The following is a 288,358-nucleotide window of genomic DNA, read 5'->3' as shown; positions in this document are numbered from 1 at the left end:
AGATGGCGGAAATTGACGATTAGTTGAGTAACGTGTTGTGGACCGACAAAGCTCATTTCACGCTCCAAGGGTGTGTCAACGCCCACAACGGCAGAATTTGGGCTACCGAAAATCCTAGAACTGTCATGGAAACTCCACTGCACGACGAGAAAGTCACGGTATAGGTTGAATTTACCGCATCTACCGTTATCGGGCCTTTTTCTTCGAGGAAATGTGTGATTCTGGTTTTGTAACTGCTATCGTGATGGCGGGAGGTACACCGATATGTTACAGAATCACATTTTCCCCAGCCTGGCTGATAAACACCTGCTGGATCGTACAATGTTTACGCAGGATGGCGCTCCACACATATTGCTAGACACGTGAAAGAGATCTGCGCGCGTCGTTGGGTGATGATCGTCTGCTCAGCCTCCACTTTCGTCATGCTTGGCCGTCCAGGTTCCCAGACCTCAGTCCGTGCGATTATTAGCTTTGGGGTTACCTGAAGTCGCACGTGTATCGTGATCGACCGACATCTCTAGGGATGCTGAAAGACAACATCCGACGCCTATGCCTCACAATAACTCTGGACATGCTTTACAGTGCTGTTCACAACATTATTCCTCGACTGCAGCTATTGTTGAGGAATGATGTTGGACATATTGAGCATTTCCTGTAAAGAATACCATCTTTGCTTTGTCTTACTTTGTTTTGCTAATTATTGCTATTCTGATCAGATGAAACGCCATCTGTCTGACATATTTCGAACTTTTGTATTTTTTTGGTTCTAATAAAACCCCATGTCATTCCAAGCATGTGTGTCAATTTGTACCTCTCTATCTACATTATTCCATGATTTATTCAGTTTTCAAATTTATACTGATTTTTTGATCACCCAGTATTTGCATGTTGCATATGCATTTACATATTTGGCTCCTAATCACTGGTTATTGCATTTTTCAACTAAAAACTTGTGATGATACATATTTTCGTTCAATGTTTAGAATATTTTAAAAATTTAGACGGGCGGTCTCCAGCTCGTTCTAGTTTCAATGTCTCACAGATTGACTGTGACTTGGAACTGTGTGCAATCATTAACCGAGAGCCACTGCCTAGCAAAATCATTACAGAAGAGGAAAAGAAACAGGCAGACAGAGTGAATTTTCCTGTGCCCACAGCTCCCAGTTAATCCCCTCTGTTGTCATACCATACCAGTCGGCAACATTTAAATTAAACTACACAAGCATTTAGTCACACATCCATTTTTTTCAGATAAGCTTTCTATTAACTTGTACACAGCTGAACGTGTTTACGCCGTGTAGTGTGTAAAGTGGTGCGCATCTGGACGCCCAAAAAAAGAAACGTCGTTTCCTGGATATCTGACCATCCTGGAACGTTTACATATGGCGAAATTGTTTTACATTGTCGAGTTTGCGAGAAAAACGTTTCGTGCAAATAAAGTTTCAAATAGACAAACATGTCAAGACAAGTCTTCATATCACAGGAATGCAGTAGAAAGGACTACGACAACAACTTCTGACAACAGCAAGTTGTCCAAAGGTAACCAAAAAAGTTGGTTTAACATTCGTTGCAAGCAATCTTCCTCTTCACAAACTTACAGACTCATCTCCTCAAAGGCTTTCTGAGCAAATATTGCTTAACTCAAAAGTTATCAGATTAATCAACAATGAGTAAAACTTACATACCGACAATTTACGAAAATGTTCTGGAAGAAATACACAGTGAACTCAAGGACTGCGTAATCTGGATTTCAGTAGATGGAACTACAAACACTTATGGATGTTACATTGTAAATTTAATTGTTGGTGGTTTAAAAGAAGAACCTTCTTCTTCCTATTTAGCGGCCTTCAAAGAAGTTGAAAAAGTAAATGGATTTGTGAACGAAGGCATTGGAAAGATTTTTCCAAGAATCTTCTGTAGATAAAAGGGTGTTTGCGTTTATTTCAGATGCTGCTCCCTGTATGATCAAAGCAGGAAAAGCCCCCCGAGTATTTAATCCTATGTGATGTGATGTGCTTTGTTCGTGTAGTGCATCAACTAGCTCAATAAGTATGTCATACGTTTGTGAAAGTGAATAACATCCACAAAGAAAGTGTTTCTTAAGGCTACTGCTAGTATCAAGACCTACAAAGAAAAACCACCAAATGCACCCTTAACTCCTGAACTAGTGGTAACTAGTTGGGGTACGTGGGTCGAAATTGTGTTGTCTCTCAATGAACATTTTGAGGCCATTAGAGGGTTAGTAAACGACTTCGATATTGCAGAGGCACCTTAAGTTTTAATGATTCCGGGATTAAAAGAGGCATTATTGTGATTAGCATTCATTTTTCCCATATACCTGCAAGTATTAAAGTGCTTGAATCTCAAGGTTTTGCGCTGAATGAATCAATTCAGTTAATGAATAAAATTATACAAGTCGACTCCTCATCGCCGAAGGTATTCCCAAGAAAACTTAAAGTTTGATAACATATTATATAATAGCCCAAGCTTTCAATCCTTGTGCCAAATCCATAGTTTTATTTATGGGTTGGGTGAACTATTACCAGAAACAATAAATGCCAACATAGCACCCAAATTCAAATACTGCCCAGTTACCTCAGTTGATGTAGAGCGAACCTTTTCTGCTTATAAAAATGTTTTGAGTGAGCGAAGACACGCACATGCTACCGAACATTTGGAACAGTACTTGGTCAAATGTGTTTACAATGGCGGAAAAATGTAAAATAAATTGTAAATGATGCTTTGGTCCAATAGTGTTGATTAAAAACGAACGCTGTGCGAAAAGATGCATTATTTTATGTTGTTTTTTAAATTAAATACTACAGAGTTTTTGAGCGTGGCGATCTGCATGCGAAATATCTCGAAGTTGGTCCTGTACATATCGATTGTTTCGCTGTGACTCACTCGCATCCCATCCGCTTGTTACCACAACAATAGAAGGAACAATTCTTAAAAAGGGTATATGTCCCCATTTTGCAAATCATTATAAACTTCATCCAGAAAATATTCAGAAAATAATATCAGCATTCTAAATGTACCGATTTTTCGCGTGGCCAGGCTCTTCCTCTTAACTGATATGCACAGGTTCGAGTTCGAGATACAATGCACACAGTAACTATCATGTTTTTATTATTTAATCTTGCATATTTCGACAATTTTCAAGCAGTTTTCATGCATATTTCACGGTTCTTATGATGCATATAATCTAGCCTCTGTTGGTTGACAACAAGATCATGTGCGTAGCGTGCATATAAAATATGTTCATGTGTTTATAAAATATAAGTTTCATCTTATCCCTAAACAATTTTTCCAAGTTATTTCACTGCGCTAATCAAAGAATTCAATAGGTTATGGGTGCAGCACTGAATTAAAGTGAAATAATAAATTTCATGTGAGATGTTTCTGCTCAAGAGTGTGAAGAAATTCGTACAAATTTCATGCTCGATGTTAGGAAGAGGTAATGGAACAAGAATTACAGTCATTTTGGATAATGACACATGTGACTGTGTAGATGTGCCACTAAGAACAGGATGAGTATTCAATATTAAACATACTGAGAGTTCAGTACGAAAATTCAGGCCATCTTGGTAGTTAAAGGATACTGTCAGAAAGAAATAATAGATTATCATGAGACTTTATCACCAATGGTGAAATATTCATCGTTAAGATACCTTTTAGCTCTTGTTGGAAGGGAAGATCTATTAATTCAAAGGAAATAAGAAACTGACCAGCAAAACCTTCAAGATCATAACTGGACGCCATCCTATTTATTCCAGCAACAGAAGACGACATCACATTTCAGAGTATAACCCCAGTCATGTGCAAGACTAGACGTGTACACGCAGCAAAGATTTTCAGTTAAAAATCCACAGATATAAGAGGAAGCCAATGCATGGGCCTAAACAATTACAAATAAGTGTCAAAGTTCAAAATTAAAATCTAATTTGGCTGTAATTCATCAGAATATGCAATCATTACCAAGGAACGTATATGATATTGAAGTACTATTAGAAAGTGAATTAAAAAATACATCATTATTATCTTTAACAGAACACCAGTTTGATGAGGAAAAACTTCATTTAGTGGATATTTTGTTGAAAGAATCACAAACATGGTGGTAGCTGCACCTACGTAAGAAAAAATATACATCTGAAGCAACATATTTCCAAATAGAAATATTTGAAGATAAAGATGCTATACGATTTTTATGTTTACATACTGTGGCAAGCTGCCTGTCAACACTGATGCTTCCAACATCATTGCTATGTCACGAATGCATGCCCCAATCAGCGCTTACCACAATGACTGTCAGCAGAAAATCAAAGGAAACTGTAATCCTCCATATAACAATGTCAAAGTGTTATCCAAGCATATCTGACATAAATGTAATAAGAGTATTTTTGTTTTTTTTATTTGTTTGTTGTGGCCCACCATGATCCTCTCATGTTCAACCTCTTCATCTCAGAGTAGCATTTGCAACCTACATCCTCAATCATTCGCTGGATGTATTCTAATCTTTGTTTGCCTCTACAGTTTTTGCCTTTACAGTTCCCTCTGGTACCATAGAAGTCATTCGCTGATGTCTTAACAGACGTCCTATCATCCTCCCTTTGCCTGGTCTTTGTTTTCCACCAATTTCGGTCCTCTCTGATTCTGCTCAGAATGTCTTCATTCCTTACTTTTTCAGTCCACCTAATTTTCAAAATTCATCTGTAGCCGAACACCTCAGTACCTTCGATTCTCTTCTGTTCCGATTTTCCCATAGTCCACTATGTCACTACCTCAGAATGCTGTTCTCCGAACATACATTTTCAGAAAGTTCTTCCTCAAATTAAGGCCTATGGTTGATACTAGTAGACTTCTCTTGGCCAGAAATGCCCTTTTTGCCAGTGGTACTCTACTTTTGATGTCATCCTTGCTCCATCCATCATTGATTGTTTTGCAGGCTATGCAGCAGAATTCCTTAACTTCATCTACTTCATGGCCATCAATCCTTATGTTAATTTTCTCGCCATTGTCATTTCTGCTACTACTCATTACTTCTGTCTTTCTTAGATTTACTTCCAATCCATATTCTGTACTCATTATACTGCTCATTGCATTCAGATCACATAATTATTAGTCACTTTCACTCCCAACAGATTGTATCATTGATATAGTTTCACTTCGAATTTTAATTCCACTCATGAACCTTTCTTTTATTTTCACCATTAAGGGCGAAGACTACATACCCCTTTTTCAATCTGAGGACTTCATTCTTGGTCATCCAGTTTTTAGTCCCGATTGAGTATTTTGCACATTGTATATCCCATCTCTCCCTATAGCGTTCCCCTGATTTTTCCCAGAATTTAGGACATCTTCCAACATCGTACATTGTTGAACAGTTTTTCTGGATTGACAAATCCTATGAACAGTCTTAATTTTTCTTTAGTCTTGCTTCCATTATCAACGCCAATGTCACAGTAGCCTCTCTGGTCTGATCGTCATCCAACATGTGCTCAATTTTTTCTGCATTCTTTTGTGTATTATTCTTATTCCGGAATTGTGTAGATGATATTTTCCTAAAAGTCGGCTGGTATGTCGCCAGACTCATACATTCTACACACTAACATTCCTAGTCGTTTTGTTGCCACTTCCCCCAATGATTTTAGAAATTCTGCTGGAATCTTATCTATCCCTTCTGCTATGTTTGATCTTAAGTCCTCCAAAGCTCTCTTAAATTCTGATTCTAATATTGGTTCCCCTATCAATTTTAAACTGACCACTGTCTTTCTTCTAGTATGTCGTCAGACAAGTCTTCCCTATCATAGGGGCCTTCAATTTACTTTTTCCATCTATCTGCTCTCTGCTTTGCATTTGACAGTGGAATTCCTGTTGGATTCTTAATGTTACCACCATTGCTTTTAATTTCGCTGAAGATTGTTTTGACTTTCCTATGTACTGAGTTAGTCCTTCTGTCAATCATTTCTTTTCCGTTTTCTTTACATTTCTCATGCAACAATTTTGTCTTAGCTTCCTAGCACTTCCTGTTTACTTCATTCCTCAACAGCCTATATTTTTGTATTGCTGAGTTTACCTGAACATTTTTTTTTACTTCCTCCTTTCTCCGATCAACTGAAGTATTTCTTCTGTTACCCATTATTTCTCATTTCTTAACAGTTACCTACTTTGTACCTACATTGTTCCTTCTAACTTCTTTGATCCCCCTTTTTAGAGATGCCCATTGCTATTCAACTGCAGTACCTACTGAGCTTATTGTTGTATCTATAGGCTCAGAGAAATTCAAGCATATCTTGTTGTTCCTTAGTACTTCCTATCCCACTTCTTTGCTTATTGATTCTTCCTTACTAATCTCTTAAACTTCAGCCTACTATTCATCACTACTACTTTGGGATCTGAATCTATATCTGCTCCTGGGTACGGCCGGCCGCAGTGGTCTCGCAGTTCTAGGTGTGCAGTCTGGAACCGTGCGACTGCTACAATCGCAGGTTCGAATCCTGCCTTGGGCATGGATGTGTGTGATGTCCTTAGGTTAGTTAGGTTTAAGTAGTTCTAAGTTCTAGGGGACTGATGACCACAGCTGTTAAGTCCCATAGTGCTCAGAGCCATTTGAAATTTTTTTTTTTTTGCTCCTGGGTATGCCTTACAATCCAGTATCTGATTATAGAATCTCTGTCTGACTATGAAGTAACCTAACTGAAATACTCCCACATCACCAAGCTTTTTCCAAATATACCTCTTCCTCTTGTTATTCTTGAACAGAGTATTCGCTATTACTAGCTGAGACTTGTTACAGAACTCTCCTCTCTCATTCCTTGTCCTGAGCCTATATTCTCCTGTAACCATTCCTTCTACTCCTTGCCCTAGTACTGCATTCCAATCCCCCATGACTATTAGATTTTCATTTCTCTTTACGTACTGTATTACCTTCACAAAATCCTCATACACTTTCTCTATCTCTTCATCTTCAGTCTGCAATGTTGGTATTGTTACCTCCCAACAGAAACATCTCTGCAAGTTCCCAATAGAAAAATGTCTTTAGAATAATAATATTTCAAGTTTTAATGTGACCTTCCATTAAAGACTGACTGCATACCGAGATTAATAATTTCTGACGCCAGCAGCGCTGCATCATGGCCCTGTGAAATCATCCTGAATAAACCGAAAAATTCTTAAATCACAATGATGTCGCCAGAAAAAGGCTATCTATATATCTGCTCCTATAAGAAATTTTTGGCACAGCCCAGTGCAATGCTGGCCACTAGATTTTCATTTGTAGGAAAACCACTGATTTTCTACTGCTTAATCAACATGAGTATGCACTGGAAAAATTCGTAAAATCTTTAAACTCAGATAAATGACTGGCAAAAGTTTTCTTCAGAACAAAAGTTATTATTGAAACACTTCTGCAAGGAATTACATGGGACTTTAGCAATAAAATTGTGGTTAAATCAGTTGTGGCAATTAACATGTGCATGACAAAAAAGAGCAATAATATTTTTTTACCCTATACTACATCGCTCAGGCACTGCCATTGTTCTGCATGACTGGCCCAACACAAGTCAACCGCTGCACTGACCTGTCCGAACTCCACAACTCAAGTGCTCTAACCGAGCAAGGTGGCACTGTGGTTAGACACTGAACTCGCATTCGGGAAGACGACGGTTGAGTCCCGCGTCCGGCCATCCTGATTTAGGTTTTCCGTGATTTTCCTAAATCACTCCAGGCAAATGCCAGGATGGTTCCTCTGAAAGGGCACAGCTGACTTCCTTCCCCATCCTTCCCTAATCCAATGAGACCGATGACCACGCTGTCTGGTCTCCTTCCCCAAAACAACCAACCAACCAAGTGCTCTGTGTGAACTATAAAACACGACTGCTCTCTGCGAGCTACTGAACTCGACTTACTGCCAACACTGCCCTGACCTGCGAGTCTATTGTAGTATAGATATTTCATATTGCAGGCAGCACTTAAGCAATCCATCGAAATTACATCAGCTCAAGTGTGCTAGCGAATAGTAGTGAACCCCTAATGAACCCCTTATAGTATGTATATCTGAACATTCGTTGTCGATGTTGGTTTACTGTTGATTCTGATATGAACAACACTCTCTCTGAACTGTTCTCAGTAACACACTCTCTGCCCTACCTTCCTATTCATAATTAATACTACTCCTGTTATACCATTTTCTGCTGCTGTTGTTGTTACCTTATATGCATGTGACCAGAAATCCTCGTTTTCTTTCCATTTAGATTCACTGGCCTCGACTATGCCTAGATTGCGTAATAGAAGTACATCTAGATTGAGTAGTATAAACTTTTAACCGAATAACATAACCAGAAACTAGAAGAACATAGAATTATGCTCATTTACTCTGAAGAAAGAAATCATATATTACGCAGGTTAATGAAAATCAAATAAAAATGTAATGTGAGATAAAAATATAACATGAAAAGTATTTTTTTGTCCTGCCCTTCATTCCAAATAGTGGCTCAAATGGCGCTGAGCACTATGGGACTCAACTGCTGTGGTCATCAGTCCCCTAGGAATTAGAACTACTTAAACCAAACTATCCTAAGGACATCACACACATCCATGCCCGAGGCAGAATTCGAACCTGCGACCGTAGCAGTCACACGGTTCCGGACTGCACGCCTAGAACCGCGAGACCACCGAGACCGGCCCCAAATAGTGTAATGTAACCACACATAGAAGTATAGGTATGTGTTGTAAAGAGTAAATACTACTGAAAACGTTTTGAAAAGTAGGGGGGTAAATCACTAAAGAAACGTTGAAATATGTAACGAAGTGAACAACTTGAGAAGGAAATATTTGAGCTAAGCTCCAGCAGTGGATGCTACAGACGAAACTGATTCACAACGATGTAAAATAGTACTCTTGATGCGCGTTAAGGACTGTTCTTGCAAGTATACAATAGTAAATATCATGTGATTAAAAAATACTGAACATTATGTAACATAGAACTACAAATGAACGCATAATATTTATGGAAGGAGAATAATGAGGAAACTGCAAAAACTGTAGTCATACAATTTTATATAATAATTACTATTACTTTTCAAAACTTCAGAACATAATTCATTTTGTATTGAATGTTGAATGAAAGGTGTTTTACACATGTACTTTCGTCATTCAAGGGGGGTTGTGGCGGTTCTCTTCTAGATTTAAGTTATTTTTCGTATTTTTAGTCATGTTTCATTTCCTAAGAGTAACAAATTGTAACTAATAAAGTGGCAAAGTTCCTGCATAACAAAGTACCGGAGCAAAGAACTATATGCTAACCAGAGCCATGACACAGAATGTGTCATAATGCGCTTAAATATTTGCTTTTTCAAAACTATAAATGTCACAAATGATGTAAAATCAATCACTTCTCCTCCAGTGATTCCTGTTGAGATTACTGTTCTTGTTGTTCATTGTTGATTGATTCATGTGAGTGTATTCAAAATGGAAATACAATTTCATAGAAAAGTATTACGTAGAGTCGTGTGCATTATGTATATATACTGAGTCATGTTCCATTTTCAAGTAATCAGTAAAAGTGGTATTCGGCATTGTGATAACTGAAGTTATCATGGGAGAAATTTTTGGTTGGCTTCACTGACAATTACTGACTCAAATTTATAGGTAAAACGGAATCTGGATCTTTTCCAAAATACATTAAATAAGTCCAATAATTATTCTGCAGGTAAAATAGCGATTTATTTTAAAAGGAGTCCCACAAGCCAAGATTACTCGAACTTTGGCTTTGATTGGACTTGTTAGGCACAAAAGACTCAGCTTTCAGAATAAAGTGTAAGAAAATATAATCTGAAAGCGTTTAATACTGTTGAGAAATATATGTCTCAAAATATCCAGAGATCATAGTTATATGTAAAACAGTAAGTAAATAAATAAACAAGTAGGTAAATAAAGTATCTACCATCTCTCACTGCATTAAATAGTTAAGAAGAAATAATAGCATCATATTTTTATTTTACTTACTTAGAAAGTGTAAATTCTATTAATATTTATCCCTTTGACGTTTCAGAATGTGCCCAAGGAAGTATCGTTGACTGACACAGAAAGATAGACTTGGTGTGATACTAAGTTAATGTATGCATTAGACTTCTTTCTGTACATGGTATGCATAACATCTTCCAACAACATATCTCAAAGGCATCAATTCAGCTCTTGTCACCAGCTTTCATAGTCCAGCTCTGCCAGCCATTCAAGAACTTAGGGAACACCAATGATTCCATCAAGCACATCTTTGTATGTTTGGATATTACCCAGTTCTGCGAGATCTTACTGAGAAAAAGCTTTGCAGTTTGTTCCAATTATCATTCATCGTTTTATTTCTTTATAACACATTCCTGTGTCATTGATCAGAAATCCTAGATATACACAATGATTCACTACCGCTAGATCTTTTATGCAGCCTGTAAGTTTGATTTGATCTAAACCTTGTTGATTAATAACCAATATTTTTTCTTTTTCATCTTTATCCCTAGACAGAAATATAAACTAATAGTCTTCACTCTGGAGAAAAGATCATTAAGTTCTTGCTCGCTTCCTACAATGAAGATAGTATCATCAGCAAAATTTGGGAGCTTGATTTTCCTGCTACCAATTGAAATACATCTCTCCTAGCTATCCAGAGTGCTCTTGAAGACATACTCTGTATACATAGATGTTACAGAGGTGAGTGACAATATAAAACTATGTTGAAGGCCATTTGTCACACAGATAAACTCCGAGTATTCACCATTCACCTTTATGGACTTAGTAATGACACTAGCTGTTTTTGAACACCAAATTCATTATGCACATGCCACAAGTTGTCCCAGATGACAGAATCAATGGGCCTTTTTTTATAGCTCTGGAATCATATGAGGGCTGGTACACAGAATTTACGATATGTTTCTATAATTTGTCTCAAATTTATAGCTGGCTCTCAAGTAACATCACCTGTCAGAAAACCTGCTTGTTAGCCAGAAATCTGAGATTGCAGGAATTTCTTTAATCAAATTGCAGGAATTTCTTTAGTCATTGATTCGTTATGTTCAAGAGAGGCTTACTAGTATGTGATATTAATCTATAATGTGATAACTGAAACAGATTCTAACTATTCCTTTCATGTGAAGAGGAATTGTAAGAGATATAGTCCAGTCTTTAGGCCATTTGCTAGTTTTATGCACCATGTTATATACTAAACGTAAAGTATACGTGACTTTCTCTCCCATCAAAGTCATACATCCTGAGGAAATATCAACTATACCTAGGCTTTGTTGTTTTTCAGATGCTGGATGGCACGCTCGATTTTGCTGAATATAATATCAGATTTCATGTCTTATTAGTTGCAAAATGTTCTCTACCTTGGTGTTATTTCTTTGTAATACAGCATTTCTCAGTGTTTGTTCCTCCTCTCTACTGCTTCTTTCTTGTCACCAATATGTTTGTCTTTTAGATCTTCTATCACCCCACTGCATGATTTGAACTCTGGGATAACGCTGTTTACCTTTCTTGACGAACTCATGCATTCGATTTTGCTTTTATGCTGCCCTATTTCATCCAAAATGTTGTGAAATACTATGTCTTGTCAGTTCGGCAATAGTGCTATACGGGTTGCTACAAGAAGGTACGGCCAAACTTTCAGGAAACATTCCTCACACACAAAGAAAGAAAATATGTTATGTGGACATGTGTCCAGAAACGCTTACTTTCCATGCTAGAGCTCATTTTATTATTTCTCTTCAAAAAACATTTATCATGGAAGGGAAACACACAGCAACAGAACGTACCAGCGAGACTTCAAACACTTTGTTACAGGTAATGTTCAAAATGTCCTCCGTTATTGAGGATACATGCATCCACCCTCCGTCGCATGGAATCCCTGATGCGCTGATGCAGCCCTGGAGAATGGCGTATTGTATCACAGCCGTCCACAATACGAGCACGAAGAGTCTCTACATTTGGTACCGGGGTTGCGTAGACAAGAGCTTTCAAATGCCCCTATAAATGGAAGTCAAGAGGGTTGAGGTCAGGAGAGCGTGGAGGCCATTGAATTGGTCCGCCTCTACCAATCCATCGGTCACCGAATCTGTTGTTGACAAGCGTACGAACACTTCGACTGAATTGTGCAGGAGCTCCATCGTGCATGAACCACATGTTGTACTGTACTTGTAAAGGCACATGTTCTAGCAGCACAGGTAGAGTATCCCATATGAAATCATGGCAGTGAATCGAGGAAGTACAGTACATACTGACGAAACTGAAATGAGCTCTAACATGGAAATTAAGCGTTTCCAGACAGATGTCCACATAACATCTTTTCTTTATTTGTGTGTGAGGAATGTGTCCTAAAAGTTTGGCTTTACCTTTTTGTAACACCCTGTATTTTACTGCAAAGTACTTTATGTGCCTCTTCATCTTGAGAAGTTTGTATGCCACATTCGTGTTGCTCTTTTCATTAATGATAGTTTAGTATTCGAAATTCAGGGGTGCTTCGCTTGAGGGATTGTACTAACCTGTTCAGGAGGAGTCGGACTGATTATTTCCTTCATTTTGTTTTTCCTTCGTTACTTGTTGGAGTATGAGTTTTATTCTTTCTCTAAAGACTTTGAGGCTATTTTTGTCTGTAATAAGAACGTATGTTCTTTGCCTTCTTGATCAATTTCAGTTTTATCCATATTTTCATGGATACTCCTGTCACAGTTTGTACCATAATATGTCTTGCAACCCAGGACCAAATTACACCAACGTTGCCTCCCCAAAATAAAGACAGTTTGGATTCTAATCCTATCCCAGGAGAGATCCATGTCTAGTGACATCGTAAATGATGTAGGGAAAGGGTATTAAGACACTCAAACAAAATCCCAGTCTCGCCTCCTTTAGTTCATTTCTCAACCCAAGTCATAAAGTACGACTGCAGGTCTCATATGTCCATTGTCTACAGTCTCAAGTATCTTTGCATTAAAATCGCCCTCACTGACCAATATTTCCTTTCTGAGCTCAGAAAATTTATCGGTTACCATGTCCTACAAAACTGGAGTGGGAGCATAAACCTTCATAATGCTGATATTGAAAGGAGAAACATTCATTTTAAAGGACGCTGTTCTATCACAAATGTGCTTACAACCAATGAAAGCATTACCAAGGCTCTTAGAGGTCACTTTAGCAACTCCATTTCTACATTTCTACTCATATTCTCACTTCTAGAAAAATATACTGTATTCTTTACACAAATCATAAAGTGACCACATTCTTTCCAGTGTGTCTTGATGTGTCCTTGTAGTTCTGGCTCTTGAAGCTTTATTTCTCTTTCCATAATAAGAAGCTTTCCATTCTGCAAGAGGCCTCACACATTCCAGGTTGCTATCTTTTTAAAGATTCACATTCTGAGGCTCCTCTCATCCTTGGCCCACACAGAGATCCAACTGTAGGACTTACTCAGATATTTAATTTAAGACTGAATAAAAGCACGAGGTTTCCAATGGAGGCCTTCTGTTGCCTTCCATTGTTTCAAACGGACTGCCCCTAATATGGAGTCAGGCACCTTTTATAGCCACTACTATAGTACAGATGATATGGGTTTGCCTCTCATGCCACCAATTCCATACTATAGTCGATCACTTCTCTCACAGGTGCCGTTTAGTCAGCTCTCTTGAGGAAGATGAATACTGTTGCTTTTGACTTTATTTAGTACTTACAAGGGGAAGTGGGTCAACTCGTCATCATCTTTTTTGTCCAAATTTATGGCCAGAAATGAAAGTGACAGAAGAAGGAGCTGGAGATGGCCAATTTTTTTAGAAAAAAACAGCATTTATTGGCGCAGGTGGAAGAGACATGAGCCATGAGCTATTTACGTTAGCACGGTTTCCATGCAGTGGTTGGCGTAGCAGAAAGAGTACAGAAATATAATCCAAGGGTCCTGGTGTCAGGTCCCGAAGTGGAAACTTTTTATTTGCTTTATTTTCAATTTTTTCATCACTTACACTGCAAATAAACGTCTTCTTTTAGCTCCAATCGTTGCCTGGAAACTGTGGTAACATAAATGGCCAATGCCTCGCCTGATCATCAAATATGCTATTTTTTTCCCTAAACGTTTTGGCATCTGAAGCTCTCACTTCTCATACATACATACACACATACATTAATCCTTGTTCCATAGATCTTGAATACGACATTTCATAATGATGTGGAACATGTCACTTTAAAATAAATTTTCTTTAGATAAAATAATTAATTAATTAATTTTTTTACAGTTACTACTTCATATCTAAGAATTAATCTATTGAGTAGAAGGAGTTGTCATTCTGAAATTCTTTAATTTGCTTTTAAATGTTGGTTGGCTATCTGCCAGAGTTTTAATACCATTTGTCAAATAACCAAAGATTTTTGTGGCAAGCACAATTCACCCCTTTCTGTGCCAAAGTGAGATTTAATCCAGAATAGTGAATATCATCCTTTCTTCTAGTGTTGTAGCTATGCACTTCTCTGTTATTTTTGAATTGGGATGGGTTATTAACGTCAAATTTCATAAGTGAATATATGTATTGAGAAGGTACTGTGAATATCCCGAGTTCCATAATAAATGTCTGTGAAGCGACCTTGGGTGGGCTCCAGCTATTATTCTGATTACATGCTTTTGTACAATGAATACTTTCTCTCTTAATGGCGAATCCCCAAAATATGATGCCATATGAAAGCAGTGAATGAAAATAGGCATTGTAGGCTAATTTACTGATACGTTTATCACAAAAATTTGCAGTAACCCTAATAGCATAAATAGCTGAACCTAACCGATTCAGCAGGTTATCAATGTGTTCTTCCAATTCAATTTCTCATCACTGCACAAACTCATAATTTTTGAGTATTCTACTTTAGCAACAGACTTCTGTTCATAGTATATATTTATCAATGGTGTTACGCCATTTACTGCACAGAATTGTATAAACTGTGTTTTCTCAAAATTGAGTGAGAGTCCATTTGCAGAGAACCACTTAATAATTTTCTGAAAGATATTATTTGCAATTTCCACAGCTGATTCTTGCTTCTTGGGTGTGAACTTTGCATCTTCATGAATATAGAGTGGCAAGTCGTTAATATATATTAAGAACAATAAGGGACCCAAGACGGAACGCTGTGTGACACCATTTTTGATACCTCCCCAGTTAGAGGACTCAGCTGGTTTTTGTAGACTATCTGTACTGTTAATTTGAACCCTCTGCATTCTTCCGGTTAAGTATGGATTAAACAATTTGTGCACTGTCCCACACATACCACAATACTTAAGCATATCTAGAAGAATTTCACGATTCACGCAATCAAAAGCCTTTGAGAGATAGCAAAATATCCCAATGGGTTATGTTTGGTTATTCATTGCATTGAATATTTGATCAGTGAAAGCAAATAGAGCATTTCTGTTGAAAAGCCTTTCTGAAAACCAAATTGACATTTTGTTAGTGCTTTATTTTTACAGATATGTGATGCTACTCTTGAATACATTACTTTTTCGAGAATTTTGGATAAAGCTGTCAGAAGTGAGATTGGGCAGTAGTTGTCAGCATCAGATCTATCCCCTTTTTATGCAATGGTTCAACAATAGCATATTTCAGTCTAGCTGGAAAAATTTCCTGTTTCAGTGAGCTTCTACATATGTGGCTGAGAATCCTACTTATTCGTTGGGAACAAGCTTTTAGTAATCTGTCGGAAATGCCATCAATTCCATGTGAGCTTTTACATTCGAGTGAATTATTATTTTCCTAATTTCAGTTGGAGAGGCAGGCTGAATTTCATCTTTATCAAATTGCGTAGGTACTGCTTCTTCCCCATACTGCCTTGCCTTTTCTAATGAATAGCTGGTACCTATCTTCTCTACAACACTTAGAAAATGATTATTAAAAATGTTTTCTATTTATGACTTCTGGTTAACAAATTTTTCATTGTCTTTGATAGAAATACAGTCTTCCTGTGCTCTCGGTTGCACTGTTTTCCTTTTCACAACATTCCAAATTGTTTTAATTTTATTATCGTATGTGCTAATCTCTGACATAATGCACATACTTCTGGACTTTGTAATAACTTTTCTTAATACAGTGTAGTTGTTTTTATAATGTTTCATTGTTTTGGGATCACTACTCCTCCTAGCTATAAGATAATTTCCATTTTCTGTTTACAAGATATTTTTCTTCCTTTGGAAGCCATGGGTTTTTACATAGTTTATTACAATTATATTTCACAGTTTTCTTAGGGAAACTGTTTTCAAATATGCTCACAAAGGTATCATGAAACTGGTTAAATTTTAAATTAGTATCATGTTTCCTGTACACCTTATCCCAGTCTAACTGTTGCAAGCTTCACCTAAAATTTTGAAGTGTTAAATCGTTAATGGAATGCACTGTTTTGGAGGTCTGTTTTGCATTACTGTATGGAGCTATATCATATACTGTAACTAGCTGTGTATCATGATCAGACAGACCATTCTTAACAGGAAAAGTTTTTATTTGATTAAATTTATCTTGGTCTATGAAAATGTTATTTATCAGAGTGCTGCTTTCCTGTACCACTCGAGTAGGAAAATCAATAATTAATGTCAAATTGAAAGAGTCAAGTAATACTTCAAGGTCACACTTTCTGTCTGACTCTTTCAGAAAATCTACGTTAAAATCCTCACAAATAATAATTTGCTTTCCTTTGTTTGACGAGTAACACAACAAAGAATCCAAGTTTTTCAAAAATAGTTGATTATTTTCAATGGGGACATATACACGGCTACAGTTTCATTTAGGGCCAAGCGCTACATATACCATAAATCTGAAAAAAAAAAATCGGCCGTAACGAGTAGATAGAAAATTTATTGCCATATAAGTATTGTCTTCTGTGTTTGTATGTGTATATTTCCTACAGCTAGTAAATGTAGACATATCGAAAAACGTGGACTACATTTTTCTTGTTGTTCCACATTTGAGCAGCTTATCATACGAACTTTTTTCAAGATCTTCCGTTATGAAGGTTGCTTTGGCCATTACTCAATGATATCATTACTAGTTTCTTAATGTCGATTCTAGATCACAAATTTTTTTAATAATGGGTGGTACCTCATAATGTCATTTTCATCATGTTGTACTGTGGCTAGTGAAGTGAAATCGTGCTGACGTTCCATCTAATGTGAACACAGTCCAGTTTTATGAAGATGTCCCCTTCCATTCCATTCCATTGACGTCTAGTGTGAATCAGCCTTTACCTTAGTCAATCTTCTTCATGGCTTTCGCATGTAGTTTGGACTTGCAGGTCATCAACCATCACTGTGCTTAGATGGGGAGAACTTATTTGCCCTCTTCACCACGTCGTGATCAGTTTGTAATTTGCGTTTATCTGATGGATACATTGATAATTTTATGTTTTAATTGGCCTCCCCCGTTCGTCACTGATTTTATAAATTAAGTTGTGGGGTATGTGTAGCAGCTTAGTAAAAGCTGAACACTAGTATTTATATATATCACTATTGAATACATTTTAGCTGGTCTTCTTTATGTACTGAATCTTGTCAAAGTTTAATGACAAATCACTTGCCTTTGAAAGAAATATCATATTTACCAATATTTCGTGATATACTCTCCTGGTTCCACACTTGTGTTGTCAATACAAAGGATAGAATTTAAATATTTTGATTGTATTTTATTAATCTAGATAATCATAATATTGTACAGTTTCCAGATATGATATTGGACAAGTCTGTATACATTTTACAAGTAATTTTTACATTACGTGTATGAATATAAAGAGCTCAGATGGCAACCCAGTTCTAAGCAAAGAAGGGAAGGCAGAAAGGTGGAAGGAGTATATAGTAGGTTTATACAAGGGCGATGTACTTGAGGACAATATTATGGAAATGGAAGAGGATGTAGATGAAGACGAAATGGGAGGTAAGATACTGTGTGAAGAGTTTGACAGAGCACTGAAAGACCTGAGTCGAAACAAGGCCCCCGGAGTAGACAACATTCCATTAGAACTACTGATGGCCTTGGGAGAGCCAGTCCTGACAAAACTCTACCAGCTGGTGAGCAAGATGTATGAGACAGGTGAAATACCCTCAGACTTCAAGAAGAATATAATAATCCCAATCCCAAAGAAAGCAGGTTTTGACAGATGTGAAAATTACCGAACTATCAGTTTAATAAGTCACAGCTGCAAAATACTAACGCGAATTCTTTAGAGATGAATGGAGCAACTGGTAGATGCGGACCTTGGGGAGGATCAGTTTGGATTCCGTAGAAAGGTTGGAACACGTGAGGCAATACTGACCTTACGACTTATCTTAGAAGAAAGATTAAGAAAAGGCAAACCTATGTTTCTAGCATTTGTAGACTTAGAGAAAGCTTTTGACAATGTTGACTGGAATACTCTCTTTCCAATTCTAAAGTTGGCAGGGGTAAAATACAGGGAGCGAAAGGCTATTTACAATTTGTACAGAAACCAGATGGCAGTTATTAGAGTCGAGGGGCATGAAAGGGAAGCAGTGGTTGGGAAGGGAGTGAGACAGAGTTGTAGCCTCTCCCCGATGTTATTCAATCTGTATATTGAGCAAGCAGTAAAGGAAACAAAAGAAAAATTTGGAGTAGGTATTAAAATTCATGGAGAAGAAGTAGAAACATTGAGGTTCGCCGATGACATTGTAATTCTGTCAGAGACGGCAAAGGACTTGGAAGAGCAGTTCAACGGAATGGACAGTGTCTTGAAAAGAGGATATAAGATGAACATCAACAAAAGCAAAACGAGGATAATGGAATGTAGTCAAATTAAATCGGGTGATGCTGAGGGAATTAGATTAGGAAATGAGGCACTTAAAGTAGTAAAGGAGTTTTGCTATTTAGGACGTAAAATAACTGATGATAGTGGAAGTAAAGAGGATATAAAATGTAGACTGGCAATGGCAAGGAAATCGTTTCTGAAGAAGAGAAATTTGTTAACATCGAATATAGATTTATGTATCAGGAAGTCGTTTCTGAAAGTATTTGTTTGGAGTGTAGCCATGTATGGAAGTGAAACATGGACGATAACTAGTTTGGACAAGAAGAGAATAGAAGCTTTAGAAATGTGGTGCTACAGAAGAATGCTGAAGATTAGATGGGTAGATCACGTAACTAATGAGGAGGTATTGAATAGGATTGGGGAGAAGAGAAGTTTGTGGCACAACTTGACTAGAAGAAGGGATCGGTTGGTAGGACATGTTTTGAGGCATCAAGGGATCACAAATTTAGCATTGGAGGGCAGCGTGGAGGGTAAAAATCGTAGAGGGAGACCAATAGATGAATACACTAAGCAGATTCAGAAGGATGTAAGTTGCAGTAGGTACTGGGAGATGAAGCAGCTTGCACAGGATAGAGTAGCATGGAGAGCTGCATCAAACCAGTCTCAGGACTGAAGACAACAACAAACAACAACATTGTTACAGTTTTAATTGTTTCTTGAAAGTTTGTTCAATATTACATTGTGCTTTCACTTGTTCATATTCGAATGAAACGTGCACCATGATCAGGCCTAAGTGATCAATTATTAAGAATTAGTTAACATTTGTTACCTTTTTCAAAAAAAAAAAACCTTTACTGTGTAAAAGTTTTACTCCAAAAGAATTTTTTTTAAATTTCTATGTGGATGCTCTTGATATTGCAATTGAAAACAGTATTTGCCGTGAAACAAATAAGTGGCAATGCTTGTTTTTTGCGTTAGGCAGCTGTCGAAATATTACAAAAACTCAAATACCGGAGGTGAAAGCATGCATTGAATGCTTGTGCAATTTTCGAATTCTTGAGGAAGCATATCTGAATCGATTTTCTTTGACGAAGATAATCTGTGGAATTGCCCGTTTGCCGACGTTTTGGGGAAGTTGTGAGATCTTTGCATGTTGACGAAATACACAATTTTATGTAACCTGTGGTGTTCGGGAAGTATATAGTTTTGATGTGTGTTGTTCGTGTGACGTACTTGACATTTTTATATTCTCTCCTATCTAGTATGTGCGATGTCCTCTGCATTGCTACGTAAAAGCCTTCGTTTGTTTGAAGACGATTTGACAGAAAAAGGTGATAATTGATTAAATTACTGTTCTAATCAATTGATATAGCAAAATTCTACTCTGCATCAGTTTTATTTTCCTTATTAATTTAAAGAATAAGCTGTCTTATTTTCTGCAGGGAAATTTCTGCGTAGCGTCATTAAGCATAACTTTCCTTAAAATCAGGGTCGCGAATACAACCTTTTCAGTATGTATCCGAAAATGTCTGTTTCGTTCCCACCCTTTTACCGTGCAAATCGTGTAGTTTGGGCCAGTTATGTGCTATTCTGCATACATGTCTATTCTTATATTAATGCTAAGTCATTCGGAAGCGGCACATTCAATATGTTGTCTTCTCCTTCAGTTCAGGACTAACCGAAGACTTGTTTACAAACTTGGAAGTCACTAACTCATCTCTATTTCCACTAAACCATTTTTCTGTCTGCTCAACACAGACGGTTGTCAGTCTGCCTCAGTGTAATAGATTGTAGTTTTCATGTGTTCCTCGTATGTAAATGCAAAACCATTTGTAGGCCTAGTTTATTCACCAAACTGTGTTTTTTCCCATCCTTTGACATATTTCCTCCCAAAATCTAGAATTTTATGCATTTTAGTATCTGTATTATATTTATCCATATGTCTCACTATGCTACCATTTGCTGTTTACAGCTTAGTTAAACTTCCACAAGTGCCCATAGGATTTTTGTGCAAATTTCTGAGAAGATTGTTGTTGTAATAGCCAATCTTCCAAAAAGTAACAAACCGCGTGATTTAGATTTAACTACTGTGTGCCAATTTTCGAAAGGGTCATTCTATACCAAATCACCCAATAAAAAATAAATTTTATACCCACCTCCTTAGATTTTCATGAAATTTGGCTCGGATGGTTCTAATACCATCCTGACAACACCTGCAAATTTTTTTGCTGTATCTCCTATAGCTTTTTTTAATAAATTTTTAAAGTTTTTGTTATGCGTTTTCCGAACCTTCGGAAATGGTAAATTTAATTTGTATTCAAGACTTTAAAATTGCTTATCTTAAAAACTCTTTTAGATAACATCATGAGCTTTGCAGCAAGTTTATTTATTATACATATTTGAAGATAAAAATGATACTATTAAAATATATTAATATTTTCTATGAAAAAAATATATGTATTTTTTTAAACGGATGTTTTGTTTTATAAGAATTGCAATATCTAGAGTCTCAGACCTGATAGAATGCTCAAATTTGTTTTAATTTACTCTTAAACATATAGGCTACTTGATAAAACAAAAATGATGGTTTTTTAACATGTTAATTATAGTAGATTACATTAGCATTATGTACAAAGATAGTGTACTTATGGCACTTATGTATAACCTAACTGATTGCTTGAAACATTGAATTTTTTGAGTAATTTAGTCTTTTTTAATAAACATTAATGCTGATTCAAACTGTTTTTCCACTTCATCCAAGAGCTTTCAGTTCTTTTGATACAGTCTTTTTTGAAGTAATACATTCTTCCAGTGCCACTTGATTGAGGTGCGTCTACTACACAGACTGTGCTTCAAAGGCACTATGCAAGAATCTGCTCTTTCAGGCCAATAAAATGATGCAGCTAGTCCTGAAGGATGTAGAAATAGAATTTCTGCATCTTCTTCATCATTGAATATTGTTTTTACCAGTCCAAAGTAGGCTACCAGTTACCATCATAATTTGCAGCCACATAGCTATTTATGGATGGTTCAACACGAACCCAATCAGAAGAAGAATGGAAAGAAAAAACTAAAGAGGGTTTTACGCTATCTGTAGTCCTTCTAATTTCAACGTTGCTTGTTGGAAATGGTTTGAAGTTATGAAAACTTCTTGTTCCAGGAATGGTTTGGGTTGCTGAAAAACGTTTTTCTAGTTTTAACCATAGCAATCAGCTGCTTTTTTGTCAATAAAGTGAAAATGAATGTTTTCAATAATTTTTTCAAAAAACTTGTACACATCGATTACTGTCATTATTTGTTCTTCGTCTGAAAGCTGTAGACTGGCTTTCCTTAAAATTCTTTTAATAGTTCCTCCTAGACCATCACAAATTGACTTCCCATGACTTGTTGCAAAAAAAGTGTTGAGCCTTCAAATTAAAGTCTCTCAAGTGTTCAAATTTTTAAAACTGTTTCTATTTTTGTACTGCCCAGCACAACCATCTGTAAAGAAGTGAACTGAGTCAGTGTCAGTATGATGTAATGACAGCCTCTTTGTAATTTCTTTTTGTACAAAGTTAGCAAAACCAGTGTCATGTTCTTGGTCATCACTAATAAAACAGTGGTTGGAAACAAAAACATTGTTTTCCTCATTTCTTAGAAAAACTCCAACTGGGTGTAGAGTACAACTACCTCTATTCCAGTGGTAACTTTGGATCTCATTTTGTATAACAAAGGAATAATTATCACTGAAATGCATCACAATAATTGCTGTTTTGGGTGGTGGGTCGTCTTTCAATCTTTTAAAGGCTGCTGATTGGGATTTTGCTATAGGGTGAAGTGGGGTAAGTGTAACCACGTTTTGGCATAGTTCAATTTTGACACCAAATTGACAACTTGTTACTGAAGATATGATTTTGAAATTTCTCATGCTGTAACTTTGACTTCTGGACTTTTAAACAATACACAGTTTGTTTTTGGGGGGAAAAAAAACTGTGTTGTGGGGTTACACTTGCCCCATGGTTCGGGGCAAGTGTAACCCCACATTGTTGTACCCATACAGAGCATTGTAGAAGAGACTTGGGGTAAGTGACCTGATTTTTACCGAATTTGAGGGTTTTAAAATTATTAAAATATCTTAAATTTTACTCAAAATATGAACTTTTTTGCACACGCCTCTTTGTATATTATGAAAAACACAGAAAATGTTAGCTAAACTAAAATATAAGTGTTAGCCTAAACCATAAAACACTGGAACAGAATGCATCATAGAGGATTTATTTTTGTTTTAGGCCAGTAATTTATTAGTTTAAATTCTACAAAAGTAATATTTTTTCTTTAGTAGGCAATTTAACAAAAATTATAAAATATCTAGTGTCAAGAGAAAAGAAAAATTCACTTTATAAGTTCACTTTCTATTATTTTTCATGGTAATTGAACTAAAGTTGTTGTCAGTGTGTGTTTAATGCTAAACTGCCCTAATTTAATTTATTATATTCACACTTAGGCCCTAACTATTATTTAGTCACTGAATTTTGTATGAATCAAATGTAACACCAAATGTCAGGTCTCCCTTGTGACCTAAAGTAGGCTCAGGCAGCACTGAAATGACATCAGACGATGGAACTTCTGTCTCATCTCTTCTATCAGGCCAGTAGTATGTGGTGCAATGCTTCGTCTTATTTTTGCATCTGAGGAAAATCACTTCTGGATCTCCTAAATCACTAATTTTGGTAACTGGGCCAATAAAATGACCTTTCTTACATTTTGTTGCAAAAGCTACCAGAACATAGTTTCCAACTGTAATTTTATCTTTGGCTTCAAAAACGTTTGCTTCTTCTTCTTCTTCTTCACAGTTTATCATTTCTTTCCTGAGATCGTCCAGTGTTGTTATAGTCCCATTTCCTTCATAACTGCTCATTAAAGATAGGCCTCCTTCAGTTTCACTTTCTTCACTTGTTGATTCAACTTCCAGTCTTTTCTTCTTGTTACCCACATGAGCAATCAGAGATTTTATTTTCTACAACATTCTGAGATGCCATTTCAGATAAAGCAACAACACTTTGTTTGGAAGATTTACTTTTCATTACCAAGCCCTTATGCCGATAATGCTTTTTGTTTTGCTTTCTCCTTATTACTCTTGTTCCCTTTAAATCTTTTTCTTTATAGATGGCATCTTGAAAAGTGATAACGTCAGCTCCTGGTGCAATCCTTTTCTTTGTTTTACCAGTGGGACTACACTGTCAGACTGTTTCCAATAATAAGCTTTCAAATGACAAATCAGAAGTTCCAGAACACAATGAAACATTAGTTAGCTCGGGAATGGTTGAGAAAGAACTCTGATACTGGGAGAACTGCAGGGCTAAATAGATGTAGGCCTATAAAATTCTGGAGGTTGTTCAGCTGGAAGCTTCCCAAAAATCTGAGTACTTTCTGCTAGAGGCGTAGCTTCCACACAGTCTATGGCTGCATTATCGTTTTATCAATTACTTCTCTACTGTAAGGGAATATTCCTGCTTTTTAAAAACACCTTTTCAACAATTTAAGTGGTGGTTTCATTCCATACAGCAGTGAGCAGATGGGTAAAGTCACGGTTGCTAATTTTTACCCCTTGATGATGTATCTGGTGACGAGTTAACTTTTGGTCCCAAGTAGATTTCGCACTGCTACATCCATTGACTGCAGGATGAATTATCATGCTCAACATTGTTGTCAGTCAAACAATGCTTCACATACTGTGTCATAAAAGGAAACGTGGTTTAAAAATATTGCAGTCATAAATAAAAAATATCTTACACAAACTCAGTAGACCTACAAATCCAGCACATCAGGTATTCTGGTATCCATATGTACAGGAAGGCCAGATTAGTTGATCTAATGTGGTGGCAAAAACAAGGTTACAGCTTAAATAAATAAATATGTTCCGGTAAATTTGTTTGGCGCAAGTGTAAACCCCCCCCCCCCTCCCCCACCTCCAGTTACACTTGCTCCACATGGGAAAAAGTTGGGGTAAGTGTAACCAAGCCTGGCAAATCGAGCTTTGAGTAGAGTAAAACGATTCTCATAATTGATGTTATCATGCAAAAGTTAGTTTGTAACCAAAAAATTGTGCAATTATCCTTAAAACTGCAAAAAGACAGACCACCAAATTCTGAGCATGTCACTCTTGCAGAGTGAAAATGTAGACGTCAATTCAAGTCCAAAGATTAATTACCAATTTGTCAGATCTGACAACTTACAGTTAAATATAACAAAGAAAGGAGTAAATCAACATGTGTGATAGGTCAAAGGTAAAAATACAGCTTCTTCAAGGCACCATAAGCTGTGGTTACACTAACCCCATGGTTACACTTACCCCTAAATGAGTGCGGGGTGACCTTTTTCAATGACCTAATCAATAAAGAAATGTAGTCTTCAACACTGATAGACTGTTTGATCATTTCTGCCCCGTGTGTGTTAATCCACTGACTGATTACAATTTCTTCTTCCAAATCATAATCTTCACTTAGTTTTTCAGTTAAGTACTCAGTTAGTGCAGTATTTGCAAGACAGCTGTCACAATGATGTAGCGTGCAGTTTTGGTTTTCCATATTGCACACAAGCATCTTAATTAGGTCTTCATAAGATTCTTCAATTTTCACAGCATCCAGTAATAGTTTAACATTCTGGTGGATACTGCATACACATACAGTGTGTGCGCCTGCAGCACCAGCAAGGATACACCATTTAGGTCTCAAGAAACAAAATTTTGAAATTCCTTCTTCTACCTCGGGATTCTCCCATTTGAAAGAATAATAAAATTCTCTCAAGTTACACAAAATGAGTCTTTTTTGCATGTACACATTTTTTTGAACACTTACTTTGTCTTTTGTTCCAGGTAGCACTCTGGAACTTTCATCCTTTTCATAAAAATCTGTTAAGTCTTACTGTATTTTAAGAAAGTGTTTTACCTTTTTTTGGACCAGGAGTTTCCAAAATACCCTTTTCAGATTTTAGCTTTCTAGCTTGTCGCACCATGTACTCACATACAATAAATTCTTTCATCACTTTATTTCGACTCCAAGAATCTGGAGCCAAGGTCAGAATCTGGATTTTTCTAGACCTCCCAACAGATGAAATCTTCTCTTTCATAAGAGAAATCATTAAATGAAAATCCTTTGCTTTCTCAACCACACTTGAATATTCTTCGTCATCATCAGAACTTGGTGCATCATATTATAATGCTATTGAAACCGCCTTTTTTGCAGTCTTTTCAATACTGCTAACCTTCCTTTTAAAATAATACCCTTTACTTTGTCTGAGAAGCCATGAAGCTTTATCGGCGTTAAACCTAAATTATCAAGAGCAATGTTTGTTTGTACGAGGGATTCATTTCTGGATTCCAATGATTCTAATTCAACCATGACTTCATCGTCTGTTACACGTTCATTGACTTCAACTCTTAATTTTTCCTCACGAAAGTTACGGCATGTTGAGCAAAGCTTTTGTCCAGGTTTTATGTTGATAATTTTTGTTAGTAGTTATTTAGAAAGATCCAAGCCTACACATCTCAACGATTTTTTGATGAGCTTTTTGTGTTTTTTTAGTGGGTCTGCACATGTTGTTTGATACTTTTCAAAAACATTTAAAAAGTAGTAGCTGTGGTGTGAACATATATTCTTAAATTCACACAGATTAATTCCAGATCGTAAGTGGATCAAATCTTTTTCTTCCTCACTCAATTCAAATACTGGTTGTAACTTTTTTCAAGGTTTGTAGGTTGTTTGGAAACAGTCAGATTTTTTAAATAACCCTACACTACAGGTTTGAATATCTGACATACTGATTTCACTTTTGGTCTGATTACTGTTGTGGTTACTTTTATAGGATATCGGAAAAGAATCTCTGTAAACTAAGTAACAGTACTTACTGAAAGTTCGAATAAACTTAATAAAATACTATCCAAGCACTATTTAACACTAATAATTTTTTACTTCAAAACACAGGAGTAACAAAACAAAATCCAAGCGTACACTGTTGCTCCAAGAAGACAAAAACTTATTTAAAAATTAGATAACTATTAAACAAGTTAAAAAGCCAACATAATTTTTCTTTTATCTAATAGCCTATACAATTAGAGTATTTTAAAACAAATTTGAGCTTTCTATCAGGTCAGGGACTCTAGATATTGCAGTTTTTGTAAAACTAAACATCCGTTAGCTTTAAAAAAAAAAAAAAAAAAAAAAAAAACAACAACAACTTGTAATTTTTTCATTTGGAAGACTTTAATATATCTTTAAGGTAATTTTTTTAACATTTAGATATAACACACAAACTTATTCCAAAATTTCATACTGATATCTTGAGCATTCTTTAGTATACAAATATTTTAGTTGTGAGGATATGTTTAAGTTACGATTTCCGACTGCTGAAACAACGCCAAATCTAAAATATTTGAAGTCGTTACAGTTTGTATCACCACTAACACACTGTGTGTCAGGGTAGATTTTTCTGGAGAGTAGCCATTCATGAAGCACTACTAATACCTAATGGCACATAATGTAGTATAACAGTATATTGGAAACTGTTATTAGACCATAAGGTAACTACAGAGAAAGACTCCATAGAATTAATTAATTAATTATACTTAGGCTGGGTAGTATCTAGAATCTTAGCTGCAAGTGTGTGTATCAGCTGCTTTTCAATTGGAAAAGATGAAGTGCATCCATCAGCACCACAACACCATGATGAACTTTGCCACGAGACAACCAATGTACCTGCAAGTGCAGTAAAAGTGAATCATGAGTGGAATGTCCTCAGCAGAATGGGAAAATAGCCTACTGTTTAAAGCTCATGCACTCACCAAATTCACAACACTGACTGTATCATTCAACTCTTCATTGACTTCCAGTTGTACTACTTAGAAGCAAATACTTCCCTGTGTATCATGCTGTGTGTGAATTTTACGGCAGGAGAAACAGCACACTCTTTTCATGAATCCTCTTTTAGTACCCGTATTTACTGTCACCTAATCGGTACATACACAAACTCAGTACCCCCCCCCCCCCCCCAATTACTCTATGCCCCCCACATTGAGGAAGGCTGATTTAAGGGTGCATCCCCCCTCCCCCCCCATTTAATATCAAATTTCCACAATAGCTTTTTTCCTCTAGAGGCTTGCAGTTATCCAGTCAAGTTTCACCTTCAAATCACGCTGTAGCATTGCAAAACAAAGAATTGTTAGGTAGTTTTCCCACAGTGAAATTAGAAGGTTGCATTGGTATTTTCACAACCAGTCAGGGGAAAAAAAAAAAAAAAAAAAAAAAAAAACTGGTATCCATATCACCAAGCAGTCATGCTTATAGCCAGGTAGTTCCAGCCACGGCAGGGAACTTTCTCCAGGCTCCTTAGCCTACCCATCGGTTTCTTAGATAAATTCCCAAGCCTTGGGGACTTACAGGTTTCCAACACCCTTTTTTGGGTGTCTTTATGCCTTCCGTGACAAAGTACATGCTGCAGTGATTTAAACTGTGACCATTTTTGTAATGATTGCATCTGGAATATCATACTGTGGAATCAGTTATGTTGTAAAAGGCATGGGTATATTTTTGATAATATGCAGGTTAGGGATGCAACAAGTATCTTTTTCAACTATTGGTGCTATTTATTGGTGCATCATTCTGAAGCTGTTAGGCAGAGTCAAATGAAAATGAAATGGATGAGGAAAAAATAAGTAAATCTATTATTTCGATTCACTATAACTCTTAATACATTTATCCAACTGTGAGACACGATGGTCAGTGCCTTTATGGAAAAATGTTTGTGGTTGCCTATGGAACCATAATTGTACCCAGGCGTACATCTCTGTCTGAAGCAAATCGACAGCCATAGATGTCTTTCTTCAAGGCCTGCCCGTATGTTACTGAGGTTGTGTTGACTACACTGCAGAAGTTTCGTTGGGACGTCCTTTCACATCCTCCATGAAGTCTTGATCTTTCCCAGTGCGATTTCCATATTTTTGGAGCCATAAAGAGTGACATTCACAGCCATTGACTTGCATCAGATGAAGAGGTGAATGTCTGGGTGCAATGCTGGTTTTGTAGGCAACAACAAACATTTTTCCATGAAAACACCAACCGTTTTGTCTTACAGTGGGATAAGTGTATTAACACTTATAGTTATTACTTTTGAAATAATGAATAGTTTACTTTTTTCTGTCCTCCTCATTTTCATTTGACTGTCCCTTATAAGAACATTGACAGCACTGCATCTGTTCTTATACGTGAATACAACATGTTACTCTGATTGCAGTGTTGAAACTTCTTGTTCTGATTGATCATCAAATGTGTGTGGTTGTGGATAAAGCAAGCAGAACAGTGCCAATACTTTTTGTATCTATTTATTTTTGTGAACATATGTTGTGGTGAGATACTGATGTGATGTGTAGATCGAGGTGTAGGTTAGTTTGGTAGATGACAGTTTAGTAGTGAGTTGGTGAAGCAGTATTGAGCAGTTCAGTTAATTCAAATGAGCCAGTAGAATTATTTTTTATTGTATTAAATTTAAGTGTTCCAAGTATGTCCAAACATAAGAAAACTGGATCCTAAGTGTAACCAAATGAGGTATGCATTTGTTAATACACTGGCCACAGAACTGGGAGGATGGAGGTGTATTCTCTGTCCAGCCTCCTGATTGAGGTTTTTCAAATCACTTCAGGCAATTGCTGTTATGGCTCCTTCAGAAAACCAGAGCCAAAATCTTGTCCTGTCCTGTCCTGTCCTTACTGTGCAGATTTTGCATGACTGGTTGGGGGGCAGGGGGACACTCAAATTTACACCATCATTTCAGAGGTGATGGCATAGTTTGGTGAAATTTTTATGCTGGGTGGCAGACACATCTCTAAAATATGCCATTTTATGGATGTATGTCACTTTCTGTTTGTCAATCCACAAGATTTATCAAAAAGACCTGTTCAATCTCCAACTGGATCATACCTTAAGGTGTCACTAATTATGCAAAAAACTTCCACATTAGCTTTCTCATTTTTGAGGAAACAGACAAAGGGATGCATAGTAGCCATTATGTCCCTTCTCAGAAACCATACTTTTTCTTGTGTATATTAATGACCATTTATCAATAACATTAGCAGATGCCAATGTTATAAACACTGTCGTAAATAGGAAATAGAGTATAGATGTAGAATGAGTTGCTGATGACTTCTACATAGAAACATTAGGTTATTTCAAATTGTGAGAAATTTTGTCTTGGCAAACTTTATTGATGAATCAAGGAGCCACTTGGGACAAAAATAGTTGATATGAAACTTATAGAATGTGCACAGTTGTCTTGCCAAGAATTGGTGCTTTACCACAATTACCCAAACTTGACCAAAAAAGTTTGTCATCCTTCACGTAAGACTCACTCCTACTTACAAAGTATTAAAATTTGTGAGCTAGACGTTTTTTGCATCTTGTTTCACTCGGTTAACAAAGCTGCATCCACAGTTTGTATAAAATCTGAGATAGTCAAGTGGGCAACATCTGCAGAAGTAGACCACATGACTCGAAATCACCTACATACCAAAATAAATGGTTCTCCTTATAGTAAGATTATGTGCAGCTGTTGTTCAAAACAGTTTATTTTAACTAATCATATATTTATTCATGGCTCATTCACTCTTTTGCTATGCTATTGTGTTTGCATTTTTATTTTACCCTTCACATTTGGGTCATTCCATGTCAGTTCAACCAGGGGCTCCAGCTCATAGTCTCTCATTTGACTGAAATTCAGTACACTAATTCTACCATGTGTGGAACACTTGTGTACAGAATATTAGTTTCCCCTGCCAATTAGTTCCAGAATTATGACTTGTGAAAGAAGGTGGCGTGACCCGGAAATTGCAACCCGCATCTGGCAATCTATCTTCAGACCCAATTCAGGTCTTAATAACTTTGGAACTATTCCACACAGTCCTGTGAAATTTTTACAACCCAGTAACATTGATTTAGAGAACACACTCCATGAATCAAAACACCTACAACATATTTCTGAGGGAAAATAAAAATTCCAAAATGTGATTTTAAAAAATGTAATATGTTAAAAGGTACATATTGTAGGTGCCCTCTATGCCAAATAAAATTCACTCAGAAAAGGTATAAATTTTTTTGTGGTAAGCTTAATGTGGCCAAAACACAAACAGAACTCATCAGTCACAAAAACTGAGTTACATGCACACAAACATTTGAAAAATTACCTGAAAAACATGGATTTTCAAAGTGTGGTAGCACAAAAGGGACAAGAGTTATCCAAGCCAAATTTCACACATTGCATAAGTAGACCATAATGATATATATCTCAAATTTCAGCATGTTATTGCAAGACATTTGTGTACAATGGAAGTTGACAGAGGTATTTGGTGATGTGGCCATTGAACCACAACACAATTTTGTAAAAACATATTGTAAACTGTTCTGCCTCTTCTTATCCTCTCCCACAACTGTTTAATCACTAAGCAACAACATACAGACAGATTAACACAACCTATCATTAATGTTTACTGCACCTTAACAGCTAAAAACCAGTCAATTGTGCTTTGAACAAAAGTTCTCCCACACTTTAGCTACTGTACTCTCAACATTGAGCAGCAAATTGTACTGTCTTCCTGACACTGTGATAGGAACTGGAAATGTCATATGAATATGTTCAAAAGGAATCCAACAATTGTATGCCAAATGTGGTCAATGAAATGATCTTGCTGGTGCCATGAAGTTCACAAATACATCACCTTCTGCTTCACAGCACTCTGCAACACATCCTAAGTACCATTTGTCATCCTAAACAGCAATAACATAGCAACCTGGTTGAATGTTGCTGCTTTTGCTTCTGAATCCTGAGTCAGACACATTGTGAAGACACATGTTGTGCATGAACCTATAGTTATGACTGGACAGTCTGGTCACCTGCACATTGTCAGAGTTCTCTGGAGAGAAGTGATGATGGCTCCTTGTGCCTGCAACAGTTTTAACGTGTTCTAGTCTGCTTTTTAGCCACTCTTTGATTTCACCTCATCTTTGGAAACATAGAATGATTGTATGCGAGATATATTTTTCTGTACCCAGGTAAATAACTGAAGAGGTGTTAGAATGTGACCTTCTGCAGGGTGTTGCAGACTAGCTCATGATGCCATGCGCTTAATGGTCGAACTAATACCATCACATACATTTTTACCATGACTTGTTGTGAAAAAATTACATTCTGCATGAATCTGAAAATCATGGTAATGCATGCATAAATTTTTGAGATTTTTACGGTTTTTGTACTGACTAGCTGCCCCATCACTGAAGTATTTCTAAAATGTATGTAAGGCAGCTTGTTTTTCACATATGCCATGACAGTGTGAATGTGGGCATGAACTGCAATGGCATCATGAATTAAACAGTCACTAAAAAACGCACAGGTTCATGACAGCCACATCAATTGAGTCATCTCTATAGTAAATCTCAAATGGCTGGAAAGTTGCTTGACTTTTGTCCCAATGATATCCTTGGATGGCATCTTGACCTATAAATTCATAGGTTTCAGAAAAGTCTAGTATTTACTATAATTGCATCTTGTTTCAAATTATTCTTACAAAACTGGAGATAAGCCGATTGTGGTGTTGTTTTGAAGCTGTGTGTGCTCAGTTTGTCTGTATTTGTTTTTTAACACATTTCAACAAAATCTTTCTCTGTACTTCGCTTTGTTTCAAGACTTGTGCGATCCATGTGTGTCCATTGTTTATAAGAAACAATTTCATCTTTATCCATAAGGAGTTTACCATACAGTTTGTTATTCATGTTTTCTGCAAGAACATCAGCTTAGCATTTTGATGGGTCTCACATACACAAACATTGTGTGTGCCACTTGCACTTACAGGCACAACCCATTTTGGCCGAAGATTGAGAAAAGATGATAAACCTACTTTGGTATTTGGATACTTCTCCTTGAATTCTACATATAGTTCTGATATGTTGCATAGCAACAGTCTTTTTTGCATCTGTACACGCACATTTCTCATTTTCACCGTTACATAGTCTTTTTTCCAGGCATTATTCGGCTGTAGTCATTATTTTCATAAAACTCGGACACTAGCACCTTTATTTCCAAACTCAATTGCTAACCCTGACCCTGCTGTAGTTGTGGAAGCACTCCTTGGGTTGCTTTTATTTTCCAAGCTTCCTTTACGATATATGTAGAAACATTGAATTCCTTTGCAGTGTAGTCAATAGACCAGCTAGAAGGTGCAAGGGAACGAATAGCCACTTTTTTCTGGCATGTGGATATGACACATTTTTTCTTTCAAATCATGCACAATTTTGTCCAAATCAGAGCATTTCTCGCATGATTTCTGTTCCTTTGGAGCAGATAGTTCTTCCTCTTCCACCATTAGTGTGTCAGTTATTATGTCTTTTAATTCCATTTGAGCTTCTTGCAGTATCCTTCCACTATAGCTGGACCGTTCTCTTTTCCCAACTTTGTGTGTCTTCATGGGAGACAAGAGTAGTCACTGATTGCTCATCCGCTGTGGTTGTAGGTGACCGATACTCTTTGCCACTGTCATGTAAATTATCAGAATATCCTCCATTTTTTAGTAGTGTAACACACCTGGAACACAACTTTTGTTCTGGTTTCATGTTAAGTACCATGCACTGATTCACTTTCAATACTGATTTTATATCAATTTCTCTGTGGCTACACTTCACTGTCTTCTTATGAATCCAAAATGGATCAAAACAACTTTTTCGTAGGAAAGAATACTTATCCAGAAACACTTTCGTATGATGATAAACACTAAAGTTTCCTGGAACTGTACTATTTCTGCCCACAGGGTGTATCCCGGCTCTCGATAGCAACATATCTTGGTCTGATTCATCCAGATCATATAGTACAAAGCGAATGCCACACTTTGTTCCATATGTTTTTTTTTAATGACCTTCAGATGCTTGTGCTTTACCAAGACTGCTACTTGTTTGAACAAATGCACCACTAGTACACTCTTCTGCCTCCATACTGACTTTCCACAACAGTACTGACCAGTCAGAACTAGAATCTTAAAAACATGAGTAACCTGTAATTGTTGCTTGTTTCGTTTGTTGTTCCTTCCTAACAATGACTCATTCTGTCCCTGAAAACTACCATTAGTTAACTTTCTGTTGCCTGATGGTTCCCAACAATTGCTGCAGCCTTATCTAAAACAAGCTGTTTGCGTCATCACTATTACTTGCTAAATCGTGTTAAAAAGAAACGCAACCAAATACATCTCTGTCAACTTTTATTGTACACAAATGGCTTGCAATAACAAGTTGAAATTTTGCCACATACTATATTATTGTCTACTTATGCAGTGTTTGAAATTTGGCTTGGATGTAACTTGCCCATTTTGTGCTACCACACTTTGAAAATCCATGTTCTTCAGGTAATTTTTCAAATTTTTGTATTTTCGTGTGCATGTAACTCAGTTTGTGTGACTGATATGGGAAAGATGAGTTCTGTGTGTGTTTAGGCCACATCAAGCTTACCACAAAAAATTATGCCCTTTTTGAGTGACTTATATTTGGCATAGAGGGCACCTACAATATATACCTTTTAACATATTACATTTTTTAATCACATTTTGGAATTTTTTATTTTCCCTCAGAAATATGTTGTTAGTGTTTTGATTCATAGAGTGTGTTCTCTAAGTGCATGTTACTGAGTTGTCAAAATTTCACTGGACTGTGTGGAATAGTTTCAAAGTTATTAAGACCTGAAGTTGGGTCTGAAGATAGACTGCCAGATGTGGGTTGCAATTTCCGGGTCACACCACCTTCTTCACAAGCCATGGGTTATGACCTGTAGATTAAAACTAAAGAAACTGCAAAAAAGTGGGAATTTAAGGAGATGGGACCTGGATAAACTAAAAGAACCAGAGGTTGTACAGAGTTTCAGGGAGAGCATAAGGGAGCAATTGACAGGAAAGGGGGAAAGAAATACGGTAGAAGAAAAATGGATAGCTTTGAGGGATGAAGTAGTGAAGGCAGCAGAGGATCAAGTAGGTAAAAAGATGAAGGCTAGTAGAAATCCTTGAGTAACAGAAGAAACATTGAATTTAATTGATGAAAGGAGAAAATATAAATATGCAGGAAATGAAGCAGGCAAAAAGGAATAGACGTCTCAAAAATGAGATCGACAGGAAGTGCAAAATGGCTAAGCAGGGATGACTAGAGGACAAATGTAAGGATATAGAGGCTTATCTCACTAGGGGTAAGATAGATACTGCATACAGGAAAATTAAAGAGACCTTTTGAGATAAGAGAACTACTTGTATGAACATCAAGAGCTCAGATGGAAACCCAGTTCTAAGCAAAGAAGGGAAAGCAGAAAGGTGGAAGGAGTATATAGAGGGTCTATACAAGGGCGATGTACTTGAGGACAATGTTATGGAAATGGAAGAGGATGTAGATGAAGATGAAATGGGAGATACGATAATGCGTGAAGAGTTTGACAGAGCACTGAAAGACCTGAGTCGAAACAAGGCCCCCGGAGTATTTTACATTCCATTGGAACTACTGATGGCCTTGGGAGAGCCAGTCCTGACAAAACTCTACCATCTGCTGAGCAAGATATGAGACAGGCGAAATACCCTTAGACTTCAAGAAGAATATAATAATTCCAATCCCAAAGAAAGCAGGTTTTGACAGATGTGAAAATTACCGAACTGTCAATTTAATAAGTCACAGCTGCAAAATACTAATGCGTATTCTTTACAGACGAATGGAAAAACTAGTAGACGCCGACCTCGGGGAAGATCAGTTTGGATTCCGTAGAAATGTTGGAACACGTGAGGCAATACTGTCCCTACGAATTATCTTAGAAGCTAGATTAAGGAAGGGCAAACCTACATTTCTAGCATTTGTAGACTTATAGAAAGCTTTTGACAATGTTGATTGGAATACTCTCTTTCAAATTCTAAAGAAAGCAGGGGTAAAATACAGGGAGCGAAAGGCTATTTACAATTTGTACAGAAACCAGATGGCATTTATAAGAGTCGAGGGACATGAAAGGGAAGCAGTGGTTGGGAAGGGAGTGAGACAGGGTTGTAGTCTCTCCCCGATGTTATTCAATCTGTATATTGAGCAAGCAGTGAAGGAAACAAAAGAAAAATTCAGAGTAGGTATTAAAATCCATGGAGAAGAAATAAAAATGTTGAGGTTCACCGATGACATTGTAATTCTGTCAGAGACAGCAAAGGATTGGAAGAGCAGTTGAACAGAATGGATAGTGTCTTGAAAGGAGGATATAAGATGAACATCAACAAAAGCAAAACGAGGATAATGGAATGTAATCGAATAAAGTCGCGTGATGCTGAGGGAATTAGATTAGGAAATGAAACTCTTAAAATAGTAAAGGAGTTTTGCTATTTGGGGATCAAAATAACTAATGGTGGTCGAAGTAGAGAGGATATAAAATGTAGACTGGCGATTGCAAGGAAAGCGTTTCTGAAGAAGAGAAATTTGTTAACATCGAGTATTGATTTAAGTGTCAGGAAGTCTTTTCTGAAAGTATTTGTATGGAGTATAGCCTTGTATGGAAGTGAAACATGGACGATAACTAGTTTCGACAAGAAGATAATAGAAGCTTTAGAAATGTGGTGCTACAGAAGAATGCTGATGGTTAGATGGGTAGATAACATCTCTAATGAGGAAGTATTGAATAGGATTGGAGAGAAGAGTAGTTTGTGGCACAACTTGACCAGAAGAAGGGATCGGTTGGTAGGACATGTTCTGAGGCATCAAGGGATCACCAATTTAGTATTAGAGGGCAGTGTGGAGGGTAAAAATCATAGAGGGAGTCCAAGAGATGACTACACTAAGCAGATTCAGAAGGATGTAAGTTGCAGTAGGTACTGAGAGATGAAGAAGCTTGCACAGGATAGAGTAGCATTGAGAGCTGCATCATACCAGTCTCAGGACTGAAGACAACAACAACAACAATTCTGGAACTAATTGGCAGGGGAGCTTAAAATTTTGTACATGAGTGTTCCACACTTGGTAGCATTGGTGTGCTAAATTTCAGCCAAATCTGAGACTTATCAGCTGGAACATTTTCTCAAATTGGTAGAACTGACATGGAATGACCCATTTACTCTTCAGTTGTGAGTGAGAAATGTTTGTTCAGAATTTTATGTACTGTATAAATTTCCTTTTCTTGTAACATTGTGCATGAAGAAAAGTGAATCTAACTTTCCTTTACAGTTACCATTTATCTTCAGTCATCCATCGTGTGACACATTGGATTAGACAATGGGAAAACATGAAGTTGGCACACCTAAATACATTGCCAATAAAATTAAGGCAAAAGGCTTACAGAAGCTCCGCTGGTACTGTCAGATGTGTCAGAAGCAGTGCAGAGACGAGAATGGTTTCAAGTGTCACATGATGTCAGAGTCTCACCAGCGACAGCTGCTGCTTTTTGCTGACAATGCTGACAAATACATTGATGAATTTTCGAAAGAATTCTGTGATGGTTACTTAGAATTACTGAAACGACAGTTTGGAACAAAGCGTGTTCATGCAAATCGTGTGTACCAGGACTACATTTCTGAACGTCATCATCTTCACATGAACTCTACTCAGTGGGAAACACTTACAGATTTTGTGAAGTGGTTAGGGCGTGAAGGCAAATGTGTTGTGGATGAAACTGAGAAAGGTTGGTATGTGCAGTATATTGATAGAGACCCAGAAACTATTGCCCTGCAAGAAGCAATGATGAAAAAGGAAAAAATGGATAAAGATGATCAAGAAAAAATGATGGAATTTTTGCAGAAGCAAATTGAAAGAGGAAGAGACTGTTCAAAGCCAGTATCCAGTATCTATACAGAATTTGTCCGACAAAATGAGGAAGAGAAATTGAAATTAAATCTGAACCTCGTTAACTTGAAGAAGAAAGATGATGTTAAAACTGAATTTAAAATGCCGCTTTTACCAGGAAACATTGTAGGGTCTGAACAAAGTAAAAAGAGGTCTCTGAATGATACTGCTAGTGAATCTGAGAAAAAAAAGGTAATGAAAGAAAAAGCCAAAGCATCTGCATTGGATGCTATTATTAATGAAGAGGAGGCGAAAAAGGAAAAGCTCAACAGGAAGGATTATTGGTTGACGAAAGACATTGTAGTCAAAATTATTACAAAATCTCTAGGTGACAAATATTACAAGAAAAAAGGAGTAATTGTAGAAGTTATTGACAAGTATGTAGCTGTTGTTTCTGTGTTTGAAACGGGGCACAGGCTTAAATTAGACCAAGCACATTTAGAAACTGTTATTCCTGCTGTTGGTCGTAAAGTGAGAGTTGTGAATGGTGCATATAGAGGTTGTGAGGCAGTTCTGAAACATCTTGACGAGAAAAATTTTTGTGTTAGTGTTGAAGTGGCATCTGGTCCATTGAAAGGTCGAATTGTGGAGGGAGTTCAGTATGAAGATATAAGCAAAATTCATGTACCATCTTAACCTGACCCACTTATTACTCTGTGACCATAATGTAAGCTGTCATAATTGTTTGTAGAAATGATAAATTTTTTCTATGTTGATGTATAAAACATTATTTTGCATATAATTTAGGAAATGAAAACACTGATTGTATGAGATAGAAGAGAAATATATCTTTATTCACCATTGAAAATTAATTGTTGTTTGTGTTCATTCTGTGTTATTACCTTTTTTTTAACATAATTCCATAGGACTTGTTACTTGTATGTTTTCATTCAGGAAAGAAGAAACGAAAAACAGATCAAAGAAACAATGAACACACAGAACAGAAAGGAATAACAAGATGGAAAACTAATAAGAAAAAGAATCCAAAACAAAAAGGTAGTGATTTTGGTTCATTTTCTGTTTGTAGTATTTATTCCCTCTCATCACCACTCTATTTTTACTCATTCATATGAATGAATTTTGTGTTGAATTGTGTGGAAAAAGTGAATATTTGTGCAATGTCATTTTTTCTGTACATTTAAATGACCATTAGTGTGTTGGTATATAGGTTTCAGTTTTATATCTTTCTGCCTTAATATTTACATTTTTATGTTGAACATTGTGTATGCAGTTTTGTAATATACCTCTGGAAAAAATCTCAAGAATTTCTGACCTGATGTCGATCCTGTTCCATGTCATTACTGGCTATTAGCAGATGTCTGTCTGCCGGCTTCATTTCAGACCTTACACATTAACTCAGTTTAGCTAAATATATAATCTAACTACTTTACTCACTGTTAATGTTTTGATTTTCTGTGTTATCTGTCTAATATAACCAGTTCTCTCTTCTAAGACTTGAATTCAACAATGTGGTTCTTGAAGTGCTATTAATTAGTTGACTTTTGTGAAAGACTGAATTTGGTCTTGCTGGCAGAAAATAGTGGTCTGCGGTTGGTGTGAGTTGAAAATGACTGGGAAGGCTACTAATTCTGAGTACCAAGAGTTTTTTCTGTGTGAAATAAACATTGGAGCATCGCAAAGTCTGAAAGTGGACACAGTGAAAGACTATTGCCATTCTGCTTGCTTTGAATAAGAAATAATAAGGGTATGGCTAGCAGTGATAAAGGAAAACAGCTGTAATGATGAACGAGATGTGGGTAGCAATTGCCTGTATTGCCCAAAGCCCCCACCATTCTCTCTCCAGGAAACCTTTGGTCTTCAGTATTCATTTTCCACAGTCTTGTAGTACAGTCCAGAGCAGAAATGGATACAAATGATTTGCGTGTTGTGCACGGAGACAGAGTATACAATATTACTTAATTTATTTTCATTCTTTGTAATCCATTTCTTACATCTGCATGAGATTTACCATATGTATCATACGATGTTTCATGATCTCAGTAATATGGATGCAGACCCACATGGCAGTTCTGTCAATAGATGCCCATGTTAAATACTTTCCACGTTAAAACTTTCACCTTTGAAATTTAATAATCAGTTTTCTTTTCAGACAAGGTATATATATTGATCAATTAAATTTTGAGAGTTCAGCCACATAAGTAGAGGTTATGTGGCTACACTCCCAAAATTTAATGAATCAGTTATTGTGATACAAAAACATGAAGATACGCATAAGTTTTTACAATGTTTACATTTTCCTATGTGTAACAAAAGTGTATAAGCTTAAGATACCAAAAAAAAATTTTCTTCTGCAGTGTGCTTACTATACATTTTACTCTGATTTGTATATTTGCATAAGCACTTACATAGAAATAATACATTTGATCAAGAACAATGCATCCATGAATAAAACTTTCTCGCTTTTCATCTTGTCGGTTCTCTAGAATCCTTGAGCTTTCGGCATCTATGTCCAGTATCACTGTTGATATACAACTACTTACTACTAGCATTCATTTTGTGTCCTCCTTATGTAGGCTAATGATGGCAGCCTCAGGAACTCTTAAGAGATGTTTGAGTTATATGTGTGTTCAGGGACAAGTGTCGAGCAACTAGGGAAGTTTCACTCCAATGACGTCGGAATATGAAGGTTTAGTGTTACTGAAAAATCAACTGTGTGTGAATACAACATGTAACTTTGATGTATGAATTCCTGCTCTGATGGGAACTAAGATATTAGAGGAACTGGTGCATCTTAATTTCAGGGAAATTTCACTATTTTATATCAGCTAATATTTCAGTTTATAGCCTTCTTCTTTTTTAATGTTCTTTCTGTGTGTCCCTTTGGACACTACTTCTTGAGTATCTTACCATGATATGTTTGGTAATGTCATTCACAGCATTCTTGTTCTAAGTTTTTTCTAAGCTTTCTCACCTTCCACTAAACTTCCTTGTAGTTAATTGCGTGAAAAATGTACTAAACTTTATCTTTTTGAGATGCCTACCACTTCATCTACTCCAGACAACTTTAAACGCCATCATTTAGTAGGATATTGTGCAAATTCTTTATTTTCACCTTGTGTTTCCATGTTGGGAGGTTTGAATTGGCTTCAGTAGAAGCAAATTGCATATAGATTCACCTGCCCACTGGTTAACTGTTGAAAATGGAAGAGCAAGCACCTTACAAACCTTGCAACGGGTGGTGAGCACATGCTAGTCAATTCACTGTGTCCGTTGATCACCCCAACCATGTAATTAATTAAAACCAGGGGGTTCACAATGATGTTTGCAGCTCTGATACTGTATGTTGACTGATATGGCTTTCAGTGCCATTAGCAACAAGTTTATTGTTAAACTGACTCATAAGGTCACTTTGCTAAGGCCATAACTTTCCAAAAATGTTGCAAACTATTCCGCCAATGCTGAATGGGTTGAAATCACTCCCTGCTCTTGAAGAAATCACTTATCCTAGCAGGTTCTTGTTAAATATGACTAGTGGGAACCAGTTACTTAACTGCCTTAGATCAAACTCATCATAATCTCAAGCATTATTAGATTTTTCATAGTTCAATATGCTGTTAGTTGTTGATTATGTGTCCACCATTTGCATTGTGGATCTCCGTTTGGAAAATCTCACAAACTATCTCATAAGAGGATGCGTCCAACAGCTGTATTAAAGTCCTCATCCATCTGGGAATGGTGCAACAAACATGATTAAGTAAATGTCATTTGATCTGGTCAAATCTTGCTGTACCCATTCCCACCCAGTCTTCTGTTTAAGTAGGGTAACAATATCAGGGTGTACTCTATTCATTCCAGATAAATACCTATGATAATGTCCTACCAGTCCTAAAATTTTTTCTCTAGCTTCTGGCTTCCCAAGTACTTCAACTCCTTGGTCCCTAAAACAGACTTAGTTTGATAGTAATTCCAAAGTCGAAAAATCTTTGTAACACTTCATGTAATAATTTGATATGTTTGTACCAAGATTTGTCACCGTGATCATATTATTTATGTATGTTGTTATTTTCTGGACTAGTTTACTCCCTAGGGCTTGATCCAATGCTCTCATAAAGAAAATAATTGATACATTTAACCCAGAGTGTAGTAATCTGAAATGATATGGCTGTCCTTCAAATGCGGAAGCTATCGCAGGGCATCAACCAGAATGGAGAGGGACTTGCCAGTGTCTGGAAATCAGGTCCATTGATCTTGTATATATAACACCATCTAACTTAGTGTCTTCTGTTGGCACTGGCTGATTCTGTTCCTTTTCAGTATACTGATTTAAGGCTCATGCATTCAAGACCATCCTAACATTTCCACAGGATTTTCTCACCGGCAGATCTTTGTTATGCCTTGATCAATCATTTTATTAATTTCTTGAGTAGTGGCCTCCTTAAAAGCCAGAGGTGTCATGCAGGGTGTCTTAAAGAATGTTAAAGGAATTAAAAATTTTAATCTACAACTATTTCCTTTAATTATCCCCGGTTTTTCAGAATGTACTTCCCTTGCATGGTCTGTAGGTACTGCTCTTTGTGTTGATTAAGTATCTCACTTTCATTTATTTTATCACAAATACAATGTGTGATCTCATTCTGGTTTATTTCTGTTTTATTGTTATGCTCTTTATTGTGTAATACCTAAAAAATATTGGAATTTGCACAGACTACGTCTCAATTACTCGCCACTATTTCCACATTATCAATCTGGATAAAATTAATTTCTTGTATTGGCTTTGGAAAGTTCATCTTTCTATGTTTGAAATCAGTTATAATTTGGTTTCTGCCCATCAAGTCTACTCCTAAAGTGTAGAAACATTTAAATACTTTATTATTAAAGAAGTGAGTGAACATAACTTTCCCCAATGAAACTGTTAACAACACTTCTTCCTTAACTTATTTCTCTCAATTTCCACAAATACTGATTACTTGTGTTCTGTCTACAGACAAAATTGGGTACTGTGTGCTTTGTTTCAACTGGTCATAAGTACTTTTATTTGTAACACTCGTATTGCTACCTGTGTCTAGAACCAACCAAAATAGTAGTGATTCTACTTTTCGTAATATGACTGGTTCTGTCACTTCCTCCTGTTGATTAAACTCTTTCTTCCAACAACTCTTCTCTTAACCCTTTAACTGCTCTGGATGTGTAAAGTGCACACCTTTGTACCTGTCCCTGTGTGCTCTGAATGTGTTTATGCGCACCACCAGTCCTCCTACCTGGTACTCTGAGCGTGTCTATGTGTAGAGGGGGTGTGTGTTAACATGTTCAGAGCAGACAGGAACAGGTACAGGTACAAAGGCATGCGTGTTAACTTGTCCAGAGAAGTTAAAGGGTTAATAACCTTTCTTTTGTTGCACAGTTTATACATCAAGCTGTCTGAGCCCCTTATTTCTATACACAGGTCTTACAATGCGCCCCTACCAAAGGACCTTCTTAGTTTTCCACCAGTTGTATCAAAACAGTTCCCACCGGGTATCTCAGGTCATTCTGCTCTCTCGATTATGATCTTTGATAATTAATATTTTGCCCAATTGTATGCCCAGTAACCTTTATTATAACTACTCTTATTATTATACCTCACTCAATCAGTCTCACTACTGACTGTTTTCTGCCTCCTCCTCTTTTACCTTGCTGTTCCCATTTTGGTTAGGAAATCCGTTTATATTGCATAGAGCCCATGCATTGTCTTTCACTTTGCTAATAACATCTAATTCACTCAGGTAATGTAAAATCTCATCTGTTGTAGCACAGTCATTACCTATCATTTTCACTCTGATGTAGGTGGGTAGCTGACTAGTTAATACTATTATTAATTTCACTTTGTTTAAAATTTTGTCCAATAATTGTGCTTTGTCTAAATGACACTCAAAATATTGCTTCAAACCTCCCCATCACCTATAAATTCTAATGACAACTTGTTCTGCTCAGCTACTGGCCAATACTTTTCTTTAAATCTTGCGCAAAATTCTTACCGCTCGCTGAATTCATTGTGATATTGTGTATCCCATTTTACAGCCTCCCCTTTTAAGTGTGCTGATGCCCATTGGATTTTTCTTTGTCTGCTGCATGAATTTGGCACTATGTCTTTAAATTTCCTAGTTCAAACTTTGACAACTTCTTAGAGAGCCCACTGTTACTCTCAAATTAAAACCGCTCCCACCATTCTTATCTGACAAGGCGAGTCCTTCCCATGTTTTCATGTGATGATACCCCAGAATCTACTTCCGAATTATTGTGGCGCACCTCACTGCCACTACTGATCTCGCAATCTTTACACAGCTTTAGTGCCGTAGCATCAGTATCGCCATTATGAGAAACACCTAACAATCCCCATACACTAGCTTTGATAAGTTAATCATATATAATTTTTTGCCCCCCCTCCCCCCCCCCCTCTCTCTCTCTCTCTCTCTCTCTCTCTCTCTCTCTCTCTCTCTCTCCCTCTCTCTCTCCCCCCCTCCCTCTCCCTCTCCCTCTCTGGGGAAAGAGCTAATTTGTTAAACTTACCTTTCACTTTTTCTAAATTAATCTATCACTGTCATGTTTTAGTTTTAAATTGTCTAGTTGATCCTTGAATGTGTCAAGATACATTTCAATCTCATTTCCTTACTGATTCATCTACTTGATGTACTATATCGACAATTCTATTTTGGGCTTCATTTGTAACAATCTTTAACAATCATTTAGTTCATAAAACTTCTTGGCTGATATAGTCCTTGTTTAGAAATGACTTTAAAACTACAAAGTTATTCAACTACCTGCTCTATTTGGGCTTTTGTAGCATCCTTTTCACCCCTTGGTTCCTTAACATGTTGCTCTAACACTTCTCATACCATGGTTTTCTGTTCCCAAATCTTTGATCCCTGTCTTTAGTTCTGAAATATTATTGGATAACTGTTCTTGCAACTCCTCCTTCTATACTGTGATATTATTTGCCGAATTTTGGCTCACCTTATTTTTGAGTTCGACATTATGAGCATCTAACAGTTCTTTCATCTTAACATTACTTTCATTACTGTGAGTGGCCAGAGCCTTTTTAAGAATGTGTGTTCGTTCATTCAAAGACCTGTGCATTTCAACCATTTTCAGTAGTTACAAGTACATTTACAAAACACTGATGACATATATATATATATATATATATAATTTGTTCTTTAGATGGCGTTGTACTGTACAAATACATTCGTGAAATCTGCTGTTGAGATTCCTCATTGACCGCTGCAACATCTCAGCTGGGATACTGTGAATTGCATCCTGAATTCTCTATTTTATCTCATCCAGGGTTCTTGGTTAACGTCATTAGGATTTATGTTTGCCCAGTAATGGTAGTTCTGTTTATTCACATATCCCAAGATGAAAATTGCCTCATCTGACATCCACAACTTGTTTAGAAATTCATCTTCATTGTTTATTTTTGTTATCATTTGTTGACAGAATCATAATCGTAACCAGTAATCGTTCTTCAATTGTTGCACCATCTGTAGTTTGTACAGATGAAATTTTAAATCAAGATGATGAATTCTGTGAACACACTCTCGGGACATTCCAACCACTGCTGCTTGCTTAAGAATTGAACGCCATGGGCCTTGTAAGACAGACTCACGTACATCATCAATGTACGCTGGAGAATGCACCCTTCTTGGTCGTTCCGTTGGTTTCTTCTTGAGGGCAGATCCAGTCCCTTCAGAGTTATTAATCCAACATTTTATCGTGTTTTTCAATGGAATGGCATTATGATGTGCTAAACTATAAAAATGTCAAAACTCACTCTGTGTTGCTACCAATCTATCATTGTTTTTATAAAACATTGTTATGGCTAACACAGGCTGTTGTCAGTTCCACTGATCCATGATTACTGAAATGGTGGACTGTTTACTCGCTAACTGTCACAAACCCTCAGTGCGGCCACCTGCACATGGCTGCCACTACTGATTTCAAACATTCCTGTTGTTCTGTATCACCCTGTACAATGGACTAAACATAGATTGTAAACTCATGGTTTAATAACCAAACATTAATAATTGCATATATATTCTGATTATATATAAACACTTACTGCTACATTAGCCCAGTATAGCCTGTCTTTTGAGTCCAAAATTATGTGGATATCTATACTGTGTTACTCTTTATATTGTAGTATGCCCACAACAATTGTGACTATCAAGTACTGCCTGCACTCATCAGTAAAAATCGCACACTGTCCCACTAAACTCACTGGATCTATTTTTGCTATTAGTATTTGTTGATGTCAGTGTGAGGTGATACGTGGAAGGCTGCAGGCCTGTGACGGTTGGAAGTTGTAGTGATGCTCTGACAGAATCCTGCACCTCCAGGCAGATCAGCAACATCTTGTACCCCCAACTACTCTGGAGACAACCCTGCATTGCTGTTGATTGGTGGTTGGCTGGCTGCCACAATCACCTCTGATCGCCACTGCCAGTATCTGTAACAGAACACACTTGTCTTGTACCCTGAAGACCTAGTCTTCTTTTCTTGTGGCTTCAGCTTCACTCTCGTACTTCATCTTCTATCTTTGTCTTCTTTCATGCCCCTAGTTGTTTCTGTCTTTTTTCTTAATTTTACTAAATCTTGAGGTTAATTCGTGTGTATTTGTTACACGTGCCCATTGTTTCTAGTTTGTCCTGGCCATACTTTTGTCATCTACCAAGGGTAATGAACAACAATAATTCTGGCCAGGTGTTATCAATATGATCACCACTGTTGCAGGTGGTGAGCACATACTAATCAATTCACTGTGTCCATCAACTGAGCAGTTAGTTAATAGAAGTAGCTTAGCGATGATATTCATGCCCCCGATACTGTATGTTGACCGATTTCGTCTTTCATTGCCCGTAGCAGACAGTTAATCCTTAAACTCATTAATCAGATAACTCTGCTAAGGCTGTAACTTGGCAAATATGTTGTAACCTATTCCATCAGTACTGAATGGGTCAGTATTGCCATCGCCGCTCCGAAGAAGTTATTTATTCTGATAGATCCTTTTTTAATAGGACTAGCAGACACTAATTACGGAAGTACCATGGATAAATTTCGTCATAATCTCAAACATTAATAGATTTTTCATAGCTCAAAATGCAGTTATTGCTGTCCATTGCTAAGACAACCAGTGATGTTAGTGCATACAACTAACCAGTCATGAATGCAATTGTGTACATCATATTTCAGAACTAGCTTCACATGAATGTCAAAAATGTACCATCTTTCCACTTCAGAAAACAGAGATAACTTAGAGAGAATGTAACTGCCTTCTAAAATTGATCTTAAATACCAGTACTGCTTCCAAAACCCCAGTCAAATTCATGCCAATTAATTAGTCACTTTTCTGGAGATTTTTGAATACAAAAATATTCCACTTCCTTTTACTCAGTCTCTCAACTAACAATTATTCTTCTTCTTCTCAGTAAAATAAACTTAATTACATTATGTTAGACACTAAACACAAATACTTATGAAGCAAATAATTTCTCAAAAAAAATTTTCATAAATAGCATCTTCTGTGCAGTTTTATTTGTCTTCATAATACTTTTTCACATCATTAACATTGTTACAGTAACACCAATTGCTTGAATGTATTAGTTTCAGCTTAATGCAGTGAAGGCATCATAACACAGGTAGCTGACACAGATTTGAAATCGTACAAAATTTTCATTTTTTTCATTTAGAATACATATCAACATTGTTTTAATAATGATCAAAGGCTGCTGTCACAGTGACAATGTCTGCTAGCTTGGCATGGCCGCCAGCTTGGTGCATACTGGTAACAAGCTGCCATTGACATTACAGCTTCGGTGTAGCAATTCTGTCACTGTTGCTCCAGGATCCTGGATCCCATGTAACAGAATGAACAACAATGCACAGTACACACTGTTTTTAACATAAACCATACACATTACAAATATATGTATTTTTCATATCATGACTAATACAACTTAACTGTATTCTCTTTAATATAAATACTACATATGTTATGTACACAGTGTACTTTCAAACTGTACATTGAACTGTGGCACTGAAGGAAGGAAGTGCTGACAGCCAGGATGTGCTGTCATGAATATGAGCACATCCTTCATCAAACTTTTAATCACTTTCCATTGACACTATTGACCAGGACAGAGATTTTCATCACACACACAATTGCAAAAACTATTTTGGGGATAAAATCCACACTTGTCCTATACAATTGCATGTGTATGCCATTATAAGAAAAAACATAAAATTTGAAAATATCTTTGTCACATCTGCACCAGGCTGGCCCTCATATGTATATAACAGACAGCTGAAATTGTTTTGGTTTCTGCTTTCATATTTTATGAGATAAAATAGTATTAGTTACCTGTAGTAGTATAAGGAATAAACATCTAATATCGAATACTAAGATCACATTGAAGATAGTACAAAGTCAGATTTTTTTATTTAGTCATGATTGTTATACGCCACTGACTTAAACCAGTATAATAATTCATTTTGTCATTATATTTTCAGGTGTAGTGAATCTGGAAGAAATCCGTAAAGAACTGCAGCTGAAAAAGAACTTCACAGAAGAAAACTTGAAACGTTTGCAAATTTTACGTTATGGACAAATAGACCAAGCCATTGCAAATAAGGTATAGCTAAAAAAAGTGTTACAGAAACCTGATTGTAAAGTTTTTCTTGTTAAAATGATTGAAATACAGGTCACAGTTTTTATAGAAAAGAACATTTTAATATACAGGGTCCATCATAGGAATTGGATGGTTTTAAATAAGATTTACTTAGTTTTGCTTTAAAATATTTTTATTTATAACAGTAAGTAGTATACATTGAAAATTTATGTTTGAAGTGCATGTCACTAAGATGTTAGCCATTTATATGTATGCATTATTGTAGCCAGTTTTGAAAACTGCAAGTAGTGCCAGTTAACATGTAACATGGAATGCAAAAGATTTCCTCTGGAGTGTCATCTTCAAGAAAGTGTGGCTCGTTAACATTTACTTCGGACTTGACTGTACCTCCCACTTCAAAACAAGGCTTACAACTTAGATAAGAGATTTTGGGGGGGGGGGGGGGGGAGCAGTCGAGATGGCCATATCTGGAGGTAAGGTTAACTAGAAACTGATCTTATAAGACAGCCATTGAATTACGAGCTGTGTATGGAGTTTTACCATCATGAAACCATACTCGCTTCATTGTCCATCAAAAAACTACAGTCCACTAATGCTCTACTCCCCACTACACATGGAACTCTCAGTTTCAGACTCAATAGAGGGTACTCCTTGTAACATAAGAGAATTCCCGTTATACCAGTATCTAAAGTTTTGTTCGTTATTAGTTCCATTTAAATGAAAATAGGCTTCATCACGTGAAGAAAAATCATGTTTTCATTATTATTATTCATGATTTTGTAAACGACATGACGCGCTTCATAATTACCTTCACTATGTTGCTGACGTACTTGAATGTTGTTTGGGCGACAATTGAACTCAGTGTCGAACTGGTGGCACTGTTGATTTGTTAATCCCTAGACTTGCAGCACACATTAAGTAGCAGCTTATGGCCTTGTATTGCAGACAACCTAACTTGCTCAGTGTTTTCAAGTTGATGGGTTGTGTTAACAAGTAAGTGGTCCTTTGTCATTCGGGGCTAGGTGTGTTGAAGTTTTTGTCCCTTCTCTGTGCCTGGATCAGAATAACAAAATGATTGACAGACACTGAAGGATCAATGTTGTCGATTAGCTGTTAGATACACATGCAGTATGGCAGCAACAGCTGTTCATTTCGTTACTGAATTCTTTCATATGTTTTCCTTTAATCTGCAGTACTGAGTTCACCTTGCAGGATCATTGTAGCCGTATCACTTTGCTGCTCACTTTCACTATTAGCTATGAACATTCTTTTGCATATTATGAAGAAGAATCAATACAAGAAAGAAAACATTTGATTAAAACGAATGGCAGTAGAAACATCAGCAACCTTAATTTTCGTCCACAGTGCGATATGGCAATGGTGAATGAAACAGAAGGCAACTAAACTGTATTCTTTGGTTGGTTGTTGCTGTGGTTGCTCTTTTGTAAACAACTAGCTGTCGATCAGGTTGTTGTTCACATCTTGGTATAAATGGCAGTGGAGTCTGGAACAGTTCAGTGGACAAAAATATTAAAATGGATGCAAAAGTTGTGTTGTGTGTTCATTACAGACTCAGTGTTTATGAAAAAGCATTGGAGAGCAAACATACGATGCTCTATGTTCCCTGGTGTCACAACAGCTAAACTTCACTCTAATGGGCAAATCAAGGCCACCATCCAGTGTGAGGCCAACCACTCAACTCTACTACCCAGTACAAAAATGATATTTCCTTTATGAATTCTGTATGTTCTAAGCCTTACTGCACTACATTTATTCCATTCCCTGCTGTTACCATTCGCCTGCACCTCAAGGCAAACTGATTTGCATAATGAAGGAATCAGTAAACTACAAGTGTTTCAATTTTACATCATATTCCTCTTACAGCTGAATTTTGCTGTATCAATATTTGAATGTAGGCTCTACTCAGATGGTAGAAAGGGTTAATCCACAATGTGGAACTCATTTTGTAGAATAAATGTTAAGTACTCTGAGGAATTATCTTCAAGGGACACTGAACATCTTTCTACAGTTTTAAAGCTTCTTAAAATTATGTTATTACTTACGTTATTTTCAGTGATGTAACTGTATTTGCTTTATTTTGCATGATAAGAGTACATTTCATTGTTAGGAATGAAACATTTTAAATGTTGAACTATCTCATTTGTCTGTGTTATTTTTTGCAAAATTCAGAGTTTGTTTCTGCCAAAATATGAGATATTTCATAAAAACCACCGATTTCATGTTATTTTACTAAAAACCACAAATTTCTCATTTTTTGCGCTATCATCTTAGTAAAATTTTCATGTCTCTAATTGTTGGGAATAGCACAAAAACTCTGAAAAATTTAAAGAATTCCTAACTCCTGATCTAGAGATCTTAAGCCAGTACTTTAAATTGAGGTTGCATCTTAACTCAAATAAGATATAAATTCTGTTTCCACCTGTTCAGTAGACTGCCACACACAGTCTGTGATCTCTTCCCTTAGGAAGACAAACTTTGTCGTAACAGGCATCAACAATACCTTGTGATCATGCTAACATCTGTGTAGCTCTCAAGCAGAAATAACATCCTTCATAAGCTCTGTGGCCTTAGTTGGGGAATTGTCAGCAGACGCTCATTGGTTTGGCATTTTCAACAGTAGAGGACTGTGTATCTCTCTGGCTTAATAGTCCATAAGTGGAAAAGATAGATGTACTATTAATGATGCCATGTGCATTATAAATGGGTCGGTATGATCTGCTCTCACATACTGGCTACCTATCTTCAGTCGCATCCCACTTCCTGATATCAGATGTAAATATGTACTACTGTGTGAATATCAGAAAATCGTTGATAACACTGACCTCTCAATATTGAATAATGTATTCCCAGTGGAGTGAAAAAAATGAAAGATCAAGACTTCTCACTTTCATCATGGCCAGGAATCTTGCTGTAAATGACACACTGCTGGTGACAAAACTGTCCTCCACAATGCCTGAAACTCACTCTTTGGTGAGTTCGTACTTGGGTACCAAGGGCCCACAGCCTTTGCAGCACTTTTCCCTTCCATGCTGCATGTGTATCCTCCTGCTACTCTTTTTGCCCTTCCTTAGGAAACATGTCTGTGGTATTTTTGGGAATATGTCCTGATTTTTCAATACCCTAACGTCCGCCCCGGTAGCTGAGTGGTCAGCGTGACACTGTCAATCTTAAGGGCCTGGGTTCGATTCCCGGCTGGGTCGGAGATTTTCTCCGCTCAGGGACTGGTTGTTGTGTTGTCCAAATCATCATCATTTCATCCTCATCGACGCGCAGGTCGCCAAGTGGCGTCAACTCGAAAGACCTGCACCAGGCAAACGGTCTACCCGACGGGAGGCCCTAGCCACACGACATTTCAATACCCTAACATCAGAACAGTCACATCATTTTCTTTCTTTGTTTCTTTCTTTCTTTCTTTCTTTCTTTCTTTCTTTCTGCATTCCTCTTCTCCTGTCATTCTTCTGCTTGAGGGTTTGAGGTTCCTCTTCTTCTTTTTCCTCCCTCAACGCTCCTGAAGGCCAGCCCGCACTCTGGATGCATAACAAGTAACTGGGTAACATGTAAGTTGCAGCCTCGGGTCGATAGGTAGGCTTTGCACATACCCCCTGGTACAAGCCAGCTCAGGGAGAGCTGTTACCTTCCCAAATTTCTGATTGGTCCCTGTGTCAGGAGTTTGGGAGGTGTGACCTGAGGTGTGAACAATCACCTAAGGTGGCTGAGCTACCTATGATGGGCTAGTTCGCAGCTCGTGCTCTAGTGGCTGGCGTTGCTGCTTCTAGATCATGGGGTCACGGGTTTGATTCCTGACCGGGTTGGGGACTGGGTGTTTTTACTGTAATCATCATTCCATTGTCATTTTTGATAGTGGCAAATTATCATCATCATCATTATCTGAGGGTGATCCTCCGTAGGAAGGAGTGCGTCATTGGAGATGCTGACGGTCAAGGGGATCTTCTCACAATGAGCGAGTCATTTTTTTCTCCGTCAACATCTACTGAATGTAAACGGTATGAGGCACCCTATTCAAAGACCCTCCCAGCTGCACCTAGGTTCTTTGTGGTTCCACGTACTGAAGAGTCAGTCCTTTGCTACAGTTATCACGTTTATTATACGGAAAGGTGTCTATGCAGTTGCCGGCCTTGTGAAATGCTGCTCTCATTTTACGCGATGGTTCTTTGTTTTTGGAGACTATGATTGTCAAGCACAACTACTGCTTGCAGTTGTGTGGTGTCATGTGTACTAGGCTTCTCTTTCGTCTGAGGTAGAAATCCAAAGTTACCTCTCTGATCAGAACATCACTGCAGTCCATCAGGTGATGAAAAATGTTGATGTATCATTAGTGCCCACACATGGTCTTTTTTTCACATTTGATAGAGTAGTTCTTCCATCAAAGAGCAAACCGGGCTATGAAATCATCACAGTCCAACCGTACTTTCCTAACCCGATGCGCCGCTGCCAGTGTCATCGTTACAACCACACTCAAATATCCTGTTGAAACCTGGCCTAATGTGTTACTTGTGGTAGGGAGGCTCATGAGGACGATTGCCTGCCTCCTCCTTGCTGTATCAGCTGCAGTGACGACCATGAGTCCTTCTCCCTAGAATGCCCCATGTATCGCGATGAGTGGGCTGTTCAGGAGATCTGAGTGAAGGGAAAGGCACCTTACCCTGTCACTCACAAGTTCTTGGCAAGTCGGAAGTCCTGGGTTTTGCCACCTGACACTTACAGTAACATTCTTGCTACATCTCACTCAAGGACCTGGCCACACAGACTCGCAGCCTCAAATTCAGCACTGTGGTTGTAAAATCACCGAGCATCTCTCTCCTCGTCCAGCTTTGCAACAAGACAAAAATTTTCAGCTCTCATGGTGAAATCACCTGCTACAAAACCAGCAGGTCAGACAGTACGGAAAGAAGACCCCTGCAGATACTTTTCACGTCCTTCCAACCAACAAATATCTGAATCTTAATCTGCCAGCCACAAAGACTCCAAAAACCAAACAAAGGCAAACAGTCCTCTCCTTTAGACTTGGAGATCCTCTTCAACAGTGTCAGTAGTCGGAATTCCTGGGTTTTACCATCTGGCACTTACAGTACTGGTTATGTGGAGTTCGGCTATCTGAGGGTATCACATAGCGACACCCTCACAGGGCTGAACTCCATGTCGCTAGTACGCACCGCCAACCATTTCTTGCCCCTGTAATCCGCAGACTGGCAGAGGGAGAATGCAAACACCTCTGTAGATCTCATGGAGCAGGATCCTCCAGCCTTAGGTTGCCTCCATACTCGCACACGTCCGTCCACTCAATACAATTTGAAACAAGACTTGTCTGATCAGGCAATATGTTTCCAGCCATCAACAGTCCAATGTCAATGTTGACGGGCCCAGACGAGGTGTAAAACTTTGTATTGTGCAGTCATAAAGGGTACATGAGTGGGCCTTCAGTTCCAAAAGCCCGTATCAATGAAATTATGTTGACTGGTTCACACGCTGACACTTGTTGATGGCCCAGCATTGCAATCTGCACCAATTTGCAGGAGGATTGCAATTCTGTCACGCTGGATGATTTTCTCAAGTCGTCGTCAGTCACATTCTTGCAGGATCTTTTTCCAGCTGCAGTGATGTTGGAGATTTGATGTTTTACAGGATTCTTGATATTCATGGTACACTCAAAAAATGGGCGTACAGGAAAACCTTCCTTCATCTCTACCTCAGAGATGCTGTCCCATTGCTCGTGCACTGACTATAACACCACATTTAATTTCACTTAATTCTTGATAACCTGCCATTGTAGCAGCAGTGACTGCTCTGACAACTGTGCCAGACACTTTGTCTTATGTAGTTGTTGCCAACTGCTGCGCCATATTTTGCCTGCTTTCATATCTCTGTATTTGAATACACATGCTTATACCAGTTTCTTTGATGCTTCAGTGTATGAGTGCAGTTCCCCGTCATAGGATGATGGTTAAAAATGCAGGGTGCACACCTTTGAACGTGAATTGCGTTGTGGCATGCCTCAGTCCACCAAGAGACTGGGACACAGTTCTGTGGGCAGTTTCATTGCCTTCTTCGAGATAGCAAAAGAGCTAGCTGGAGTTCATATACTAGTTCTTTTACCTGTTCTACTGCTGCTTCTGTCACGTGATGTAGTCTCTGCTGCCTCAGTCCACCAAGAGACTGGGACACAGTTCTGTGGGCAGTTTCATTGCCTTCTTCGAGATAGCAAAAGAGCTAGCTGGAGTTCATATACTAGTTCTTTTACCTGTTCTACTGCTGCTTCTGTCACGTGATGTAGTCTCTGATGGCACTCTGGGACCTGGGTTCATTTCCCAATTTCTGGCCTGACTATAGCAGTGTCATAGTGGACCCTATTGCTATCTCCAACACCTAGGGCTGTTATTTTGCAGAGATTTCGAGCTCCACCCATTATCACCCTGCCTTCCACTGTAGGAAATGAGTGGAGGTGGCTCGGGCAATACCCTTCTCCTCTCAGATTCGTGAGTGCTAAATTGCCGCTTTTACTATGAGGGAGCTAAATCACGCTCACTTCATCCCGATCCTCCACCCCAGCGCCGGACAATGTTCATTCAGATGTTACAGCACTATTCTCTTGTGGGCAGGCACTTCTCCTTCACACATACAATCGCATCTGGGAAGAGGACGTTTCCCAGTCACTGGCGTGAGGCCAGTGCCATAACCATACCTTAGCCCGCTAAGGACAAACACCTTTCTTGTAGCTACCGCTTCATTTCTCTCATCAGCAGTGTTTGCTGTGATGGAATGTAAGATTCGTGGCTGGCTAGTATGGTGGCTCAAATCGTGCCATTCTGCAGTTGACCGTCTTGTCCCTTTGTCAGACCATGTCACGAATGGTTTTCTGCTGGAATTACCAGATCGTGGTCATGTCTTTTGATTTGGAGAAAGCTACGACGCCTGTTTGAGGACTGGTATCATCCACACTCTCAACAGGTGGGGCTTCTGAGGCGGCCTGCCGTATTTCCTTCAGGAATTTTTAAAAGACTTAGTTTTCACAGTATGTGTGTGTTCTGCCTTGCCAGAAGCCTTTACCCAGGAAAACGGTGTTCCTCAGGATTCCATCCTGAGTGTTGTCTTCTTTGCTGTCACCATCAACCCTCTTATGGTTTCCCTCCCGCCAGGCATCTCTGACGCCCTTTTTGTTGATAATTTTGTGGTCTGTTGCAGTTCTCCATGGACTTGTCTCCTTGAGCAGTGTCTTCAGTGATGTCTTGAATGTCTTTACTCTTGGAGCACCGACAGTGACTTTCACTTTTCCACTGACAAAACTTTTTGTATGAATTTCTGGTGGTGCAGTAGGTTTCTTCCACAGTCTCAACATCTTGGGCATGTTGATCTTCTGTTCACTGAAATTACAAAATTCCTCGGACTTATGCATGATAGGAAACTTTCTTGGGCCACCCACGTGTCTTACTGGCCACTCACTGTACCTGATCCCTTAATGTCCTATGTGTCCTCAGCTGTGTTTCGTGGGGAGCGGATATGACCACCCTCCTCCTTGTGTATTGATCCCTTGTCTGTTCGAAACTAGAATACGGGTGTTTTGTTTGTGCATCTGCATCTCCACCCATATTATACTGTCTAAACACAATCCACCATCATTGTGTCCGTTTGGCCAGTGGTGCCTTTTACACTAGCCCAGTGAGAGTCTGTATGCAGAAGCTGCAGGACTGTTGCTGTCATACCTACTCGATAGTCTCCTCAGTGGATACACATGTGGTTTGTTTGCCATGCCTGGCCACCCATCCTGTGCCTCCTACTTAGACTCCTTTGACCGCCAGCAAGGGGCACGTTCCTCATCTCTGCTACATCCTGAGGTTCTCTTTTCGCTATTACTCTGGCAGCTTAACTTCACTCTACCTGCCAGCTTCCCAGTGGATGTGAACCCTTCACCATCTTGCCTCTGTGCGGTGGCTCGTGTCCAACTTGGGCTTCATTCCCTCACTAAGGACACTATTCCAGACTATATCGCTGTAAGTTTTTCAAACTTTGCATGGAACTTCGCAATTGTACCTTTGTGTACACCAATGGCTCTCAGACTGACCATGGTGTCTGGTGTACCTTCATATTTAGCACCGACAATTTTCAGAATCATTTTCCGGAATACTGCTCAGTATTTACAGCAAACCTCGTCCCCAGCAAGATAGGCATTTCATTTGCTCCAACTGTCTCATTGCCCTTCAGAGACCCTGTTTGCTGTACACAGTCCATCACTTAGTGCAATGGATCCAAGAAAGCTTGCACTTTCTCATTTTGGTGGAACCACTGTGATGTTTGTGAGTCCCGGTCACATTGGTCTGAAGGAAATGAGGCTGCTGATGTTGCTGCCAAGGTTGCAGTCGTCCTACCTTGATCCACTAGTTCTTCCTTTCCTTCTGATCATCTCTGTGCTGCTGTCTGTCAGCAGATGGCATCACTTTGACATCGCCATTGGTCTTTTCTTCATGGGAACAAGCTCCAGGGAATTAAACTTCTCCCAGTGGATTGGCTGATCACCTCTGTCATCTCGCTGTGAATAGACCGTTTTAGATAGGTCGCATATTGAGCACTGTAATTTTAGTCATCGCCCACCACTCTGTGCTCATTGTCATCAGGCCGGCTGGAGTGGCCGAGCGGTTCTAGGCGCTACAGTCTGAAATCGCGCGACTGCTACGGTCGCAGGTTCGAATCCTGCCTTGGGCTTGTATGTGTGTGGTGTCCTTAGGTTAGTTAGGTTTAAGTAGTTCTAAGTTCTAGGGGACTGATGACCTCAGCAGTTAAGTCCCATAATGCTCAGAGCCATTTGAACCATTGTCATCAACCTTTGATGGTTCACCATTTCCTGACTGAATGCCCTTTTTTAAACCACTTACATTCTAATTTATGTTTGCCGTCTGAGTTATCAGCTGTTATATCGAATGATGCAAGGGCTGTTGACCCCATTTAACTTTTAATCTGTCTTAGCAATACGGCAAAGGACATTTAATCTTTAGCTCAAGTTCTCCATTGTCTCTATGGCATGTTTCATGGACCATTCTCCAAGAGGTAGTCCCTGTTTTCAGCTATCTTTCCTTCTTGATTGGCCTTAACGTGTCGTCACTTTTAACTCCTTTTTCGTCTTACTGTTGTATGGTTGAGATATGGGTGCATATTACTGTATCTGTTTTTGTGTCCTAAAACAAAACAAAATGAAACAAAACATCAGAATGGGCCATGGAAGAAGTCAAGTCACTTTCCACAAGTGAAGCAAATCTTGTGACTAGGGTTGGATGACACAGTTGCTAATGTTGCATCAGCATGTCACACAGGTACCTCCAAGGATCTTTTTGAAGATTTCCTAACAGTGACAAGTGGGGGTGACAAACTTTATAAAAAAACCTTGATATTCATGTGTAGCTTGTCATTTGTATTGTATTATGTAGGAGACCTGTGTTTGAAGTGTTGGTATTTAGTAGCTTAGTAATGTATGTATAGCTATTCTTTTGTTTCGGAAACACTTTTCTAAAATGTTTGCCATACAAAAAATAAATTTACAGAAGTCCGAATTCTACTGATCTAATAACCCTGTTCAGCAGTCTCACCTTCAGTTACACACACACACACACACACACACACACACACACTCAAAGAAAGACACATTTTGCATACCTTGGTAAAGAATGAAACTTTCATGTCTACGCAACATCATCATATGGCACTTCTAATTATTTCTGTTAGTGAGTAATCGTCTGACCTCATAACATTTTGTAAATGGATTCACGTTTCTTTCTGGGAATGCTTAACTTCAAATTTCATTATTACTTTATCTATAGGGGTTGAGGTCTATATAAAATGTAATGGCTGTATAAATGGTAGTGTGTTTACCTGTTGCGAGGCTCACTTCACCGAGTGTCCAGCAATAGCGCAAACATTTCATACAAGTAATACATCTGAACTGAACTGTGTTTAGATAAACAATATTTCAGTCTTTATAAATGGAGCAACCTTTTCAACAGATTATGGTGGGTAAATAATTAAGGAAACTCAGTGCACACAGACTGTATTGTCAACAATAAAAAAATCTGTTGGAGTTGTAATATTTATTAATCCAAATTGTGATCATTATTGAGAGTATTGCTGATTGTTGCATTACCCACATGTCCAATCTTCGATACTATCAGATGCACTTTGTTTATGTGGGACTTAACAAAAGAAACAACTTTCACCAGACGTGTGTTGTATTGGTTTGAGAGAAACACTGTGGATGTGGTGCACCTTTTGTCTGTACAGATTAAAACTATGAAAGATGGTTCCTGTTGGAATATGCTGTTGAATTTAATAATATTTTGTTTTACTGTAACATTTGCAAATGTGTTGTGCATAAACCATCAGAGAGTAGATGATGGTCAGGGTGTGTGTGTCAGTTTAGATCTTATGTCATCTTTGGCTGCAATGTGGGTTGGAAGTCGAGTAAGACATCACACTTTGCAGTGACTACAATCGGCGGTAGTTTGTTTGGCTCGTCAATGTGGGCAGTGAGCTGGAGGTTGTGCAAGGTGGTGTGAATGGTGTTGCTGGTCAACTTGAGCCCCTTAGCAAGCTAGTATTCCGTTACAGTTGTAAGGTATGTGAACACCAAAGTGAATTGGTGTGTTGGAAGAGCTCCTGAGTGTTATGTACCTGTGGTACCAATATTGGTGGTACCTCGTGTACTATATGCTCCTGTGAATCCTGTCTCCTGTGCAGGAAGTACAGAATCTTACATTGTCCGTCCACTTGACTGTGAGTGGCATTTCAGTGGTAGAATTAGGCATCGTGTACGGGGTTGATGGGGATCAGGCAGGACCTAGAATGTTTTAAAAATCCACCTAACCAACGAGTTTGTTGCTCTGTTTCACTGAAACTGAAATTGAACCAATGGGACTCACTTCACTTGTTTTAAGGAAACCTGTTTTGTCTGGTGTCAAGACAAGGCAAACACAAAAGGGTAGGGGTCTATTAATCATAGGCAGTTCAAAATATACAGCGAATGATGGTATCCCTTAGGCAAGTAGCAACAAAGGACACCATATGCACTCGTATTGCATGCCTGGGGTCCTCACTCAAAAAGTTGAAGAGGTTATTCAGGAAGTCATTGAGGGAACATGGTGCAGGCAGCTGCAGATTGTGGCACACATTGGAACAAATGATGCCTGTCATCTGGGCTCAGAGGTGATACTTGGGTCATTCCAGTGACTGGCAGAGAAGGTGCGCATGGAGTTTCAATGAAGCTCACAATTTGCAGCATTGTTCCCAGGTCATTCTTTCCTACAGTAAGGGTAGTAGAGGTGATCAACAAAACTACCATCTAATATCCTTGACATCAATTTGTTGTAGAATCTTAGGATGTACTCTGAGTTCAAATATGATGAGATACTTGAAACAGAATGATCTTCTCCATGCCAACCAGCATTCATTCTGAAAACATCAATCATCTGAAGTCCAACTCACATGACATATTGAAAGCTACAGATTAAGGCAGGCAGATAGATGCAGTCTTTCTTGATTTCCAAGAAGCATTTGAGTCAGTACCACACCTACACTTATGGTCAAAAGTATGATCGTATGTGGTATGTGTGAAGTTGGGTTGAGAAACTTTCAGTAGGAAGGACACAGCATGTTGTCTTGGATGGAAAGTCATCATCAGATGTAGAAGTAATTTCGAGTGTGGCCCAGGGAAGTGTATTGGGATCCTTGTTGTTGATGTTGTATATTAATGACCTTGCAGATAGTATTAACATTAACCTCAGACTTTTTACAGGTGATGCAGTTATCTATAATGAAGTGCTGTCCTGCATAAATATTCAGTCAGATCATGATTTCAAAATTGCGTGAAGACTTGCTTTAAATGTTCAAAAATGTAAAATTGTGCACTTCACAAAATGAAAAAAACGTAGTGTCCTATAACATCATTAAGTCACCTTAGGAATTGGTCAGCTCATACAAATACCTGGGTGTGACACTTAGTAGTGATATGAAATGGAATGATCACATAGGTTCTGTTGTGGGTAAAGCAAGTGGGAGACTTCAGTTAATTGGTGAAATAAAAGTGCAATCAGTCTACAAAAGAAATTGTGTACAAAGCACTTGTGTGACCCATTCTAGAATATTGCTCGAGTGTGTGGGATCCTTACCAAATAAGATGAACAGGGAATAATGAATGTATTCAGAGAAGGGCAGAACATATGGTTACAGGATTGCTTGATCTCCGGAAAAGATACTGAAGAAACTGAACTGGCTGACTCTTGAAGATTTAAAACTATTGCGAGTAAGTCTGCAACAGTTCCAAGAACTGGCTTTAAATGATGGCTCTAGTAATAGACTACAACCACCTGCAAATCGCTAACATAGGGATCTTGTGGACAAGATGAGAATAAATACAGTGTGTTCAGAGGCATTCAGTCAGTCATTCTTCCCACACTCAATATGCGAATGGAACGGGAGAAAAACCTAATAACTAGTACAAAGGGATGTACCCTCTGCCATGCACTTTACAATGGTTTGCAGAGTATAGACGTTGAATTAGAGTACAAGAACATGCACCCCGTCCCCCACATCGAACAATCATCCCTGCGTCTGCTGTTTCCACATGTGGGGGTCATCAGTCGCTTATACAGCTGGCCACACCTGTCGGCTGTGGTGGTGTTGTCAACAGTCGCAGATCATACGCGCCCCATCAGGTGGTAGGCTGACAGGACATTGACTGCTAGATTTTATGTATGTATGTATGTATCATGTTATGAATAAAGTTGTGTGAAAGTAACTTGACTATTGCATGATTACTGGTTACTTTCTCGCCCTGATGACCCAATATCCTACCACTGGTCGACCTGCACCACATCCCATTTAGTATAGCTTGCACGTTCTTCACCCTCCCATAGCAGAAAGACTTACTAACAGATCACATCATCATATGCTTATTTAAGATGAATCTGAGTTGTGTTCCATAGTTGTTAGTCAAGTTTGGTTTTATTCACAATATACATAAATGACCTGGTGGATGACATCGGAAGTTCACTGAGGCTTTTTGCAGATGATGCTGTGGTGTATCGAGAGGTTGCAACAGCGGAAAATTGTACTGAAATGCAGGAGGATCTGCAGTGAATTGACGCATGGTGCACGGAATGGCAATTGAATCTCAATGTAGACAAGTGTAATGTGATGCGAATACATAGAAAGATAGGTCCCTTATCATTTAGCTACAAAATAGCAGGTCAACGACTGGAAGCAGTTAATTCCATAAATTATCTGGGAGTACGCATTAGGAGTGATTTAAAATGGAATGATCATATAAAGTTGATCGTTGGTAAAGCAGATGCCAGACTGAGATTCATTGGAAGAATCCTAAGGAAATGCAATCTGACAACAAAGGAAGTAGGTTACAGTACGCTTGTTTGCCCACTGCTTGAATACTGCTCAGCAGTGTGGGATCCGCACCAGATAGGGTTGATAGAAGATATAGAGAAGATCCAACGGAGAGCAGCGCGCTTCGTTACAGGATCATTTAGTAATTGCGAAAGCGTTACGGAGATGATAGATAAACTCCAGTGGAAGACTCTGCAGGAGAGACACTCAGTAGCTCGGTACGGGCTTTTGTTAGTTTCGAGAACATACCTGCACCGAAGAGTCAAGCAGTATATTGGTCCCTCCTATGTATATCTCGCGAAGAGACCATGAGGATAAAATCAGAGAGATTAGAGCCCACACAGAAGCATACCGACAATCCTTCTTTCCACGTACAATACGAGACTGGAATAGAAGGGAGAACCGATGCAGGTACTCAGGGTACCCTCCGCCACACACCGTCAGGTGGCTTGCGGAGTATGGATGTAGATCTAGATTCCAGATCTATACCATGAGCTAGGGGCTAGGAGTCTGGTCTGTCACCGTGTTTTTTCTCTCACCCTCTCCCCCCTCTCTAATATTTTATTGTATTTTATTTTAACTGTGGATGGAATGTGTATTCTGGTCAAACCAATTTTAAATAATTGTTGCTAAAATGGGAGCATATTAATTGTCAACAATATGTTTCTACTTAAGAATACCAACATGGCATCAGTAAAATATTACTAAATTTATGCTTTGTCTTTTACAGATCCTTGAGCGAGCAAGTAAATGCACTAAAGGAGATAAGAATCTGAAAACTGAAGACACAACTGTTTTTACAGAGGAAGATTTTAAGAACTTTGAAGAGGAATACATTGATACGTAGATCATTGTGTATAACAGCCGTTTAGAATCGCTAAAGAAATATTGTCATCGTATTATTGTAGTTACAGTACTGACTGTTTTCTAATGGGATGTTTTCAGAAAGCAAAAGTATGGCTTTTAACTATTTGTTATCTTGGAAGTCTATAGGCGTGTGTGCTTAACTGTCGAACAATGCGTGACGCTTTACTTGGAAAAATATTCATTTTGTTCAGTAGTTTATTTTACTTTCTTTACACTGTTTGGGTTATAGCTCTACCCTTTGTTGATGATGGACATCCTCTTAGGCTTCTGTTTCCATCTGTTCATTATGCTCTTTTGATCCCTGCTTTCATGGGACTTGGTTTTATTGGAGGGCTAATAGTTTTTACTGTATATGCAATTCACCAGCCATGAAAAAGTGGCTTGTAATTGGCGTCTCAGGTGTAACGTGTGGTGGGAAGACGACAGTTGCACGTTCTTTGCATGAAAGCCTTCCAGGTTCATGTCTCTTGTGCCAGGATGACTATTTTCTGCCTCCAGATAGCAGCAAGCATACATGGATCCCAACACTTAACCACATAAACTGGGAGATAATGTCAAGTGTTGATATGAACAAAATGTGGGCAGACATTAAAAGAATTACCCAGTTTAATTTCCTGCAGCATTTTAGCCATTGCAAAATACACGAAGAAAAAAGTAGTAATGACCTACCACTGATGAATTTTGAAGCTTTAGCAGGTGAATTACCATTTCACATCTTAATAATTGAAGGATTTTTGGTATTGAATTATCAGCCGATTGTGGAAATTTGTCACTTAAAATATTATTTAACACTCACCAGGGATCAATGCTGGGAAAGAAGGAAAGTTCGTGTCTATGATCCCCCTGATGTACCTGGTTATTTTGATGTGTGTGTTTGGCCTGAGTATGAAAAACACAGAGATGAAGTTTTTCAGACTGTTGCTGATGTTCATATTATAGATGGTACAAATGATGTGAGGCAAGTTGTGTCTAATATATTTCTTGACATGATGAAATATAAGAAAATTACCATGTGAACTATTTGATTTATCTCTAATTTTCTTGAGATTCATGTAGCAATGACTATTTTATTGTGTTCACAAAACTTTCTAAGTCACTGTACAAGAAATTCAAAATTGAGAAAATATAACATATAATTTCTCAATGTACAGATCCACAAACAAGATGGAAGTTAAATAAAAACTAGATTATAATGTTGTGTTTTTAGACATCTATGTCAAGACATAGCAATTTTAACAGGATGTTCTTCAAAATAAATAATCAATTTGCACATGGAATCAGATTTCCCTATTTCCCAAATATTTGTTTCCTTCTACAACACTGTAGTCCTTTGATAATATCGCAGCTTCAAAATTCTGTAATTTCATATAAAGAATGCAGTAGATAACCCCCTTTCAGTCTTGATGTGCAATATAATGGGCATGGCCTTTTACACATGTTGTAATAGCAAATTATTTCATTCACCTTTTACACTCAGTAGCCTATTTATTGGACATTTCACTTTTAGTTTCACAGTTCTTGATGACCGAGCAAGTGGAGCTGCACTGTGAACTGATTTCTGCAGACTCCTTGTGAAACCATGCCAGATGCATTCAGTGTCTGTCAGACACTCGGGGGACAGCCTGACGATTTGCCTTTACACAAACAAATGGTTTCTCGAAATTGTTCATTCCACCGTGTAATGCTCTGTGCTGTAGGGAGATCCACACATACCTAGCATGAAAGTCACACTTTACAGTTATTACTGACCCTCACTATGCAAAATGTAGAACACAAAAGATTTCTGTTGTCCCGACACCGTTTTTACTAATACTAAAGTGGGAGCACATTGCTGCTACCTAGCGGGAACCGTGTAAAACAAGAATTTGCTCTTTCCAACAGTACTTTGGTCACACACATATCTCAAATAACATAATAGTTCCAATTTTTAAAAATAGGATGATTCTTTTGATACACCCCTTACATTGGTATTTTTGATTTTGTTTTTTTCTGAACACACAGCAGATTTCGCATCTGTAGTGATGTCGTGACGAGAGACTGTTGCAGTGTCCCATGCTTCCAAACATACACTCTGCCCGCCACTCTCTCATTGACTGCTTAGAACCTGCCACCTGACATACCCTCTGTTATTCCTGTCAGCCCTCGACAACAATACTGTAAAATATGTAACTACACCACTGGACCCAATCTATACTTTTAGCATATGCTGCAGAAATGTATGCTTTTCTTGACTATTTGTCAAATTTTAAAGTCAGTTTGATTCTGAGTTCAAATTAATTCAGGCAGACTGAAGTTTATACATGGTAGGTTTTCATAAAAAGTCAAAGTACACAGTATAGATTCCCGTGGTTTGCAGCACGACGAAATTTGCTACCCTCTCATGTGGTCCCCTCACCCCCTTCCCCTGCTACTCATTGTAGACATCAGCCAACCAGGTGACATTCTTCCCCCTCGAACGCTTCCATAGAGCTGTGCTTGTGGTACATAAATAAAAGATTGCAGATACAATTCAGTCCCGCATTTAGCTGACATCTGTTGGTACTACCTCTGCAACATGTCTTTCTTCTGTAATTTATCATTTCCGGTGTAATTTATTCTTGCGACAACAATTGTGATCAATTTAATGCATTTTATTTTGTCTGTTAGGTATTTAGTTCTGGATTAATTTTCTTTCTCATTTCATCTGAATTTCACCATCTTGTTCTAAAGCTGATTAAAAGCTAGTGTCATTTTCCCTGGTATTCTAATGTATAACAGTGATGGAATTTCTCATTTGCAATCCTCTTGGTAAATTATTGGGTACAGAATCAAGTGATGTTCTTGGAAGAACAAGATTTTTGCCTTCGAACGTTACCTTTACTTAGAAACCAGCATAAATGTATTTGTATATTGTATGAGAGCTTTTATTGCACACCTGTCCAAATAAAACAAAAGTTTGTAAGTTGATAGAATCTAATACTATTGTTAATTTTTAAGGAGAGCATTAGGTTGTTGTAATGGCTAAATCATAGTTACTTGCTTCAAATATCACATGACTGTTCAAGCAAGATCGATAATGTATTGAGCACTTCTGCATATCAGAAACTCTTGAGCCTATTCGAATGAAAGTATTGTTTACAATACCCTTTGGAATTCTTCAAAATAAATTTGTACGAAACTTCAGTAGCCAAAGCTTCATTTGTAAATGTAAGGCGACCCTTGTATTAATCTATTAAACAATGTAAAAACATTTTCAGCAGCCACAGTTTAATATGTGAATATGAGACTACCCCCCTTTTTTTATGATGAATTTGGGACAAGGGCACAATGAACTAATTGCCATGTGGACAGATAGGATTGGTGAGATGCAAAGAAATTTCAGAGAAGCTGTTGGTGCAGTGCCAAGAAGAGAATGTTTAAAAAGAACAGTTGAGTTAATTGACTTTCTAGATAGTGTGTGTTTCATACAATGATTTTATAAAGGTAGAGCACACACAGTTGTGAGAAGTCGAATGGTCAATTGCAGTAGAAATTTCACCATAAGAAGAGAGTGTGGTATTCTGTGTGAGCGAAAGCGGAATAGTCCCACAAGTGAAACTTGGGTGCGTTAACAAGACGGTAGGACTGTTAAGTGTTATATGTGTGTGTAATCTGAGAGCAAGTTGCCACTAAATATTGAATGAATAAGCCAGAGGGTCAAGTCTACATTCTGACAGCCAAGAGTTTACTAATTTTTGGTATCATTGTGCTAACACAGGTGCAGAATGTAAAGTGTGATTAATAGAAGTGACTAATATTGATCCTAGCACTTTCCAAGGGAACTATGGGGGGGGGGGGGGGGAGTGTGTGTGAGAGAGAGAGAGAGAGAGAGAAAGAGAGAGAGAGAGAGAGAGAGAGAGAGAGAGAGAGAGAGAGAGAGAGATGAAGTTTATAAAGATGCTCCTAGTATAATATAATGGGTCACAGTACTGAGGGTAAGACACGTAACTTGCTTTAAATGTAAGCAAACATAGGCTATCCCAGGGACTGAAATGAAAGTGCATGGTGCACACACACAGTTGAAATACATAAGAGTGTCCAGTGTCAAGCGTCAAGCAAAAATAGGAAAAATCCAGGAAACTAAAAGGGGACAAAGCTGCACAGCCAGGTGTTGTCACATTAAAGAAGTCCACAGTCCATACTGTACCACTGAGAATGAAGTGATAGTTATGTATTGTGTAAAATTGAGGAAAAAATTGAAATTATTGATAGGTGTAGGGGACAGTTATACTTGATAAAGAAAGCAAGTATTCCTGGTAGTTGTAATGTTAGAATAAATTGAGCAGAAAGGTTTTAGCCAAAAGGTGAGTGTTAAGTAGTATAGATGCAGTGGAAATGCACCTAAGTATGAAAGGTGCTGTAAAAGTTGGGCAAAAGTTTCATGTTTATGGGCCAGGGTTAGATATTCCATGTGATGGGTTGATAGGTAGAGATTTTCCAACTCAGCATAAGGTTAAGTTAAACTATAGAGCAAATGTGTTAATACGAGGGCAAGACATAAATGTAACAGTAGAGGTGAATGTAAAGGTCATGGGTTTGAGGCCAATCATGAGTCTGATGGGGAAGTATGACCACAAGAGGAAAAGAGAATACTGTTAAAAGGGTACACTAATCTCCTGTGAGATAGTGGAAGGGAAATGGTTATCCTGAAATTGAACATAGTATGTAGGGTGTACATATCAGAGTAATTATTAAGAACACAGTATAGTTGCACAGTGAGTGCATTGAATGTGTTAGAGGACCCAGTTCATTTACAGAATTTTGCATTAGTGACTGAAGAAATAGAGCATACTTGTGAAAGTATGCAAAGTAGTGAGCAGTAAAGAAGCCTTAGAGAAAACAGCTGTGTCAAGAATTGATCACTTAAATGCAAAGAGAAAGGTGCAGTAGTGGGGTTTGCATGGAATATGGAGATGTATTTCATCCACTAGGTGACATTTGTCATACAAGCCTGCAGTAAAGAGTAGGGTACCAATAGCACCTGAACATCCAGGAAATGTGGTGAATGCTAGATTGTACTGGACACTGGACGCATAGAAAGCAGTTTCAAAAGAGCTCATTTGAGCATATGTTTAAAGATAACAAATAGTTTAAAGCAAGAATGGTGGAATACACCATTCTTGTTGGTTCTGAAAAATATGGTTACCAGTGGTAAAAAGAAATGGAGAACCATGGACTACAAACAGTCGATATTACTGTACATGATGCAGTTCACTACCAAATATCTCTGATAACTTGGAGCAATTAAAGCAGACAAAGTACTTCTCAGTGCATCATCTTGCAAGTGTATACCGTCAATACCATCAAATATTGCTAGATGAGAAAGACAAAGAATGATAATGACCAATTCAAACTTCAGCACTATGAATATAAGTGAATGCCAATGGACTTGAAGAGAGCCTAAGATATTTTAAATGGTTAATGAAACTTGCATTGGTGGGGAGGTTTGCATGTCTCAGCGATACAGATAGCCACACCGTAGGTGCAATCACAACAGAGGGACATCTGTTGAGAGGCCAGACGAACGTGTGGTTCCTGAAGAGGGGCAGGATTGATCTAACCTTGTAGTATCAACCAAAACAGCCTTGCTGTGCTGGTACTGTGAATGGCTGAAGGCAAGGGAATTTTTTCCGGTGGCATGCAGCTGTACTGTACTGTTGAGTAAAATGTTTCTGAGGTAAAATACTCCCTCATTTGGATATTTGGGTGGGGGCTACTCAGGAGGATTTCATTACCAGAAGAAGCGTAACTGGTGTTCTGTGGATTGGAATGTTGAATTTGATACCTTAATCACGCAGATTGTAAGACATTTCCAGGGGCAGATGTGGACTCTGACCACAATCTGTTGGTTATGAACTGTAGAAACTGCAAAAAGGTGGGAATTTAAGGAGATGGGACCTAGATAAACTGAAAGAACCAGAGGTTGTACAGAGTTTCAGGGAGAGCATAAGGGAACAATTTACAGGAATGGGGGAAAGAAATACAGTAGAAGAAGAATGGGTAGCTCTGAGGGATGAAGTAGTGAAGGCAGCAGAGGATCAAGTAGGTAAAAAGACGAGGGCTAGTAGAAATCCTTGGGTAACGAAAGAAATATTGAATTTAATTGATGAAAGGAGAAAATATAAAAATGCAGGCAAAAAGGAATACAGACGTCTCAAAAATGAGATCGACAGGAAGTGCAAAATGGCTAAGCAGGGATGGCTAGAGGACAAATGTAAGGATGTAGAGGCTTATCTCACTAGGGGTAAGATAGATACTGCCTACAGGAAAATTAAAGAGACCTTTGGATATAAGAGAACCACTTGCATGAACATCAAGAGCTCAGATGGAAACCCAGTTCTAAGCAAAGAAGGGAAAGCAGAAAAGTGGAAGGAGTGTATAGAGGGTCTATACAAGGGCGATGTACTTGAGGACAATATTATGGAAATGGAAAAGGATGTAGATGAAGATGAAATGGGAGATACGATACTGCGTGAAGAGTTTGACAGAGCATAGAAAGACTTGAGTCGAAACAAGGCCCCGGGAGTAGACAACATTCCATTAGAACTACTGACAGCCTTGGGAGAGCCACTCCTGACAAAACTCTACCATCTGCTGAGCAAGATATGAGACAGGTGAAATACCCTCAGACTTCAAGAAGAATATAATAATTCCAATCCCAAAGAGAGCAGGTGTTGACAGATGTGAAAATTACCGAACTATCAGTTTAATAAGTCATGGCTGCAAAATACTAACACGAATTCTTTACAGACGAATGGAAAAACTAGTCGATGCCGACCTTGGGGAAGATCAGTTTGGATTCCGCAGAAATATTGGAACACATGAGGCTATATTTACCCTTTGACTTATCTTAGAAACTAGATTAAGGAAAGGCAAAACTTCATTCCTAGCATTTGTAGACTTAGAGAAAGCTTTTGACAATGTTGACTGGAATACTCTCTTTCAAATTTTGAAGGTGGCAGGGTTAAAATATAGGGAGCGAAAAGCTATTTACAATTTGTACAGAAACCAGATGGCAGTTATAAGAGTCGAGGGACATGAAAGGGAAGCAGTGGTTGGGAAGGGAGTGAGACAGGGTTGTAGTCTCTCCCTGATGTTATTCAATCTGTATATTGAGCAAGCAGTAAAGGAAACAAAAGAAAAATTCGGAGTAGGTATTAAAATCCATGGAGAAGAAATAAAAGTGTTTAGGTTCGCCGATGACATTGTAATTCTGTCAGACACAGCAAAGGATTGGAAGAGCAGTTGAATGGAATGGATAGTGTCTTGAAAGGAGGCTATAAGATGAACATCAACAAAAGCAAAACAAGGATAATGGAATGTAGTCGAATTAAGTCGGGTGATGCTGAGGGAATTAGATTAGGAAATGAAACTCTTAAAATAGTAAAGGAGTTTTGCTATTTGGGGATCAAAATAACTAATGGTGGTCGAAGTAGAAAAGATATAACATGTAGACTGGAAATTGCAAGGAAAGCGTTTCTGAAGAAGAGAAATTTGTTAACGTCGAGTATAGGTTCAAGTGTCAGGAAGTCATTTCTGAAAGTATTTGTATGGAGTGTAGCCATGTATGGAAGTGAAACATGGACGATAACTAGTTTGGACAAGAATAGAATAGAAGCTTTAGAAATGTGGTGCTACAGAAGAATGCTGAAGATTAGGTGGGTAGATCACATAACTAATGAGGAAGTATTGAATAGGATTGGAGAGAAGAGATGTTTGTGGCACAACTTGACCAGAAGAAGCGATCGGTTGGTAGGACATGTTCTGAGGCATCAAGGGATCACAAATTTAGTATTAGAGGGCAGCGTGGAGGATAAAAATCGTAGAGGGAGGCAGAGAGATGACTACACTAAGCAGATTCGGAAGGATGTAGGTTGCAGTAAGTACTGGGAGATGAAGAAGCTTGCACAGGATAGAGTAGCATGGAGAGCTGCATCAAACCAGTCTCAGGTCTGAATGACCACAACAACAACAATCACACAGGTAGAGTAGAAAATTTAAAGAGGGAAATGGATAGGTTGAAGTTATAGTGGGAGTTGGTGAAGCTCAATGGCAGGAGGAGCAGGACTTAGGGTCAGGTGAATACAACATCAAATAATAATACAGGAGTAGATTTAATAATGAATTTAAAAAAAAATTGGAACACAGATAAGCTACTATGAACAGCATAGTGAATGCATTATTGTTGCCAAGATAGACATGAAGTCTCCACCTACCACAGTAATCGAAGTTTGTGCCAACTTAGCTGCACAGATGATGAAGAGATTAATGAAATGTATGAAGAGAGAGAAAAAAATTATTCAGTTAAGGGAGATGAAAATTTTATAGTCATTGGGGACTATATTGTAGGAAAAGGAAGAGAAGGAAAAAAAGTAGGTGAATGTGGACTGAGGGAAAGGAATGAAAGAGGAAGCCACCCAGCAGAATTTTTTTTTACAGAGTATAATTTAATCATAGCTAACACATCATTTAAGAACCATCAAAGAAGATTGTATACATGGAAGAGACCTGGAGACACCAGATGGTTTCAGACTGGTAATGTGAGGTAAGGCAGATTCCAGAACCAGAATTTAAATTGTAAGACATTTCCAGGGGCAGATGTGGACCACAATTTATTGGTTATGAATGGCATATTAAAACTGAAGAAACTGCAGAAAGGTAGAAATTTAAGTAGATGGGACCTGGTTAAACTGAAAGAACTAGAGGTTGCAGGGAGTTTCAGTGGGAACATTAGGGAACAATTGAGAAGAACAGAGGAAAGGAATACAGAAAAAGAAGAATGGATAGCTTTGAGAGATGAAATAGTGAAGGCAGCAGACAATCAGGTAGGCAAAAACAGGAGGATTAATAGAATTCCTTGGGTAACACAAGAGATATTGAATTTAACTGATGAAAGGAGACAACATAAAAATGAAGTAGATGAATGGGATACACAAACGTCAAAAAAATGAGACTAACAGGAAGTGCAAAATGGCTAAGCAGGATTGGCTGGTTGAGAAATGTAAGGATTTAGAAGCGTGTCTCACTTGGAGAAAGATAGGGGCCTCCTACAGGAAAATTAAGAGAGTCCTTTGGAGAAAAAGTACCACCTGTGTTAATATCAAGATCTCATATGGAAAACCATCCTAAGCAAAGAAGGGAAAGCAGAAACATGGAAGTAGTATATATATGGTCTGAACAAGAGAGACATAGTACTTGAGGGCAATAATATGAAAATGGAAGAGGACATATATGAAAATTAGATACTGTGTGAAGAATTTGACAGAGTACTGAAAGATCTAAGCCAAAACAAGGTTCTGGAAGTAGACAAAATTCTGTTAGAACTACTGGTAGCCTAGGGAGAGCTAGCCATGACAAAACTCTTCCATCTGGTGAACAAGATGTATGAGGCAAGCGAAATACCCTCAAATTATACAAAGAGTATAAGTACAATTACAAAGAAAGCAGATGCTGAGAGGTGTGAAATTAGAAATGAAAGCAAATAGTGAAGAGGATATTAATCTCCAGGGGGAGAGTATAGTAAGAGCGATGCATGATAATCCTTAGGGAGGACACTAAGGAATACATAGGACTTTGGAGAGAATAGTCATATAAATAGAGGTGTGGAATGAAGTGTGGCATTGAGGACTATGTACCGAAGTGTCCATGTCAAAGAAATAGTGATTTTCAAGGACAGTCATGTTTAAACTTGAAAATACTTAACACATCTGAGACAGTGTTAGAAAAGTTTTCAATGAATGTCATGAGTGTTTTAGATACATCAAAAATGGTTAAAAAATATTTACTAACTTTTTTGGATAATTTGAATAAATTTACATTAGTAGTTCAGACAGAAAGGCAAGATACAGACACAATAGCTATTGTTTTTATGGCGCACACACTATTAAGGCATGGGATTTCGTGATCATTAAAAAAAAAAAGATTCAAATTTCTCGAGTGATCTTAAGAGTAGTGTATACATTTTTAGAATTAAATGAAAACGTATTACAGCTCACCTCTGGAATCTAATGGTGCACTGGAGAAGTCATTGTCACTGAATATATAACGGGGTCAAAGTTCTTGGGAAAAGTGAGCACTATACCACACAGCAGGACGGGCTACACATATTTGTCCTAGTGTACGGTATGGAAGAAAAGTGAATATACCAGGAACATTGCAACAAGTCATCAAAGGTAAGTTACAGTTATGAGTCATATGAGAAAAGATTAAGCGCAAGAAGGCAGGAAGCACAAAGCACATGGGACGAAGTGGGGATGGGGTGGAGAGAGAGAGAGAGAGAGAGAGAGAGAGAGAGAGAGAGAGAGAGAGAGAGAGAGAGAGATGATGATGATAGCAAATAAGAAAACCAGTAAGGAACACTATGACGAGAAACAGAATTTGGAGGCATTTATAGTGGATGATAAAGTATAGCCCGTCAATGATTCAGTAAAATGAGGCAGGTTCAGGGAGTTGGATTCACAATGGTGAGGGCAGTAAGAACTAGTTAACATAGTCGCTCTGAACCTAATGATCAAAATTAAAAGAAAAAAAGTAAATTCAGATGAAAATAGTACTTTTTATTTCAAGTACAGTACACAGATAGTCACAGCACTATCCACAACTTCCAATGCAGGACAAAAATGCAAATGGATTTTGAAGTATCTAAAACAGAAGTTTTCAAGATTTTATTGGGATAATGTAAGGGACGTTGTTTCTTACAGCAAGACTTTGAGAATTGTAACAAGTGTAAATTTGGATTCTCTGACTGAATATTTTAAGAGGGCTGAAAGATATTTGAAATTAGCAATGCAGACATATAGGGACACAGCAAAGAAACTGAACTTAGAATTTAATGAAAACAAACAGTGTGCTACCTGCTAAACCAAAAAGTGATGTGACATAAAGAGGAAGTTAAAGGGCTACATAACTTGGTATACCAGCTGACAAGAAGGGAGAGAGGAGTGTCACACTTATTTGAGCAGGTAAATATATTATTATTTGTACGTTACATGAAGCTGATGCTACATATTATAAGGAACACACGAAATATATGGAAAGGAATTTGGAACAAGTTCCAATAGCAAGAACAACATTGTCTAGAGTAAATAGAATGGTAAATGCAATAGGAGAAAAAGTCATGAATGTAAAGATTCATTAAGTCATATGTCAGGGAAACAGATACAGGATTTAAGAGTTGTAACAAAGTGCAAACTGGTGTTGCAACTGTCAGATGTACACTGCTGTGCAAAACTAAAGGATAACAGTAACTTTAACATGATGTATCACTGCCAAGTAACAGTTTGATGAAACTTGGGGCTTACATAGAAAGAACTGCTACAATATAGTACGGAAAGTAATGGAAAGAAATGATCAATTGGACAAACAGAAATGACAATGAAGTCACCATGATTATGATGGTTCCCTGGACATTATAAAAGGTGGGCTGTGGTTCTTAATAGGGTGTATGATCCCCAGGGACAGCAATGCATGCTCTGCAAGAGTGACAGATATCTTGGTTGAGTTTTATCATGCATAATTTAATCATACTTATCCTTTAAATGACAGTAATTTTTTCGCAGGTTTCAATTTCTGAACATTCAAAATCTGATAAAACACTGCCGACTTCATAGTTGTGAAGACTTTGTACACACAGTTTATTTTAAACAATGCACTTGAATGGTGCTGATAGGGAGCTTCTTGCATGATTAATTACAAGAGGTACCCCATTCATGTAAATGAGTAGGGAAAACAATACTGTAATGTCAAATTACAGTTGAGAGGTGTGCTGCTTGATAAGGCCATGTCAGTTAAATATCTAGGCATAATGTTACAAAGCAGTACAAAAAGGAACGACCAAGGAAAGATGGTAGTAGGGTAGGGGAATGGTGGACTTTTATTTGAGAGTGTTTTTGGAAAGTGTAGCTCATCTGCAGAGGAGACTGTGTATGGAACATTTGTGGAAACCATTCTTGTGTACTGCCCTACCATGTCAGATTAAAGGAAGACATTGAAGCAGGTCAGAAAGTTGCTGCTAGATATGCTACCACTAGACACAATCAACGCGTGAATGTTATGGAGATGCTACATGAAATCAAATGCGAATCCCTAGACAGAAGATGACAACCTTTTCACAAAACAATATTGGGAAAATTTAGAGAACTAACATTTGCAGCTAACTGCAGAATTATTCTACTGCCACTAAGAGCTTGTACAGAGGAATAGAGTGAGTCATGTTTCCCGGAGTACATATGTAAATATTCTATATATAACCTGGCTCAAATTGCATTCGTCCTGACAATTCATTCTTTCTAATTATTTCCAATTTTCTCCCTCTCCTCCCCACCCCCGCCCCATTCTTCTTCTTCTTCTTCAGATTTGCGAAAACTATACCTTGATGAATTTGGCACTGTTTGTCTTAACTGGACCACCCTGTATGGCCACCCCCTTTCCTCTTACTGTGTAGTATTTCCTTATATCCATCAGTATACATATGTTAAATTTCAGAGTTTGCATGTGATGTTATGATAAGGATAACACATTTACTGCCATTCCACCTGTTCTTTCATTTTCCATGTTAGTTCATCCTTTTTATTAATTATGCTTTTGATGTTTAGACAGAAGATACTGAATGAGAGTTCTTTAATATAAACTTTGTCTAAGATTTACTATTCTGTTTTGTTTGAAGCTGTTTCAGCTACCTATATTTGCTCTGTTACTCTTCCTGTTTGACAAAATTATCCTATAAAGATCTAGAGAACACATTAAAAAGTTGTGGGAGAGAATGCGTACTTCCTCTAATTAATCATGCAAGTAGTTCCTTTTCAGCAGCATTCAGATGCACTGTTTAAAATAAACTACATGTACAAAGTCATCACAACAAAGAAGTCAGAGGTGTTTTATCAGTTTTTGAATGCACAGCAGCTGAAACCTGGAAAAAAAATTACTGCCTGTTAAAGGAAGACTGTGATTATACAGTAATGTTTGAAAGAAATTTAGGAAAATGGTGTGCAGTGTTCAACAACTGATAAAACTCAGCCAATACATCCATCACTCATCATGTAAGATTTGAGGAATCAAGTGAAAAATAAAACTATGCAAGACACATTTAACAAATCTCAGAGTTTCTGGGTAGGAAATGTTTTAGAGGCAATGTCAAGACGAAGATTGCAGTGAACAACTAGCTTAATGCACTGCTAGCTTATTATGGTACAAGAATTTCAATGCTTGTGGATGAGGTAGCCCGCAAGGGTCCATTTCATCACATGTCAGCACATTACATCTTGAGCTTCGCAGTGGACATAGTGATGACAAGGAGTTCTAGCAGCAGCCCATTGCCAAGTTCGTTTTTTGTTTCTTGAGAAGGATGGGTTGCCTCTGTGTCGTGTGTTATATAATTCTGAATAGGATAAAGTATCACTACATGTCTCCGCACGACGCAGTACATGTGCTCTGTATATGTACTAATTTCATTTATTACATGTTACACAGCTATTGTAGATCGCTGATGATGAAGATTCGACTGATGCTGCACTTTGAGCAAGTGCACACATCATTACAACAACTGGAACACAGTTCTCAATGGGTCCTTTGGTAAAATCATGCCTACTCACTGTCACTGAGCATCAGTGCCAGCAGACATTACAAAATTTGAAGGAATTTGCCTCTCCAACAAATGGTATCTCAATGGATCCGTGATATGGGCACAGATTTTGAAAAATCAATTGAAGCAGAAGTGCCAGATTTTTGTAGCTTTTTCATTAGCCCTTCAAAAAATAACAGAGGTCACAGAAATTTCTCAGCCTGCACTACTTGTGAGAGGCTTTGATTCTGAACTACAGATTTTTGAGGAGCTGCTAGATGTGATACTAACAGAGTACACACAGGTCATGACATATTTGAGGTTGTCTCAGAGTCTGTACGAAACGTGCTTGCCATGAGACAGGCTCTGTTCTGTGGCAACAGATGGTGCTCTGCAAATGGTTGGGAGCCAGAAAAGCTTCACGGGTAGTCTGAAGGGGGGTAAAAAAAATAAAGACGGAATTTCTATAAGAAATATCAAGCATATACTGTTTTGTGCACTAGGAAGCCGTTTGTGCTGAAAATGTGAAATAAGCCGATGTTATGAAGGTAGTGGTGAAGTGTGTAAAATTTGTAAGGTGCCACAGTGTCAACCATCACTAGTTCAAAGGCTTTTTGCATGACCTGGAAGCAGCCTATTGTGATATTACTTATTACTGCACAGTATGGTGCCTTAGCAGAGGCAAAAGTTCTAAATGTATTTTTCGCAATTTGGGAAGAAACTGCATTGTTTATGGAAATGAAAGGACAGGGGCAACCATCACATGGTGACAAGAAATGAGTGGCGGACCTGGCCTTGTTAACCCACATTACAAGACTTTTAAACAGCTTCAGTACATCACTTCAAGGACAGGATCTGTTAACTGTTGATCTGCATTATAAAGTTAATGCATTCATGGACAAACTTCATCTATTTGAAAGGCAACTTGGTAGTGGAAACTTAAATTTTTTGAGTGTTTTTCGTCCCTTTGATTGCCTGAAGAAATAAGTTTTGGTAATTAACCACGAATTATCGTATGAGGTTTCAGGACATGTGATACCTACAAAAAGAGTTGAAACTGTTTAGCACTCAATTTTCAGTTGTACCAGACACTCTTCCTTCAGAAATGCTACTAGAACTAGGTGATTTGCAAAACAGCACACTGCTCAAGAACAGATATTCCACCACCATGAATTTGGTAAGATGGTATCATGATTTTCAAGCAGAAGACTTTTCCAAATTACACAGGAATGCAGATGACATCATATATATGTTTGGTTCAACATATGGTTGTGAACAACTATTTTCTGTGATGAAGAGAGTAAAAACTGCAGAGAGGTTCCAGCTGCACAACTCAAAACTTAAGAATATTCTGCATCTTGTGGACTGATATATATTAATGTGTTTTTTATAATATCAGTCACCCTGTATGGCTTTGTACATGGTCTCCTCCATAGCCAGCAATTTGCACACAGAGATGTACATAAGCTGCTTTCTCAGCCACGTCCACCTGTGAAATTCCATGCACCTGCGTAAGCTGTGTATTCACTCCTGCACACCAGTGCCTGTGGACACTTAGCTGCTCGCAGCTGAACTCTTGAGCTGGAACAGCCTGATCCTGAGCAATTTGTAACTTCAAATTTTGTAAGTGATATATTTTTTGTTAATATATTTAGTACATGGTTGTTACTTCCTACATTAACCTTATAATTCCATTCAACAGTGGAAATTAACTTCTTTTCTTAATGTATCGTGAGAAGTTTCACAATATTTGCAAAATATGTCACAAATTTGTGGTGATAGTTTGACAACCTAAAGAGGGCCTAGAGACTCTTCATTTTTTCTGGTGACTGGAAATCAAGAATTTCCCATATCAGCTTTGTGTTGAACCTGACACCCATCTTGGCATATCCAGTTGCCAAGATAACATATCTGGGTCTGTGTGAACTGATACTTTTACAGACCAACAGTTGGATACACAACTTGCAGGCACTAGAGTACATTGCATAAGTATTGTATGGTCCCCGTTAGTCCTCAGAGAACATGATGATGCCATCCAATTACACCAATCATTGGCTATGTCTGAAACATCATAATACTCCATCTAATAGGCAGCTGGTGCATTTCTTTAAAGGTGGTTTTACATCTATCTGCTGATGCTACTTCAATTTAGTGAACTGATTTCTTAAACTTATGGTGAGACAGTACCTGTATTGTTCTAGATTGTGTAGGGTTTCCATTACATTCACAAGCAGAGAGAGATGCATGGTATTGTGTACCAGTTGAGGTGTCTGTAGTCGCAGACAAACTGATGGCCTTATTGCCACCAACATTTTGCTTCAGAATTATGACAGGGTTTGGAACTATCCTCTATGATGCTGTCCAACAGCTCTTGATTTGCGAGTTCTTTTCTTACTGATTGGAGGTGGTGAAGAGTTTCATAAGGCTGTCTATGATCTGATGAAACATGTCCCACTGAATTTTGATGTGTGTGAGGTGTTGCAGGGAAAGATGAATAGATCAGCACATTCCAGTAATAGTGTCACTGATTGTTCCTGGTCATATCTTCCTTTCTATTGTAATGTAATGTGTCAACAGATTGTCTGAAATATTCCTCTGTGATACTGACAAGGGGAAGATTGAGTCAATAATTAAGTCACTGAAGACTAAAGACTCTTATGGATATGATGGAATTCCTAGTCAGAATATTAAAGTACTGTGCTGCACATGTTAGGGTGGTACTTAGCCATATTTGTAATTTTTCCTTTAGGAACAGTCGGCTTCCTGAATGATTGAAGTACTCAGTAGTAAAGCTGCTTTATAAAAAGGGAGAAAGGAATAATATAGACAATTTTAGACCTACGTCTATGCCATCAGTGTTTGCTAAAGTTATTGAAAAGGCTGTGTATTCAAGGATAATTGATCATTTTATACCACTTGATTTGCTATCAAATGTACAGTTTGGCTTTAGAAGTTGTTTAACAACTAAAAATGCTACATTCTCTTTTCTCTGTGAGGTACTGGATGGATTAAAGAAAATGTTTTGAACACTATGCATATCTTTTTATTTAACCAAGGCATTTGATTGTGTTGATCACACAAACTTGCTCCAGCTGTTGTACCATAATGGAATTTGGGGAGTAGATGAAAATTGGTTCACCTCTTACTTTAACAACAGACAGCAAATGGTAATTATTCACAGTGTTGAGAATGGCTGTGATGTGGGGTCTGAGTGGGGTACACACAATTCAACAAAACCTGACATTTTAATTTCACGGAATGGGCCTATGATTAGTGAAACTGAACAGTTCAAATTTCTAGGTGTTCAGGTAGATAGATAGTAGACTGTTGTGGAAAGCCCATGTTCAGGATCTTGTTGAAAGACTTAATGTGGCCATTTTTACTATTCGAACGGTGTCTGAAGCAAGTGATCATTTGACACGAAAATTAATCTACTTTGCTCATTTTCATTCACTTATGTCGTATGTTATTATATTTTGGGGTAACTCTTCCCATTCTAAAAGGATATTTTTGGCTCAGAAATGGGCAGTTCAGGCAACAACTGGTGTAAGTTCACAAACCTCTTGTCGGCTCCTGTTCATTAATCTGGCATTTTGACATTGGTCTCTCAATATATATGTATATTCTTTACTATCATTTCTTGTTAACAATATCAGCTTATTCCCAAGAATTAGCAGCTTTGACTCAGTTAATACTCAGCATAAATCCAATATGCATTTGGATTGGACTTCCGTAACTCTTGCGCAGAAAGGTGTGCAGTATCCTACTGCATCCATTTTCAGTAAGGTATGACAAGAATTCAAAAATTTTAGCAGTAATCCATGCTCTTTCAGATCAAAACTCAAAGAGTTTCCTCACGAGTCACTCCTTCTATTCTGCTAAGGAGCTCCCTGAAAATTAAGCTGATTCTTATGTTATATTGTTGATTGCATTTACTTAAACTTATGGCTTGATTTTTTTGGGTTCATAAACATTTTATTTTATGTTGTAATTTCATGAACTGACACATTCCATGACCTTGGAGATTTGCTCCTCAATATATTCCTACGGAACTAGACTTGTAAATAAAATAAAATATGAGCTATGTAAGTGCAAATACAGATACACAAAAAGATTAACCTAGAGCAGCAAAACTGTGGTAGGTTAATAGGAAATTTGGTGTAGGAATGTTTCAAGCAAGATCAATCCATAGCATAAGTTCCAGTACCTGAATCATAAGAACGAGCTGAAGAGCAGCCCTATGAGTAAACAAGTCCGTTGCGATGATTTCAAAAACTGACATAGCGAGAAGGTGTTACGTTATTCACACTAAACACAGGACTGTAGAGCATGTCACAGATAGAGGGGCTGCACGAGTTGTGATGGGAGTGACACAGTGACATTTGGAATCTCTCAATGGTAGTACCCTCCTTGGTGTGAGAATGACTGTGAGCTCTATATCACTGTCAAATGAAGATACAATGTCTATCTTACATACTAAACATGACAAACAAAAGCAGTATGGAAATTAGTTGCCCACTAGACTCTCACAGACATTCTGTACATTGGCACGACCAAATTATATATTATTCAGTCTTTTTTACCCTGTTAATAATGTTAAGGCATTTGTGTTATTTGGCTACCTTCACTGTTCCTCAGTATTATTCTCATCTTAGTATACTATAATTATATGACTATTCTAAGCTCTATTGCTGTTAGAGATTTTTAGTACAATCCACTTATATTTCAGTTTACTTCAATGATGTCCCTCTGAGACTCAGCGGTAAAGTGACAGACTACGGATCCAAAAGTCCCAGGTTCAATTCCCAGTCCAAGGATTTTCGTCTGTCACTTATTACTTTCTTCACATTTGGAAATGACTGTTAGTGTGAAAAATGTCAAATTGCACTGTGGTTTGGTGTCCATGTTAAACTGTTGGTCCCCTTATAACTAGCTGATTAAATAATTTCAAAAGTCTGAGGAAGACAATGGCGCAGCATCTCCAATAGCATTGTGCCTCATAAAACACTGTGGTTTTCAAACCAACCTTTGAGTTAATGATAGCTTAACCTGCTTTCTTTTTTTTCCTCTGTTGTTGCTTATCATGTATCTACAGATTAATCAACATCAGTATTACTATATATCGTCTGATTACATTAATGTGATCACTGCTTATCTTCAGTGTCAATATACAGTAACCACTCACAGACGGCAGGTGGTAACACTAGCAGTGTACCATATACACTCCTGGAAATGGAAAAAAGAACACATTGACACCGGTGTGTCAGACCCACCATACTTGCTCCGTACACTGCGAGAGGGCTGTACAAGCAATGATCACACGCACGGCACAGCGGACACACCAGGAACCGCGGTGTTGGCCATCGAACGGCGCTAGCTGCGCAGCATTTGTGCACCGCCGTCAGTGTCAGCCAGTTTTCCGTGGCATACTGAGCTCCATCGCAGTCTTTAACACTGGTAGCATGCCGCGACAGCGTGGACGTGAACAGTATGTGCAGTTGACGGACTTTGAGCGAGGGCGTATAGTGGGCATGCGGGAGGCCGGGTGGACGTACCGCTGAATTGATCAACACGTGGGGCGTGAGGTCTCCACAGTACATCGATGTTGTCGCTAGTGGTCGGCGGAAGGTGCACGTGCCCGTCGACCTGGGACCGGACCGCAGCGACGCACGGATGCACGCCAAGACCGTAGGATCCTACGCAGTGCCGTAGGGGACCGCACCGCCACTTCCCAGCAAATTAGGGACACTGTTGCTCCTGGAGTATCGGCGAGGACCATTCGCAACCATCTCCATGAAGCTGGGCTACGGTCCCACACACCGTTAGGCCGTCTTCCGCTCATGCCCCAACATCGTGCACCCCGCCTCCAGTGGTGTCGCGACAGGCGTGAATGGAGGGACGAATGGAGACGTGTCGTCTTCAGTGATGAGATTCGCTTCTGCCTTGGTGCCAATGATGGTCGTATGTGTGTTTGGCGCCGTGCAGGTGAGCGCCACAATCAGGACTGCATACGACCGAGGCACACAGGGCCAACACCCGGCATCATGGTGTGGGGAGCGATCTCCTACACTGGCCGTACACCTCTGGTGATCGTCGAGGGGACACTGAATAGTGCACGGTACATCCAAACCGTCATCAAACCCATCATTCTACCATTCCTAGACCGGCAAGGGAACTTGCTGTTCCAACAGGACAATGCACGTCCGCATGTATCCCGTGCCACCCAACATGCTCTAGAAGGTGTAAGTCAACTACCCTGGCCAGCAAGATCTCCGGATCTGTCCCCCATTGAGCATGTTTGGGACTGGATGAAGCGTCGTCTCACGCGGTCTGCACGTGCAGCACGAACGCTGGTCCAACTGAGGCGCCAGGTGGAAATGGCATGGCAAGCCGTTTCACAGGACTACATGCAGCATCTCTACGATCGTCTCCATGGGAGAATAGCAGCCTGCATTGTGCGAAAGGTGGATATACACTGTACTAGAGCCGACATTGTGCACGCTCTGTTGCCTGTGTCTATGTGCCTGTGGTTCAGTCAGTGTGATCATGTGATGTATCTGACCCCAGGAATGTGTCAATAAAGTTTCCCCTTCCTGGGACAATGAATTCACGGTGTTCTTATTTCAATTTCCAGGAGTGTATAAAGTGTATTGGGGGTGTGTGAGAAAAAGAACAGTCTCATAAAGCAGAAACAGAGTGATTTATCTGACATCCAAAAGGACCTTATCAATGGCTTTTAGGCCAATGCTGGAAGAATTTCCAAAATGGCTATTTTGTAAACTGTTTGTGTGCCACCATGGTTGACGTATACTGTGCGCGGCATAATGACTCCACCCAAACATGGCACCAAGGCAAATGTAGCGCAAAATGGAACTTAGATGACAGTGGTGAACAACAGCTATGGAGATGTGTATGTGTGAATAGACATGGAACTAATACAAACTGCAATACAAACTTCAATTCACACCTTCAGCACATTTTCACCTTCTTAAACAGTCAGTATTGCTGAGTCTCTCCAGCATTAGAATATCACCCAAGCTTCGTTTGTAATGAGGAAATCCTGTCTGTTTCTCAGGTGAAGGTGATCTACTGATCTGAAGGAATTATATTTTCCTTGAGACATACGAACCTCAACTTTATCTTTAATAATGATAGAAGCTGAAGAAATTAATTAAAATTTGTGGCATGGCTGGCACTTGACCTTGGGTCTTCTGCTTACTAAATAGGTGTGCTAACCATTACATCACCGTAGCAGTATAGCTAACGCAACTGCATGGACTCCCTAACACAAACCAGATGCCCACCGCACAGGCCCATATGCAGCAACTTTTGCTAAATATTCAATGACGAGACACTGTTGGTAGCCTCTTGGTTCATCTGTGTGGTTAGTTGCTCAACGTTCTATGTCTTCAGCCTATTTTCACTTTCTTAAATCATTAGTATTGCCCAGGCTCTACAGCACTGGAATAGCATCCCAGCTTTGTAATGGGTGAACACATTGTTAGTGAGGGCATTGGACTACAATAGTCCATAAAGCTGTGTTAGCCATACTGCTGCAATGGAGTCATGTGTAGCATATCTGCCTGGTAAGCAGGAGACCCAAGTTAAGAGTCCCAGCCGTGGCACAAATTTTAACTGATTTCTTCAGCTTCTATCATTATCGAAGATAGAGTTGAGACTCACTTGTGTCAAGAAAAATATAATTCCATCAGATCAATAGAGCATCAACACCTGAGAAACAGGAAGGATTTCTCCAGTACACACAAACTTCGATGCTATTCCAATGCAGGAGAGCCTTGACAATATATATGATTTAAGATGGGGAAAATGGGCTAAAGTCATGGAACAGTTGAGCAACTGAGCACCCAGATGAACCAAGGGGCTACCAACAATGAATGTTCAACAAAGGTTCCTGTGTATGTGCCTGTACAGTGGGCTCCTGGTTCATATACCCATGCCGGTTATTGCTCATCAGTGACAAAGGCTGGAATTTGCCTGCCAGTACCGCAACTGGACATCCACTGACTAGCGACAAGCGGCCTTTTCAGCCAAATCAGGTTTTATGATCCCTTGGACAGATGGCTGCTGGTGTGTAGGGTGTGAAACATCTGAATGCAAACACCCTGCAATCACACGAGAGCTTTATGGTCTGGGGAATGTTTTCCTAGCATTCCCTGCATGATCTCATCATTCTGGAAGGCACAATGGATCAACACAGGTCTGCATCTGTCCTTGGTAACCATGTCTACCCCTACACACAGTTTGTTTTTCCTTGGGACAATGGCATCTACCAGTAGGACAATACAACATGTCACAAAGCTTGTAGTGCACTTGTGTGGTTCAAAGAGCACAGTGACGAGTGTTCCCCTAGCAACAATTGTACCCTGAATTTAAAGCCAATCAGGAATCTGTGGGACCATCTGGACTGGACTGTTCATGCCGTGGATTCCCAACTGAGAAACCTAGCACAGCTGATCACGACACAGGCGTCTGCATGGCTATCCCTGTCATCATCTGAGAATATCATTCACTCTCTTCCTGAATGTCCTGCAGTGCAAAAGGCTGTTTTTCAGCATTTTGACAAGTGGTGACATTAATGTGACTGGACAGTGCATTATGATAATGGCAATTCCCGGATAGGAACAACAAACTGAACAGAGGAAAGGAATCTAATTTCTCCCATGTTAGAGATGAAAACATCAAAAATTGCCCTATTTTAAATTTTCTGATGTTATATGGCATCATCAATGGCAATTCTTCACTGAGGCAGATAGGGTTTGTTGAATAGAAGTTCATAATAACAATTTGCTATGTTTGCTACATCCCCTTCAGAACACCTTGTGGATAGCTCTGTTAACAGTTGGACTTTCTGACAGCAACTTAACAACACATTTACTTACTTATTAAGTTTGGTGTCAACATCCAATGCAATTTGAAAACTGTAAAAAAAAAAAAAAAAAAAAAAAACTTTAGAAGGAGAAATCACTTACATTACCAATCACTCATCTTTAGTGTTGCAAAAGAAGTTGGACGTTGAGCAATAAAAATGTTTGCCCATATGCCCAGCAGATAGTATAATTAACTTAAAAAACAAACTGATACATCTGCTTGACAATTTCCATGCACACATACCTCTGCGAGTGTGTAATGTAAGAGACAATCGTAAATGGCCATGCATGCTGCCATATATTTCACTGAAGAAGTGTATTATAATTGTGAACTGAATCATTGCACATCATGATGAGAGATCATAATTATGATCTATGAAATGAACCAAGTAATTACAATATCTTGGGAACATGCTCTTTAGATCATTATGACTGTAATTCAAAATAGATGCTCTCACACTTAATGACCATCTGCATAAAATAAAAACTATTTGCTTTTATAATTTCATTCTGAAATAAATGGTATTCCAAATAATTAGAAAGTATATTTGTTCAGTATTGTTTATTAATACAAACATAAAATAAGAGTGTAGGCGAAACATTCTATCACAGAAAAATATTTAAGACACGTGAGTGTTCACATAGAATAAGTCGTAATTTTAGACGCAGGTGTTGTTGCAGGTGGTAAATCATCATCTTGGGCTCCACAAGACTTCTTCACAAATACTGGGTTAACCATAATTTCCTCCTCCATTGTCTGCATTTTTCGATCCAAATCAGTGCAAACAGCCATCTGTTACATAAAGCAGAATTTGTGTTATATTATTAACAATGAAAATAAATGTCCCACAAATTCAATAAACTGGGCTAAGTACAGTACCACTTTAAATGAAAACAATGAACATATTGAGCACTGTTGCTGTAGAATAAAATATCTGATAAACTGACTAATCAAACAGGAAATAATTTTTAAAAGGATAGCACTTTTTCATTTCATTGTCAACACTGTAACAGTGGCCAGAAATTTTTGCAGCAGTGTGGTGATGCACCTCACACTACACATCACAATATATATATTCACTGTCGAGTCTGATGCTGGATCAGCAGTAATTAAGCTCAACATCACGTGCATCTCAAATGAGACTGTACCTCCACAAAGTTATGTAAGTCTCAGTTTTTGTTTTATTGTTTCCAACGAAATGTAAATAGAACAACAACACAAGTTCTGGAATATAAATGTACTTACGGATATTTCATTCCTTCTGATTTTTTTTTTTTTTTGCATTACGCTACATATATGTTGGCAAGTGTTACAACCAAGGCTCAACATCTTGCCCATTCATTAAATAAATTCATGTGATAAGGTTAATTAAGACCTCCATAACACATCATAATAATAGTAGTAGGAAGACAACTGGAAAGTTGAAACATAAGTTTCCAATCAAGTTTTTTCATCTCATGTCATACTTATTTCATTAGACTGCAAATCAATGCCATTTATGTAACAACACATACTGTGTTCACTAGCATCAACATACAAACTCCGTTTTATGTGGGCACAAAAAAGTGACAAAACATTCTTTCTTCTGATCACTGTTTCTTACTTACTCCATCAGACAAATACATATGTTCCCAACTAGATTATTGCAATGATCACAGGAGCTTTTCAGTACACCACAACAATTTTATGTTGGTCACCAAGTGGTAAGCATCCATAACAGTTCAATGACTATGCAAGCTTAGGACATAAACAACTGAGTATTGTATATGTGAAAAACATATGCACATCCTCATTTTGAGGAGGGGAAAAATAATAACAACAACAACAACAACAACAACAATAATAATAATAATAATTACTGGTTTTAATTTGTGTTTTATTTACAAAAAAATTATTTTAATATAATAATTCTATTCATCACTAACACTAACTGAAGAATCATTGTTGTCATTGTCATCTTTCCATAGAGAATTGTCCTCAGTTCTGTTCAGTAAATTTGTGATATCAAATTTTTTTAAGGATTGTTCCACCAGTGGTAGTGGAATGGAGTCCCGTGCACATTCTACCCAATCACAAATCTGGGACAAATCCGACCACTTAACTTTTCCACTCAGTGTGAACTAGGGGTTTTCACTGGCTATCCGTAGTGTATATTGCTGAATAAGGGCAGCTCTGAAAGGCTGATTATACACATATATAGTGGTTGTAGGATGGATGTTAGGCCTCCAGGAATAATGACCGAGTCAGTTTTTCATTTTAGTGACTTGCTTCGCACTTCCTCTGTTGTATGTCTGCAGAATCCGTCCAGGACCAACATGTCATGTAAAGTCAGCAAGGCACCTGGGCAATGTTACCAAACATATGCCACAGTCAAACAAAATGTCATTGTACATCCATCCTTTCACATTAGTTATGTACATGTGGACAAGAAAAAAAATTTCCCGGATTTTTCCCAGTTACAAGTAAACTTGTTCCTGGGTGAAAATGCACTATACTACAGTTTGAAAGATACTATACCCCTGGTGGAAGTACATTTTAAATGTTAAGTGACAGTACACTTTCCCTTGGAGCTGTAAAGCTTACCAATCCTTTTTATGGTAAAGATTTTATACACCAACATAGAACTTCCTGACACTTTAGGAAATGAAACCCAGCAAAAAGCAACATGTTTCAGAAAGATCTCTGATGCACATCAACATGTACATTTCAAATTTTTGTGTTACAAAAGTATAAATACAAATTCCACCAAATACAGCACGGTAGCTTCTGAAACTAAGATCATGATGTGCTTTCATCAACCAATCATAGCTCTTGTCACATTATCTCGCCAGCCAATGACAGCAAATATTCGCAGCATAGGACACTGATGTAGTCAGCCAAAAGCTACATTACTGCAGAGCATTGCGAACACACAAATAGAAAAAGTTGTTGGTTTAAATTAATATACGTACAGTATAGCTACAAGAAAAGTTAAACTTTCACATATAATATTGCTTGTTAAAAATCTTTAGTTGCTTTTTTTTTCTTCTAAGGGTGTGGTTAGGCAGTACTTAAGAGCACAGCTTAAATTGCTGCGAGTGAAACCACTATTCACAATACTCCCCCCCCCCCCCCCCCCCCCCTCCCCCGCGGTAGCTAAGTGGTCAGCGCGACAGACTGTCAATCCAAAGGGCCTGGGTTCGATTCCCGGCTGGGTCGGAGATTTTCTCTGCTCAGGGACTGGGTGTTGTGTTGCCCTATTCATCATTATTTCATCCTCATCAACGTGCAAGTCGCCGAAGTGGCGTCAAATCAAAAGACTTGCACCAGGCGAACGGTCTACCTGACGGGAGGCCCTCGTCACACGACATTTCATTTCATACTCTCCCCCAACTGTTAAGGATGGAAACAGTTGTGATGTCACACTCATTGAAAGCAGTTAATTGTTAAAAGTATTGTACAGTCCTTATTCTAAAGCCTTTGACATATTTTTGGTGTTGGTAGACGCTTGTGTCTGCACTGTGTTTTATTGTTGCAAATGACACATTTTATTTGCAGCTAAAGTTTTATTTTGGTGTTATTATCTTCTTTATTTTTTACTGGTGCAGTATTATTCTGCAGTGGTGGACTAAAATGAAATTTTTTGTTACAGTATCAGTTCTTACCAGTCACAATTACAAAAATTTAACTTACAAAAATGTAAATGAAAACTAAAACACTGAAAAATTCACAGAATTCTAAAAACTTTTTGGGTTTTTCCAAAAGAGAAAATTCCATTTTTTGTGGACTTCTCAGTTGTCCTGGGGCATATACACTATAAATATGCCTTTTACTGATATTTTCAGAATAGTTTTCCTTTTAAATATCACGAGATGGTAGCTTTTGTCCATGGCATGGTACATCTTTGCTCCTCATTGTCACTAGTTTGTATCATGACACTGGATTTCCCTTTTCCGTTCATTGTGTTGTCAAGTGGCATCTCATATTAGACTCAAATTTGATCCAAGTCACCAATTTACAATAATACACATCAATGTTTGCAGCACAAATTTATCACATAGCAGTGAAAATTCACTACTTTTTCCTCATAGTTGACAGGAAGCCATTGAGCAAAGGTAGTTTTCCTCTGGAATCTAATCCATTTCGATTGAAAAATCTTGATAGCCAGCCCCAGCTAGCTTTGAAACCATTGCTGCCTAGTTCTTTGGAACATTTCATTGGTCACTGTGCATCCGTATTGTTGCTTCTTATCTACATGAATGCAGAGCCTTTTTTGAGGTCTGGATGCTTAGCTTTTTGTCTGCAAAATGCCTGGTGATTACTGCTCACTTCTTGAAGCCATGTTTTGTTTTTTTTGCCATTCATGCATACAACCCTCACTCACATTGTACTTTCTTCCCACAGCACAGTTTCTAACATTTTCGGCTTCTTCAATAATTTTAAGTTTTTCTCGAGTGGAAGTGATAATTAGAACTTGTAGCCATAATTAACAAGTTAACACTTAATCATTCCCTTCTAATATGTTACTGACACATCACAGACTGGAAACAGATACCCCAATTTTCAGCTGTGTGCACACAGAAGTACAAGTTAACTAATATTCATCATACTAATTCGCCATAACAGTTACAGATGAATATTTTAGAATATCCGAAAATGTTCCACTTGCAGTTTCAGATCTGTTAAAGAGGAGGACAAAAAGTTGATTGCCTGTCTGCATAATTTTTGTTTCTCTAAAGCTTAAAAATTCAGGATCCATTACTTCAAATTATCATATTCTTGCTTACCATTTATTTCACATATCAACATAATTCAATCACAACAGCTGAATATTTATACCTCCTGTGACAAGAAATATTATCACTATCATAGAATCTTCAAATAAATAAATAACATGTTAATACAGTGGTCAAAATACATGTTGCATATTGCCAAAAATTTAATACTGAATGTTGTTATCCAGAAATATGTTATGATACCAATACACTGGGCTGTTTTGTTCCTACTGTGAGGAGGCAGTATGTGCACTCTTGGCAACCGTGTCACCTGTAAACATTGCAGTGCTTATGCTGTATGTCATTAAAAGAGATTTGTTGTTCCAATATGGTTCAGACAACAATGACATACAATCAGGGGCTCCGCATGGCCACTCTAATGTAACAGGTAGGAGAGAGAGGTGGATGTCATGGCAAATGTCACTGTGAATCAAACTGATGTCTCTATAATCTGGAAAAAATTTCTAGTGACATGATCTGCTGAGGATCGTCACAAATTGGCTGCTGAAGAAAAACAACAAGTGTGTAGGAACAATATATGTGTACAACAGCAAGCAGAAACACTCAACACAATGCTGCAAGTCCAAGGCAGCAATTCTAAACAGCTACAGGACTGCAGGTGTCAACACAAACTATATCGTTTCGGGGTGGAATCATGATGGCCACAGGACACCCCATGTGCCAATACATAGGAAGATGACTGGTGTGACACCCCATGTGCCAATACATAGGAAGATGACTGGTGTGAAGTGTCAGGACAGCTTTCTTGCACACACTGTGGCTCCATCTGGTTAACATATTGCAGTAGGTTTCACACTAAAGGATGACAATGCACACCTGCTTTGTCATAATCTTGTCAATGCCTACCTATGAGAGCATAAAATCATTTGGATGGAATGGCCTTCATATTCTCCAGATGTAACTGCACTGAGAATGTACTGGTCTTGTTAAAATGAGCAGTTTGCAACTGTCCTGTTCCACCAGAGACAGGGCACCGTTGAGCCCACTGTGGAGGAATGGGACAATATCCCCTACCTGGACAATTTGATAAGGAGTATGTCAATCCACATTCAAAAGTACGATATTGTTCTGGTGTAAAGTAAAGAACCGGCACTCCAGTCAGGAATGTTACAGCAGAGAGGGCTGTGAAGATGTTAGCCAACTGCATGCAGACTGACCCCTCTCTATGACGACAACCCGATGACAGCACCCTTGACACGAGGAGGATGTTACTGCTGTGCTGCCTGGCCGTGGTCCAGTTGAAGACTAACAGTTCTATGACTTCCACATTGGCATCAAGAATAGGCACTTGTATAGCAGCGACTTAGGAACTCTATTACTTCTCTTGTTTTACAAGCTGTATATACTGAAGAGTCTGCTTATGTTGCATGTTGCCCTTTGCTTGCGACACATCATTGTAAATTTCTCAAAGTTAGGTAATGTCATTTATTTTCTGTAAATAAAATCCATTAATACGATTTGGTTGGACTGTTGTCTAGCGACATGAGAAAGCAGGTTTCCTAGGTACCCCATATTCAACTAGTAGGCAGGATACAACACTGCAGTCCAGAACAGATTTTCATTTTGTTATTCCATTATACAACTGATGTTTGTCCAAATTCTCAACTGCAAATACATTTCATGTATGACATTCAAAAGTGTCTCCAATTGTGAGGAAGGCCAACTGATTCATAAACAATGTGTTATGTAAGATGACAGGGAGAAGAAACTGTACTGTTCGCGGTGGGATCTTTTGTAAGATTTTGTTTTTTTTACTGCGTTTATCAAGTGGAAATGTGCATATATTTTTTATGTTTGTTTTCTTATGACTTTACCTGAGCGAAAAAACTCAGTTTTGTTTCCTATTATGGCCAGTATTGACAATAAAGCAATATGTAACATTTATTTTGGCCACTATATGATTCTGCACAAAGCAATATAAAGTCTTTAATGATTTTTGTGTGTCTATGTTCTTTATTTTGAAACAACATGTCTGATGGAATATATCTAGCATATCTGTATCAAATAATATATAGAGCATTTTTTTCAATGATAGATTTTTTTCCTGGGCTTGTTGTGAATACATCATCATCTAACACTACAGCAGAAAATCTGTACTCCACAAGCCACTATACAGTCTGTGAGAGAAAATACACAGTGTACCAATATTTTACTTCCAAGATACTTGACTCAAGGATTGTGCATGAAAGAACAACTATTGATAAATTTCCATGTAAATTTCTCAAATTTTTTCCCTCACTGTCATCACATATGAGTGGAAATAAAGGCTGTGCCCACACATTTTGGACTGCAAATATTCTGAATTTTAAGAGTAAGCTTTCCATTATGCATGTAGCATTTCACTCTATTTTGTTGATTCCACTATGGAAATGTCCCAAACAGATGTACAGGGTGCGGCAGCATTCATAGTAGGATATTAAAAATACACCAACAGGCAGTAACTGTAATTTATTTATTACCTCTTATTTCAATTCTTAGTTAAAGGTATGCCATTTACTAATGCATAAGTCATTGTCCATTGCATGGATTAATTTTTGAATTTGACTCCTGTCAAATGATGCCCCATCTAGCCGGTGTTAGACGCTTTCCATAACTCGGCATAATGTATTCCCTGGGACATTGCTGGTGGCAGTTCTGATGTGATCCTTCAACTCAGGAATGGTGGCACAACGTGTTCAGAACACTTCTTGCTTCAGGTAGCACCAAAGGAGAAAGTCTGCACATGAAAGGTCAGATGAGCGAAGCAGCCTGGATATGTCACCAAAACGGGAAATTACTGGGAAATGTATGTCGCAAGAAATCCATGCAAATGTTGGCTGTATGCAAAGTCGCTCTGTCTTGTTGAAACCATAATTGTTCCACATCCACATCGACCATACCTAATTGGGGAAGAACTAAGTCTTGCAGCATCCTTAGGTAACATTCACTGGTCACAGTTACAGCCACGCCGCTGTCATCCTCAAAGAAGTAAGGGCCAATAATCGCAAAGGAAGTAATTCCACAAAACACTGTGACACGAGAACTGTGCAAGGGCTTGATGTGCAGTTCATGCGGGTTTACATCACTCCAATAACACATATTCTGTTTATTCACTGAACCACATAACTCAAAATGAGCTTCATCTGCCATCAGGATGGTGGCAAAGGAGATCACACATGGTTGAGCAGAATGTTTCATTAAAAAAAACCAATCATGAGGCCTAATTTCCTGAAAAATCTACCGCTTATATGGTTGAAAATGGAGATCTTCGTGCAATATTCTCCTGAATGAGCGATTGGACATATGCACAGTTTGCACATGATGACGAGCAGATCTTTTTGGGCTACACAATAGTGCAGCATGAACATTTTCCACGGCTTCTGGTGTCTGTACAGTTCTTTCACTTCTTCCTGGTTCGCCACTGCAAACAGAACCTGTTGTTCGAAACACGTGTATCCACTTCACAATAGTCCATCCATCTGGAACTTTCCCATGACATACCAAGTTGAAATGTTGCCAAAATAGCCACTGGGTAGCAATAACAGAGTTGTTATTCTTGAAATAACTTTCAACAGCAAAGGCATGATGCTATGCTCTCCACTGCTCCATATCACTGGCACACTCGAAATGGCAGCTCATTAGTACACGAATGCAGCACAAGCTGGCGCGCATTCCCGCAGTATGTCACTGTACCATGTAAGTCAAATTACGCTATGAATGCTGCCACACCCTGTACAACACTCAAGAATCAATTAGACAAAGGCTTTGCAAGCAATGCAATTAATGAATCAATTATATTTTCTCAGGATTCTTCCAATGAATACCAGACAAGAATCAAACTGTCTTCCTTACAACTAGTTTTGTGTAGCCAGTACACCTCGAATTACTGCAAATGGGTAGTCTGCAGCATTTGACAGTTGTGACTGATTCCAGTGATTAGCTGCTCCTCACTAACTGCATAGGCAAACCAATATCATGTCTTTTTGTGTTTTTATGTTTGTTACATTACATTCCTTTATATCGAGTGTCAGCTGCCTGTATTTGTGTAAAGTGTTGATCATGTACATATCTTCTCGTGTTTCATAACAATTTTGTAAGTATACAACCTGCCATATATAACTGTGTTGTCTTTTCAGAGAGCTACTACCAGTATTTATTATTGTCCTACTACACTTATTTGGTATGCAACAAAAGACAATTTACTTTAATGATACCGACCAATTGAGAATCAACAGTTAATTTTGTTTGTTAAGAAATCTTCAATCCAATGACTATTCTACCTGATAATGCTGTAAGAAAACATTCTGTTTCCAAAACAGCAGAACACTAATGAATTGAAGACTTTCCGGAAATTAAAAAACATGAATCACCTTGCACTCCACCCTCTACAGTCTTCTGGGTTCTAGATGGAAGGTGTTTGTACAATCTATACTGATTCTTACAGAAAAGATTTCTAAACGTAGTCATAATTTTCAAACATAACACATGTGCCATAATCTCACAATTCCACCACAGTAATACCAGTGCGTCATTGTACACACCTGTATTCCAAGTTGCCTTAAAAACTGGAACAATCCACCTCTACTACATATTATGCACACTGCAACAAATGATGCCTGTCATCTGGGCTGCAAGGTCATAACTGGACCATTCAAGTGGCTATCAGAGGAGGTTGAAAAGACCAGCCACACTCAAAGAGCTTCAACTAAGCTTACAATCTGCAGCACTGTCCCCTTGTTTTGAGAAAAGTGGAAGGCCTGAATCAGATACTTGGGAAGGTTTTAGTGACATGTTAGGCTGCTATTTCCTAGACTTATGCCATAGTGTTGAGAATTTAAGGTCCCCCCTAAATGGGTCAGATAGGCACTACACATTGCAGGCTGCTACTCAGGTAGTTGAATTTTTTTTTGAATTAGCAACTCTTCATCCGTAGCAACAGGAGATCCTGAAGTATCAATGTAAGATCCAAAAAATGTCTCCCACATGTGAGTGTATTAAAATTCCATTGATCAACTGCTGAGCATTCACGATGAAGTGTCAGAGTTTGAAGCGCACCTATAAAGCAGTGGAGCCCACATTATACTAGGTACAGAAAGCTGGTTAAAACCCAAAATTGATAGCAGAAAGGTTTTTGGTGATAACTTAAATGTATATCCATAGGATAGGCTAATGTGATACAGAAGTGGTGTATTTGACATAGTAGACAAGAAATTCAAATCCAGTGAGATAGGAACTGAAGCTGTATGTGACACTGTTTGCTCAAGACTCAGTATCGAGGGTAGGAACAAACTTATAATTGGATCTTTTGACTCAGTGTAGGACTCACCCCATTAAGTAACTGAAAACTTTAGAGAAAACCTCATCTTACTGGTACACACATCCCTTAATATTTATACTGTCATCAGAGGAGACTTTAATTATTCAACAATCAATTGGTATAACTACAGTTTTGTAACTGATGAGTGTGTCTTCTCTGAAAAGTATCAAGAACAGGAAGTTTGGAAGCATGCTTACGATGGAACTTTATAGGATCTAATAGCAACAAATATATTTGACTTCTTTGAGAATGTTCACATTCAAAATGGTATCATTGACCCTGAGGGACTTGTAGCAACAATGATTGCCAAAGTGCAAGATTTATACACACATCAAAAGACATTTTGTATCATTCCGGTTCCAAGAAATCTTGAAGATAGACATTGACTGTTCAGAGATGTCACTAAGTCCTCCCAAAGATGTAACAAGCATGCATGAGCAGCGCCAATTACCCAGAGCAGTCCAACAACCGATCCATTCCAGTCATTCCACCAGGAAGGAGGTACAAGGCTCGTGTTGTCTGTAGTTCAACCATGTCACGTGGTTAGATTGTGTCCGCATTGTTACTGTGCCAGGAAGGCCTCTCAACAAGGGAAGCGTCTAAGAGTGAACCAAAGCGATGTTGTTCGGATGTTGAGAGATACAGAGAGACAGGAACTGTCGATGACAGCCTCACTCAGGCCGTCCAAGGGCTACTACTGCAGTGGATGACTGCTACCTACGGATTATGACTTGGAGGAACCTAGACAGCAACACCACCATGTTGAATAACGCTATTCGTGCAGCCACAGGACATTGTGTTATAACTCAAACTGTGCGAAATAAGCTGCATGATGCACAACTTCATTCCCGACGTCCATGGCGAGGTCCATCTTTGCAACTATGACACCATGCAGTGCAGTACAGATAGACCCAACAACATGTTGAATGGGCCGCTCAGGACTGGCATCACATTCTCTTCACTGATGAGTGTCACATATACCTTCAACCAGACAGTCGGAGATGTGTTTTGAGGCAACCCAGTTAGGCTGAATGCCTTAGACACACTGTCCAGTGAGTGGAGCAAGGTGGAGGTTCCCTGCTGTTTTAGGGTGGGATTATGTGGGGCCAACATACGACACTGGTGGTCATGGAAGGCACCGCAATGGCTGTACGATATGTGAATGCCATCCTCCGACCAATAGTGCAACCATATCGGCTGCATATTGGCAGGCATTCATCTTCATGGACGAAATTCGCACCCCCACCATGCACATCTTGTGCATGATTTCCTTCAGGATAACGACATCCCTTGACTAGAGTGACCAGCATGTTCTCCAGACATGAACCCTATCAAACATGCTTGGGATCGATTGAAAAGGGCACTTTATGGACGACATGACCCACAAACCACTCTGAGGGATCTACACTGAATCGCCGATGAGGAGTGGGACAATCTGGACCAACAGTACCTTGATGAACTTGTGGATAGTATGCTACAATGAATAAAGGCATGCATCAATGCAAGAGGACATGCTCCTGGGTATTAGAGGTACCGATGTGTACAGCAATCTGGAATACCACCTCTGAAGGTTTCGCTGTATGGTGGTACAATATGCAATGTGTGGTTTTCATGAGCAATAAAAAGGGTGGAAATGATGTTTATGTTGATCTCTATTCTAATTTTCTGTGCAGGTTCTGGAAATCTCGGAACCGAGGTGACGCAAAACTTTCTTCGATGCGTGTATGTTGATCATGCGAGATAAAGATGCAGTAAGGTCATATCTAAATGAGGAATTTGGAAACTTTTAGCTCTGAAGAGAAGCATGTAGAAAACCTGCGTCTCAAGTCTAAAAGAGTAGCTGACCGTGCACTGGACAGAAATGTTCACAGTGGAAGATTTCGTGATGTGGTATACAGTCTCCTGTGAAATAACTTCTAAGGAAATAGGACTATTGCATCATAGGCGTAAAACAAATTATGGGGCTATAGATAGAGAGATTCTGAATGAAACACATTTGGCTGTGAAGAAGGCAATGCGTGAAGCCTTAAAACGACAACCATAGCAGAATATTATCAAAGGATCTCTCACAAAACGCAAAGAAATTCTGGTCATTTGTAAAGTTATTGTCCAGATACTCACGGATGAGACATGGCCAAAGGAAAATTAAAGAGCATCATCACCTTCACACCACTGCAGCAAAGATAAGTGAAATAGATAACAGTGTCAGCTGACATTGAGAAACAGCTGAAATCAATAAAATTGAACAAAGCTCCTGGCCCCAATGGAATCCCTATTAGATTCTATACTGAATTTGTGGCTTAGTTAGAACATCTTTTAACCATAATATACCATAAAGCTCTTGAATAAAAAAACTGCACCCAGTAGTTGAAAGAGAGCACACGTCACATCCACTTACAAGAAGGGTAGCAGAAGTAATCCACCAAACTACTGTTCAATACCCTTGGCAACCATTTGCTGTAGGATTTTATAACATATTCTGAACTCAAACAGCACTTTTCACTTGCTGTGTTACAAGATAAGTAATTCAGCTAGTAATTAATTGTTTTTGCTGTCTATTCTATAGTATTTACGTGCTTTAGTGTCAGATAGACATGATAAATTGAAGGTTTCAGTTTTTATTTGCGTCTCAATAAGATAAGAAAAGTTTCTGTTTAGGACAGTTCCGCATGTACGCAAATCTTTGTTTACATTCTTAACTGATGTTAAATACACGATATTATCAATTAATTCAGGGCACAATACTCCGGGATGTGGAAGAGGCTCTTCCGGCAGCTATCAAGCGTGCGGGGTGCAGCCAGCTGCAGATTGTTGCACATGTCGGCACCAACGATGCCTATCGTCGGGGTTCCAAGGAAATCCTTGGGCCCTTTCGGTGGCTGGCTAAACTGGCAAAGTCAACCTCCATCTCTTGAGAAGTGGAAGCCAAGCTTACGATCTGCAGCATTGTATCCAGGGTGGACTGGGGTCATATGGTTTGGAGTCGAGTGGAGAATCTAAACCAGAGGCTACATTGACTCTGTGACGAAAATGGTTGTAGATTCCTTGACCTACACTGTGGGGGTGGAAGGTAGTAGGACGCCCCTCGATAAATTAGGGGTGCCTACATGGTTAACACTGTACTTGCGGCGCGCACATGAGGGTTTTTTAGATTAGGTTTCCCCACGGGAAACAAACCGTTGGCCTGAAAAATTACCAGTTCATGACACAGATGTGGGTGTGCCAACTGTAAAAATTGTTAGTTCTTCTAAACAGGTCATTACAAATGATTTAAATATGCTAAATCTCATGTTAGTAAATTGTTGAAGTGTTTGTATCAAGATCCCTGAGTTACTCCGCGAAATAAACAGTAGTAATGCCAATATCGTATTAGATATCGAAAACTGGTTGAAACCAGACATAAAAAGCAGTGAATTTTTGAACTCGGATTGGACAATGTTTAGGAAGGATATGACTGATCCTATGGGAGGTGGTGTATTCATTGCAGTTAAAAGCTGTTTAAACACAGTTGAGATCAATACTGGGTCGGACTGTGAAATAGTCTGGATAAAGCTGTCAATCAGACAAGGATTGACCATTGTATGAGGATGTTTTTATGGACCACCAGCATCCACAACAAATGTCGCAGAACGTTTCGGGGAAAGTCTTGAGTACATAGGAAGTAAATATCCAAATTATCCATTAGTTATATGTGTCAAATACAAATACAAGTGTCATTAATGAATATCTTCATAGTCAGTCCAAGCATTCACCGCGGAACACAAAGATATTGAGCATCTTTGGTCGGAATTTAAAGGTATTGTCCACCATGTGCTACTAGATAAGTATGAGCCTAGCAAAAATATAGGGGAGGGAAAGGATACATCTTGGTACACCAAACATATTAGGAAGTTGCTGATGAAGCAGAGAATTTTGCACAGTCGTTTTAAACGCAGTCACTGGCCCGCTGACAAACAGAAATTATGCAAAATGAAAGCAGCTGTCAGAAAGACAATGAGAGATTTTTTTAATGAATTTGAATGCAATATTTTATCTTCAGATTCTAAAAATAAACCCAAAAAATTTGGGTCGTACGTAAAATCTATGAACACTACAAATAATTCAATACCTCCTCTTGCTGACAGTATGGATAATGTAACTGATGGTGATAAACAGAAGGCCGAAACCCTAAACCTAGCTTTCAAACACTCGTTTATGGTAGAGGACTGCAGCACCATTCCCCCTTTCAATTATCAAACAAATGCAAGGATGGCTGACATAGTGTTTAGTGTATATGGGATTGTAAAACAGGTAAGATCCTTAGATGTCAGGATGGAATCTGGCCCAGACGCTATCCCCCTAAGATTTTATGTTGACTATGCTACAAATGTAGCACCATTCTTATCCATTATCTACCAGAGATCTCAGAGATCATAGGAACAGCGGAAAGTTCCACGGGACTGGAAGAAGGCCCAGGTCATAGCAATCTATAAAAAGGGTAGAAAATCAGATGCACATAATTACGGACCAATTTCACTGATATCAATTTGTTGTAGAATCATGGAACATATTTTGGGTTCAGACATAATGATCTTTCTAGGCTCTGAGAAGCTCATTTGCAGAAACCAGCACGGTTTTAGGAAACAGTGGTCATGCGAGACACAGCTGGCCCTCTTTATGCATGATATATAACAGGCTCTAGATACTGGCTCCCAGGTTGATGCCATATTTCTTGACTTTCGAAAGGCGTTCGACTCAGCTCTGCACTGTTGCTTGCTCCAAAAAGCGCGCACTTACGGTCTATCTGATGACATATGCGGTTGATAGAAAGTTTTCTAACAGACAGGGAACAGTATGTCTGAACGGGGTGACTTCAACAGAAACTTCAGGTGTGCCCCAAGGCAGGGTAATAGGTCCACTGCTTTTCACGATTTACAAAAACGAATCTGGTCGATGGTATTGACAGCGGCATTAGACTGTTCGCCGATGATGCTGTAGTCTACAGGAAAGTAGTATCACACAAAAGTTGTGAACAAATCAATGAGGATTTGCAGAAAATAAATGTGTCGTGTAATGACTGGCAGTTATCACTCAATATTAGTAAGTGTAACCTACTGCATATAACAAGGCAAAAATCCCCATTACTGAACGAGCACAAAATAAATGCACAGTCTTTGGGAGCGGTATCATCCGTCAAGTATCTGGACGTGACTATTCGAAATGATCTCAAATGGAATGATCAGATTACACAAGAAACAGGCAAGGCAAACTCTAGATTGTGGTTTATTGGTAGAATCCTGAAGCGATGCAGTCCTTCAACAAAGAAAATAGCTTACAATAAGTTATTTCATCCAGTCTTAGAGTATTGTTCATTTGTATGGAACCCTTACTAGTTGGGTCTGATTCAAGAGATTGAGAAGGCCCAAAGAAGAGCGGCAAGATTCGTGACTGGTACATTTAGCCATTGCGAGAGCATTACAAATCTCATAGAAAGTTTGAAGTGGGACACACTTGCAGATAAACGGCACGCTAAACGAAAGTGGCTGCTCTCTAAATTCCGAAATTTAATCTTCACTGAGGATGTTGAGCATATATTATTACCACCATATTTCAAATTGCGCAATAATCACCATTAAAAGATAATGGAAATTAGAGCTCATACTGAGGCATTCAAACAGCCGTTTTTCCCTCGCACGATCCGTGAGTGGAACAGACGGGAGGGGGATACGACTTGGCGCGAATTGTGCCCTCCGCCACCCATCGCTTGGTGGCTAGTAGAGTATATACGTAGATGTGGAATGAGATATCACGTATATACGTAGATGTGGAATGAGATATCACAAACAGAATTACTTCCTCCTTGTCATCTGACATGGATTTCAGAAACATTGACCATGTTAAACCCAATACATTGAGAATGCCTGTGGATCAAGTACCATACTTACACTTATTACTGAAACTATCTCATGAAATTTTCGACTGAATTTAGGTTTTCTTAGTATGGAGGATGCACCATTTTGTCTTCGGTGGAGAGTCACTGAGTGTGGAAGTAACTTTAGGCATGCTACAGGTGAGTGAGTGCTGTTTATGTTGCATATTAATGAGCTTGCAAACAATAACAACCTCAGACTTTCCGCACATGATGCATTTATCTAAAATGAAACAGTTATTTGAAAAAAGCTGCACAAATATTCAATCAGATATTGATAATATTTTAAAGCAGTGCAAAGACTGGCAACTTACTGTAAATGTTCAGAAATGTAAAATGGTTAACTTCACAAAATGAAAAACACGTAGTATCCAATGAGTGCAATATCATAAGTCACAATTGGAATTGGTCAACTTATACAAATACCGGGGTGTAAAAATTTGTAGAGATATGAAATGAAATGATAGCACAGGCTTACTTGTAGGTAAACTAGATGGAAGATATCAGTTTATAAGTAGAATACAAGGGAAATACAATCACTCTACATAGGAGATATATTTGAGAGCATTCCACAACATTATAGAACATTCCACAATGATCTGGGATGTTCTGAAATCTTCGGAAATAGTCTGGAACATTCGGGAAGGCTCCAGAATGTTCAGGAACATCCCATATCATTGTGGATGTTACCGAACACTTCCGAATGTTTTGAAGTGTTCTGGAAGATTGTGGACCATTCAAAGCCTTTTTGGTATGTTCTGAAATTCACCACTGGTGAGGCTATGCATTGGTATTCGTGGGCTCGAATGTCAGTTTCTTATCAGTGACAAAGTTAGGAACCGAAAAAGTAGTGCAGTGTGTTAACACAAACAGTGAAGTGTGATTAGACAAAATGATGCAGTGTTTGAATATAAATTGAAAATAAAATGTTTAAAGTCTACTTAAAATATTTGTTAACAAAAAGGTAATCTGATTTATATTTTAGATAATGAAAATGAGGAGATCTTACCAGTTCTGAAGCAAAAACAGTGAAAACAAAAGGAACAGTGAAAAAAATGAAACAGCCAAAGAGCGCAAAGCATGTTTCAGTTTCCAATGGTTGAGAATGAGCACTGTGAGAATCAGAGAAACTGCAAAACAATGAAATGAATGGACTGAAGCATCAAGAATTGCAATACCATCTTATAATAAATGACATCAAACTCAAACTAGCCATGAAAATATCACCCAATGAAAAGCAAGGATGAAAAAAAGGAAACAGAACAACCTAACAAATGAAGCATCCCGCTATGGCCTGACAAAAGAATGTAACAAACACAAACACACTGTAATCAAAAAAATAGATAACATCTGCCAATTTTGCAACGAGAAAAAATTCAGTAGAGAATTCTGTTGCATGAATGGAAAGATTCGGTTACCACCACCAGAAACTCCACCGCAGATTTTTACATTACATGACAGGGGAAACTCCAGAATCAAAACACTTTCTTCAGAAGATAAAAGCATACAATGCCTGCTTCCAGGTGATTGTTTTCAGAGTCATATCAATCATCAATAACAGAGATAAAACCCATTTTTTCCCCATCAAACGACAAATCTATCACACTGGATCATTACTACCACTACCCAATGAAGACCATAAATTTCTCCTGGTATATTTCATCGGAAATGAAGAAACAGGAATTGGTCAACAATGAACAAATATAACTGGATTGAGACGAGTAATAGTCTGAGATGCACAGAGGATCTTATAGAAATACAATCAGCTGATTCACATATTCTAAACAGCACTAGACTGAATGATTTCTGATGACTATAAAATTATAATTCGAGCCAACAAAAGACCACAAGGAGAACACGAAAGCTGATTTAATGCACTCAGATAGATTAAGTCATCATCATAATTGTGGACAATGAAAACACAAGAAATGACATAACTGTACAACGAAGAAGAGAAGGACTACAATGCAGTGCGGAGACACACTGTTCTTATGATGCCCTCTGATATCCATTAATATTTCTGCACAGAGGGGACAGATATCACTGTAATGCGAAACAAATCCAACCCTAAGCAAGTGTAGAAACAAATGAAGAAGTCACTTCCTAGGGGTTCTATGCTCACTGCTTAATGACGACACACACTGAAACATTCTCAACACTTGCTGTTTATTCCAACAATTCCCGGTCTATAAGTAAGCAAATACAGAAACGGAATGGATGCTTTACATAAGACTGAATCAAAAGAAACTGCACACAGAAGGATACATTAACCTTCAAAACACAATCATAAGCGACACAAACACCGATGACATTGGAACTATGGTAACCTTATCCTCAATGTACATATGAAGTCTGAGACACATGCACGAACACACTCAAGATGCCATGACATACATAAGAAAATATGGACACTCTGACTTCTTCATAACATTCACATGCAACTAGTCGTGGCCAGAAATCAAAGAATAAGTAAGATATGGACAAGCCCCCATGCACGATATGACGTAATAGCCTGAGTTTTCTGACAAAAACAAATGAGAGTTACTGAAGTCATCATAAAATACCACATCTTTGGAACCGTTAGATGCTGGTTTTACACAATTGTACGGCAAAAATGAGGAGTGCCTCACTGATACAATCTCATATGGCTACATGCTACACGATAGAATTCATTCCATGGATATGGACAAAATCGTCCAAGCTGAATTTCCCAATCCACAAGAAGATCTGGAACTGTACAACATAATAGCAAAAAACGTGATTCACGGACCATGCTGGCCATTAAACTTCAATTCACCCTGTATGAGTGATGGAAAATGTACTAATAAATACCCAAAACTACACTTGGACGCCACACAAACCAGAGTTGATGGCTATCCCAAATACAGAAAACGATCACCCAAACACAGTGGCTTCACAGCAAAAATACAAATATGAAGCAGGGACGAACTGGAAATAGGTAATCAGTGGTTAGTACTATACAACACACTACTTTCCAAAATGTTTCAAGCACACACAAACATAGAATACTGCAATTCTCTGAAATCCATCAAATATGTCAGCAGCTATATGAACAAAGGTACTGATATAGCTTATTTCGAACAGCCAAAGACAGTGAACAAGTAAACAGAAATGACGAGACCCTCATGTACCAAACTGGAAGATACACAAACAGTAATGAAGCAGCACAGCAGATTTTTGCCTCTCCCATACTACAAAAGCAAACCAACTGTGCAACATCTAGCAGTATATTTGGAAAATGGACAGAGAATTAACTTTACAAAAAACACTGTCAGAAACACCACAAGTGAACCACCTCAGAACACAATATTAACAGCTTTTTACCAACTGTGCCAAATGTATCCATTCACAAAAACATTACTATTTGTCGACGTCCATATCTATTACATGTGGAACACAACAAAGAATTCCACATCATTCAGGACTCATGAAAACAGGTACTCTACGCTGAGTATACACCATATGTCTGAATGCCAAATTTTTCTATCTCCAGATGTTGCTACAAGAAATAACGGGATCAACAGGTTTCACAGATCTCAAGACTGCTGACGGGCCTACAGAGAAGCATGCCAATGCTTAAGACTACTGTAAAATTACAACCACTGGGAATTATTACCACAAGAAGCCTCACTCACAGCCTCAGCTAAACAAATGAGAGACTTATTCGCCATAATTCTAGCAACTTGTAACCCATAGACTCCAAAACAGCTATGGGACTCCTTCAAAGAGAGTGCAACTGATGACATACTGCACCAAATCTGACAAGCTCATCCTGAACTGACCATCGAATTCAACAATGGCATCTTCAATGAAACACTTGTTTATAATTGGCAACCAATGCTGTACAATCGCAATAAAGTCATGAGATGTTCAATTGACTCTTTTATTAGAACATGTTACGCATTTCAGGATTACACCCATTTTCAGACATCACAAATTTCAACTTCTTCCTAACCAACCAGGCAGAGCTTCGAGACTGCTTGTGTGGCAGTTATAGTCATATGTTATTTGACACACTCTTTGAGTTGTCAAGGCTGTACGCCTGCTTGGTTAGGAAGGAGTTGAAGTTTGTGAGGACTGAAGATGGGTGTAATCCTAAAACGCATTATGTTCTAATAAAAGAGTCAATTGAACATCTCATGACTTTATTGCAATTGTACAGCATTGGTTGCCAATTATTAACATAAAAATGATTGCATAAATATTAAGCAATAGATCTTAGTACAACTTGGGATGCAGTCACCATGAAACGATTCTATCAGTGTGTTAAACTATGAAAATACAAAGGAAAAATGCTACAACATGAATGAAGTACTTCAAAACATTGCTCACAACAAACCACTCCTCAATGACAATCAAAAGAAAATTTACAATGTTATCATGGACCAAATTGACAACGAAACTGGCAGAGTTATTTGCTTGGAAGCATCCGGCGGCACCAGGAAAATCATTTCTAATAAATCTATTGCTGGTGGTAATACGTTCTAAACACATTCCACGTGTAATGGCATCGTCTGGTATTACAGCCACATTTATGAAAAGATGATGAACTACCCATTCTGCCCTGCAACTTCCATTGAATACAGTTGAAGAACAATTCCTGGTAAGTAATCTCAAGAGCACCTGGATGATGTGAACTTCTAAAGCACACTAAAATATCTTCTGGGATGAATGCAGAGTGGCACACAAAAAAATCACTTGAAGTTGTGCACAGGACATTAGAAGACTTGTGAGGAAACTCCGAAGTGATGGAAGGAGCTGTACTCATATTCTTAGGAAATTTTCAACAAACACTTCCCGTAATCCACAAGTCAACACCAGCAGACAAGATCAATGCATGCTTTAAAAAATAATCACATCTCTGGCCACACATACAAACACAGCGACCAACAAAAACTGTAAGAGTTGAATTACTGAAAGACAAAACAACACCACATTTTGTTCAATAACTTTTACAAATAGGCAAAGGCACATACTGACCAGACGACTGGCCTCATTAAGCACAACAGTGATTTCTGAAATATAGCCACTGCTGAGAATGAACTCATTGGCCAATTTATCTAAACATTGTTCATAACTATACCAATCTGGACTGGCTATTTGAAAGGGCAATTTTGGCAACTAAAAAAATAATGTCAATGATAACAACTTTAATATTAAAAAAAATTCCCAGTGAAGAGAGAACATACAAATTGATCAACACAATGGTAAATGTTGAAGAAAGTGTGAACTTCCCTAAAGAATTTCTAAACTCTTTGCAAGTATCAGGAACGCCATTACACTGCCTTTGACTTGAAATTAGATCTCCGATCATACTCCTCAGAAATATCAACTCACCAAAACTATGTAATGGAACAAGGATGATTGTCAAACAGCTATTGAATATCATCATCAAAGCCGAACTTATGACTGAAAAGTACAAAGGACGCACACTATTTATCCCCAGAATACCACTGTTCACTACTGGATTGCCATTCCATTTTAAAAAGACTGCAATTTCCAATCAAATTAGCCTACAGTTTTAAAATTAACAAAAACTGGAATAACAAGCTTCAAACTATTGCAAGATCAACCACAAAGACTCCTGCTTCTCTCACAGTCAACTGTACATAGCTCCCTCTCGAGTAGCAAATTCAAAAAATTTGTACAAACATACCCCAGATAACAAAGCAAAAAATGTTGTTTATAAACAAGTACTGTAAATAGTTAGAATATGTTCCCAATAATTTTTTTACCTCTTATACTTTAAAGTTTACCTTTTATTCCAACTAACACACAATCCCATATTAATTCCCTGAGCAAAGTCAGGTAACACAGCCAGTTAATTATAAAACACTTAGGCAGACATTCTAGAGCACTGTTCAAATGTGCCGGACTTGCAAAAAAAAAGAGTAGATACTGAATTCATAAATAAGGGCAGACAGTATGAAGCTCATTTGCATAGGTCACAAGCAAAATCATGGGAGAAACTGAATAAGTGATTTACTTGAAATATAAACGAGAACATCCTTTGCTCCATTGAGTTGATGGTCTCCACTGCTTATAGACAATTTTTTGCAATCTCAATGCCAGCCCCTGAATAGATCATTCTCATCTTACACAAGTACCAAGGAATTGCTTCATCTGTTGGTTAAATTTTAGCATTTTTTCTGTTATTACTGTCAATTACATTTTCTTATTATATCTAACTAATTGAGATTTTCATGGAACTTCATCTTACTTGTTTCCAGCTACTTATTATTTATCTTCCTCCACACTAACCTTATATTATCAACAACCTATTCTCCCACAGAGTCTCAGTCTCTCATAACCCACATGTATGTGTTACCTTAATTTTTTTTTTATTTCTACACTATCCTTTCTTTCCGATGGTCATTTTGTAGTATTTTGTGTTTCCTCAGTGACTTCTACCATTCTGTAATTCAGGCTTAGTACAAATACTTCAAACATTTTATTAACTGTATCATAACAGATATCTTTTATCTGTAGTACCCTTCAGTCTATGCTCCTTTTTTCATTTCATTTCTTTTTTTTTTTTGCTGTAAACTCTAAATGTTTCTAACAAACACAAAGAAATAAATGCAACATATTGCTTATGATATTACAAGTTATTTTCTCGGCCACAGCCTGTTTTTGGTGTTAAATGCTACTTTGAGGCTGATCATGCCAATGTGTTCCATTTCTATCAAATCATATTTACCCACTCTTAGTTACAATTGATATTTAGTGGATAACCTTTCCTCACTTCATTTTGAACATACTTGAGCCTCAAATGCTTTTCATAACCCACATAACTGAGATAATTTAAAGTTTCTGATTAGTACAAGATTACTTGAGAGCTCCATGTGTGCTGTCATGGCTCTCCAATACATGCATGGTTTCTGGCACCTGTATCAATAAATGTCGCTTATCATTCAACTTTTTCCTACTTTTTACCCCTCATTTACTAAATAACCTTGTAATTTCTACACTTCGTTTCTCATTACCACTTCTTTGACTTTTTTTTCTCCAGCCCCACATATTTTCACCTTACAGAAAGTTTTTAATTTTTGTCTCCGGCAACCCTACAATAAAATCTTCCTCTTCATTTTGTATGAATCATCTCAGCAATTGTTCATGCTTATAATTGTCGCGCCAGTCATTTTTGATTTCTGTTCTAACAGACTGCCTTGTTATAAGAGCACTAGTCTTATTTTGCTTCACTGATTGGGCTTTAGCTTGCATCATACAATCTCCTTACTCATAAAGATAGTAACACTTTAATTAGATACAGATTGTTACTGCTGTCATATACTTTTACATAAATGAGTACATTTTATTGGTTTAAAATGAGGATGTATCCACTTTAAGTATACAGTGTCTCTCGTAAGAGACAGATATTGGCAATTTCATTTTTCCAATGTGTAGGTGGAGTCAGCCCAGCTAATACTGCTCATCACATTTTCCATGTGTCTCTCAGTGTCAATTGAAAGTGTCAGTCTGCTTCCTGTCACAAACAAAATTACTTTTAAGTAGAATTTTACATGCCCATTCAACAGAGCAGTCCCAAATTAGTCTAGTACAATATTAATTTTACTCATATGTACTAAAAGAAATGGTGAAACAAGAAGAATAATTAGTACTTCAGCACTGAATTATGTGCCACCATGCCCCACATAGTCTGTCACCATCAGGCAGCAGCGCTACTCAGTTGCTGACAAAGTGCGAGTTATTCTCCTTATTTTATTGTCCCTGTTAATCAACATTGAATGTCACACAAGACTAATTTTGGATAACTCTATCAAAGTAGCATGCAATATACCCACTTTAAAAACAATTTTGTTTATAATGGGAAACAAACTAATGCTTTCTGTTGAGACTGGGTGTCACATGAAACATGATGAGTAGCATTTGTTTGGGCCAACTACACCTGCACATTGTGGAAACAAAATTGCAAATATCTGCCAAAACATCAGAGAAAGCGCACCCAACAACTCTTAGGAGAGACACTCTGTGTTTGAAGAGATCAGTGATCAGATACGGTCTGCGTCTTTATTTTACTTGAGAGCTGCTATGACGTGTAAGCTGTCCAGAAGTGTTCAGAAAAGTCCACAGTAAAATTAAAGTCCACTATTAATGAAGCCAGGCACCTATGTGCATGAGTTTTGTGGACTGAGGAACCTTTGCATTCATTATGCAGAGCTCTTGCCTTTACGTCTTGCTTGCTCCAATCCTCATTGACAAATGACACACTCCCAATTAGTAAGACGTCATTTGCTACTAACCAAAGTAGCAGCTTAACTTTAATTTTGGTGTTGATTGGATTTAGCTGCTTTGGGAGTTTTTTCTAATCAGGACGCGGCTGCTCAACAATGCTCAACAGAAAGATAAATGGTTTTTGCAACAACTAACACCAAGATATTTTACATTGTTTGACTAATATATTAATTATACAATTTTGAGGCAAACACTACCTTCATCTGACACTTCTAGTTACTGTTTATCTCAACATGGGTCAGAACTCTTGGTATTACATCACATGTTATAACAATGGTGAACACACACAATCCTCACTGCAATCCAGTTTGTGACTGGTGCAGTTGGCGTGAACGCAAAAATATATGGCACTCTGTAAACTGTTATAAAACATTTGTCAGGAAATATCATTTGTCATTAATCAGTACAGTTTTGCTGAGGGTCAACCCATATCTGTGGGGACTCACTCAGCTGGTACAACACGAGGTGTAGCTCATGCCTATGCCTGGACTTAATGACTCCTAACTCAAAGTCAACTGACATTTTACTCGCTTAGCACTAGTGTCACTTGACAATCAATTTTGCCTGTCATCAACCTGTGTGAGGTAAAAATGTGTTTATCATTGGGCACACAATCCCCAGTCATAGCTCTAAATAGTACAAATATTTAATCTACACTTCAGATTTCAGCTAAAGTTACACCCATGCTACAGTAGCTTCTTTAACTAGTCAGTCAACAACTGCAGTATTGTTAGTAACACCTAATATAACTATGTGAGCTCACCTAAGTAAAGATTTGTCTTCTTCTTGCATTGATACCAGCACTTCAATGATTTTTTATGCAACAGTGTCATCTGTCTTACTCATACTTAAGTTTTTCACAGCTTTTAGTGCAGAATTTCACTCACTGAGAATAACATAAGAAGTCAATGTCATCTGTGAGTAGACAGATAGTGCTTCTATAACCTGCGGTGCCTCTGTGCCTAGAAGTGGAGCAACAGGGAAATGTGGAGGGGATGAGGTCAGCTCAGGCACGGCGCCACAGATTGGGCAAACGACGTCTGCATTGCTGAACTGTGTTGCTGCAGAAAACAATCAGTTTCATCTGCCTATGATACACTGTATTATACACTCAAATCTCTGAGAGGAATAATAGATTTGAAAACCAATTTCAATCAATCACCTACATGTGAGAAATCTTACTTCACCTCTTACCATTGTGTTCAATGCTCCACAGCAACAGTCCGCATGACGTCAGAGGGCGACAACAGCTGATACAGCTTTGTAAAGAAGTCAAGAACAATCTTTCTCAAAATGAAGATTGTCTAGCAAGAAGATCATTGAAACTGATTGCTACTGTTGTCATTTATTGCATTATGGACTGTATTATATGTAAAAATGTAATACACAACAGAATCAACTTCAAACTTAAACCAACGTGTCAAATGCTTCTACTTCACATATTTTCTTAAAAATGTGTATAGTGCATGTATGTGGATGTGTTTGACTACAGTTAAATGTAAATCACTCTTCATAAAGATGAATTACAAGTAGTAAAGACCGATGCAAAAGATCATCATAACAATTGTCAGTATATTGTCATATTTTTCGCTGTCAATGGGTGTTATGAGTGTAAAATAACTCATTTGATATTACAGTGAGAGACGGCATTTATGATCCATTGAACAAGCAAAAATTACCAATCTTCTCCAAATAATTAGAATTTGTGGCTTGAAACTGACACAGGTTTACATTCGAAATATTGAAGTTTTTAACGAATTTATCCGGCGGCATTCTCATGAGTAATTAAGAGCATACAACATGGTGGGAAAAGCTTAACTTCTCTCTGGGCAATACGTTGAACATTATATCCTGCATGCTTCATAAGATACAAATTTCTAATCAATAAATGCTACGAAGTTCTCATATACTATGTATGCAATTGAAATGTTGACAAACATCTTGTTTAAACCACAGGCCTTTGAAACCAAGAAATATTAGTACTTTACTTTGTTCCAAAGTCTATATCATTAATAATTGTCATTGCTATCTGAGCCCATGTCCGAGACATCTGATAGTAAATTTAGGATGATAGGTTTAAGTCTCATACCCATCTTTACCTCCATATCACAGAAGCTTTTCAGTGCGTCACACACAGTGTGCCTACGTTGAAGCTTGATGCTGCCTATTCCTTCATGCACAAGGGTTTCAGTGTCTGTTATCTTCAATGCTTTGGTTTTTTTTTTCCCAGTACATATCCCTTAACCCGTGCCAAAAGTAATTCTGCTGAATTATACTGACAGTTATATGTTGGTAAACGCACAACTGTTAGACCACATGCAACTGCAAGAAAGTCAAACTTGTACATTATTTCGCATTTCTCATGTAAACTAATGAGTGACAGGAGTCTAGCATGAGTCTGGCTTACATTGTGCAGAATATTTTTAATTTTTAAACTGGAGCACAATATCTGCATTCGTAGTGTTTGTACTTGGTATTTTCTATGTAACACTTGAATTATAACTGGCATATTCATTTTTGAATGGTAGTCATTGCTGTTTTTTCTTGCATCTAAATACAAGTTTAGTCTCAGGAACAAAACCAGAAGAACTGCCAACACATGGAATAATGACCTTAGAATCTTTTCCTATGGGAGCCTTGAAACCAATAGTACACTCATTCATTTCCAGCAGCTATTCACGGAATGATTCTGATTCACCCATGTTTCATCAAGGTAATGTACTGTTGAACTACCTCCTCCTCTTGCATCATGTATGTTTATAAGGGATATGGTATGTGCTGCACCTACATAACTTCTTGCATTTAAAAATTCGCTTTTTAATTCTTTTAGAATTCTATGCAATGACAAGGTGCTACCTTTGAAGTCAGTTTTCTCATGCATAATTGGTTGGTTGGTTGGTTGTTTGGGGAAGGAGACCAGACAGCGTGGTCATCGGTCTCATCGGTGTACGGGAGGATGGGGAAAGAAGTCGGCCGTGCCCTTTCAGAGGAACCATCCCGGGATTTGCCTGCAGTGATTTAGGGAAATCATGGAAAACCTAAATCAGGATGGCCGGGTGCAGGATTGAACTGTCGTCCTCCCGAATGCGAGTCCAGTGCCTTACCACTGCACCACCTCACTCGGTCTCATGCATAATTGTAACACGTTTCTGTGATGTTGGGTAATTCACTACCTATATCCATTTCAAACACGAAGTGCTTTAAAATATTGTTGTCCAAACCATCCATTTGTGTTAAAGGTTTCTTGTGATTTCAATGCTTTCCAGACGACACAGTATTAAGTTTTCCTGAGGTTTCTATGGCTCTTACACTTTTGTTTATTATTCTCTGTACGGTTCTCTTGTCAATGCATGCTTCTGCAGTTTGTTCTCATATCTTCAAAATGCCAAAGATATGAGTCTCACTTATATAAACACATTTGAAGAAGTTATAAATGTGGTAAATAAACCTCCTTGCCTGCTTATGAGGCACTTCACCTTTATTGCCACCACCTGACATATTTATTTGGAAATTGCACTAAAACATTTACAGATACACATGCACAGCTATATTGCTACAAAAAAGTAACCTCTACATCTGAATGAATAATTTAGTCACACTGTGAATGAAACTTCACTGTTGTGAAGTATGATGATAGCACAGCACGAGGGACGTGGTTGTTGCAGTCTGATTGTAACTTGTGGATAGCTGTTCGGAAAGAGAACTAATTTTACTAACTGCTAACAGTTAATGGAGGTGGATGCGCAGAACGACTGAAAATTTTGCTGACTTTCTACATGACCCAAATTGTAGTGTGGTCATGAGTACTGCAATTGTGATACTTTTCTCTGTTCGTAATTTGTATAAAACAATCTTCAGCAAACTTCGAATGAAGAGCATATTTCCAATGGAGTCATTAATTTATGAGCCATCAGTGTGCTAATGGATTTATTTGTGATGCTCTCTTTAAAACTTCTCCAAAATTTTTCATGTAATTGGGTACCAGTCATGAAAAGAATGCCAGTTGTTACTTTGGCTAGGAATAATTTGATTGACTACAGTGTGTTAAAAGTCACGATAGCCTCATAATCTTCCTGTATAGCCTCTGAGTATCTAAGTGCACTTCTACTATGGTGGAAGAGTCATAGCGACTGACAAATGCCCAGTTAAGCATTTTATAGTCACATGAGCAACTGGATCAGTTTGCTTGGATTTTTCATTTGATATCATTTCAAACCTCCCCCCATGAACCACGGACCTTGCCGTTGGTGGGAAGGCTTGCGTGCCTCAACGATACAGATAGCCGTACCATAGGTGCAACCACAACGGAGTGGTATCTGTTGAGAGGCCAGACAAATGTGTGGTTCCTGAAGAGGGGCAGCAGCCTTTTCAGTAGTTGCAGGGGCAACAGTCTGGATGATTGACTGAGCTGGCCTTGTAACACTAACCAAAACGGCCTTGCTGTGCTGGTACTGCGAACAGCTGAAAGCAAGGGGAAACTACTTCCACAATTTTTCCCGAGGGCATGCAGCTTTAATGCATGGTTAAATGATGATGGCGTCCTCTTGGGTAAAATACTCTGGAGGTAAAATAGTCCCCCATTCGGATCTCCGGGCGGGGACTACTCAAGAGGACATCTTTATCAGGGGGGGAAAAAAATGGCATTCTACGCATCGGAGCGTCGAATGTCAGATCCCTTAATCGGGCAGGTAGATTAGAAAATTTAAAAAGGGAAATGGATAGGTTAAGGTTAGATATAGTGGGAATTAGTGAAGTTCGGTGGCAGGAGGAACAAGACTTCTGGTCAGGTGAATATAGGGTTATAAATACAAAGTCAAATAGGGGTAATGCAGGATTAGGTTTAATAATGAATAAAAAAATAGGAGTGAGTGTAAGCTACTACAAACAGCATAGTGAACATATTATAGTGGCCAAGATAGACACGAAGCCCATGCCTACCACAGTAGTACAAGTTTATATGCCAACGAGCTCTGCAGATGACAAAGAAATTGAAGAAACGTATGATGAGATAAAAGAAATTATTCAGGTAGTGAAGGGAGACGAAAATTTAATAGTCATGGGTGACTGGAATTCGACAGTAGGAAAAGGGAGAGATGGAAACATAGTAGGTGAATATGGATTGGGCCTAAGAAATGAAAGAGGAAGCTGTCTGGTAGAATTCTGCACAGAGCATAGCTTAATCATAGCTAACACTTGGTTTAAGAATCATAAAAAGAAGGTTGTATACATGGTAGAATCCTGGAGATACTGACAGGTTTCAGATAGATTATATAATGGTAAGACAGAGATTTAGAAACCAGGTTTTAAATTGTAGGACATTTCCAGGGGCAGATGTGGACTCTGACCACAATGTATTGGTTATGAACTGTAGATTAAAACTGAAGAAATTGCAAAGAGGTGCGAATTTAAGGAGATGGGACCTGGATAAACTGACTAAACCAGAGGTTGTACAGAGTTTCAGGGACAGCTTAAGGGAGCAATTGACAGGGATGGGGGAAAGAAATACAGTAGAAGATGAAAGGGTAGCTCTGAGGGATGAAGTAGTGAAGGCAGAAGAGGATCAAGTAGGTAAAGAGACGAGGGCTAGTAGAAATCCTTGGGTAACAGAAGAAATATTGAATTTAATTGATGAAAGGAGAAAATATAAAAATGCAGGCAAAAAGGAATACAGACGTCTCAAAAATGAGATTGACAGGAAGTGCAAAATGGCTAAGCAGGGATGGCTAGAGGACAAATGTAAGAATGTAGAGGCTTATCTCACGAGGGGTAATATAGATACTGCCTACAGGAAAATTAAAGAGACGTTTGGAGAAAAAAAGAGCCACTTGTACGAATATCAAGAGCTACGATGGAAACCCAGTTCTAAGCAAAGAGGGGAAAGCAGAAAGGTGGAAGGAGTATATAGAGGGTCTATACAAGGGTGATGCACTTGAGGACAATATTATGGAAATGGAAGAGGATGTAGATGAAGATGAAATGGGAGATACGATACTACGTTAAGAGTTTGACAGAGCACTGAAAGACCCGAGTCAAAACAAGGCCCCCAGAGTAGACAACATTCCATTAGAACTACTGACGGCCTTGGGAGAGACAGTCCTGACAAAACTCTACCATCTGGTGAGCATGATCTATGAGACAGGCGAAATACCCTCAGACTTCAAGAATAATATAATAATTCCAATCCCAAAAAAGACAGGTGTTGACAGATGTGAAAATTACCGAACTATCAGTTTAATAAGTCACAGCTGCAAAATAATAACACGAATTATTTACAGACCAATGGAAAAACTGGTAGAAGCCGACCTTGGGGAAGATCAGTTTGGATTCCGTAGAAATGTTGGAACACTTATCTTAGAAGAAAGATTAAAGAATGGGAAACCTACATTTATAGCATTTGTACACTTAGAGAAAGCCTTTGACAATGCTGACTGGAATACTCCCTTTCAAATTCTAAAGGTGGCAGGGGTAAAATACAGGGAGTGAAAGGCTATTTACAATTTGTACAGAAAGCAGATGGCAGTTATAAGAGTCGAGGGACATGAGAGGGAAGCAGTGGTTGGGAAGGAAGTGAGACAGGTTTGTAGCCTATCTCTGATGTTATTCAATGTGTATACTGAGCAAGCAGCCAAGGAAGCAAAAGAAAAATTTCGAGTAGGAATTAAAATCCATTGAGAAGGAATAAAAACGTTGAGGTTTTCCGGCAACATTTTAATTCTGTCAGAGACAGCAAAGGACATGGAAGAGCAGTTGAACAGAATGGACAGTATCTTGAAAGGAGGATATAAGATGAACATCTATAAAAGCAAAATGAAGATAATGGAAAGTAGTCGAATTAAATCAGGTGATGCTGAGGGAATTAGATTAGGAAATGACACACTTAAAGTAGTAAAGGAGTTTTGCTATTTGGGGAGCAAAATAACTGATGATGGTCAAAGTAGAGAGGATATAAAATGTAGACTGGCAGTGGCAAGGAAAGCGTTTCTGAAGAAGAGAAAGTTTGTTAACATTGAGTATAGATTTAAGTGTGAGAAAGTCGTTTCTGAAAGTATTTGTATGGAGTGTAGCCATGTATGGAAGTGAAACATGGACAATGAATAGTTTGGACAAGAAGAGAATAGAAGCTTATGAAATGTGGTGCTACAGAAGAATGTTGAAGATTAGGTGGGTGGATCACGTAACTAACGAGGAGGTATTAATAGGATTGGGGAGAAGAGAAGTTTGTGGCACAACTTGTCTAGAAGAAAGGATCGGTTGGTAGGACATGTCCTGAGGCCTCAAGGGATCACAAATTTAGCATTGGAGGGCAGTGTGGAGGGTAAAAATCGCAGAGGGAGATCAAGAGATGAATACACTAAGCAGATTCAGAAGGATGTAGGTTGCAGTAGGTACTGGAGATGAAGGAGCTTGCACAGGATAGATTAGTGTGGAGAGCTGCATCAAACCAGTCTCAGGACTGAAGACCACAACAACAACAACAACAACAACAACATTTCAAAAGAAAATGAACACAGTCATACTGTTATCATTGGTGAGTCGGAGACTAAATGAGCTTCAACCAACACTACTTCAACACACTCATCACTTTATACTGACATTTGTTAGGGTTGGCAAAGTAGCTATCTGTAGCAGATTCTTAACAATCAATACTGTAATTAATGAAGCATAAAAGTTGTGCAAGCATTCCCTATCCACATCCCATCCTAGCTCTGGTTAGTTGCCTCATACTTGTGAGCAATGTGTTTTATGTGCAGTTTCCAGGTTAATTTTTGTTTCATGGGGAGTTATATATATAGGACAATTAAATCCATGGGGAATAGCCATTGAGATGTATAGTTACTTCAATAAGAGTTGTTTTGGGCCTAGAAAAGTATCTGGTTGCCTTCTAGAGAAATACTCTTCATGCAAATATATGCATCTGTGATTCTCCATGCTTTCCTGGTGGATCACATAAGGTAAATTTCACAATATTTCCTCAAGACAACTCCTTGATGTTGTTAGACTGTTGCTGTAAGTTTCCACTGGATAGTAGTAAATGCAAGTACAATAGTTTACATATTGCAGAACTTTTACCTTCTATGGCAATATGTTATGTAGGCCATTAGTATAAGTACAGGAGGGCCATTAAAATCTAACTTTGGGACGATCTCATACTCTTAGTTCTTGGTCATATTGCACATTATTCTATGACAAGAAGTAGTCAAAGAGAGTGAGAAAATTACAGGCACTTAGCATGTTACATGTCTATTTTTTTTATAGCTAGCACTGGTAGTGAAGCATTATCGTATGCACTGCTTGGACAGAGAAATATTGTTAAAAGGTAGGTCTTTCTATGGAAGGAGGTTTATATGTCACTGATTAGATGAACGAGATCATCATCTTTTCTTGCAAAAAAAGACATTACTAAGGAAAAGGTCACAATATTCAAACCACTACTCTAACCTGTATTGAATCATCTGCTCCATTATCTTGCGGAGGCACTGTAGTTGTGTTACTAGCCAATAAGATGCCATTGAAACAGCTTGCTCCTTAGTTTCAGCATGGGTATTATCCTGCTTCCTCTTGAAAGCTTAGTATTTTAATGTTCAGTCCACTTTCTATATAAAATATATAATAAATAGCACCAAACTAGCCAATTTTGAAGCTCACCTTTCAAATTCCTCCCTCAGTTTCTGTTTCAATCATTCTTCTTTAACCATTCCCAATCAACAGTCTTTTGTGAGTCGTCAATACTAGTGTCAGACTATTGTTTGTTCTGCAACTTTTTTTGTCTTTCTTTCATCCATACAAATGAAAAATCCCAAAAGATTATGATTCCTTTACATTTTACACAATTCCATTGGACCATAACCATCTCCAATATGAGTAAGTAAAGCATATACATCTACATTTACACAATCCGAACTATTATAACAACCAGTTAATGAATCATTAAGGAATGGTGCACTTTTCCTGTCTATTCTTAATTATAAAAACACAATAAATAGTATATTTACTTTCATGAAAAGTGGAATTAATCCACATGAATGAAGTACTGAAATAGCATATAATCAATAGAAAAATTATATTTTATTTATGTTAACTCATTTCCAAGCATCTGAAAACAGTTTTGGTTGTAACATACCTCTTCTTCCAGGCGACGCAGCATAGTGGGACTATTGTATTTCTCAGGGTCATCATGAAAAATAACCATGCCATCTTTCTGGTTTATTGTAGCAAATATATCACCATCTTCTATCTTTAAGAGAAATCAAAGAATTGGGTAAATCACATAATATTTAATCAATCATCAATTTTTTTCTCAGATTCATTCTCATGTTAAAAGCTTTACCATGTTCAGTATGTATTTTTCTGCTTCTGCTGGACCTTTGAGCTGAACACGACTAGCTACATCTGACAAAGACAATGTTAAAAAGGTTTTGGTCAGCCTTTGAATATTCTTCTTGTACAGAGATGCTAAAACCTGCTTTACAAGACCAGCATTGCTGTCTCTGTGAAGAGCAAAATACAATTCAATTAAATTTAATGATAGAAAGAAAATTATATGTTAACTAATAAATAAAACAAAAGCTAATATTATATGTTGCTCATGCAACGGATGTGGAACATATGCATATATCAGGCAGTGCAAAAACATATTAAATCAGAATAAATGCAATGTTTGGTTGTTAAATGCATGTGCACCTCAGTGACACTTGCGGGAAAAGATGAAATATGTCACACCACTATGACTAGCAGTCATCATGAAACATCAGTGGGTCTTTGACACATCCTTTATCAGCCTTTCCTCTCTTTGTTTCCATTCTGCTCTAATCTATTTGTAATTTATCAGTAATTTCTCTTTCTTAACTACACAACATTACTAAAATGTGCATTGTAACTTGGCATTTCTAGCAGAAAGTGTTGAGAGTGACAAAAACGTGTTGCACTCTCCACACACTACTCAATGGAACTGAGTGGAGAGGAGAGAAGAATACTTGCCTTACTTCTCTCTTAGTGCAGGTAGTATACATCTGTGTTTTGTGGTTCTATAAAAACAAAACTGACATACTGAGGTAACAAGCAATCAAATGTTTTGCGTAAGTAGAACTGAAATTGCCGTATACATTAATGTGTTCAAAAATGACATTTCCGTAACTATATTTATTGCTGCATCTTACATATCAGTGAAATGAAACAGCATTCAACAATAACTATTACAATATAATGCTACCACACAGAATATTGTTTGACAGTGACGGTAGTGGCCAGAAACAAGTCAATCTCTGTCCAAGTCATATGACTTCTACCATTTCCTTTGCTCCCATCAGCTGCCACTAAGAATGCTAAGTTACAGTAGGCACACAGAACCCTCTCAGGATTGGGTTTTGCTCTTAGTTTGTAAAGTTCCCTCTTCTTACTCCTCCTCATTTCACTCTATACTTCTCTCCCACTTATGACTTCCATCCATCTTATTTCCATGTTGTAAAAAATTACTTAACAATGTCAAAAACAATAATAATTCCATGGCAGCACAAAAATTGGATGTTATTTTCATAACAAGACTTAACTTTCAAAAAATTAAAAAATAATAAAGAAAGTACATAATTTGAACATTAAGGAAAATTCAGCTGAGCAGTTAAGATTCATTATTTATTTTAAATTTTCTTAAAGCTGTAATATGAATTGGGACAGATTACTACTCGTCACAAACAGGAGGTGTTGACTGGCAGACAGGCACATCAAAAGTAGGCTAGCTATCAGATACAGTTCTCCTCCAAATTTAGAAACACACATACATTCATTCATACACACACATGGAAACTGTTGTTTCCAGTCAGTGAGGCCCAACTGAAGTGAGTAGTGATCTCCATTGGGGTGGAGGAAGCTGCAATAGTGCTGCCTTTGGGCATATGCAGGGATGTGGTGGGCTGCCAGGTGCAGCAACATGAAGATGTGCTGGAGGGAGGGGAGGGGGAGGAGAACGGATCCACAGAAGGGGTAAGGACTATGCATATACAGTGGTAGATGGGGTGGGAGGAGGGGGGGGGGGGGGGGGGGACAGGAGGCAAGATGCCACAGTGGAAGCAGGAGGGGGCACACAGGTAGATGAACAACAGAAATTAGTGAACGATGAGGTCCAGGGGGTACAAGAATCAAGGGCATGCTGCAAGGAGTGGTACCACCCACACAATGCAGAAAAGCTGAATGCACCCTCTTCATCTTCTTCTTATTCTTATTCTTTTTCTTCTTCTTCTTCTTCTTTCTTTCTTTCTTTCTTTTACAATATTCCAGGAGTGTTACCACCCGCACAATGCAGAAAAGCTGAATGCACCCTCTTCATCTTCTTCTTCTTTCTTCCTTTCTTCCTTTCTTTCTTTCTTTTACAATATTCCACTCTCCACTATTTACATCTTATCAAATTTATGAAAATGTAAAATTTTCACCTGGCAAACGTCTCCTGATATTTACTGATTGTTGCTTTCAGATCATCCGAGTTGTTGGTGCTGTAAGACGATGCTAAGTCATGGTAAGCTTGGCTCAGAGGCTTTATGAATCTTCCCACAACTTGTGATGTATACTTTGGTATATTCTGGACCTGGAAAGTTTTAGAGTGCAAGGTACAACATGCATGTACAGATTTACCTGCATCATAATTATAAATCTTGGTTGAAAACTGAAATACTTTTATTTGCAGCTTAGCAAATTCGACCAACTATGTCCTGGTTTCAATATATATCTGCAATGAATATACTTACCTTGCCATGTAGTATAAGTGATACAAGGATATATTTCTTGTAAGCCTCCAACATTACATGTGACACTGCCATAGCTGGGGTGGTAATGGCTACTTCAAAGAAATATAGAGCCCTATCATAGTTTTTAAGTGCTGCATAGATCATTCCACCATAGTAATAATACAGAAGGAAGTACTTAGCATCAAACTGTCCACCCTGAAAATAGAAAACAGTCACACAGTAATGGCAGAACACAGATTCACAAACCAAAATCTGACATCCACTGTAAAATAATAAGTTCTATGAGTATTTCATTATTCTAAAATTATATTTCTAGGAAAACCATACATAAAAATACCTAAGTTCTCTAGATTATCCATTACCCTACTACTTCTTAATGAGATAGACTGAATGAGGTAATGCCATATAAGTTTGACATGAGCATGTTGTTGTTGTTGTTGTTGTTGTTGTTGTTGTTGTCATCTTCAGTGCAGAGACTGCTTTGATGCGACTCTCAATGCTACTCTATCCTGAGCAAACTTCCTTTTCTCTGGGTAACTACATCATTCTGAATCTGCTTAGTGTATTCATCTCTTGATCTCCCTCTATGATTTTCACCCTCTGCACTTCCCTCCGATACTAAATTCATGATCCCTTGATGTCTCAGAATGTGTCCTACCAACCGATCCCTTCTACTAGTCAAGTTGTGCCACAAATTCCTCTTGTCCCCAATTTTATTCAGTATCTCCTCATTAGTTATGTGATCTACCCATCTAATCTTCAGCATTCTTCTGTAGCAGCACATTTCAAAAGCCTCTATTCTCTTCTTGTCCAAACTATTAATCGTCCAGTTTCACTTCCATACATGGCTACACTCCAAAGAAATACTTTAGGAAAATACTTCCTGACACTTAAATCTATACTCGATGTTAACAAATTTCTCTTCCTCAGAAACACTTTCGTTGCCATTGCCAGTCTACATTTTATATCCTCTCTACTTCAACAATCATCAGTTTTTTGCTCCCCAAACAGCAGAACTCATCTCCATCTTTAAGTGTCTCATTTCTTAATCTAATTCCCTCAGCATCACCTGATTTAATTCGACTACTTTCCAGTATTCTCATTCTGCTTTTATAAATGTTCATCTTATATCCTCCTTTCTAGATGCTGTCCATTCTGTTCAACTGCTCTTCCATGTCCTTTGCTGTCTCTGACAGAATTAAAATGTTGCCGGAAAACCTCAACGTTTTTATTCCTTCTCCATGGATTTTAATTCCTACTCGAAATTTTTCTTTTGCTTCCTTGGCTGCTTGCTCAATATACACATTGAATAACATCAGAGATAGGCTACAAACCTGTCTCACTTCCTTCCCAACCACTGCTTCCCTTTCATGTCCCTTGACTCTTATAACTGCCATATGGTTTCTGTACAAACTGTAAATAGCCCTTCGCTTCCTGTATTTTACCCATGCCACCTCCAGAATTTGAAAGAGAGAATTCCAATCAACATTGTCAAAAGCTTTCTTTAAGTCCAGAAATGCTAGAAACGTAGGTTTGCCTTATTTAATCTATCTTCTAAGATAAGTCGTAAGGTCAGTATTGCCTCACGTGTTCCAACATTTCTATGGAATCCAAACTGATCTTCCCCAAGGTTGGCTGCTACCGGTTTTCCCATTTGTCTGCAAAGAATATGCTTTAGTATTTTAAAGCCATGACTTATTAAACTGATAGTTCAGTAATTTTCACACCTGTCAACACTTGCTTTCTTTGGGATTGGAATTAATATATTATTCTTGAAGTCTGAGGGTATTTTGCCTGTCTCATACATTTTGCTCAACAGATGGTAAGAGATGGAACCTGGATAAACTACAAGAACCAGAGGTTGTACAGAGTTTCAGGGAGAGCATAAGGGTGCAATTGACAGGAATGGGGAAAAGAAATACAGTAGAAGATGAAAGGGTAGCTCTGAGGGATGAAGTAGTGAAGGCAGCAGAGGATCAAGTAGGTAAAGAGACGAGGGCTAGTAGAAATCCTTGGGTAACAGAAGAAATATTGAATTTAATTGATGAAAGGAGAAAATATAAAAATGCAGGCAAAAAGGAATACAGACGTCTCAAAAATGAGATCGATAGGAAGTGCAAAATGGCTAGAGGACAAATGTAAGGATGTAGAGGCTTATCTCACGAGGGGTAAGATAGATACTGCCTACAGGAAAATTAAAGAGACCTTTGGAGAAAAAAAGAGCCACTTGTACGAATATCAAGAGCTCCGATGGAAACCCAGTTCTAAGCAAAGAGGGGAAAGCAGAAAGGTGGAAGGAGTATATAGAGGGCCTATACAAGGGCGATGTACTTGAGGACAATATTATGGAAATGGAAAAGGATGTAGATGAAGATGAAATGGGAGATATGATACTGCGTGATGAGTTTGACAAAGCACTGAAAGACCTGAGTCGAAACAAGGCCCCCGCACTAGACAACATTACGTTGCAACTACTGACAAAACTCTACCATCTGGTGAGCAAGATGTATGAGACAGGCGAAATACCCTCAGACTTCAAGATGAATATATTAATTCCAATCCCAAAGAAAGCAGGTGTTGACAGTTGTGAAAATTACAGAATTTCAGTTTAATAAGTCACAGCTGCAAAATACTAATGCGAATTCTTTACAGACGAATGCAAAAACTAGTAGAAGCCGACCTCGGGGAAGATCAGTTTGGATTCCGTAGAAATGTTGGAACACGTGACGCAATACTGTCCCTACTAATTATCTTAGAAGCTAGATTAAGGAAGGGCAAACCTACATTTCTAGCATTTGTAGACTTAGAGAAAGCTTTTGACAATGTTGATTGGAATACTCTCTTTCAAATTCTGAAGGAAGCAGGGGTAAAATACAGGGAGCGAAAGGCTATTTACAATTTGTACAGAAAGCAGATGGCAGCAGGAAGCAGGGGTAAAATACAGGGAGCGAAAGGCTATTTACAATTTGTACAGAAAGCAGATGGCAGTTATAAGAGTCGAGGGGTATGAAAAGGAAGCAGTGGTTTTGAAGGGAGTGAGACAGGGTTGTAGCCTATCCCCGATGTTATTCAATCTGTATATTGAGCAAGCAGTAAAGGAAACAAAAGAAAAATTCGGAGTAGGTATTAAAATCCACGGAGAAGAAATAAAAATGTTGAGGTTCGCCGATGACATCATAATTCTGTCAGAGACAGCAAAGGACTTGGAAGAGCAGTTGAATGGAATGGATAGTGTCTTGAAAGGAGGATATAAGATGAACATCAACAAAAGCAAAACAAGGATAATGGAATGTAGTCGAATTAAGTCGGGTGATGCTGAGGGAATTAGATTAGGAAATGAAATACTTAAAGTAGTAAAGGAGTTTTGCTATTTGGGAGCAAAATAACTGATGATGGTCGAAGTAGAGACGATATAAAATGTAGACTGGCAATGGTAAGGATAGCGTTTGCGAAGAAGAGAAATTTGTTAACATCGAGTATAGATTTAAGTGTCAGGAAGTCATTTCTGAAAGTATTTGTATGAAGTGTAGCCATGTATGGAAGTGAAACTGGACGATTAATAGTTTGGACAAGAAGAGAATAGAAGCTTTCAAAATGTGGTGCTACAGAAGAATGCTGAAGATTAGATGGGTAGATCACATAACTAATGAGTAAGTATTGAATGGGATTGGGGAGAAGAGGAGTTTGTGGCACAACTTGACCAGAAGAAGGGATCGGTTGGTAGGACATGTTCTGAGGCATCAAGGGATCACCAATTTAGTACTGGAGGGCAGCGTGGAGGGTAAAAATCGTAGAGGGAGACCAAGACATGACTACACTAAGCAGATTCAGAAGGATGTAGGTTGCAGTAGGTACTGGGAGATGAAGAAACTTGCACAAGATAGAGTAGCATGGAGAGCTGCATCAAACCAGTCTCAGGAATGAAGACCACAACAACAACATGGTAAGAGTTTTGTCAGGGCTGGCTCTCCCAAGTCTATCCAGTAGTTCTAATGGAATAATGTCTACTTTGGGGCCTTGTTTCAACTTAGTCTTTCAGTGCTCTGTCAAATTCTTCATGCAGTATCATATCTCTCATCTCATCTTCATCTGCGTTCCCTTCCATTTTAATAATGTACATGAATGTAGTGTTCGCAATTCCTCACATATTCACTGAGAATGTTTTTCAAGTATTTTTCCGGCTGATATGTAAATGCACCAATAACTACTGGTCTTAGTGAACTTCAGGAGAGCCATATAGTCGTGTTGGGACTGCTGCTTGTGCTATTAATGGTGTTATGAGGTGAGACTGACAAATCTGAGAAGAGTCAACATCTTCATTTCTATTTTATTTGTGGGACTGAATCTTATCTCTGTATGCAACATCACTCAAAAGATCGAATTTTTTGTTGTTGTAGTCCACATGTGGCACTAGGACCATAACAATGCCCTTGTCTGTTGGCAGAATTACAGTTTCCTTGTCCTCTGCAGATTTCTCTATGATTCTTGTTCTTCGCTGGAGATGTTGGATCTTAGTACTGGTGCCTTGGTAAGTACCCTACAGATCTCACTGTGAACTACTTCTTCTGCTCTTGATGAGAGCAAAACCGCAATATGCTCCATGGAGCTAAGGTAATCTTCTATTGATAGCATTTTTTCATTTACATCTACATGTACCTGGATACTCTGCAAACCACATTTAAGTGCCTGGCAGAGAGTTCACCGAACCACCTTCACAATTCTATATTATTTCAATTTCGTATAGGGCATAGAAGGAACGAATACCTATACCTTTAACAAGGATCTTCACTGTATCCTACTGCAGATGTCTGTTAGTGAGATTAATTACTGTACAGCTGCATGCTTCACATCTAGGCTTCTTGTGCAATCAATCAAATTTTGATTTCTGGCATGCAGATATTTTCAACTGCATCGATTCTGTATGTGACTATGTCGTTCTGTCAACCAAGTCCCAAGAATCTGCAGAGAGTGTAACTGACATGTAGGGTCACCAAAGAGACAGAGGAAATAAGAGTACATGACAGTCTTGTTCACAGGAAGAACTGTTTCTAAGTAAGCTCTGCAGGGAATGTGGTGTTAGCAAAAATATGTCAGGAACTCTCTGATGAGAAAGCGGCAGCAAGCGGAACAGACAAATGCAGCACCAGGACTCAGTTCCTGGACCCTCCTCCTCCCCCTCCCCCTTCCATCCCATTAGACCCCTTTCCCACCACCAGCCATGACAGCTCTTCAAAAAGCATGAAACTGGCACATTCATTGGAACTTCAGTAAAGGTGTCTACGGTACAGCATCTACAAAGATACAAACTGGACATGAACCCAACACCTCACCTGAAGACAAACTAGAAACTCATTGAAGCATTATGAAAAAACAACATCATGATTTTGTTGATAACACAAGAAGATTTCATAAACAAAAATCACTGTCAATGCCTGAATTTCAGTATAGAACACCTCTACACAGAGGCGATCCAGTGCAGCTTCAAGATGCTCAAGAAGCTATGAATTGAGGTGAATCTACTAATCAGACTGGCTTTCTTACAGTGGTGTTGGGATAAGGAAAAGATGTCACAGTTTGTTTACCTGCAACATCCCACCAACAAAATGAGGAAAATATGCATTCTAAAGTGTGATAGGTTGGGCCTAGTGTAAGAGCATACCAATGGCATCAGGCTAGAACTGGACAAAACTGAATGAACTCAGAGCTCACTTGCCACTTGTGTCCATCTTCACAACCAGTGAACTCTGAAAGGATATATACGCAGACAAGGTGGGGAGGAGGGAATTCCCAGATTTCCCGGTGAAAAATACGCTTTTTCCCTAGTGAAAACACATTTTGTCCGTGTTAAATGACAGTATACTTTCTATCGGAACTGTAACACTTACTAACCCTTTGAGTGGTTAATGTTTTACACGCCAGTGTAGACCTCCCGGCTGTTTAGAAAACGAAACCCTGAAAAAAGAAATCATCACATGGAAAGATCTCTGATGTGCAGCAGCATGTACGCAGCACAATTTTGTATTACAGTATATTACACATTTTCGTATTACGGAAGTATAAACTCAAATTCCACCAAACACAGCACATTAGTTTCCGAAGCATTGAAATCGAGCTTTTGCAAGCCAGTCACATAATGGCTTGGCTCTCACCAAGTGATCTCTCCAGCCGACGACGGGGGATATTCAGAACATAGGACACACGATTTAATAAGCCAGTAGCAACATCACTGTCATGTCGCATGAACACACACATAGGAAAACTTAATGGTGTTACACACACACACACACACACACACACACACACACACACACACACACACACACACACACACACAATATTTTCCTGTGACTTGTTAGAGATTAGAAATAGGTTTGTTTCGCCAGGTGCCAGAGAGCACCAGAAAATAGCTGTTCTGCATGTGCGCAGCTATGACAATGTTGGAAGCCCGTATGTTTGTATGTTTAAGACATCTTACATTATGTCATAAAGGAAGTAGGACATCAGAGGATATTCCAGAAGCATCGGAGATTCGTAAACCCTACTAGGATGCATAATTTGTCTTAAAGAGCACATCCATACACCCAGATTCGTAATGAATTAGACCCCAACTTAATATTAAGCTTTCCAGTGTGGTTTTTGGCATGTAAATTTTCTATGAGTAATAGTACTGTATTATCTTATGTTTGGTTTTTTATTATGGCATAATGCTATATGTTCCAGAAGATTAAAACATGAACTGTGAACAGTTGAAACTAGCCACTAGTGTGGAGTGAAATACTTCATTTCAAATAAATTCACTGCCCCAGTGGAAAAGATTAATGAAAGCCAAATTTCTTCAGCAAACTGACAAAAATGACTTCATTGTTCTGCAAAGTGATTAATGCTTGAATGCCAAAAATGTGGAAATAAAATAAAAATCACACAACTGAAACTAATAACATATTTTAGCCTTCGGTAATCATGTGAATGTATTTTATTTCACTTGATAGCTTCCAGCCACAGAAATCCATTTTGTTTTCATTTGACATGAGAGTTGTAAATGAAGAGAAAACAGCAAAGTAATTGAACATAAACATGTGTCGCATAGCAACACATGTCGCATAGCTCCTCACAACAGCGCAGACTACTCTACACATGCATGAATCTGGTAGCTTGGGCGCACCAGAAAAATTTTTCCGCCTAGCATCTGCCTGCTTGTTACTACTGCTGATACATCTAACAGCCAGAAGTGGGAGAAAGTACTGATCATACGCGAATGAACTGTGCTTGCACATGAGCCCGCTGGTAACTACTCACACAATCCTAATGTAAATAGTTGTAACACCACACTCATTTGAAGTAGTTTGTTGTTAAGAACATAGCCTTCATCTTCAAGCCTTTTACACATTTTATTGTTGGCAGACACTTTTGTGTGCAGTGTGTTTTGTTGTCGTAAATGGCACATTTCCTTTGCAATTTAAGTTTTATATTTTTCTCTCATTTATGTTTTATTGCTGCAGTATTATTCTGCAGTAACAAGAAACAGTAATATTCTTTGTTAGAGTATCAGTTCTTACGAGTCAAAGCTATAAAAATTTAACTGAAAACTAAAACAATGAAAAATTCCCAGGTTTTTCCTGGTTTTCTGCCATATGAAAAAATTTCCAGGTTTTTCCGGGATTTCTTGGTTGTTCCTGGGGCATATACACTCTGTCTGAAAGCAGAAAGCTACTGTAAAACAATGCTCATGTTTCACTAGTTTCCAGAGGACTTCGACACTGTGATTCAAGGACTACCACCAGATTGACTGGAAAGGAATTGGATAAGGTAACAGCTTCTGTGCTCTCACAAAAGTTTGAATTTTGCACAAGTATCAAGAACACTATCTAATATTGATATAATCTGCAGCATCAAACAAACCATCCATGGGGTTCCCTCTGATATCGAAAAAGAGGCGAGATGGATACTTGCAGAGTCCCTAAGAAAGGCACAATGCTGAAGGGTAACATCTTGGTTGCAGAATATAGGGATATACAAGTCCTCCATGAAGACAATGGCACTGTCATCCTAGCAACTGACAAGGGTAATGCAATGTTACAATCAGATGACTATTGGCTGAAGACTGAAATACTACTACAGGATTCGGCATACATGTAAGTGAAGAAGGGTCCTAACCAGCTGCGTAAAGGAAGACCATCACAATCGTAAATAACTCAAGACTTGACATGGATGTAGCCAGGATGCTGTATGCTAGAGCAACGGAACCACCACAGCTTTATCACCTTCCAGGAATACACAAAGAGAAGATGGAGGAGTTTCACTACATCTGATAGTGAAAAATATAAATTCATCAACATTTGGCACAGTTGCTAAAACCTCTAATGGGTCACAGTCCATACCATATCAAAAACTCAACAGAGGCTGCAGAAGTGCTTCAAACGGTATACCTGGAAAAGAGTGATCTAGTCAGTTTAAACATCACATCTCTCTTCATACAGGTAATACGCGAAGATTTCATGGTATCACTAGCGTCACACTGACAGCAACATGGTGAAACTGTTTCCACATAACTCACTGATACCCCCACCACCCTCTTCCAATGTGGTGGAAGGTTCTATAAACAGGCAGATGGAGTCACCAGGGGATTCTCTCTAGCACCCACATCACTAACCTGCATATAGAACACTTCAAGGAAACAGCTCTCAAAACCACATTCCTAAAATCAAAGGTTTTCTACAGATATGTGGATGACACATTCGTGGTTTGGCCCCATGATGAAAGAAATCTGGAAGAATTCCTGTGATAGCTTAACAGCATACATGACAATGTTACGTACCCCCACGGAAACTGAAGAAAATGGATGCCTACCGCTCACAGACATTCTGATAAAGGAGAATTCTGATGGCAAATTCCTTCTACAGGAATGCACAATGCAAATCTGTGCTCACCACTTCGTATACACAGGATGTGAGAGAAAAAAGAGAGAGAGTACCGAGTTGTTAAAACATCAGCAGGAAACCTCTCACAAGAAAGGCTACTTCGAGACACAAATAAGATGTGTTCTCCAGCAAAGGAAGAAGAAGAAGAAGAAGAAGAAGAAGAAAGAAACCAAATCAGAAAAAGAAACCAAATGCCAGGCATTCCTCCCACATGCAGGGCTGTCCTCTGCAAAGATAGCCAGAATAATGGAGGAGCACTAAATAGAAACCATTTTCTACTCAGTGGTTAAAATTACAAACATGCTTGGGTCAGTCAAACACCAACTAGGGCTTGAGCATCCAGTATCTATAGGACTGGTTGCAAGTGTGGGATGCAATACATTAGTCTGAAGCAGCAGTGATGCATCTCATAGAGCTGTTCAGATGTGTGAAGAACATTCACCTCAACCAAACCAACTAGTCTGTAGTGGCAGAGCAAAGCATCAGTGAAAGACATATGTTTGTTATTGAACAGACAGAGGTGCTGAACCATGCCAGTGGGTTCTGAGATTCAGTCATCAAAGAGGATGTGGAATTTAAAGAGTATATTTCAAGCTTACCTACAGGGACAACAGTTTCCAACTAAACTCTGCTTTGGATGTGATGTTAGCAAAAATACAGGGTGTACATAAAGTCCGGGAACACTTTCAATTATTTATTGCACAAGAGCCAAACATTGTACAGATATCATACATATGTCACTTTGAAGAGAAACCCTGAAAGTTTTTTTTCATATATACCACTACAGCGTAGTTTGGTAATTTGACAATAGTCAGTGCTACTTACAAACATGGTGAGTTCAGGTGCGGAGTGAGCTTTCTGTGTGATGGCGTTCGACAAAAACAAGTATGCTACAGCTGTTCAATGGATGTTTAGAACCAAGTACAGTAAGAAGCCACCAACAAGTAAGGCCATTTACCACTGGCACAACAAATTCGTTACTAGGGGTTGCTTGTGCTCGGCAAAGAGAAGCGGATGTCCCGGTGTGAGTGAAGTGAATGTGGAGTGTGTACGAGAGACATTCATAAGGAGACCAAAGAAATCGGTGTGTCATGCAACCTGTGGACTTGAAATGGCTCCAATGACAGAATGGAAAGTCCTGTGACATTTTCATTGTGAAGTTGGTGGGTACCTGAACACGGAGCTGGCGCATCAATGGATCAGCCGTGCTACAGAAGGGGACAGCTGTTTCATGAAATGGCCTCCCTGATCACCAGATCTCACTCCATGTGACTCTTTTCTGTGGGGACACATTAATGATCTGTTGTATGTACCGCCTCTATCATGTGATGTAACAGAGCTCTGGGAGAGAATATGGGAAGCAACTGCCACAGTTGACAATGCCCTGCTGGAATGGGTATGGCAAGAATTCGATTACCATACTGACGTCTGCCAGGTTACTCATGGTTTGCATATTGAATGTTTGTAAAAAAAAAACTTGCAGTTTCTCTTCAAACAGCAAAATGTGTGTGATCTGTACAATGTTTAGTTCTTGTGTAATTAATAATTGAAATGTTCTCGGACCTTATGTACATCCTGTATGTCAGGAACATACTTATGTGAAAGCGGTGGCAACAGCAGGCGGAATAGACAGGCAGCACCAGGACTCATCACCTGGACACCCCATCCAGCCTATGAGGAGGGGACAGGGCACCACTAGCTGTGACATAACTCCTGGAGGCACATGATTGGCCCAACTGTTGGGACCTTGGTAGAGGAATCTGCAGTACAGCAGCTATAAAGGATCAGATAAGACATTAACCTGATATTTTGCCTGAAAATGCAAGTAGGAAACTCATCAAAACACTGCAACAAGATGACACCACCACTCAGCTAATAACCCGAGAACATTTCATCAACCTGGGGCATTAGTGATAGATGCCTTAGGTTCAGGCCACTGCAGTTTTTAATACTGGACATTTCACTTCTGATGGATATTTTTGTGACACAGATGCATCACCTCTGTCCTTTTGTGCTGTTTCTTGGATCTTTTAACAACATGTAGTTTTATAATCTTGTTTTATAACTGTTATTAATTAACACATTATTTTTTATTTAACTGTACGAATTCTATTTAAATTGCTTCCCAGTTTCACATCTCCCTATGTGTCTGTCTCGGGGTATTATACTTTTGGTAATTCATTTCTTACTTTTGCTGACTCGCATCTTGAGTGGTATCTGTTTTTCAAAGGAAATAATATAATGATTTCACAATGTTACAAATGAATAATTAGCCAAATGCAATATAGAACAAATTAATCAGTGTGGTTAAAATTACACAGAAGGTGGTTTTAGTTATATGACTTACCTCACGACTAATGTTGGTGATATCTGTGTTAAGGAACTCTAGTGCTGGTTTAAAACACTTGGCAAGAAGACACAACTGACAAAGATCAGCATGTACTGAAGTCAGCTGTGAATCGAACAATTGTATTTTTCTTATAGCACGCCTCATCAGATCTATACCACGAAGAGCCATTTTTCGTTCTGCAAGACTATGTGTGATCTGATGACACAGCTCAGCATCTGCAAGATACATAAACTGTATGTTTCACTATGTTGACATTACTGCAGCACAATGAATAATTCCCCCTCAATAAAATATGTTTGCAGTTACAGATCAACTAACATATTCATTAGAGCATGAAAGGTATATACAAGAAACAATCAATTTTCAGTGCATTTTTCTTAGTCTCATTTAAGGTTCCAAAATGATATTTTAGTAAAACTAATTTGGGTATTGGAAAAAAAGAGAAAAGTATTAGGTCTAGGTGTGCCCATCAGGTTTTGTAAAATGTGAGATTTGCTACATGCAAGAAAACAAACATACAGTGACACATGCATGGTTCAATCTCTAGGACCAGCAATATCAGTGTCAGGGTACCCTAACTCTTGTGTAAAGTAAATCTTCTCTTATGTTCAATGTTATGAATGATGTGACAAAATTTTTTTCCTGCCTGCTAACGAAACACTACTTAACTTGTTTTTCTGTTGATGCTCAATGCACATTATAACCAGATAAATTACAATGGAATAAAACAAGGAAAAATCATTTCCTCTTCAATACACTGCTTTCTGCCTGCCTTTCATCATGATCACTGATCTACCAGGTGTACCGGTATGAAATGAGCGTTAAGATACAAATAGGAAACGTTTGTTGTGAACGAGCCTTAATTTTGTTTTTGTTTGGTTGGTATGACATCTGTCAAAGATATTTAGTATACATCAAGTCATGGAACAAACATCATCATATGTTTTCATCGTGTTAACAATGTCAAATTTTGTACCAGAAAGTGATGATTTGAGGAAAGCATTAACTTATGGTTTTCATTTGAAAAAAAGTGCTGCAGAGTCTCATCGAATGCTTGTTGAGGCATATGGTGATCATGCTCCATCAGAAGCAACATACAAAAGATGCTTTCAACGGTTCAGAAATAATGATTTTGATGTAAGAAATGAAGAATATGGAAGACCACCAAAAAAGTTCAAAGACGCCGAATTGCAAGCAATATTGGATGAAGATGATACTTTGAGTCATAAGCAAATGGCAACAATGCTAAATTTTGCACAACAAACAATTTCTGACCATTTGAAAGCTATGGTAAATATCCAAAAGTGTGGAAAATGGGTGCCACATGAATTGAATGAAAGACAGATGAAAACTAAAAAAACCATTTGTCAAATTTTGTGACAAAGACATGAAAGAGAATCAATTTTGCATCGAACTGTTATTGGTGATGAAAAATGGATTTATTTTAAGAATCCTAAATCGGAAAAATCATGGGTTAATCTGGGACAACCATCAACATCGACTGCAAAACCATATCGATTCGGCAAGAAGACAATGCTCTGTGTTTGGTGGGATCAGAAAGGTGTGGTGTATCATGAGCTTCTAAAACCCGGTCAAACTGTGAATACTAATCACTACAGGCAACAAATGATCAATTTGAACTATGCATTGATCGAAAAAAGAGCAGAATGGCCCAGAAGACATGGCAAAGTAATTTTTTTTACACAACAATGCACCTGCACACAGAGCAAAACTGGTTCACGATACAATCAAAACACTTGGCTGGGAGCTGCTACCCCACCCGCCATATTCACCAGACTTGGCCCCTTCCGACTACCATTTGTTTTCATCAATGGGACACGCATTGGCTGAAGAACACTTCGATTCCTACAAAGAAGTCGAAAATTGGGTGTCTGATTGGTTTTCTTCAAAAGACGAACATTTCTATTGGTGTGGTGTCCACAAATGTTGGTCAGTACTTAAAATAGAATGTTTTTACTTTTCAATTCAAAATTAGTGTTTCATTTTCACAAAAAAAATGCTCATTTCATACCGGTACACCTTGTATAATGCTGTGACTGTACTTTATGCCTGTCTGAATTTCACAACTGAAACAATTTTCATCACTGAAAAATACTCATCAGTGTGCAAAGAACAGGCAGTGTAATATGATTCCTTATCATAACAGTATATGAAAATACATTAGGTTAATATAGAAACCCTCAATAGTGTCATATGGAATAAAATAAGCAAAAAGTTCTTTGTCATATGGTAACTCTGACTTTAGCAGCTCCTTTGGGGTCATTTTCCTCTGTTTGTTACACTATTCATATATTAAATTAACACCAAGTTTAACATCTGTTTATTATAACTATCTACATTTATTTAAATCTTTGACTTCATGTATACTATGGAGAGGGACCAAAAGAGTCAAATCAACCTGTATTCTGCCCAAGCTGACAATAGATGTTTCCTGTACTATTTCCATTACTAATAGAAAAATATCAAGGAAAAACATGAAATATTTTCCAGAAAACAGTTATTAAACAGAGACACAAGCAAAAAAAATTAAGTTAGATATGGTATTCATCCAATTCTGTCTTTTCTTTACACAAAAACACATTTCAGAACAATTATGGCTTCAGTCTTGGGGAATTGGTGTGTGTGTGTGTGTGTGTGTGTGTGTGTGTGTGTGTGTGTGTGTGTGTGTGTGTATTATTGTTATGAAGAGTGTGTAATATTGCTATTTACCACAACTGTTACCAAACTTTCCGAAATACACTTTCATAATAAGGCTTACAGGATTTAGGATTTAAAATTCTGAAGATTAATTCAGAAAATTTCAGCAATTTGCTTTTATATGGATTTGTTCGTGTTATACTGTCATAGAATAAAAATTTGGGAAAAGTTATATAGTGGTCCCCTTGCCTTTTTCGTGATTGACATATTACGATGTTAGTACATAATTTGTACCAAAACACTTGTCATTGGTAAGTATATTACATAATTCAGCTTTTCTGAATTTACCTTGTAGTTTCAGTTACCTGTAGCAAGAAGGTAATTAAATATGTAGCAAATATAGACCTCACACTATACTACAGATCAATTTGTTACCGCAAATTTTATTTTGTATTCACATATATTGGCTTTGACAAATCACAATCAAACTGCAGAATATATTTTGTGCTTGGCTCTTAAGTATTTCGATAAACAGTCATTTTAAAACTGCGAAGAGCTGCTGTTAAAATAGTTCTTTATTTACTACCAGTTTTGATCTTTGGATCATCTTCATCTATGATAAACTTATCTCATACAACAGCCTAGAAGGCAAAATTGATGCTGTGGGATCGGATAAAATTAAAGCTATCCTGCATCTCTGACACCTACATTAAAATTGTTAAAACAGGTAATCAAACTGTGTATCAGGTTTAGCTTTTTTGTGTGGAGACACACGACATACAGTCTGGTTTCCACCTTTTTGTTTGGAGATGTTCTAAATACTGACAGCACATAGAATGTGTCCACACAGAAAAATGGAACCTGCTTGACAGTATAATTAGATTGATTTACTGTGTTAGTAGAAACACAGTAAAATGTGGCCACATAGGTTATTATAAATAATTTTATGATACATGACGTTGATCAGAAGGTCAAAATTGATAATAAATACAGAATTATTTTAATAGCAGGTACTGGTAGTTTTAAGTAAGTGATCTAGATGACAACAGTGGGGGAAAGTATGCAATGAACAGTTCTCATATTTCAGTGTATTACTGTGGCTGCCATGAACAATAACTGTTAATACTGCCTACACAAGTAGCAGCATGGTGTCTCAAGTGACTACTTCAACTACTTCACCCACTGCACAATGTTTTACAGGATATAATCTGTGTGTTAACCCCTGTCTGATTCAGCTTCAACATAAGAATCTTTCAAGTCTTCTGCTCTGCTATCATAATCTGTTTCAGCTGGTCATCATCCCTCACCTACAGCTGCAGTCCAACCACAAACATGTCATTTCTCATTAAAGGCACCATAAGACAATGGTGTAAGGACACCACCATTGCTGCATTCAGTGTGTGTGAGATAAATAACTGGCTATCTATCTACATGAATGGTCACTGCCTTATTTAGCTACCCACCAACTCTACAACCACATAGTTGAAAATTCTGTCCACTTTAATAAAGATGATGTCAAAACTGCTTCAGTACCAATTCTGTATGAGTATTCTCCCCTTTTCAGCACCAGCTCTTCTGAAATGCAGAAATGGAAACAATCCATCCAGCACAACCTACATCTCTGCATTTCCTTTGGCTTAAACCTCAATCAACCTTTTCCAGTTTTTGCCATTCTCCTTCTACTCGTGTCTTCTTTATTTTTATTCCTCCCTTATCCGAACACTGTACTCTCCTTTCCCAATCCCACCCCTCACAGAACTTTGCACATGATAATGAATGTGTTATTGCTCTCAATAACTCGGCTGAAAATGAAAATCTATACCTGGTTTATTATGCCAAGGATTTGAGAATTTACAGATCGGCCGCTTGGTGAAGAGATTACATCCGGATCTCTGCTTTATGCCCTAGGACTGCAGAGGGCCTACACCTGATTTCCCACACAGCCAACAGTCCCAACAGCGAGATGTGTACTATGACTCAGATGGAATTTCTGCAGGGCTGATTGGCGGAGTTTTGCCGATCACCTAGATAAATATATCTGTTTTATTCCACCAGAACCTAAAACTACCTTCGATTTGTAGGGATGTTCTTACTGCCACTAAGAAGTTTACCTCTCATGGATACAAAATGGAATATATACCAGAGTGGAATGAACACTGCCAACAACTTTATGAAGAATATAGCAAAACTGGCAACAGCAATATTGCAGATGACCTCCTCCAAAGTATTGACACTGCTAGAGGAGTATGATGCTGTGAGACGATACAAAATGTAAATTTCAAACATTGAGGTTGAAAAGCGTAGAGGCTTCTGTGTAAGCTTGGCAGAGCCTCTCTCTCTAAAAAAAACTGTCTGAAGCCTGGTATTTCAGGTAACCAAATTGCTAACCATATAGTTGAAACATCTAGGTCGTCCTTGGAGAAATAACACATTTCCAAAATAAAACGACAAATCATCTCTCTAAAAGCTCACTGCTCAAACGAATCCAATTTCTCTTCACCATTTAAACTGATTGAATTGGATGAGGCCTTGAAACAAATTAAACACAGTAAAGCACCTGGTCTGGAATTTCCGATAAACAAGGGTAATGGGTGAAAAAAATTGGCTGGTCCACTTCTTTTCCAATATTCTAGATAATTTATCACTGCCCAACAAGCTAAAGAGAACAAAAATAGTGGCAATTTTGAAAACAGGTAAACCAGCTGACCACCCTCAAAGTTTCAGATCAATTTCCATTTTAAGCTATACTTATAAACTCTTGGACAGGATCATTTACAACAGAATTAGCGGCTTCCCACCTGAAGAAGCAAGTTTCAGGCCCTAGAGAAGTTGCTGTGACCAGGTACGGGCCCAACAACTTCCATAGAGGCTAGTTTGCAAGACAATGTGAACACATCTGCTGTGTTAGTAGACCTAACTGTGGCACGAAATGCTGTCTGGAGAGAAGAGATGATACACAAATTACTAAAAACAATCAGATGCTGAAAAAGTGTAACTCTCATCAACACGGTGATAAACAATGGGTATTTCCATGTTTACTTGGGAAAAAAAATGTGAGCAAGGAGAGGAAATTAAGTAATGATCTACCACAGGGCTCCGTCTTAGCCCCCCTATTACTCAACCTATATATTTCCGATCTGCCCAATACCAGCTCAACAAAATTCTGTTACTTGGATGATACTGCTCTTGCTTGTTGAAATATAGATCTTGGACAAGCGGAGACGGTTCTCACAGATCTAACTGTTATGAGTGCCTATTTTAGAAAGTGGCAAATTAAACCCAATAAAAGTACAACTGAAGTATGTACATTCCGTCTGAACAAGAAACAAGCTAACACGGAACTCGGAGTGAAACTTGATGAAAACACTCAAGGCCATAAGTACCCTAAGTACCCAGTACCATTGATTGCACCCTTTCACATATAAAACATCTTCAAAATACTGCTGTTGAGATAGAACTAAAAAAAAATACTATTCAAAAATTATGTGGAAAGACAAGGGGAGCTTCAGCAGACACCTTGCTCACATCCACTGCGCTGGTCTTCTCACCAGCTGAGTACTGTGCCCTGATGTGGCTAAACAGCCGCCAAACTGACTTGACTGATCTCCAGCTAAACCATACTATGTGATTAATAGCTGGGACAATGCGATGAACAGCCATTTATTGGCTTCCTTGCTGAACAACATCTACCTGCCCGCAATCCACAGAAGTGAGACCTCGTTTAGTTAGTATTGCAAGCTACTGGAGAACCTGGAATTACCCATACAGGAAGACATAACAAGTCTACAACAAAATAGATTCCATTCAGGAAATCCGCCATTACAGCAAGCAGAACAGCTATGCCAGTAATATTGAGGTAAGAGACCTACGGGAGCAGAACTGTAAACATATTGCAAATCCTGAAGAGAGTGAGTAGTTCCGAAAGTATAACTGTGATACTGCTGGCACAGAGATGGCCAGGAAACTATGAGTCAAAAAGAACACAGCTCACACAGGGCATGGTTGACGTGCAGACTCCCTTTACAAATGGGGGTGCAACAGTGTCTCTAGTTTGTGATTGTGGGGCTCCGAACCAGATGATGATGATGATGATGATGTTGTTGTTGTAGTTGTGGTCTTCAGTCCTGAGACTGGTTTGATGCAGCTCTCCATGCTAACCTATTCTGTGCAAGTTTCTTCATCTCCCAGTACCTACTGCAATCTACATCCTTCTGAATCTACTTAGTGTATTCATCTCTTGGTCTCCCTCTACGATTTTTCCCCGCCACGCTGCCCTCCAATGCTAAATTTGTGATCCCTTGATGCCTCAGAACATGTCCTACTAACCGGTCCCTTCTTCTTGTCAAGTTGTGCCACAAACTCCTCTTCTCCCCAATTCTATTCAATACCTCCTCATTAGTTATGGGGTCTACCCATCTAATCTTCAGCATTCTTCTGTAGCACCACATTTCTAAAGCTTCTATTCTCTTCCTGTCCAAACTATTTATCGTCCATGTTTCATTTCCATACATGGCTACACTCCATACAAATACTTTCAGAAACGACTTTCTGGCACTTAAATCTATACTCGATGTTAGCAAATACCAAATAATCAAGCATATTAGAGATTGCATTACTACCAAGGGAGTTGGAACAACCTCATGAACACTGACAATAAAGCTCTTATATGGATTAGGAACTTAGATACTGACATTTAGTTAGTTTTGTATGCTGTTGTCTTTCTATATTCTTGTCATATACATATACTAACGCTATATACCCGTATTTTTACACTGCAAGTGACCCATACAAATCCGCTGCCCCTCTGCACCCTTTCTACACTTTCAATTCTTTCCAATCACATCTGATCTACACATCTCCTCCCCCACCCCCTCCCACTACCATGCTGCATCAACCCCTTCCTTTTCCCCATATTCATCCACCCACATCAGTATGTATAAACAGTCAATGTGTCACAGATCCAAACAGTGTGTTTCTCATTATATATTGTGGCAAATGTGATTAAAAGTCAATAAGGGAATGGAGCAGGAATGTGACACTGGTGAGCATGGCGCAGGCGAGGAGGGGGGGGGGGGGGGCATGGCTTTAGGGATGGAAGTGGGTGTTAGACAGGGGCTTCAGGTGATTGAAGTCTGGAGGATTGTGAGATCAGATGAGGTATATGGACAACTTCCCTCTTTGTAAATCAGAGCAACTTAAACTGGGTGGCAGGAAACGAGCGCCTCAAGGCACAGCTTGTCAAGCAAGAACTGAAATCAAACATGTTGTATAAGCAATGTGGTATGCCACTGTATGACCAACTCTGCTCATGGCCACAAGCTGACAGTGGCTACTCATTTAAGTGACAGGTGGCTCTTTGATGTTGACATAAGCAGGATGGGTGCTTAGATATTACTCACTTGGCAAGGAATTAGGAGTAGGTGTAACACAATAATGAACCAGGATATATTGTAGATTGAGTGGGATGCAGGTGTCACTTCAGGAGGGTTGTGGGCAAGATGTTCCTCATTTGCTGGCACAATGATGAGTGCTTGAGGCCCTGGCATTAGATGTGACTGAGTTGTTCCAGTATGGGATGATAATGGGTAATGACAGAGGGTTTAGATGTCACATTGTTCATGGGGTAGTTGGAGAACTGAGGGCTTATATGGGTATGGTGCAGAAGATCTGTCTGCAGACTGTATAGTGAATGATGCCTTGTATTTGGGAACTTACAACATAGACTGTCAACAACTCAAATTTCAGAGTATAAATAATGAGCTGCCAGTAAACAATAGGTCAAAGGTGAGAGCAGAATTTGAAAGACATCAAGTTTAGAAGGGGATGTGTGATCAGTCTGAAAAAGGGGTAGTAAAAAGATGAAAGCTGAGGGAAAAATGAATGAAAATGGAAAAAAGCAAGGAAGTGGAGAAGGATGGATAAAAAATAAAAATAATGGAAGAGGGAAGTGTTTTACAAGATGCCTAGATGAATGTCATCAACTACCCACTTTCTTGTTCTGTGATTTAAGTTGACATGCTGAACATACATTAGATGGGAAAAAAGGTCTCATGACTGTGGGAACAGAAACATCTTGTGCTTTGAAAATGCCCAATCATAAATATGTAACACTGCCAGGAACTGTGTGACATAAAGGAACAAATATATATCTCTAAGACTGACAAATTATTTATTTCCATTATTAATGCACATCTGGATTTTTGTGTTTGAGGTTAGATGGAGTGTGTCAGATGGCAAGCTGTAGGGTGCAGATCAAAAATATCTTGTCACAGTTGCTGCCCACGCAGCAAGAAATGCATGTCTACAACAGCTACAGAGTAATAGGAGCCTGCAAGAATATGCAAGGAACAAAATGGCACTTTCTCTTGAGTGAAATCTGTAACAGGAGCGAATCTAGATCACATGTATGCTAACATTCATTCCAGATTAACATATTCATGTATTAACTCGAATAATATGTATCTTTTGTTTGTTTGTTTTTGTTTTGTGAAGTTGGGCAAAGTGTGTGTGGGAATACTTCCATATCACCTAACCATTTATAGTGGAGTGACAGCCACACTTCAATGGCTTTAAATGACAAATAATTTGCCAGAGTCAGGAGAGATTCTACCTTAAAATAAATTCCTGGTTTTGATTGCCAGCAGCCTATTACAAAGAACATTGAAAGCTGAATTCTTTACACAAAGCAGACACACTGAAGAGTGACAAATATGAAAATGAATCTAAGGGGCAATATTCAAATTGAAATTACAAGAATACAGAGTATTTAAAATCCTACAGGGCTTCATAATAAGAGAAATCCGAACAAATGGCAACAACTTCTATAAAAACAGTTGGTGTTGTAACATCGCAAGTTGTTCTGAGCAAATGGTTGTTTTTGGATAGCTTGCTGCATATAACTTTGGGGGCTGACATCTAGTGGCCTAACTGAGAGACAAATGAGCATCTGCCACTGCCTGGCCCCGTGGGAAAATTATTCAAGGTCCCTTACTGGACGCGTACATTCACCACCTCTAAGAACCTAAATAAATGATATTAAATATTATTCAATCATTTTCAAAATCGGTAAACTACCTTTTGTTATTCATGAGAAGATTGTATAAAAATTTCAACATTGTAACTATCATAGTTTTGAGATAAAAAATTACTAAAAAGTAAAAAATAGACACTTAGGAAACTAAATTCAGTTAGAAAATATGATAGTTTATCTTTTGGTATAATTGGAAAACATAAAATATGATAGGAAATATGATAGTTTAACTTTTGGTATAACTGGAAAACATAAACCAAACTCTCAATGTGCAGAATTAAATAATTGAGATTTTCATGTTAAAACTTTAATTTTTCGTTTTTGTAATATAAAAATCAGGCAAAGCTATTATTTGTGTCTAATATGATTGTGGGAGTAAATGTGAGTGTGTATGTCGGACATTCGTTTCATTTCAATGTTGCATTATATACTGTCTTAAGTAACCTACAAGAGTTACAGAAGCCTGTCGTGGGAAAAGGATCCTAGGGGATTGACTCACTTTGCTGATGACGTGTGTCTAGGTGTGATTGCTACTGTAACAGAGCACCCAGAAAGTCAGCTGGAGTAAAATCTGTATCCAAAGAATATTTCCAGAATTACTGTCTTTTCATTTTTGTTTATTAAACATTACTTTAATAATTGCTTGCCAGATTGACGCAAATGCGTCTGTGTTTAAGGATTCGTGCAGGCCAGTTTTGGCGTGAGTATGATCATGAGCGAGCATTCTGATTGGGAGCAAGTATGGTCAATCAGAATTAAGACCATTCCCTGATAGTTATACTGGGAGTGAGGCTGGAAGAAGGAAGTTGCTCGCTAGCTTTGAACGTGGGCAGTCATGTTACTAGTGCCAGTCAAAATAATGTGTAAGATGAAGAATTTCTTAGTGTTTGAGATATTGGTGAGCTAAGTCGATAGCAGTTGCTGTTGAAGACTGCTTGCCGAAATTTCGGAAATTTTGACTAAATCTGTTGGACAGATATTAGCGTGTGAAATATTGGTCTTCATAGTATCCATGTGACATGTTTCAGTATTCAAGCACTGAGTATTTTTTACGAGCAGTTTCTTTTTTAGAAATCCACAAGAAGGACCAAATGTAACAACTCAAATTAGTGGTGAAATTAATGACTGTGAAAATGTTGTTTAATTCAGGTTGGGTTTGGACAGATTTCTGGCTGTTGTGCATGTGAAATGTGTGTATGAGTTGTGAACTGGAAGAATATAGCCAATAGTTTAAATGTGGACTGAATAGTACCTTTTTTTGGCAATCAAGGACAAAATAAACATTTTTGTGTGGTAATTTTGGACATTATTTTCCACAAGCCAACTCATTTTCTTACTATCCGATTAAAGTGAATGACAGTTTTTCTACAGAACTTTCTTTCATAACTAGAGTTGCATGACCTCCGTAATTGCAGATATTAGATGGTGTTTTTCTTCAATGCTGCTTTTACATCACCTTGTAAGTATCTACGTTGCCGAGTGAAGGGACATTGAGCAGACGCCGTTGCAGCCCATACAGTGACAATGATGTAATGAGAAAAAAAGAAAAAACAAAACCTGCCTGGCTGCTGTGTCTACTGAGAGGTGTTTTGAAGTGTACAATGCACACACAGCACTGTCAGTGTTAAAAGTTTTATAAATCTAAATTGACTGATAGTGGTAGCATCGTTAGTAGTCCCTGTTCCCTCTCCTAACAATAACCCTGGTGGAAAGAAAGACGATGTGAGGGGTCGGGGAACACAACATCAGCAAAAAAAAGAGAGACATACTTGAAAGTTGCATACGGAACACAGACCTGGCTGACAAATATGCTGATGCAACAACAACAACAACAACAACAACAACAACAACAATGCATGGCTGAGCTGAGGAGTCTCTTACAGCATCAATGAAAACTGTAACACACAAGCATTTCACCTGTGATATTGAAAATCAGTATTTTAATTTTAAAGGGGCATTCTTGTCCTGAAACTAGTTCAGCAAAAGATACCTATCATCTTTATCATCATCAACAACAACAAATGTAAGACACTTAGATGTTCAGTTAATGTTATGGCAACTGCATACAGAACACTACTGTAACCTATATTAGAGTGCTGTCCAGTATTTGGACACCTTATGAAGAAGAGGTGACTGCAGTTGTAAAGGGAAGGCATAAGCACATTGCTAGGATCACACTAGGTCCACATAGCTCAAACAAAAGAGCAATAGATACATTCAAAGAACTGAATGGGAATCAGTGAAAAAAAGGTGAATGTTGTTTCTGTGAAATCTTATTGCATAACTAAAGACATCTCGTATAACCTTGTAGGCCATACAACAATTTTACAGCATCTATTACATATCATATGTAGGGATGAAGAGAATAATGTAATAGGGATTAGGGCCCATATGAAGTGGCATATAGTCGTTCACATCCACTCCCACTGCATATAGGAAAGGAACATGAAAAGGTAGATACAAACACTGACAGAGTGACAAAGTACCCTTTGCCATTCACTATACAGTGATTTCTAAAGGCGTATGTACATAGATGCTGACTGAAGCTTTAAAATAATTTTTCTATAATATGATAGGGTATGTAGTTCAGTTGTAGAGCATAATTCGCACATCTCAGTTGCTTATTCTCTTAGTACATATAGAATGCACCGACATGCAATGGAACCTCCAGGCTGGAAAATCAATGATATTAGGAAAATTACAGCTTGCTACTCACCCTAAAGATTAAGTTACAGACAGGCACAATGAAGACTGTTACAAATTTAGGTTTCGGCCAAAGCCTTATGCAGAAAACAACAAACACACACTACTGTTATGTCCAGCAGCTCAGACTGGAATGCAACTTTACACTGAGAGGCAATCTGAAGTGGGGCAAGGAAGGGGCTGGGGTAGCAGGTTATGGGTTGGGGGAGGGAGGAGCGCTGCCAGGCAGTTTGTGGAGGGCAGCACACAACGAGAGTGACCACTGTTGTCATGACTCACAGTGACTTCTTGGCAGAAAGCTTCTGCCAATTATCTGACTCTTCCACCTATAAACTCTGCTGGAGGGATCCCATCCCTGAAGTCTAACATAATCTCTAGTCCCTTCTTGAAGCCTTGGGCCATTCCCAGAATCTCTCCCCTGAATCCATTTCCTCCTCATCCATTTCCCTGCACACCCACCTTCTAGATGTTTCCCAAAATCCACAAATGCAACCATCCTGGATGCCACATTGTAGCTTGTTATCATGGACACTGAAAGGATTTCGGCTCTCACTGACACCAATTACCTGAAATCTGGCCTCCCACATCGAAGCTGCCGACCTCTTCCTTCAGCGGCTCTCCACCATCCCCACCCTTTACCACCTAGATCTCTACTCATCACTATTGACACCACTTCCCTATACACCAACATCCCTTATGCCCATAATCTTGCTGCTATTGAACACTATCTTCCCCAATGCCCTTCAGACTGCAAACCCACAACCTCATTCCTCATACACCTTACTAACTTAATCCTACCAAACAACTACTTCTCCTTTGAAGGAAAGGTAATCAAACAATCTGTGACCTGTTTACTGGCCATCTAGAGAAAACCCGGAGTTACCACTGAAACACATCCTTTGCTACTGTAATCTTACCAGCATCAATCTCTGTTAATCCACTGTCCCCACACCCTCCACCCAAGAGTTTCCCCTTCCTCTGTCCTGTCACCTCCTCCCAATCCACCTATTCCTGTCATTCTCATCTGCACCTCATCGGCTCCAGTACACATGTATCACAAGCCCAGCCCACACACGTCAACCCTCCCTCCCAAATTCCTAATGAGCAAAACCGCTGCTTCTGTCCAAATTGCTAGTTACCTGTCCCGAACTCTACTGCTCTTCCTTCCTCATGACACACTCTCTCTCCAGCCCAACCAATAAAACCTCCACCCCACCATAGTTTTCCTCTGAAATACAATCTCGGCATCGTGTGCCTGTTGGCGTGATGTAGGGGCACAGGTGTGTGTGTGTGTGTGTGTGTGTGTGTGTGTGTGTGTGTGTGTGTTAGTGGTCTCCTTTACTTTTGATTTACCTTCTACCACAACTTTCCTTCATATTTACAATAACTCATTATTTCTACAGCACAAGATTAAATACCAATTCATTACCACCTGTAAATCACAAAGTACAGCATTATTACCTTTACAACTGCAACAAAAAAGTCGTGTGAATGTCATTAAAAGGTTATGTTTCAATTTCTTGTGATTACCATGACCATAATGACCATAACAACATTATACAGGTTTAAAATAATACAAACTGAAAATTCAAAACCAACAATAACCTTATAGAGACAATTATGTGAACTAATTATTTACAGTTCAGTATATTAAACTTTTTTGAATGATGTTATTTTGCTGTTTGAGGCTGCTTTTTTTATTGAAGTAAACACTATTTCTCTTAGAACTAGCTAATCCCCTTGGCCATTATCAAGCAACACTGCACAAGAATTACATGATCAAGTGCTTCCATTTTGTCAGCACAGCATGATCCACAGAGAATTATGGAAAGATCAATATTTAATTGTGTCCCATGTTCCCATCAAATAGTGTAATATTGTATAATCACTGATGTGAGGTTCTACATCTAGAACGAAAAACTGCAACCCCTATGGGAGTTTAGTCCCCTACCACACATATACATCTCATTAAAATTGGTCAGCCTAGGTCTTAAGGGTAACAATATACCTGCAAACTAAAAATCTTGACTGTCCTCTCCCTATACATATACGAGCTAATGATATTTTTACACAAAAAACCAGAATTGTTCATTAGAATCCAATTTGATCATCCATACAGTACAAGGAATAAAGATAATTTTATGCTTATTGCCCATAGATTGAAATTATATGCTCAGTCTCCTCAATATATGGGCATGCAAGTCTACAACAAACTTAAAAGGCAAAAACATTCTAAACATGAAACTAGGGATACTAAAAAAGAAGTTACATGAAATTCTTATACACAAATGTTATTACTCATTAGAAGAGTTCATGGAAGATGAACTGATAATTTGAGCAGAATCCAACTGCAAATTAGCATTATATTGTGAAAAAAAAGTCCATTATCAAGAAAGATATTTACCTATGCTGGAAAATAAGAAAATATAGATACTGCTACACAGACTAAATATAGTTTTAAAAATTAATATTAAATTCTAGTTCGTAATTTTTTACGTATCTCCTGTACCATAATCACATGATTTAAGTGTATGTTATGAGACTAATAAATCACAATTCACAATGCACAATGGTCAATAACTTAAAATAAAAAACAGTCTCATGCAGTAAATGACTTTACAGGAAACGCAATGAGGCAGTGGATTCAGGCATAAAAAATGCTATTAAAATATGCTTGATGTACTCACAGGTATCTGGTGCAAAACGAACTTGTTCACCATTACAGCCTGTTATAAATTCCTGAGCTTGGGCAAATAATAATTCATGATGATCACTTGATACACTAGAAATTGGAGCACTAAACTTTACACAGAGGACAGCAAGAACACCTAATGAATGTTGTTGCAGGTCTAAAGTCTCAAGGACATTGTCCAAATGCTGACCATTCTTCATTAAAACTTCTGTTGACTTGTTGAGTAGATCACATAATTCTCGGAAGCTACCTGTTAACAAGGAAAAATATTCAATTAAAAACTGACATAACAGGTTATGCAGACTGCCGCTGACTGGAAATACTGTGACAGTTAACAAATAAAGTTTTCTCATAGTGAAAATTTAGATTCCTGCCACTACAGATTGCAAAACAAATCTACTGTGAAATGAAATGATGATCATATTGTTTTTTATAGGCCCACAAAGAAGCATGACAACAAACTATTGTATTTGGAGTGGGTTTTGACATTTGCCCAGTAGTTGTGCATACTCTGGCTGTCTTGCTCCTTCCTTTCCTTTGACCAGTTGGTGCCTGTCTTCTTTCCTGTTGATTTGTCCTAGAATCTCAGTTGCTTAACAACTCTCTTGACAGATTTCTGGACTTCTAAGTCTCTCTCTGTATCTTCTTAGTCTCTTTCTGTATCTTCCAGTTCCTATCAAACTTTTATCATTTCTATCAACTACATTAAATTGATCTTTCTTGTTTGCCAGTAGTTATGAGACTGACTGATCAACATGCTAGGAAACATCCTGTTGAGATGTCCACTAATGGCTAGACTTTCTTTCCAGCTACATCCGTATTTTTTCACAGTGCCTGTAGAAGCCCTGGTTTTGTTGGCTTTTATATTCATTATCTTGCTGGACTGGCCCCAGTATTTTCCCGCCATCTTTCTCTGTTGGATTTCAAGTTTGTCTGTGAGAACTTTCCTCTTGAGTACTAAATACTCTGTAGTATATACATCTTCAGGGTGGGTGACTGGTAGTGTGATTCATGTCTTCGTTACAAGACAGACCCTTTTCTGTTATTGGTTCTCTTGATCAGCTGGCATGTCAGTTGCTGCTTGTTAATTCGCACTGATTGTGCTATTCTTTTGGAAAGATTGGATTCCAGCCATTCTCCCAGATATCCGAACCTGTTGGTTTACTTGATTTCTCTCTGCTCCAGAGGTAATGTGTAAGGAGAATCACTAATGTTTGTGATGAATTGTGATTTTTCAAGCAACGGATTTGGCCGTATGTCTGCTTCCTGTTGTCTGAGAATCTTGAACCGATTCACTGAAGTTTCTATTGAATTGGATTTAAGTGCCAGAACATCAACAAATTCCAAGGAATCAACACTAAACCCATTGCACTTGTGCCCCAGAGAGATACTATCAGGTAGACCCTGTCTACGTAACTCTTTTTGCTACTCTCTTTTCATATTTTCTGGTGCACAATTAAGGACGAGAAGAGAAGGGAGAGACTATATCTCCCAGTCTGACACCTGTCTTGATTAAATGAAACATTATTCTTATACCTTTGTAAGTACACAAAAAAGTACACACCTTGAATGAATTATCTGAACTGGACATAAACTGATAAATGTGATGTACATCTACAGATAAACAAGTCATTACAGTTTCACAAAAATTGGGCAATTCTAGTGAACAAGCTTCACAAATTGAGCAAATCGATAATGTGTTGGTCCACCTCTGGCCCTCATGCAAGCTTGGGCTTGGTACTGATTGAGAGAGCTGTTGAATGTCCTCCTTATGGATACTGTTGCAAAGTCTGTACAATTGGCATGTTAGATTATCAAAATACTGAGATGGTTGCAGGGCCCTGTGCATAATTCTCCAAATGTTCTTAATTGGAGAGAGATCCAGCTAACTTGCTGGTTGAGATAAGGATTGGAAAGCACAACAACAGGTGCTAGAAACTCTCACCATATGAGGGTAAGTATTATCTTGCTGAAATGTAAGCCCATGATGGCTTGCCATGAAGGGCAACAAAATGGGGCGTAGAATATCATCAACACACTGCTGTGCTGTAACAGTGCTGCAGATGACAACCAAAGGGTCCTGCTAGGAAAGGAAATGGCACTCCAGATCATTATTCCTGGTTGTCAAACTGTATGGCAGGCAACAGTCAGGTTGGTATCCCACCAATGTCCAGGGCATCTCCAGAAAAGTCTTCATCCTTGAAACTTATCGACTGGAGTACAATTGTCTTTGGTGATGAGCCCTGCTTGAAATTGAGCCCTGATAACCAGTGAAGACGTGTCTGTAGATGTCCTGGGAAGAAGTGGGATACCACCCTGACTGTCAACCGTCATATAAGCCTGATAACCAGGAGTGATGGTCTAGGGTGCCATTTCTTTTCATAGCAGTACTCCTTTGTATGTCATCTGCGACATTCTTACAGCACAGCAGGACATCGACGATATTCTACACCACATTTTGTTGTCCTCCACGGCGAGCCATCCTGGGTTTACATTTCAATAATGCCTGCCTGCATACAGTGAGAGTTTATACTGTTTGTCTTTGTGATTGCCAAACCCTACCTTGGGCAGCAAGGTTGATGGGTCTCTCCTCAACTGAAAAAAGTTTGAAGCATTATGGGCAGGACCCTACAAGCAGCTCGGTATTTTGATAATCTAACATGCCAGTTGGACAGAATTTGGCACAATATCCCTTAGGAAGACTTCTAACAACTCTGTCAATCAACGGCAACTAAAGCTTGTATGAGGGCCCGAGGTGGACCAACGTGTTATTGACTCGCTCAATTTGTGAAGCTATTTCTCTTGAATAAATTATCCAATTTTCTGAAATTGTAATCCTTTGTTTATATGTATACGGACCTCACACCTACCGATTTAGGTTCTATTTGGACAATTCCTTCATGGTGTGTCATATTATGGTCTTAAGAGTGTATATCAGCAATTATTTGTAACATATAATTATCACCAAAAATGATAAGAGAGATAGTAATAATCAATCACTCAGTATATAATATGAGACTGCAGCAAGAAATGTTCTCTCATTACATCTAGTAAGTTAAACAAAAGTTAAATAAAAGCCAAAACTGTATATGCAATAGATGTATGGAAAGTACTTTGACAAGATACAACTGTGATTAGCTCAGTCCAATGATAAAAAAAGACAGCTGTGCTCCACAGGAACCACAAAGAGAACACCTGTATAAATAAAAAATTATGGTACATAACTGAAAACATAAAAAATTAATGCTTAAATTATGAAAATAGTACATAATATACTGAAAAATAACATGAACTACTCTCAACAGCGAAACATTTCTGTTGTCAGACAGTTCAGCACCTGAACCTACAAAGAATTTTAAAACACATTTCAAACTGGAAGATCAATCTGGGCTGATTTTTAACGAGTTGGCACTCCTGGGAGGGATAAATAATCTGATAACCAGGATGGCTAGGTGAATCATAGTTGCATAATTGAACAGCTGTTGGTGGTGTTGAAACCACAAAGGTATGATCCTGGATTCTGTCAGAAGATTGTCAAAGGGACTTGTATGAAATGTGCCTTTGACTAGCCTTCTCCCATAACGATGAACTGGGTGTAACAAAGACAAATCCAATAATGCTGCTGAACCACATATAGTTTAACTGCAACAAGAGCAGAACCTGATAGAGGTGTTGGTGCTGTGTACAGTGCCCCAATAGGTGTGATATGAAAGGAGAGAGCAACAAGTTTCTGTATGCAACATGCTTTACATTGATGGATATTTGAAACCATGCCAGTTTACTGTGGAAAAAACTAAAATTGCTCCTCCTGGAATTATACTGGCAGATTGACAAAGAGTCATCACGCATTTTAAGATCAGGTATAGGTGAAGAACAGGCAGGTCTGGAGCTCTTTCAACTCACTTCCTAGTGTTGGGTCACGAAATCATAGGATTTCAGGTAAAGGGTTCCCCACAAAGCACTCTTCTGCCAGGACATGGGGATTGAGGTTCCTTGTGTTGGTGAAAAGGAAGCTGGCCTCACCTCAGAAAAGGGGTTACAGTGACAGTGTGTTCAGGGTTCAGTAGTATCCTGAGCAGGTAATTAGGATTTTTTGATGGCAGTTCCAAAACTAGTCATCAGGTGGACAGGGTGAAGGCATTTCTTCACTACAATATCAAACAAATATGACACCTCACAAATGTTGAGTGTAATCATCTCATAAGGATGTCATTTTCTGGAACATTATTTATATATTTATATATATATATATTTTTTTTATTATATTAGATTTACTTTCATTCTAACTGATCCATAGTGAGGAGGTCCTCTAGGATGTAGAACATGTCAGAAAAACAATATCTATTTGTGGATACTCAACAGCCCCAACTCAGCAAATAAGGATGCTGTAAGTTCTTCATTCCAACTTCTTCCAGCACCTCTTCAGCAAAATGGCATTGGCAAAATTAAAAATAAATTTGAAACAAACTGCTGTAGAAAGATTAGCTGCTTGTGAAGAGAAGGGAAAGCTTCCTGGTTTGAGACATTTGCCAAAAAATATAGCCAAGTATACTGCATAGTATGTGAATCTTGTGCTAACCATTTCAAGTGAATTTCAAAGTAGGAAAGAAATGAAACAATGTCTCTTATACTTCCTTAGAGTCAACACTTCCACAAAATAAGTGAGGCCTGAAACAGAGTGCAAATGAGATCACTCTGCTAATATCTACATGTGACTGAACCTTTTTAACTAAATGGGCATGCCCATGAGAAGAGGTTGCATCATCACAAGATAGAATCAGAGTGGTGATAAAACTAGTGGTGCAACATTGCTAGTCGCCAAAAATGTTCTCTGCTTCATGCTCATTACAATTGTAAAAACTTGAATTTACTATAAATGTAAGCGTAAAACTTGGGATCTACTCCCTATTCTGCTATCACAGAATTTCTCAGCATATAGGGAGATTTACTCAAAATCAAAGTGTTCTGAGACTCCATTTGGCCCTTTGTCCAGTCATTAACAAACCCATATCAAAAGATATGTTTGCTAAGCACAGCATGTTTTAGCAGCACAATTGACTTATTCAGTTACTGACCCTACCTACAACTTTACTGTCCAATTACAAATTAACCCAAGTAACTTATCCAATCAGGTCAGTTTATGGAGGTACATCAATGAAAGGATATTACAAGTAACACCATCTGGACACTGCATAGTTGGCTGTGTGCTTACAGTGTGATGCTGATACAAACTACACTGCACAAGCTCAAGAACCCACCCAAAGGTCTTCAGTTGTATACAAAAATATGTTCCACGTTAAACTGAGAAACATAACTTAGTAATCTGGGATAGGTGAGCAACATCACACTGGTTTATAACTAGACCCCAAGAAGAAACATTAAGTTGCGTACTCCTAGTGAGAAAGCTTATATAATACCTAAGAGTGCAACAGGTCATAGCAAGGATTCCTAGAACTACACCAGGGGTTGTCAACCTTTGGCCCTTGGGCCAGTCCTTGCCCTTGACATCAGTTCATTTAGCCTGCCAACAGTACTTGAATCTGCTTGATAAAACATATGGAATACGAGATGTAACTATGCTACTGTTGATTTTACTAAGACTAAGTGCAGCCAATCCCAAAGAAAGCAGGTGCTGACAGATGTGAAAATTACCGAACTATCAGTTTAATAAGCCACGGCTGCAAAATACTAACGCGAATTCTTTACAGACGAATGGAAAAACTGGTAGATGCGGACCTCGGGGAGGATCAGTTTGGATTCCGTCGAAATGTTGGAACACGTGAGGCAATACTGACCTTACGACTTATCTTAGAAGAAAGATTAAGAAAAGGCAAACCTACGTTTCTAGCATTTGTAGACTTAGAGAAAGCTTTTGACAATGTTGACTGGAATACTCTTTTTCAAATTCTAAAGGTGGCAGGGGTAAAATACAGGGAGCGAAAGGCTATTTACAATTTGTACAGAAACCAGATGGCAGTAATAAGAGTCGAGGGGCATGAAAGGGAAGCAGTGGTTGGGAAAGGAGTGAGACAGGGTTGTAGCCTCTCCCCAATGTTATTCAATCTGTATATTGAGCAAGCAGTAAAGGAAACAAAAGAAAAATTTGGAGTAGGTATTAAAATTCATGGAGACGAAGTAAAAACTTTGAGGTTCGCCGATGACATTGTAATTCTGTCAGAGACGGCAAAGGACTTGGAAGAGCAGTTGAACGGAATGGACAGTGTCTTGAAAGGAGGATATAAGATGAACATTAACAAAAGCAAAACGAGGATAATGGAATGTAGTCAAATTAAATCGGGTGATGTTGAGGGAATTAGATTAGGAAATGAGACACTTAAAGTAGTAAAGGAGTTTTGCTATTTAGGAAGTAAAATAACTGATGATGGTCGAAGTAGAGAGGATATAAAAAGTAGACTGGCAATGGCAAGGAAAGCGTTTCTGAAGAAGAGAAATTTGTTAACATCGAATATAGATTTATGTATCAGGAAGTCGTTTCTGAAAGTATTTGTTTGGAGTGTAGCCATGTATGGAAGTGAAACATGGACGATTACTAGTTTGGACAAGAAGAGAATAGAAGCTTTCGAAATGTGGTGCTACAGAAGAATACTGAAGATAAGGTGGATAGATCACGTAACTAATGAGGAGGTATTGAATAGGATTGGGGAGAAGAGAAGTTTGTGGCACAACTTGACTAGAAGAAGGGATCGGTTGGTAGGACATGTTTTGAGGCATCACGGGATCACAAATTTAGCATTGGAGGGCAGCGTGGAGGGTAAAAATCGTAGAGGGAGACCGAGAGATGAGTACACTAAGCAGATTCAGAAGGATGTAGGTTGCAGTAGGTACTGGGAGATGAAGCAGCTTGCACAGGATAGAGTAGCATGGAGAGCTGCATCAAACCAGTCTCAGGACTGAAGACAACAACAACAACAAGTGCAGCCATCTGACAATGATTCTTCTGCAGCAGAAATCATCTATGGTGGACCACTCAGACATGTCTACCCTGCATGAGAACCTTCATTCCTATGGCAGCAAGTCGACAGTTCCATCTCTAAATTTCACCCATTACCGGCATCCCAACTTACAGACCTGGATATTTTTGTACATAAGTTTCAATGGATTTGTTCTTATATCACATTGCATACAGACTCTGTCGAATCACCATTACAAACACTGTACACAGGCCATTATCTCATACTAACATGGAATGGTGTGTCAGGTGGCAGTTGACGCTAAATAACGAAAAGTGTGAAATGATCCACATGAGTTCCAAAAGAAATCCGTTGGAATTCGATTACTCGATAAATAGTACAATTCTCAAGGCTGTCAATTCAACTAAGTACCTGGGTGTTAAAATTACGAACAACTTCAGTTGGAAGGACCACCATAGATAATATTGTCGGGAAGGCGAGCCAAAGGTTGCGTTTCATTGGCAGGACACTTAGAAGATGCAACAAGTCCACTAAAGAGACAGCTTACACTACACTCGTTCGTCCTCTGTTAGAATATTGCTGCGCGGTGTGGGATCCTTACCAGGTGGGATTGACGGAGGACATCAAAAGGGTCCAAAAACGGGCAGCTCGTTTTGTATTACCACGTTATAGGGGAGAGAGTGTGGCAGATATGATACACGAGTTGGGATGGAAGTCATTACAGCATAGACGTTTTTCGTCGCGGCGAGACCTTTTTTGAAATTTCAGTCACCAACTTTCTCTTCCGAATGCAAAAATATTTTGTTGAGCCCAACCTACATAGGTAGGAATGATCATCAAAATAAAATAAGAGAAATCAGAGCTCGAACAGAAAGGTTTAGGTGTTCGATTTTCCCGCTCGCTGTTCAGGAGTGGAATAGTAGAGAGACAGTATGATTGTGGTTCGATGAACCCTCTGCCAAGCACTTAAATGTGAATTGCAGAGTAGTCATGTAGATGTAGATGTAGATGTAGATGTAGATGAATGAACATACAGAATTGAGTGACATTCTTCTGTTCCAGAACTCGTTTGATTGTAGACTTGATAATGCGACAATTGAAGCTCAGTGATTTGTAAGCAAATGACTTGTTGAAAGAGATGCACAGAGAAGGAAAGCTTGTTGAATTTTAATCACTGCCTATCTGATGCTAAGTTTCCAGAAATAAGGAAATTTGCCGCTGATATGATATCAGGGTTTGGAGCAACTTTTTTTCCTGTGAGCAAACATTTAAAAAAATGGAGTATGGGGAGTGAGCACATCAAATGAGATTCACTGACGAACACTGGGAAGTTACGCTCTTGATTCAACGCAGCAATACCAAGCCAAACATTGGAGATATCTTGAAAGCCAAACATCTCTTTCAAAAATCTCACTAACTGTTTTTGCTGATAGTTTGTGAGATTCAGATATGTGCACACTAGCTCTGATGTAAGTACCTTTTAGCTAATGTTTCCTCCTTTGATAATTTCCTTAGTAAATACATATGATGGTTGTCATTCTTTGTTATGCATTGCATGGCACTCATCCACAGTTAACATGGAATGCTGAACTTAGTTTTTCATCGTTTTTCCTGGAGCTTTCATTCTGGCTTCCAAGCACTGTACTAAATGATGATGTGGCCCATGCTCATCATTTAGTCAGTTATCTGGCTCACTGTGAAAAAAGTTTAGTGACTTCTGAACTACACAAAGGCTGGCTGATCCACCAGTCCCTTTTTCATAATATGATGTCCATATTCAGCCCAGGTTTGGCTCAGCCTTATGAACAAAACTCTACCTGCCGGAACACTGGTTCATACTTCACAGTTGGCACTAGAACAGTGTACATACTGCTCAAAGTCCTTCAGTCATAATAAACTCATGGGTGATTACCACCCTTCATAAGCAGCCTTACTTGGAAGTACGACTCTGCCATACAATCACAGCAATACTTCAATAATCAATAACACATGAGACGGAATGTGCTATCAGAACAATTTTGTCATCCATTTTATACTTCTTTACCAGAACTTGGCATTATAAGGCATTTTAGTGGCTGTTCAGGAATTCACCCTGTGTATCCAGAATACTGAGAATGTAGCCACCGTCGAGTTATACAAATTGTCTGGCCCCGTGATCGACAACTTCATCATATACTTCCAACTATTTTATTACAGTCAAATTAATAGCTCAGAGTATAAGCAGACAGGTCTCTGCTAATAACCTGACAACTACACTACCAGAGTGTTAACAAAATCATGATGACACAGTTCACACAAATCTCAAAATGTCCTGTCAACTTGGTTCCTTTTTTCCTACAATGCACAGATCTTCCTATCCCAATCAACTCATTTTTACAGGCTTTCAGTTCCCTACATCAGCCATTATTAATTAAAATTTGCAGTCTCTTGTGATCATATTTCTGTCACATAAAAGAATCATTCACATTTGAGAATGACAACTATTTATAAACTGGAAATGGGAAGAGCAACATTCCACAACATATGCCAGTTTTTTAAAGTATTTTCTTCTCAACTTTTCAGATCTCACTGCCATTACTGCCTGCATTACATGATCCTTTGATGAAGAAAGATGCGGGCTTCTGTTCTCAGCTTAAAGTGAGTCGAATTTCTTCCGTCTATGTTCTTAACAGGACAGAACAATAGATAATCATTAGACAGAAGCTCTTGACTGTTAAGAGCAAAAGGGGGGGGGAGGGGGGGCAGGATATTTACCAATGTAATATTGCTTGTTATGATGACCCTATGCAATATGGCATTAAACAGTTGTCATTTCTCTGTGCAAGTTTTATGACTAGAGTTAGAAGTGCTTTCACAATCAAGCACTAACAATGCTTACTACACTTTCTCGTCAGTATTCATGGTTAATTTTTAAATGTGCTTTCCAAAGAAATTGACACGAGCTCATTCAGGTAGGGTCACTATATCTAGTACCTGGATCGCAATACGCATTAAAATGACTGTAGTACACTGAAATGGCTCAGTTCTCAAAGTAAACAATCCACAGATTCTTAATTCAGAGAATATGTAGAAATTTATAAGAAAGTATACCGAAAGGTAACAGCAAAAGCAAAATTGCTGAAACATGCTAAAATGAGAGTATAAGGAAAGAAATCAAACTCTATGTCAGAAATTGTAAAAAGTGAAACAGGAAACAGAGGAAATCACAATCACAAATATTAATATTGGTAAAAAGGTTCTGCCAAATTATCAATGATTACTTTATAAATGTTTTCTGAATTCCAGACTGGAAATTCACAAATCATGAAAAATTAAAATATTCTAGACCACATGTAGAATGAGTATAGTTCCAATTGGTGAACATGAAATGGTAGATTATCTAAAGCCTCAAATGCAAAATGTTAACTTGAATAAGGGCCAGTATCACTTATAATAAGAACTACCTCACTAATTGCAAGGCCTTTGGCACACAATGCCAACAGATATAATTTACTGAAGGATAGTTTCATCAGAGATTAAAAATTTCCAGAATAATACCATATTAAAAAGCTATACCAGACATAAATTCAACCCATGTCACTTCTCTCTATAATATTTGAGAGATTAATGAAAAACTAAGTCACAAAATACCTAAGTGATCACAAGATACTGATGTACTTCAAACAAGTAGAAGTACCAAATATTTAGTGGCTGACCCAGTTGTCTCCTTCAGGCACTGGAAGTTTTACTGTTACATGTACTGTTGGTGGTTTCCATCTGAGCTCTTGATATTCATGCAAATGGTTCTCTTTTCTCCAAAGGTCTCTTTAATTTTCCTGTAGCCAGTATCTATCTTACCCTAGTGATATGCACCTCTACATCCTTACATTTGTCCTCTACCCATCCCTGCTTAGCAATTTTGCACTTTCTGTCTATCGCATTTTTGAACTGTAATAAATGTAGTACCTTTTCTGTCTGTGTGTTTCTTTGCATGTGAATATTTCTACCGTTTGTTTCCTGTTTTCTCTGCTCCAGATGTAGCTCCAAATACACCAATTTAATGATAGGAATGAAGTACAAGAAGAGCTGTGTAGTGTTCGTTGCAGTTTGCACAGCCTTTTTAGATGGTTACAGAACAAGGTTTTCATATTCCAGTAGTGCTATTGTTTATAATTCTTGTGTACAGACTGATCTAATTTCAGACTCTAGATATATTACAGCATTATTTACTGTTCATTTACAAAATAAATACCAAGCAAGGTGTTGAAATGTTATGGCACTGCACTAGCATTCAGGAAGAATGGGGTTTAGGCCTGGTCCAATCATCCTGACATTGGCTTTGCCGTGGCTTCTACAGGCTGATAAGCTGAATCCTGGGATAGTTCCACCGAAAAGGTCATTATAAACTTCCATCTTCCTGCTCCACACTTTCCTGGTCCAATTGTATTACATACATGTGTACATATGGGTAAATATCCAAAATTTATTTCACATGACTTATACCACTATGTTAATTGCTCAAAGAACAAATAAATAAATAAAATTTGCTTTAAGTGCCAGACCATGCTGCTTGATGTTTCCTTAGCGGTAAAATAATGTGTTTATAATGTGTTTCTGGATAGGTATATTCAAGCAGTAGCTGTCATATTCCAATAACTAATTTCTTTTTCTGTTTTAGGTGTACTACTATTTAATAGAGTTTTACACCAGACACATTTCACTTTTATTTATAAATCATCATCTGTGGTGGTTCTTCTTTGTTCCTCCTATTCACATGCTACGAACCAACAAGTTTTGCCCTCATTCTTAGCAGAGTTCGCTTTGTATACATTAAATGTCCGCTGTTAGTCCTATTTGATAGGAGTTCCACCCACTTGAGCAATATTCTAGGATGAGTCACTGGAGTGTTTTATAAACAATCTCCTTTGTAGGGAGATTGCATTTTCCCAGTACCCTAGCTGTATTTTCCTAGTAACATACCAGAGAACAAAATTCTGCCAACTGCTTCGCCTCAAATATTTTTTGGACTTCAACCTCTGCTAATAACAGGTGAAAAACCTGATGGCTACTGAACAAGAAAAAAGAGTGATACACACATACCACTGGAGGTGATGTTTTGTAAATCAAAGCGAAACATGCCTAGTATAGCACTCTTAAATGACAATACACTTATGACAGAAAACAAATAATTTTAATATGTGAATGTGATGATTAAAGTAAATTGACACAGGATATCAATGGAAGAGAATGGAGTGGAAGGCAGTGGAAGGGTGTGGTAGGGAAGGAAAGAAATATCACCATCAAATCGCAGTGTGTTCTTACTTGATGGAGTATCACCATGCTTTCACATCACTTTGCCCAGTACTGAACAGTGAAGTCAGGAAGTACTGTATATCTTACAGAATGTTGGAACATAGTATCGGCATTAAGGGATTTGCAAAATAGGAGAGTTTAGTACTAGCTGAAGCAAAACTGAGAATGGATATTATTATACAAAGGTAGTATGGTAAATTTTACACACTGTCGAGAACTGATAGAACTGGAAAACTGTCTACCAAACATTTCAAACTATAAACACCTATTTTATGAAGAAAATACATACATGCAAACACAGTAAATAGTATTTAGAAAGCAATACACAGTGCCTTTTTAGATTATACTTGTGTCTCCATTTCTTCTTTAATGCCAAATGATGTCAAAAACACTACTTTTTACATTCAAACAGAGCTGATTGACTGGACACAGGAAAGAATAATGAACCTCAGTGAAAGAATGAAGAGATTCTAGGAGGATAAGAACAAACCAATTGTTTCCCATGCTCCACAGTATGCCAAAGTCAATAAATAAATTAATTAATAAAAACAGAGCTGACTTCTCACTATTAAAATAGAAAGGCATTCAATGAAAATGGTTCCACCTATTTACATTCTTTATTGTGCATAGTGTAGGCTTTTTCTTTATCCAGGTATTGTACAGCCTAATTATATTTTTCACTTTCATATATTTAGTCTTTTTTATGGAAGAAAATCCCCCACATAACCTACCTATGTAAGCAGACACTGACGCCATCTCCCCGTCAATGTCAAAATTTTCTTCTCAAGGAAGTCTGACAGAACCAGTTTCTTCCATGCCAGTGGTACCATTTGAAATAAACTGTGGAATATTTTGACATCCCATTCTGTGACGTTCAGTGTACATCAATCTTTACACCTACAAATTAATTTAAAAGCTATTCACAATCACATGCAGGAATAATCATTCTTCAATGCCTGTTTCAAATGTATTAACACTAATCTTCACCAAAACAGTAGCACGACTCGACAATCCACTGGATAATGGAGGGCATGCCATCAACTGTTTCATCATGTTACCCACTCGACACTGAGTGTCTCAATGCCTTAGGATGCATAATGATCCTTCTGTGTAGTAACTTAGTGGTTCCACAGCAGTACTACTGAAAACACTCATCATTCGCTACGGAGAAAGCATCAAAATGAACATATGCATTAAGTTCACTGCATTCCATTCATCTTAACATCCTTTACCAAATTGTTCACACCACTTATATTTTGTGCCATAGTGTTTCTTCTCCAAATTTTAACGGATCTTACATTTCCTTCATGAAATAAAATTAGATCACAGCAATCTTCATGATAACAGATACACTACTTTCATGCATTTAGTTGCTCTGCTGCACATGTGCGATTACGATTAAAATTGTGTGTGTTGGGCAAACTACAAGTGTCACATACCAGAGATGTCAAAGCTACCACAAATATTGTCCTCTGTCCTTGATACTGTCTCCTCTACAGGACCTATCAGTGACTTAGTGTGAATGATATGCCAGTGGCAGTTCCATGAGCCCTGTACAGGGGATGCAGAGACCAGAGAGAAATCATGACATTACATCCATAACCCTAACTAAAAAGTTTGATGGGGCTGTCTTCCACTAAAACTGAAACTGAGCCAGTGACACACAATTCAACTGTTGGGAAGCATGCTGTGTCCCTTGTCACTGGTTTACAAGACCAATGGATAGGGTATGCCAATCATCAGCAGTTTGAATGTACAAAGAATAGATTGGTTGATTGGGGTATGGGTGTAGACAGTGAGGTTATCAGTCTCTTTGTCAGGGGTTCGTTCATCTGGAGGCAGTGATGTTCACTAGGAATGTACTCGGATGAGGAAAGTACATAGGAGTGATAAAAGTGAGTCACTGAAGGCAATAATGATGACAGAGCTGAAATACAATTTACAGGAAAGTAAAAGTACATGGATTGGATCGGTAGGTTAAGCAGACAAGTCATCTTCCAGTACTCAGCCATGCCAAGAGAAACCCTCCCACATCTGATCCCTGCCAACCCAATGAAGAGTGAATATCTTATAATCATGAGATCCAGTACAATAAGAGGAGAAGGGTTAAAAATGTAATGGGCCTCAGTTGGACAGTTAATAATAAAACCAGATGAGAGAAATGATTAAGGGAATACGTTTGCATCCCCTGGGGCTCTGCATATAAAGGGGCCAGGCTCTCCCACAGCTGTTCCACCCCCCAATCCATCATAGGCAATGCTTGATAGAGGAGGGTAGCAACTACTAATCAACTGAGTTCTACTCTAAAAACAGGACACAGGGGATAGCAGAAAAAGAGACAAGCCTCCTAAAAGCAATTAAACCAGGGGATAGGATGGATGGCAGAGGAACAGTAGCACAGCCATAGACAGTATTTTTATTCATTCTTCATTACCAGATGGGCATTCTTTTAGTAAAAGGATGAATTGCTTTTCAGACCATGATGCACAAATTTTAATGCTAAAAGGCTTTTGTACTCACACAAATATCACATATAATTACAAACTATGTAGGAAAGTTAATCCAACAGCAATAGAGAGTTCATCGCCAGTGAACAAGAGTGGCAGGATGTTTATCATGCTAATAACATAGATGACAAATATAATGATTTCCTTAATGCATTTCTCAATCTCTTTGAGAGTTGCTATCCATCAGAACCTTCTAAATGGGGTACTAGCAGCAAAAGGCAGCCCGGGGGGCTGACTAATGGAATAAGAACATCATGTAGAACAAATGGAATTATATCAAAATGTTAGAAGTAGTCACAATCAAGCTACAGTAGCCCATTACAAGCAATACTTAAAGGTGCTTAAAATATTATCAGGAAAGACAAAGGGTATGTGACATGCAAATAGAATAGCTAATTTACAGGATAAAATTAAAACCATATGATCAGTTCTGAAGGAACTGTCTGGTCAGCAGCACGAGGTCGATGATATAAAGTCAGTTTGTAGCAAAAATGTTTCTGATACTGATAAATCAGATATATGTACAGTATTTAACAACCATTTTCTGAGTATTGCTGGTGAATTAAATAAAAAATTAGTTTCTACAGGTAATCATATAACTCTCTCAGCAAATAAATGCCTTTCCAATATTGATGTCAGAGTTACTCCTCTGTGATACAGACAAGGGGGAGATTGAGTCAATAATTAATCACTGAAGACTAAGGACTCTCAAGGATATGATGGAGTGTCTAGCAGAATATTAAAGTACTGTGCTGCACATGTTAGCCCTATGTTTAGCCATATTTGTAATTTTTCCTCTAGGAATGGTCAGTTTCCTGAACGAATAAAGTACTCAGTAGTAAAGCCCCTTTATGAAAAGGGAGAAAGGGATAATGTAGACAATTTTAGACCTATTTCTACACCATCAGTGTTTGTTAAAGTTACTGAAAAGGCTGTGTACGTAAGGATAATTGATCATTTTATATCACACAATTTGCTATCAAATGTACAGTTTGGATTTAGAAGTCATTTACCAACTGAAAATGCTTTACTCTCTTTTTTCTGTGAGGTACTGGATGGGTTAAACAAAAGGTTTCAACAGCTAGGCATATTTTTTTTTTTATTTAACTAAGGTGTTTCATTGTGTTGATCACAAAATATTGCTCCAGAAGTTGGACTATTACGGAATATGGGGAGCAGTTCACAACTGGTTCACCTCTTACTTTAACAATAGACAGCAAAAGGTCATTATTCACAGTGTTGAGAATGGCTGTGATGTGGGATCTGACTGAGGCACTATTAAATGTGGGGTGCCCCAGGGATCAGTGTTGGGGCCACTACTGTTCCTTAATTATATAAATGATACGACCTCTAGCATTATGGGTAGCTATAAAATATTTCTGTTTGCTGGTGACACTAGATTGGTAATAAAGGATGTTATGTGCAACAGTGGGTCAGTTTCAAATAGTGCAGTTCATGGCATAAGTTCATGGATTGTAGAAAATAAACTAATGCTAAATCACAGTAAGACTTAGTTTTTACGGTTTCTAACACACAATTCAACCAAATCTAACATTATAATTTCACAGAACGGGCATATGATTAGTGAAACAACCGTTTAAATTTCTAGGTGTTCAGATAGATAGTAAACTGCTGTAGAAAACCCACATTCAGGATCTTGTTCAAAGACTTAATGCTGCCACTTTTACTGTTTGAACGGTATCTGAAGTGACTGATTGTTCGACACGAAAATTAGTCTACTTTGCTTATTTTCATTCGCTTATGTCATATGGTATTATATTTTGGGGTAACTCTTCCCATTCTAAAAGGATATTTTTGGCTCAGAAATGAGCAGTTCAAGCCCCTGTTCACGAGTCTGGGTATTTTGACACTGGCCTCTCAATATATACGTATACCTTACTGTCATTTCTTGTTAACAATATTAGCTTATTCCCATGAATAAGCAGCTTTCACTCAGTTAAAACTCAGCAGAAATCCAATCTGCATTTGGATTGGACTTCCATAACTCTTGTGCAGAAAGGGGTGCAGTATACTGCTGCATTCACTTTCAATAAGCTACCTCAAGAATTCAAAAATCTTAGCAATAATCCACGTGCTTTCAAATTGAAACTCAAGAGTTTCCTCATGGGTCACTCTTTCTATTCTGCCAAGGAGTTCCTTGAAAAATTGAGCTTATTCTTGTTGTATTGTTGATTGCGTTTACTTAAAATTATGGCTTGACTTTTTTCTGGGTTCATAAACATTTTATTTTATCTGTTATTACGTTTATGTTTTAATTTCATGTATTGACACGCCCCATGACCTTGGAGATTGGCTCCTGAAATTGGTCCTATGGAACTTGACGTGTAAGTAAACAAGTAAATAAAAAAGGCAGCAGGGTTGAGTCCCCATGAACCACCTCCACCCCAACTCCAACCACCCCAACTCCAACCACCCCAACTCCAACCACCCCAACTCCAACCACCCCAACTCCAACCCAAAAGTAGTTTAAAATGTTGTTGTTGTTGTTGTCTTCAGTCCTGAGACTGGTTTGATGCAGCTCTCCATGCTACTCTATGCTGTGCAAGCTTCTTCATCTCCCAGTACCTACTGGAACCTACATCCTTAGGAATCTGTTTAGTGTTTTCATCTCCTGGTCTCCCTCTACGATTTTTACCCTCCATGCTGCACTCCAATACTAAAATGGTGATCCCTTGATGCCTTAGAATATTCCCTACCAATCGATCCCTTCTTCTAATCAAGTTGTGCCACAAATTTCTCTTCTCTCCAATTCTATTCAATACCTCCTCATTAGTTATGTGATCTACCCATCTAATCTTCAGCATTCTTCTGTAGCACCACATTTTGAAAGCTTCTATTCTCTTCTTGTCTAAACTATTTATTGCCCACGTTTCACTTCCATACATGGCTACACTCCATACAAATACTTTCAGAAATGACTTCCTGACAATCAAAACTATACTCGATGTTAACAAATTTCTCTTCTACAGAAACGCTTTCCTTGCCACTGCCAGTCTGCATTTTATATCCTCTCTACTTCGACCATCATCAGTTATTTTGCTCCCCAAATAGCAAAATTCCTTTGCTACCTTAAGTGTCTCATTTCCTAATCTAATTCCCTCAGCATCACCCGACTTAATTCGACTACATTCCATTAACCTTGTTTTGCTTTTGTTGACGTTCATCTTATACCCTCCTTTCAAGACACTGTCCATTCTGTTCAACTGCTCTTCCATGTCCTTTGCTGTTTCTGACAGAATTACAATGTCATCGGCAAACCTCAAAGTTTTTATTTCTTCTCCATGGATTTTAATACCTAGTCCGAACTTCTCTTTTGTTTCCTTTACTGTTTGCTCAATATACAGATTGAATAACATCGGGGGGAGGCTACAACCCTGTCTCACTCCCTTCCCAACTTCTGCTTCCCTTTCATGTCCCTCGCCTCTTATAACTGTCCTCTGGTTTCTGTACAAATTGTAAATAGCCTTTCGCTCCCTGTATTTTACCCCTGCCACCTACAGAATTTGAAAAAGAGTATTCCAGTCAACATTGTCAAAAGCTTTCTCTAAGTCTACAAATGCTAGAAATGTAGGTTTGCCTTTCCTTGATCTTTCTTCTAAGATAAGTAGTCGTAGGGTCAGTATTACCTCACGTGTTCCAACATTTTTACGGAATCCAAAATGATCTTCCTCGAGGTTGGCTTCTACCAGTTTTTCCATTCGTCTGTAAAGAATTCGTGTCAGTATTTTGCAGCTGTGACTTATTTAACTGATAGTTCGGTAATTTTCATATCTGTCAACACCTGCTTTCTTTGGGATTGGAATTATTACATTCTTCTTGAAGTCTGAGGGAATTTTGCCTGTCTCATACATCTTGCTCACCAGATGGTAGAGTTTTGTCAGGACCGGCTCCCCCAGGGCTGTCAGTAGTTCTAATGGAATGTTGTCTACTCCCGGCGCCTTGTTTCGATTTAGGTCTTTAAGTGCTCTGTCAAACTCTTCACGCAGTATCATATCTCCTATTTCATCTTCATCTACATCCTCTTCCATTTCCATAATATTGTCCTCAAGTACATTGCCCTTGTATAGACCCACTATATACTCCTTCCACCATTCTGCTTTCCCTTCTTTGCTTAGAACTTGGTTTCCGTATCAGCTCTTGATAATCATACAAGTGGTTCTCTTTTCTCCAAAGGTCTCTTTAATTTTCCTGTGGGCAGTATCTATATTACCCCTAGTGAGATAAGCCTCTACATCCTTACATTTGTCCTCTAGCCATCCCTGCTTAGCCATTTTGCACTTCCTCACAATTTGTATTCCTTTTTGCCTGCTTCATTTACTGCATTTTTATATTTTCTCCTTTCTTCAATTAAATTCAATATTTCTTCTGTTACCCAAGGATTTCTATTAGTCCTAGTCTTTTTACCTACTTGATCATCTGCTACCTTCACTATTTCATCTCTCAAAGCTACCCATTCTTCTTCTACTGTATTTCTTTCCCCGGTTCTTGTCAATCGTTCTCTAATGCTCTCCCTGAAGCTCTCTACAACCTCTGGTTCTTTCAGTTTATCTAGGTCCCATCTCCTCAAATTCCCACCTTTTTGCAGTTTCTTCCGTTTTAATCTACAGTTCATAACCGATAGATTGTGGTCAGAGTCCATATCTGCCCCTGGGAATGTCTTACAATTTAAGACCTGGTTGCTAAATCTCTGTCTTACCATTATATAATCTATCTGATACCTTCTAGTATCTCCAGGCTTCTTCCATGTATACAACCTTCTTTCAAGAGACTTGAACCAAGTGTTAGCTATGATTAAGTTATGCTCTGTGCAAAAGTCTACCAGGCGGCTTCCTCTTTCATTTCTTCCCCCCCCCCCCCCCCCCCCCCCCAATCCATATTCACCTACTGTGTTTCTCTTCCTTTTCCTACAATCGAGTTCGAGTCAGCCATGACCATTAAATTTTCATCTCCCATCACTATCTGAATAATTTCTTTTATCTCATCATACATTTCATCAATCTCTTCATCATCTGCAGAGCTAGTTGGCATATAAACTTGTACTACTGTAGTAGGCGTGGGCTTCATGTCTATCTTTGCCACTATAATACGTTCACTATGCTGTTTGTAGTATCTTACCTGCACTCCTATTTTTTATTCATTATTAAACCTACTCCTGCACTACCCTATTTGATTTTGTATTTATAACCCTGTATTCACCTGACTAGAAGTCTTGTTCCTCCTGCCACCGAACTTCAGTAATTCCCACTATATCTAACTTTAGCCTATCCATTCCCCTTTTTAAATTTCCTAACCTACCTGCCCAATTAAGGGATTGGCATTCCATGCTCCGATCCGTAAAATGCCAGTTTTCTTTCTCCTGATAACAACGTCCTCCTGAGTAGTTCCCGCCCGGAGATCCGAATGGGGGACTATTTTACCTCCAGAATATATTACCCGAGAGGACGCCATCATCATTTAATCATACAGTAAAGCTGCATTCCCTCAGGAAAAATTGTGGATGTAGTTTCCCCTTGCTTTTAGCCGTTCACAGTACCAGCACAGCAAGGCTGTTTTGGTTAGTGTTACAAGGCCAGATCAGTCAATCATCCAGACTGTTGCCCCTGCAAACTACTGAAAAGGCTGCTGCCCCTCCTCAGAAACCACACGTTTGTCTGGCCTCTCAACAGATACCCCTCCATTGTGGTTGCACCTATGGTACAGCTATCTGTATTGCTGAGGCACGCAAGCCTCCCCACCAATGGCAAGGTCCATGGGTCATGGGGGGAGGCCATGACCATAATTTCAGTAAAAATCAGTAGAATTGTTAGTTGAAATATTTAAGCTTTTCTTCTTGCCATCCATTATTAGGCAAAGAGTTGGAGAGGAAATCAGGAAACAGGGTGCAGCAGAAAGAGAGGTAAACCTGTGAAACAAGGCAGGGTCGCGAATATCCAGGACCAGTATATGGCAGGAGACACCGCCAACTCCAACCACCCCATCTCCACCCCACAGGTACTTTAAATAGTTGTATCTAAAAATAAAAATCACTATCATACAGAGAATGGAGAACTAATTCAAGTGTCGGTGATCGACTGCCAACATGAGATGCTAAGATTTCAGGAGACCACACTTATCCTGGACAGCCTAGAGGAGCACGTATTCCATCAGAATATCAGGCTCCACAACCACAATGTGGGAGTGGCTCATTATGTAAAATAAAACTATGGGGCAGTTTCATATGACCGCTGTGGAGGCAACCTGCAAATCTGCCCTGGGCTTGTCAAAGTGAATGGGTGAGGGGGGGGGGGGGGGGAGGAGGAATGGATGAGTAATGGATTCTCTAACCAAACTGTTGGCTAATTTATTCCCTGGGATATCCACATGACTTGGGACAACGAGAAAGACAACAAAGCAGGCAGTATGATTAAGTTCATAGAGAAAGTCATGAATAGCAGGTATCACAGGGTGACAAGACTAACATCAGTAATTGGCCTGGAGATAGTTACTGAGCCACTACATACTAAACTGCAGTCAAGGGAAGCTCATCTAATAAAATGGAGCACTTTGTTAATGACCATCAACTCTGGCATGAAAACACAGGATGTGCCCAGCAATGAATGATGTTCCTGACTGGCAGAAGGTGTAAAAGCGTAATTTGTCCTATCCACAATTTTAGAGCTGTCAGTGTAGAAGATGGTCACACTCAGATACTCCTGAAGAACTGTCCTGATTTGTGACCTGGCTAATAACCACGGGAGTGGGGGAGTGGGGAGAAACCATGGAGAGAACATTCTGAGGAGGATAGATGGAGGTCCTGGAAGAGGGCTGTGAGGTGCATACCAGCTGGTAATCCCACCCGAGAGTGGTTGTAAAGGGGTCAATGCCACTCATATGGAAAAAGAATACAATATATTGGATGCCCATGAAATTATCGAATGGCAGTTGCGCAGATGAGAAGACTTGGTACCACTTGTCCTAAAGAGAGAAGAACCCTGCTTTTGCAAGGAGACTGTCTACAGGACTAATTTGGAACGTGCCAGTGGCCAGTTGAACTACACAATGAGGGACTGTGTATCGAGGGACTGTGTCTAACAATCTCAAAGCCAATGGTGCAACTGAGCCATAATCCTGGCAACCGCATTCTGTGCATGATTGGACCAGAGCTTGGTAAATATGGTGGCGAGTAGCATGAAATGTACCCCACTAGGTGTGGACAAGGAAGCAGATAAGGCAACCATGTCAGGAGTACCAATAATCAGCACTGTGCAACAATGTTCAAGTGCTGCTGAAGATGATGATTTTGGATTTGGAGCACTAGACTGCATGGTCAACAGTCCCCTTAAAAAGAGTCAGCATACCACTCTCATAGGGGGTGGGGTGGGGTGGAGGGGAGAGAGCGTGTGAGGGGGACAACAGTTTTCCTCAGAGGCGGAATTGTTTTAACGCATTACAATCCGTCTGTTCTCTCTACACTCCCTACATACAGACAGTTCACAAAATTTAAAAACCTGTGTGACACTGGTGTCAATATTGGCAAGGATTGTTGGCAAATCTCCAGCCAAACTGAGGGCTGCCCTGATGTCAATATATAAAACACATCTTGCTAAAATACAAACCAAAAATGGTACACCACAAACTTCAGAGTGGTGGATCTCTCCTGCTAGAAAAGGAAACCGTGCATTAAAGGTCTATGTCCTACACACAGTCTGGTGAGCAACACCTCCTTCCATTGGTGTGGCTGGCATGAAGTTTGTACTGCCTGTGTGGTTGACTTGAGTGAATGCAGTTTGTTGACTGCCATCACCAATTATTCAGTCTCCCGCTGATGTACCACACCAACCCTACATGCTTCTTTGGCTGCTTTGTTGGCTATGACTCTTCCCTGTGCCTCAAAGTGTAGCTGTGTTCCATTGGTATAAACAACAGAAAAATTTTCTCCGGTAAGTACTTAAAAACATAATCTGAAGTACAAGTTTTCTTACACTGTATCTGACATAAAATCCATTTGGACCTCTGTGAAGGCCAAGCTGGCAATTTTTTTCATACATGGCTGTGTATTAGGAAGTCTGATACACCCAGACCTGTGAGATAGTTGGTAGCACAGAGCTTGAATTAGTTGGTCGCTTGTTTAAAAGCCACTTGAAGTTGGGGTGTACTGCTACACTAAATGCCAATGGCTGAGGCAAAGTCGAGATTTTCAGGGCCCATTGAGCAGGAGGTGCTGCAGTATCCAGAGTGGCTGCTCCTCAAAATGTTCACAGAGATTCAGAAATGGGCTGCTTCAAAAGACTCCAGTTGATATCTGAATGACCTCATGGTGAAAAGCGTCTTGAGCTAGAAAATACGGTCTGATCCATAAACTGTGTTGCCATAATTCAACCACGATCTGACAAATTCCCTATAAAACTTCAGGAGGGAAACCTGTCAGTTCCTCAGGCCCTTCGCTGTGGCATTTCAAAATATTCAATGATTTGAAGCCCTTAGTTCACAAATTCTTTAGTTGTGGTAGCCAGGTTAGTTTAGAGTCAAATAGTAGGGTCACAAAGTGCACACTGTCCTTAAAATTTAAAGTAGTGTCCTCCATAGTGGGCTCTAGTGGGTGACAACTGTGACAAGCACACCTGAAGTTGATACAAATGGTCTTCAAAGGACAATCTAAACCAGTTTTATTGGCTCCACTTTCCAACCACCTTATGATCAGCTGAAGTTGTCTTGTTGATGTAACTGCAAGATCAGAGGAAAAGTAGAAGATCATTGCCCTTGGGGCACCCCGTTATCCTGAACAGACAAGAGATCACCAATCCAAAAGCAAAAGTGCCTGTTCTCGAGGAAGGATTGAATAATAGGTGGCAAATGTCCAAGAAGTCCCCATTCACGAAGTTTGTGAAGGATGCTTATCTGCAAGTGATGTCATATCCTTTTTCAAGATCAAAAAACACACCAACTAAATGGTTGTGTTATAAGAAAGACTCCTGTGTTGCCATCTCCACTAGAATTAAGTTGTCAAGGGCGGAACAATAGTGACTGCTGAAAGCGCACTGGGAATGGCAAAGGTAAACCCTGGGTTCAAGGAGCCACAGAAGATGGTAGCTGACGACATGCTCAAGAATCTTGTCAATACAGCTGGTATGGGCTCCACTTCAGTAACTACCAGGGCTGACACAATCTTTGCCTGGCTTCCATGTGGAAAGTAATATTGCTTCCTTCCAAGTGATTAGGTACTGTCCATAAAACCAGATCTGATTGAAACAAGATAGAAGCTTGTCTTTGACTCCTGGGCACAGATAAATGAACACTGCATAATTAATGTGATCTGGTCCAGTGGCAGTGTCCCCAGCTGCTGACAGAGTTGGTTCCAACTCCCACGTGGAGAAGGGAAGCTTGTAGACCTACTCATCACATGAGAAGAAGCAGATCTCCTCATTTCAGCAAGCGTATCGAACATCTGAAAGTAAGGAGCTTGTCTGGATGATGCAGTGATGGCAGAAAAGTGCTCAGCTAAAACCTGAACCATGTGTGCGTGACCACCAAGACTCCATATCTCAACAAGGCCATAAGGGAAAGTATACAGCCCTTGCCTGAAATCTCTTATAGAGTCCCAAAGTTGTACAGTGGATGTGGACCAATTTACGGTAGTCGTGAATTCCTTCCAGAAGTTCATCTTCTGTTCGTTTATCACTTGTCTCACTTGTGTTCTCACAGATTTGAAGACATGAAGATTTTCTGTAGGTGGATGGTGTTTGCACTCCCACAAAGGTGCATGGCAGGCTGTGACTGCTGAGCACCATTCTTCATTCCACCAAGAGACTGGTCATCATCTGTGATGACTGCTAGTTGGCAGAATGGAATTGGCGGCAGCTCATTGAATTATACAGGTGCGATGGCCCACCACATCCTGGGCACATTTCTATTGTTCAAAGACAGCCTACTGATTGTATCACAATCAATTTGCCCTTTGAAGTACGCATCTGTGCAGTCTCCTGTAAGCCATCATCTGAGTCAGCTGGTCCACCCACTGTAAGTGTTTAGTGGAAAGCAAATCTGTGACCACTTTCAAATGAACTGAGTCTGCTATAACTGGGGAGTAAAATCAAAGATCAATGATTGAAGATGCCATGGAAAAGTGTCATATGAGCAGTTCAAAAGGCAGATACTCTTGAAATGGAGGAGGTGCTTAGTAATTTGAACTCTAGAACAAGTACCAGACAAGTCCCGCAGTACATTGTGTACACTGAAGGAGCTGTGAGGAGGAATGGGTGATGGAGTGCACGGAAGAGCTCCATCACTGCGTTTACATCCAATGGGTTGTTAGGAGGATGATATAATGATGATACTGTGACCTCAACTGGTATGAGATCTTCCACTGTAATAGCTTGTATAACCTTGGTAAGAGGGATAAGTGGCATCTGTTATTGATGAAAACGTCCAGCCCTCCCTTATCCCTGTCTCCACTAAGATTGTCCTTCCTGTAGGTGTGGTAACCTCTTAGCTCAGGTGTGTCAGGACTTTAAAATGAGTTTCTTGTGAGCAGACACAGAACAGTCTCTTCAGAGCCAGGAGCTATAATTCTTCGAAACACGATCTGTATGCTTTAAGGTCCATTGCAATACAGAAGCCCCTGTAGGAGCCATTGATTAACAAGGGTTGTCCATATCCTTCTCCCAAGGTGGGGCGATTTACCCAAGAGCTCAGGGGGCACATTATTAAATGGTTCACACCTTTCCCATTCCTCTATGCAGATACAAGTATTCTTGACTGGGAAAGGGAGAGCGCTCACCTTTCCAATCATTCTGCTAGCACTTTCTTTGATTTCAAATGACTTTCTGCATGATATTTTCATTACTTATGGCAGGAGTTGGTTGCATAGATGGAGAGGATGGTTCAGTTGGCTTCTGGTGGGGTACAGAGAGATGTGGCTGAGGGCTGAGTCCATCGTTGATGGCTTCTGGATGGTTTCAGAGTCAAGTGTAACTTTCCCACAAAGCTACCTTGACAAATGCATTTATTCCTACTTGAATCTGTAGTCTGGGTTTGTGTAGAGAGGCCACAATTGGCAACTAGATTTCTGGTAATGCGTGCTGCAGAATTTGAATCCGCACCAGACGTCATGGACGTCGAAGACACCTAGAGGTCTCTGCACCATCACACCGTAAGCTGTGGTGGCACACTCCTCCTGTCCCGCTTTTAGTGTGAGTGCGCCACAGTGCAACACGTGGCGCCCCCAATAGCGTACTTAACCGCCCATCTCTCGCACAGCCAGCCAGTCTAATCTCGCCTACGTCTGTTGACACATCGCCTCGCTTTAGACAGCTTACTTATTTGTTCTGTGTGCGAGTGGACGTGTTTGTTAGGTTTCCTTGTGACTCCGTTGTTCGATCTTCTTGTTGTTCGTTCTGTCGTTTGGTTGTGTCCATCCTCTCCCGTTGTGTTGTTGTTCGTGGGCCTCTCTGCGGGTCCCGAAGCGCTTTCCGTCATTTCAACCCTGTGACCGTCCCAGTCGCAGTTACAACAGGATTCTTAAGGGCTAAAGCAAAGGAAGTGGCAAACATTGAAGGTTGTATAGCTTTGAAAGCTTTTAGCTTCACCATAGGGTACGGGCATCATATTTTTCATCACCTGAATTTTACTTTCCTCTTTATAAGCCCCACACTTCCTGCTCCACACTGGGTGATCCCCAGAACAGTTTACACTTTTTGGAGGAAGTGTACAAGAGAGTCATCAGATTCATAAGCTGAGTCTGTACAATTACCATATGTAGCTCTCCCATTTCATGTCGTAAGGGTTTGATAAAACCATTGGCATTGGAGCAACACACTGGGTCTGGTTGGGAACAAATGGTTGAACCTTAAGAAGGATACAGCCTGCAAGAATATGTTCATGTAATTCTGGAGTTTTGAAGGTTAGAATAAATGTTGTTGTTGTTGTTGTTGTTGTTGTTATTATTTTTATTTTACAACATGCCACTGACTCTCCTCAGATAGTTCTGTAATTATGTAACAGCCATGTTTTTCCATTATTCATGTAACCCCTTAGGATCCATCTATATTATATTGGACCAGACAACCACACCTTTACAGAAATTAAGAATGTTTTGCAATTATGCAACTCAGCCACAACGGGATAGGGTAGCATCCCAGAAACTTAGATTCTGGGTGTGATGTGGCAGTTTCATCTAGAAGTGTTTCATTACAAAGTCATCTTATGCTTTTTAAGGACCCAGCAGTAACCACCAATGCCTTGTGAATATAGAAAGCCAAGGCTTTCTCAAGGTTTCCCTCTGCTCTCTTGATTATGATGAAAGTATTATGGCAGACTAGTGCCCCGTTACTATAATTTTGAGACGTCTCCTCAGGTGGGCTGACAAACAGAGCTCTTTTTGTAGCAAGGGAGTAGGTACCACCTGATGGTACAACCATCTTGTCTGGGTACATGTGAACTGAAGTTGTTCCATAGGGATCCCACAAGCCTCTATAGAAACAAATGTCAACCCAGGCAGAGCCCAAAAGCCTGAACAAGTCTTATACAACTGTTGGACGGCGTGTGCCCTGGAATTTGCTCACTAGAGACCCTCACTCCATCAGCATGTACCACACTTTGAGGTTGAGAGTTATTTAAAAAGGTGTGTACCTTCCTCTTAGTCCAGGCAGTGAAACCAAGGCCCCCCATTCTCCGAAACACACAATGTTCCACCATTACGTCTAACAATCATCCTTGAAGTATGTCCAGAGTTTATGGTAGAAGGGACCAGGCGGCACTGGACAGTCCCCAGCACCCACAACTGGGGATCGCTGTCCACATAGGCAACCACTGCCGACATAGCTCCCTGCGAAAAACAGCCCTCTCTCCCCTAAATTGTGAGACACTATTTGTCAGGCTCTTACACTGAGACTTGTCTGACACAGTGGCTATGCTACCACCAGCATAGCCCTCAGTGTCACCTGGGAGTGGTCCAAATGCTGGGTGCCCAAGCAGACTTCAGGGTCAGGATGGACCACAGCACAATGTCAAAAATACATGACTTGCATTCTGGCAGGAGAGAATTGTAAACCATGCAAAAGGGTTGATGCAGATACTCGCTGGCTAGTACCTTGGAGTTGGCATTCAGCCAAGGTGATGGAGTGGGAGCCATACCAAATGCAGAATTCTGTGACATAAAGCACAGGGGCAATCAGTGGCCCAACAGAGACCACTAGTCGAATGACTGTGATGAGGAAGAGTGTGACACTCGGCACGGAGCCATGTGGGATGCTGTTCTTCTTGACCCATGGACAAGTGAGTGGAACACCAAATTGAATTCAGAACAACTGGTGGGGTAAAAACTGATAAATAAGAAATGGCTGGGAGCCTCAAAATCCCCATTCATGGAGGGTAAATAAAACATGATGATGCCAGGCAGTGTCATACACCTCATGTAGGTCAAAAATACTACAATGAGGTGTAGGCAGTCAGAAAACATCGGTCAGATTACGGTTTCCAACCTAACCAGATGATTGGTTGCAGCTCATATGTCGCAGAAACAATAGTGATAGGGAAGGAAAAAGGCCCCAAAATTCAAGAACCCAGCATAATTAGCAGGCAAACCATTATTTCAACCAGTTTGCAGACCATGTTGGTGAGACTAATCTGATGGTTACTGTTGATGGATGTTGGGTTTTTACCCAGCTTAAGGACTGGAATGATGATATTCAGCACCTGTTGCAAAGTCATGAGATAAATCAACAGCCTGAAGCAACTTCCTGTCAGTGAAAGGTTCACTATTAAATTTGACCAGCCATTGTGTGAATGCGAGGGAGACATCTGAAAGCAGCTGATTAAGAAGGGATGCTGCTGCTGCAAAGTGGGTCACATGGTGGTCTGCAAGAGCCAATGTGTCAGTGCACAGACCATCCTGAAGGAGGAATTCCAAAACAGGTGTGGATTTTTGGCAGCCCAGAAGGCTATGGAACTTGGCCCATATCTGTAATGAAGAGGTGTACATTCCCAAGGGGGAGGCATTGTGGTCCCAGCAGTCAGTCTTAATGAGTTTTATTAGATAGGAAGCCTTAGAATGACGTCGTTTAAAGCTGGCTAGGTTGGTCTGTGAAGGAATTTGCTTGAAACATTGCAAGGCTCTTTGGTGAACCTGAAAATCTATTGCAATGTCTAATGTCCACCATGGCATTGCCCTGTTATGGAGGAGACCTGTAGAAAGGGGAATAGTAGCTCTAGCACTGTGAACGATGTTGTTGAAGACATCTTGCACAGCCTCGTTGATGCAGTCTGACAGAGTGGGCGAAGATACCAGTAGAGGCATATAACTGCCAACTGGTTCTTCATGGAACCCAATTTGGTAGTTGGTCCATCTGATGGTTGCAAGTAGTTGACAGGATCACCAAAATGTGGTTACTGTCACAAATATTGTTATATAGTGACCAATGGAGTTGGGGGGGGGGGAGGGGGGGAGGAGAAGAGGTAGAGAACGTTAGATCTATAGCTGAAAAGGTGCCAGGGCAGCACTGAAGCGGAAAGGAGTACCATCACTGAGAAGACATGGATTGTGGCTGGTACAAAGCTGGTCAAGTAGAACGCCCGTACCAAATGAAATCGTTCTTCACCACAGCGAGTGGTGCACACTGATGCCCACAAATAGAAGAACAGAGCAGAAAAGTTGCTGGATTAAGGTGACAACACAATGCAGGTAAGTGGCTGGCTAGGAGGTAAGTAAATGTTGCAAACAGTGGTCACTGAGGTTGTCTGCAACTGCACCATTATTGCTTCCTGCACACTGACCAGAGCAGTGCTGCAAAATGGCATCAAGAAGGTGCTGACTCATGCACCAATGGAAAGAGTGGGCATTGTCACGCCTCCAGGAAGACAGAGCCCAACAGTCACTGTCAATACTGACTTAACCACCCGCCCATAGCTGGTTCGCCCCTGTTGGATCGCAGAATATGACAGCATTAGTACTGAGTACTAGGAAGATGATAAACATCCTGCATTCTGCGAGTAGTAATAGTATGTAAAAGTAATCGCATGTAGTGTGTAAAAGTAATTGCATGTAGGAGGCACAAGTAGTACATCAAGCCACCTCATAATGAGAAGTCAGGTTATGTTTGTTTCCTTTTTAGAAATAAAGTGTTCTATTAATCTGCTAGTGATATACACAGATCATTTTGGATTCCTGCCACCAGACATCACAACTTCTCTCCTTCCTCATTTGTGTCGGTGCTGACTCCCACAGTAGCTAACACAACAACTTGCGTTGAGGATTACAGAAGCAATGCTGCCTTCACTCTTTTTCGCTCCATCACAGCGCATTGCCAAAATTTCTCTTCCCCCCCCCCCCTCCCCCCAGGGGAGCATTGCTACCAGTTGTGTTCCTTTGTGCAGACTAGCCACAATCCTGCTAAAAATTTGTGTATTTGCATTGCTTATAATTAATTTGTAGCACTGCTCCTCTCATTAAAATGAACTCTAATCCACTTCCTACACTGCTTGTGCCCACTCCTCTGGTTGTTGCTCTAATGCAATTTATTCAGTTTCAGAACCAATAAATGTGGCAGTTGATGACGGCAGTCCAATAGTTCATTAATGCACAAGCTGCTGTTGCATCCACTCCACCACAACAGTCAGCCACATCCATGGAACCACCTCCGTGCATCCCACCGTTCTGCACTTTGAATGAACAATAAGATGAGTGGAACGAGCAGCATGCCCAATTAGATGCTCACTGTACTACATATCAAAGGCAATGCAATGTGAAACTTTCTTATTTCTTGTCAATGTCCAGCACAGGAGCTTACTGCCTCACTCGGAAGTTATTCCTGACTAGAAGGCCGAAGATGATAGTTTTTGGAGATTTAGTTTCCACCCTTAATAAGTATTACGAGGATCAGGTACAGGTTGGTACAGCTCGTTACAAGTTCTTTCAACTGTGGAAAAAGCCAGAACAGACATACTGTCAATGGGTCACTGAACTTTCAGGGTTTTACACGAAAGCGTAATTTTCAATGAAGCTGTGGATCAGGGCTATAGTGACACCATGATTCGTGACGCAATTATACACAATGTACCAGGCAGAAGGGTTCATGAGCAAATTCTCAAACACTCTGATGTTACTTTGAAATGAGGGTTACAAATTATTGAACATCAGTTTTGTGTGACAGTGCCATGGAAGACTTTGAGGTAGCTCCCATTTGCAGTGTAACACAAAGTGACAAACAGGTACAGCCTTGCGACTGACCACCACATGCAAACATGCCACTGCGCTGTGGACAGAGTAAACAAGTGTCAATTCGTGTGTCTGCTGAGAAATCATGTCACCGCTGCTTTTCTATGCCTAAAATACAAAATTTTCCTTCGCAGAATTTGACTTCCTTTGCTTGTGGAAAGCATGTAAAATCTGTGTACTTGCAACAAAAAAAGAACTCTACCCATGTTCGCTCTCATAAGTGTGGAGCGCCTTGCCACTCAGTGAATGTAGTTTTTCTAAACTGGCTACCGGTGCTAATAGCAACTAAATTCAGGAAGTGCCTTCATCCCACCCAAGTGCTGAGCAATGATAATGCAACAAACTGTTTGTGATCTTAGCCATTACCAGATGCTGGGTGCGACTCCAGTTAGACACTAGCACTTCCGTCACATTCCTTAATCGGGTCACTTATGAACAATTGGGTTTGCCACAGTTGAACTAAATCTTGCATGCAATTCACTGTGTATAATGGTCAGGATGTTCCAGTGCTTGGTACATGTAATATGCCTGCCACATTCCAGTCTCACCAGAACAGTGACACTTTCAACTTTGTGTTAGTGAGACTGTGAAAATATTTTTGGATTAGATTAATTTGATTTGTTTGGTCTTAGTATTCAGGACAATGCACTTTCTGTTTCTGCTTTCCATCCAAAAGACAGTGTTACTCAGTTGAATAAGGACTTGGCCGAGCACACAATTTTGTGGCACATGTTATAATGAAGGGCAATGCACAACATAAGTTTTTTCAGGAGCGTCATCTCCCTCACGCACCTAGAGACAAAACCGCAGCGACTTAAAGAATGGTAAGACAATTGTGTTATTGCTCATATCCAGTCCAATCAATGGGCTTCTCACTTAGTAATCTTACAAAAGCCTTCTGGAAGACTTCACCTTTGTGTTGACTTTTAATCCATTGTGAATCCACACTTATCCGTTACCTTGTCCTGAGGAACTGAAGGACAGGCTTGGTGTGGGCCGCTATTTTTCAAGAACTGACTCAAGCGATGTGTATTTGCAGATGCCGCTACATGAGGAGCCTTAGAAAGTGTTAGTGGTCAACACACAGTTAGGGTTACTCAAGTTTAGGCGCTTACCCTTTGGCAGTGCATCCGCACCTGTGAGATTCCAAAGAGCTTACTACAAAAGTCTGATTTTGTTCTAATTACTTGGACGATATTGTGGTGTCAGGAAGTATGCCAGAGGAACATACCAGTAACCTTCGTATGCTTCTTCAAGTATTTTCAGTGGCAGGTTTGAAGTGTTCGCCTGGGCAAATGTGCCTTTTTTTGGGACTGAAATTCAGTACTTAGGCCATATTCTAAATAGCCAAGGTGGTCATCCCATTTACTTACACTTGCTGGCCATATGAGTGCTCCCTGCCCCGTGGAAGTTGACAGAATTGCATTCAGTTCTTAGTAAGATGGCATATTATATCCAGTTTATACCCAATGCAGCCCCGACCACGGCTCCATTGTATCATTTGTGCCAGAAAAATTTGTCTTTCGTTTGGACCAAAGAGTGTCAGGAGGCATTCCAGAAACTAAAAAGTGCCTAGTTGAGTGACAAACGCCTTGTTCATTCGATGCTGCGAAGCCTATGGTTTTGGCAGTGGACGCTTCTTGATATGGGGTTGGAGCTATGCTGCTGCACAGATTTGGTTCACAGGACAAGCCAACAGCTTTCACTCCTAAGTTATTGAACAACACTCGCTGTACCGATTCCCAACTAGAGAAGGAAGCTCTTGCAATTATCTATGGCATGACGAAGTTTCATCATTATCTGTTCGGTCAGGACAGTGATGGACCATAAGCCATTTGTATTTGTTTCATTTGTCCAAACCTGCTCCACAATGCCCAGCTCAGAAGCTGCAATGTTGGACTTTATTATTCTCACAGTATCAGTACAAAATACTGTGCTGGTCCATGTTGAAGCATGCAAATGCTGACGCCCTTTCTCACCCTCATGTTGGTCCTGGATCTTGTGTCGATGTACAGGATGCTGAACTTTTACAGACTTCTCCACTGTTCTACAGGAAAATTGCACAGGCCACAAAAGCATATCCTAACTTGAATCTTTTGTTGCACTGCATCCGTGCTGCTTGGCCTTGTTCAGTGGAAAACATTCAAAATACTTGTGTGTGCCGATATTTTGTTCGTCAGCATAGCTTCTCCATCCATCACTGTGATTTTATTGCAAAATGACTGGACAATCATGTGTGCTTATTCCTAAAGTGCTGCAGAAAGATGTGTTGCAATTGCTCCACCAAGGACACTAGGGAATTGTATGCACAAAACAGTTAGCGCATCAGCACTGTACTTGGCCAGGCACAGGCGCCCATACTGAATAGATGACGACATCACAGTATCGTGCTGAAAATATATTGGCCCTGCTGCAAATGTTTTCAACTCGGTCAAAGTCTCAAGTGCCATGGCAACAAGTGCATACTGACTTTGCTAGTCCCATTGTGGACCCTTTTAGCAAATATCTGTTTGCAGTCCTCATGAAATCTACTACCATTCTGGCTTTGTCATCTATTTCTTGCTTGGAAGGTTTGCCTGAAGTGTTGGTTACAGACAGCGTATGACCAATGTGTAAGCAATGGAAGCACCTTACAGGTGGTAGGATGTAAGGTGTCATGTCACACCTGTACACCATGTCTTCGAGTTTTTCCGGAAGCACACTCCATTCAAACTGTTTGATTATCCCTGGGACCCTTTTGAATGTGTTGGACAAAATATACACGATGCTACTTGAGATTAGTGCATACCTCCTTGTCTGTTTACACTTTAATGTCTCTGTGGAAGATTCCTTGGCTTGTATAACAATTTATTGTGTCAAAGATCATTTGGATATAAACAAACATATTTACATCACCAGTTTTGGCCAATACTTGCCTTCTATGACGTGCTTAATCCACAAAAACTTATATTATCTTATGAAGGTATATTAAATCACTTGTATGTTAAATGTCTTTATGTTGTTCAAAATGCTAACTATATTTGTTTGCCCATACAAAAGTTTTTATGGATTAAGCACATTTGAAGATAGCAACAATTTGGCAAAACCACTAATGTGTATATATCCAAGCAATCATTGATGTAATTGTTATACAAAAATTACAAAGATCACATGCATCCAATTGGCAATTAGCTTGCTTAAAAAGAATGATTCCTTGTCCTTGGACCATATTCATTTTATTTATTTATTTATTCATTCATTCATTTATTTATTTATTTTTTGGGGTTACTGGCCACTTGTATGTTACCCAGACATTCACACGCCAGATGAACTGTAGATTGTACAGCACAAGAGAATTTAATCAATAGCTATTGATTGCACATTTTTCCCCATGACCAAACTTCTCCAAATTTATGTCCACAATGTTTCACAAAAAATAACTGCTTTGTTGCAATGAAAGCATCCCCTTCAGTTTGAATACAAAGATTTTGATAAATTGTTTCACTCCCAGATGTCTGGCTTGTTCCTCTTCCCATGGGGTAACCAGGGTAGGGAAAGCAGCGGCATTACAACTATCTGCACTGAAATTTCTATACCTGTCTGATGAAAAGACTGGATCAGAATAGCTATTGTTTTGGTGTAATTTAACAGGTTTCATCTGCAAAATGTCTGCCCTGGTGCCATCTAATGGGATTGACAGCTCTCCCCAACTGGCTGCAGCAAAGGCCATCTGCTACAGTGGCCGATGCTGGGAGTCCTGATGCCCCAGGATGATGGCTATACACACCTAGGTCTGTGGGTGGAATTAGTAGCTCAGGCATCAACACTGTGATCCCAGTGTTGTTAGGTGGTTCAACTGAAAGGATACTGAACGATCCCACTACTGCATTGACTGCATGTAAGAGTCTATGCAATTATTATGCACAGATTATTTTTAACATTGCATACAGTACCTGCTACTTAAGGTGTTCTTCCCCAGTTGGTTCATACTACAGAAGAAAAAAGTAAAATTGAGGTCAAACCCAGAAACGGACCAAAAATTATTTTGGCCAAAAGGTGATGAATGGACGAATATCCCGAGAAAGAAAAAAAGATTGTAGGGAGTAGCCAGGCAGACTGCCATGATAAGAAAGAGAGTAAGAGAAGGAAAGATAGATGAGAGATTGAAGCACAGGAAAAAAATAAGTGCTGGAACAGGCTGTGTTCCATGTTCGCCATGCACATACACACGAAAGAGTCATAAGCACCCCAAGGGGGAAAAATGGCACACCTGAGGGGAATGGCAGCAAGGGATGGGAAAGGTAAACTTTTCCACTCTTTACGTGCATCTGGAAGCCTCATTCAACTTTCTGAAAAGGTTGTTCTATAAGTCATTGAGGGAACAGGGTGCAACCAATATGATACACACTAGAACAAATAATGCCTGTCACCAAAGATCCAAGACCAGATTTGGTTGTGTGAGTACATGCTCATGTGGGTAGTGAAAACACAAAAGTGTTCAATCATATAGCATATCGAACAAAATTTGTGACAAGACAGAGGACATTTTGGTCGCAGAGGATGCATTATGTTATCTTGGATAAATAGTCATCACGGAAGAAGAATTAACTTCCAGTGAGTGAGCACATGGAGAAGTCTAATGGGACCCTTGCTGTACATTAATATTAAAGATCTGGCAGACAATACTAATCTTAGAAGTTTTGCAGATGATGCAGTCATCTATGATGAATTAGTATCTGAGAAAAGCTGTATAAATATTCAGTCATATCTAGTGTAAAAGTAGGCAACTTGCTTTAAAAACACAGAAATGTAATGAACTTTACAAAAGGTAGAAAACAGTATACTGTGACTACAATATCAATGAGTCTCAACTGGATTCAGTCAATTCATATAAATACGTGGGTGTAACAACTTGGATGAATAAAAAAAGGAATGGAAAATCCAGGACGGAATAATGACAATAGTAAAAACAGCTCACACACACATGACCACTGTCTCTGTCTGCGCGTGGGGAACGCTAAAGTGTTGTTTGTTGGAGCAAACAGGAACGAGATGGAGAGAGGGTAGAACAGCTGGGTACAGTCCAGATGTTAGACAGAGGACAAAAAGGGGGGAGGGGGGGAATGGAAAAAGAGAGAAGTAAAAAGACTGTGGGTGCGCTTGTGGACTAGAAGGCTTTGGAATGGGAACAGGGATGGGGACAGGTGGGTGCAGGACAATGACAATGAAGGTTGAGGTCAGGAGGGTTACAGGAATGTTGGATATACGACAGGGTGAGTTCCCACCTGTGCAATTCAGAAAGGCTGGTGTTGGTAGGAAGGATCCAGATGGCATAGCCAGTAAAACAGTAACACTGTGTTGGGAAACATGCTGAGCAACTGGGTGATCCAGCTGTTTCTGTTGTGACAAGCAGTCTGTCTCGAAATATACCAAGCAAGCAAGAGTATTGCTGAGGCCTTCACAAACCATAGTTACCCTCACAACCTTGTATATAAACAGGTCTCCCGTGCCTTATCTCTCCAGTCACCACCACTTCCTAGTCCCATCATCCGGCCATAGAGGAGCATTCCGCTCATGACTCAGTATCACCCAGGACTGGAGCAACCGAATTGATTCTCCGCCAGGGTTTTGACTACTTCTTGCCGTGCCCTCACCTCATGTCTCATGTTACTGTAATAGACCTAGATGCAAGACCCACCCCCACCTGCTCCAGTCCGGTCACAAGCATTACCTCATCGGGCTACCTGTGAAACCAGTCATGTGATCTACAAGCCAAGCTGCAACCACTGTGCTTTGTTATATGTGGGCATGACAATGAACATGCTGTCTGTCCACATGAATAGCCACTGACAAATTGGTTAAGAAACAGCTGGACTACCCAGTTGCTCACCATGTTGTCGAACAGAATGTTCTTCATTTTAAGGACTTCCTCACTGCTGCTGCCATCTGGATCCTTCCTACCAACACAAGATTTTCTAAACTGCACATGCAGGAACGCGCCCTGCAATATATCCTATGTTCCCAAAACCCTCCTGGCCTCAACTTTTGTTAGTCATTGTCCTTCACCCATCTATCCTCTTACCTGCTTCCCACTCCACAGCCTTCTAGTCCACAAGTACACACACATACTCTCTTTTTACTTCTCTTCTTTCCATTCCCTCCCCCTATGCCCTCTGTCTAACCACGTGACTGGATACAGCTGTCCTACCCTCTTTCCGCCTCATCCCTATATGCTCCCATAAACAGCACTTTACCATACCCAACCCGTACTATGCTCTCCCTCCCTCCCCCTGCTCCCCACAGCCTCCTCCATCCAGATTGCTTCTACCATCACGAGCAGTTGCTTGCAGTCTGGCTCCAGCAGCCAGAGACTGTGGTGTCGTGTGTGTGATGTGTGTTTGAGTGAATGTGTGTGTGTGTGTGTGTGTGTGTGTGTGTGTGCGCGCGCGCGTGCGTACATGTGGATCTATCCTTTCCACAATATCATTGTTATAAAATGTAATCATCACACTAGCTCATTCGCTAAGTTAAGACAATGACAGATTGGGTCACTGGCAGTCTGCAAAGGAGATGCTTTTACAAATCAGATGTGTGTCCCATCTTGAAATATTGCTCACTTGTATGGACCATACCAAATAAATCTAATGGGACTATTAAATGTTTTTCTGAGAAGGCAACGTGAATGGTCACAGGTTTGCTTGATTCACCGGACAGTCATGGAAACGTTGAAAAACTTGACTTGGCATATGTTTGAAAGTAGATGCCAGTTATCTCATGATAGCCTAGGCCTACTTACAAAACTTCAAGAAACAGTATTGAGTGAAGAACCCAGAAATATACTTCAATCCACCATATATCACTTCCAAAGGAACTGTGAAAACAACGTTACGTTAACTATAGCAGGCACCAAAGCATTTGAGGGGACACTCCACAAGTGATTGGAACTGAAAGAAACCCCAATATATTACACAATGATAGTACCCTCTGTCATGCTCATTACAGAGGTTTGCAGAGTATGTATGTAGATGAGGACTGGATGCACGGTTCTCATGAATTCACAGTACTGTATTAGTCAGTACATTCATGTGTCCATATTCTTGGACTTTAAAATGTCTCAGTCAACCATGTGTAGCTGTTGTGTGAAGTATATCAATATATGAATGAGCTGCTCCACAAATCTGTGCCTGCTCTACTTTGAAAAGGACACTTTACTCTTCAATTATCAACACAACTTCACTGTATATTTCTACCAAAATGTACAGCTTCATTGCCACTTATTCTTTCTTTAAAAGTGTCTCCCTGACTGAAAATTTTGATCTTAATCTTGAAATAAATTTATTGATAAAGTAAATTATTTCACTTTTTATGTCAGACTTGGAAACAAATTGTGCCTACGACCAATAAGTGCTCAACTGCTCATAACTCTTTAATCATTCATTATGTTCCTTCTTTTTGTCTTCAGATCATTTTGAACCAGTTTTTTTAGCTAAATCTTGGAATCCTTCAGTTCTCAGTACTTTTCCTGAAAGCGTTCTCTACATCTACAGCCATACTCCGCAAGCCACCTGTCGGTGTGTGGCTCTGTTGTTTATATCTCCAGTTTTTATATTGTTTCTTTCTCAGTCCTTTCTTCATCATTGATCCAACTTGTTGTGGACTTCTTACCCTAGAAATATTTGAAAATCTTATTGGTTAATCTACTGCCTTGCACTCAAAATAAATGTCCAAAAAACATAAGTCCTCTTTTTCTCATTACATTTGAAATATTTTCTATATTTTGGTATATTTCAGCATACTTCATAATTTCTAACATTCTAGTGTGTTTTGTGGTCTTAATATTTTCCTTATAATTCACATTTCTGGTACTTCTAATATATCTAAATTACAGTTTAATGCCAGACATTCACTTGCATAAAGGCATTCTGACTTCACAATTGTATTGTAATGCCTTATTTTTGCATTTCAGGATAGGCACTTTTTATTGTAGAGGTCTTTGGTTACACTATATGCTCCATTTTATTCAGTAAGGTTTTTGTTCCAAATTCTCATTGTTTTCTCTAGCAAATATTAAAAAGAACTGGGAACAGGCCATCACTTTGTCATACACCAGTTTTTATTTTGAAATTTCTCCCATAAATTTTACTTAACAGACTGTATCTGTAAGTGTTCATGAATTAGGTTTGACAGTTTAGACTTTACACCAAATTCTCGAATTGAAGATATGTGTGGAAAAATGAGTTAACCCTCAAATGTAAAAACTTAGAGATAAAATGTTGTCATCTGTTGCTGAGTATGGGAACTATCAAAATTGAAACTGATCTCACCCCTAAACATCCTAATGTGATATTTAAGGGTGATACCAATGCCAATTTTGATAGTTCCCATAACCACCAATTTATGGCAGCACTTACCTCTAGCCATTCACATTTGAGGGTTAGCCTGATTTCCACGCATGCCTGCAATTATTTTACCTATAGTTTCTCTGTCAACAGAATCAAAAGCCCTCGTGAAATCCACAAACATAATTACAATGTCCTTTGAATTAAATAATCTGTGGCGAATTACTGACTAAGAGCTTCAAATGGCTCTGAGCACTATGGAACTTAACATCTAAGGTCATCAGTCCCCTAGAACTTATAACTACTTAAACCTAACTGACCTAAGAACATCACACACATCCCTGCCTGAGGGAGGAATCGAGCATGCGACCGTAGCAGTCACGCGGTTCCGGACTGAAGCACCTAGAACCGTTTGGCCACTGTGGCTGGCTGATTAACAGGTTAAATATCTAATCTAAGCATGGTCTTCCCTTTCTAAAACCAGCTTGATATTCACCTAAATGAGAAATATTAACATTATTCACTTATTTACTCTGTTACTTGAATTACTTTTTGGAATCATAACACCCCAATGATGTAGTTAACTGAAGATAGCAAGGTAACTTCACTCATTATCCTAGATTATTTAAAAACCAACAGAGACAGTGAAGAAGGAAATTTATATGCATAAGTACTTTCTGCACATTAAAAAAATAACGCAACCAGGATGGAGTTATACAGAATTTTAAACATTGTCACACAGACAGTGAGAATACAAACTATACAGTATTCTTCAGTTGACACCACATCTAGCCTATTGGAAATAACACATAATCGTTAAGAAAATGAGTATCACATATTACGAACAGCATTGTGAATAAGAAATGCAGTTACAACAGGAAATCATACTTATATTTTAAGGATTTTCTTGAGAAATGACTTATACAGTACAGAATAGATAACAGCACTATACATAAGAGGCTGTCCACACATGATGTGCGCACATAATGGTATCAGCTCCGTGAACGGAACCATTATTGAGTTATACTGAAGTAGACAATAAACATCCTGGGTCTCCAGTCCAACGTATGGATGTTTCCTGGGATTGCAGCCCTTACAAATCACGAATCGGCGAAATAAAACAATAACAACAACACAATGCCGTGGTTGTGACACTTACTACCATGAGCTACACGGATAGTGCATTAACTGACACTAATAACAACACAATCCTATATTACAGTCTTTCCAAATTCAGTTCTAAATATAGTTTATCATCATTTGGCTCCATAGTAACTAAGAATTTAAAATTCCTGAGTTAATTACGCTCAAGACGAAACTTACCTTGTGCAGACAGTGTGCGGACATTATTTACAAACTGCTCTAATGCCGAAGCCATAATGTGTTTACTATAAACAGCAGTCAGACACTATTCATCTGAAAAAAAACGCATTCAAGATTGCTTCCAACTTTGCAATAACAGCTCAAAGACAGTAGGTTCAGTGGCTTAACCAATGAACAAAAAAGATGTTATCCTCCCCTTTCCGAAATGTACACAAATTTCCATCTAAGATCGATGTCATTTAACACCTCGATATTTGTTCGATATAGTAATCGACATTATATCGATGTTAGAAAATGTTCAAAGTGCATGTTATCATTTGCCCGACTCGAAACAAAGATAATCTCGGGAGTAGTTGGGCGGTGTTCGTGTAGAATTTGTCACAAGTGTGTTGTGAAAGATGTAATGACATAGAAAATGAGTAAGTAAGCTTTCCATTGTTCTGGGGTGCCGGTATAAGATCGCCGACGCTACTACCGGGCTTTCCAATGTATTTGTGAACATAAATTTCTCAGAACAGTAATGCAATGTACCTTGAAAGGGGGCGGATGCAAAAATATATAGATATATGCAATTATATTAAAGTGAAAACTATAATACACATAGTGTAAATTTAAGACTTCGCGTAGTATGTGAATAGTACGCTACCTGCGTACATTTCTGGCAACTGTTTGGAGGTACGTGCATGTTAACTAGAGAGAGATAAACAAATTTCATTCTTTTCGTTATTTCTTGACAGGCGACCAGCATTTAGGAAACTTGTGTTTTAGAATATGTTAAAAATAGACGACAGTGAAAAAGCCTCTTGGAAATGCCAATGTGTTAGTTACACTTGTTTAAAATAGTATAATAAGTTTATTACTGTTTTATTTCAGTAGCGACTCACGTATAATAAAATTCACTGAACGATTCTGAGAGTACTTCATGTACGTGAGGTCCGTACCATAAAGGATTGGTAGAAGTATGGAAATCTGAGAATCTTTAAGCTGCTAAAATGGCGTAGTCTTCAGGAGAAGATTCAGTTTAGAAAAATACTCAGTTGGTTTTGTTTTTGCCAAACACTACGTGTAATTTTTTTCCCTTATAATTTTAGGTGGAAGGTTCAAATTTACACACACACAATAGGTAGAAGAAGGGCAACCATGTCGTCCCGCCCCCCCAATGAGAACTTGGTCACCTACAAACTGGTGGTGGTGGGGGACGGAGGCGTGGGCAAGAGTGCACTTACGATTCAGTTCTTCCAGAAACTTTTTGTCACTGACTACGACCCAACGATTGAAGATAGCTATATCCAGCACACAGAAGTTGATGGCCAGTGGTGCATTTTAGATGGTACGTAGTGAATTGATTTAGAAATTCTTTTGGATACTGCTTACAAAAAAGTGATGTACTTTTAAGAAAAGAACTTCATATCTAATTCCTATTATGACAACTATTTATTGGAAGTAGTTTCTGGAGATAAGCCATACGGTATTGTTTTGTTTGTTACCTTACACATAAGATTAGGAATGGAAACATAAAAGTTGTTCTGTATAACATGAAATGGCACACTTTCCGCTATGAAAACAAACTGTAAGATAAATTTGGAAAACCTATATTTTCTAATGGATAAGTTTGAGTATTGTGATGCATATTATGTATATTTATCATACAGAAACAACAAAATATGCCACAGAGGTCAACTACATAACTTTTAACCATGGCCCTTAAGAAGGAATGTGTCTGCTTAGTGTCCCTTCTGCATCCCTCGCCCTTTTCCTTTCACCCTTGGAGAAATATAATAAAAAGGGACAGATAGGCTTAGTACAACCCTAAATTAATAAAATGTCATAATCATATTAAGTCATAAAACACACACACACACATCCATCCATCCGCACAGACACAAGCAGACATTTGAAAATGGCCTTTACAAATGTCTGCTTGTGTCTGTGTATGTGCGGATGGATGGATGTGTGTGTGTGTGTGTGTGTGTGTGGGTGCGTGCGCGAGTGTATACCTGTCCTTTTTTTCCTCCTAAGGTAAGTCTTTCTGCTTCCGGGATTGGAATGACTCCTTACCCTCTCCCTTAAAACCCACATCCTCTGGTATTTTCCTCTCCTTCCCTCTTTCCTGATGAAGCAACCGTTGGTTGCGAAAGCTTGAATTTTGTGTGTGTGTGTTTGTGTGTGTGTGTGTGTGTGTGTGTGTGTGTGTGTGTCGACCTGCCAGCACTTTCGTTTGGTAAGTCACATCATCTTTGTTTTTAGATATCTTTTTCCCACGTGGATATATGATAAAGTGCAGTCTCATTTTTTCTCACAGTCAGTTTAACTTTGGGTATCCGAGCATTTAAACCGTCAGACAGATTGTTTCTTCCATGTACATTCTTTTTGCTTATGTTATTTTAAGCAAAAATTATATATACAGCCGTGTGCTGTTTTGTTATCATCATTGCAGTCAGTTTTAAGTGAAAGAAAGAATGCGGTATTTATCTTTTATTACTTAAAATTAGAATACTACTATGGAATCTGAATGGTCCAGTATTTTGCAATCCTACCTGTTCACAGATTAAAACTGTGAGATATACTTCCCCGTGAAGTTACTATCCTCACAGAGCCAGCAGCTGGAGAGGTCTCTGCTGTGCCCCATATAGTAATGAAATGATCAGATGGCATTTATTGGCTAGGAGGTCCCCTTTCGAGTTTGTCCGCTGTATTGCAAGTGTTTTTAGTTGACGCCACTTCGGCGACTTGCATGTCGATGATGGACAGTCAACAACAAGTCTGCTGGGAATCGAACCTGGGCCCCCTTGCATGGTAGGCGGTAACGCAACCTCTCCACTAAGGAAGTGGACGCCCTATATAGTATTGATCACAAATGATTTGTCCATTCATTTGAAGTGCCTTCATTTCCCAATTTAGGTTTCATTTGCAATGAAAATACAAGACTAAAGGTCATAGAAGGGGGGGGGGGGGGGGTGAGGGGGAGAAAATAGGCAGAAAGAGATGAGGTGATGGAAAGATTTTTTTTTTTTTTGTGGGTTTGGGCAGTGAGAATGACGAGGAAAGGCAGATGGACAAAGAGAGCGGGCAGAGGAGATTGGGACATGTACACAATTCCCGTATTTACCAAATGCAAAGCATTTCCGTATTCACTAGTTTTATTGTAAATTCAACAAAAATGCAGTATCTCTTCAGAAATTTTCAACTATTATTCAGAAGACATGCACACATTTGCTGGATGCCTTTATTAGCTAGAATCATGTAATGAGCACAAACAGCAATCTTTCGGTGCACATTTGTTGCAGACAGTTTTCTTACACATATGAGACTTTACAGATGATTTTTATTTCCTGTGCAGTTAGATTTAGAAGGCAATATGTTCGCTTACCTTGTGGGAAGATCTTCAGAAGTGATGCAGGTACCAGTCTTTCTGATTGCTGTGTACTTCTCACAAAGTTCCTCTTCCAGCTGTGGTATGAAGCCCCTGTGCTTTCAACTTTCTCATTTAGAGCATTGCACAACAGCAAGGCATCTATCCCAGCCAAATCCAGCAAGTTTTAAAATGTGCAAACAGGCCAACGTCTGGATGGTGCTTTGAGTATTTGCAAGCCATTTGATTGATCACGTCCACTCTTATTTAGAGCAATTATAAAATGTAACTGTATCTGGCTGATTTTTTAGACCATCCTCAATTTTTGCATAAGGATGCATAGTGCTGAGAATCAGGATATTCCTCTGCTATTTCTCTTACAAACAGTGCGGTGTCATTATTCTTAGGCAATACTGTACTATAAAACACTCTTATTTTGTTCTCTTGACAGACATATTTCCCTGTAAGATCGATTTACAGTGCCAACAATGTGTGTGGCATTTGTTTTCATTGTTTCAGAGAGAACCAAGGAGTTGAAAAAATTTCTTCCATTATTCGAGGAAGTTTACATCACTTTTTTTTCAACAAAGTTGCCAGGATACTTATCACTTGGTCCAGCATCATCTCTTCTAAAATAAGGGAAAGCATTCACAGTACATCTTGAGTCTTTATCTGTTGGCATCCAAAACTTTTGCCCGTATCATTGAAGTTATGAACTGTGTGAAACTGAATAAGGTGGCACAGTGGTTAGCACACTGTACTTGCATCCTGGAGGACGACCGTTCAAACCTGCATCCAGCCATCCTGATTGGGGTTTTCCATGATTTCCCTGAATCGTGCTTCAGGCAAATGCCAGGATGTTTCCTTTGACAGGGCACAGCTGATTTCCTTCCCTAATCCAATAGGACCAGTGGCCTCCCTGTTTGGTTACTTCCACCAGATCAGCCAACCAACCGTGTGTATCTGAAAGGCACTTTGAAGGAAAAAGCCGTTCATCGATTGTTACATATGGACCTGGTGTGTAACTACATTGTGGTTTTGCAAAGAGCTCGTACCAGATATCTGATACCAATGCAAACTTGTCTTCTTTCAATCACTCTGATGTTGTGGATCTAATTTTAAATCTGGGAGAATATGTTATCTCTCTGAATTTGTCATGAACCATTGTCGATTTCACAATTATTTTCCCACTTCAGTGACCATAGTGAGTCCAGTTCTAACCCCTTAGCCGCTATAGCACCAGACATACAATTAGCTATAAAAGCTTCCATCTTTTCAGCTTTGATTGTACAATCATCTGAACCCAACACCTGACATGCTTTGGTCCCAGTGCATTTTATAATATTTGTCAAAATTTTTGTGTTGTCATAAGATGCAAATTACTGTAGCACAACTCATTCATATTTACTTTTGCATGTAAAGAGGGTCAAAAGCACATACTTTGAATGCATTCTGTTGTCAATATCTGCCAGGTGAACTTTCATATATGATTCCCACTTCCCAGGTAATTTCATCTGGAGCTACAATTTCTCTGAAACTAGTAAACTAAACTCCATCCAAAGAGGCCTCAGGAGGCCCAATGGTCCCAACTGGCTGCCTTGTCATCCTCAGCTGGTAGGTGTTACTGGATGTGGCAATGAAGGGACTTAAATATCTTTACCAGAAGGAAACTGAAATAGTGCACGACCTTGGTTATTTCATGTCCAAGGCAGCGTCGACCACACCTATGGCCACAAGTTGACCTAGCCTGTGTGAGCTGTTCCTATAAAAGTCAAAGGTTAAATACCAATAATTATCATTGATACATACAGTGTACTGCAATAATATTAGAATAAAGCATACATCTTTATAAATGTAATGTTAGGTCTGCAAAAACTCAAGAAAGCACCAATGTGTAAAAATAATTATTGCAGTTGAAAAGTGCATCTATGCAGCACATAGACAAATAATTATAAAATAAGCATATAAATGTGTATATATTTTTGTTGTCATTATTCAGTAAATCATCGTATGATGTAACATAACCCTCTGATGGAGAAAGCATTCATTTGCTGAGTGAGGGCTTGGTGACCCTGGGTTCCTGAGCTGGGGACTGGTAATCCCTCTGTTACTGTAAGCTCTGGGCATGCTTCAGCGACCACCGTGTGATGCAGTGGTGGGTTGTTTTGGGGAACAGGGGCCATGGCTTTACCACCTTGACTGTGATGAAGGTACACACCTCTATGACAAACTCTCAACCTCAATGTGTGCTACATGCTGATGAGGTGAATGGCTGTTGAGGTAAAACAGTCTCTAGTGGGCAACCACTGAGGCACCTGTCGCACCCCAGTTGTGTAAGGCTTGTTCAGGTGTGGAGAGCTCTGCATGTGTTGGTGGTTTTATCCCTAGCATCTCGTGGGATCCGTATGGAACAGTCTCATCAAACAACTACTACTGACAGGTCGGGTTTACCGTCAGGTAGTACCTATACCTACTCATCAATGAGAGCTCGGTTGGTCAGTCCTCCCGAAGAGAGCCTCAGAATCATAATACCAGGGCATTAGTGTGGCATAACACTTTCATTTAATCAAGTGAACAGGGAGGACCTTCGAGAAGGTCTCCCCTTTCTATATTCAGAAGACATTGGGAGGTACAGCTGAGTCTCTAAAAAGTATCAAACTACTTTGTAATGGAACACTCCCAGTTGAAACTGCTAATTGAAACTAGGTGACTACCTAGTCAAGGCTGAGTTGCATAATAACCTTAACTTTAGTAAGAGTGTGGTTATCTGCTCCAATATAATGGAGGTGGACCCATGACGTGATGAATGAAAAAATATGAGCATCTCGGAAGTGCAGAACTATGAGGAGAGTCAATGGCAAATTGGAAAATTTGGCAAAATTTATTCTAATGTTTAGCACTTAAGAATTAACTGAACATATTCTTGCAGACTATATCTGCCTTACAGTTTGCCCATTTGTTCCTAACCCAATGTAATGCTTCAAATGTCAAAGATTTGGCCATACAACTGTGGGATGTAATGGGAGGGCTGTGTATGGCAATTGTGGTGGCTCAGCTCACAAATTGGGCAGTTCTTGTACGCTTCCTCTGATATGTGTAAACTGCTCTGGGGATCACCCCATGTGGAGCAGAAAGTGTGAGATTTACAGTGAGGAAAGAAAAATTCATGAGTTGAAAGTCAAGAGACGCATACCATATAGTGAAGCTATAAAAGTTTTCAAAGCTAATTCAACCTCTGGATTTTGCCACTTCTTTTGCATCAGCCCATAAGACTCCAATCTCCAAGTGTGTTGCCTCCACACAAACTCAGACCACAGATTCAAGTTCGAGCACATGCACTTGTTGGTGTACCTTTGGGGGAAACACTCCACTTGAAACAGAAATCATCGGAAGGTGTTGGCAATGGGCCTACCAGCCAAGCCACATACCACAGCCCACCTTCAGAAGCCAACTAAGCCGTCCCCTCAACTTAGGCAACCACGTCTTCATGTAAGTAAAGAAAAACACCCTTCGAAAAGTAGTTCCAAGTCCAAGAAAGTGGTAGTTAAACCTTTGGATCGGTGAGCTCCCTGCCTCTCTGATGGGGACTATGCTCTTGAGAATATGGACTTCAGGAACCAGAAAGCCGAGAACTAGATAACGTTAATCTGACCACCTCACTAAATCACTACCTCCGAGGGAGAAAGACAAGAACAACTTTCGCTACACAATGGCTTCCACAGGGACCTCAATGTTGCAGTGGAAAGTAAATGGATATCTCTCACATTTGGAAGAATTACAGGTCCTGGTCCAGGAGAAACTGTTCTGCATCTGCTTGCAAGAAACCTGTCTCAGTCACAGACACATCTGCATTATGGGGTTACCACCCATACAGAGGCATACTGGAGACAGGGCTAAAGGTGGAGTGACTGTTTTCATGACAGATGTCACTCTCATGTCTCTCTTACCATGACCATACAAGCATTTACTGTGAAAGTTCTAGCACCCTTTAATATCACAGTGTGTTCTTTGTATCTTCCACTTAATGATGCTTTGGACACAGATGCACTGACAGAACTCTTCCTGGCACTCCCATGCCCATTCCTCCTTGTGCACAATGTGCTGTGAGGCTTGGCTATAACTTGCTCCAGGGTTCAGATGATTGAGCAACTCGTCCATTCTGAGAATATCTGCATTCTGAATGTCGATCAAATGACACACTTTTCCACAGCAACAGGGTCTTTTTCAGCCAATGACCTTTGTATTTGTTCTCCAGCTATTGCAGACTCAGTTCAGCACACGCCCCCTTACGGCGTTGCCAAGTAATGGGGTCTTGGTGGACACGCCAGAAAACATGGCCCAGCTTTTAACTGAACACTTCTTTACTGTCACTGTCATCCAGACAAGCTCCAGCTTTTCAGGTGTTCCGTAGGGCTGCGAAGATGAGGAAGCTCAATTTCTTCTCACACAATTAAGAAGTCTACAGCCTTCCATTCTCCATGTGGGAACTGGAATCAGCTTTGTCTGTAGTCAGAGACACTGCTCCAGGACCTGAAGAGATCCATTATGCCATGTTTTGTCATCTGTGCCCTGAAGCGAAAGGACAGCTCTCCTCTTGTTTCAATCAGATCTGGTTTGATCTTGTGGATGCCTGCCATCTCTTATCCAATCATCTCTCAAGGACTGGAGTTTTTGATATTGCATTGGTGGTGCCTTGTCTGACCGCTATGTTCAAGAGAATGGGGTCCCCCAAAGTAATGACCTCAGTGTCACATTGTTTGCCACTGCTATCAATGGCATTTCCTGTGCAGTCAGGAGTCCTGTCAAATGCTGTGTGTTTGTGGATGACTTTGCAATCTTTGACTCTTCCTCTGACTTTATGATGACAAGGCAGCTAATGCTGACTCTTAGGAAGCTGGAAACCGGGGCCAGGACAATTGCTTTTGGTTCTCACCAGAGAAGACTAAATGTGTCAATTGTAACCATGCATGTTGAAGTTTTAACCAACCAGTGCTCACAATGGGGGACAATATTTTATTTTTTCAAGAGACTGCACTTCTTGGGTTTATTATTTGACTCAAAATTAACTCAACTTGACTCCCACACCTGAAAGACCTATGAACAAAGGGCTTCCAGTCATTGAATATTTTGAAATGCCTTAGCAGAAAAACATCGGGAGTTGACAGGGCTCACATTCTGGAGTTTTATAGAGCATTTGTTCAATCACGTTTAGATTATGGCAGCATGGTTTACGGATCAGCCCTTACATCCTACCTCAAATGTTACACACTGTCCACCATAAGGCCATTTGGATATCAACTGGAGCCTTTTGGACCAGTCCAGTTCTCAATCTGTGTGCAGAGGCTGTTAAACCACCACTCTGGATTCGGCAATGTATCCTTTTGGCTTGACAGGCACTGAAAATCTGTCACCTCAGTCGTTGGCATTTAATGCAGTGGTCCAACCCACCTTTGAACAGCTGTTCAGGAATCAGCCCCAAGCGACCAAGACATTTGGGATACGCGCTACAGACTGTCTCAAGGATCTGGATCTATCAGGCATCAAAATACACAGTCAGGGATGAAATACATTGCTGCCTAGCTATCTTCAAGAGGTCCAAAGTTATTTTAAGCTTGACACAGTACAAGAAAACTAGTACTCCAAATTATGTTTTTACAACTTTATTTTCGTTCATTTTAAGTATATACTGCAGTTTCATCATTGTTTATACAGATGGATCTCAGTAAGAGAATTTCCTCGGTTGTTCTGCTGTTTTCCCTGATAGGGTTTTCAAAGTGCATCTTCTGGAAAAAATTACAATGTGGAATTACATAGCATTCTGATGGCACTGAAGAGGATTTACAGACCTCGCCATCAAGGTTTCTTGTCTGTTTTGACTCTCTTAGTACACTGCAAGCACTTCACCAAATGTATCCCACAGACCAGCTGATTCAGCTCATCCATGACACCTTACAGTGGCTCCAACATTGTGGCAAGGATGTGATCTTTTGCTTGGTACCTGGCCACATCAGGATACAGGGAAATATATGGCCAACAAAGCTGTCAAGGATCATGTTGAGATGGTGCAGTCCATCAATGTCCCACCCCATTGTACACCATCGTCTCATTTTCTGACAAACACTTCATGTGTCAGTGGGAGACTGAATGGTTGCACATGACAGAAAACAAAACTGCAGTCACTCAAATCGGCCCCACAGCACGTTGGACTCCATGTCAACCTCACCGCTGGAAGGAGGTTCTGCTTACCAGACTGCATTGGACATACCCCTTTTCGCATGGCTTCCTCCTTTGGTGGGAGGATCCACCACTCTATGAAGTTTGTGGCATGCTACTGTGTTCTGCATATTTTGGCAATGTGTGTCCTATATACTGATATTAGGGCAGCCCTCAGTCTCGATGGAGATCTGCTCACTGTCCTCGTAGCTACTGGTTCCAGTGTTACAAGAGTGGTGAACTTTTGTGAACTGTCAGGCCTTATCCATAAATTAGTGGGGAAGGGAGACAGACTTTAATACATGTTTCAAGCTGATCTCCCTCTACTCCACTTCTGGAGAACTGAAGTGTCATCAGGTAATGACATGAAAGTCGGGCTTGATGTTGTTGACCCCCCCCCCCCCCCCCCCCAAAAAAAAAAAAAAAAAAAAAAAAGTTATACTGTCTGAGATATGGAACTATATCAGCTGCAACAATGGGGTTAGAACTGATCCACTGGCAGTTCTTGGTAAATATGGATTTTTCTCTTTTAAGGTTTCCTCATAAAAAGTAAAATTAAGTGTACCCAGCTGCAATATGTTATCTCACAAAACAGTATAACCATGGCCCTGAGAACATATCTTTTCAACAAACAAAAAGTTTCATTTTAATTAAACATTAACTTTTCTTTTACTTGTTTAAAAGCAATACGTCGAAGCGGCTTAGAATGTTAGCAAGTTGTTCTTGAGTTTGACAGTATTGTGTGTTGAACCAGCCATGATTCAGTTTGTCATTGATGGAACAATACTTCACATCAGTGTGCTTGCTTCTTGACATTTGACGTGGTTTTATCAGTGCTATTGCATTTTTACTATCCATGTCATTTTTGTGTTTTTATTCAGCAATTCTTGTATGAAAGTCTTCAAAACCTCCATTTCCTGATGACACTGAGCTGCAGATATTTACTCTGCTTCAGTAGTCGAAAGTGAAACCACATTAGTTCTTGCAGAACCATGTGATGGAGCATTTTTGTACAGAAATACAGTGGAACTTCAATTTTACATTCTCCAATTTTAGGTTTTGCATGATTCCACACCATAAATTCATAGCCCCTGTGAAAAACCCATAAGATAAATGCTTAAAAATTCCCTGATTTTACATTTCTTCCTAATTAGGTTTACCTTGGTACTAAGTTCTTACTCGATGTCTTGCTTGACTTCATCCAGTTTCCTTCCTATCGACATTTGATGTGACTTATAAGTGGCGCAGAAGACAGATGGTTCGCATCACGAGTGGTGGCGGAGTTAAGGGAATGTTTTAGGCCATTGTGGAGAGGGGAGATGTGAGAGGGGAAATGCTGATGTAATCTGTTATTGATGTTGCCAAACAACTTGCAACATTTAGCTTCATTGTGCAATTATGATACATCTACTGCAGTAGTAATGGAAAAACAAGACAGTCAATGCAAAGTATTCTGGACTAAGACAATATGTGACAGAGGGCTCCAGCCATCATCTTTTCTTGTGCTACTTATAACTCAGTCTCATCTTTTAGTGTGTGTTTCCAGTGTATTGTATTCACAACAATATCAGTCATCAACCTTTTAAATTCAAACACTGAGTCTCCTCGGTCATGTTGAGGAAACATCACCCATTTTTGGCAAGTGAACTCTTATTGGCTGATGACTTGTTAAGTCAAGTAATAACCAGTCCAGCCACCACACCATACTAATGCATTAAAATGAGGTTGCCTACTGGATGTGTGGAGAGGGGGACTGGCTCTTCAGCACTGAGAGTGCTGGTAGGTGTTAAAGCATTTTGTAGGAAGTGCTGAAAATATACTTTTAGTACAGATGATGTGCTATGACAGTGATTTCACATGGAAATAGAACTCTTGTGTTTAAATTTGATATGATAAATTTGCAACTACATAAATTACTCATGTATATACTTTGCAGCACACTCGCCACACACTGTAGACCGTAAAGAGTGGCAACAGTTATAGAGGCCATGAAGTGAAACTGTAGCGCCTGAGCTTTCTTTCAAATTTACATTTTACACATGCACAGAAATTCACTGACCTGACTTCTAATAAGCTTGTAACATCAACTGAGGAAGTAAATTTGTTTTTTTCAATTCACTGTTTCTCTCGTCAAGCCTTAAATAATAACGGTGGTGAGCGTATGAAGTGCGGCTCTTAAGAAAAGCATTAAACAGTAACAGCAATGGTGACAAAGTATGCCATTAAGCAAATGTCTGTATTTATGCTTATGGTTTAACCACCTAGCTGCTGAGATGGTTTTGGTGTAATTCAACATGTTCATAAATTTTTGCTTTTTTTCTGGGTGAGCAAAAATGCTTTATTTGTATGTGCAATTTGTGGTCTGTGTGATTTGTATTACTTGTTGATCTGCTTTCATATTTCACTGTATTTGCTAAGTCCAGTCTGTTTTAAAAGTTAGATACTGCGACTGCCTCTCACTTCACTGTATGGGAAGTGTGACTTTGCTGCATTGACCCCCCCCCCCCCCCTCCCCCTTTTTTTAACTTTCTCCTTGTGGTGAAACTAACAATGTTACATTTTTTTTTTTTTTTCAATTCTGTACCTGTTCACCGCTTCTAGTATATTTTTTCTTAATAATGTAGATATCTTCTTTTATTCTCTTGATTTCAAGTCAAGATGTGTTACTGGTTCTTCATCAATTGTAATGTCAAAATTTTTCTTCTATTTTGCAGTAGATGTTTCATTCGACAGATGTCTTCTCCATACAGAATCCCCTTGTCAACATCTACAGCAAGATACATTTTCCTCACAGTATGTGATTTGTAAACATGTTGTTTGGATTTAAGTTGAATGAATTTTTAATTCTTAAGAAACTTGTGCAGTATCTTATTGCACTGCAAAGGAGCTTGTTTCAGTCCATACAGTGCCTTTTTGAAGAGGCAAATTTTCCAAGGTGCTTTGTATCTCTCCGGAACTTCCATGACAACTTGTTCTTTCATGTTACCATTAGGAAAGGCTGTTTTGACATCAAATGTCAATTATGAAATATTCTTGTGCAGCAAGTGCAAATAAGAATCTCAGAGAATTAGTTTGTAAAACAGAACTAAAAAATCTTCAAAATCCAGTTTTGTTTGATCCTGTTGCCATCCTCTTGCAACTAACCTATAGTCCTTGAAATGAGTGATTGGTATTAACAGTCCAGGTGGGCAGTGGCAATGTCGCCGAACATGGTTTAAGGCACCCCATGCTCGGTCCCTACTTGTACATGTTCTCTAGCAGCAGGAACAAATGCATCGATATCATGCAGGTCATATTTGTATGTGTGACCTTATTTGTGGTTGATACCTGTAATATAAAATCTCTATATCTAGTATGCCGAAATATCATAGAGATGTTTGTCAAACTTCTCTATACGAAGGAAAAATATTTTCTCAATTCGTTGAACATTCAGAGTTTTTGTTTCCTTTGTTAAATACCAGGGGTATTAATTGATTCTACAATGAGCAACGGAATAATTTATCATTATTTTAACTGTTATAATCTGAAGATGGTGCTCACAATATGCTTATTCCTCGCCTTCTTATGTGTTGTAATTACGCTAATGGAAAAACACGACTCTCATTACTGTCAGGATCTGGGTTAAAATAATTATTTTCAGCCCTGCTCAATCAATCACTGCTCCCTCCCAGTTGTGTAATTAAATTTTCTATGCATACTTCCACAATGCCTTTGTTTTTGGCTGCCTCTTTGATAACACTTGCAGTACTGTTCAGTTTTTGTCCATGTTTCATTTGACGGTTGATTGATAGCTGCTACAAGATTTTCAGCTTAAGAGATCATGAATGTTTTATTGTTTGCAGCAATGTAATTGTTTTACTTGCGCACGTACCTCTTCAATGGCTCTGGAATGACAGTGGTATGGAGGAAGCCAAGCAAGTTTCATGCCTGTGCCTTGTAGCAATCTCATGAGTTACACATGTTGGGAACGGTGATTTCTTTTGTACCACAATTTAAAGTAATTCATCCTTCCTCAAATTTTCTTTGAAATCGATTTTTCATCATTTCAGCCTCAGAATGAAATCTTCTTTTTTCATTGCCAAAGTTGGTGTCCTATCATGAACAATGGAATGATAAAGGTCATTGTCCATAATGATCACTGAGGACTTGTCATATTCGTCATAAGCGATGCCTCATACCACTTTTTTACTGTTCAACTCTTTGTCTAATCACCTGACTTTTTTGAACAAAACATTAAGAAGCAGTTTGGCACAAACCCGTCCTATGTACCTGCGTGTTAAACAAAAATTCATTGTCCTTTTTCAACAGGTGCTGCCACAGTCCCCTCTGTCATTTCATCACTCCAGCCTTGTTGTAATGAATTGCTGACATTAACTCAAGTTTCATCTACCCTTACTATATTTTTGAACCTCGCACCCATGTTCCTGCACAGAAATCTACACCACCATGCAGCATCAATATTTTGTGTCTTTTAAACATTGTGTAGCCGAAGCCTAGGTTTTTCAGCACTGTACATAATGAAAATATGCTTGTTTTAAAAAGATAGTCTTTTTGAAGTTACATGAGTACTTTAGATAGTGGGATGCCCCCTTCTCTTACAATAACTATATATATCTAAAAACAAAGATGATGTAACTTACCAAACGAAAGCGTTAGCAACCCTCTTTCCTGACGAAGCAACTGTTGGTTGCGAAAGCTTGAATTTTGTGTGTGTGTGTGTTTGTTTGTGTTTGTTTGTATGTCTATCAACATGCCAACGCTTTCGTTTGGTAAGTTACATCATCTTTGTTTTTACGTATATTTTTCTCACATACAATGTATAGAGGGAAAGACGAAAGGATGTGGGTTTTAAGGGAGAGGGTAAGAAGTCATTTCAATCCCGGGAGCGGAAAGACTTACCTTAGGGGGGGAAAAGGACAGGTATACACTCACACGCGCGCACACACACACCCATCCACACACACAGACACAAGCAGACATTTGTAAAGGCAGAGAGTTTGGGCCCAGTACTTGCTGTGCCATTATCCATGTTTCACAAGAAGGCATGTTCTCTTCTAACATGATTTTATCCACACCATCAGAGTTCTGGTATTTTCTTCGGATAACTGAAATTCAGATGTACTAGTTTTTTTTGTGCAGTCAAGGGTTTTCTTGTTTTGTGTCATCTTTTTTACAGTCACTTTTGATGTCAATGATCTGCAGTTCTGATTTGCCTCCATCTTTTACAATATTCACCCTTTTCTTGTCAAATATTGCCTCTTCCCCCTTTTTCAGTAATGGCATTTAGTGACAACAAATGTCTTGATAGTTCAGGGACATGTGATGTATTGGTCAATAACATACTTTGAGAATCAGCTTCACATGAAATTTCTGTTTGCAATCATAATTTTTGGACCTTCACAGCTCATCACATTTGGCGTAATTTCTGTTTCATGCGACATGTGCTCATTAGTTCCTCTCCCCACAACAAACTTCCTATCTATGTTATCAATCTGCCTTTCTTGCTTTTCTGTCACAAGTATTCTGAAAGAAAAACTATTTCTTGTGCTATCTTCTGGTGTTCTTCTTTGTAGTAACATGTTTAGTTGGATGATTTGTGTTGTTTTTGCAGAATATACACGAGGCTTTTATTGCCAAACACACTCTTAGGATTTTTTACACTCACTTGTATAGTGACCTGACCATCCACAACCAAAGCACTTCACTGGTTTCTCTCTCTCTCTCTCTCTCTCTCTCTCTCTCTCTCTCTCTCTCTCTCTCTCACCCCCCCCCCTCCCCGCTCCTCTCCCACCCCTCTCCTCCCAAAAAACTTCTTAGTGGTCCAGTATTGACAAGGCAAACTATGTTCTCTGTATGGTGGTAACCTTGATCATTGTGTGCTCCTTAGCTGTTTTCTGTTAATGTCGTAAGAAATGCCACAGGAGTATTAAGGTATGTTTATTATGTGATTCCTGGTTTTGCTCAGTGGACATTATCAGTCTGGAACATAATGGCCCCAGTAACACTTGGGAAGAGCACAACCAGCAGTAAATGCAAGGAACAAAACATGCTGTGACTCTAAGACTGTTCCAATAGGTCTTGACATAAGATAGCCTAATCTCATAAGGTGTATGTATTTAACAGCAAATGCCATGTGGAATGCTTTACTTGTGCTTCAGCTGCAAAGTGGACCTCGAAAATGTCAGTATCTTCAGAGTATTTTCTTTCCTCCATTCTATCTATATCACAAATTTTGTTGTTTAATACTGTACAGTGCATACTGATATACCTAGAATGTTATGTACCAACCTTATGTAGTGGGCTTTTTGTTAGTAAATAGTCACAATAAATAAATAAAAATAAAAAGCAGTTCATTTCATTACCTTGATTTATATCCCTCTGTGGCTCTATTAACAATTTTCATCTTTCCACATTCCTCTCTTGGTTCTTTATTAGTTTGTTCCACTATTATGCTTAGCCAAATGGAAGTTGCATATTAACTTTTAAACTTTCTTATATTAAACTTTTGTATTGCAGTGATTTAGATGCTTCCAATATATTTCTGAATGTTATGAACTAGTTCTCCTGTGCAGAGTTTCAGTGTGCAGCTAATTCTCTTTGTTCTTTACTTTTCCAGTTACAAGTACTGTTAGTTATTAGTTTGTTATTGATAATTAATCTTGATTAACAATCATTAAGACAGTGTTTATTACATTGCTTCTATTTTAGATCAACCTTTCATACATGCATACTTGGTCTGCAATGACCAACAGCCCATGCTCACTAATAAAATAATGTAACAATGTTTTGTAGTGTTCAGACAATTGACATAGAACAAAGGATTTCTACATAGTTCTGTCGTGATTGTAAGTCTCTGGGACAGTGTTCAGTGACTACTTGAATTCCAGTGTGAGGCCTGTATTTTTTGAAACACACTTGGCACCTGCTCCCAGTTGTGTTGCTATCCTCTGCACTGCAGAAGTCTCTCAGATGCAATCAACAAGTAATAATCCACATACAGATATACGCCTTAGCAATAATAATAATGATAATGTGTACTTTCACGTACGAACATCCTTGACTAGATTGCATTGTACTGCATGTCTGTTGATAAGTAATTTTTTGCACGCAGATATTTCTGTGGCAATAACAAGAACAACATACTTTATCATTTGACACAGAATACTGCTTTCCTTTCTTAGTCTGTATATTAAAACTTTCTTAACATTTCACCTAAGGTGTATCGTGTTTCAATTTTTCAATCATTGTAAAGCATTAACAATCTATTGCTTTTTATCAGTTCTAGATACTGCAGGCCAAGAAGAGTTCAGTGCCATGAGAGAACAGTACATGAGAAAGGGGGACGGATTCCTCCTAATGTACTCTGTCACAGATAAACAAAGTTATGAAAATATAATAAATTTCCACACACAAATTCTCAGAGTGAAGGACAGGTGAGTGGAAGTTAATTGATTGACAATACTGTTTAGGAATAACAAAAACAATACTTAAAGGAATAATCATATCACAGGAAACTGAATAGAATAAGCTCAGTTCCATATTGATGCTGAACTGAACTGAATTTGATCATCACATTGAAACAGTTAAAGGAAAAAAATCGTTGCATCATTCTTCCTAGAGTGGTTTTGAGATGCTAAATATTTAAAATGACTATCAAAACTTGAATGATTAAAATGAATCCTCTTCCTAGGAACCTGAAAAATTTGCATTTGCAATAAATGTGAAAGTAGATGTGAATTGTCTCAAAATCCAAAAATAGCAACTTATATCAGATGAACTATTTTATCATATAGAGTTTGAAATAGCTTTATTTTCCATGTATAAATATATTTAAAAAAATAATCATTTTCATTTACTGTTGCTGTATTGCAGCTGTATGGGAAAGATACTGTGTGAAAAATGCATTTAAAAATTAAAGAGCACACCTGTGCTAAAATGCAGGGACAAATCAATACATTCATAAGTTACATTCTGTTGCCACGTCAGACAGTGGATGGTTAAATGGTATCTGTAAAATACATTCCACATATGGCAGTGTGGGACTCTGACTTCAGATGTGGTATCTTAAAGCAATGACATGGATATGCTTGTCTCCCAGACAAAGTTTGTATTATGCAGACCTTAAATGTGGTGTTCCAGGTGTGAACTGTGGTTGCATAAAATACCAGTGCTGGTCAGGCCTGAACTAGCTCATTATGATGCTGCCAACTCGGCAAGAAATTTTGCAGTAATCATTTTCAAATACTGTGTGCACTCCACTTTGCTTTGCATTGTGCGTAGTTCGTTGATTTCCTTTCTCATTTTGAAATGAATGAAGAAACTAATCATGTCCATCATGGTGTGTGTGTGTGTGTGTGTGTGTGTGTGTGTGTGTGTGTGTGTGTGTGTGTGTGTGTGTGTGTGTGCTGCCAGAGAAACTCAATGTTGGTGTAGGCTGGCTGCCCTCTGTTGCCAAGTGGTCACACAGTGCACTAAAAAGTTCTGTAATATGCAAGTCAGGGCTTACATTCTACAGGTTTCACAGTTACTGAAATGGTTGGGATTAGAAAGATAATTTTGAGAGAAATCTTAAAATCACTTAAATAGAGCCAGAAAAGAAAACAAGCAAAGAGCAAATACTCCACTCAAAAAGTTCATGTTGTAGAGAATAAAAACTATCTGTTCCTTTGTTATTGCTTTTCTCCAATAACTGTTTTTATGAGTTTTTTATTTGATATTAATTTCATCTTCAGGCAAACATTTAGATTTATACTGCTAATCACATGCAAAAATACACCCTTATTTCCCCATAAATAAATAGCAATTTTGCCAAAAAGTGATGTAAATCTTGACAAAAAATAGATGAAAAAGTCACCAAAAATAGATTCAATATTTTCATGTTGCTACCTGTTCTTCATTTCTGATGGAATCTTCTGTTTATTGCATGAATCCAGCACACAGAGTTCAGTTGATAGCTGAAGAGGCCTAAAAGTGGTTCACAGCTAACAGTTCAAGACTTGACCTTGTTAATTCTCATATTATAAAGTATCAGAGATGAAATGATGACATTTTTGCACAAAAGTACATATTAATGGTCATACACTGAGTGAACTGCAGTGTGTAAAATTCTTTGGGTCTAGTGGATAACTAGTTAAAATGAAGTCAAAGTTCAGTTCAGTGTTATAAGCCCTTAGGAACCTTTCATTGTGGTAATGTAAAGACAGAAGTCTTAGGTTATTTTACATATTTTTGCTCCCTGTTGTCTTGTGGAATTACCTTCTGGGGCATTGCACCTAATGTAAATAGTGTTTGTTCAGCATAAGCAAGCAGCAAGAATATTGTGTAAGATAGATGGATAACTATATGTCTTACAGAAGCCTTTTTAAGAATCTAGGAATTCAAACTTTCACTTACCAATGCATTTACTCATTGATGGTTTTAAATCAGTTTACACAGTCACAATTCAGTACACAAAAATAATTTTCACATAGACTTTGCCTCCTTGTCCAGGCCCTCCCCCCCCCCCCCCCCCCTCCCCCAGGGAGGGAGTGGGGGGGTGGCTCACGGTTCTTTCATGAGTTCACGTGTGACACTCTCAGGCCCCAAGCTATTGTTGCCCATTCTTCCTTTCTGTGTTGCATTTCCTTCCCTGTGCCCCTCCCTCCACATCCTCGCTCCTTCCCCACTGCTCCCTTCCTTCCCATTTCTCGGTGTTCTTACTTATGTCGACCTGGCTATCCACTTGGTTTCCTTGTATTCCTTGCCAATATGTTCCTCTTGCCTTTCCTCTTTCATCCTTCATTTTTGGTCCCCCTTTGGGGTTTGACCATTACTTCTAAATTTTCTGTCTGCAGTGTGAGCCATTTGGGGAAGAACTGCATCCCTAGCATCTGACAACCCAGGGCTCACACTCCTGATACATGAGCTTTTGCCTCACCATGCATGCCTGGGAATGGTTGCTTGTCATTCCAGAGCATTGGAACTACTGGCAATAGCTGCTGTGCCAGATGATCCTTGCTATGGTTGAGTGGCGAGCATGTGGAGAGCCCCTGATCGGAGTGGGTGGTGTCAGGGCGGATGCTTTGCATATGAAACGTATCAAGTGCCAAAAATTGTTCTGCGGTTGTCTCTTTGAGTGGTAACAGATCATTGTATGTTGTGGTTGCCTCATATCCATCATCCAAAGGTTGGCTGTTTTCGTAAACTCAATGTTCTACATTTCCAGGCCCACACCTCTTAGGGTTCAGATCATTCAACTCTTCTCCATCTTTACAGGGCATTAGATCTGTCTTGTATGGACTATGGTTGTCAAGTTTATGGATCAGCTGTCCCTTCCATGCTGCTGCACTTGACACTGATTCACTATTGTAGTATACATTTAGCCACAGGTGCCTTTTGCACTATCCCTGTCGATAGTTTTCTGGTTGGTGCTGGGATCTCTCCCAATTCGGTGGTCCCACTTACTTGCTTCCTATACTATCACTACCCCCTCTTTTCTCCTCTGCCTTCTGTTCTGTTCTTTTCGCAGCTTTGGGCCATCGCCTGCCCTCGGCTGGGTCTATCAGTTGGGCTTCACATCGTTTCTCTCTGCTGTGACTTCCACCTCCCCTTCTTGTTTTGTTCCCCACGTTCTCTCCCAACCACTGCCCTTTGGTTGGTTCCTTAGCCCAAGATTTGGATGGATCTCTTCAGGGTTCTGAAAGCCTCAATCACTTCATTGGTGTTCTGTTTTATTCTGAATGCTCTTTTAGGAGTTTCGTGATGCTATTGTTTTTTACACCGATGCTTCTAAATCTGCCAATCATGTGGGATATGCCTGCACATCTTCTGTTGGTGCAGAACAGCACCTCTTGCCCGGTACCTGTGGGATGTTTAGTGTGGAATTGATGGCCATCTATCGGGCCCTCTGCTTCATTAAACAGTCCTCACTCTCCTGAGTTTTGTTATGTATGGGCTCAGTGAGTGGCCTTCAGGCCATTGCTCGGAGTTTTTTCCTGCCACCACTTGGCCTCTGCCGTCCACAACTTCCACACTGATCGCGGCGGTGGTGGTGGTGGTGGTGGTGGTGGTGGTGGTGGTGGTGGTGGTGCTGCTGCTGCTGCTGCTGCTGCTGCTGCTGCTGCTGCTGCTGCTTGTTCAGTCGATTTCCTTGGGATTCCTGATCACGTAGTTATTCCTTTCCACTCACAGACATTTAGAACATGCTCCACTTTGGTCACTTCAGAAAGCTGATTGACAGGCTTTCTCCTCTGCAGACACTTTTGCAGCCAGTCGTGTGACAGACATTGTAAATTGGTACAAGATACTATTGATACTATTACTCATGCTACAGCAGCAACGATACCCAACTCCTCCGGCTCACCCTGAGATCGCCATTGCCATGGATTGTCTGATGGTATAGCCACAGCTGTCAGGTACGTCATAGTGTGCTAGAACGACATAAGTGCCATCCTTCTGTGAATAACTTAACAACATGCAAGAGATTCTGGGTGAAAGTGTGGTTTTTAATTTAAAAAAAGGAAACAGGAATGTTGGGACCAATATGTCTCAACTATGCGATCCCTCATCCCATCCTCATTTCTTGATTCACAAACACCTTACTGAGCACTGCCCACTATCTTTCCATGCACACAGCTCTGTCATACAGTGTCCCTTTTACGAAATGGGAGCTTCGCAGCACACTGGCAGGGTGTTGGGTTAGGGCGCCTGGACCCGGCAAAATCCACAAGATGCTCAAACATTTTGATGCCGACAGTATGAAACGTATCCCCAGGCTTTTTAATTGCATTTGGTGAGAGGGAGTATTTCCCTCTCAACGGTGGGAAGGTATTATTATTCCTGTACTGAAATCAGGAAAGGGCCTACATATTTTAACTAACTACTGGCCAATTTTTGTAATCAATGGGCTGTGTAAGCTATTCAAATGAATGGTGAACAGTCGTCTTTGTTGGTGTCTTGAAACTGCAGGGCATACACCACAATTCCAAAGCGGCTTTAGAGCTTTCCTTTCCACCACAGATCACCTGGTTCGTTGGGAATCCGCAGTGCGCAATGATTTTTGCATCCCCAACATCTGACTACTGTGTCCTTTGACCTACAGAAGGTGTACAATACCACCTGTGACATGACAACCTCTCTACACTGCTTGAGTGGTGTTTCTGGGGCAGTTTACTCATTTTTATCCAGAATTTCCTGTCTGTCATATTTTTTGGAGGTTCGGATAGGTTTGACTTTCAGCAACCACTATGTACAGGAAACTGGGGTACCTCATGGATTGGTTCTGAGTATAATGCTGTTTGCTATCACCATCACTGGTATTGTAAATGCAGCAGACCCACAGTCGCTCTGTCACTGTAAATGGATAACCTTTGCCTGTTCTATGTCTCTGCATCACTGCGCACTGCTGAGTGCCATCCTCAGGGGACTGTCTGGAGAGCCCGTGACTGGGCCCTGAACCACAGCTGTTAGTTTCCCCCTGGTATCACAAGTTATGCTCTTTTTTTTTTTTTTTTTTTTTTTTTTTTTTTTTTTTTTTTTTTTTTTTTTTCCCCTCATCTCACCCGCAGCAAATTTTCTTCATGACCAGTTACTTGAAGTTGTTGAAACTTTCAGATTCTTAGGAATTTTATTTGACCGCAAACTAACTTAGCTGCCGCATGTCCGCCAGCTCAAGACAGCTTGCATGAAGAAGTTGAATGCTCTCCATTTTCTTAATCACTCCTCGTTGGGCATGGAGCACAGAGTTAATTTGAGATTTTACAAAGCACTTATTTCATCCTTATTGGACTATGGATGTGTTGCCTATGGCTCAGCAGCACTGTCCATATTGAGTCTGCTGGACCCTGTTCAGCACACTGGCATGCAGTTAGCAATGGGGGCCTTCCAAATGCGCCCTGTTGGCTGCCTCCTGGTGGAAGCCAGTGTCCTACCACTGTGGGTTGGCAGCAGCTTCCAGCAAGTTACATGGTCACAGTTTGTCAGATGCCTACCCACCCATGTCACTCAACTGTTCCACAACCAGCATTTCAGACTGTTTGTGCATCGCCCAAAACTGGGATGACAATCTGAGATCCGACTCAATATTTTACTAAATAACCTCCAACAGCCTCCATTAATCTGTGTTCCTAGAGCTCTCTCTCAACACCTCCCGTGGGCTGTAACCTGTCCTGTGACATGGATGGATCTCTTTTGTGGCTCCAAGGAGGATGCTGATCCTTCCCTTCTCTGACACCATTTTTTGTTTTGTTTTTGTTTTATTTTTTGTTTGTTTTCTTCAATCCTCCACGATTATTCTAATTCAGTATGTATGTACACAGGTGGATCAAAAGACAATGACAGTGTTTGTTTGCTTTTGCACATGCAAGGGGACACGAGAAGCACTCTGTCAAGTGCCTGCAGTGCATACATTGCAGGGTTGGTTGCCATCTCTCAAGCTTTGTGGTACGTCAACTCTCGGGCCAAGACAAACTTTCTGATGTTCAGTGAGTTGCTTCAAATGCATAACTGTGTGCTAACCCAAAAATCTTTTGGTTGCGAACATCCAGGACCTACAAGCTGACCTCTATACTTCTGGAAAGGCGGTGGCCTTCATCTAGACACTGACCAAAATAGGCATTCCAGGAAATGAACTCGCGACTGTCTTATTAAAGATGCAACTACAGGAAATCAACTTGACTTCGTGATACAGGGTAAGAGTACAAATCTGACATAATATTTTGAGACTCTGGGAATTGGAATGGCAGGTTACTATGACCCAAAACAAGTGAGACCAATTAAAGGGTCCATTAAGTTGTGGCATACATTTTTCCAGGCCTCTTGGAAAGATGCCATTTTGTTCTGCCGACTATGCATTTCTCACAGAAGTCTAGCCATGAGTTCCTCTGCATCAGGGAGATCCTCCTCAGTGCAGTTGCACTAGTCTACTGACGAGAGTGCGTGTTCTTGTTGAGTGTGCCCTAGTGGCCGATCTGCGTAACATTCTCAGCTTGTGTATCTCACTATCTCAGATGCTTGAGGATGACGTGACAGCCACTACCAAAGCATTGCATTTCCTGAGGGAGCGGATTTTATTCTAATGTATAATACTTTATCACTTCAACTGTTAGGGGTGGTTGTGGGGGCAAGAGCCTCCCCGTGACAGGTACCCACCAAGCGAACGCAGATTACTCTTGTTGTTCTCCCACCTTGTTGTGCCTTTAGCCCTCTTTGTGCAAGATGCTGCCCGGTTTATCACTTTTCTTTTGCCTATAGTGTTACAACTACTGTCACGCCATTTTAAACTCTTTGACTTGCTTATTTATTTGAGCAGCCAAGTCCCCATTTTATTTTTTGTCATTTACCTTTTTACATGTTTGTCTCATGATAAGGAGGGACTGATGATCCAGTAGGTGAGTCCCTGAAACCCATACTGGTTGTCATCGTCATCGTCCTCTGTTCCAATCATTTGGTACTTTTTCATTCATCCATATGGCTGTCAGAAGTGGATGTAAAATTTCTTCTGTTATAGAGGATTTTACTTTGAGTAACTCTGGACTGGTGATATCTTGGCCTGGAGCTTTTCCTCTCAAAATGTTGTTTCCACCCCTGCATTTGGTCTTCTCAATTCATGAGTAGTTTTCCTAGCTTGTCCTTGATTGGCATATCACAGCCAAATTAATTATTTGACAGTTTCCTAGTGGTACTATGAAGAGTCTTGCTGTCGCATCTGTTAGCTGCTGCCTCTGCCTTAGCTGCAAGATTATTAATGAACATTCTCTTACTTTTTTTGAAACTCCTCTTCACCATCCTGTTTAATATGCAGAGTTCCTGTTGGATTTCTTCCTTTACTTTCCTTGCCTGTGCACAGTTTAGCTGTATTGCATCCCAAGTATGTCCAGAGATCTAATGTTGTCTGCCATGGCCCTGTTTTGCAAGAATTTCTTCAGCAATCTGTGCATAGGTCATTATCACTGCATCCCATTGACCCTCAATGTCATTTTCATTGGTTCCTTAGCTAAGCACTTCGAAATAATTTCTCAGTTGAATTGAGGCCTCCTTGCAGACGTTTGTATTGTCCAACTTGCCAAATTAAACCTAATCCTCTTCTGCCCACAATGTCTCTCATGTGCAGCTATTTTTAAATAGACTGTTGCTAGCATAAGGTGGTAGTCACTACCGAAAACTGCTCCTCTTTTATTCCTCACATCTAGGAGTGATCTTTACCAGGTCCCGCTAACTGCAGAGTGGTCTATCTGGTTCTCTGTTCTGCCACCTGCTGAAACCCATGACACTTTGTGACACTGTTTATGGGGTTAAATGGGATCATCAGGTTAAACATACTGCACAAGTCTGAGACATTCTCCATTGTCATTTCAGGTGCCCGACCCACGTTACCCGATAATCTCTTCTATACCATGGTTGTCATTCCCACTTTTTACATTAAAGTCACCCACCAGCAAGTGGATCTCTCTTTTTCAATGCTTTTGTAGTGTTTCATGGAGTTTGCTGTAAACTTCTCTCTCCCCTCCTCAGACATTCTGTTGATGCGTAACATTGTACAATGGTCACTGGGCTTACCCTCATTGCAGGGTGAGTGACTGTTATTCTCTCTGTAATTGGGTGCCACTCTATCAAAGACCACTTTGCTCTCCAGTGTAGTATTAACGCTGCTCCTTCATTATGGTTTTCATCCTTTCTTCCAGAAGGAATGAGGTTATGCCCTTCCTTTATTATTCTTTCTCCAAATCCAGTTATTCTTGTTTCACTTAATCCTAAAATTTCTAGTCTGTATTGTTCCATTTCTTGTACCATTTCAGTTTGCTTTCCTGTTTGCCACATTGTTCACACATTCCAGAATCCTATTCGTGTCAGCCTTTTTGTTGCCAAGGTTGTCATTTTTAAATCCGTCCTCTTATTGGTATTTTATGTTGCAGTTTGTGTGATATGCTGGTTTCAGGTTCACAATTTATCAGCCCTGACACCCTAGCTTGGTGGGAGGGCTGCTTGCTTGACTGCAATTGAACTCGATGGAGTTTTCTGTCAGGCTTCTCTCCCTTAGCCTTTGAGGGCCCTCTTTCTCTGCAAGACAGCACCTACTGGTTTTGGTCCGCCCTGGGTATTTTATTTCCCCTGTACCCCCGTATCTGGTGAATGTTCCCCTATCTGCCATCTAGGGTTGCGCCTGACAGGGGACCTGTAACTCCTCAGTATAAATTTGTATAATGATAGTTTATTGTTATTGCAATATACAGATTAAGTTTATATTTGGTCTTTGTTTTAAGTTAATGTATACCTTGACATCGTCCACATCCCCGAAGGTTCTCCTTCTTGAAGGTATATACAGCACACTATAGTTCAATGAATGAAATGTGCACAAAGCATAAGTTATTGTTGAAGTCTTCCAAAATAAAAAACTGTGTTAACTTCCAATGTTTTCTCACAGAAGTGATGAGAGGGTAATATCGTACATTATATGAAAGGTACAAAAAATGTAATAAGAGGCAAGTAAGTGAAAAAGACAGGTAGGAAATAGAAAGTAAATTGTTTATTGTTTCAAAAGTAATCAACATAACTGTTAAAACATTCATTCCACTAAGAGACAAGATGGTCAATGCTTTCATAGAAAAATTTTTGCAGTCACCTATGGAGCCATGATTGTATCCAGGTGTGCACCTCTTCAGCTGAAGCAAATCAGTGGCCACAAATGTCGTTCTTCAGGTCTTCAGAAATATGGAAATCTAATGCAGAGGGATCGGGACTTAAGGATGTGTAAGGGCTTTGCAGCAGTGTACTCAGGCCCACATGCTGTCAAGGTTGTTTTGAGCACTCTGCAGAAGTTTCAGGCCCTTACACATCCTCCATAAAGTCCCAGTCTCTTCCCATGCAGTTTCCATGTTTTTGGGATTTTGAAGAAAGGCACTAGTGGATGTTGATTTGCTTCAGAAAAAGAGCTGCCTGCTTGAGTACATGCAGGTGCAAACATTTTTCCATGAAGGCACTGACCGTCTTGTCTCAACGGGATAAATGTATTAAGTTATTATGATTACTTTTAAAGTAATAAACAGTTTACTTACATTCTCCAAGTGTCTCCTTTTTATTTGACTCTCCCGTATAAAAGGAGTTGGAAAGTGCCAGGTTCAAAGAGACATAATTCAAAATATAAATTTTTATTTATAAACAGTATTTTGACAAACTATATTCTTCATGAGTGTCTTCAGGTGTTACTACTTCAGAAGGAATGTAATAACATAACACTTAAGTGTAGATGTTGCCAACAAAAAATGTAATTACAAGAAGTGCTCCCCTTTAACAAATTTTTAATGGGAAACCTATTTCTCTCCTGCATTGCACGATAGTTTCAAAAGCATTGTTGTAGATGTGACACCACTTTACACTTCATACTTTCCTGTGTTGTTTTGCTTTGTACTTTGTGTTTCATGCAAACTTTGCACATCCTCGTTTGGGAGTGTTTCCCCACCTCCAATATATTTTGGAAAATGGGCCGTATGTGACACACATGTGCGTGTACACACACACACACACACACACACACACACACACACACACACACACACCTGTCATTCCCAGAATATGGCTTGCTTACATTTGGTCCGCATTTCTTTCCACAAGTTGAATTTGTCGAAGTATGGTAAGGGGTTAATACAGTTTTATAATGTTCGCAACTTAGTTTGATGACTCACCATCCCCTTGTACCAGCAAAAATTATACAGATAATTCATGTTAAATTCCTGTGGGGTTACTGTTAGCAGTGTTGTTGGTCAAATAAAGAAATCTTACGATTAACAGAAGTATAACAGTATTAGTCAGTCACTTTTTAACAAATGTTGTCACATTGCCCTTTGCTTTAAAATTGTTGGCAGAGTATTCAGAACAAATCTTTATTTTGTGAAGTTTTGTAGTCACTGAGAGTGTCGAGAGAATGCCATTTAGTTGCATTGTGATACCTGTTGCAGCAGGCTTTATGTGATAATCATCTCTGGCTCAAGTGCCTTGTGAATGGCCTTACCTTTACATTCATAAAATACCTTATGGTGGTTAAAAGTGAGTTCATAATTACGAAATTAAAATTGTGGAACCCTGAAAAAGTTTATACTGCCTCATTCTGTGACTGTACAGTTTCTGTCCTCCTGTTAGTTTACCGTTCCACTGTTCTTGTGGTCATACTGCTGAAAAATTTCGTTAGTTTTGTTCATGTCAATGTGAATACCAGCACCAAATGCTTACAAGTTGAAGGTTTCAGTCCTTGAACTTTTCCCCAAATGTTTGCCACACATGTAAATTAGTGCAGCATTAATGGTATTTTGCCTCATACACCAATAGTGAACTGTTGATGCCTAAGCTGTTTCAGATAAAACATTCCCAGAATGTTTGTGAAGATATCTGGACTGCTTATTTCATTCTTTTGTTTGATGTAATTAAATTGTCCTTGCAAATCTGAGGCTAATTGCTCATGCCAAAGTCGAAACAGGCTTAATGTTGTTACCTTGAAAATAGAAAATCATTCAAATATACAATACTGCCACTCTTTTTAATAGAGAACTGCTGCATACCTTTTGGATACATGTAATTTTCTTTTGCAGGAAATGGTTAGTATGACAGAATTATAATTTTTGGTTTGATGGAAAAAAGATTGGTATTGTTAATGTAAAGTTTTAAATTTTGTCTTCTCAATAATTTGGGAAATTTTTTGTGCAGGGATGTTTATCCAATGCTCCTTGTTGCGAACAAAGTAGACCTTGTACATCTTCGAAAAGTATCAGAAGAAGCTGGTCGTGAACTGGCCCATAAGTTGGGCATTCCTTATATTGAAACTAGTGCCAAAGATCCCCCACTGAATGTGGATGCTGCATTTCATGAGGTTAGTAGATTTTCTTGGGTCTTACATTCATACATAAATTGTATACAAGTATTTAATAGACATTTGCACCTGAAAAAGAGATGATTCAATTGTGCAGAAAATGTCAGTTATATCCTTTTTTGTTTGTTGTACTTGTAATACACATTGTATCACATGGGTTACCAGTTATTTGCAGAGCTTTGTATCTCACCATATGTAAATGTAGAGCTATGAAAACACTCAAAAACTGGTTAGTACATGGACAACAAACTATTTTAATTAGTTAATAAATCAGAATGTAACTTACATTTGGAACTTGAACTTAGTCTTTTCATCTGTAACTGCCACTTTGAAAGTTACTCCTAATTTCACAGTAAATACATTTAGGTAAGGGAACTACCTTTGGGATAGAGAATATTTGTTACTTTATTTACATTTCTTATTCATTCCTCTGCTCAATATCTGTTTGTAGAAATCCAGTGAAATTAATTTCTTACCCTTAATCAGCAAGAGGTAGTGCAAAAGAAAAAAATGTTTGATTTGTAAAACCATTATACAGTAAATGAATAATGGGGAAAGCATATTCAAGTAAGAGTTTTTGTGCATCATAATATTAAACGAGATTTTTTACTTACTAAGTTTCTGTAGTTTGAGTCAATTGACACTTAGTCAGAATCTGCAACATCACCGTCGTCCAACACTAAGTTTGAGAAATGTTCACTGAGTGAATTATCTGACAAATAAATAGGCCAAGGTAAGAGTGAAATCTCTTATGCCGTGTAGGGCAATGTGTGATTAGAAAATATCCCACCAGATGTTAGATATTTTGTGCTAGGTGCAATCATTTTTTTTACTTCCAGACACATTGTTGCAGTTTGTACATTTGTAAACATAAAGGGAGGCAGGCATTTCATTTGCCATAGATTTATTAATGTTTCAACTTTAAACAAACATAGGTTTCTTTTTTGTGATTCAGACTTGATATTATATCTCATGACGAGGTAATCACTATGTTAATAGGTTGTACGCATCATCCGCAATCAGCCACCTGCAGAAACTGAAAAGAATCGCAGGAAAAGAAGACACCCTATGAAGTGTGTTTTGCTGTAAGTCCTTTACTTGGCTACTGAAACAGTAGGCGAGAAAATGCTCACCACTTTGCTGATAATTTTTTTATTCTTCTTTACAAAATGATGTTTTTAAGGAAACGGTCATTGGAAAACGCACACTTAAGGTACATAGATGAAACAAAAGTATTTTCTTCTGAGATTGTAGGAATAAGAAGGAAGTAATTGGTGTCAAATGTTAGAATATCAATATATGAATGTTATACATGGGTATATTCATTGAAAGGCCTATTCATCTAATCTTAGCATTAATTTACTCTATATGTGTTTGATGTGTTATTTTTCTGATTATAAGACTGCCTTTAAATATGATTTGCTTAAAAAGCATTGGACAGAAAAATATTCTGTCAGAATGTAGCAAAAATTACTTGGATTTTATTACAGAGCATAACTATATTTTATACACACAAAATCATTCATAAATTTGCAGCTATACGCACACATAATGCTCACTTCCATTTTCAATGCTGTATAGTCAACATATGTGTTAATTACTGTTGTGCTAATAGTTAGGCTTTTCTCTGAAAATGTTCTATGGGGTATCTTTTTATATACGTGTCACAAGTTATCTGGTTGTTTACTCAGTGTGAAGTATTCTTTCAGATGTCATAAATGTACAAATTAGAATGAAGTTGTATCATCAATTAGCATTCCATTCATTAATGTTTGTGTTTGAGACTGCTGTTAACATTGAGTGACGTAGTAAGTCTCCTGTATAAAATAAAGGTGTTCTGTAGTCCACTATCATGGTGTGAGTTTTATGACTATGATCCAAAGAAATATTTTTAATTTTCAAGCATACAAATCTTAAAAGCAAGGCAACACTTATTGCAAGCTTAATTTAGCAGACTGATGCTATCTGTTATGTGATAAATTGTACACCTACAATAAAAGTGACGATTTTCATTTATACATTATAATAGACAAATAGATTTATTAGTGAATTTACATTATTGTTGTTTCTGTAATTATTCAAATGTTTTACTTAAAATAATCATAATAAATAATTTTTTAGGATTTCTGTTTAATGCACTTCATTGTTGATTGATCTATAACTGATCATTTTTATATAATTATTTATTTTAAGAATTTTTCTTAAAAGTGTTTAAGTTGTTGGAACACAAAAGGAAAATAGTTAATGATTAAAAATGTGAAGAAGATGCCCACATGTCTTTCAAGTATTTTAGTTTCAACAAAGTACAACTCATCTAAGCAGATAATTAAAATTTCAATTTCGAAAAGTCCTTACCATTGATGTAGACGATGCGAAGGCCATATCATAAGGGTTTTGTAAGTACAGTGGGCTGGTTTGTGTTGACAGTTTCTGGACTGATGATGTTGATCTTATGACTCATGTGGAGTTCACTGGTATTTTTACATTATATATACTGCACTTTATACTCCATTTGTGTGCCAGAGATGAAATATAAATTTTCTTTGCTTAAAAACAGCCTCCAACAGACACACATTTCTGTTAGTGGTATTATTATAACTAACTTATGCATTTATGGGGCTGTTGGATGTTTTCACTTGAAATCTGTATCCTATCTTTATCACAGAGGTAAAATAGGGAAACCCCTCTGAATCCATACATATTCTTATTTTCCTTAAACTCATTAAAGGCAGTAACTGCAGAAGCTGTACGTGGTTACTTATCCAAAGTTAAAATTAGTCTCATAAGAATCTCAGCCCATTTTAAAAATGATAGAATTTTGTGTCACCTCTTATTTTTTAAATTTATAGCCACACTTTCATTAAGCTCAGGACTCATCAGGACATGTGAGGATTAAAAATTCTGATAATTCTCTGTGTGGTAGGAGTTATTTCACTTTACTTTGGTTGGACAAATTGTAGCATAACTCCCAAAGAAATATTGATACTTCTGTGTGTATCACATTTCTGTACCACAAAAACAATGTGTTCGCTTGTGTGCATGCGTGTGTGTGCGTGCATGGAATAGATAGCCTTATAATTTCTCAACAGAGGTGATATTGGGCTGTATGAAGATTTCATGGTCAGTTTTGTGCTGTGTTGTAACTTGTAAATTTTTCCACTACAGTGTTTCATTTATGTATTTGTAATTTAAATTTCATAGTATCAGGCTGATAGGCAATCATATATGAGCATGATATACATCTTATTTTAATTGCACTTTCTTCCTAAAAGTACACAGAACTCTCATTTTCTAGATGGTCAATAAAACACGAGGATCCTTTTAGTACTAACTCAAAATTTAGTTTCTGTGTTGAGCCTAATACTTTATATGCAGGGAGGACATTGCTGATTAACTGATATTTTGAGTCCTCCTTTTTCTTGGATACCTTGTTTTTATAGTTGCTTAATATAGTTTCACTTTGTGGAAAATTTACATAGGAGTACTTAAATTTGCTTTTCATGTGCGAAAAAATGTTGACAGATCATCATTCCCATATGAGTGTTGTAATGCATGAATGATATGCTGCTGTTTCAGTTGAGATGACATTTTCCTCTGGCAGTCTTGTAATCATTACATATTTGCTCTTGATGCTAACATTTTGAAGAATGCTTTCTTTCCATGTGACAATAAATGATGTAATAATACTTTCCTCACATTGAATTTGTTTGAATTTCAAAAACTCAGTTTTTCATGTACACAGCAATGGCAGTCGATTGAAATAACTGAGTTGCTTGGAATAGGGAAATATATATCTAAAGATGTACAACTTCAAAATATATTTTAATGTTACTGAATTGGTAAATGAAATAGCATGTTTTCTGGGGACATACCTGCCATATTTTAATTATATTTAATATAGACATGAGGAAAAAATTTATATTTTTGTTCAGAAACTGAAGTAAGTAAGCTTTAAAACACTTTCATATGTAATATAAAATATGTAAAAATAAATATATCTGTGTGTTGTAGAAGTATATGGATTTTATATGTGCTTTTTGGTATATATTAATTTCTGGCAACAACTTGTAGTTTAGAACTTACAGATCCATATTCTGTGTGCACAATTCTTGATATTTAGTGCTGAAGAATATATAAGTTGAATGTAACTTTTCAAAATTTTATTCTGAGATGTTTCCCTTTTTCATTAACTTTTTTGTTGATATTGTTATGCTTAAATAAATGTTGATTTTTGTGTAAGTGGGTAGTGTTCATCATTTTGTTCTGTGTAGAAAGTAACCAGAAACCTACAACCTTTAACATTGTTGCAAGACTCTGTGAACACACAGTCAAAGTATCCATCGGATTGAGATTGGTGATTTAAATTATGGAATTATTTCTTGCACCAGAAGAGAAATTCTTCAGGAGAAATGCCAATCCTGCTGATATACACATATGAAAGTGCAAACTCTAAACTACCTTTCAGAGCTAACAGTTCCTTCCTTCGAACTGAGAGGGGGATAAATTGGGAACATCCAAAAAGAGGGGCAGATTACTCAGACACCAGAATGAGAAGAACCCACTTGAAGGGCCAACAGTTAGTATGGGTATTGTGGGTAGCTGTACTCACAAAATTCAGAGTGGGTCCCACACATTTGGGAATTCTGCAGTCCTAAACGTGAGAGACAGATGCTTACTCAAGCGATGAGATCACTGCCACATGCATTTGTGAAAGTACATTATCAAGCTAAGTAACCTAAAAAACAGGAATGAGAAGTATCAGAGAGAAGCTCCATACTTTGTTTTTGTGTTCTTTTAATTGAATGGAAATCAGATGTGTATTGTGAGTGCTTATTTTAGAATGGCAATAGAAGTCCTGTTTCAGACCATTAAGTGCTTATTAGCTGAGACATCATGCACCAATTTTACAAAACAAAAAGAACTTGTGAAGTTACACATCACCAGCATTTGTCTTTAGCCCTGTTCCTTGATTTTCCGGTGCACTTTTAACATAAGAAGAACACTAAACACTTGTCTTTCCGTGGATACTTGTATTATCATATTACAAAATGAAATTTATTCCAGTGAGTCAAAAATATTATAAGAAAGTAAGAGACTCTGCAACAGATGGAATAGTGCTGGATCTCCAAGTTTCCCTTTCATTGTAGAAAGTCTCATTGTAGTATCACTTAAAACAGACATGGATAGATTTGTAGTAAGAAGCACCAGGATAAATGAGGAGAGCATAGACAAAGCATTTAGGCAGCAGAATATGGAAGGGACTGATCCTCCAGCTTTGAAAATAGTGTTCCTTGAGACTTTAGTGATGATCATGTTATGGCGGCTGATAGCGAAAATCCTAAGTGTGCAGTAATATCGCTGAGAGCTTCATTTTTCTTAAATTTTGAGTAATTAGAAATGGTCAGATCCAAGTGTATAGTGCTATCATTTTACACTCCAAAATGATAAGTTAAAATTCTTGTGCTTTACAAAAAGCATTATAGTGATTTTAGTAATTTTGTTTCTTTGATAAACATGGCTTTGAACTTCTGAAGTATGTTATGTACTTGAAGTATAAGTGAAAATTCCATAGTAATATATTCATATTGTTTTTATATTTTTGCTGTTATTTTATATACACATATTTTGTATAATATAAAAATATATTTTGGTTCTTAGCATTAGCTGCTTCAGTGTCTTTAAGTTTTTAAAAATTGTATGTAGCATATCCGTGGCTTCAGCTCAGCAAAGATAATAAGTGTGTGTCAAATCTGAACTTGGGAGGGGACCTTATGTTGATATATTGTCAAACTGAAACATGGAGCAGAGGGGGGATAAGGGCCCACTGTTGTATTAGTACAACATGGGGTTGAGTTTAACATTAAAAAAATGCTTAGTAGTGTGCCATTTGGCCAGAACCAACAGTGCTAACAAAGAAATAACCCAACAGTAGCAAGCACATGGCGTTCCCTGATATGAGCGAAAAATCAGGCATGGAATACCGCCACCGATGAAGTTTTATTTCAATAAACCGAAACGAGTTTGATGACAAAACCATGTTTTTCTTGTAGCTGCAAAGACAGATTTGAAATTCTCTCATGCTTTAACGATGCATATTGATTTTTTTTTTTTTTTTTTTTTTTTTTTTTTTTTTTTTTTTCCCTGAGTGGCACTTTTAAACACAATAGGCTAATGTGTGTCATCGAATAGTGAAAACTAGTAGCTGTTACTGATGTTTTGAGTGCTGCTCATGGTTTTAAGTTTAATGAAGTGTGGTATAAAGTGGTCAAGCTGTTGCTGTTCTTGACCTTGATAGTAAACTTCTGTGTCAGCTCAGAACTTCAAAATACCTCCATTCATAGTAATAACAAAAATGTCAAATTTGTATCACTTGATTGCCACTTTGACAATGTTTCTTTGGAAATATTTTAAATCATTGGAAAAATTTGCTCTTGGATGTCCTACAAACAACAATGAAATTGTAAAATTTTACATAACTCATTTAATGGATGGATATTGATAAGTGATAGTCAAATTTTTGGAACTTTTTTTAAGAGCTAAAATGAGAGAGTAAAATGTTGAAGGAAATTGTGGAGCTTTAAACAATATGAATTAATAAGAGGACTATTCCCAGAGTTTTTGCCCCTTGTTTGCTTGCGTAGACCATCCTGTTCTAATTAGGGATGAATGATCAGTTCCTGAACTAAATCAAAGAGCCAGATCCTGTTAAAGATCGAGAGATCAGTGACTTGGAAAAAAAGAGCTATAGCTCTTCTGATCTGAAATGTCTCCCTGGTGACATTAGTCAGCAGAATAACGATTCTGCAGCAGGCTGCTGCAACAGTGTTCCATGTCAAACATTGAAGGAAACATTTCCCAAGCTGCAAAAAAGTGTGGTACAGGCCATGTACATGTATGGATTTGCATATCTTACTATGTGTGAAGCTTTTCTTAGCCACGGAAAGAATAGAAAATGAAACATTGCCCTAAGTCAGAAAATACTGTGCTCCTTATACTGGGTGCAAATAGCAACTGTTTACAACATACCACTCTGGTGCCGAGGAAGTAGAGAAGAAACAATTTGATATAGGACGCCTTTGGTCCATCAGGTTGGGAAACCATCTCAAATTGGCCATTACTATCTTTGAGTGAATGATTAGTGCTAGAGGAAAAACTGGATAGTTTAATTTTGTACTGGAATGAATTTTTGCTACAGACTGCATTTTTCAAGTCATTCAAGAAATAGGTACAAAATGGATATTCAAAGCCATCCCCACACTTGTCTCCACCAGTCAGGATTTCTAGTAATTATTTCATGGCAGTCCCGGCTACCACTATACTAAAATGTATGACTACAGACTTTGTTTTCCACATTTGACCATTTTTTATCACCATTCCCCCCCCCCCCTCCTGTATTAGATATTTTTTCGTAATTAAGATCTCTTCCTTGTGTGCCATTGTCCCAGTGTAATTCATCTTTGTGTGTGTGTGTGTGTGTGTGTGTGTGTGAGAGAGAGAGAGAGAGAGAGAGAGAGAGAGAAAGAATAAGTGACTCCTAAATGAAACTGGCCTGAACCCAAGTAAAGAGAGGGTACACAGAGGGATGAAGGCAATGAGAATGGGGAAAGACTTGTGTTTCTTCTGCAACAATATACAGAGTGGGCGAGAAGTCGCTCCCCAGTTTTAAATGACAATAATTGTTTTATTAATTAATATTTGCACACAGAACTAGTGTGCTACACTATAATTCCACATATGCTCTTGCATTGTCAACCAAACAACTTTAACGTATAGAAATATCAATTGATTTCTGCATGAAAGTCACCTAACAAGTACATTTCTGAGGACAACTGTGACCCTCCCTCTCCTCTAATTCATTCAGAGTGCATGGGTTTGTTCGGTATGCCTCTTCTTTGCCCCAAACCCACAAGAAGTAGTTACAAGGGGTGAGACTGGGCCTTCTTGGAGGCCATTCTGGGGTCCTCACTGTCTCAGACGTCGTCCTGGGAAGTGTTAGTCCAGTCAGTCACAAACGATGCAGACGAAATGAAGTGGTGCTCCATCTTAAAGGATATCCACAACATTATCCCACTGTAATATCAATGGCCACACACATTCATTGAGCATCTGGCAATGCCCGTATCTGTATGTGGTCTCTCTCAATATGAATGGACAAATGAGACAGTCCATGGTGATACTGCATCTGACTGTCAGTTCTGGTCAGCTTTATGATATTTCAGTTGTCATTCCTGGATTTGTTTCTTCCCAATAATGGCACTCATGTCGACTGACAAATCCTCCAACGTGAAACAAGGCCTCATTGCTCCAAATAATGTTCTTTGAACCATTCCTGTCAGTCGTTATCCTATGGCTACATAATTTTCCTGTATTCCATTCGCCTGTCACAATCCTCGAACTGTAACTCCTGAGCATGATGAAGTTTCCAAGGTTTCCTGATTAGCTCCTCCTTTAACACAACATGAACCATGTGCCTGCTGATTCCAGTCTCACAAACTGCCTGGCATGTTGATTTATCAGGATTGCACATGAAGATGTTGCTCACTGCTTCTGTATTTTCTGGAGAGTGCACCACAAAAGGTCATCGTCCTATGGTTTATCCACAACTGACCCAGTTGTCATTAGCTTGGTGTGACAATACCAAAAAGGTCTTAGCAACAAGTGTGGTATGAGGACCATGAACATCCTGCCACCATCACTGAGCAAGGCCTACAGATCACAACACTTCAAACCACAAAGCATTCTGGGTGCACCTTGTGAAGTCAACTTTCCTGCCATCTCATCATTCACTGTAAGAAGATACTGTGGACAGTCGAGGTATTCTCAGGGATTCTGTAACAAAACACAACTATGTTCATTAGTAATTATCAACAGTCACAAAACTTATGGACATTTAAAACTAGGGAGTGACTTCTTGCCCACCCTGTGCATTTCCCATTGTCAAGGCACATGGAGTAAATGGCATTCTCACAATCTTATTCACATCCTGAAGAGTACCAACCATTACGAAAAGTTTCCACCTCCTGTGGAAGATATGATGAGAGGTTGGGAGGGCACCCCTGAGACATCAAGATGCTTATAATAAACCCAGTACCAAAGCAGGCGTAGGTTGACAGGTGTTAATATTACTGACCAGTCAGTTTAGTAAGTCATTGTTACAAAATTGGGGGATGGGGATGGGAAAGTAGGCAAAGCATTTGAAATGTGCTATAGAAGGATGTTGAAAATTAGATGAACTGGTTAGATAAAAATGAGGTGGTTCTCTGTACAACTGATGATGAAAGAAACATATGAGAACACTGACATGTTTTTGATTTAGTTACTGTAGCATATATTATTACTAACATATCACGTTACATCTAGTTTTTGCCTTCATTAGGAATGTATATTATTTACATTTATTGTAAATTAAAGCTATCTTCAAATTTGTTATTGACTATAACCTCAAATTTTAGGAAGCTAGTAATTTTGACCATGGATTTTTCTGAGTCTTTAATAGAAATCTCATTTTGTGCACTAATTGCTTCAGTACTTAAAGGGAATTAGTAATATTTTTAGATCAACAGATTAAAACTTAATCAGCAGGCTTAGTTGAAATTTATTTCTTCACTGTTGTGTGAAAATTGCATCAGCCACAATGCAGCCCAACTGTGAATGCTGTTCTCAAACACAAGATAAGTTACTTAATGTTTGTAAGCAGCTGGAAATCACTCTGTCTATTGTCAAACCATTGACAACTTCTGTGAATGAATTTGTTGACAGAGCTCCCGAGAGAGCTGAACTGCTATCCTCTCCTGTGTATCCTGTCTTCTCTGCAGAAACTATGGGATCTGTCATTACTCATCCTCTTGTCTGTGAGTGCCATGTCAGTGGTAGGTCTAGTAGTACTGTGTAGAGTAGACAGGGACCAGGAAGGAGGGTGTTATACTGTTCACAATATGCCAGAGTTTGAAGAGCTCTTGGAAAGCAGTGAAGCTCACATAATAATAGTTACAGAAAGCCAGTTCAAACCTGAAGTTGACAGTAGTGAGATGATTGGGGAAAATTAATTGTATGTTGAAAGGATAGACTGAAGGGAAACAGAATTGGTGTATTTGTTGCAGCAGACAAGACATTCAAATCTACTGAGATAGAAATTGAAGCTGCATGCGAGATTGTTTGCGCAACACCCAGTATCAGGGATGGGCATAAAATGGTTATTGAATCCTCCTATCGTTCAGCAGACTTACCTCCAGATGCAACCAAAAACTCTAGAGAAAACCTCATTTCGCTTTTGCCTCAGCTCCCTGGTGGCACTGTAATGATTGGTGGCAGCATCAATCACTCAACAATCAATTGGGAGAATTACAGTTTTCTTAGTGGTAGATGTGACAAGACATCCAGTGAAACATTACTAAATGCCTTCTCTGAAAACTACCTAGAGCAGATGGTTTGAAACTCCACTCATAATGGAAATATTTTAGATCTAATGGCAATAAATATACCTGACTTCTCAGAGGATGTCGACATTGAAACTGACATCAGTGACAATGACACAATTGTGTCACGAGTGCTTCCTAAAGTAAAAGGGAAACTGCAAACAAGTAAAAAGATCTATATGTTCAATTGACTCTTTGCCTTTAAATATGTCTGCTTGTGTCTGTGTATGTGCGGATGGATATGTGTCTGTGAGTGTGTGCGAGTGTACACCTGTCCTTTTTTTTCCCCTAAGGGAAGTCTTTCCGCTCCCGGGATTGGAATGACTCCTTACCCTCTCCCTTAAAACCCACATCCTTTCGTCTTTCCCTCTCCTTCCTGAAGAAGCAACCATCGGTTGCGAAAGCTAGTAATTCTGTGTGTGTGTTTGTGTGTTTTGTTCATGTGCCTGTCTGCCGGCGCTTTCCCGCTTGGTAAGTCTTGGAATCTTTGTTTTTAATATATATGTTCAATAAGTTAGATAAAAGAGTAGTAGTGTCACATCTCAATGAGAAACTTGAAACTTTCAGGTCAGCTCAGGGCAGGAGCATGTAGAGGAGCTATGGCTCAAGTTTAAAAGGATAACTGACCATGCACTGGTATGTAGTCAATAGAACAGTTCATAATAGGATGGGCATTCCATGGTATACAGCCACTGTAAAGAAGCTTGTAAAGAACAGAGATAACTGCATAATATGTGGTAAACAAAGCATAGAGCTATAGATAAGATAGGTGCTGAATGAAACACAATTTGCTGTCAAGAGAAAGATGGGTGAAGCCTTTAGTGACTATTGTAGCAGAATTTTGTCAAATTGTCTTTCACAAAATCCAAAAAAATTTTGGTCATATGTAATGGCTGTTAATGATACTAAAGTTAGTGTCCAGTTACTCACAGATGAGACAAACTGAAATTGAGGGTACCAAAGCAAAAGCAGAAATGCTTATATTCCTTTACAAAGGAAAACTCAAGACAGTTGCTCCAATGTAATCCTCATATGACTGAAAAGATGAGTGAAGTAAGTGTTAGCAGTGGTGTCGAAAAACATCTGAAATCATTAAACTTGAATGAAGCTCCAGAGCCTGATGGAATCCCTTATCAGATTCTGTACTGAGTTTGCCCCCTCTGTTAACTATAATCTATCGTAGATCACTCAAACAAAAACCGTGCCCAGTATTTGGAAGAAGGCACAGGTCACAGCTATGTACAAGAAGAATGGCAGAGGTGATTCACAAAACTACCATCCAATATCCTTGAAATTGATTTGATGAAGCATCTTAGAACATAATGAGATATCTCTAACAGAATGACCTGATGTATAATCATTTCAGTGGATTGTGTAAACATCAGTCATATGAAACCTTACTCACAATTTCCTCACATGACATAATGAAAGCTTGGGATCTAGACAGTCAGATAAATGCGTTATTTCTTGGCTTCCAAAAAGCATTTGACTCAGAACCACATCTGTGTTTATTGTCAAAAGTTGATTATGCAATATCAAACAAAATTTGTGACTGGATTGAGGATTTCGTGGTAGGGAAGTACAGCAAATTATCTTGCATGGAGAGTCATCGACAGATGTAGAAGTATTTGGTTGTGCCCCAGGGAAGTGTGTTGGGACCCTTGCTGTTCATGTTGTATTGAATGACTATGTGGACAATATTAATTGTGGTCTCAAGCTTTTTGCAGGTGATGCAGTTATCTATAATGATGTACTGTCTGAAAGAAGCTGTATAAATATTCAGTCAGATGTTGACAAGATTTTAAAGTGGTGCATAAATTGGCAGCTTGCTTTAAATATTCATAAATGTAAAACTGTGCACTTCACAAAATGAAAAAAAAAAGAAAGAAACACACACAGTATCCTTTGATTATAGTATCAGTGAGTTACAGTTGGAATTGGTCAAATCATACAAATACCAGGGTGTAACACTTTGTATGGATATGAAGTGGAATGGTCACATAGGCTCAGTCATGGATAAAGCAGGTAGAATATTGGGGAAATGCATTCAGTCTACAAAGGAGACTGCATAAAAACAACTTTTGTGGTCTATGTTAGAATACTGCTCAAGTGTGTGGGACCTGTACTAAATAGGACTGAGGGGGGATACTGAATTCAGAGAAGGGCAGCACCAATGGTCACAGGTTTGTTTGATCTGTAGCAGAGTCTCGGAGGTGCTGAAGATACTGAACTGGCAGACCCTTGAAGACAGACTAGCCTGAGTTTCAAGAACCAGCTTTAAATGACGACTCAAGGAATGCACTACAACCCTCTACATATCAATCACGTGGGGATTGTGAGGACAAGATTAGATAAGCTATAAAACACACAAACACACACACATTTAAACAATCATTCTTCCTGCACTCCATATGTTAATGGAATGGGAAGAAGCCATAATAACTGGTGCAGTGTGATGTACACTCTGCCATGTACCACATTGGTTTAAAAGTATAGGTATAGATGCGTTAAGACATCAAAGAATAATATCCATGGTACTGGAGGGAGCTGTGGAGGGTAGAAACCATAGGGAAAACAAAGATTCAAACATCGGACTATATCCAAGAAACAACTGTGGACATTAAGTGAGATGAAGAGGTTGACAAAAGATTGCATACACTATTGAAATATGCATACGATTTTTGTACTTAGAGGGTATTTTGAGTTGTTTTGGATGTAACTAGTTTGTATACTCCCTGACAAGATTACTGCTTGGGGGGCAACACACTTTCAAACTTACTGAATCAGTTACATCAAAAATGGCAATTGTAGAATTTTGTTTCCTTTTGGATAAGTTTTTGTAGATGCTCGTGGAGACTGAATACAGTTGGGGAAAAAAGATATTTACTGCAAAACTTGACTAAAATAAAGAACATGTTGATGGGCCACATATTGGGGCTCAAGGAATAGTTTGTTTGGTAAGAAAGAGAATATGAGAGGGGGGGAGGGGGGAGACAGAGTGCAGAATTGTTAAAGAATACCAATGCTGTTTATAATAAGAAAAGTATCTTTGTTAGTCCTAGTACAAACCAAATACTTCATCTGCAAGTCTTGTAATTACCTTTCTTGCTTGCATTAGGATTTATTTTTCCATGCTGCTTTTGGGTGAGATTCCTGGGATCTCCGAGCCACCTACATGATACGTTTCATGGTGAAACATCAGCCATGGTGTCACACGCTCCAGCTTGGGGCTCTCTTCATGGGCATCACCACACTACAACTACTGCTATCTTGGCCTGGCACGGTAGCCAGTTCCATACTACAGTGGCCCAAGGATGTTAAAACGGATACAAGCTGCAGTAGTTATGGGGAGATTGAGAGACTTCTGGAAGATAGAGTAGTGTGGAGAGTTGCATCAAACCATTTTTCAGACTGAGGATGACAACAGTAACATTCAAGATAAAGTCCAACATATTACTACTCAAATTCTGTTTGACCTCTGGTACTAAACATCTACATCTACATGACTACTCTGCAATTCACATTTAAGTGCTTGGCAGAGGGTTCATCGAACCACAATCATACTATCTCTCTACTATTCCACTCCCGAACAGCGAGCGGGAAAAACGAACACCTAAACCTTTCTGTTCGAGCTCTGATTTCTCTTATTTTATTTTGATGATCATTCCTACCTATGTAGGTTGGGCTCAACAAAATATTTTCGCATTCGGAAGAGAAAGGTGACTGAAATTTCGTAAAAAGGTCTCGCCGCGACGTAAAACGTCTATGCTGTAATGACTTCCATCCCAACTCGTGTATCATATCTGCCACACTCTCTCCCCTATAACGTGATAATACAAAACGAGCTGCCCTTTTTTGCACCCTTTCGATGTTCTCCGTCAGTCCCACCTGGTAAGGATCCCACACCGCGCAGCAATATTCTAACAGAGGACGAACGAGTGTAGTGTAAGCTGTCTCTTTAGTGGACTTGTTGCATCTTCTAAGTGTCCTGCCAATGAAACGCAACCTTTGGCTCGCCTTCCCGACAATATTATCTATGTGGTCCTTCCAACTGAAGTTGTTCGTAATTTTAACACCCAGATACTTAGTTGAATTGACAGCCTTGAGAATTGTACTATTTATCAAGTAATTGAATTCCAACGGATTTCTTTTGGAACTCATGTGGATCATCTCACACTTTTCGTTATTTAGCGTCAACTGCCACCTGACACACCATACAGCAATCTTTTCTAAATCGCTTTGCAACTGATACTGGTCTCCGGATGACCTTACTAGACGGTAAATTACAGCATCATCTGCGAACAGTCTAAGAGAACTGCTCAGATTGTCACCCAGGTCATTTATATAGATCAGGAACAGTAGAGGTCCCAGGACACTTCCCTGGGGAACACCTGATATCACTTCAGTTTTACTCGATGATTTGCCGTCTATTACTACGAACTGCGACCTTCCTGACAGGAAATCACGAATCCAGTCGCACAACTGAGACGATACCCCATAGCTCCGCAGCTTGATTAGAAGCCGCTTGTGAGGAACGGTGTCAAAAGCTTTCCGGAAATCTAGAAATATGGAATCAACTTGAGATCCCCTGTCGATAGCGGCCATTACTTCGTGCGAATAAAGAGCTAGCTACGTTGCACAAGAGCGATGTTTTCTGAACCTGAAAAACTGAGATGCCATCATCACATCCCTTACTGCAGCCTGAGTTTTTGTGACCTGTCACCATTTCCTAAACAAAAGTTTTTTTATAATCAGTGCTGTGACCTGTATCTCATTGTCATTCAAAATGTCTTGAATCTTGTCTTGCCATCAGATAACGACATCAACATTTGTACTCCACAAATTGCTGTAAAGTACATTTGTCAGAAGGTGTGTTTTATTGTACAATATTTTGTGGCTTACTCCCACTGCATCTAAGGATGTATCATCAGCAGCATAATTTATTATATCGATTATGCTAGCTGTTATGAGTTAATTTTTTCATCATATCTGTGTAGGGATTGTACTTGTGTGTATGTATTTGTTCAGTGTATTTCTTCTGATGTCTGCTAGTTAAGATTTTGAAGCAAATTATTATAGTTTCTTGTCAGCCAAACAATTCTGTGATGATTCCCAGTGTTTGTATTTGCATAAAGTTATTGTCCTCTATTTGTCCAATGTTGTACAGATCCCACATACTTGAAGATTCTAGTCGTTTAAATCTCTCTAAGTTTCAACTTGTAAATTATGAACTAAATACTTGGCCACTTCTATGATATTGGCAAACCAGACAACTGAAATTCAATGTTTCCAGGTTTTGTGCAGAAATCTTGAAAATTCCAACAAACTTGGTTTACTGTGCACTTAGTTATTAACAATTTTGTTTGACTTTAATGGAGGATTAGGGCATCCCCTTAAGTAATCTTGAATACAGAGGCACCACCTTTGAGTTTAAGAGGTCACCAGACACAATGAAAAAAACTCCAGTGGTGGTGACTGACATTTATTTTGAGGCTAGTTCACTTCTTAAAGAGCAAACTGATAATTTGTTACATAAGGCAGCTTGATATTGATGTGAGCAAACTCTGTATATAAAATTAATATATTCATAGACATTTAGAAATGATTTAAAAATTACCAGGAAAATCATAACTGGGGAGACATCTTGAGTTGCACTTAATAAGACATGTCTGAACTTCATACATACAGATACCTGTAACATTGCAAGGAAAGGGCATATCGTTGGATGTGTTTGCAAACTAATTTCAACATCATAATTGAGTAGCAATATGTGGCATTTTTAGCTATGGAAATTGTGGCATCTCCAGTTCCTAAAGAACTGAATAAGGACTGAAACCTGGGCTCTAAGTTCATGTTTATATAGTTTACCTCAAGTGAGCCAGTGCTATAAGGGGCCTAAAATGAAAATCCCCAGGAAGTATTAATTTATGTGAATAAAAATCATGTATGAGGACCTCCAATATGATGCATCTCACTTCTGTTAATAATGTTCTGATGCTCATGTTGACACTAAGCAACTAACTAACTAACCAAGAATATATCTCCTCCAGCTTCAGGCAGCAATTAATAATAAAAATGAATTGCACACTGTGGTTAATTTAAAATAAATAAGCAGGCTGTTATACATATTTATTCAGTAAAATATATGATTAGTCACTGAACTGAAAATTTGATTATATTCTGAAAATAATAATATTGGTACTGTGCATCATAATATTGACTCCTTAACTGTATTTTTAAAATATAAATCACACACTCATAGCTTTTGGCCATTAAGGCCTCTGTCAGCAAACACACACACACACACACACACACACACACACACACACACCTCCAGTCACCTGCACCACCAGTGCATGATGGTAGTGGCGACTGGGTGGGGGTAAGGAGGAGGCTGGGGCAGGGAGGGGGACGGATAGTATGGTGGGAGTGGCGGACAGTGAAGTGGTGCAGTTTAGACGGAGGGCAGGAGAGAAGGTGCGCAGGGGAGAGGGGGTAAGTAGCAGAAAGGAGAGAAATAAAATTAAAAAGAAATTAAAAGACCGGGTGTGGCAGTGAAATGATGGCTGTGTAGTACTGGAATGGGAACAGGGAAGGGACTAGATGGGTAAGGACAGTGACTAATGAAGGTTGAGGCCAGGAGGGTTACGGGAACGTAGGATGTATTGCAGGGAAAGTTCCCACCTGCGCAGTTCAGGAAAGCTGGTGTTGGTGGGAAAGATCCATATGGCACAGGCTGTGAAGCAGTCATTGAGATGAGGGGTATCTTGTTTGGCAGCATGTTCAGCAATAGGGAGGTCAACTCATTTTTTGGTCATAGTTTGTCGGTGGCCATTCGTGTGGACACACAGCTTGTTGGTTGTCATGCCCACATAGAATGCAGCACAGTGGTTGCAGGTTAGCTTGTAAATTACATGACTGGTTTCACAGGTAGCCCTGCCTTTGATGGGATAGGTGATGTTAGTGACCGGACAGGAGTAGGCAGTGGTAGGAGGATGTATGGGACAGGTCTTGCATCTAGGTCTATTACAGAGGTATGAGCAGGGGTTGTGTAAGGATGGACGAGTATATTGTCTAGGTTCGGTGGACGGCGGAATACCATGGTAGGAGGGGTGGAAAGGATAGTGGGTAGGACCTTTCTCATTTCAGGGCTCCACAAGAGGTAATCGAAACCCTGGCGGAGAATGTAATTCAGTTGCTCCAGTCCCAGATGGCACTGAGTTACGAGGGGAATGCTCCTCTGTGGCTGCACTGTGGGAATTTGGGAGGTGGCGAGAGACTGGAAAGATACGGGGTGGGAGATTTGTTTTTGTACAAGGATGGGAGGATAATTACTGTCAATGAAAGCTTCAGTGAGACCCTCGGTATATATAGTTTGGTTAGTCTTCTTTTTTTGTGACAGTGTCAGCTTGCGGACAGTGCCTCTTAAATGATTATCCTGTGCCTCTATCATTTTCGCATCGAGGTACCTCACTTCCCTGGTACTCGAGGCTGGATGGTGTTTCGACAAGTAAAGCTTTATTCCACAAATCATTAATTAAAAAAAAAGTCCACACTTGGTGCTCTTCTCCTACCGCTTAACAGAAATTTGGAGTTAATATTGTCCTAACTTATATTTGAAATTAATACTTTATTAGGAAGTAAAAAAATGTATGTAACTGTATCATTAAAAAGTGATTGACTTCTTAAGAAGCTTTGCAACTTAAGGATAACAGATTAACAAAAGAGGAGTAACCAAGATTCAAACAAGATCTCATTTATTTATGCCAATGATCTGTTGCACTTGACCCAGTTTGACATTTTAATATGTTGAAAGACAATTTTTGTCTTCTTGTGGTGACCTGTAAGAGTATTGCAGAGTCAACAGCCTGGAGCCAAATCCTAGCAAAACAGTAACCAGCACATTCCACCTCCACAACAAACATGGCAACTACAAGTTAAAAGTCTCATGATGGGAACTCCTCTCGACCACAGCTCTACCCCTAAGCACCTGGCGGGTATTCTTGATAGGACTTGAAAGTCTCTTTGGGTTTGCTGCCAGATCCTAAACTCAACTTGACTCGATATTTCGGCAATCCAACTGTTCGCCATCTTCCTGAAGGAAATGGTACTTCTGCTGATGAGTCCCACTGAGACTCTCAGCGGGACTCGTCAGCAGAAGTAGCATTTCCTGAAGATTGCGAACAGTTGGATCGCCGAAATATGGAGTCAAGTTGATTTTAGGATCCGGCAGCAAACCCGAAGAGACTTTCAAGACTTATTACGCCGGGAAAGCCTACGTAATCAAATTCTTGATAGGAATCTGACATTTAATAAGCAATGTAACAATGTCAGAATGAAGGTCACAGCATGAAACAATATCTTAAGAAAGCCCAAAGGAACAATTTGGTGAGCAAGCCCACATGTGCTTCACACATTGGCTTTAGGCTTGTGCTGATCTGCAGGAGAACATGCTTCCCTTGTGTGGCACATATCCTGCCACTCAAAATAGATTGACATTACTCTTCAGCAAACTTGCCACAAGGAGACAGAATGCTTGACACCAAATCCCAATCAAAAAGATCTAAGTTCCGGCTATAATAACACCATTCAGCACCAGGTGGAGAGTAATAGTGGAATCTGAAAAGAGCAAAGTCAACACTGACGACAGGCAGCAACTTCACGGGCATGAAACTGTTGCTCAATGTCTTCAAAGCAGGAAAACCTTTGTTTCAAGTACCGTCTCCTTAGAGAAGCCAGATGGCAAAGAAGATTTTAATGCTGGCAGGACAGAACTAAATAAGACTAGATATTAACGAAAGAGCAGCTAGCCTCAGGAAACAGCTTGTCATGGCCAACATAATCATCACTGCAGGACTGTGACAACCAAGATATGTCCTGTGCATGTGGTGCTTACTGCTGAGCAGACAATGTGTCATTACCTTCACTGCCACATTTACAGCTTCTCCTGAAGTATAATAAATGCATGGGGATATGGCATCAGTAAACCAAACAACAGTGCTCCTTGCTGAGGCTGTATACTTCATTTAAATCGCTCTCATTGAGATACTGAGAAGGAAAAGCATGCATTTAAATACTCTAAATAAGAAAATTTGCATATTTTATATGCACACTTCAAACATTGATCAGTATAGACAAAAAGTATTGTAGTTTTTATCCAAATTAGGAGAATCCCTAGAATGGTTACATGAGTAAACATTTTATACAAAAAGTATTGTAGTTTTTATCCGAACTAGGAGAAACCCTAGAATGGTTACATGAGTAAACATTTCATACCGGGTGTTTCACAATTCCTGTTATACACTACTAGGGGTTGTAGTGTATCATAGTCTTATAAAGCAGTATCACTAAATATGCTAAAAGGAAGCCTTGGTCTACTGCATGCACAGTCTCCTTTTGACACCAGACTTCCTATATCTATGGCTACGTTATTATTCTGCAAGTCACTGCCAACTGTATGGCACTACATTTGCCTCTTTGTGCCAATCCTGTTCAGTCTTAAATTTCCTTCCCTTTATACTTCCCAATCTCGTCAGAAGAATGGTAATGTCTGTGCATCTTCAGGTGCCATGATGTATCAACTGGCTTTGGCATGTTCAAAATAATAGTCTTTGAACTGACAAAACTCTGAATATCCAGAAATGTGTTTTACAACTTTCACACTTGGGCAACATTGCTACTTATTGAAATTGAAAGAACAGAGTCATCGTTTCAGCTGCTGGTAACAGCTCAAGCAAGGCATGCATTGTAAGTGGCTTTGAGAAATTTAGTAACAGGTAACAATTGTTCGTCATTGTTGTACATTAAGGTAACACATATTATTCAAGTTTGATTTCTTTCTCTGTGCTACACCCTCATTACATTTAATTACATGAAAAATGGTGTGTAGTTTGGACTTAACAGAAAAGGGGAAACAGTGCTCTAAAGCCCCTACCTTTTAAATATAACTTAACAATTTCAATATATTCTATTACTGCATAATATTATTGTACAAAGTGATCAGTTAACAAATAATCTTCCGATGGTTATTAATATTGCTGTATTAACTTTAAAAATACAATCTGCAATGTCTACAATGTATGTTTATGAGGCCAATATGACGAGAAAATCATTGTCTTTTGAAAACTCTCATTGCTTAATAATTTTTTGTATACCTTTGAAACTCAGACACAGCTTATTATTTTAGATAGCAATGTGACTTCAGTATACCACTGAGAATGTTGCTAGATTGCACTTGCGATGGTAAGCAGCTACGCGCAGCGATGCGTCAGCCATATGTTACACATGGTCCGTTAGAATCGCTAAGGAGAAAGCAACTTGTGCTAGTCTGGAATGGATTTCTGCAGCATCTTCACCGGACCGCAATTAGAGGGAGGGTAGTGACGAACCCACGCGCGCAGCCCAGCTCGGAGCATCTGCCCTCTGTTAATACGTCTTCGCTTCCATCCGATTGTGTCATCAACGGCACCTAGGTGCAACTTTCATCTGCGTTCGGCGGCAGCTCACGGCTGCGTTCCCGCACGATCACATCAGCATGTGTGTCTAGGTGAACGCATATTTGGATAGGAATTTCTCACAAATCAAGTATGAATGGGATGTCCCCGCCACATGCGTGCTGGCATCTGTGCGTGGTTTGACAGCTGACGACCGCATCATTTCGCGGTCCAGTGGACAGTATGTGGGGGGTGGTACTTGTGTGCATTGGTTGCATTGTTTTGCGAGTGGGGCTGTAGGCTGTGCCATGCGCTATTTGGACAGTTTACAAGTACTGTGCGTGTCTACACATCACTATGCTGCATAATTTAGGAGCAGTTTGCAGGTCTGTACTGAAATTATTTGGGAAAATTAGGGGTTGTTTGCATGTCTGCAGACTGTGTATTGTGCCCCCAAGCACATCGGGGCTGGTGTTTTGTGTCAGTGTGATAAATGTACTCCATCGCTAAATAAAATGTTCCAAAATAAATAGGGTGCAGTCCTTCCTTACTTTCCCCAGCAGCCCAGCACAGCCTGAGTCATTTTCGCACCATTTTCCCCCTGCAGACCACCATCTGGAATTATGTCACAGGAGGGATTAAAGTTCCCTTTGGTGGCAGTAATGTGAACTAGGTCAGTTGGAGTGTAGATCTCATGGTGGAGACATTGATTGCATAGGCACAGTAGTTTTCCTGCCATTTCGCCCCACCCTCTTGGATGACGTCAAGCACTGTGCACGTTAGTACACGTTAGCTCGCCAACATGGGTTGGTAATGGCACATGGTGCTCGGTTGAGGATCGTGGCGGAGACTTAACCTATTTCCTTCCTTGCACTCGCAAAAATTCATTCCAAGTCCCTGGTAGCACTCTCTGCTGGCACTAGGACTCATGGTGAACACACTGTTTGCCACCATCTTGAATTACGGTACTTGCGTAATCCACTGACATCACGGTATCGCCCTCTGGCGGTGGCAATATGAACTAAGTCAGTTGGGATCCGGATCTCGTGGTGAACACACTGGATGTCGCCATCTTGCATTACTTAAAGTGCCCTTTCTTTCGCGCCATTTTGTTAGATTAGCTGTGAAATCCCAAGTGACCTTTGTTTACTGCCAAAATTCAAACTTGGCGCAAGTTTATAGGAGGTGACTTGCGTTAGTGGAAGTATCCTATCTTCCCGCAGTTTTCTTTGCTTAGTAGAGATAACCATGGTGTGATGCTTTATCCTGATGGAATTAGAACTTCCCACCATTTTTCTGGGGGAGGGGAGTGTAGCACTTTCCTGCCAAAATTCAAACTTCCCGCCAAAATCCGCTATCTTGAATGACGCCACAGTCACCATCTTGGATGATGTCATGTGCTGTTGCCAAGTCTACATACTGCCATCTTGGATGAGGTCATCAGCGCCATCTTAGATACATCTTGCAACAAAGGAGAGTGGGCCTGAACAGGTTTTGTCCCAGTACTGAGAGTGTCACAAATATGATTCACCAGTGGCTGTTATCTTTAAAAAATTTCTCCATATGATCAAACATAAGTGTGTGGCTGAATGGTGAGACATGATTCCAAAACACGTACAGCATTTCTTCCAGAAAGCGTAACACTATAGATCTGAAAAGTTGCTGTATTGGTCATAGGATTCTGTACATTTGTTAGTCAATATGGTCTTCCTCCAGTAAAAGCACCAAAACTTTAAATAGGTCTGTGGAAGCGATTTCGACCACTAGTCACCATCTCCATTGGACCATTATAAGTCTATTAAATGTGATCATCACATATAGTTGTGCCAACATGTAGACGGTATTAGTTTCCCGATATGTAAGAAGAGAGAGATATGGTAAAATTTTATTGAGTTCTCTACCAGGTTACGTGACGTTAGTGAAGTTCTTATAGTTTTATTCACCTGTGTTTTACAAAAATAGCGTGGAGAGAGAGAGAGAGAGAGAGAGAGAGAGAGAGAGAGAGAGAGAGAGAGACACTGTGCTGTCAACGAAGACCTGGACACCATTATACTGTCGTATTTCTAGTGTGGTAATCATAGGAATACAATGAAAGAGATCAGGTCATGTACAGGTGGGATATTTATAGCCAGTCATTCGATATCGATGAATTGTAGGTGTTATGTTCCTGAACTTCTTTGTGCACTCATCTGAACTCTGGACGGTTATGTGTTTTCTCCTGTACATTAGAGCGCTATTTTTGTTGTTACAACAGCTCTCTACCTGGCACCCTTCTAACTGATGGGACAGTGCTGCCAGAACATGAAGGGATTTCGAGAGAAATAGCGGAGATCTGTAAATTGACAGGGGGCATCTCCTCCTTGTCGAAATCAGGTGGATTCAAATGCTATATGTAGAAGACTGAAAGATTCCCAAGAATACGGCAAGTAAGCGATACTGTGATGAAAGGGGAGTTGAGAGGTGAGCTCTATACCGTTTCTTCTATGTCAAATTTCTTTGGGATATTTCGAACACAGATCTCAGAACGTTTCTTGTTGCAGGAGAGATGTGGGGAAGCATATTGTTCAACATCCTGGTATTTACCCCAGTGAAATGGAAGCACCCAGCTCTGGGAAGGACCGGACAAGTTTTGCAAGTCTGGAATCATCAACAGCTGTCTGGCAAGGCGCGAAAGTGGTGGGTTGTCGGCTGGAGGCAGTAGGGCCTTGATTCACAGGCGGAGATGTGTGCCCCAGTGACAGCTGTTTACATGCAGTCTGGGAGTGGAGAAGAGATTTAAACATCTTACTGCCCCATAGACTGACAGTTCTCAGCAGGAATAGTTTGGGAGCCGTATATCAGAATTCGAAGTGAGTTACTTCCAGCATGACAAGACAACCGAGAGACAGAATGCAAATAGCGTTACATGTCCTCAGCTATATGACGAGGCTTACCACCCACTTAGGTACCAGAGGAAGTATTTACGTAGCCTGTGGGAGGCCCAAGGAGACGTCACAAAAGTTTCTGTAATCTGACTGCAGAAAAAAAGTTACTCAGCAAGAAAGCGACTCTCATGATCGAATTAATTAATTATCTAATCAGTATGATATCAATGAGTGCCGCCAGGTGGGTGGATGCGAGGGTGAGAGATCCACTGATATGATTCGAGAGTTGGGGCGTCAACCAGGCGTTTGTTCGTTGCATCATAACCCACATCCAATGAACTCCTCAACTGGTAAGTAGCAAATATGGAGGTGACCGTAGATCTTTTGAGATGGTCACCAAGACGGATAAGGCTCCACCCTTTTATGCACAGTGGGACAGTGGGTTGCTCTTTTAAAATTGTTATTACTCTTCCTTAAATTCCTCTCAGTAGCACCTATGAAGGGTGGTACCCGTGGTCTAGGGGTAGCGTCTTTGATTCATGATCAAAACGTCTTCGGTCCCGGGTTCGATCCCCGCCACTGCCAAAATTTTGATAAATAGTCAGGATTGGCGGCCAAAGACTTCCGGCATAAGAAGTCAGCCTCATTCTGCCAACGGCCTTGTCAAAGAGGGCGGAGGAGCAGATAGAGGTTCAGGGCACTCTCTTGTCCTAGGGGTGGGAAATTGCCCCTGAAGGCGGAAGAATCAGCAATGATCAACGACATGAGGATGCAGAAGGCAATGGAAACCACTACATTAAGGACACGTAACGTGTATCCACAGGACATGTGGCCTGTAGTTGAAGAAGTGTCATGATGATCTCTACATTGGCAAAAGATTCCGGAATAGTCCCTCATTCGGATCTCCAGGAGGGGACTGCCAAGGGGGAGGTTACCATGAGAAAAAGATTGAATAATCAACGTAAGGATAATGTTCTACGAGTCGGGGCGTGGAATGTCAGAAGCTTGAACGTGGTAGGGAAACTAGAAAATCTGAAAAGGGAAATGCAAAGGCTCAAGCTAGATATGGTAGGGGTCAGTGAAGTGAAGTGGAAGGAAGACAAGGATTTCTGGTCAGATGAGTATCAGGTAATGTCAACAGCAGCAGAAAATGGTATAACAGGTGTAGGATTCGTTATGAATAGGAAGGTAGGGCAGAGGGTGTGTTACTGTGAACAGTTCAGTGACCGGGTTATTCTAATCAGAATCGACAGCAGACCAACACCGACAACGATAGTTCAGGTATACATGCCGACGTCGCAAGCTGAAGATGAACAGATACAGAAAATGTATGAGGATATTGAAAGGGTAATGCAGTATGTAAAGGGGGACGAAAATCTAATAGTCATGGGCGACTGGAATGCAGCTGTAGGGGAAGGAGTAGAAGAAAAGGTTACAGGAGAATCTGGGCTTGGGACAAGGAATGAAAGAGGATAAAGACTAATTGAGTTCTGTAACAAGTTTCAGCTAGTAATAGCGAATACCCTGTTCAAGAATCACAAGAACAGGAGGTATACTTGGAAAAGGCCGGGAGATACGGGAAGATTTCAATTAGATTACATCAATGTCAGACAGAGATTCCGAAATCAGATACTGGATTGAAGGCGTACCCAGGAGCAGATATAGACTCAGATCACAATATAGTAGTGATGAAGAGTAGGCTGAAGTTCAAGACATTGGTCAGGAAGAATCAATACGCTAAGAAGTGGGATACGGAAGTTCTAAGGAATGACGAGATACGTTTGAAGTTCTCTAACGCTATAGATACAGCAATAAGTAATAGCGCAGTAGGCAACACAGTTGAAGAGGAATGGACGTCTCTAAAAAGGGCCATCACAGAAGTTGGGAAGAAAAACATAGGTACAAAGAAGGCAGCTGCGAAGAAACCATGGGTAACAGAAGAAGTACTTCAGTTGATTGATGAAAGGAGGAAGTACAAACATGTTTCAGGAAAATCAGGAATACAGAAATACAAGTCGCTGAGGAATGAAATAAATAGGAAGTGCAGGGAAGCTAAGACGAAATTGCTCCAGGAAAAATGCGAAGACATCGAAAAAGATATGATTGTCGGAAGGACAGACTCAGCATACAGGAAAGTCAAAACAACCTTTGGTGACATTAAAAGCAACGGTGGTAACATTAAGAGTGCAACGGGAATTCCACTGTTAAATGCAGAGAAGAGAGCAGATAGGTGGAAAGAATACATTGAAAGCCTCTATGAGGGTGAAGATTTGTCTGATGTGATAGAAGAAGAAACAGGAGTCGATTTAGAAGAGATAGGGATCCAGTATTAGAATCGGAATTTAAAAGAGCTTTGGAGGACTTGCGTTCAAATAAGGCAGAAGGGATAGATAACATTCCATCAGAATTTCTAAAATCATTGGGGGAAATGGCAACAAGACGACTATTCACGTTGGTGTGTAGAATATATGAGTCTGGCGACATACCATATGACTTTCGAAAAAGCATCATCCACACAATTCCGAAGGCGGCAAGAGCTGACAAGTGCGAGAATTATCGCACAATCAGCTCATGCATCGAAGCTGCTTACAAGAATAATATACAGAAGAATGGAAAAGAAAATTGAGAATGCGCTAGGTGACGATCAGTTTGGCTTTAGGAAAAGTAAAGGCACGAGAGAGGCAATTCTGACGTTACGGCTAATAATGGAAGCAAAGATAAATAAAAATCAAGACACGTTCATAGGATTTGTTGACCTGGAAAAAGCGTTCGACAATATAAAATGGTGCAAGCTCTTCAAGATTCTGAAAAAAGTAGGGGTAAGCTATAGGGAGAGACGGGTCATATACAACATGTACAACAACCAAGGGGGAATAATAAGAGTGGACGATCAAGAACGAAGTGCTCGTATTAAGAAGGGAGTAAGACAAGGCTGTATTCTTTCGCCCCCTACTCTTCAATCTGTACATCGAGGAAGCAATGATGGAAATATAAGAAAGGCTCAGGAGTGGAATTAAAATACAAGGTGAAAGGATATCAATGATACGATTCGCTGATGACATTGCTACCCTGAGTGAAAGTGAGGAAGAATTAAATGATCTGCTGAACGGAATGAACAGTCTAATGAGTACACAGTATGGTTTGAGAGTAAATCGGAGAAAGACGAAGGTAATAAGAAGTAGTAGAAATGAGAACAGCGAGAAACTTAACATCAGGATTGATGGTCACGAAGTCAATGAAGTTAAGGAATTCTGCTACCTAGGCAGTAAAATAACCAATGACGGACGGAGCAAGGAGGACATCAAAAGCAGACTCGCTATGGCAAAAAAGGCATTTCTGACCAAGAGAAGTCTACTAATATCAAATACCGGCCTTCATTTGAGGAAGAAATTTCTGAGGATGTACGTCTAGAGTACAGCGCTGTATGGTAGTGAAACATGGACTGTGGGAATACCGGAACAGAAGAGAATCGAAGCATTTGAGATGTGGTGCTATAGACGAATGTTGAAAATTAGGTGGCCTGATAAGGTAAGGAATGAGGAGGTTCTATGCAGAATCGGAGAGGAAAGGAATATGTGGAAAACACTGATAAGGAGAAGGGACAGGATGATAGGACATCTGCTAAGACATGAGGGAATGATTTCCATGGTACTAGAGGGAGCTGTAGAAGGCAAAAACTGTAGAGGAAGACAGAGATTGGAATACGTCAAGCAAATAATTGAGGACGTAGGTTGCAAGTGCTACTCTGAGATGAAGAGGTTAGCACAGGAAAGGAATTCGTGGCGGGCCGCATCAAACCAGTCAGTAGACTGATGACAAAAAAAAAAAGAGCAGCTATCCATTTGTAGGTCGGGAGAACCCTGCTCTCCTGTATTTCTGGGACGCTCGTTACAGGTAAGAATTTCTTCTGCCCGGCCGGGACCAGGGAGACGGGCTGTGACCGCGAAGCAGCGCGCACGCATCTGTAGCTGTGTCTTGCAATGTAAAGTACAAATACAGTCCACTTTTACCATTCATGTACTTTCATTTTCAACTGCCTTTCCTTTGCAACGAGTGTATGCATTTGTTTGGACTGTGGAAAGAGCGAGGCAGCGCAGAATTACAACGTGTTTTGTGGATGCCTACATTTTGGTCCTGCGGGCGCGGATATAACTATTCGAACATGTTCCGGCCTAAAAGTTATGTGCTTTGCTTTGCACGTGCCGCGAATTATGAGTATCTGGTTATCGTGGCTTTCTGTGTAGATCTCCGAGATTACCAAACGCTCCGCATGTCTCCCAAGCATCAGCAGTGACAGACGTCCGCACTAGAGCTCTCCAAGGTACAAAAGCCACAAGAATCGTGTTGTGAAGTGCACCTCAAGCCAGCAGATGTCGTAACACGGCCAAGCAGTTCCCACACACGTCACCAGTGCATCAGCGAGCGCCGGTTGTCGCCGTCTCCACCAGTAGCTGCAGCCCTGTCAGCGCTCTACAGGTACCATCCATCGTCCTGCTCTGTGAGCAGCGTGGCTCAGTTTCCTTAATCTGTTATCCTTTGTGCTAATCTCTGAAATATGGATCCTGTCAAGAAACGAAATTTAATTAAGAAAAGAGCAGTAATCAAGTCACGAGTGACTAGACTCTCCACATTCGTTAATAGCTTTCATGAAGGATCCAGTTTCATCGACATCAGACTAAAGCAGTCACTGCTACATACAAGCAAGGATAAATACAACGACATCCAAATTCAGAGATTAACGGTGTTGAAGAATCTCATGATGCAGAGAGGGAGTCATTTGAAGACTTGTGCTTAGATTTAGAATCAAAGATAGCGACACTGCTCCTGTCAAATGTGGGATCCAGTTTCATTGACATCAGACTAAAGCAGTCGCTGCTACATACAAGCAAGGATAAATACAACGACATCCAAATTCAGAGATTAACGGTGTAGAAGAATCTCATGATGCAGAGAGGGAGTCATTTGAAGACTTGTGTTTAGATTTAGAATCAAAGATAGCAACACTGCTCCTGTCAAATGTTGTGTTACCACCTAAGTCTGCAAGTTTATGCAGTGCACGTGAAATAAAGCTCCCAGCAATTTCATTACCAAAATTCAATGGTAATAAAGCAGAATCCATGCACTTCTTCGATACCTTTAAGGCACTAGTTATCAGCAAATGAAGCCTTAACTGATGTCCAGCAATATTATTATTTATTGTCATGTGTGTGTCTGGTGAACCTCGTAAGCTGGTTGAAAACATACCGATTACAGAAAGTAAGTTTAAGATTGCATGGGATTTGTCGTTCAAAGGTATAACAACCCCAAGTTTAATTAATCAGCTAATGGGTAATCTGAATGCGATTGAGGTAATGCATGTCGGCATTCCATTGCATGAAATATTGCTCTTGCACATTTTGTTGGATCACATTAGTGTGACTCGGAGGAAACAGTGGGAATGTAAAACAGCTGACACCACATTTCCTAGTCTGAAAGATCTGGTAGCATTTCTAGAAACCAGCTGTCAGATGTTAGAGCTCATTCATCCAGACAAAATGGTGCCCCAGTCCCAGCAGCCAGTCGCGAAGCATACTGAAGCAGAAGGGTACAGTCCTCGACGTACATTTCTCGCGACTGCTCCCGACTATGCATTCAGCAACTCAACGCATAAGCTAAGTAGGTGTCTTAAGTTCAAAGGGAGCGACACTGCTATCAGAATAGACTTCGTGAACAGACAAAAACTTTGGCACAAGGAAAAAGATAGTAATAGTGACAGCAGAAACCAAGAAACGGATGTATAATAACAGCAAACATACTGCACAGTGAAAGGAGACCGCCAACACGCAGAAGTATTATTATCTGCTGCACTTGTGAACATCGCTGACAAAAATTGGAAGGTGTACAAATGCAGGGTACTTCTTGACAGTGCCTCACAAATGAACTTTATGTCTAAGAGCTTAGCAGACCGGATAGGACTACAGCTCAGTCGGCATCTAATACCAATAAGTGGTATCAGCGATGTTCAAACAGTAGAATTTTGTCAAGTTTGCAGTGTGTACATTTCCTCAAGAGATGCTGACTGCGGCTCATATGCTGTCTGTGCATTACTGCGTATAGTAGAGCCACTCCCAGCGGCAGCCCTTGAAACCTCCACGTGGCAACTTCCTAAGCACGTAAGGTTAGCGGACCCATCATTTAACGAAACTGGTGAGATTGATCTTCTGCTTGGAGCATCGATCTTTTTTGATGTATTGCAGCCTGGTCAACTGAAAAGAGATAACCATCCAACCTTACAGAAAACATCATTTGGTTTGATTGTTTCAGGAAATATACCTCCTCATTCAGTTAAGTCCAATGCTCGAAGAGTACTGCCATGCCTTGCACACAATACCAGCCTTAACATTCAGGTCGAAAGGTTCTGGCAGCAAGAAGAAATGAAGTCTGTTACTGTGCACACAAAAGAAGAGCGATTATGCGAGGAGCATTTTGCTAAGGCCATTCAGAGGAATGCAAATGGTAGATTCGTGATGAAACTGCCAGTGGTAGACAGTTATGCAGGACTAAGTCCGTAAATAATCATACATGCTGCTTATAACGCATAGAGAGAAGGCTACAGCGACAGCCAGAATTAAGGGCACAGTATGTCAGTTTCGTGAGAGAATATGAAGATCTGGGTCATATGGAACTGGTGACCATAGGTACAGAGAACTGCACATATTACATGTCACATCACTCAGTGCTTAAAGAATCAAGCAGTACTACTAAACTTCAAGTAGTGTTTAATGCCTCAGCAAAGACATCATCGAACACTTCCCTCAATGACATCTTGATGGTTGGACCAACAGTACAAGATGACTTATATTCAACTGCCCTGTGGTTCCGAACACACAGGTATACTTTCACTGCTGACATCACAAAAATGTACAGACAGATTGAAGTCGGAAAGGTAGATCAAGACCTATAAAGAATTCTTTGGCATGAGTCTCCCAACAAACCAATCAAGGCTTATCGCTTAACAGCGGTCACTTATGGTTCAGCAGCAGCGCCCTTTTTAGCAACATGATGTCTATTACAACTAGCAGAATATGAGAGAACAACATATCCAAGGGCTGCGAACACGTTAGAAAGGGGTTTGAATGTAGACGTTGCTCTGAGCGGAGCTCACACCATAGAGGAGGCACTCAGTCTGCAGGAGGAGCTTATTAGATGACTTCACAGCGCAGGGTTTCCTCTTCCTAAATGGTGTGCAAACGATTCAAGATTGCTGGAAAACATCCCACCTGAACATCGTGAAGAGCAAATACCGTGGAGTCTGGGCAACGAGCAACAAGAAGCAGTGAAGACGTTGGGGCTGATGTGGCATCCTCATAGCTATACCTTCCAATTCTTAGCCACTGATGTAGAAAACAGTAACACAAGCTGGACTAAGCAACATATACTTCCTCGGGTTGCTTCTATATTCAATCCATTGGGACTTCTGGTACCAGTGATAGTATCTTGCAAGGTGTTTTTGCAACACCTGTGCAAAGACGAATAGAGTGGGACACGCCGTTAGCAGATGACCTGAAGATATAGTGGGAACAGGTGAATAATCATCTACAATCACTGGATAGCATTCATATTGAATGAAGAGTGTTTAGCAACGGAGTGAAGTGGCTGGAGCTACATGGATTCTCAGATGCCTCCGAGCAAGCATATGGAGCCTGCATTTACCTTAGAAGCGTCTATGAAGAAAATGATTTCTCAATCAAGCTTTTAACTTCGAAATCCAGTGTAGCACCAATAAAGCAAATATCACTGCAAATACTTGAACTGTGTGCAGCCCTACCACTGGCTAGAATAATGGAGAAGATCAAATCGGGCTACACTTAAACATCACCTAAACCTACTTTTGAACAGATTCTACTGTTGTCTTAGCATGGTTGGCGAAAGAACCAAGGGAAACATTTGCTGGAAATTGTATGTCTGATATCCAGCAACTCTCTGCATTAGAAGACAGCAACCACATATCCTCTAAGAGTAATCCTAATGATATCATTTCGAGAGGAAATGTACCACAACAGCTAGGTGACAGTAAGCTATGGTGGACAGGTCCTTGCTGGCTCCATCAGCCACCATAAGCATGGCCTGTTAACACCATGAAGTATGCAGACGAACCTCTGATGCACCAGAGAAATGTATTCAGCATGTTTGCTTTCTTGCAACTACTTGCATTGTGAATGAGATAGCCCAATATTATTCGTCATGGTCAAAACTGCAAAGAGTTATGATGTATGTACTGAGATATATAGACAGCAAGCCACCGAGATACTTAGTGGAAACGTAACAGTAGGAAAACTTCACACAGCATTGAAGGCAGTCATTCACATGGTGCAACAGCAAGATTATTACAAGGAAAATGAAGAACTACAACATGGCTGATCAATCCCCAAGAAACTAAACTGAACTCACTTCATTCCTCTCTGGAAGAAGAACACTTATTAAGGGTGGGTGGCAGATTGGAATAATCAAAAGTTTCTCACAGTCAGAAGTCACTAAATTAATAGTCATGAGCGATCATCTTCGTTTGTTGCATGCAGAATCTCAGCTGCTGTTAGCAAGCCTCAGACAAAGGTACTGGATATCCAATGGAAGATCTGTAAACAGACAAATAATCCACAAGTGTCTTATTTGGCAACACAGCGCATGGGACAACTTCCTTCAGTGTGTGTAGAGCAAAGCAGACCTTTCCGTAATTGTGGGGTTGAGTATGGAGGGTCACTACATGTAAGGAATGGAGGAAAGAAGAGCTAAACTAGGACAAAGGTCTACATTGCCTTGTTCATTTGCATGGCAACAAAGGCAGTACACGTAGAGCTTGCCACTGATTTGTCTTCCAAAACTTTCATTGCTGCTCTTTGAAGATTCATTTCATGCCAAGGCATTTGTATAAACGTGTAGAATGACAATGGGAAGACGTATGTGAGTGCAAGGAATGAGCTGAGTGAAATGCATAAACTGTTCAGCTGTCAGTTTCACACAACCCAAATCCAGAAGTATGCATCACAGAATGGTATACAGTGGCATTTATCCCACCTCATGCCCTGCATTTTGGTGGTCTGTGGGATACATTTGAAGAGAGTCCTGGGAAACCAAGTGCTGACATTTGAAGAATTATACACACTCCCATCAAAAATTTAAGCATGTTTGAGTTCCAGACCTATTACACTACTTCCTGGCAATGCAGATGAACTCTCATACCTTACTCCAGGCCATTTTCCTGTTGGTGTACCCTTAACAACAATCCCAGAGCCAGGCTTGCTTTCAGAGCCATCACCCTGGTTGTCAAGATGGCAGCTCATCCAGCAGTGCAAGCAGCACATCTGGAAATGGTGGTCAAAAGATTACCTATCTCAACTACAACAGAGAACTAAATGGTCATCAACAAAGAACAATCTACAGCCAGATACATTGGTCCTACTGAAGAATGACAATTTGCCATCCCTCGTGGGGCAGTCTGGGGTCATTGTTGGTATACACCCTGGTCCTGATGGTATGATACAAGTGTTCTAGTGCACACAGCAATGGGAACTTGTAAACGACCACTGTCGAAGATCTGTGCTGTTCCACAGGAAACATAGACTCTAGTGCATATAACTATTAAATTACACTACTGGCCATTAAAATTGCTACACCACAAAGATGACGTGCTATAGACCCGAAATTTGACTGACAGGAACAAGATGCTGTGATATGCAAATAATAAGCTTTTCAGAGCATTCACACAAGGTTGGCGCCAGTGGCGACACCTACAACGTGCTGACATGAGAAAAGTTTCCAACCGATTTCTAATACACAAACAGCAGTTGGCCGACGTTGCGTACCATCACATTTCCTACTTTGATAGAGGTCGGATTGTAGTCTATCGTGATTGCGGTTTATCATATCACGACATTGCTGCTCGCGTCGGTTGTGATCCAATGACTGTTAGCAGAATATGGAATCGGTGGGTTCAGGAGGGTAATACGGAACACCGTGCTGGATCCCAATGGCCTCGTATCACTAGCAGTCGAGATGACAGGCATCTTATCCGCATGGCTGTAATGGATCGTGCTACCACGTCTCGATCCCTGAGTCAACAGATGGGGATGTTTGCAAGACAACAACCATCTGCACAAACAGTTTGACAATGTTTGTAGCAGCACAGACTATCAGCTCAGAGACCATGGCTGCGGGTACCCTTGACGCTGCATCACAGACAGGACCGCCTGCGATGGTGTTCTCAACAATGAACTAGGGTGCACGAATGGCAAAATGTCATCTTTTTGGATGAATCCAGGTTCGGTGTTTACAGCATCATGATGATCGCATCTGTGTTTGGCAACATCGCAGTGAACGCACATTGGAAGTGGGTATTCGTCATCGTCTCACAGGCGTACCACCTGGCGTGATGGTAAGGGGTGCCATTGGTTACATGTCTCAATTACCTCTTCTTCGCAATGACAGCACTTTGAACAGTGGATGTTACATTTCAGATGTGTTATGACCCGTGGCTCTACCCTTCATTCGATCCCTGCGAAACCCTACATTTCAGCACGATAATGCACGACCGCACGTTGAAGGTCCTGTACGGGCCTTTCTGGATACAGAAAATGTTCGACTGGTGCCCTGGCCAGCACATTTTCCATATCTCTCACCAACTGAAAACGTCTGGTCAATGGTGGCCGAGCAACTGGCTCGTCACAATACGCCAGTCACTACTCTTGAACTGTGGTATTGTGTTGAAGCTGCATGGGCAGCTGTACCTGTACTCGCCATTCAAGCTCTGTTTGACTCAATGACCAAGCGTATCAAGGCCGTTATTACGCCCAGAGGTGGTTGTTCTGGGTACTGATTTCTCATTATCTGTTGTTGTTGTTGTTATCTTCAGTCCTGAGACTGGTTTGATGCAGCTCTCCATGCTACTCTATCCTGTGCAAGCTGCTTCATCTCCCAGTACCTACTGCAACCTACATCCTTTTGAATCTGCTTAGTGTACTCATCTCTCGGTCTCCCTCTACGATTTTTACCCTCCACGCTGCCCTCTAACGCTAAATTTGTGATCCCTTGATGCCTCAAAACATGTCCTACCAACCGATCCCTTCTTCTAGTCAAGTTGTGCCACAAACTTCTCTTCTCCCCAATCCTATTCAATACCTCCTCATTAGTTACGTGATCTATCCACCTTATCTTCAGTATTCTTCTGTAGCACCACATTTCGAAAGCTTCTACTCTCTTCTTGTCCAAACTAGTAATCGTCCATGTTTCACTTCCATACATGGCTACACTCCAAACAAATACTTTCAGAAATGACTTCCTGATACATAAATCTATATTCGATGTTAACAAATTTCTCTTCTTCAGAAACGCTTTCCTTGCCATTGCCAGTCTACATTTTATATCCTCTCTACTTCAACCATCATCAGTTATTTTACTTCCTAAATAGCAAAACTCCTTTACTACTTGAAGTGTCTCATTTCCTAATCTAATTCCCTCAACATCACCCGATTTAATTTGACTACATTCCATTATCCTCGTTTTGCTTTTGTTGATGTTCATCTTATATCCTCCTTTCAAGACACTGTCCATTCCATTCAACTGCTCTTCCAAGTCCTTTGCCGTCTCTGACAGAATTACAATGTCATCGGCGAACCTCAAAGTTTTTACTTCGTCTCCATGAATTTTAATACCTACTCCAACATTTTCTTTTGTTTCCTTTACTGCTTGCTCAATATACAGATTGAATAACATCGGGGAGAGGCTACAACCCTGTCTCACTCCTTTCCCAACCACTGCTTCCCTTTCATGCCCCTCGACTTTTATGACTGCCATCTGGTTTCTGTACAAATTGTAAATAGCCTTTCGCTCCCTGTATTTTACCCCTGCCACCTTTAGAATTTGAAAAAGAGTATTCCAGTCAACATTGTCAAAAGCTTTCTCTAAGTCTACAAATGCTAGAAACGTAGGTTTGCCTCTTCTTAATCTTTCTTCTAAGATAAGTTGTAAGGTCAGTATTGCCTCACGTGTTCCAACATTTCGACGGAATCCAAACTGATCTTCCCCGAGGTCCGCATCTACCAGTTTTTCCATTCGTCTGTAAAGAATTCGGGTTAGTATTTTGCAGCTGTGACTTATTAAATTGATAGTTCGGTAATTTTCACATCTGTCAGCACCTGATTTCTTTGGGATTGGAATTATTATATTCTTCTTGAAGTCTGAGGGTATTTCGCCTGTCTCATACATCTTGCTCACCAGCTGGTAGAGTTTTGTCATGACTGGCTCTCCCAAGGCCGTCAGTAGTTCCAATGGAATGTTGTCTACTCCGGGGGCCTTGTTTCGACTCAGGTCTTTCAGTGCTCTGTCAAACTCTTCACGCAGTATCGTATCTCCCATTTCGTCTTCATCTACATCCTCTTCCATTTCCATAATATTGTCCTCAAGTACATCACCCTTGTATAAACCTTCTATATACTCCTTCAACCTTTCTGCCTTCCCTTCTTTGCTTAGAACTGGGTTGCCATCTGAGCTCTTGATATTCATACACGTGGTTCTCTTTTCTCCAAAGGTCTCTTTAATTTTCCTGTAGGCAGTATCTATCTTACCCCTAGTGAGATAAGCTTCTACATCCTTACATTTGTCCTCTAGCCATCCCTGTTTAGCCATTTTGCACTTCCTGTCGATCTCATTTTTGAGACGTCCGTATTCCTTTTTGCCTGCTTCATTTACTGCATTTTTATATTTTCTCCTTTCATCAATTAAATTCAATATTTCTTCTGTTACCCAAGGATTTCTAGCAGCCCTCGTCTTTTTACCTACTTTATCCTCTGCTGCCTTCCCTACTTCATCCCTCAGAGCTACCCATTCTTCTTCTACTGTATTTCTTTCCCCTATTCCTGTCAATTGTCCCCTTATGCTCTCCCTGAAACTCTGTACAACCTCTGGTTCTTTCAGTTTATCCAGGTCCCATCTCCTTAATTTCCCACATTTTTGCAGTTTCTTCAGTTTTAATCTACAGGTCATAACCAATAGATTGTGGTCCGAGTCCACATCTGCCCCTGGAAATGTCTTACAATTTAAAACCTGGTTCCTAAATCTCTGTCTTACCATTATATAATCTATTTGATACCTTTTAGTATCTCCAGGGTTCTTCCACGTATACAACCTTCTTTCATGATTCTTAAACCAAGTGTTAGCTATGATTAAGTTGTGCTCTGTGCAAAATTCTACTAGGCAGCTTCCTCTTTCATTTCTTAGCCCCAATCCATATTCACCTACTATGTTTCCTTCTCTCCCTTTTCCTACACTCGAATTCCAGTCACCCATTACTATTAAATTTTCGTCTCCCTTCGCTATCTGAACAATTTCTTTTATTTCATCGTACTTTTCTTCAATTTCTTCGTCATCTGCAGAGGTAGTTGGCATATAAACTTGTACTACTGTAGTAGGTGTGGGCTTCGTATCTATCTTGGCCACAATAATGGGTTCACTATGCTGTTTGTAGTAGCTTACCCGCATTCCTATTTTCCTATTCATTATTAAAACTACTCCTGCATTACCCCTATTTGATTTTGTGTTTATAACCCTGTGTTCACCTGACCAGAAGTCTTGTTCCTCCTGCCACCAAACTTCACTAATTCCCACTATATCTAACTTTAACGTATCCATTTCCCTTTTTAAATTTTCTAACCTACCTGCCCAATTAAGGGATCTGACATTCCACGCTCCGATCCGTAGAACACCAGTTTTCTTTCTCCTGATAACGACATCCTCCTGAGTAGCCCCTGCCCGGAGATCCGAATGGGGGACTATTTTACCTCTGGAATATTTTACCGAAGAGGATGCCATCATCATTTAATCATACAGTAAAGCTGCATGTCCTCGGGAAAAATTACGGCTGTAGTTTCCCCTTGCTTCCAGCCGTTCGCAGTACCAGCACAGCAAGGCCGTTTTGGTTAATGTTGCAAGGCCAAATCAGTCAATCATCCAGACTGTTGCCCCTGCAACTACTGAAAAGGCTGCTGCCCCTCTTCAGGAACCACACGTTTGTCTGGCCTCTCAACAGATACCCCTCCGTTGTGGTTGCACCTACGGTACGGCCATCTGTATCGCTGAGGCACGCAAGCCTCCCCACCAACGGCAAGGTCCATGGTTCATGGGGGGGTCTCATTATCTATGCACCCAAATTTCGAGAAAATGTGATCAAATTTCAGTTCTAGTGTAATATATTTGTCCAATTAATACCCGTTTATCATCTGCATTTTTTATTGGTGTAGCAATTTTAATGTCAAATAGTGTACTAACTCAAGTGTTTCCTTTGTTTACAGTGGACACGATTTCTTCAATCATTCTGTTTCCTTGTTTGTTTGGTGTAACTTGTGCTGCATGTAATTATTTGTATTTGCGTAATTTATATAAGATAGGTGAGTGGAATGATCTGTATTGGTGTAACGTCCCACAAGGGTGCAGCTGAGACCAAACGCTGAGTGCAGGTAAGAATTTTTTCTGCCCGGCCATCCACACAATGCACAGCCGGAACTGGCTGGGACCAGGGAGACAGACTGTGACTGTCAACCAGTGCGCACATATCTGCAGCTGTGTCTCGCAAAGTAATGTCCAAATGCAATCCATTTTTACCATTTATGTACTTTCATTTTCAACCGCCTTTCCTTAACGAGTGTATGCATTCATTTGGACTGTGGAAAGAGTGAGGCAGTGAAGAATTACCGCACGTTTTGCGGCTGCCTACAGGGGCTTTTGGCTTGTCTGACTGGCGCTACTCTCCAGTGCCAGACTAATAGCGCAAATGTCCACTCCACATCCAGCAGTTATTGACCAAACTGGATGGAGTTACTGTCTAGTGCTCGATCAGTTGTAAGTGAAATTGTTTAAATAAAGAATATACCGCTCTGCATACAAAATAAAGACTTACGTCAGCCCTATCCGGCACCCCAGCACAGACTGAATTCCTTTCCCGCCAATTTCTGGATAGGGAGGGGAGCGAGAAGGTAGGGGTGGGCAAACAGCATCCTCTGATGGTAGTGCAATGAACCACGTCAATTGGTCTCTGAACGTGAGGGAGACGACATAACATTTTATTTTCCCGCCAACGAATTTAAATTTCCCACCATTTTTTGTATTTCTGGGCCAAAATTTCAATTTCCCGCCATCTCCCGACGCCATCAGGAGGTAAGTTGGTAATTAATTAATTTATAGAACTATTTTTTTTGTCAAAATAGTGGCAGGAGCCCCATTACCCCACTACTACTGTGAGCTAGAAGGTCAGGCAGATAATCTATTTTCAGCGGACCAAGTATTCTCCTGTACACACAGTAACGCTAACTCAACAATGAAAGCTACATGTTGTTTTCAACAATGATATCAGTCGGCTGGATGAATTGTATACTAATGCCAATAGTAGTACAAGAAATTTTAAGCTCCTCTGCAAAAATCCTTCCTGATGAACAACAGCCATTGGATTAAAAAAGACTTCCTTCATTTAGGTATGTATTAGATGGTAATGAATTCCTCTTTTCTAGAAATACTTACCCTGCATTTTATTTCTTTCATATTTCGCGTATCACCAGTTACTTTGGTGTTCAAACAACAAAACTTGTACTTTTAGAGCCTCAGTTCCAGATATAATTCCCTCAGCTTCATTGTTCAAAGCAGCGCCTTGCCTTTCAGATTTAGGTTTTCTGTGATTTCCCTAAATCGCTCCAGGGAAAAATTCCAGAATGGTTCATTTGAGAAGCCACGGGTGATTTCCTTTCCTCTTCCTTGAACATTTGCTAGCTTGGGCTCTGTCTTTCATGACCTCAATGTCCATGGGACGTTAAACTGCAGTCTTTCTTCTTTCCTTCTTCAGTATCATCTGATTTACTTCATCTACATTCCATCAACATTGTTTCACTTTCATCAAGGACATAGCCAGGATTTTGTCAAAAGGGGGCCGGATCCGATTTGTTAAAGAGGACCTTAAAACAGTCGGATTTTATCCAAACGCAGATATAATCTAGTTAAATACGAGTGCTGTATTTTGCCAAGCCAGTAACAAGTAATCATGTCCCAATCTCCCTTCACCCTCTAAGGTCGTTTCTTTCAGTCTGGATTTGAGCTGAAGGAGTGATCAGGAATGGACGAGCATTTTTTTGAGACACCTTGATTATTACCGAGAGAACCTTTGGAGTAAAGAGGAGCTAGAATAATATTTGGTGGCGAAAATGCAAAGATCTGGAATTATGTAATCTTATACTTTCCCAAATTTCCTCATTTAGGTACGAATCTGTCACTTCTTTCAATGTAAGACAAATCATTTTTTGGGTTAAAAAATTTCCGACCGACAAATGCATGAGTCAAAATGAGAAAAATTCGGATTATTATTAGTTTTAGTGGCGGGAGTCTCTGAAGCGATGCTCGGTTTGCCTTCGATGCATCTCTGTTCATTTAAACAGATGGACTGGAAATTGGAATCTGCCAGGAAAGAAAGGTATTCACAAGGAATTGGCTGTGGCCTGCAATAAGGAAGCAACTCCAGCATTTGCCTCAACTGAAAATCGGAAACCTCAGAACACTATTTTAAAGGCTACCGGCGGATGTATTCAAATTACTTAGCCTCCCAAATATACGTATTGCTTTCTCAGCCGCTCAACACGCGGAGCTACACCAAGTCGATAGAGAATTTGGAAATACTGGTTTGTTGTACAGTGCTTTAAAATAAAATGAAAATGCATCACAACCAAAGATTGAATTCTGACATTGCATGTTTTCCTTTCATTGTGCATGTTTAGTCATTTGATAGTGCATGAATGTTTGCATATTTGAATATTTAAATGTAGTTGACATTGCTGGTTTCAGTTAGTATAGCACTACCGAACGAGGTGGCGCAGTGATTAGCACACTGACTCGTATTCTGGAGGACGACGGTTCAAACTTACGTCTGGCAGCCCACGTTTAAGTTTTCCGTGATTTCGCAAAATCGCACCTGGCAAATGCTGGGATGGTTCGTTTGAAAGGGCAGACCGATTTCCTTCCCTATCCTTTACATCATCTGATCTTGTGCTCTATCTGTAACGATCTCGATGCCGATTGGACGTTAAACCCAATCTTCCTTGTTTTGTTATTGTATTACAAGAGCGTAAATAGTTTTTGAACGAAAAGGGAAGGGTGGGGATATTTTGCCTTTGGGCTACTAATAATGGAAAACTGAGCCATTTGATGATGTTTTTGTTGGTCAACGCAACAAAGACAATTACACGCGTAATTTTATGCGCTGATTTTAACTGAATGTTGTTTGTAATGATATTTATGATCCGCTGCGTTATGAGATACTGAAATACTGCAACGCCAGTGTCCTACCAGCCTCCAAATAACTTCTCTAGTGCTAACATTAAATTGCTGTGGATAGATAATTAGGCTCTTATAGCAGTGCGTGCACATTTCTAACTTACCAGAACACTACCGGACGAATCAGAATCGGATTTCCTCTTCTTTCTTGTTACATTTTTTTCATTATTAGAAACTGTCAAAAGAGCACACAGCACAAAAACAATAAACTTACATTAAATTCAACTACACGTAAGAACTGAACTGATTAACAGAACAACTCAGCTCAAGCAAGGCCAACAACTGGTCCATGTTAAAATGGGGATGGGCGATAGCCGATAGTGCTATGGATTTATAGATAGTTTAAATCTATCGTTGGCCTTGTTGAGTATCTACTGTGGGTATCCCTTTTTCGTCGTGTGACTGAAAGTCAAAATATCTGACAGTTTCAGTGCACGGCAGCTAGTTCATGTGTAATTTATTTAATTATATATGAAGGTAGTAACTGTTCCCGAAAGAACAGATACCATTGATGACCGTGTAGCGTTTCTAGAAGGAAATGACAATTAAATCGACACCCTATCTGCAAACAGGCATTGATATACATAATTGGGGACATGTTGAAAATGTGTGCCCCGACCGGGACTCGAACCCGGGATCTCCTGCTTACATGGCAGACACGCTATCCAATTTTGTTCGCTTTCCTTCGTTGCATCTGCTCGGGGCTGACGTCGTAAGACACCCGTTTTAGTTCTTTGTTGATCGGTTAACTCAGTTTTTTATTTTATTTTTTTATTACAGAGGGCAGCTAACACTCTGACCGAACCCGCTGAGCTACAGTGCTGGCGAAATAATGTGAACAGTGGTAGTAATGGGAATGTTGTGTTCAACGGTCAACAACGGGCATCTGAGCCACTGAGGACACAGAGGATAGTGCGCCTGCAGGGATTTATCCTTTGCACGCTCCCCGTGAGACCCACATTCCCAACATGTCCACACCACTACATTCGTAGTGCACCTAATAGATGTTTGCCCATCACACTCATTGCTCGTGGCAGATTAATCTACCGAGCCTCGTACGAGTTGGTCAGGTAGCCATATTTTAACTATATATGAAGGTAGTAACTGATCACGAAAGAACAGATACCACTGATGACCGTGCAGCTTCTCTAGAATGAAATGATCATTAAATTGACACCCTAGCTTCAAACAGACGTTGATATACATCATTAGGAACATGTTGAAAATGTGTGCCCCGACCGGGACTCGAACCTGGGATCTCCTGCTTACAGCGCTATGCCCCAACTCGTATGGGAAATGGTAGATTAATCTGCCACGAGTAGTGAGTGTGATGAGCAAACATGTATTAGGCGCACTACAAATGTAGTAGCGTGGACGTGTTGGGAATGTTGGTTTCACAGGGAGTGTGCAAGGGATAAATCCCTGCAGGCACACTATCCTCTATGCCCTCGGTGGCTCAGATGGATAGCGCGTCTGCCATGTAAGCAGGAGATCTCAGATTTGAGGGCTGGTCGGGGCACACATTTTTAACATGTCCTCAATGATGTATATCAACCCTGTTTGCAGCTAGGGTGTCGATTTAATTATGATTTCTTTAATTGAATGTAGGTGATGGCGGGGAGGTGTGGGTGGGAGCGATGCGAATTCCATGCCCCCCCCCCCCCGCCCTCTTTTGGCCATGTCCTTGCTTTAATTGGTGTTCATCTTGTGATCTCTTTTCAAGATACTATCCCACCTGTACAAATGCTCTTCTAAGTCCTTAGCCGTCTCTGACAGAATTACAGTGTCATCAAGAAACAGCGAAGTTATTTTTTCTTCTTCCTCCATTTTAAATCCCTTGCCAAATTTATCTTCGGTTATCTTCGCAGCTTGCTCTTCGCGTAGATTGAATAACATGGGTGAAAGTCTACAACTATTTCTTACTTCTTTCTCAACTACTGCTTCGCTTTCATTTCCTTCGGTTCTTATCATTTCAATCTGGTTTCTGTAAAAGTTACAGATAACGGTGCGGACCCTGTATTTTACACCTGCAGCCCTTACAATTTCAATGACTGTAGTTCAATCAACAATGTCAAAAGATTTTTCTAAATCTACAAAAGTTATTAAATTACAGTGAGGTGATACGCACGTATACAGATGGTGGTAGTATCGCAGCACAAGGTATAAAAGGCAGTGCATTGCTGGAGCTGTTATTTGTACTCAGGTGATTCATATAATGTGGTTTCCGACGTGATTATGACTGTACAACGGGAATTAACACGCTTTGAACGTGGAATGCTAATTGGAGCTAAACGCATGGGACATTCCATTTCGGAAATGGTTAGGGAATTCAGTATTCCGGGATCCACAGCATCAAGGGTGTGCTGAAAATACCAAATTTCAGGCATTACGTCTCACCATGCACAACGCAGTGGCGGACCGGCCTTCACTAATGACAGAGCACCTGCGTAGGCATAGTTGTCAGCACTAACAGATAAGCAACACAGCGCCTGGAAGGTAGTTCGATGAACCCACTGCCAGGCAGTTAAGTGCGAATTGCAGAGTATACCCTGTAGATGTAGAGTAGTCCCCGTCAAGAGATCCGAAGGGGAACAGTTTTATCTATGGAATACTTTACTCAAGAAGTCGCCATCAATCATACAGTTGAGCAACATGCCCTCGGAAAAAAAGTTACGGCAGTAGTTTCCCTGTGCTTTCAGCCGTTGGCAGTACCAGACAGCAAGGCCATGTCGGTTAATGTTAGAAAGGCTACGTCAGTCACTCACGTAGCCTGTCGCCCCGGAAAATGCTGAAAAGGCTTCTGCCCCTCTTCAGGAACCGCGTGTTAAGTTTGGCTTCTTCATAGATACTCCTCCGTTTTGGTTGCATGTATGGTATGGTTATCTGTATGGTTTCGTCTAATGGGGCCATCAGAAAAGAAACGAGCCGCAAAATGTAAACCGCTGAATGGATCGTAACGCCATTTCCTACGAAAGAAGGTGTGGCGGCTATAATAATGCTGAGGCCGTAACGCCGCCGCTGTAGAGACATGGTCTTACACCCAAGTGATGACGACGCGAGCTTTTGAACGCTTCGACCATGCACTGCACTCAGTGCCGTTGACAGCAGAAACAGGAGCTTCAAAAGAAGAGCAATGGGGTGCAATACGTTTCCTGATAGCGGAAGGATTGCACAGGGAACGGAAATTCACCGAAGAATGGCACCAGTGTACAGGGAGCACTGAATGTCCGTTACAGATCTGACGCTCAGTCGGACTTCTCGACAAAGTTGCCAGCTCCAATTCCTTTTTTTTTTTTTTTTTTTTTTTTTTTTTCGGAAGATGGAGCTTAAAAATTTCGGAAGGAATATGAAAAATTTCGGAAGCTATTCTAAAAAAATGTTATTTTATTTCCATCCAACAATTTAGGCTTTTTCTTTCTCTCCACCATCGCGTCGTCATTGTCATTGGCCATGAGATGCAGGAAATCCGCGCCAATTGGGAAGTCGTAACAGGGCTCAAATTTCGTGTTCGTTCTGGAATCCAAAACGCCACTTACCGTTCTAGTGTTCAGTCTGTTTCCTACTTTGTTTTTCATTCTGTGTATTGCCGAAAATACTCTTTTCAAATTAGCCACCGACGAATGAGGTAAGCATAACAGCGACATCATCATGGCTGGTAACTTGGGGAACATAGGTGTTCCATATCCTCCGTTTCAGCTAAAAGACAACAATCTAAAATTCAGCCGAATCTGTATTCTTCGTTTCCGACCTCTGTATTTCTCAATGTCCTCTATTTAGTGTCAATTCCTTGAATGTCATTTAAGATTAAACTTGGAAACTCTGACACAAGACTGACAAAAGACGGAATTCTCTTGTCCCTAACGCAATGTGGGCGAAATGCCTCCAAATTTTTTATACCATTACTATTGAGAGGAAACCGTTTGAATGTACGTTGAGCACTCTAACAAAAAGTTTAAGCACGGTGGTTTAAAGTTCTTCGTTTGGTCACAACTCAGATCTGTATTTTTATCTGTGTTCATCGAATCCTTTGCTGCTACATACAGTTCATCAAGAGATTTAAACAGGACCGGGATTTCGATACTGAACGTATTTCAGGAAGGTTGATTCTAGATAATTTTCGTCAATGTAGCATTCTAATACCTCTTCAGTGTTGACTTAGTGTCACGCTGCATGGTGTGAATTTGAGAACACTCTGATTGCATCTTAAGATTACGTGTGTTGAAGATAGGCAACACAAAATAGAAAAAAATTAAAAAGAGTGCTTTAGTGTTATCATTTAATTTTTGCTGAATTGTGTAGTTTGCCAGAAGTCTGTCATTAGCCACAGCATCGATAAAAATTGTTTTAGGGACTCATATTGCTCAAGAAATCTCGGTACAACCAGACATAAAGAAAGCTTGCGTGTCTGGGTGAGATGAAGTAATTTGTGCTGTTTCACAAAGTTCTGAAACGCTCCCAGTTCATCAAGACGGTTAGTGCTACACTGGCAATACACATCCCTCACTAGGTCGTATGTGCCTCTAGGAGGGGTTAAGCAAGTTAAGAAGCGCACAGCGCAAATGAAAGGCAAATGCATTTCATCACAAACAACTCCAAAACATCTTGTTTAAACAAAGTGGGAAAGTAAGGACAGGTCCCTAACATAGCACTGGCTCCATCTGTTACGAAACCAAATATATTCTCTGAACATGACAATCTCCTGATATAATGTATCACTAGTAGCGTCAGTATGTGAAATCAGTCCTTGAAAAGTAGCAGTTATCTCGTTTCCTTCATTCACAAAACATACTGCTAAACACAAATATTTTACGCACCCCTTATCCGTTGATTCGTCGATAACGAGGATAAAGTTATTTGTCTTAAGCTTGTCGGTTAGTTTCACGAAACTTGCCTTGCTTGTAACATTGTTTATGAATCTAGCTACTTTTGTTCAGCCGAAGTCAATTTGTTTTGCAACTTGTGAATCAGGACACGCTGCCTGGATGATTTTCGGTAAATGTTCAAAACACAAAGTGGTAAATCATGTTGTGCAACAAAAGTAGCAAGGTGAATGTCACTAGCCTTAATTGTGTCATCACTGTGTAATCTTGAGTTGCCACTAACTGATGAGTGTTGAGATATCGGTACGTTTAGGCTACTTTCGCTGGCCACATTCTTCTTACCAGTCACCTGCCTTACTGTATCACTTCAACCAGACGAAATTTTTAGATCACAATCGTATGAACAGCAGAAGTCACTATAAGGATCTTCCTTGCTGCTTCTCATCTAACCACTACACTCTGTTCCTTTGTCCCATTGGGATTATATTTTGTAGCTTATTTTACTTTTTTGAGCACTATCACCACAGATTTAGAATCCGACTTCGAAGTCATATCTACACCAACCACAACACTCCACTTCTTTGCACGGGCTTGTGGTGTCACCTGGCTGCAGTCACGAACTGTCCAGAGCCCTGCGCGAACTTTGTTGCTCGTATGCTGCTTAGCTGAATCGGCAAAAATTTTAACGCATCAGCTGGGCAGTGTTTGTTTTTCATGGCTTTGTCGGCCACTGCGTCCAAACAATTCAATAGTAGTGCAGCAGTACTCATTGTAATGCTTCGTTGTGATCGAATACATATTTTATATACTCGACGCAGGAAGATCGGAAAATTTCGGAAGAAACATACAAAATTTCGTATTTTCTGGAATAATTAAAAAATCGGTAGATCTTCCGACATTTTGGAGAAGCTGGTAACACTGCTTCTGAGACAATGGATGACTCCATAACTTGTTCTTCAACAAGTGGTTCTTCAACAATCATGGCATTCACCCACTAGACAATGGTATCGACAATGTGGTGTAGCTCCATCGGCCAGCGACATTTGCCCTTCCATGAATCGCCTATGGCACGCCTTTACCCTTCCAACAAGCACGCAGTCCATGGCGGGTATACGTATAGGCCCACAAGGCATGGGCTTAGGGGCGGCATTTTTTGCTCTGTATTCATTTTAACCTTTTACGTTTTCAAATTACTACGCTTACAAACGACAATTTTTTTTAAATATTGTTAAACAACTTGCAAGTTTAAATAAGCCTTAAGAACGAAATTCGATAATACCAGCTTGGAAATATACATAGTTTACTTAGTGACTAAATGGCAATTTGACATTGGGTTTCTGTCTGATATTATCTTCACGACTGTTCAAAATATTTTGAAGTAAGCTGTCAGGACGGCAATCTACAATATAATGTTTGAAACGTTATTATTCCGAGAATGTTGTCGGCTTCTACTTAACCCTACCACATTTTCCCCCGTGCAAATATCGGGACCCCACAAAATGCTGTAATAAATTAATCAGCAGTTTCTACTGTAACATGTGCGGACCTCAGTATGTAAAACCCGACTCTACTTAAATTTTTTGTAGAAATTACGGGGAAGTATCAAGTCAACCCTCCATTACGGTAATTAATGTAAAAGCTCTATGGTCTTCAATATCTGAGTTTTGATTTGATGACACCCATTTAACAAAAACATGTTGATACTGGGAATGTTTTACATTTTTAACGCCCTCCCAATTTTCATGTAGACTTACACATGCTTCCTCTCTTGCTGACCAATGTGTTTTTGAGAAACATTTTACCGTTTGGCTTCCTGGTTTCATGAAAGAAAGAAGTTTATCCCAGCCCTCACACATATTGCCAATAATACGTTTGAAAAACCACTTGTGCGAAATGAGGCTTCAGCTTTATTGAATCAACTCAGCAGACTAGAAACAGTATTCATGATGAAAGTTTGGAAGGACATACACCAGAGATTTAATAGCGTAAATCTGAAATTGCAAAGTGTAAATATTGATACTAAGATAGTGCATGAGTTATATGAACCACTTGTAGGATTCATTGCATCTGTTCGTGGCATGTTCGACTATTATGAAAATAAATCCATGGAGATTGTGACTTATATAGATTATGAATGCACCTACAAAAGATCATGAAAACGCAAACTACATGATGACGAATAAGCGGACTCTGAAGAAGTTTTGTGACTGGAAGGGAAAAATTTAGAGTCGAAACATTTCTCCCAGTACTCGACTATTTGTACGCCGAATTAGTGAGGGGGAAGAAAAGCTATAGAACACTGTTGGACTCCTCCACAGTTTTCAGTAACCTTAAGAACAGTTCACTTGACGATATTGCCGAACGTGTAGCAAACTGCGAAGCGTTATATGACACAGATTTAGAGGCTTCCTTCCCTAGTGAATGTGTACATTTCGCGGAACTTTTGAAATATTCTGAGATTAGTGATATACCTGTCGAAATGAGTAAATTTTTACGGAAAAGAGAGGTTACAGTCCATGTTTCCGAAGCTGACATTGCTCGTTGAATATTTCTATGTATGGCACTTACAAATGGTTCATCAGAACACTCGTTTTCGGCTCTTAAAAGACTGAAATCGTACCTGCATTCTACGTTGTCTGAGGATAGATAGAATGTCTTGTCCATTCTTCACATCGAAGATGACCTCCTAAATGATATTATCAAAGAGTTTTCTGTCGTCAAAGCCAGACGAAAACTTTGCTGACTGGTGAATTTGTTTCTTATTCATATTAGTTTCAAAAACTTAAAGATTATAATGTGATTTTTATTATAACTTACAGCACATTCATTGAATTTACAAACTATGTATTACCTGTTTATTTTACAGTTGCTGATGGGAGAGCGCGGAACTCAACCTCGTTTACGTGCAGACGTGACCGAAGGCGCCCGACAATACTAAACAATACCCGAATGACCCAGGCCGCTCGGCGCTGTACAGTCAAGTCACACTGATACTGTAGTACAGAGTGGTGGACACAAAAACCGGCCCGAACCCAACTGCGAACGCGCATGAGTAGCATTACTATCTTGTCACTTTCTTTGCCACCTTCCAACAGCAGTAGTGTGTGAGTAGTTCATACTGAAAGTAGTCATTATAAACCGTGTACTTCATTATCATGCGTTACTCCACTGAAGAACGTGTGTTCATTGTTGAAGATGTGCGGCCTGAATCCATTAAAGTTGTTCGTGACACTTTTCATGAAAAGTTTCCTGAAAGTGATATTCCTGCAAAATCAGTGATTCAGGATGTAGTGAGAAAGTGGCGTTCGACAGGCAGTGTTGTTAATTCAAAGAGAAATAAGGCACCGTCTGTACGTACACCTGAAGTTGTGTGAAACGTGACGGCACACAATGAAAAAAGTCCCTACAAGTCAACATGACTATTATCACAGCAATGTGTGGAATAACTCGCAGATCATGTCAACGCATCCTTCATAGCTTAAAAATGAATCCTTACCGTGTGAGTGTTGTTCAGCAAATAAAGAAAGTGGACAAAGGTAAGCGTACACATTACTGTAATTGGTTGCTGGAAAATGTCACTGGGGGACATCTTGATCCGTTCCTCCCTTTTTCGACGGATGAAGCTTGGTTTCATCTGTCGGGTTACGTTAATTCACAAAACATAAGACACTGGGCTACAGAGAATCTCCACGGCATACATCAAAAGCCGTTAGTCGATTTAAAAATTGGTGTATGATGTGCTGTATCTGGTAACAGAATTATCGGGCCATTCTTCTTCAACAAAACTCTCAACATACATGTTTACTTGTAACTCTACAATGAATTTTCGGCACTGTTAACTCCAAACGAAAAATGCTGTGCTCATTTCCAGCAAGATGGGGCAACTTCTCATATGTCGGATTTTTCCTCAGCTCGTATACACACTGGTTTTACAGAAGAGAGGACCATTAGTAAGGGCTTGTGGCCACCCCACTCTCCCGACTTGTCACCATTTCACTTTTACCTCTGGAGATTTCTTAAGGCTAGAGTCTACTGCAAAAATCCAAGAACACTTGACACATTAAAAATAAGATATGTAAAGAAATTTCGAACATTCCTCAAACAGTGCTGAAAAGTGTTTTCCTGAACATACTTCAATATGCACAACTTTGCTTGGATGTTGACGGAGAACATTTTGAACACAGACTTTAAATTCCTTTCTAAAATACGCTTATTAAGCTAATAAAAGTAAATCTGTTACTTAAACTTAATTACATAGTTAATAATGAAACTAAAAATGTAAGAAAGCGATTATAGTACGTTGATTTTCTTCATTCATATTCCTTTCGGCGCAGGGACCGGTTTTATGTGCGACACTCTGTATATTACAACTGATGCGTATTCTTGGCACCTGCTGAAATATATAGTTATCGCGGAAATATACATTATTGGAGAGGACGCTCAGATGCAAAAGTGTTAATAAATAACCTAATTCAGTTCTGTAAAAGCTTTGCTAACACCGTTAGAAAAAGCTATGGTGAGAGCAGTAGCTGCAATACAAAACTGTTCAGTCCTTACATGGGTTAAAGATATTGCGTACACTAATTGTGCAGCATCTAGCTACACAAACCTTAATGCTTTGCACATTAATTATTAGGTTATAAAACAAATTTGATTATTCCACTCTAGTCTGTAAAATTGTATAACAGCAAATCCAGTTCTGTGTTTGTCCGTCAATCTTTAGTTATTAGTTAGTGCACCGAAATCTCTATTTCATTTTCATTTCTTACTCTTTCCTATAGATTCTCATATTAATACCGAACGTGTTTTTTTTATCTGCTACACGTTCCAGATATTAGATCGTAAACGACAGTTCAATTTTAATTTTGAACGCATCTCTGTAAAAGCACATATTAATTTCCAATATACGACACGTTCGCTTCAATTTTTAGATCGTAACACTACATTTTTATTTTCATTTTCAACGGTTTCGTGTAAAAGAACATATTAAAAGTGAACGTATAACAAAAATCAGTTGTCTCCTACACCCTCTGCTGAATTTTTAGGCCATAAAAGAAAAGTTATTTTCCTTGTGTTCATTTCTGTTGTCTTTCGACAGAAGAATGTGTTAACACAATGCAGTTTTAAGTTTGTTTTATCCGCTGCTGTACAACAAGTATAGTTCAGGAACCATATAACATTTTGATTGAGCGCGACTAGCCGCTGACGCGTCCTTCAGAACAACGAGTAGCAGAGAATTTTAGAACATGTTTTTTGCTCGAGTATCATGTCGTTTTTGGAAACCCAGAATCTACTCTGAAGGAATCAACATGGATTCCGGAAACAGCGATCGTGTGAGACGCAACTCGCTTTATTTGTTCACGAGACCCAGAAAATATTAGATACAGGCTCCCAGGTAGATGCTATTTTCCTTGACTTCCGCAAGGCGTTCGATACAGTTCTGCACTGTCGCCTGATAAACAAAGTAAGAGCCTACGGAATATCAGACCAGTTGTGTGGCTGGATTGAAGAGTTTTTAGCAAACAGAACACAGCATGTTGTTATCAATGGAGAGACGTCTACAGACGTTAAAGTAACCTCTGGCGTGCGACAGGGGAGTGTTATGGGACCATTGCTTTTCACAATATAGATAAAGAACCTAGTAGATAGTGTCGGAAGTTCCATGCGGCTTTTTGCGGATGATGCTGTAGTATAGAGAGAAGTTGCAGCATTAGAAAATTGTAGCGAAATGCAGAATCATCTGCAGCGGATAGGCACTTGGTGCAGGGAGTGGCAACTGACCCTTAACATAGACAAATGTAATGTATTCGGAATACATAGAAAGAAGGATCCTTTATTGTATGATTATATGATAGCGGAACAAACACTGCTGTCAGTTACTTCTGTAAAATATCTGGGAGTATGCATACAGAACGATTTGAAGTGGAATGATCATATAAAATTAATTGTTGGTAAGGCGGGTACCAGGTTGAGTTTCATTGGGAGAGCCCTTAGCAAATGTAGTCCATCAACAAAACAGGTGGCTACAAAACACTCGTTCGACCTATACTTGAGTATTGCTCATCAGTGTGCGATCCGTAACGGATCGGGTTGACGGAGGGGATAGAGAAGATCCAAAGAAGAGCGGCGCGTTTCGTCACAGGGTTATTTGGTAACCGTGATAGCGTTACGGAGATGTTTAGCAAACTCAAAGTGGCAGACTCTGCAAGAAAGGCGCTGTGCATCGCGGTGTAGCTTGCTCTCCAGGTTTCGAGAGGTTGCGTTTCTGGATGAGGTATCGAATATATTGCTTCCCCCTACTTATACGTCCCGAGGAGATCACGAATGTAAAATTAGAGAGATTCGAGCGCGCACGGAGGCTTTCAGACAGTCGTTCTTCCTGCGAACCATACGTGACTGGAACAGAAAAGGGAGGTAATGACAGTGGCGCGTAAAGTGCCCTCCGCCACACACCGTTAGGTGGCTTGCGGAGTATAAATGTAGATGTAGATGTAGCACAGGACAGCTCACAGCGCTCCCACCCAAAACGGCAATTGTGAAATGATAGGGTAATAGTTATTATTTAAAACAAGTTTTTTGGGGGGGAGGGCCACTTGTAATATTTATGCCTAGAGGCGCAAAATTTTCAAATCCGTCACTCCATGCAGTGTTCTTCTTACACTCTTTGACGATTCTCTGCTCTCCTCACTTCCGTTGTCAGGATACGCAGTACACCCCGTTGCTCTTCATTTAAATCCTCCATTTCCCTACTTTCGACGCAACAGAGTGCTGTGGACGATCGACACACACACGTGCCTGCTCTGTCGCCATGTAGGTGTGCCCCTGTGTCCCTCCATATGCGAATTTCGGGCCTCAGCGCTCGAGGGACCACAACTTCCTCTTTAAGCAGTGCCAATACGATGCTATGATCCCTTCAGAAATTTTCATTCTAGAGTGTCATTGAAAGGCGCTAATATTTAGCTCAATTAAGCGGCTCCAGAAAGGTTCAGAATGGTGAAACGTTCAGTTTTTACTTTTTGTATTTTAAAAATCTACAGACTTTCAGTTGATGTATAATTTATTCAGTTCAGTTTTTACTTTTTGTATTTTAAACATCTACAGACTTTCAGTTGATATATAATTTATTCAGTTCAGAAGACTATTTTTAAAATACTTTTGAAACATGTTTTGCATGGGCACTGTTAAACTGCTGTCAAATGTAGTACTCATGAATCTACATGCTCATCATGTACATTTTTGTGATGTGAGAGAAATTGAGTGTTACAAAATAAGAGTTGTGGCTAACCTGCGATAGCTCGATATATATCGCTCGCTCGCTCCAGTGTCGTGTGTTTCCCGCTTATTATCTTTTGTAATCCTGAAAAATTCTTTTCATTGAAGTCTGTTTGATTGAAAGATAATAATAAACGTAAAGTGACTAGAAATCCTTTGAAGGCTTTTAAGAAAAGGAGAAATGTTGGAAAGCCAGAGGTAGCTGTTATTACTGTAAACAATAAAGACGATACCAAGTGTGTGAACGTAACCTTCCTGGTAAACCTGCAATGAAAGTGTGAAAGAAAGTACTTTGCAGAGGACGCTTGGTTCAGTTAGTGAAAAGTATAAATGTTTTATGGGCGAATCGGATTTGAATGAAATATTTGTTATGTCAGTTCTCAACAGAATTTTTTTGAACTGTGAAAGATGTATTCCGTGTAGTGCGATCGGTGAGGAACTCTCTATTAAAAATCACGTAGGATTTGCCAGTGGGATGGAACTGAAGTGTGTTCATACATGGCCACCTTTTGGTTACATGTTGCAGTAACTCCAAATGAAGAATACGATAGAAAAATCTAAGATCACAACATTAGATTTGTTTATGTCTTGCGTACAATTGGTAACGGTGCCAGGTGTAGTTTTCTGTGGCATGATGAATTTTCCAAATCCCCCAAATCAAGATTACGAACTATAATAGATTTATGGCGTAAAGTAGAAGATGTCTGTATAGAATCTGTGAAGAAAGCTGTGGAAGAGGCAGTAATAGAAAACAGTGGTAACTATTCGATGGTACCTGGCATATACGGGAACACACGTCTCTTTATGGTGTAGTATCTGCCACTAGTATGTACACAGGAAAAGATTCAGTTGTAGGGATAATTTTTTTCTTTAACATTAATACTGTATAACACATTATATGTCCTTAATGTTCTGTAGAAACTGTAATTCGTTCAATCTGAGTATGCCTGGTTAGGTGTAAGAGAGGGCCTGAAGGCCCTAATCTTGCCAGGTAAAATAAATGAGCGTAAATAAATAAATAAACATCTAAATATTGTAGGTATCCACAAAAAATAAAGATACACATGAAAATATTGCTCAGCTAACTATAATGGCAGTAGTGGAGGAATGGAAATGGCTGGTGTTGCTAGTATATTTCTGTTGCGTGTGATAAAGTTCAATATGTGAATTACTTGGTGACAGTGATTCTAAAAGTTTCAAACATATTCAAGAACTGAAACCGTATGGTGATGATGTTGTAGTGCAGAAATTAGAGTGTATTGGACATGTACAGAAACGCATGGGATCAAGACTTCAGCGACTGAAAGCTTCATACAAAAAACAAAAACTCACTGATGGAAAAGAGTCGGATGGAAGGGGAAGGTTAACTGACAGTGTAATTCACAAAATGCAGAACTATTATGGAATGGCTATTTAGCAAAACACACATAGTATCAATGCTGTTTGGCAAAACACACATAGTATCAATGAAATGAAGAAGGTTGTTTGGGTACTTTTTTTCATACTTTTTCAACAGATGAGAGTCCCCGTCATTATTTGTGTCCCAAGGAAGAAAACAGTCGGTGTAAGTACAACAAGGGATTGCTAAATGGTGAAGTGTACACTGATAAACATAGTCTGCCTGATGCAGTAATGGAGGTGATAAAATCTACATATTTTCAGAGGGGCACCAACTGAGCTGTTGAAAAAGTGTCTTTATGGAAAAACTCAAAACCCCAATGAAAGTTTAAATACTGTTACACGGTCGAGAATCCTCAAGACTGTGTTTGTTGGAATAGAAACACTTCACTTTGGTGTTTATGATGCTGTTGCTACTTTCAGTTATGGCAACGATGCAATGTTCAAGGTATTTAGAAATATGGGAATGAAGGTAGGTTTCAACATGGTATGAGTGGTGCTTGCTATAGAAAAGGAACGCATTTGGGGTGCTAACAGGGCTGTAAATAGCCTAGAAATACAAGCCAGAGTAAATAGGAGGAGGACAAAGAAAAAGCTGGAGGAGAAGTCTGCAGAAGATGAAGATAATCCATTCTATGGAACTGGAATGTACTAAAAAGGTAATCCAAATTTCCTCGCTCGATTATCAAAAGTTTTATTTTTTCATATAAATTACATGTTTTCTCAGGATCTACCAAACCAGTTCCCTTCAAATTTTCAGAAAATGTTATGCAGTCTCTTGTGCATAACTTAACACAGCCTGTTCCCAAAAACCTTTATTTGGTTGGATTTACAAACAAAAATGACACTAGTGAATTTTCATTACAATAGAAGAAAATTATTCTCTAACAACTGAATTCAATTTTTAAAAAATACCTGTATTAAATTGTTGCCAATATCACAATAAATAACCTGTAAAATCTTCAACTTCCTAGCTCAAATAATTTCTGAGAAAACATGTAATTTATAAGCGCTGTTTTAACATTGGAAAGATAGGGCTTTCCGGAGCCCCTTAAGTAATATTTTTCAGTAATAACAAATTTTCGTTAAACTGCCTTACAAGTCACAAAATTTCCTACACCTACGTAGGAAAAATTGCAGAAATTAGTTTTATATGTGTGTAGGGGGCGGGGGGGGGGATGAGGGTGAAGGGGAGGGGGGGGGGGGGGGGAGTGCAGCCTTGGCAGTTCTGCGAAGAGCACAGGACTACTTCGGTGTCGCTCTGGTCTGAAGACACCTATGGATCCCGATAATTTCTCTTTTTTATGCAGCTAAATTATTATTATAATCTTATAGCGGAATTACATTCTCTTAGTGCCTAGTAAACTTGTTTATGATTATCACAGTTACTGTTTCTCAAGTTCAAAAAAGGTGAAAGCACAATGTGTCATAGCACTAACAAAGAACGTGCTGCTGAAGAAACATATAAATCAACAAAAGAAGAATATCAGTTAGAAACCTGAGTTGATGTGAAAAAACAGTCTATGTTATTCAGTTTCTGATATGTTACCGTAAATAGTGAAAATGTAATAGACCTGTTGAAGTAGCTTTTGAAACTTGCAGCTAGTGGTTAGGTATCACAATATCCTCAGCAAGTAAGGAAATTGGCTCCGACCCTACATCTTTATTCTGCTAGGCATATAACTGCTTATTACAGTTTGTGAAATGATCTCATCCAAGAACACTTACTGTAATAACTGAAAAGTTCCTTAGTTATAAACAGTTTTCACAGCACCTCAATTTGGGGAAGAAACACATTACGAGATTTGGCTATAAAATAATGGGACTATTGCTGTAAACCATTTTATTTTAAAAACATACAAATTTATTTGTTGTCTCCCTCCATACAGTCCCCACCTCTACTCCTACATAGGGACGGTGGCAAGGGAGGGGGCTATGGGGGTTATGCTCCCCCCCCCCCCCCATGGAGTGTCATATTACACTGGATAAATGACTTCAGAAATCAGCGAATATATTACTCCAATAGATTCAATCATTTTCTTAATAATTATGTAGCAATATAGATTGCAGTGTATTCCAAACACATTTTAACAAAAGAATAAAAGCGGCAAATAGTTTACTACCTAAACCAATAAATATCATTTAACTCAAAATAGGCGTCTTATTATTTATTAATAATATTTTTACCCTGAACTCCAAAACAGTTACCAAAAATTACTTTAAGCAACACCTGATTTTACCAGTTTGTCGTTAGAGGACGCCAACTCTCCTTTTGTTAAGCCATATTCCGTTCCCCCCATTAGCCCCCACCCTCGACTGACTTCTACAATCACCCCTGACCCTACAATGCTCCATGTGAATTCTCTGTTGATGGGTACAGGGCTGGAAGTACATCTCTATTAGCTCCTTGATGATGCATGCCACTTTCTTTTAATGCAAATTTGACGTTGGGGAACAGATGAAAGTCAAATGGTGCTAGGTCAGGTCAACAAGGTTTGTGGTTTTACACTGGGCTGTTGTACTTTGCTAGAAACCTCTTAACAGACAATGTGGCATAGTCCACACAAAATCTCGTGACCAGTAGATGCACAGATGGCACGGCATGCATGGGGGGAGCGGTAGTGATAGGTATTACAGGCCGGGGTTGTAGGGGAAATGTATAGTGCTGATGGGGTAGTACCATTGTAAACTAAGGCCTACAGTCACTTTTGTGTTGTTGTAAATATTAAGTGCAACCCATCCACGCCCGTACTTGCATGGTGACGATTGAAACAGATCTATTTCTTACCTCTGCTTTGGTTACTAACTAAAAAGAATTGCGCCGAAAATGCAGCGATTTATTTTCTCCTGTGTTGTTAACCATTTGTAACATTCAGAGAAGCGTCGTGGGTGGCGAATTTAGGGTAAAACCTTCATATTTCTGTGGTTGCCATGGTTGTTTGGTTGGTTTGGCGGGGACAGGACCAAACAGCAAAGTCATCGGTCCCATCAGATTAGGAAAGAAAGTCGGCTGTGCCCTTACAAAGGACCCATCCTGGCATTTGCCTGAAGCGATTTAGGGAAATAATGGAAAACATAAATCAGGATAGCCGGACATGGGTTTGAACTATCATCCTACTGGATGCGAGTCCAGTGACTAATCACTGTGCCACTTTGTTCGGTTGGTTGTCATCTTAAAATATGGTCCTTTTGCCAAAACACAGCGGAGTTTACAAAGTCTTATCTCAGTAGCATCTTGTGCAAAGACAACAGAATTCTGAAACAGTGGTTTATTAACTTTATTAGTGACAAACTGAGAAAAAGTAAGGTTAGCAGTAGTAGTGAAGCAAAGTATGTACCATCCCACTCCCCATTTTTGCCAAATTTATTTAAGATGGTGACCCAAGATGGTGATAGATATGGCAATGTCACAATGACGTCATGACAGGAAGTTCAAATTTTGGTGGGAAGATAGGTCAATTGGGTAACTAGAAACTTATGCTGTCTATGAAGATCTTTACATGAAAACTCGAAAAAAAATAGAGGAAAACTGATAGTTCCACCCGCGAATACTGATGTCGGTGATATAACAGATTCCAAATCATCCCTATAATTTATAAAGTCAAGTAAGATGTTTCTCATGTCTAGAGAACCAGCAAACGTGTCTTCCATCTGTGTTTCCTGCTAGATGCACAAATCACAATCGATGTTCCTTAAACTAAATAAAAGTGCAAAATGTGCAGAAGCAGTCAACCAGACAATTTACATGGGAGGGAATAATGGTCCAACATAAACACACGTCCATATTGAATCGTCTCAAATTTCCAAGCAATCACGAAAGGTGCTCAAAACATACTAAGTATTAGTTCGCTATTCGGTAGTCTAGCGGATGACACAGTTAAGTTGGCTACATTCCTGCATCCCAACAGGACTTTCCATTTGGATGGCTCCTGCCATTAATGGGGAACATGAATCATTCACCCCACAAGCCACCAGCACTGCATGCCAAGCACGCATAGGCAGAATCATCATTCTAGGAAATTGGTCACATATATATTTGCTCGCTAAACTTACAATTAAATGTTACGATTGCGGTCTCAGTTTAACGACATTCGACAATGAGTGAAGTATCGGAAATACACCCTGCTGACGAGTGTGGCTCCGGAAATAGAAATACCTGTACCATTCTTATGACTTGACACACTCTTCCCTTTGCTATCACAGTATTCCACGTCAAATCCATATCTTCGTGGCAACTGGACATAGTCAATTCCTTTGGACATGTCAGAACACAAACACATACTTTATAAGCCTGATGCTCAAGGCGAACCTGCAACACATCCCCTACTACTAAGTAAAATACTTCGTCAGTAACTGATTGCTGGCGATACGGAATAATACTGACCGAAAATCAACTATGGGTGGACATGTCTCATAACTTTTCTTGCGAGTGGTTCCACTGTGTCTTAGAAATAAAGGCATAATTGTCTTACAAACTGCCAGATGTTATAAAACACAACCATATTACCATCACAAGCGGCCTTGGTTCTACAGGTGCACACAATTAACCATGATAAAAGGTATACCAACTTTATAAATCCACATGTGGCATTACCTGCAAATGAAGTGATTTTTTCCAGACAAATACCGTGACACTGAATATAGACGGTGATCGCCAGAGTGTATATTATCACACCAGAAGTGCGGTTACACGATGCTGATGGTGCAACCATGTAATAAACGTACCGAATTTTGAAAGTGATTCGTCTAAGGAGCATGGTATGAAACCGGTATTTGCAACTCCCTCACACTGCCGCCACTAGATATTTCTCCAGTATTTGTAACGCATTCTGTTTCGATGGCACGTCAGAAGTTTGGTGATATATCGACTGTGTCATAGGCAATGGTTGATTGAAGGATCACAAATAGTAGTTGGTGGTGTGATGAGTGAGGTCATAAGAAATGTACGCTAGCCTTCTAGATCTCTAGAGCTATGCTTTCGGTAGAAATGCTGTCTGGTATTTGGAATCAAGTCTTTCCATTCAACCACATGAGGTGCGCTGGATCCTATGGAGAAGTCCTTTAATGATTACAGCCACAAGTGAATCATATTTCAGGCACTGTCATATCTAAAACAAGTCACCTTTCTTGAACTTAACTGCTACGGTAAAATTCCAACGTGGTTTTAGGTAGTCCCTATGCTAGATGTAAGGCATAGCTGGCCCACCTGCGAGCCCTATCCCAGATGTGACGTGTGGTGGATTCGCCTCCGAACATTGGTCTGAATATATAGTGCGCAGTGATTCCCCACTTGAATGCTAGCTTGGATGTGTTATATTGTGGATCTGCATCCCAACATCCCACTGTACATTGTTTGTGGCAGATCCAACTTCAAACCCTATCCCAGATATTGTGGATACACATCCCACCACATAACACGTGGTGGATCCACACTCGAACACTAACTTGGGTCTACTGCGAGTCCTGAGAGGCATCTGCAACACATGCACATACACGACATACAGAAAGCAGAGGAAATGCACTGCAAATGTGGAATATGTGGGTGGAGGTGACTGGATGCAATTGAGTACAGTGCTATATTATGCTTCCTGATCAGAAAAATAGTGAATTTGCGTTAGGTGTTGGCAGCTGTACTACATTTACAAGCAATTTTAGAACATGTAATGAGAGGTTATATCATAATCCCGTTGGTAGAAGTGACATAAATAAATCTATAGAACTGCGAAAAATACGTTTAAATTGAGGGAATATACACCGAAATGCGGGGAAATTGAGGAAGTAATTGCGTGTCTTCTGGTTGGCACAGAATAATTCTTGTACATGGGGACAAGTATGCGACAGCAAGAGGAATCCGAGAAAACGTCGCTATTGCTAATCTATTTATGGAATTTTTCGAACAACAAGTGCTGCAGTCGGCCAAAAAAAAAAAGCCCTTTGAAATGGTATCGATACATGGATGACACCTTTGTGATATGGAATCATGCTAAAGAGGAACTGAGTGATTTTTTGGTGCACATAAACAGTTTCAATCCAAAGATACAATTCACCATGGAGAAAGAGAGAAATGGACAACTAAATTTTTTGGATGTACTGGTTATTAAACGGGCAGACGGGACTTTAGGGCACAAGGTTTATAAGAAAGACACACACGCCGATCGTTACCTACATAATAATTCGAATCATCATCCTAGGAAGAAGAGAGGAGTCATAAAAACTTTAGTGGACAGGGCTAACAACATCCGTGAGGCAATTTATTTGCAAGATGAATTGAGCCATTTGCGAACGGCTTTCAAGAGAAGTGGGTACACTGACAACGAAATAGATCGACCACTCCACCCTAGAAGAAAAGTGTCCGAAAATACACGACAAGAGCAACCGTCGGCTGGAAAAGTTTTTCTTCCATTTATTCATAACATCACGGACCGTATTGAGAAAGTTTTGGCCAAATTTCAAGTGGAGACAATCTTTCGACCTACCAAGAAAATTAGTGAAAGTTTAAGATCGGTGAAAGACGCACGACACCCTTAGCTACCCCAGGTGTGTATAAAATTCCTTGTAGCTGTGGCATGGTTTATATTGCAACAACTAAAAGGAGTGTTAATATCCGCCTAACGGAACACAAAAGGAACTGTAGTTTGGGACAAACTGACAAATCAGCTGTAGCAGAACACGTTTTCAAAGACGGTGATCACGAAATAAAATTTAGTGAGACAAATGTGATCGTTAGGACTTCACATTATTATACCCGCACGTATAGAGTAGCTATAGAGATCTACAAGCACGAAAACAATTTTAATAAAAAAGAAGAAGGATTAAAACTAGACAAGATATGGCGGTCGACTCTGTACCAACGAAGTGACTATCGATTACCTATAATCGAGAGATATGGGACTAGCCAGATATAGTTTTAAAGTCGAAAGCACGTGATGAGTGGTGGCTCCTGGCAGCCAGTCGCCGACTCACCTCAGAAGATGTTGCCCGCAGTAGGCAACGAAACGTCAGGAAGGAGAAGCAGATTTATATATGGACCACGGAAATTCAGCCCGGAAGGTTTAATTAATGAAGGGAAACAGTTACTTTTTTTTCAATTGAGGCAGCATTCTACTGTATGTCTATTCAGGTAACAATGATACAAGTTAGTTGACTACTGTATTTGACGCTTTTAAGGAAAACAGAGAACTAAACTTACATGCATCTGTGTTAAAGGATAATAGAGAGTGGACGGGGTGATCGATTGAGATGGAACCAGTACAACATTGAGGACCTTTTAGATGGTGAGTCACCACACTGACATTTTGCAGCGATGCGTCAGCCACACTTGGGAGGGAAGCAGGCTTGCATGGCTAGACGCAGCTCTTGCGTCCCGTTAGGATCGCTAGGGAGAAACCAGTCGATGTTTTACTGGAACAGATTTCTATAGCGCAACCTGTGATGTTAGTATCCACAGGTATTGCGCCAGCAACGGTAAATACACGTGCCCAGAGGCATCTCGCATATGGGACCAGTGTGAGAGCAATGGTTCATGCTCCGAACCTCACGGTGGACACACTGGATGGAGCTACTGCCTCAGATGGTTTAAATAAAGACTGCTTGCAAAATAGAGACTTACGTCCTTCCAGTTCAGCAGCCCAGCACAGGCTGAGTCCTTTTCTCTCCAATTCCTAGGAAGAGGTGGCGGTCAGAAAACTTAAATTAGTGGAAGTAGCCCAAGTGAGCTATTTTCCAGCCATTTTCTTAGGTTAGTGTTATTAGTCGTTGTGTGTCGCGTTGTTCTGCTGGGATTTGAACTTCCCGCCATTTTCTTGGGTAGTGGAGGAGTGAGGTGGGGGGGGGGGGGAGGGGGTTAGGTTAGTGAAGGTAGCCGAATTGACCAATCTCCACGCCAAAATTTGAACTTCCCGCCATTATATCATTGCGACTTTGCCATATCTATTGCAGCCCTCTTGGATCGCCATCTTGAATAAATTTGGTAACAATGTAGAGTTGGGAGGTATGTACTTTGCTCCACTACTAGCAGTTGTCCTTGGTACAAAAAAAGTGTAAATGTCTTCACTTATGTTGTTCCAATACCCATGTTGTTGTTGTTGTCTTCAGTCCTGAGACTGGTTTGATGCAGCTCTCCATGCTACTCTATCCTGTGCAAGCTTCTTCATCTCCCAGTACCTACTGCAACCTACATCCTTCTGAATCTGCTTGGTGTATCCATCTCTTGGTCTCCCTCTACGATTTTTACTCTCCATGCTGCCCTCCAATACTAAATTGGTGATCCCTTGATGCCTCAGAACATGTCCTACCAACAGATCCCTTCTTCTGGTCAAGTTGTACCACAAACTTCTCTTCTCCCTAATCCTGTTCAACACTTCCTCATTAGTTATGTGATCTACCCATCTCATCTTCAGCATTCTTCTGTAGCACCACATTTCGAAAGCTTCTATTCTCTTCTTGTCTAAACTATTTATCATCCATGTTTCATTTCCATACATGGCTACACTCCATACAAATACTTTCAGAAAAGACTTCCTGACACTTAAATCTATACTCGATGTTAACAAATTTCTCTTCTTCAGAAACGCTTACCTTGCCATTGCCAGTCTACATTTTATATCCTCTCTACTTCGACCATCATCAGTTATTTTGCTCCCCAAATAGCAAAACTCCTTTACTACTTTAAGTGTCTCATTTCCTAATCTAAATCCCCCAGCATCACCCGACTTAATTCGACTACATTCCATTATCCTCGTTTTGCTTTTGTTGATGTTCATCTTACATCCTCCTTTCAAGACTCTATTCATTCCGTTCAACTGCTCTTCCAATTCCTTTGCTGTCTCTGACGGGATTACAATATCATCGGCGAACCTCAAAGTTTTTATTTCTTCTCCTTGGATTTTAATACCTACTCCACATTTTTATTTTGTTTCCTTTACTGCTTGCTCAATACACAGATTGAATAACATCGAGGAGAGGCTGCAGCCCTGTCTTACTCCCTTCCCAAAAACCGCTTCCCTTTCATGTCCCTCGACTCTTATAACTGCCATCTGGTTTCTGTACAAATTGTAAATAGCCTTTCGCTCCCTGTAATTTACCCCTGCCACCTTTAGAATTTGAAAGAGAGTATTCCAGTCAACATTGTCAAAAGCTTTCTCTAAGTCTACAAATGCTAGAAACGTAGGTTTGCCTTTCCTTAATCTTTCTTCTAAGATAAGTCGTAAGGTCAGTATTGCCTCACGTGTTCCAGTATTTCTACGGAATCCAAACTGATCTTCCCCGAGGTCGGCTTCTACGAGTTTTTCCATTCGTCTGTAAAGAATTTGCGTTAGTATTTTGCAGCTGTGGCTTATTAAACTGATTGTTCAGTAATTTTCACATCTGTCAACACCTGCTTTCCTTGGGATTGGAGTTATTATATTCTTCTTTAAGTCTGAGGGTATTTCGCCTGTTTCATACATCTTGCTCACCAGATGGTAGAGTTTTGTCAGGACTGGCTCTCCCAAGGCCGTCAGTAGTTCCAATGGAATGTTGTCTACTCTGGGGGCCTTGTTTCGACTCAAGTCTTTCAGTGCTCTGTCAAACTCTTCACGCAGTATCGTATCTCCCATTTCATCTTCATCTACATCCTCTTCCATTTCCATAATATTGTCATGAAGTACATCGCCCTTGTATAGACCCTCTATATACTCCTTCCACCTTTCTACTTTCCCATGTTTGCTTAGAACTGGGTTTCCATCTGAGCTCTTGATATTCATACAAGTGGTTCTCTTGTCTCCAAAGGTCTCTTTAATTTTCCTGTAGGCAGTATCTATCTTACCCCTAGTGAGATAAGCCTCTACATCCTTACATTTGTCCTCTAGCCATGCCTGCTTAGCCATTTTGCACTTCCTAACGATCTCATTTTTGAGACGTCTGTATTCCTTTTTGCCTGCTTCATTTAGTGCGTATTTATATTTTCTCCTTTCATCAATTAAATTCAATATATCTTCTGTTACCCAAGGATTTCTAGCAGCCCTCGTCTTTTTACCTACTTGATCCTCTGCTGCCTTCACTACCTCATCCCTCAGAGCTACCCATTCTTCTTCTACTGTATTTCTTTCCCCTAATCCTGTCAATTGTCCCCTTATGCTCTCCCTGAAACTCTGTACAACCTCTGGTTCTTTCAGTTTATCCAGGTCCCATCTCCTTAATTTCCCACATTTTTGCAGTTTCTTCAGTTTTAATCTACAGTTCATAACCAATAGATTGTGGTCAGAGTCCACATCTGCCCCTGGAAATGTCTTACAATTTAAAACCTGGTTCTTAAATCTTTGTCTTACAATTATATAATCTATCTGATACCTTTTAGTATCTCCAGGGTTTTTCCATGTATACAACCTCCTTTCATGATTCTGAAACCAAGTGTTAGCTATGATTAAGTTGTGCTCTGTGCACAATTCTACCAGGCGGCTTCCTCTTTCATTTCTTAGCCCCAATCCATATTCACCTACTATGTTTCCTTCTCTCCCTTTTCCTACACTCGAATTCCAGTCACTCATAACTATTAAATTTTCGTCTCCCTTCACTACCTGAATAATTTCTTTTATTTCATCATAAATTTCTTCAATTTCTTTGTGATCTGCAGATCTAGTTGGCATATAAACTTGTACTACTGTAGCAGGTGTGGGCTTCGTATCTATCTTGGCCACAATAATGCGTTCACTATGCTGTTTGTAGTAGCTTACCCGCATTCCTATTTTCCTATTCATTATTAAACCTACTCCTGCATTACCCCTATTTGATTTTGTCTTTATAACCCTGTAGTCACCTGACCAGAAATCTTGTTCCTCCTGCCACCGAACTTCACTAATTCCCACTATATCTAACTTTAACCTATCCATTTCCCTTTTTAAATTTTCTAACCTACCTACCCGATTAAGGGATCTGACATTCCACGCTCCGATCCGTAGAACGCCAGTTTTCTTTCTCCTGATAACGGCATCCTCTTGATTAGTCCCCATCTGGAGATCCAAATGGGGGACTATTTTACCTCCGGAATATTTTACCCAAGAGGACGCCATCATCATTTAATCATACAGTAAAGCTGCATGCCCTCAGGAAAAATTACGGCCGTAGTTTCCCCTTGCTTTCAGCCGTTCGCAGTACCAGCACAGCAAGGCCGTTTTGATTATTGTTACAAGGCCAGATCAGTCAATCATCCAGATTGTTACCCTTGCAACTACTGAAAAGGCTGCTGCCCCTCTTCAGGAACCCCATGTTTGTCTGGCCTCTCAACAGATTCCCCTCCGTTGTGGTTGCACCTACGGTACGGCTATCTGTAACGTTGAACATGCAAGCCTCCCCACCAACAGCAAGGTCCATGGTTCATGGGGGGGCCAATACCCATATCAATGGGTATTAAAAATTAGATTTTTCATCGATGAAGTATGTAGTAAGTGGAGTAACACGGTAGATAATGAAGTTTTATACAATACCAAAATGGCCAAATACTCTCATCTTTGCGTGCTACCATTAACCAAAATCTCATTTCGATATCTGAAGCAGTTTATGAAATACACTCCTGGAAATTGAAATAAGAACACCGTGAATTCATTGTCCCAGGAAGGGGAAACTTTATTGACACATTCCTGGGGTCAGATACATCACATGATCACACTGACAGAACCACAGGCACATAGACACAGGCAACAGAGCATGCACAATGTCGGCACTAGTACAGTCTATATCCACCTTTCGCAGCAATGCAGGCTGCTATTCTCCCATGTAGACGATCGTAGACATGCTGGATGTAGTCCTGTGGAACGGCTTGCCATGCCGTTTCCACCTAGCGCCTCAGTTGGACCAGCGTTCGTGCTGGACGTGCAGACCACGTGAGACGACGCTTCATCCAGTCCCAAACATACTCAATGGGGGACAGATCCGGAGATCTTGCTGGCCAGGGTAGTTGACTTACACCTTCTAGACCACGTTGGGTGGCACGGGATACATGCGGACGCGCATTGTCCTGTTGGAACAGCAAGTTCCCTTGCCGGTCTAGGAATGGTAGAACGATGGGTTCGATGACGGTTTGGATGTACCGTGCACTATTCAGTGTACGGCCAGTGTAGGAGATCGCTCCCCACACCATGATGCCGGGTGTTGGCCCTGTGTGCCCGGTCGTATGCAGTCCTGATTGTGGCGCTCACCTGCACGGCGCCAAACACGCATACGACCATCATTGGCACCAAGGCAGGAGCGACTCTCATCGCTGAAGACGACACTTCTCCATTCGTCCCTCCATTCACGCTTGTCGCGACACCACTGGAGGCGGGCTGCACGATGTTGGGGCGTGAGCGGAAGACGGCCTAAAGGTGTGCGGGACCGTAGCCTAGCTTCATGGAGACGGTTGCGAATGGTCCTCGCCGATACCCCAGGAGCAACAGTGTCCCTAATTTGCTGGGAAGTGGCGGTGCGGTCCCCTACGGCACTGCATAGGATCCTATGGTCTTGGCGTGCATCCGTGCGTCGCTGCGGTCCGGTCCCAGGTCGACGGGCAAGTGCACCTTGCGCCGACCACTGGCGACAACATCGATGTACTGTGGAGACCTCACGCCCCACGTGTTGAGCAATTCGGCGGTACGTCCACCTGGCCTCCCGCATGCCCACTATACGCCCTCGCTCAAAGTCCGTCAACTGCACATACGGTTCACGTCCACGCTGTCGCGGCATGCTACCAGTGTTAAAGACTGCGATGGAGCTCCGTATGCCACGGCAAACTGGCTGACACTGACAGCGGCGGTGCACAAATGCTGCGCAGCTAGCGCCATTCGACGGCCAACACCGCGGTTCCTGGTGTGTCCGCTGTGCCGTGCGTGTGATCATTACTTGTACAGCCCTCTCGCAGTGTCCGGAGCAAGTATGGTGGGTCTGACACACCGGTGTCAATGTGTTCTTTTTTTCCATTTCCATTAGTGTACAAAGATTGTTGTGGCTATTTCAGCCTGACTTTATCGCTGGTGCTGTGTGGTCACGGATTTGTGAGCTATGTCAGAACAGTTTTCTCGAGACTGGTATCAGATCGATACCTCTACCCAAGTCTAAAGAAATATTCAATATGTTAGCTAAATTTCATATACAACAACATATTATGTAATATACACTAAATGCAAAATCACAGCGACCTCTGTTTTTCTTTGCAAACTTTTCCGAAATCGCGCAGTGTCTTATGTCCACGTAAATATCACAATAACTATGTCCATTATCGAAATGAGGGGCACATCATCATGAACCTATAGTATAAGGCAATAAGTAAAGCAAAAATGATTTTTTTTAGCAAATAGTCTCGTTAAATCGTTGGAGAAAGATTGTAGCGTGTGCACTTCGATTCTGTCGTTGCTGACTGGCCGAAAGGTGGAAAACACATGTCGCCCCCCCCCCTCCCAAACAAACGAATGAACTCGCCCAGCGCTTGGGATGAAAACTGGTCACTGCCATCTATATTGCACGGACTCTTTATGTGCTGTTGCATTGCTTTGATGCAGAACTCTTGGCCTGTTCTTCCACAATTCATGTCACTCTTTTCATATTTTCGCATGGAGTTGAGCAAGAACTTCAAGGTTGTTGATTAACAGTCTGACCTTCAGGAATTCCCTGAAGATACACGATTCCATGCATATAAAAAAGTCTTCTTTGCTTTAGATTTTGATTTACTCATTAGAGCTTTTTTTTCACTCTCCATGAATTTGAGCCCTTCCAACGCATCGAATGTTGCTTTACTGTAGTTTCTGGATCATAAGTGAAATCCAAGATTCGTCACATGTTATCATTCTTTCCGAAAGAATTATATAATTTTTATTTGAGTTCAAAGTGTCAGTAGAAACATTTTCACGATCTTTTTTTAGTTCAGTCATGTGAAGTTTCAGCACTAGTTTTGTGCACACTCCTTTCCTGATAAACTGTTCATGTAATTTCATTCTTTGTCAATTACTACAGTTTCAGCAATTGATCGGGTACTCAAACAACGGTCAGATTGAACCAGATTACCTACTTCTTCGATATTTTAATCCGTTTTGGATGTTGAAGGGCGTCCCAGGTGTGAGTCGGCTTCAACATCTTCTCAGTCAACTTAGAAACACTTAAATTACTCAAAAACTCGTGTATGTGATAAAACAGTCTTTGCCATACAATTCTTTTAGTAAAAGATAGATCTAAGTAGTAGTTTTTCGAAGTTTCACGTGAAACATCACAACAATAAGGTTTGGGGCCTAACACTACTCAGAAAGCTTCACAACTATTGATCGTTCATCTCTGGCACATTCGTACTTACTCTGTGACAGCATCAGTCCCGTTATTTTATAGCCACACCTCGTATGTGAAACTTATAAAACTGATCCTTAGACATTATTTTGTCTGCAGAATACATCATTTATGCAAATCTAAATCTTTTGTGCAAAGAGGTAAAATTGTAAGGCAACTATAAAAATAAAATGCCAAGGAAAATATTGTAGAAATGAAATCTTAATAAAAGGTTGCAAAAAATGGCAATAAATTATTTAGTGTCTTGTAAGTCATGATTATTATTATTGTAATTGAATTAATTGCATTAATTACTTGTAACACATTTTTAAATATTCTCGTCCATAGTGGACTGGTTTTTGAGGCTGTGAATGTATGCTTAAAATACAAACAAAAATGCAAAATTTATGTGTGAGTCTATAAGGTGTTTCGAAGATCACTCCATAAACTTCAGGTGGTACCTGCTCAAATTTAATTAATTTATGTTCAGTTTGTGAGCAACCAGAAACTATCAAGGGTGGACAAAAATGTAAGTTTACCCATATTTCGACTAAAAATTCACCTGTTGCTGCCATTATACACGGAAGTCACCGCTGTTTATTTTTTATTTATTTATTTTTTGCTTGAAGTAGGCAAGGTCAGTTTAACGGGGCAGACACACATTACATTTACCTGCAACACATCTTCTGCAAGACAAAAACCGAATTTCGGAAACCGTTATTGTTATTGTTCACATGCTAAGGTCTAAAGCGGATTTGCTTCTGCAGTTAAAAATGGCGCTTGGGAAACAGCTGTTTCAGTTTATGGTTTAGTCAGCAGAATCACTATTTCTCTCCAGTTCAGTGTGCGATTTGTGCTTTTACCAGTGGGAGGGATGTCTTAGGGGGTTAGTATAATTATATATGTTACTAGCTTGGACCGTGGCGTTACCCACGGTTAAACATTTATAAATAGATATTAATGCTGAAACTCACTATTCATGCGTATGCACTATCAGAAAAGCCATCGCTTGTTATATCTTTAAAAGTACATTATAGGTAAAGCTTATTTACAAAATCATCTACATACAGGTATACGAGGGGAATTCAATAACATGCGTTATTTTTCTACATAACCTCCCTAGACTTCAATGCAGTTTTCCCAACGTTTTACGAGCTTTTTTTTATTTCATCAAAAAATACGTTTTTCGGTTGCATCTGTATCCAATTTTACACCGCAGCAATGACATCTTCATCACTTTCAAATCTTCTTCCCTGTAGTGCTTCCGTTAAGGGTCCAAACATGTGAAAATCGCTTGGAGCCAGGTGTGGACTGTATGATGGATGTTCCAGTACCTAGAATCTCAACTCCTTTGTTGCGTCGGCTGTCCGTTTGGCAGAATGTGGGCGAGCGTTCTCTTGCTCTTCACAGTTTTCCACGACGTTTGGATATGATTGCAGGTTCAGTTTTGTACGCAACACATCGCATCCACCATACAATACAGACCTGGCTCTAAATCCTCGTTTCCGATTGGGCGACGTCTTGCAACATTGTGGCATGCTATGGAAATGTGGCGTGCGTCATCTTGTAGCACGCTACAACAGGCAACATCTTGCGGCGTATGTTGCATGCGGCAGGTTAATTTATATCAAAGCAACAGAATTTGTGCCACATGTGTGTCGGTCTTGCAATATAATGGATGATAAAGTGATGGCAGCGGCTACTTGGTACTTGCATATTCAGCTAACATCGGAAATGAAAACCAAAGGAAAAGAAAACGATGGTGGAAGAGAAGAGTATTTAAAGAAGGTCCACGAAATAGTATCCTAGGAACTAGAAGCAGATGATAGTGCGTTATTTACACTCCTGGAAATGGAAAAAAGAACACATTGACACCGGTGTGTCAGACCCACCATACTTGCTCCGGACACTGCGAGAGGGCTGTACAAGCAATGATCACACGCACGGCACAGCGGACACACCAGGAACCGCGGTGTTGGCCGTCGAATGGCGCTAGCTGCGCAGCATTTGTGCACCGCCGCTGTCAGTGTCAGCCAGTTTGCCGTGGCATACGGAGCTCCATCGCAGTCTTTAACACTGGTAGCATGCCGCGACAGCGTGGACGTGAACTGTATGTGCAGTTGACGGACTTTGAGCGAGGGCGTATAGTGGGCATGCGGGAGGCCGGGTGGACGTACCGCCGAATTGCTCAACACGTGGGGCGTGAGGTCTCCACAGTACATCGATGTTGTCGCCAGTGGTCAGCGCAAGGTGCACGTGCCCGTCGACCTGGGACCGGACCGCAGCGACGCACGGATGCACGCCAAGACCATAGGATCCTATGCAGTGCCGTAGGGGACCGCACCGCCACTTCCCAGCAAATTAGGGACACTGTTGCTCCTGGGGTACCGGCGAGGACCATTCGCAACCGTCTCCATGAAGCTGGGCTACGGTCCCGCACACCTTTAGGCCGTCTTCCGCTCACGCCCCAACATCGTGCAGCCCGCCTCCAGTGGTGTCGCGACAAGCGTGAATGGAGGGACGAATGGAGAAGTGTCGTCTTCAGCGATGAGAGTCGCTTCTGCCTTGGTGCCAATGATGGTCGTATGCGTGTTTGGCGCCGTGCAGGTGAGCGCCACAATCAGGACTGCATACGACCGGGCACACAGGGCCAACACCCGGCATCATGGTGTGGGGAGCGATCTCCTACACTGGCCGTACACCTCTGGTGATCGTCGAGGGGACACTGAATAGTGCACGGTACATCCAAACCGTCATCGAACCCATCGTTCTACCATTCCTAGACCGGCAAGGGAACTTGCTGTTCGAACAGGACAATGCAGGTCCGCATGTATCCCGTGCCACCCAACGTGGTCTAGAAGGTGTAAGCCAACTACCCTGGCCAGCAAGATCTCCGGATCTGTTCCCCATTGAGCATGTTTGGGACTGGATGAAGCGTCGTCTCACGCGGTCTGCACGTCCAGCACGAACGCTGGTCCAACTGAGGCGCCAGGTGGAAATGGCATGGCAAGCCGTTCCACAGGACTACATGCAGCATCTCTACGATCGTCTCCATGGGAGAATAGCAGCCTGCATTGCTGCGAAAGGTGGATATACACTGTACTAGTGCCGACATTGTGCATGCTCTGTTGCCTGTGTCTATGTGCCTGTGGTTCTGTCAGTGTGATCATGTGATGTATCTGACCCCAGGAATGTGTCAATAAAGTTTCCCCTTCCTGGGACAATGAATTCACGGTGTTCTTATTTCAATTTCCAGGAGTGT

At 39.5% G+C, this 288,358-nt stretch overlaps 6 protein-coding genes across 7 annotated transcripts; 5 read left to right on the top strand and 1 right to left on the bottom strand.

Annotated features, from left to right (window-relative positions):
- Window positions 1-19,849: 19,849 nt before the first annotated feature.
- Window positions 19,850-65,665, top strand: LOC126354162 (uncharacterized). Of its 2 annotated transcripts, XM_050003582.1 has the most exons (4): window positions 19,850-20,087; window positions 38,493-38,594; window positions 48,102-48,223; window positions 62,367-65,665. In XM_050003582.1, exons 1-4 carry the CDS (start codon window positions 20,027-20,029, stop codon window positions 62,481-62,483), a joined length of 402 nt encoding a protein of 133 aa, XP_049859539.1. In that variant the 5' UTR covers window positions 19,850-20,026; the 3' UTR covers window positions 62,484-65,665. The 2 variants fall into 2 exon arrangements, with proteins under 2 accessions (XP_049859539.1, XP_049859540.1); XM_050003583.1 differs by lacking the exon at window positions 38,493-38,594 and having other exon boundaries at window positions 19,858-20,087.
- LOC126354160 (DNA/RNA-binding protein KIN17) lies at window positions 36,987-38,410 on the top strand. Its single transcript, XM_050003580.1, has one exon. It carries the CDS (start codon window positions 37,032-37,034, stop codon window positions 38,232-38,234), a length of 1,203 nt encoding a protein of 400 aa, XP_049859537.1. The 5' UTR covers window positions 36,987-37,031; the 3' UTR covers window positions 38,235-38,410.
- Window positions 62,872-65,665, top strand: LOC126354161 (nicotinamide riboside kinase 1). Its single transcript, XM_050003581.1, has one exon. It carries the CDS (start codon window positions 62,872-62,874, stop codon window positions 63,517-63,519), a length of 648 nt encoding a protein of 215 aa, XP_049859538.1. The 3' UTR covers window positions 63,520-65,665.
- A 19,847-nt stretch (window positions 65,666-85,512) lies between these two features.
- Window positions 85,513-188,128, bottom strand: LOC126354026 (COP9 signalosome complex subunit 3). Its single transcript, XM_050003358.1, has 8 exons — window positions 187,893-188,128; window positions 147,306-147,560; window positions 132,225-132,442; window positions 120,960-121,154; window positions 120,648-120,799; window positions 118,553-118,712; window positions 118,346-118,459; window positions 85,513-85,760 (listed from the first exon to the last, which is right to left on the bottom strand). Exons 1-8 carry the CDS (start codon window positions 187,945-187,947, stop codon window positions 85,605-85,607), a joined length of 1,305 nt encoding a protein of 434 aa, XP_049859315.1. The 5' UTR covers window positions 187,948-188,128; the 3' UTR covers window positions 85,513-85,604.
- A 44-nt stretch (window positions 188,129-188,172) lies between these two features.
- LOC126354027 (ras-related protein M-Ras-like) lies at window positions 188,173-220,531 on the top strand. The gene is made up of 5 exons (XM_050003359.1): window positions 188,173-188,311; window positions 188,984-189,222; window positions 204,737-204,890; window positions 216,130-216,292; window positions 217,292-220,531. Exons 2-5 carry the CDS (start codon window positions 189,033-189,035, stop codon window positions 217,379-217,381), a joined length of 597 nt encoding a protein of 198 aa, XP_049859316.1. The 5' UTR covers window positions 188,173-188,311; window positions 188,984-189,032; the 3' UTR covers window positions 217,382-220,531.
- Window positions 220,532-245,928: 25,397 nt separating this feature from the next.
- Window positions 245,929-246,555, top strand: LOC126355377 (uncharacterized). The gene has a single exon (XM_050005672.1). The coding sequence runs from the start codon at window positions 245,929-245,931 to the stop codon at window positions 246,553-246,555; it is 627 nt and encodes a 208-aa protein (XP_049861629.1).
- The last annotated feature ends 41,803 nt before the right edge of the window (window positions 246,556-288,358 follow it).

This window comes from Schistocerca gregaria, chromosome 3, assembly GCF_023897955.1.
Source record: "Schistocerca gregaria isolate iqSchGreg1 chromosome 3, iqSchGreg1.2, whole genome shotgun sequence".
Taxonomy (NCBI): Eukaryota; Metazoa; Arthropoda; class Insecta; order Orthoptera; family Acrididae; genus Schistocerca; species Schistocerca gregaria.
The sequence above is the reverse complement of the archived record's forward strand: the minus strand, read 5'-3'. Positions and strand labels throughout refer to the sequence as shown.

Bases quoted from the DNA above. Each gene is read 5' to 3' on its own strand.
- LOC126354162 (XM_050003582.1), top strand. From the start codon at position 20,027: ATGTCCTCTGCATTGCTACGTAAAAGCCTTCGTTTGTTTGAAGACGAT. The intron at 38,595-48,101 runs GTAGTGATTTTG...TTATATTTTCAG, and splicing joins AAAGAATCCAAAACAAAAAG to GTGTAGTGAATCTGGAAGAA. The intron at 48,224-62,366 runs GTATAGCTAAAA...TGTCTTTTACAG, and splicing joins ACCAAGCCATTGCAAATAAG to ATCCTTGAGCGAGCAAGTAA.
- LOC126354160 (XM_050003580.1), top strand. From the start codon at position 37,032: ATGGGAAAACATGAAGTTGGCACACCTAAATACATTGCCAATAAAATT.
- LOC126354161 (XM_050003581.1), top strand. From the start codon at position 62,872: ATGAAAAAGTGGCTTGTAATTGGCGTCTCAGGTGTAACGTGTGGTGGG.
- LOC126354026 (XM_050003358.1), bottom strand. From the start codon at position 187,947: ATGGCTTCGGCATTAGAGCAGTTTGTAAATAATGTCCGCACACTGTCT. The intron at 120,800-120,959 runs GTAAGTATATTC...AAAACTTTCCAG, and splicing joins CACTTATACTACATGGCAAG to GTCCAGAATATACCAAAGTA. The intron at 85,761-118,345 runs GTATGTTACAAC...TTTATGTAACAG, and splicing joins TGCGTCGCCTGGAAGAAGAG to ATGGCTGTTTGCACTGATTT.
- LOC126354027 (XM_050003359.1), top strand. From the start codon at position 189,033: ATGTCGTCCCGCCCCCCCAATGAGAACTTGGTCACCTACAAACTGGTG. The intron at 204,891-216,129 runs GTGAGTGGAAGT...TTTTTTGTGCAG, and splicing joins ATTCTCAGAGTGAAGGACAG to GGATGTTTATCCAATGCTCC. The intron at 216,293-217,291 runs GTTAGTAGATTT...CTATGTTAATAG, and splicing joins TGGATGCTGCATTTCATGAG to GTTGTACGCATCATCCGCAA.
- LOC126355377 (XM_050005672.1), top strand. From the start codon at position 245,929: ATGTCTAAGAGCTTAGCAGACCGGATAGGACTACAGCTCAGTCGGCAT.